This window comes from Phodopus roborovskii, unplaced genomic scaffold (genome assembly GCF_943737965.1).
Source record: "Phodopus roborovskii unplaced genomic scaffold, PHOROB, whole genome shotgun sequence".
NCBI classification, from domain to species: domain Eukaryota; kingdom Metazoa; phylum Chordata; class Mammalia; order Rodentia; family Cricetidae; genus Phodopus; species Phodopus roborovskii.
The window spans coordinates 23,659,699-23,903,491 of NW_026126563.1; the positions used below are offsets into that span (position 1 = coordinate 23,659,699).

General features: G+C 44.3%; 6 protein-coding genes, 1 long non-coding RNA gene and 1 pseudogene across 9 annotated transcripts; 4 read left to right on the forward strand and 4 right to left on the reverse strand.

The window, feature by feature from the left end:
• Window positions 1–52,891: 52,891 nt before the first annotated feature.
• On the forward strand, window positions 52,892–58,853 carry CUNH18orf21 (chromosome unknown C18orf21 homolog). The gene is made up of 5 exons (XM_051202075.1): window positions 52,892–53,055; window positions 53,136–53,158; window positions 54,493–54,692; window positions 56,460–56,659; window positions 58,280–58,853. The coding sequence occupies exons 1-5, from the start codon at window positions 52,979–52,981 to the stop codon at window positions 58,431–58,433; spliced, it is 654 nt and encodes a 217-aa protein (XP_051058032.1). The 5' UTR covers window positions 52,892–52,978; the 3' UTR covers window positions 58,434–58,853.
• Window positions 58,854–63,451: 4,598 nt separating this feature from the next.
• Window positions 63,452–107,929, reverse strand: Rprd1a (regulation of nuclear pre-mRNA domain containing 1A). Of its 3 annotated transcripts, none has more exons than XM_051202218.1 (8): window positions 107,584–107,929; window positions 89,786–89,915; window positions 85,871–85,977; window positions 85,694–85,791; window positions 84,298–84,424; window positions 84,017–84,192; window positions 66,666–66,861; window positions 63,452–64,129 (listed from the first exon to the last, which is right to left on the reverse strand). In XM_051202218.1, exons 1-7 carry the CDS (start codon window positions 107,912–107,914, stop codon window positions 66,712–66,714), a joined length of 1,119 nt encoding a protein of 372 aa, XP_051058175.1. In that variant the 5' UTR covers window positions 107,915–107,929; the 3' UTR covers window positions 63,452–64,129; window positions 66,666–66,711. The 3 variants fall into 3 exon arrangements, with proteins under 3 accessions (XP_051058175.1, XP_051058174.1, XP_051058173.1); XM_051202217.1 differs by having other exon boundaries at window positions 63,452–66,367; XM_051202216.1 differs by having other exon boundaries at window positions 63,452–66,861.
• On the reverse strand, window positions 82,901–84,010 carry LOC127235050 (uncharacterized). The gene is made up of 2 exons (XR_007835667.1): window positions 83,095–84,010; window positions 82,901–82,993 (listed from the first exon to the last, which is right to left on the reverse strand). It is a non-coding gene; the product is annotated as an uncharacterized LOC127235050 (long non-coding RNA).
• Window positions 107,930–119,017: 11,088 nt separating the features above from the next.
• On the forward strand, window positions 119,018–119,107 carry LOC127235089 (uncharacterized; annotated as a pseudogene).
• An 11,345-nt stretch (window positions 119,108–130,452) lies between these two features.
• On the reverse strand, window positions 130,453–153,591 carry Slc39a6 (solute carrier family 39 member 6). The gene is made up of 10 exons (XM_051202073.1): window positions 153,169–153,591; window positions 150,673–151,527; window positions 149,098–149,281; window positions 147,933–148,102; window positions 146,308–146,526; window positions 140,099–140,204; window positions 135,786–136,163; window positions 134,677–134,757; window positions 132,808–132,998; window positions 130,453–131,587 (listed from the first exon to the last, which is right to left on the reverse strand). The coding sequence occupies exons 2-10, from the start codon at window positions 151,516–151,518 to the stop codon at window positions 131,435–131,437; spliced, it is 2,328 nt and encodes a 775-aa protein (XP_051058030.1). The 5' UTR covers window positions 151,519–151,527; window positions 153,169–153,591; the 3' UTR covers window positions 130,453–131,434.
• A 198-nt stretch (window positions 153,592–153,789) lies between these two features.
• Window positions 153,790–186,707, forward strand: Elp2 (elongator acetyltransferase complex subunit 2). The gene is made up of 22 exons (XM_051202072.1): window positions 153,790–154,008; window positions 156,408–156,486; window positions 158,272–158,342; window positions 161,650–161,806; window positions 162,165–162,242; window positions 163,025–163,089; window positions 163,316–163,382; window positions 164,074–164,211; window positions 165,704–165,799; window positions 168,143–168,243; window positions 168,439–168,570; window positions 171,055–171,204; window positions 171,445–171,633; window positions 174,123–174,192; window positions 174,555–174,650; window positions 174,796–174,853; window positions 175,402–175,474; window positions 179,394–179,586; window positions 181,351–181,472; window positions 182,966–183,099; window positions 183,707–183,814; window positions 186,319–186,707. The coding sequence occupies exons 1-22, from the start codon at window positions 153,871–153,873 to the stop codon at window positions 186,503–186,505; spliced, it is 2,502 nt and encodes an 833-aa protein (XP_051058029.1). The 5' UTR covers window positions 153,790–153,870; the 3' UTR covers window positions 186,506–186,707.
• Window positions 186,708–194,284: 7,577 nt separating this feature from the next.
• Window positions 194,285–243,589, forward strand: Mocos (molybdenum cofactor sulfurase). Its single transcript, XM_051201977.1, has 15 exons — window positions 194,285–194,497; window positions 200,094–200,183; window positions 207,163–207,229; window positions 209,285–209,926; window positions 213,874–213,950; window positions 215,749–215,948; window positions 217,836–217,952; window positions 220,231–220,656; window positions 223,224–223,386; window positions 226,829–226,907; window positions 230,012–230,136; window positions 234,066–234,171; window positions 237,019–237,157; window positions 242,160–242,264; window positions 243,419–243,589. Exons 1-15 carry the CDS (start codon window positions 194,356–194,358, stop codon window positions 243,527–243,529), a joined length of 2,589 nt encoding a protein of 862 aa, XP_051057934.1. The 5' UTR covers window positions 194,285–194,355; the 3' UTR covers window positions 243,530–243,589.
• LOC127234904 (28S ribosomal protein S16, mitochondrial) lies at window positions 204,195–204,740 on the reverse strand. Its single transcript, XM_051201978.1, has one exon. It carries the CDS (start codon window positions 204,699–204,701, stop codon window positions 204,294–204,296), a length of 408 nt encoding a protein of 135 aa, XP_051057935.1. The 5' UTR covers window positions 204,702–204,740; the 3' UTR covers window positions 204,195–204,293.
• Window positions 243,590–243,793: the final 204 nt, after the last annotated feature.

Sequence of the window (243,793 nt, forward strand, 5' to 3'; positions counted from 1 at the left end):
CCCAGAGAAATGGTGATCCAACGGCTGCCTATAGTTGCCTGTTCACCCCGCTCTGGTAGAAGTAGTGTATGTGAATGTGCTAGCTGTGAAAATCTGAATGAACTACTTAACATCACTCCTCTGAGTGTGGCAAAAAGCCTATCAAAAGATGCTAGGTAATACCAGACATAGTATTAGGGAGACTCCTCATGTAAACAAACTGCTATAGTTTGGATAGCCCTCAAAAGCCTACGTATCAGGTGCTTGGTGACACACACCCCAGCTCCCCAGTTGATGCTGAGAGACAGTGGAGGACTTAGAAGTGCTTCATAGAAGAAAGGTACTGAGTGTGTGACCTTAACAGGGCTTAAGGGCCCCAGATCCCTTCTATTCTCTCTCCTGCTGCTGTGAAGTGAGTAGCTTTCTCTGCTGTGTGCTGCTACCATGGTGTCCTGCCTTACTTACCACAAGCCCAAAGGCAATGGACCCAGATGATCATGGAGGCTGCAGTCTATACAACCATGAACTAATAGAACCTTTTTTCCTTATACGATGATCACCTCAAGAATCTTTGTCACAGTTTCAGAAATCTAACACATGACTATAGTTATAAATAAGTAAGTTTAGAAATATATATAATTATAAGTATAGATATCAATATGCACACAAACACACAAATATGCATATATAGGATGAGCAACAGGGGCCTGGCTCTGAAAAAAAATTACTTGAAAATATTGGTGAGGGCTTGGGAATTAAAAAAAATAATAAAGTGGTTTTCACTTTAGAGAAATACCAATCCAAGAGAAACTAAGATGTGATGAGGCTGCTAAAGAAGCCAGCAACACTCCAGTCTTATGGAGACTAGAGAAGAAACCGCATCAGTTTTCTGGGCTGATCAGATAGATCGTTTTTGGACCGCAGCTTCAACTTACAAATCACAATGGCTGCCACCTTGCTGACATCTGGAATGGTAGTGAGTCTAGACACCTTGTCCTTGGGAAATATTGAGGCAATGAGGGGAATTCAGCCATGGGTGGGAAGTGATATAGTGTCTAGAGTCTGTCATAAAGCTGGGCAGTGGGTGGCAGCTGCTCTGCTGGGGTGTGTGCTCTGCTGAGGTGTGTGTCACTCAGCAGCCGAAGGAAGAGGTCTGTTGCAGTCTCAGGTGATGCTGGTCCTCAATGCTCAGTGCCATGAGGCACAGCCAGCAGCTGAAAAATGACAACACATAGTTCCTTGCTGGAACAATTAGAAATTGGCAGCTAGTATCATAATCTCTAGATCATACAGCTCTACAAAATAAAGCATTTTGTCTTCATTTTTATGGATAGGAAAAAGAAAAACAATGCTCAGGATGATGATTTAACAGAACCACAGCAGCATATCTGTTCATTGACGAACCAAGATTCAGATGTGGTTTTTTCCTGTACACTGTACACTCGTCTCCTGATGCTGCCACCAACCTGTCAGTTCATGGTTCCCTTTGTTCCCATCATTTCCACTCACCGACTAAGTCCACTCACAACTAAGTCCAGCGTAGCACATCTCCTTGTCACTTTATGCATCTCTGGTCAATGTGGTTTTTTTCGACCACTTTTTGAAGGAACTCATAGTGCTTCCAGGAGGGAAATGCAAATAAAGAAATAGTTTTATGGATCTTATTTTTAATGATATATAAATGAATTTTCTTCAAAGAAAATATTTTAAACAGAAGACAAAATATGGTTCTTTTTATGGTTTTGTTCTTTGTTTTTTTGAGACAGGGTTTCTCTGTGTATCTTTGGAGCCTATCCTGAGCCTCTCTTTGTAGACCAGGCTGGCCTCAAACTCACAGAGACTCACCTGCCTCTGCCTCCAGGGTGCTGGTATTAAAGGCGTGTGCCACCACCACTCGGCAAAAATACGGTAAAATCCCTTCTGCCCTTTCTCCTTGCATGGACACCATCCAGAGGCTCAGTGACTGATGGGACTGGAACCCCTGGCCAGGGGTACATACCAGAACCCTCGTCAACATCAAGGTACCTCTGGAGCACCTAGCAAGGTCCTCAGACAGAGGATGTGAGTGCTGGAAGTTCTTTGTGATTACACACTCTACTTCCTTTTAATTTTACACATGAATAAATTGAGGCCCAAGGGGTAGAGCAACTCTCCCCGAGGCCCAGAGAAAGTGTAGTGTGAGACTCTGGGAATAGAAGCACATTCTCCGCTCCACAGAAGTGTGGGTTCTGTTAAACCAAAGGGGCATCTCACCGCAGCAACGGTGAGCACGTGTGGACAATTTTAATGCTCTACAGAGTTAACCCCCTGTGCCCACAGGCTGAAACAATTGTACTACAGAAGCTCTTTTTCATCTCTGTTTTTTGTTGTTGTTGTTGTTTTGTTTTGTTTTTTTGTTTGTCAAGACAGGGTTTCTTTGTGTAGCCGTAGCTACACAAAGACCTTGTGTCTTTGGTCCTGGTTGTCCTGGCTGTCCTGGACCCTTGCTCTGTAGACCAGGATGGCCTTGAACTCAGAGATCCACCCACCTGCCTCTGCCTCCAGAGTGCTGGGATTAAAGGTGTGTGCCACCATCACCCAGCTTCCCCATTATCTTTCTTTAAAATATCATATTTTATTTCTTCTCTGAGAGTTTCATACATGCACACAAAATCCTTCCATCGTACTCTCCCCCACCCTCAACTCCTCCCAGATCACCCCACATACCCTTCTTAATTTCATGTTTATCTTTTTGGTTTTATTATTATTATTTTTATAATCTACTGAGGGAAATTATTGCTACCCACATACACACTGATATGAGTGGTAAGATGAAGCGCATGGGGAACCTTGGCCGATTCCATGGCAGGCGAGGGTGATCCAGGTGGGGGTCAAACATACTAGGTAGACAGCTTAGTGAAAAGTTTTATCAGAAAGAGAAGGGAAGGGGGAAGGAAAGAGAAAAGAGGTAAAGAGATGCAGAGGGAGGACAAAAAAGAAGAGGGAGACAGGAAAAGTCCTGTCTGCCCAGAGGACATCCTGGAAAGAGAGTGTAAGTGGGCAGGGTCTTTCTTTTAAAGGGTCCTTTGCCCCTGAGTGCAGACTATGCAACCATGGAACCCTGGGCTGACCAGGGTACTGCCTGGGTGCATTCTGCCAGGTGACAGGGGCAGGCCAGCACAATGACTGAGTCCTTTCACTGAGCATGGCCTACCTACGAGGCCATCTAAAAGAAATACTGCCTTCCCCAGCTGCCATCACTTGCCAATGGATCCTCAGTTAGGGTGGGGCTCACAAATCCCTCCCTAACCATGCTGCATTGTTGGCTGGCTTGAGCTTGTACTGAAAACCACAGCTTCCAGAGTTCATAGGGGTGGAGTCCTTTTCACCTGTGTTTTCTTCTGTTAGTCTATTATTTTTATTTCTATCTGGTTTTATGTTTGTTTTGGTTTCTATTTTGAAACAAGGTCTCACTGTACATCCACGACTGATCTGGAGCTTGCTATGTAGACCCTGTTGCCCTCAAACTCGAAGACATTTCCCTGCCTCTACCTCCTGAGTGCTGGAACTAAGTGTGTATATATACATTGCTGTCTGCCTTTTAGTAACAAAAGTTATCTAAGATATAATTAATATTCCATATAATTCACTAACTCAGCCGTTGTGGCACACACCTTTAATCCCATCACTCAGGAGACAGAGGCAGGTGATCTCTGTGTCCCAGGCCAGCCTGGTCCACAGAGCCAGGTCTACACATAAAAAAAGCCCTTTCTCACACTGGGCGGTGTTGGTGTATGCCTTTAATAACAGCACTCAGAAGGCAGAGGCAGGTGGATCTCTGTGAGTTCAAGGCCAGCCTGGTCTACAGAGCAAGTCCAGGACAGGTTCCAAAGCAATACCAAGAAACCCTGTCTTAACAATTAAAAAAAAAAGCCCTGACTCACAAAAACAAAACAAAACAAACAACATAAGACAATTTATCTTTATTATTTTTAATTATGTAGAGGTGTGTGTGTCTGCCTGTGACGCACATTGGCTGGAGGCATCAGGTCCTCTGGCACTGGAGTTAGATTGTGAGCTGCCTGCCTGCTGTATCAGTGCTGGGTCCTCTGGAAGAGCAGCCAGGGCTCTCAACCTCCACACCATCTCTCCAGCCATTTCTGTAGGTTTTAGAATGTTGAGAGTTGCCATCATCCTGGTCTGCATGGCCATTGGCAGCCACTCTTCATTCCCCTGCAGCGCCTTCAACCCTAGGAAGTTGTTAGTCTATTTTCTGTCTCTACAGATTTGTTAGTTCTGGGCATTGTATTTAATGAAACTGTGCCAGCTATGGTTTCTGTGACTGGCATCTTGTACTCAGCATAACATTTCAAGCGAGTGATGTTACTTCACTGAATGGATCGGCTGATGAGCATCTGAGTCATCTCTGCTTTCTGGCTATGATGAATAATGTTATGAGCGTTTGTGTACACACTTTCTGTAATGCTATGTCTCCCTTGGTCATGTGCACGTATGCATCTAACAGCTGCTAAGTTATGTAGTCCTTTTATTTTTATAAACTTTTAGAGGAACTACCAAACTGCTTTCCAAAGTGGTTGAACCATTTATAGCCCGTCTAACACTGTGAAGACTCCAATTTCCCTGTGTCTTAATTGTAGCTCTGTTCATTGCCTTTCTCATCACTCTGAAAAATATCTGACAGGTACAGCTTAGGGGAAGTGGGGTGAACTTCGGCTCACAGTATGGTGGAGAAGCCAGGCAGCTGGATCAGCAGTCACGGGGAGGCCTTGTGGGTGTGTGCAGCTTGTTCACATCGTGGTGACTGATAGGATTCAGCTAGGTCCCGCATCTCAAAGGTTCCACAGCCTTCTAAAACAGCTGTCGATCCAGAATTCAAGCGTGCGCGCGCACACACACACACGCGCACACACACACACACACACACACACCTATGGGGGTATTGACATCTAAATGTTGACAGCAGCCATATTTCATTGTGGTTTTGATGTGCATTTTCAGTTTATCAACTTTTTTATTGAAAATATGCTTGTAGTTACATAAACCTGAATATTGCTTTTTACTGGAATCTAAGTCTATAGCAAGACAACCTTGTTCTCCATTTTGATTTAGTGTTTTTAGTTTTGTGTATATTTTCACAAGTTGTTTCATTTTAGGGAGAGTCACGCCCAGCAGAGAGCTGATTTACTAATTTATCTTCTGTGACCACTCTTAATTGCACTACAAAACAGATGTTTATGTTCATTTTCACTACACACAGATTTTACTGAATCTTCAAATTTACTAGGTTTCTTTTGGTAATTTTTTTATTTCCTGAGTCTTGTGAGGTTGGTTCAACTTTTCATACTCTGCTTTGGTCTTTTAGCGGTTTTCTTTAAAGATTCAAAATATATTAATCTATTTTTTCCAATCATGTTGAGCGTGCCTCCACACTTTTCAGCCCCCACTCTTCCTGTTGGTCCCCTGTGTCCCCTAGATGATTTTACCTCTGCTTTCATGCCATGTATATTCATGGTTTCATGTATCTGTATAAAATCTAGACTCCACAATGAGAGAAAACATGAAACCTATCATTCTGAGACTGGCTTATTTCACTTGATACAATCGCCTCCCAGTTGCATCCGTTTTCCTGACTTCATTCTTCTTTATGGATGTTATACACCACATTTTCTCATCTGTTCCTCTGTCATTGGACACCCAGGCTGGCTCCATCATGGCCACCGTGATCGGTAGTACAGTAAGCACCACGTACAAGTGACTCCAAGCGTGCTGACTTGGAGTCCTTCACACAGATACTCAGGAGTCATACTGCTGCTGGATCGGGTGGTAGAGTCACTTTTAGGTTTTTGAGAAGCCTTCATTCTGACTTCCATAGTGACTGTCATTACAGTTGGAGTAAGATGAAACCTCAAAGTAGTTTTGATTTGCATTTCTTTGATAGCTGTTAAGACGGAACATTTTTTTCCCATGTTTATTGGCCATTATTTTTCATCTCTTTTTGTTGTTATTTTGTTCTTGGTTTTGAGACAGGACACCACCATGCTCAGGTATATTTCATCTCTTGAAAACTGTATCCTCTGTTCATTAGTGTCTTTATTAATTGGGCTGTTTGATATCTTTAGTTTTTTAGTTTTTGGGTTTTGTTCTTTGTACAATACAGGCACTGATCCTTTGCAAACATATGGCCAGCAAAGATTTCTCTACCACTCTGTATGTGGTTCAGGTTTTCAATTTCACGAGATCCTATTTATCAATAGTACTCACCATGTCTGCATCTTGAAGTGTTTTCTCTGTGTTTCCTGCTCTTACGTTAAGGTTTTTGGACAATTTAGAGTTTATTTTTGTGCAAGGTGAGAAATAAGGGTCTAGGTCCATTCTCTACATGTGGTTATCCAATTAAAAACACACATTATTCTCTTAATTAGTATCAGTTTAACAAGCTTCTCTTTTGATTTTATTTACTCCTGCTTCATCTCAGGTCACAATTAGCAGGGATTTCAGATCCAAAAAGGAAACTATTAAGAATAACTATAGCAATTTGCAGTTATTCTAGAGCAACTAGTCCTATCCCATAGCTTGTCTTAGGCAACTTACAACATGAATTCCTCTGATATTACTAACATGTCTGAAGGGCACGTGATGCACCATACACATAGGAAGAAGACAATGTTAAACAGAAGAACCTGTGGGTGAAAATTAAGTAGAAAACAGGAAATCAAAAAAGAAGCAAGTGCAAATATAACCAATAGAGTAAAAATTCAAGTCTTTAATACTAAAACAAAAAATTAAATAAAAAGACAAAGAAAACAGACTATTCAGAAAAAAACATAAAATACAGCTCAACATACACAGTAGTTTTTGTACACTGTGAAGATTTGTCACTTGGATTGGTTTAATAGCTGAACAGAATAAGGTTAGGCAGAAGAGCCAGACTAGGAGAATTCAGGGAAGAAGAGTGGAGTTGCTAGCAGACACTGGGAGAAGCAAGATGAGCGTGCCATACTAAGAAAAGGTATCAAGCCATGTGGCAAAGCGTACTTAAGAAAAATGGGTTAACAGAAATGTAAGAGTTAGCTAGTAACAAGCCTGAGCTATTGGCTGAGCATTTACAGTTAATATGAGGCTTCTGAGTGGCTATCTGGGAGTGGCTACCAGCACAGGAAAACTCCGCCCACACAAGGACTTGAGTTTGACCCCAGAAGCCAAAGACAAAGCTGTGCTTGGTACTGCTTTTAACTCAAACTCTGGAGAGATGGAGGCAGCAGGGTTCTTGACACTCACTGACTAGCCAGCTTAGCTGAACTGGAAGGCTCCAGGTCCCAGTGAGAGACTTTGTCTCATATAAACAATTTAGAAGGCTCCTGAGGTAAAACCCTAAGGCTTACCCTGGTCGCCATACATACATGCACACTCCCAAAGACAAGCTTTCAGGAGATGCCTTTACCTGGACTGTGTGACCGGGGACCCAGTGACTTCATAGCTGCAAACCCAGTGATGACAGTACAATGACAGAGCCGAGGACTGAAAGAATATAAGAAAACCGAGGCTCATTTACATCCTCACGGCCAAAGGAAAGACAAGAACTGGGATGATTAAGGGAGTCTCGTAAGAGCCGCACCCCACAGTGCATTTCCACAAAGCCAAGGGATGCTCCCACATGTGACACATTTACGAGGGAAACCCGTTGGCTGCACAGGTGACAAATGGCTCTTCTGCAAGCCTGTGATGTGACACTTGCCTTAGTCACCCTGCAGAGAGGACCTATGTGGCCAGTTGCCCCCCCCCCCCACCTCCCCAGGTAACAGATGGCTGCTGCTCCAAAGGACAAATGAGGAGTGCTCACAAAGGAACTGTTTACAGACAGACAGCTAAGGACTGAGAGAGCAAGGAGCCCCCACCCAGAGGACTTAGAGTGATCTTGATACACCCTTCACGCCGTAGTGGGCAAGGGGTAGCTCCCCATGAGAGCTGGGGGCTGGGTGAGGCTGGACGCTGTGTAGACAGCAGCTGTCTCCTGCTCTCTGACCACTCTGCTCCGCCGCCACGCCCACAGAAGTCAGCCTTTGGAAGAGACCCAGGAAGGTAGGGGAGAGTAGGAATATTCCGCCACTGCCGGCTCATTCCCCACTGATTCTAGAAATAACTGGATTTGGTGAAACGTTTGCAAGAACAGCAACCACACACACACTTTTATTTGCCCAGGACTCAGGTGGCAAGGGAGAGAAGCCCCAAGAGGAAGGCACAGGAAGGAAGCCCAGTCCCTAGAGGCAGGGTTGGTGTGTGGAGGGAGGCAGAGCTCTGGGTTCGCACAGATCACAGGGCTGAGCTCCAAGCCCTTGGTTAAAAACCGGAGTTGTTTACTCACCTGGAGCACTCTCACAGCCCGGCATCTGTCGTTATCTTAGGTGTCCTCATGTGGCTCTCATGCTGCTTCTGGGCCCATTCTCAGGATATTAAAGCACTTTTTAAATTGTCACATCTTCCAAGGCAGAGAAATCCTGATGGAAATGCAGCTTGAAACCAACAGCAATCAGCAGAGATCCATCAATTAGCAATGCAGGATATTTTCCAAGGCGCTGGAGGCCTCTCTACACCTGAACATTTACAGAGCTCATTCTAGCCTGTTTGAATAATGTCCAGGGCTCTTGACTAGCAATTTTGACTGACAGGTTTTTTGTTTTGTTTTGTTCTTAGACTGCCAAAGAATACTGAGTTTCTTAGGGGAAGCTTTAACACAAATGATTCAGCTCGTAAAAGGCTCTTCACCACCCTTCTTTTTTTTTTTTAAGTATCCCTGTTTCAAACCACTAATTACAATTTATTATAACAATACTTCCCAAGAAACAGAGTCCTTACTATAATTAACTGCTGGAAACTAGGTGCAGAAACTGTTTATTTAGTTTTAGTCTACTTGTTCGGAATTTGTTACCACTTGAAATGTAACTCATAATCAGATCTAAACTGCAAATGTTAGGGAATCATCACCATGAGCTGCATATTTCCTAGCAATTTGCTCTTTGTGTGTGTGTGTGTGTGTGTGTGTGTGTGTGTGTGTGTGTGTGATGCCTGCTATTTTATGCAGCTGAGAGGGAAAGATTTTATCCAAAAATGTTAACATATTTATGCCTTTTCTGGGAGATTGAGATGCATGGCTCCCAGGCATCACGAACAGCTTTCAAGTGCTGGGTTGTGAGAACTGGAAATGCATTCCTCTACTGTCATGCTTCATCAAGCATCGAAATGAAGAGGTGTTAGCTTCTATGCTCTGTCCCAAGACTTGCCCTGGCTCTGGCTCCTTATCTGTAAAATGTGGGTGATAATAGAGCTGTGTGGCAGAGCATCATCTAAGCATTAGGCAAGGGGCTTGGCAGCAAGCGAGCAATTCCGACTTTCATTCTGGGCCAGCCAACAAGGTCACAGTGGCAGCAGCTAGAGCAGATGAGAGAGTGGCTATTGGGGCTTGTGCTGAGCCAGGACAGGGACTGCCTACAAATGAACAGCAGCCCTTTCTTCTCTGTGCCGGTCAGATTTCTAAGATGACTCCCAATGCTTAATTTAGACAGAGTCACCAGAACCAAGTAGTTTGAAATTACTTGGCTCTCAAGTGGTCGGGTGGCAAATTTTTCATTCAGGCACCTTCTTATCGTGCTGTTATGGGCTTTCAGGTCCTTTAGCCCCTTTGACTGAGATTTCTGTCTGAGAATGAAGTAAAGGGTTTTGTTCCTGGCCTCCTGTAGTGTGAATTCATGAGGGTATTTGCCAGGCTTTGGGAATGCCTACCAATATTCATGCTTCATAGGGCACCATGTCACCAGTTATTGAAATGTCACTCGGGGAGTTCAGAAAGTTGACACATAGAGATTTAGCTTGGTGACACAATACTAAAATGATACCACACAGATAAGTTTGAAGCATTGTCCTTTCTACAGAATAGAAATATTAATAGTTTAATTGTGCTGCAAGGGCATCTAGTTGATAGACTGCTTACCATGCACAAGGGCCCCGTTCAACCCCCAACACTACATAAACTGGGTGCAGTGGTGCAGATCAGGGAGACAGAGGTAGATTAAATACCTTAAGAGCATTCTTGGTGACATAGTGACTTTGAGGCCAGACTATTATATATGAGAACCTGCCCTCAACCCCAACCCCCCGAAAACAGAGTGAGGGGAAGAAAGAAGTAGTTTAATTGTTATTTGTGGGGGTAAAAGCAACACAGTTATTGCCAAAGCACTACAAATGAGAAAAGGCATTCCACAGTGAAGAATAACCCACCAGCCTTGGGTTGCTCAAACCCGCCATGCTTGCCCACCAAGGCTGGTCCAAGGCCCAGCTCTCTGGAGTATCCTGCTTATGGTGTCTGCATACCTGAGGCCTTGGCATCAGATAGTTTATACCAACAATGAAATTTATGGTGAACAATGCCATAGGCTAAGACTTGGGGTCACAATGCACTGCTTTGACCTCTGAAATGCTGGGTGTCTTAGTTACTGTCCCATTGCTGTGAAGGGTTACCACAACCAAGGCAACTCTTATGAAAGAAGGCATTTAATGGAGGGCTTTATAGTTTCAGAGTGTGAGTCTGCGATCATGGGAAGCAGACAGGCATGGTGCTGGAGCAGTAGCTGAGAGCTTTACATCCTGAACTATAGGCAGCAGGCGGGGCGGGGGGGGGGGGCTGAGTCTGGTGGGGGCTTTTGATCCTCAAAGTCCACCCTCAATGACGAAGTCCTCCAATGAGGCCTCCAACAAGGCCACACTTTCTAATCCTTCTCAAACAGTTCAACTAACTGGGGACCAAACATTCAAATGTATGTGCCTGTAGGAGCCATTCTCATTCAAGGCACCACTCTGGAGCAAGGAGCTGAGGCTCATTACATAGCATCCTGTGTCCTCGTGACTGTCCCCAAGTTCCAAAGCTCCAAAGTGTCCCCGCATGGCAGCAGTTCTTGTGCCATGTCCCATCACAGCTGGGAGTATCTGCGTGTGATTCCTCAGTAGGGAGAGTCAGACGGGGCCCTGACCCTAGGTTCCCGTTCCTCTTGCTGATATTAATCTCTAGGACTTTGCTGTAATACATAAACTGGATCATCTTTGGGGATTCTATGAGTCTTCCAGCCATTAAAAAAAAAAAAACAAGGATTGCCTTGGGGACCTCCCAGTACAAACATAAAAGAAAAATTATCTATTTACACCTCCTAAAGATAAGTTAAACACATGGACATCATACATGCACTCAAGGTTTTTCTTTTTTGTTTTTTAAAGTGGAAAACAGATTATTCTTTATTTAACAAATTTCCTCGGTTAACACACAAGGATATATTTTCCTCTGCCCCTAAGTACAAAGACATTATTTGTATGACATTCCATTGTACAGAATATATAGAAGTTGAGGTCAATTATCTACAAATAGATATGTGGCTGCTTTTCTCTGTTCTTATAAACAATGCTGCAGTAAACACCCCCACAGATAATCTCTTTGTGAGATTTTCTAATTGCCTGTGGTATAAATGTAATACAGTTATTGTATAACAACAATTGTAATACTGACCCAGCAAGTGGGCTCAGCAAATTAAGGCACTTGCAGCCAAGCCTAATGACCCGAGTTTGATCCCTGGGACCCACAAAATGGAAAGAGTGAAATCCTGTAAGTTGTCCTCTGATATCTATAAGAATGCCACATCATGCATCCCCCCATACACACACACACATACACACACACACACACACACACACACACACACACACACACTGACAAATGTAATAAAAGTTTTAAAGACTGTAATCTACAGATTTAAGAATTATGATGAAATCACTTGAGTGATAAACGGGGCATGTCACAGCAGGTAAAATTGTTAGGACTCCCACCAGGAGGAATTCTGATATTTAAAATTATTGGAATTTAAAATTATTGGTCTAGAATCTGAAGAACTCCTCGCTTACATTAATGGAAGCCTGAATTCCCACTATGTCCAATGTATCAACATCACACGCTGTTATTTACCATAAGTCTGAAAATATGCAAGAACTTTTGCTGAGAGTTATAGAAATCCATTAGTCAAAAGTTTTTTTATCTGTGAAGACAAAACCTGGCTCAAGGCCCAAACAAGTGTACCCACTAATAATAATCTAGCCATCTGCAGACAAAACTAACCCATCTTCGTCAAAGGCAACAGAGCCCAGAACCTAAACCACATATCATTAACAGTGCCTAACAGGAGAAAAAATGAACAGAAAATGAAATCTGTAATCAACAGGAAACAGCACATTACCAAGATCTACGCATGACTAAGATATCAGAATCACCAGACAAAAACTTATAAAATAATTGTTATAAATATGTTATATGATTTTAACTGAAAAGGCAAAATGAGTGAGCAAGGGGAAAGGAATTCTTAAAAATAATCAGAATTTTGAAAACGTGAAATTTACAGGAAAATGGGTAGACTTGGGAAGTACCTTAAATGAGGTGAGCCATACTCAGAAAGAAAAAAATCTACACATTCTTTCTCATATTCGTTCAAGTCCAGACTGGGCTACATGTCAAGATCATGTCTCCAAAAACCAAAAACAGAAAACTGGCCAAAGTCATCAATGGATTTTTTTCACCAGGACAGACTGGCAGCTGGCAGAAAACTAGGAGAAAGGACCTCAACACCACTGGCCACTTGGGAGATGAAAACTGAGGCCACGCTGAATGAGAGTTACAAACCTAACGGGATGAATCAGGAAGCAAGTTTGCTCAGACCAGGAGGAAGTGGGTCTTACACTCAGTGACACGTGTGCAGTGGACACCACTCTGGGAAACACCCGGTGCTTAGCATCTACCTACCACTGCCCCAGACCCTGCAACCTTGGGAATTTATCCCAGAGGAATGAAAACTATTGTTCCATACAAAACCTTGTGCGTGAATGTTTTCTAGGAGACTTAGACAGAAATGTTCAAATGCCCTTAATATGTCGTGGCTTGAATGAGAATGGCCTCCAAAAGCCTTTATGTTTAAATACTTGGGTTCCAGGTGGTGGAACTCTTTGGGAAGAATTAGGAAGTGTGGCCTTGTTGGAGGAGGTATGTCACTCACTGGGGATGGGGCTTGGAGGTTTCCAAAGCCCAAGACACTGCCAGTTGTACTCAAGCTCTGTTTCTCTCTTTTTCTCTGCCTCCTCCTTGTGGATCAGATGCAACTTCTCAGCTGCCATGCTCCCTGCCATGATGGTCATGGAATGGTCCTCTGAAACTGTGAGCCCCATAAACTCTTTTTTTTTTTTTTCTATAAGTTTGCCTTATCACAGCAATGGAAAAGTAATTAAGGCAGCAGGAAAATGGATAAACTGTGATAGGTTTCTCTAAAACCCTATTGACCAGTGACACACAGTTGATTGGATTTTAGGGCATCGTGATAGAGTGGATACGCCTGTCTTAAGAAGATTACATACTGTTAGAGTCAAATTCTACCACATCCTCAAATTGACACAATTATAGAGCTGGAGAACAAGTTTAAGGGGGCCAGGGGAACAGGGATCAAAGAGACAAGAGTAGTGATGATAATAACAATAATGCAAGACCATCCTTGTGCAGTGATGGCCAGTTCTCTATCTCGCCGGGCAACTATATATACCATGGAAGGTCAAATGGCCTAAAGGCACACGTATGCACTCATCTGTGAAGACTGGGAAATCTGGGGAAGAAACGGTCCGGTGCGCAGTACTGCGCCAGTACCAGTTTCCTGCTTCTGGGGCTGTGCTTAGGTACCACGCTGCTACCTGATGAGGGATGGACAGTCAGGATTTCCAGGTTGCTTTCTTCATGTGAATCTATAAAAAAAAGTTGTAAGTCAAAGGACTTTGAAAGACTATTCATTGCTGAAGGCAAAAGCAACAAGGATGTTTAGAGGGATTTATAACACACAGAGAAGATAAAATGCACAACAAAACAACACAGCAGGGAAGCAGCAAGAAACACTGTTGCTTCTCAACTGTGAAGCAAAGTATTAATTCAAGGTCAATTGTAGAGATTACAGGGTGCATACTGACTATTTACACAGCAATTAATGCTCTCCCCAGATTGAGAAGTGATAGCAAGCCAGGCAGGAGGATTAAATCTGTCAGGTGTAGCTAGAAAGCAAACAAGGCATATAAGAGAATTCTGCACGTTCACAAGGAAGTCAGGACATATGGGGTGAACAGAAAGAGCAAAATGGCAGATTGAGCCTTAACCATGCCAGGAGCCCTGTTGAATCCAAATGGGCTAAATAATTTGGTAAAAGATATATATTATCATTTGTGTTTAAAAAAAAAAATCTCCAAGTGCCTAGTACTTACAGAAGGTACACACTAGATTGCAAGTAAAAAGTTCAAAAGATCCAAACACTAATCCTAAAAATGTTAGTACAACTCTGTTATTAGAAAGTTGGGCTTTGAGATTAGAAGGAGGCAAATGAAGGGAGGAAATGGAAAATTGAGGGCTAGAGATGTAGCTGAGTGGGCAGTGCTTGCCTGGCATGCTAGAGGCTCTACGTTCCCTACCCGTCTAGCTTGGCATAATCCAAGTATGGTGGTACATGTCTGTAATTCAAGCACTTGGAAGGTACAGTTCAAGGTCATCTTAGGCTACATGGTGAACTTTGTATCAGCCTGGGATACATGGGACCCTGAATCAAAATTAATAATAATAATAATAATAACAACAACAAATAGTTGAAATGAGCACCTTAACAAGACACAGTAACTTTACAAATACTCATGGACCAACCTTCCTTCAGGTACAGCTCATGAAGCAAAAGATGATGTCGGTGGCTCCTGATATCATCAAAGGCTGAGAGGATAGGGCTGCCCAGAGTTGGCCTCGTCTCTTACTGGCTGCAACACTAGGGAGAACACTGTTCCTCACCAGCTGAAGCACTCAGGAGAGAGGGTCCTACACCTTAACTGGGCAGCAAAGCAGAGCTGGCCCTATTGACAAGGGTAGGGGTGAACCAGCCCTGAGACCACGAGCTTGGAGATCTGCCCCCCCCCATCTGCTATATTGTGGTATGGGCTGGGGAGAGATGTCCTCCCTCAACCCCTCACCACCTGTGATGGGTGGGAGAGCTGGCCCTGTCCCTCATCAGCTGAAGCACTCAGGAGAGTGGCCCCTGTACCTCACCTGAGCAACACCTGAGCTGGCCCTGGCGGTCCAGGTATGGAGATTTTTGACCCTGAGGACACGAAAGCCGGAGAACTGGCCCCTCTGTTGCTCATTGCTATGTGAACTAGGCGGGGCAGTGCTGGAGGGCTCACTCTAATGGTGAGGATGAGGGAGAGCTGGCAGCTGACCAACCTGCAACCACCCAGGCCCAGAACCAGGGTTATGAGTTGGTCCACCCCAACATCCACCCCGTCTAGGATCTGCTGGGATCATGAAGGGACCAGCCCTGTAGACCCAAAGCTGCACGGCACAGGGCAACAACAGGGTGACCAGGAGGGCCCAGTGTAGATAGCGTAGCAGAAGAAAGGCCTCGTACCAGATGGACACTTACAAATAAAGATAGATGGATAAAAGGATTTACTGCACAATTCACACTACAGCTTCCATAACGAGATTTTTCCTTTCCTTTATTTTTTTTCTCTCTCTCTTAAACTTTATTCTATTTGGGGGGGAGGGGGTGTTGCAAGGGCAGAGGGCAGGTATGAAAGACTGGGAAATGATTGGGTTTGAGATGCATGATGTGAAAGACACAAAGAATAAATAAAGACAACAAACAGCCAAACCAAAACCAAAAAACCCTCAAGCCTTGTAGGCCTGATGGGAAAGAACTCCACAGAGTTGTCTTCTGATCTCCATAGTATATTCATACACCACCAAATCATATATCATATATACTAATGGTAGCTCACAGCTGTGGGTCACTCTAGTCCCAGGGATCTGGCACCCTCTTTTGAGCTACACGGCCACAAGCACATACAGGCAAAACACTCAAACATAGAATATAAAATAAATCTATCAAAAACTTAACTGAAGGGACAGAAGAGACATCTATACAATCTTCCTTTCTTCTCTTGGTCTCCACTTGCTTTTAGGACATTGAGTTTTTGAACATTACAGGTCAGTAGTTTTCTAGACTGGATCTCAGTTTCAGCGTATCTGATGTTTCCTTGTGATTAGATTTAGGTATTGGACTTTGGCAGAAGTGATTGTTGAGTTCACAGTTCTAACAGAGATTGCACACTGTCTGTTCTTTGTGGGTGATGTCTACCCAATCATTTGATGAGGGCGAGCCGCCAGGTTCCTCTGTAGGAATATCATCCTTTGCATCTGTGAATGGTGTAAACCTGCTCCTCATTAAGCACTTGGCTCCTGTACTTTCTTTTCTTTCTTTTCTTTTTCTTTCTTTCTTCCTTTCTTTTTTGTCAGTGTGGGTTCATGGTCTCTTACTTAATTTAACATTACTATCAATGTGTATTTTGGTATGCTGGATGTGGCGGCACATGCCTTTAATCCTAGCACTCAGGAGTCAGAGATGATCTCTCTGAGTTCGAGGTCATCCTGATCTACATACATAGTGAGACCCTGTAGAATCCTACCATCAAGCCCCAAAATATACTCATGTATTTTGGTGCTCAAATAGTCCCAACTATGATCATGGAAGCCTCTTCAGCTGGCTTCTATATCCTTTCGGTGAATCTTCATCATTTTTAAAGAAATTATTATTAGGGTGTGGTGGGGGATGTTCTTCTGTGTATGTTTTTCTTATTGGTTGATAAATAAGACACTGTTTGTCTAGTGACCAGGCAGGACAGATAGGCAGGGCTACCAGAGTAGGAGACAAAGAGAATTCTGGGAAAGGGAGGCCCACCAGAAACAGACACCATGTAGCCCACCTAAAGAGTAACAGGTCAGGGCATTCTCTAGTAAGCCAAGACCATGAGGAAATACATTAATAGAAATGGGTTAATAATTTAAGACAGAGCTAGTCAATAAGAAGCCTAAACCATCAGCTAACAGTTTTATAATTGATATAGCATCTGTGTGCTTATTTAGGGCTGAGAAGGGTGGCAGAACCTGGCGGGCAAGAAAAACCAGCAACAAGGGTGTATGATACATGTGTGGTGTGGGAGTCAGATGCATATGTGGAAGCCAGCGGAAGATGTGGAGTCAGTCCTCTCCCATCAGGCTTGCAAGGCAAGCACGGTGCCTAGCGAGCCATCTTGCCAGCATTCCTTTCTTTATGGTACCAGATGATCCAGGTTTATTTTGCATGTCCTATCACAGACCCAGAACCAGCCATTTCTTTAAGGGGCTCTGGACGCTATTCACATAACATCTGTGCAAACAAAGGTCTGGGTGTGAGGTGTGCTCTGTGGGCAAGAGTTAAGGGATAATTGTGTGTGCACATACATGCCCCCCCACTGTGTGTGTGTGTGTGTGTGTGTGTGTGTGTGTCCATCTACCATGAAACCATAACCTGATGGTTTAGAATGGAATCATAACACCTCTGATTCTACTTCAATACTACCATTTACTCTCGTGTTTGCCCTCTCCCATTTATAACACACTCTCTTCCCATCGCATAAGACTTCTCAGGACTGTAGAGGTGGCTCAGGCATTAAGTGCATTTGTTGCTTTTGGAGAGGACGTGGGTTTAATTCTCAATAACCACATGGTGATCCACAACCACCCATAGCTCCAGGTCAGGGTGTCCAATGCCCTTTTCTGATCTCCATATTCACCAAGCATGCATGTGATACACAGTGTGCGTAGGGAAAACCCTGCACACAAATAAAATGAATAAATCTAATTTTTAAAAAAGTTTAAAAGACTTCTCATTTTGGTAGGAACATTGTTTATACCATCCCTAACGTGTCTATCTGATTATTCACTCCACTGTATATAGCTTGTTTTTCTGACAATGTCCCCCAGCGTAGTCATGGAACATCTTACAGATGCACAGTGCTTTACACGCATGTCTGTTTCCTTCCTCTGGATTGTCTAACCGGTGTCAGCCACGCTTTTCCTGATCTGCTTCCTGTTTCTTGTCAGTCTTTACTAGGCAGGACACCACAAACACAGTGTCCAGGTTTATGGACGCAAGGAGGCATAAGCTGTCTAACCTGGCAGTCACCTGTTCTGAGGCAGAGCAGTTCCAGACTCTCGAGCCTTTCAAATTCCTGGCTTTCCCATTAGTTCAGTTTAAATATGGCCTCTCCCGTTACTCAGTTTCTCTCCACATCACTCAAGAAGGAAAAATACTGAACTGGCTCTACTTTAAAAACAAGCTGTTTCTTGTCAAAAGAATGCCCCATAGATAGTGCAAGGTTTATTAAAACTGCAGACATTTGGATACTTTCTGCTCAGCATACAAGGTAGTTATGGAGAGTCATGGCAGGCAGCCCTAGGTGCTGGGCAAATGAAGGACAATGCCTTTGAATGGGGAATTGCAGAAAAATGACCCATAAGACTCAAGTAGGAAGCCACGGGTCACTTACTGTACCCTGTGTCCTCAGGACTGCCCGGGCTCCCTTTCTAGCAAGCATGTCCAATCTTTTGAAATTGCAACATTATGTTATGCTACGTTGCCATCTATATCGTTCAAGGTCAAAAACTATAGAGAAGTTACAACAACAACACAACAAAATCCCATCATGTTCCAAGTTTATGGTTTTCTGTGGGACTCTATTCCTGGTTGTGTTCAGCACACACAGCCAGCCTCACTGAACTGCGGGCCTGGGTTCTACATACCTGGCTGAATGGATGAAGGAGCCTTGTGCTCAAGACCTGTGGGTTATAACCCACAGCCCTTCTGCCCTAGCCTTCCCAAAGTGCCTGCCTCTGTTTCCTATGCCAAATCCCTCCGAGGCCACTAGGTAGGCTCTGCTGCAGACCTGCGTCCCTCCGGCTGCAACACAAGACACGAGGGGTCAGAGCAGCGCCCGGGTCCTGTGTTGTAGCCTGAGGACCCGCATGGAGTCCTGTGAGCCTGGGGAAGCCTGTCTTGCATGGCTCCTCCTCTAGGAGCTGCTGTCTTCTGCCTGGGGAGTCCAATCTGCTGAGTGCCCAATGCGGAAGCTGTAAAAGAACAGAGGGGCACCATGGGTAGTGAGGCCTGGGTTGGCACTCTTCTACCATGGTTAAGGGAAAGCCCAAGGGATAGAGTTGAGGCTGACTGCCCGGCGCAGAACCCTGCCTAGACCCCCAGCCGATGCTGAGAGACAGAGGCCGTGCACACATTCATGACCATGTCCCTCTTCCTCTAAACAACGAGTTAGGGCTGTCTACAAGCCACTAATTATAGTTTATTACAATAACACTTCCTGGGAAGCAGCTCTTACTCTAATACCATGATGAGAATTTTATAAATGCCAGGCTGATTCAATGAATTGCCCTGGATTATAAATACCTTCACTGGGAGAGTGGCAGTAAACATAGTATTGCTAACCACTTGCACGGGGCCTATGGAGAATTTATTGTTTACTTATGGCTTATTTTTATTCAAAATCTCTTGAATATAATTTTTGTGTGGGTTCTTTTTGGTGCGTAATTTTGGTGCTTTCTTATAAAAATCAAACGAAGTAGATCTAGATTCAAGACAGTATCCTAAGTGAACTCCCCCAAATGACATGTCGATATTTTTTTCTCTAGATTCACCGGCTGGTAAACTCTTTGTAGAGAAGCCCCGTGGCTTTAGGATCTTATTTCCTTCCTTTTTCTCTAACTCTCCCTCCCTTTTTTCTCTGTCTGTCTCTCCCCATCCGTCTCCTTTTCCTCTCCCTCTTTCAGTCTTATTGTGCTTCCCAGGATAGTCTCTAACCCCCACCCCTGGCTCAGGCAATCGGCCTCTTGAGTAGATGGGTCCAGCTCTCACCTGGCTTTTCTGTCTTCAGTAAAGCAATGTCCACTGGTTCCAGCAGAAGGCGGGACAGGGCCAGATTAGTCACTGTGCTTCAGTGCACAACTTAAAGGTCTCACATTTTTCTACCAATGAAAGGAGAAAAGAATCTCAAGACTTGCAAAGCAGGATGCAGGACAGTGTCATATCATGTCTACCTTTATACCCGGATTTACAGTTAAACAATTTAGAAGGGAAATAAAATCCCTTATTTTGCCCAAAGTATCTAAAAGATGTCTGAACAGCTCTTCCCAGCTGGTGTGGTACAACCTCTTGTATCTGCTGAGCCATCCTCTCCGGACTGTAGGACAGGATGGAAGGGAACAGGATGGAAGGCAGGCAGTGTAGCCTCTATGGCAGCCACCCCCTTCCCCTTCCCTGCATGCTTCCTCTCTAGCCTAGGTGGTGAGCACAGCTGAGTGACTGTTTTCTCCAGACTGAAATCTCCTTACCTCTAGAGGGCGGCAGGAGGCTCATGAAACACCTAAGATATGTCCAAGACTCACAAGGCCCTCCCAGGGATTATCTAAGCAGCAAATAATTACAGAGTGAGAGAAGACTCTCCTGTGGGCTGCCTTTGTGTTGTGCAGGAAGCTCCAGAGATGCGGTTTTTGTGAGTCATCACTATGCCCGGGAGGACTTCTTGTGAGGCAATTGCCATAAGCCACCTATGCTCCTGTAAGTAACCCCAAAAAATTCCCTGGCTCACCACGATAGACTTGCATAATCACTTGTTATTAGTATCCCATCTGGAATGAACGGATATTTGTTTGTCTCCCTAGGAAAAGTCCCACAACATTTGGAAGTCAAGATGAATCCCCACATCCCCAGGAACCAGGGACAACTGAAGTGTGGACCAGCAGGGGGCAGAGCTGTGTGAGCCTGTGCAAGCCTCTGCACCTACCTTGTGGCATGCCCTCCCAGGTGCCATAGGCTGAGTCCTTCTCCCAAACTTCACATGGGACCGCATTAGTGAAGAAGCAAGCCCCAGACAGCAGGAAAACTCATGGGCTGGGACAGTGGCAAGTGGAGTATGTAGCAAACCAAGGAAAAGACAGCCTCCTGCCTCTGCTGGCTGCCAGGGACCACTCACCTCTCCGTCCACCCCACCCGCCATGTACTGGAGAGAACCAACCACATCATTTTGCCCAGACTTAAGGGGTTGTCTGGCCCCACATGCCAAGGAGAGGTAAAGGAAGAGAGAATGAAAACCAGAGCGAAGACAAGTACAGAGCCTGAAGCACACCGCTACTCCCTTAGAAAGGACAAGGAAAAGAGAGCATCAGGCAAAGGACAAGAAGAGAGGGCTCGGATTATTATAGTGCCTGTGACAAGTAGGGTCCGGAGCCTCCTAGGGTGAAGCCTGGAGTTGGGGTAGGATTGGGGGAGAAAAAGAAGTTCCTTGTTGAATAGCAGTGTGTCCTTGTAGGGATGCAGCCAGATTCCAGGACCATAATAGGAGGCACCCAGTGACCCAGCAGCCTTCCCAGCAAGCAGGGATAGGGGGCACAGGTGGACTAAGGCCTGCAGGAGAGGGCAGTGGCAGAGCTCCTGCCAAGGCTGGGGTGCAGATCCCTGGGTGTTTCCAGTAACTGAAGGGCACATGGTGACTTGGCCAATACTTTGCCAGAGGGAAGGACTGAGCTAGAGGCAGGATGCTGGAGGGTTTTGAAGCTTGCAGCATGCACAGACTAGATCAACATTAACTAAGAGGGTCTCTGTGTCAGCCATTGCTCCATCCCTGCCTGGCTGGCTCAGGGACATGTCCAAGGTAGATGGTGAGGACAAGACCATCAGGGACAGAGGAAGGCAGGAAAGAGCAGGCTAGGACATGTCTCATGCCCTGAGAGTCTAAACACCTCCTGAGTACCTGCAAAGAAACAGAGAGATGCCACAGCACTGTTTGCAAGGTGGTGACTCGGGGACAGCAGAAATGGCTGTCATCGAGCAGGTGTCGCCGCACACAAAACAGGCCCATTTGCCTTCCATTTGCAGCAGATTCTGTTTGAACTCTGTTTTCCTCTATTTGTTTCTACACCCTAAGCAAGGGAAGCCTGCACCTTAAATAATCACCTTTCAGTTCCCTCCCTCTGTGCAACATAAGTCTCCACTGAATAATTATCGTAGCAAAGAATAAGTTTCAGTTGGCAAAGTGTTTACCACATGATACAAGGACCTAAAATTGATCCCAGAACCTATGTGGAAAGAGAATTGAGAATAGTGGCATGTGCTTATCATCCCAGAGCTGGGGAGGCAGATACAAGCAGATCAGTGTGACTTACTGACCAGCCAGCCTAACTGAATCACAGAGTTCCAGTAAAGTGAGAGACCCTGTCTCAAAAGAAACAAGATAGAGGGTGACTAGGAAGATGCCTAGGATTGACCTCTGGCATCTACATGCAGGGGCACATATGCACCTCTGCACCTATCCACACATAAACACACACACACACACACACACACACTCGTACCCCAAGACAAAAACCCCGATCTGGCCTCTGTACAGTTGTATTTATAGACAGTATAGGATGGTGGATCTTCTCTGTGAGCCCAGAAATAAATGCTTAGAGGGAAATGATTCGCTCTGGATTCATTCATCAAATATGTTAGGCCTTTTTGCATACCAGATCTATACTACAGACCTTGCCTGTTTGAGCTGAGGTTGGATTCTCCTGTCCACAGGCAACCACAAAGGAGCAGTGCAGAGTTAAGGACCTAACCTTTGGAGGCAGATTGTTCTGAGTTCCAATGTGGCCAGTGAGCTGTGTGACTAGAAGACGGTCTCTCTAAAAGCAAGTCTCTATAGCTGAAAAATTGGAGGAGTGATGATGTCACAGATATAGAATGACAGCAGGAAGGCTAGGGTGTCTGTCATAAAGGGACCCCAGAACTCGATGTTTTTGTTGTCACATACGGCAGTGCAATGCACTAAATGTGTTCAGTTCCCCTGTTGAAATTCTAACCCCTACCTGCTGTGACTGTATACGGGAGTTCACACGGTGAGCCAGGAAGCCAGGGACAAATGGGACAAGCCAGCCATTACATTCACCCATAACCCCCAGTCTGCCACCTTAAACAAAGAGAGGCTTGACTCCCTGGGCCTTTCCCTGGCTCTCCTGGCTGTGCTGACACTGCCACATACACATAGCACTAAAAGCACCCCCTCCCCGGACCCAACTCCCTTCCCTACTGCCCTAATCAGCCTTCCCTTCTGATTGCTGATTGCCCCTGCATGTCACCTGTTAATCTGGGCATTTTTCTAGGCTGTAGTTCAAGACCTTAGCCCGCATTTCCTTGTCCTCTGCCCATTGCCAGCTGCTCTCCCCACAGTCACTTGACATCCAGGTTTGCTGCTGTCTCCCTGTCTCTGCCTTTGCCCCCACCACATCCCTCCTGCCGGGGCCAGCCGGAATGGGGGCGGTCCTCACATCTCATGTGTGTTTAGACTCCGAGCTTCTGAGATTTCTTTACATGTCTTTTGAAATAGCAAATGCACTTAGAAGCTCTGGGTTGGAAAATTCTGTCCTGCCAGGAACTGAATCCTATATCCATCCCACGGTCTCTAATAAAGAATGTTAAATATTAAGGGTATAGAATAAATATTTGTTAAATAAATTAAATTGCTTCATAGCCCTCCCCCACTTTACCATTTAAAGGCTTCCTTTCCTTGCAGATGTAGCACAATTCAGTATCTCAAAAGCTTAGCCGAGATCATTTTCTCAAGCACAGTTATTAATAATTTGCCTTAAAATGCTCATTTAAGTGCCCAATGCAGACAGAAGAGGTCTCCTTTCCTGTTGATGCTCACACTCAACCATAATTATCTGTCACAAGAGGCCTGAAGAGGTATGAAGATGAAAGCTCAGTGGGTCCAGTGTGTCACTACAGAATCCTGAGAAGGGGCAATTAGCAGCAGCTTTAAGTGCTGGGGTGGGGAGGGGCACCACTAATCATCTGAGGTTGTTCTGAATGTCACAGAATTCAGTGTCCTCTCCACACCACACACACACACACACACACACACGCACACGCACACGCACACGCACACGCGCACACACACACACACACACCCTTCACCCTGTCACAGGATTATCTACAGACACAGAAGCATGGAGATAACTGCATTGCATGAGGATCCACATGGGACTGTCTTGCTTCCCTAAGCATGAGATTGTTGGCATCACCCAGCTGTCCCCTCCACTCAGGGTTGATACCCTGAGCATTATTTGTGGCATCCTGCATCTGTGACTTCCCCAGCAGCTCAGTGTCTTTTCTTCTTGGTAGCTGAAACACTCAGTTTCTGTGGTGTGTCTGTCACTGTGTAGTCTTTCCCAGCTCTCTGTTGTTATGAGGGACAGACTACAGAACCATCAGGAGCCCCCAACAGATACGTGTACAAACGCCGGGAAGATGAGCAGGTTGGCTGATGATGTCCAAGCATGATGGATGCTGCTAACGAAGAATGCCGGTGTCCCAGTACATTTATTCTGGAAAAGGTGGTGTCTCTTGCTGTGTAGTCCAGGCTCACCTAAATCCATTTCGGTCCTCCTGCCTCAGCCAGTGCTGAGGTGCCTCCACACCAGAACCCTGACAAGTTCAAGCAGTGTGCAAAGAGACTTGGTTCAGAATGAGGTTAACAGGAGAGCTTTGTCCCCTCCATGAGAGGCAATTTAATTTCAGTACACCAACATTCACCAAATTAAGTGAATGCTGCTAATCTGAAGTGTATTGGGTCCGTAGCTTTTATGACATCTCATTTAGGAATCTACATCTCATTTACAGCTGTTGGTGAGCTCACTCAAGCTGAAGTAGCTCTACAATAACAGTCATCCCTGAGAAGCCACAAGAATTTTCCTCCATTCCGCCTGACATTTGCCCTCCCTCAGCAGGGACACTTGTCCTTGCCTTGGCTTGGCTGGCAAATACTGCTGTCTGGTGTAACTGCTGTTCAGCTTGCTTTTTGGTCTGGGACCCATGCGGGGTGGGTCTCCTCTCCTTAGTTAAACCACTCTATGAAGTCCCTCAGAGGTGCATGCAGAGGTGTGCCTCCTAGGAGATTCTAAAACCCATCATGATGACAACGAAAGGCAAATGCTCATCCGTAATTCCAATCACTCAGCCATGGGTGTATGCAAGCGGAAGGTTAGACAAGATCTGAAACCAACACCCTGGCTGTGGACAATCTTAAACCTACAGATGTGAACGGTAGTCAGCAGAGGGCCTGGCTCTCTCCAGCCAGGGGCTGTGAGCGCTCAGTGAGGAAGTCTGCTTGTGAGAGACACTAACCCATGAACACTTCCCTCTGCCACCAGAGGAGACTATGCTTTAGGTCAAACGCCATCAGCTGCTGAGGTTTTCATAGACCCCAGGGGTCCCCTTCTTGAATCTGCTTGAGCTCCCTTTTGTCAATCCTGCCTGTGATTATACCTGGCCACTCCAGGAAAAGCCTCTGTCCTCAAACCCTCTAAGGGACACATTCACATACTTCCTGGATACAGATATGGACACTGTTCTGGGACATTAGTCTGTCTGCAATAACCCCCCGACTAGTGTCCTGATGAAGCCATTTACCTCTTGGTCCTGCCTCATCTTATGTATAGTGAAGAATTAGACTAAACCTTGTCATTTATTTCTAAACTCCTATGATTCTGTAATGAAACACAATGGCACACTTTGGTGAGCTGTGAAAACAAGCCAAGTGCTGTTTCTCTGCCTATGGGTCCCTAAGGAAGCCACACAGCAAGGAGATGAGACGGAGACTCGTGTTTTCGTGTGTTAAATTCTGTTTTGAAGACTTGGAATAATATAAAAGCCGTTCTTAGAAGCCCTCCTCTGCTTTTTATCTCTGTATAGCTGTCTGGAAATGCGAAGATGTCTGCTGTTCTGTGTGGATTTAGTCGTGCAGACTTTCTCCTCAGAACACTCTATCTTCCCATGGATGCTTTACTTAATTAACACAATGCATGGCTGTTTCCTGCATCCACTGGCCTCCCTTTTCCACCTTTCCCAGTGTGCTAAGCGTCTCTTCCCTCCCTCAGGTATTCTGGTAGAGCTCAGGCCTTCCCCTGGTCTGTTGACTTCAATCTCAGCCTCATGATTTCTAACTGTGGCCAAGCCCACCTGGGAGCCAATAGGAGGGACTCTACATGGGGCTCACAATCCCCCTTTTCTCCCTACTCTTAGCACAAAGTCGGGAAGCGGACAGAAGGATGAGCAGGAAGGATCTGGAAGTGTGGTTCCCTTTTTTGGTGCCTCATAGGCTACCTGCTAGCTGCACTGTCCTCTAGAGAGGGGGGCATCCCCATGCTGCAGACCCAAGGGGGGGACAGGTTTCTCCGAATGCCTGCAGCCTCCTTACCACACCTTTCCATCACCAAGGGACCCAGAAGAGCTGCCCCATCCTCCTCCTCCCGTCATGCCCTGGATCTAGCCCCCCAGCAGCTCCTCCACCCCACATCCCAGTTCAGCTAACAACACAAGAGCCAAAGAGCCATCCCCATCTCAACCAAAAGAAGGGGCGGGCCCAGGGCTGCCCCACCAGAAGCAGCCTTTGTTCTCATTGCAGCACTAGGAGGGTCTTGGTCCTCGGCCCAGAGTGAGTGCTGGCTGCAGGTGCCAACACCAAGCCGAATGGCATGAACCCCACCTGGTGGGACGTTCTCATAAGTAATTCATATGCTAACAGGGAAGAGATGAGGTTGAGCAAAGTACACCAGTGAAGAGGGGGTGTTTAAGAGGAAACAGTTGGCTGAAGGTTGAGGAAGCTAAGAACCAAGAGGAGGCCAGGGGTATGGCTGGGGCAGAGAGGTCAAGGGGAGTATCAGGAGGTGGGCTTAAAGGGGTAAGTGGGTGGAGCCAACAGCAAAAGATTTTATAGGCTACTGGAGTGGTTTGGTTTTGTTACTATAATGAAATGACCCGAGGCATACTACTTTATAAAGAAAGGACAGCTACTAGCTCATAAGCTCAGGATACAAGTTACAGGGACCTCATCTAGTGATGGTCTTGTTGCTAGCAGAATTTCAAGGTGGCCTGAGCACATCACATGGCAAGAGGTTTGTGTGTGTGTGTATGTGTGTGTGTGTATGTGTGTGTATGTGTGTGTGTGTCCTTCATATAAAGCCACTAGGATTCAATCATGGACACTACATCCTGAGAACCTTATCTAGTACAATTCCCTTCCTGTAGGTCCACTTTTAAATGCCAAATTAAGTCTCTCCAGTCCTCACACCTCACAGTGGGACATTTGAGGGCCCCTGTGGCTGTATCCATATAAGATCTCTGAAATCCCTCCTGAACCCAAGAGGGAGATATTGGAAGACAATGGGAAGAAGAGTGACATGATGTGGCAGGAACCTCTAGCTGCTCAGTGGCCAGCAGACAACAGGAAGCAAGAGCAGAAGTATCTGGACCAGTCAGGAGTAACAGGAGCAGAGTTGACAGAGGTCAGGACCGGCAGGCTCGATGGGGAGAAGTGGGTAAGTTCCTGGTCTGTTCTGAAGAAGAGTCAGTGTTTGCTGACACATTTGATATGGGCTGGAGAGATGAAGGACAGACATCATGATCGGGGGCCTGAGCAATATGAAAGATAGAAGCGGGTGACCGAGCTGCCTTAGCTTGGATGTGCTCAGATCCCCGGCTGTTAGGCACCCAAGGGAAGACATCGGGGAGGCAGTAGGTATGTTCCTGTTCAGGGGACAAGTCCCAGACAGTATAAACTGGGAGTCATCAGCACCTAAATGAGATAAAGCCATGGAAAAAATAGAAAATGCAGAAACAGACCCACACAAAAACAACCAACTGATCTTTGACGAAGGAGCAAAGGCAATTAAGTAGAGAAAGAAAGTCTCTTCAACAAACAGCACTGGAACAATCAGATGTTGGTGGGAAAAAATGAATTGACACAGACTGCCTTAGGCTTTTCCTAAAAAGTGGCTCATCATGGGTCAGGGTCAGAGATGCAAACCATAGAATCAGGAGGCTGTGGATGATACAGGAGATCATTTAGGCAGCCTGGGGCTGAGTGACAAGTTGTTAGATGTAACACCTAACACCAGAAGCAGAAGGTTTTTTTTTTTTTTTTTTAAGGGACAGAAAGAAATAGTTAACCTTATTCAAAAAAAAAAAAAAAAAACAAAAAAAAACCATGAGACCGGATACGAGGAATCAAAGCAGCCCACGGAGGGGCATTCTGTCACTTTCAGCCTCTCCAGAAACAGCCCTCGGAACTCCTGTCTTAGGAATGGCTAGGAGCGCTGTGATGGCTAACTTTGTCAACTTCACTGAGATGGGAAGTGCCTAGGAGTTTAATAAGGCACACCTTGTATCACTTGCTTTTCTCCTTGCTGACAAAATACCTGAGAGAACTTAGGAGAGGAGAGGTTTGGGGCTGGAGAGATGGCTCCATGGTCAAGAACTCTTGCTGTTCTTGCAGAGGACCCAGGTTCAATTCCCAACACCTACATGGTAGCTCCCAGCCATGTGCAACTACAGTGCAGGGGAATCCAGTGCCTTCTTTGCCCACTAAAGGCACCAGGCACATACATGGTGCACATACATACACACATGCAGGCAAAATACATGTATACTAAAATAAATAACCCTAAAAAAGATAAAGGAGAGTTTATTTAAGGGCACTGTTTCTAAGGGTATGGTCTATCATGGTGGGAAGCATGGAGGGGCAGAGGGAGCTTGAAGCACTTTGTTCTCAATCTAACAGACCAGGAGGCAAGAGGCAAAATGGGACCTGAAGTAAGGCTGGGCTGTAATTCTCAGCCTCACCTCCATGATCCCTCCTACCAGCCACTCCCCAAAACGTCCCTGCAAAGAGCTTGACACCAAGTGTTTAAACATCAGAGTATGTGGGGACAGTTCACATTCCCACTCACACAGAGGGGAGACTGGCCACAGCGTACATGCTGGTGGTCTGTATGTAACAAACAGGAGAAGGAAGATATCTCACCAGTGAGTTCTTAGACACTATACGGGAATAATCTGCCCCACCACATCTTTCCCACAGAATGACAGAAACCTTTAAAACCAGGAGCCAAAATCTTTCACTCCTCACATTCTAATGCTCAGGTGTCATGACAGAGAGGAAAAATGACTAACGCAGTTGGAGATACAAACATGGAAGTCAGCGTAGAATGCATTTAAAGCATTGGCCTGTCTGTATGAGCTGACCTAGGAGGTCCCAGCAGAGGAGAAAGCTACAGAACCAAGGCCTCCCCATCCCCAAGGTCTCCACCAGGCCTTGGCTGCATTACAGAGCAGTAGGCAGCACAGCTACAAAGAACTAAGGGACAAGTGGGTTTCTAGAAGAAAGCCAACTCAAAGTATGACAGGCAACTAACTGATAAGTCGAGGGGGCCTGAGGATTAACTGTTGGACTGGCCAGGAGGACCTTAGCAGCTGAGCTCTGGGCTATTCTGGTGCAAAGGTCTGCCTAGGAACATCCCTGAAGGGGATGGAGCCGCAACTGGGGCATCCCACAGGCAATCCTAATCCCAGAACTGTCTTGAAAGAGAATCGGTGATAATAAGCAACCCTGGATGGGAAAGCCAAATCAAAGGGAAGAGTTTTATAAATGGAAGACATTGCAGCAAGCTGTGGCTGTTGTTAATGGGCTAGAAGAAAGGGGACAACTCAGCCACACAGAAGAGGAGGGAACAATGCCAAAGCAGAGGGCAGGCAATGCCACTCTCCACCACCTAACACTGCAGAAAGCAAGCCAGAAGAAAGCCAGATGGGAAATTCGAATATCGAGACCACTTCGTCATACTTCCGAAGGGTAAAGTTAAACCAACGACACAGAACTTCAGAGCAAAACAAAAGGATAAGCAAAAATGAACGTTGGGACACACAGTTCAGCACGGTCCTCTGTGAAAACTGCCTCTCCCCCCCCCCCCCCCCCCGAGTTGGCACAGGTTTCCTCTGAAAGCCACTGAGTCCTCTGCCCTACCCAGGAAAGAACTAAGGAAGCCTTGGCCGGACATTTTACTGGCTGCTTCCCTCCACCTCTGATTCCAGCACTGTGACTGTCACTTAACAGCAGCAAGTCCCCTGGGTGGCTGAAGTATGTGGACAGTAAGTAGCCGCAATCTATCTAGGTTCCCAGGTGGGGTTTGCCTCCCTCTCGTTCAAGGCTGCCTTCTGCAGCCCTCCCTTAACTGATCTCTGAGGCTCTCACACCCGTTCTTTCCTCACCAATCTGCCCATCCTTTTTCATTGGTACCTTGTCCCTCCTCATCAATGTAAATCTTTCCTGTCTGATCTAAGCAGCTAGGTGCAGAGACTCAAATCGCTCCTCCTCTTCTCTGGGCACCTTGGGGAACCATGCTGGGTGTCTTCCTCTGCTGTGAGATTAAATGGCTAATGCAGAGTGAGGTGTTTATTAGCACATTTGTAGCTAGCGAGCTCTTCCTGTGGTCAATGAGCCATGCCATGCTGCAATGCCTTTGGGAACCTGCAGGTCTCGGCACTTTCCAGCTGCTTTCCATCTTGTGGCTTGTGACTCAGGGATGCCAATTTATTGCCAGGAACCTCACTCTCTTCTCTCCCACACCACCGAAGTTCAAGATCGCTGGGCTATTGACTCCGAATAACAAACTTCTTTTCTACTGCTTATTCGTAGCAAGCTCCAGTTTCTCTGTTAGCAGAGTGGCCTGAACTCCTGTCAGCATTTCCCGTTTGTCCCTAACACTCCTTGGTTCTCTGTCACCCCCCCACACACACACACACACACATCCTAGAAGCACCAAGTGCATCTCCATTTGTCGACACAAAACCCTTGGCCTCTGTTGGGACTCATTTCCATCTCCAGTCCTAATTCTTTGCCCTTTTAGACCCAGCTATTATTGCTTCTAATTTGCATTGAATGGCCCCTTAGCAACCATCACACACTGCTTTGGATACCAGCTAGCTTCTAATCCTGCTAGATTCACCAGAAACTCAGCTCTTCCGGAGTACAATTTAACATGTGATAAACAGAGACATGAACAGTTTTCCCCACATCCAGATACACACGTGCCCTCTACCGAATACCTAACAGCACAGAACCAAGCTGCTCAGAAGGCAGGCACATCTGGGGTGGAACACTCTGTGCCTTGGCCATTAAAGGAAGAAAAACTAATCTCAACAGTTTACTACCCTTGAAACACTATTAGACCCAAGACAGAGCTACTTCTGGTAGAATGGACTTTGAGTGGGAGACGTCCAGAAACTAAGCAGTGTGTGCATGAAAATGTCCAGTGTGACTGGTAACCAGGAAAATGGAGATCAGTAAGACTTCCTCTATCCAGTAAAGTGGTTATTACACAAATAAACAAAATAAGTGCTGGGGAGAAAAGAGGAGCTTTGCATGTCGATGGGAATGTGAACTAGCACAGCCATTGGGAACAATGGTATGAAGATTCTTTCCAAAATTGAAAAGGAACTGTCAACTGGTGTAGCGACACACACTTTTAATCTTAGCACTCAGGAGGTAGATGCAGGAGGAGCTATGTGAGTTTGAGGCTAGCCTGCTGTATATAGCAAGTTCTAGGCCAGCCAGGGTTACAGAGTAAGACTCTGTCAAAAAACAAAACAAAAACCAAAAACAACAACAACACAGAACTACCATGTGATCTAGGAACCATCACTGGGTATATATGAAATGCACTGTTAGCCATCGCTATAAAACGGACACAAATGGGCTGGGGATATAGCCCAGTTGGTAGAGTGCTTGCCTAGCATGCATAATGCCTTTGGTTTGAGCCCAGCAGGGCATAAAGGTAGGGGAGGTGTCACATCCTGCAATCCAGCTCTCAGCTGGTGGAGGCAGAAGATTGTCCTTGGCTACACAGTTTAAGGACAATGGGGCAGAGAGAGAAAAGAGGGTCAGAGACAGAGAGACAGAGAGGAAGAAGAAAACTAGAGAAAAGGGAGGGGGAGGGAGGGAAACAAGTGGCCATCAACTGGTAAATGGATAGTGAAATGTCATACATATATACAACAGAATACTATTCACTCAGAATCCACAGAATAGAATCCTGACATTTGAGACAACCTTTGCTGGAACTAGAGAGCATTTAAGCCAGACACTGAAAGACAAATACCACACAGTCTCAGTCATTTGTACATTATAAAAGCATTGCTCTCTGAGGAGGTGGGAGGAAAATGATAGTTACTGGAGGGTGGGGAAACAGCAGGGAGGAAGACAAGGGACGAGGTTGACCAGAAGTCCTACAGAGCAGCTGCACAGAAGTTAGAGCTTCAGGTGAGCATGAGACAAGAGGGTGACTGTAGGTAACAGAATGTTGTATTTCCCAAAGAGATGGGTTTGAAGAGTGCAGAGCCTGGTTTAAACAGCACAGTGAGCTGAAGTTGAAGTGACCTCCACTCAGAACACCACTAATCTGGATGTAAAAGGACTTGCATTTAATTTTGAAAAGAATAAAGGAAAAGCTTTAAACAATGTATGATATTTAAGGAAGTAGATAATTTATAATATCTACTGGGCAGTGGTGGTGCACACCTTTAATTCCAACACTTGGGAAGCAGAGGCAAGTAGATCTCTGAGTTTAAGGCTAGCCTGGCTTATAGAGTGAGTTCCAGGACAGCAAGGGCCACACAGAGAAACCTTGTCTCACAAAAAAAAAAAAAAAAAAAAAAAAAAAAAAACAACAACAACAATCTCCTTTTAAAATAATTACATTTAGCTAGATTCCACTTTTCCCAGAACAGATACTAACACTACCATGCTGGGAGACTAGTTCCCTTGGAGAAAAAAACTGAAGGTCTAATTTGCAGTGTTTCTTATATTCATGAGATGAGTGCTCCCACCATGATGATTTCAAGCCATGGACTGTGTGAGCACAGCTCAAGGTTCTGCAGATTGCTGAAAGACAACAAAGCAGATACCAAATGCAGCAACAGAACAGAAAGTATGGGAAACAAAGGGATGGAGCAAGGACAGAGCTTAAAAAATGGAGGCAGGAGGGCTGTGGGTGGAGAAGCTCAGTGAGCAGAGTGTTTGCCTCTGACACTTGGGGACCTGAGCCCAATCCCCAGAATCCATGGGAAAAAGCTAGACATAGTAGGCTGCGCTAGTAATCCCAGTGCTGGGGAGGCAGATCCCTGAGGCTGGCCAGCCTGCCCAGGCCATTTGGTGAGCTCCAGGCCAGTGAGAAATCTTGTCTCAAAAATAGAGTGGGGCCAGCAAGATGATGGCCCATCGGGTAAAAGCACTAGCTTTGAAGTTTACTCCCCAGAACCTTCAAAAGGTAGAATGAGAGATCTGACTCTACAGTGTTGTCCTTTGATATTGCACATACACAATAATAAATAAAAAATATTTCAAGGTCCTATGGATGGGACTGAGAGTCTAGGAGAAGACTTTTTTTTTTTTTAAAGTGGACAATGATTGAGGAATGACACTTGGGGTTGTTCTCTGGTCTTCTCTGTCTCTCTCTCTTTCTCTCTGTCTCTCTCTGTCTCTCTCTCACACACACACACAATAGAGAGAAAGGGAGAGAGAGAGAGGCAATAGATCCATGCAATTGTAAATATAAACATGCATTGCCAGGCGTGGTAGCACACTCCCATAATCCCAGCACACAGGATGCTGAGGCAGGGGATGGAGTCTTAAACCTTGTCTTAAAACGACAGCAGTATGAACACCACAGAGCCCGAGACACATCTGAATACTCACATTTGCCTTTAAGGCTTCCCCAGCACTGCAAGGAGACACTTACCTGGTCCACCATGTTCTGAAGACTAAAGTCACATGCTGGGAAGTGCCACTTTCCTCTTCTGCAAGTAGGTCACACACACACACACACACACACACACACACACCCGTGAAGCAGCAACTGTGCCCTCCAGAACTGCTCTCATCAGCATCAATGCTCTGACCTTGGGTCTGAGATTAGGAGAAGGCCAGCCACAGGCAAGGGATGCAGGAGGGTGGGGTGCAGCATCCCACCCCTGCTTTGCCTTGCTGGGCGGAGCTAAGGTGTATGCTGTGCCACAGCCTTGGAGGAGTCGTCCATGCCTACACCAAGGACCAAACCTGATAAGTTTGAAATTGCTCTCCCTGCTGAAACACAGCTGTCGGCTGTAGGGCCTCCTTATTCTCAAACACGTAACACTGTGTGGGAAACTTGTACTTTAAAAAATTGTACTTTTGTGGGTTTCAGTGAGTTCGAGGCCAGCCTGATCTACAAAGAGAGAGTTCCAGGACAGCCAGGTCTACAAAGAGAAACCCTATCTTGGGAAACCAAAAAACAAAACAAAACAAAAAACCAAACGAACAAAACTTGTACTTTTATAACTGGGCATGATGACGTAACTCCCTTTCCAGGGGATCCTCACACTGACACACATGCACATAAAAAATATTTCTAAAAAAAGATCATAACAGAAGTCCAGGTCAAGCAGACCAAGGAAAGGGTTATATAACTTCTTCACCTGATCCCATAAAGATGTGGGTACCTAGCATCGTGACGGTGACAATCCCCATTGACCTGTCATCTGACCACCCAGTGTTAAGGCCCAACAGGCAGAGAATTTTCATCTGTCCCAGGGGATTCAGCTCCATTTGGTCCCCACTGCTGATGTGACCAACTGACATCGGCCTGTCCTCTTGTTCACTCATCTAGCCTTGAGGCCATCTCAACTGCAAAGTCCTGCATTTTCGCTTCTATATCTGGGCTCCAATCCACAGCTTTCTTCCCAGACCTATGGCCCACAGTGGCCTGACCCACAACAGCAGCCTATCCAGCTGCTCTGACAGAGACGCCATTTCCTTTCATCTATCTGCCTTCCTGCCTCTGGGGCCTCTGAACCTTCCTGAACTCTGCTGTGACCTCTCAGGCCTTTACAGCTCTGTAATCTACACACACACACATGTGGAGAAAAATCCAGGGTGTGACATGTGACCTGAGAGTTATTATATTCACCTCAGTCAGAGCTCCCATGGAAAGCAGGCATCTGTAGATTGGTGCCACTGTGGAAATACACATACATGTTCACAAGCACATGAACAGAAATAAGGTTTGCTGCAGTATGATGTGAACACGGGAAAGTTCAGAAAGCATATGAAAAAAAGAGTCAGCCCTGTCCATTTACAGAGCGTGGCTTGCCCGCAGTGGTCCCTTATGCCCCTGCCGGTCACTCGTCCACAACCACTGATACACCTTTGTATCAGGACTGCCTTTATTTATACGGCTTTTATTTGCATGGCATAGGCTGCATACCTGGAAATGCACAGTGGCTCACACTAACTTCCTAGAACTGAACACTAGCCGGTCTGTACTGTCTCCCTTCACATGGCACAAATTACAAACAGAGCCTGGCAGTGGTGGCGCATGCTTTTAATCCCAGCACTCAGGAGGCAGACGCACGTGAGTCTCTGTGAGTTCCAGGCCAGTCTGGTCTACAGAGCTAGTGCCAGGAAAGGCTACAAAAGCTACACAGACAAACCCTGTCGGGAAAAACCAATAAGTAAATAAATAAGAATAGGAAAGAAAGGAAGAGAGAGGGAGAGAGAGAAAGAAAGAAAGTGGAAGGTGGACAGAAATGGAGACATCCCTCCCACTCACCTCCCTGTAGCCCATTAACCCACACTGCAGGTAAGATTACTGCCCAGCTTGCTCTCTTCTTGCAGTTTAGTCAATGAACTCTTCCTCTTCTGTTCCAAAGGGTGATTTCATTCCCTGCCCACCAACCCCATGCCCACCACTGCTAACCCCCTACACTAGTGTTTGGATTTCTTTTACTCATGCTTGTGAGATGCAGTTATACAGTTGCAAGTAGATCCTGACCATTCAGTATCACTGCTGTATGTAGACTGAATGTTTTGCTGCTTGAATATATCCCAGTGTATCCAAAAATTTTGTTTTTCGGCTACTATGAATAAAGCTTTTATTACCATTCTAGCACACGTGTTGGGTATATTTGATGTATGTGTGTGTGCATATATATACATCTTTGAGGTATGTATACACTATACAATACCTACATCATATTGCATTGCTTCATTCAGTTAAATAAATAGAATTATTTTACAGTGTGATAATCTGCATTGAGGAAGTTGTGCAGATCTGGGGCTCTGATGTACAGCTGTAACAACTCCTTACAATCTAATATCACAGAGCACTGTGCAATGAAGAGATCTGCTGATTCAAAGTGAAGATTTTAGGTTATTAGTCAAAAATGGAAAGGAATAAATATTTGTCATTCACTAAGCAAACAAGAATAAACCATTCAGGCTGTGTGTGAGCATGACAGGGTTTGCTTCTTGTTACTGGCATTTCTAATATGATAAGGAATGGGGATGGGTCTTCTCCAGTCTATTCAATGCTGTGTTGCAGATAATAGCCAACACGTATAGATTAGGTAAAGCTTGGCTTAGAGACGAGCAAAAGAGGAAATCGGCTTATGTCTATGTGTAGATGACATGGGCTAACACCTGTAAAAACCTGGAGAATCGATGTGACTAACTCCACAAAACAACTGTCAAGGCGAAAGAAGATAACATAAGTCTTTTGAAGCAATGCCCTTCATATATCAAAAGACACCAAGCAAGAACAAATCCCCCTCACAGACAACAATAAGAAATGAAGTGAAATGTGTACGACCAGGTGTTTAGAAATGTCTAAGCCTAAGTCATCAAAGTTTCCAATATCAGGAAAGGAGCTTGGGACAAAAGGAGGTTGCTCTTAGGTAGGGAATTCTACACCCCAAAGATGTCAGTTCTCATCTAAGTACAAGTTGACTGAAATGCCAGCTGTGGTGGTTTGAAGAATGCCCCCATAGATTCATATGTTTGCATGCTTAGTCCCCAGTTAGTAGAACTGTTCCAGAACGATCAGGAGGTATGGCTCTAAGGGTGGCTCTGTGGTGTCAAAGGCCCACCCAGGCTCAGTGTCTCTCTCTGCCTGCTGTCTGACTATCAGGATGTTGCTCCAATGCCAGGCCTGCCTGCCCATAGCCAAGCTCCCCACCATGATGATAGTGGACTAACTTACTGAAACAGTAAGAAACCCCCAATTAAATGCTTCCTTCTATAAGTTGCTTTGGTCATGGTGTCTTTTCACAACAATAGAACAGTAACTTGTCACCGACCAAAGCACCAATGAGCATTTTCATCAAGCTGTGTAAGTTGGTCAATCAACAAAGTGTTACATTTATAGGAAATGTCCCCAAAAAAGGGAGGGGGCAGTTTGTAGTCACAGAAATGTCAGTGTTGCTTAAGCAGGGACAAGGGTAGAAGGTAGAACGGTGATTGATGATAATGGGCTGATGGCTTCATTTAGGAGGAGCAAATAAAAAACCATCAAGGCAAGGCTAGCCCTATGGTATACCAAAACATGCACTAAGGCCTCTACCTTTAAAATAGTAAGGTGCTTGAGCTGGAGAGGTGGCTCAGCAGTAAGAGGCCTGGCTGCTCTTGCAGAGGATCTGGGTTGGGTTTCAAGCACTCATATGGTGGCTCGCCATCATCCCTAACTCCAGTTCCAAGGGATCCAATGCTCTTCTCATCTCCAAAGGCATCGGGCGTACATGTGGTACACAGACATACATGCACACAAAACACTCACACATATAAAATAAAATAATTTCAAGACTGATCCTCCAATGTCTGGCAGAGGAGAGAGTGGTACCCAAGAAACGCACTAAGCCTGGGAGAACTGTGAGTCTAGCACTGTGTTGGGCTCCAGGGATAGGAGAATTGTCCATGCCCTGTAGGTGTTCCTGGGTGACTGCTCTCAGGGCCACCACTAACCCATACTGCCTATATACATGAATTATAAAGAGAACTCTCTTGCAGAGACCCAGACCTGTACTGGGTGAAGAATGTTGGCTGGACATTAGCCCCACTTGCTCCCCCTGGGGGCTTTTCTGCAAGGCAGGAACTATATACAGCCATGTACAGCTGCCCTTGTGGTTTCCACATTGCCCGAGTCTGCAGCCCAGCCCTCTCTTCACTGGCAAGCAAGGCCTGAAGCCAAAATAGGGACTCAGAACAGCAGCCTGCATGCCCGGGACAAGTCTGGAACCTTGTACATTGTTCATAAGCCAGAGCTTCTGTCTCAAGCCCTGACCAACAGACTGGGCCCAAGAACTAGAGCCTCGCCCCAGCCTCTGTCTGTGTCCCAGGCACATGAATCCAGGAATTCTCTGTCAAGCAGGGTAGAAAAGCTACGGGGACATAGGAAGGAAAGGAAGTCCCTCGCCTCAGCACCTGGCTGAGAGTCGGAAACTTCCCCACAGCTGACAGAGCCCAGCCTGCCTCCAGAGACAGCATCCCTTTAAATGTTCACAGCAACAAATGAGCCACACTAGCTTAGGGCCAGGATGTTTGTGACCTTGAGTTACATCACCACGCCTTTCTCATCTCTAAACCCAAGTGACGCAAAGAACAACATTACAAAAGGAAGTTCTTAAAGAAAACAGTATGTTAGCTCATATACATTTGCTCATTTTTACACTAAAACTTCAAGATTTGCTTAATCTTCCCATGTTTTTACAAATTATATTCTTTGAGTAACACGGCTTAGAGAGACACACAGTTGCTCCTGAAAAGCCCACGGCTATTTTCCTGGACCTGTACTGTCCTTTCCTTAACTCGCTTTCTCTCCCTCTCATGCTCTCTCTCCTTCTCTCCTCCCTCTCCCCCTCCCCCCTTCTTCTGTTCTCTAACATGTGTGTTAATCTGAAATACATTTTTATCTCTACTTACTTAATAAACGCACTAACTTTGATCACCCTGGCTCGCCCTGAGATTCTTTTCCGGTGTAGTCTAGTACTCGGGTTTACCTGATGGACGCCTGCCGGTGGGATCCTGGGGCTGTGGCTGCAGTAGTGCTGGGCTGTGTGCCTAGCATCCTCTGAGGGTCATCCTTCTGTCTGAGCAGCTCCACCAGCCCTGCCCTGCCCTTTGTAGCCTTGTCCCTTGTCTGTCCTCCCCAGAGCACACCTCCCCTGAGCTCATCACCCCTCACTCCCCACCCCAAGCCCAGACAGATGGTTCACACTCACTGGCACAGATGTGTGGCGGTGTCTTGAGGCAGGACACAATCTTGTGACCTCACTTACCTTGTGCCCACACCAAAAGCACACCGGGTCCAACAAACGCAGCTGCAGCCGTGGTGCCGAGAGGAAGATGTGCTAATCAGTCAGCAATAACTCCTGAGAAGGTGCTATACCTCCTGATGCCCCCGCCACACACCACCCCCCCCCTACACAAACAGCCTGGGCCACCTTGGCCTGGTTTCCCTTATTAGGATAGTCTCCAAGTTCTCACTTCTGGGGCGACGGAGGCACTGTGGCCTCACAGCAGTGGACAGGCTCTTGGGGTGTCCCCTTAGTGGCCAGCACACCCATTCTTCCTCCCGGGATTGTTTTCTTCCTGATGCCCGCACTTGGCCATTGGAGCACATTGCCAAGCCTCGGGTCTGCAATGGGAACCCAGAAGGCACAGCCCGCAGCCATGGTGCTCTGCAAGGACAGGGCGAGATAAAGGAAGGAGCCCTGAGGTGGGAAGGGACATGTGTGCTGTGAAAATAAACAGAAAAGGCAATGAAAGAGAAAAGCTTTCCAAAATGGAATCTGGGGGCTTGGGAAGCAGAACTTGGATAGATTCTAGCCTGGAATACAAGACGCAGCCACCTCCTACCCTTTGGCAGCCACCAGAACCACTGGGTAACGGCAGTGTGCCGAGAGGCGATGGGGACAGTTCTCTTTCTTCGCCTAGAGCCCCATCCTGTCTCCACAGCCTCCGCTGCAGGAGGGCCTGGTCCTTCTCACCACGGCTGCCCTCGTGCCTTTCTCAGAGCATTGCACCCACATCGATGCCTTCTGCCCTGGCTGCAAAGCCCAGGATCCAAAGTGAGGTTCTGACCCGGACAGTTTCTGAGTCCTGGGGTGGGGTATAGGTGTTCTAAGTGCGTGTGTCAAATGCACATTCCTGGGGTTTCCTTTCCCATGAAGCCTGACAGTCCCCATGAGTTACTGATTTTAGGTGTAGACTATAACTGGATGTAAGAAAATGCTGCTGGTGGTTGAGAAAGAAAAGGGCTATTTTCTAAAACAAACTGGAATATTCACTGGTTCGTCCAGACCTATTTCCACAGCTCTCTTTACAGACTGTATGAGGTTTGGGGGAAGGCACATGGACATGCTCAAACACACTTAAAGAGGTGAGGGGGGATTGAGCTTGGCAGAAAGCATTTTACCCACTGGGCCATTTTGCCAGCCTGAGAAGGAGCCAAGACCTAACTCTCCTGCTGTTGTTTAGAGACAAGGTCCCACAGAGCCCACAAGGGCCAGGAGTAAAACAGGAAGGGCCTTTAATTCCTCCTGCTCACACCTCCATAGGGACAGAGATGTGTGCCAGGGGATTAAAGGCAAGGCCTCTGGTATGCCAAGGAGGCACCTCCCACTTCAGCTATATCCCCAGCAATGGCCTGTTTTGAGATGGCATTTCTTGTAGCTGAGACTGAGCGGGGCCCCTTTCTCCATCACATTCCAAATGCCAGGATTCAAGGTGTGAGCCTCCGTGCCCAGCTCATCTCCTACCTCTACATGCCCTTGAGTGCTGATCTCAAGGGAATGCCAGTGGTTGAGAGGCCCATAGAAGTGCAAAGCTCTAAGGAGGAAATAAACAAAGCATGTATCCAGGAAGCTTTCCTTCCCCCTGCACCATTCCGGAGGGATCCCCAGGTTCCTTCTTACCGGAGTCCTGGCGGAATGAGAGCTTCCCGACAATCTAGACTGAATCCTAGCAGACAGGTGCACACAGCCTCAGAGGAGCACACCTGGGAATTGTCCTCTTGTTCTCGCTTTACCAGTGTGTTGGAGGAGGGGTGTGGGTAGAGTGGGAGACTCCAACTGTGTAGTGCTGGGCTTTGCATGGGGTGACCACTGTGGTCTCTCAGCTTCATGTGGGCACAACCAGTCTAGTTCAGTTGAGGCATCTCTGTTTCTTTTGCTGAGGTGTTTGTTCCAGGGATACATTCCTGAGAGAGAGAATGGTCCAGGCAAAACACACAGGGTCCTGATCAGAGACACCTAGCAGCCCTCTCTACTGCAGGCCTGAAGGAAAGCTAGCATGGAACAAAACCAGAGAAGCAGAAAGAAAACATGAACCCAGAACCCCAAATGCAGCCACACCTAGAGCACAGCAAACAGCTGTGCCACAAAATCTGGGTCTAAGCTCAAGTGTGTTTCTCATAATGGAATCCAGAAACATTCCAACTAAAATGTCACATATACTCTGAATTGCCAAGCAACTATTGGACAGAAACAGGCTGGGGAGATGGTTGTCTATAAAGTGCTTGCTATGCAAGCATGGAGACCTGAGTCTGAATCCCCAGCACCCAGAAAAAAAAAAGCTAGGTGCAGTGGCACACACCTGTCATCCCAGTGTGGAAGGTGGAGGCAAGAGGAAGCATAGGACTTGCTCGCCAGCCAGTCTAACTAAATCAGTGAGCTCCAAGTTCAGAGAGAGACCCTGCCTCAAAAAATTAGATGAGCAGTTGAGAAAGATACCTGATGCCTCTGCATACATGCATACACACACACACACACACACACGCACATGCACATAAACACATGCACAAATACAGATGCACATATACATACATGAACACATGTACACATGTGAACATGTGTATAAACACATAGAGAGAAACATACACACACCCCACCCCAAGAGATATGCTCTGGAAACCCCAGTTTTGAGAGATATTACTCTAAAGACTGACCCAATAAGCTACACAGGCTATTCTATGGAACCTTGATTGGCCCTGGGATCATTCATACATTGTTTCCAACTGACGAACTGCTTGCTCCTTAGAGGATTTGAATCTGCTTACAAGAACTGGTTTATATTTTGGGGAAATTAAAATAATTAATTATTGTGGTGGTTTGAATGAGAATGGTCACCATAGGTTCATATGTTTGAATACTAGGTACCCAGTTAGTTGAACTGTCTGAGAAGGATTAGGAAGTGTGACCTTGTTGGAGGAAGTGTGGCCTTGCTGAAGGAAGTGTGTCCCTGAGGGTGGGCTCTGGCGTTTCCAATGCTCACACCAGGCCTAGTGTCTCTCTCTCTCTCTCTCTCTCTCTCTCTCTGCCCGCAGATGAGAATGTAAAGCTCCCAGCTGCTGCTCCAGCACCATGCCAGTCTGACTCCCTCCATGACAGCCATGGACTAACCCTCTGAAACTGTAATCGAGCCCCGGATGAAATGTTTTCTTTATGAGAGTTGTCGTGGTCATGGTGTCTCCTCACACAATAGAATGGTAACTAAGACAATTATCCAGAACAAAGGCTGGTAAGTCAGGAAACATCAATGAGCTTTAGTTGTTACACTCAGTTAGCTGGGCACAGTGCTGACAGCTCAGGGAAAATTATGATCTTACTATCTGAAAAAGATAGGCCTGTTTTCCCTGGCAGTCGGTTTGTAACGTTTAGGCCCCTGAATGCTGACATTAGCAGAACCACACTTCAGCTTATCTGTATTTCAAGCAACACCAAAAATGTCAACATTAATCTAAGTGCTGGCAGTGTTCGAATGTCACCGGTCCTGGCCGAGAAATGTTCACATCAGCACTTGCAAGAACGCACAGCAGGTAGCAGGGAGACTTTCAGAGGGACCACAGGCTGCCAGCAGCGGCACAGGGGGGCACTGAGGTTTCGGCCTGTGCAGCCCCCCAACTGTCAGGGCAAAGATGCAGGGAAGCAGGGGAAGAAGGGGAGGGGATGGTGTGTGGGGTGCTCTCGGCAGGACAACTAAACTCCTCGCCCCTGATGACAGAGTGGAAGAGAGAAAGTGGGCTTCATGAATTCATGCTGCCAGGGGTCACCATGCTTCCCTCAAGAGCCGTGGAGGAGTGGGGGAGCTGTGGCTTACCTTAGGAGAAGTAGGGCAAGCGGCACACGATTGCTAATAGGAAGAGCTTGCATAACCATGGCTAATCTTACCACAAGGTAAGTTTGATGCTATTCTTACCCTATTACATTGATGAGGAAAGTGCTGATTGGCTATTAGCCTGAACTATCATAGCTAGGGGCCTGGTCCAAAAGCCACCTGCTCAGCCCTGTGGCCACATCCATCCTGTCTACCCTTTTAGGGGAAGTTCTCTGTGAGCTGGGCTAGTGGCTCCACCCCTGGGTGTATGCTGAGCCTCCCCACAGCATCACACGATCGATTCCTCTACAGTGCTCCATACGAGCAAAATAATGAGCTGCCCCAGTTAGCTACAGCCCACTGGCACTGACGAGAAACCTGAAGCGTTAGGGCCTTCCACAGAGGGTTTTGACACTCCCGCAGCCCTGGGACTCTACACAGTCTGACTCACACAGGGAACGTCACTCCTTCTCCAACTCATTCTTGCTCTCCACATAGACTGTGTGTAGCAGAACCTCTGCTAGAAACTCAAACTATGATGGTTTGAATAAAGGCCTCAATAGGCTTATATATTTGAGTGTTTGGTCCTCAGAGAGTGGCACTGCTTATGAAGACTAGGAAGTATAGCCTTCCTGAAGGAAGTACGTCACTGGGGGTGGGCTTTGAGGTTCCAGAAGCCTACACCAGGCCCAGTGGCTCTCTCTCTCTCTCTTCCTGCTGTCTGCAGATCTGGATGTAGAACTCTCAGATGCTTCTCCAGCACCATGTCTGCCTGCATGCCGCCATGCTTCCTGCCATGGTAACAATGGTCACTAAACCTCTGAACTGTAAGCCAGCCCCAATTAAATGCTTTCCTTTATAGGAGTTGCCGTGGTCATGATTGTCTTCACAGCAATAGAACACTGACTACTGTTGGGGACCATCACCATCCTCACAACCTCAGGTGTCTGAGATAGAAAATTACTGCCTCTTAAGAAATAAACAGGAAGTTGCGCAGAGCATTCCAAAGTACGGGCTTGCGATTTCACAGCCATCTAAAGAATAGCTCAGGGTTATCTCTCCTGCTGCAATTTACAGCCAATTATAGGTTAGCTAAACAACTTAGGGTATTCCTTCTACTGACCTTCTCACTCTGCCTACCTGCCAGTGTCCGTGCACTGGCTACATACAAACCCTGCTCACATCCTGCCCACGGTCCTATATAAGCCTCCCCTGAGAAAATAAAATTTGTCAGCTTGATCAGAATACTGTCTTGCTGTCCATTCTTTGTATCTCTTGTCCCGGGTCCCAACCTTTGCTGCTGAAATCACTGACTGTTACCTGCCAAGGACAGAGAAGCCATAGAGGAACAGGCTGTAGAAGGAATGCCTTCAGACTCAGACAAAGGCAGATTTCCATGGGCTATGTCTGCCAAGCTACACAACTTCTGAAGGACAACTGTGCATCCCAAAGCAAATCATGACAGGAGTCACAACACCCTGGGGTTGTCAGACAACATGTAGAGGTATCAGAAAAACCTATTTCAAAGCATTCTTTAACTCCGGGGCAGTTGCAGGAGGCCAGTGAGCCGATGTGTCTGGTGAGTGCTGATTCTGATTTCCTCTAGGCAGAAAAAAAAAGACTATTGATTCCATTTTCATATACTAATGTTATAAGCTCCAGTAGCTATTAAATAAGCAACCGGGGAGTGGGGTGGGACAAGATGGCTCAGTGAGCAAAGTTTCACCTTCAGAGTCCATATGCTAGATGGAGAGAACCAACTCCAGCAAGTTGTCCATCAGCCTCCATATGTGAGTCATGACATTTGACTCTGTGGTACACACACACACACACACACACACACACACACACACACACACCAGGAGGGGTGTTATTGCACCTATGACTAAGTCTAAGCCAGAGTGAGTTGAAAATGAGTTGCTCATATCCTCCAATCTCACAGATTTCTCTCAGGTTCCTTTAGTCCCAAGGGAACAGACTCCATCTTCCAGGAGGAGCATGCAGTGGCCACATGACCTGTTCAGTAAAGGGCATCTTCAAACCTACTTCCAGCTTCTAACCCCGCCCCTCAGATAGTGAAAAGGAAGAACACAGAATGAGAGGAGACATGACCAGATAGTTTTCTTCTGAATTCATGAAGTGTGTGTGTGTGTGTGTGTGATTTTTCAAGACAGTGTTTCTCTGTGTAGCCCTGGCTATCCTGAAACTCTGTAGACCAAGCTGGCCTCAAATTCAGAGATCCACCTGCCCCTGCCTCCCAAGTGCTGGAATTAAGAGCATGTGCCACCATACCAATCTTTTTTTTTTAAGTAATTAAAAAAAATATTCACAGAACTTTAAATTAATTCATTAAATGTAGTAACAATATTGGCAGTAATACTCTCAGTAGCAAAGAAATCTCAATTTTATAATGGACATCTATGGAAAAACAAATGTTTTCAGGGACTGAAGTGACATCTCAATGGTTAAGAGCGCATACTGCTCTTCCACAGAACCTGAGTCCAGTTCCCAACACTCATATCGGCACCTATAACTCCAGCTCCAGGAGATCTGATGCCCTCTTCTGGCCTCTATGGGTATCGGCGCTCAAGGGCACATACCCACGCACAACACGCTCATACATATAATTCTTTAAAATGTTTTAATCTACTCTGACAATTTCATAAAAGCACACGATCCAGATTGGTCATATTTACCCATTATCCTCTTTCCCTCACTACTGCTGAGCCCCTCATTCTGCCCAGTAAGTCCCTGTTCATTCCTTTTCTCCACGAAGCAACTTAAGGGAGAAAGGACCTATTCTGGCTCACGGTTCAAGAGTATGGAGCCCGATCACATCCACAGTCAGGAGGCAGAGGGTGCTGAATCCATGCTGCTGTTCAGCTTCCTTTCTCTGTTTATACCAACCAGGATCCCAGCCAGGGACCAGCCCCTCCCTCAATAAAGGTGGGAAAGTCAGAAGGCTCAGCAGATAAAGGAACTTGCCACTAAGCCTGACAGCCTAAATCAGACCCCCAAGTCCAACCGAGCAGAAAGAGAAGGGACTCCTGAAGGCCCATCTCCCTAGTGATTCTGGGTTGTCACTTTGGTAATTAGTACTGACCACCACATCCCAGCTACCACCTTCTTGTCTCTCTTTATTGTTGTTGAAGCAGGAAGAAAAGTAAAAGTCATGAGTCTAATTAGGGTTGCTTGCATGAGCATGGTGGAATTATTTATGCGGACATTGGCAATTTATACCACTAATGAAAAACTACTACCCTACCCCAGCATCCGTTAACTTCCATTGGCTCTTGAGGAAGAGGAACAGCTAATTGTTCAAGACACATTGATTCTACAACCAAGCCCCTCAGTTGCTTGCATTAGGTGAAACGAAACAGTAAGGGGACAGCCACCATTTTCTGAGCACATACTACACACCCTCTCCTTTAATTTCACAATAAACCTCTGAAATGGAGACTGGAGGCCTCATTATACAAATGTGGAAACTCAGGCAATGTGCAACAAAGCACGCACAAGGTCACATGACCAGAAAGAAGCCTATCCAGTTCTCTTAAAGCTCTCAAATTCACCATACCAAAGAGACATCGCTTCTGCTCGGACACACTCATAAAACCTTGCTGACCACTTTGACCATGCTCCTGGGGTGGGGGCTGCATCACACCTCCCACACTCCCATTGGCAAAACCCACAGAGCTGTGTCCCTTCCTGCCACACCCGGCTGCAAAGGGCTGAGCAGACAATGCTACGTGACTGTGAACAGGGCCAGGCTGACACAGAGCCTGCCTTCCTGGGAACAGGAGGAGGGTGGCCAGGCACTGTGGCCAGAGCTGTGAGCATGCCATATGCTTAGAGTAGACCAAGGCCTTGTGGGCATAGAAACCAGTAGAGCTGTGGCAGAATCCAGAGGATGCCGTACTGATGCCAAAGCAGGGTGACTGGTAAAGATGATCCCAAGGTTTCAGTGGGACTTCTACCTGCCATCTGGTGCCTGGCAGCTGAGGCCTCTGCTACCTCTTGCCCATGTGGAGAAGATGTCCAGCCTTCCTCTGTGATTAACAGATTTACAACGTTGCCAGTGAAGCCAAAGGCCCACCCCACAAACCTCACAATTGGAGGTTCTGGCATTTGGGGTTATGGCCATCTATGTGTCTGCATAGTTCAGAAATGACTTGCCAGTTGTGACAATTCTGAGTTGGCTCAGGGCGGGTCTTACGTTCTATGTGGGAGCGACAGGGGCTGAAGCTGGCACACCCAGAACTGTGTCACACCATGATGGATGTCTTGGTTAAGAGTAGCTGGAGGAGTCAGAGACTGGGCCTCTGTCACCATGCTGTCCATTACCCAGCAACAGGGACTAAGCTGCCCTACTCAGCATCTGGATACCAAGAAGGGGGACACAAAAACAGCAAGGCCTTACTGGGCCTTTCAAACATTCTATTGGTCAAAGTGGGCTGCACAGTGAGTTCCAGGACAGCCAGGCTATGTAGAGAGACCCATTCTCAAAATACAAAACAAAAACAAGCAACAACGACAAAAAAGTGGAACATAGAACCAGTGCTGACTTAAATGAAAAGCAGATTCCACTTCTTGATAGGAAAGTGACATGTGCTCATAGGGGTTATTAGCAGCTGCAGACAATCTGACACCAAAAAAAAAAAAAAAAAAAAAAAAAAAAAATACAAGCATACCAGTTGCACAGACCTTTCTGCCTGCCTTTATTTCTCCTTATCCCTGGCTAGAATGTAGGTGTGATGACTGGAACTTCAGCAGTCATCTTGTGTCCATGAGGCAACCTGAGAGACGAGAGCTGCCCACTGAGGAAAGGAGAGAAGGAGGAAGGTTTCCTGTCACACCAGGTAGGACTCCTTCCGAGCTACACACAAAGGTTGTTTGGTTTCTCCATTATACGAAACAAGGTGTGCTTGTATGCAAATGTGGACAGCTAACAGAAGGAATTACACAGATGGCCTCCATTGCAGTGTTTCCTAGTTTAAAAATATGTCCCTAGGCACTGGGGCTGTCCAGGTGGCACGGTGCTTACCTAGCTCACAAGAAGCCCAGGCTTGACCGGAGGACCACATCAAACTGGATATGGTACACATCTGTAATCCAGGAAGAGGCAGGAGGGTCAGGGTCATCAGCCATTCTCCTCAGCAACAGACAGAATGTGAGGCCTCGCCAGAGCTACAAGAGACCCTGTTCCCAAAACAAGATGAGCTGGAGGGACAGCTGAGTCGTTAAGAGCAACTGTTGTGCAAACATGGGGATCTGAGTTTGGATCTCCAGCACCCACAAAAAATTGAGTGCTGTGGCATGGACCAAAAATGTTGAGTGTGGTCCAAGACTTGCTGACCAGCCTGGCCGAGATGAAACAATAAGTGAGAGATGACTTAGTGGTTAAGAGCCCCCAGCCATCTTTCAAAGGACCCAGCTTTGACGCTCCAGCAGCAGCTCACAACCATCTGTAACTCCGGGTCCAGGGGACCCAATGTCCTGTTTTGAACTCTTTGGGCACCAGTCGTGCATGTATTGCACAGACAACATGCATGTAGTGCAGACAAAACATGTAGCCAAAACACCCCTACACATAAGAAATCATCTTTACAATAAAATAAGGGGGAGTGATTTAGGAAGACGTTCTGACCTCAGCCTCTGGCCTGCAGATGTGCAGATGTACACATGTACACACAGGCATCACACACACACTCACAGTTAAGTACAAGGTCATCCTCAGCTACTTAGCAAGTTCAAGGCTAGCCTGGGCCACATTATATTAGCTATAATCCTGTAATTCATTACACTAAAACACATTCCAAGTCAACGGTTTGGTACTGAGGTTTGGGGAACTCTAAGGCTATAGAAGATGCAAAGCAGCGCCTTTTCTTTCGTATACATGCTGCTTGAGGAGACTCCCTTCTAGCCCTTCAAGCATCTTGTGGAAGCAGCTCCTGCATGGCACTTAGGGGGAAAGAGTAAGTTCACCCCGGGTAATCAAACCCACACCCGCCTCCCACAGCTTTCTCACTGTCAACAACCCCCTCCCATCACCGAGCTCTGCTGCCACCATCTGAGTAACTTGACTTCGCCTTCCGAATTCACACAACAGGCAAATATTTGAAGCAAGAACAGGTGTGCCCTGGGGACCCCACAACTGCCAAGTCAAGCAAGGGAAGAAACAAGCTGGGGATTGCAGAGCGGGGCACACCGAGGGATCTGCCAAGACCCCCCACCCACAAGTAGCGGCACTGGGGGAAGGGTGGCTGCCCAGCAGAGCAGATTTCTTTTGTGGTAGCTGAAATTGGCTCCGCTATTATTTCACTCGTTTTCTTGTAAAGGTTGGCAAAACTTTTGCATATATTTCAAGTTATTGAAATATTTTATTGCCCCCATCTATTTTCTAAGAGCAGTTAGCTATCTAAAAACAAATGGGTCCTTTCTGAATATATTTAAATATAATTAAAGAGGTACGGCTGCCGCACACATTATTGAGACTTCGAGTAAACAAATTATTCATTGCGCTGTTTTGGCAAGATCTTGGGGTCCTGAAGCCTAATTTTTAACACTAATGGTTTTTTTGTTGCTGTGAAAAACACAGCACCTGGCAGCCGGCCTCCACATCCCGTAGGGCTTCGCGTCCTCCCTTGCTATCCCGCCCGGAGCAAACCTGTTGCCTGCGCGCCGGGCTTCCCCCCCTGGCTGGGTGACCGGCTGACAGAGTCGGCGTTAACAGGTGGACTCGCAAGGAGCGCGGACTCCTGCTCTCCCGGCCCGCGCCTGCGGAGCCTCGGATCTAGCCGTCTGCTCTCGGGCTGTTTCCTGGTCTAACCTCCCACCGCGCTGCATGTTTTCTTCCCATGTGCAATCCATCCGTCCGTTTCTGCTCTTGTCCACTGTGCTGGAAACGTCCCTGGGGCGGCCCTGTGTCTCCCTTTCCGTAGCTCCCTGACCCAGGCTCTGCACTGCTCACCACAGTCCAGCCGAGGTCCTCGACGTAATTCTTCACGCCCGTTCTAATAAATAGCCTCTCCCCAGCAGACTCCCCACTGGGCCGTTTTCTAGCGTGACTATTTTTACCGTTTATTCCGCAGCCCCTTGGTAGAAGGACGTTTTCGTGATCTGTGCCCAGGGCTGCAGCCCGGACCCTTCAGCACTCGGACTGCCCGAGTCCTCCGCCCGGCCCTGGTCACGACTTGAGGGTACATGGACTGGGATTCGGGGATGAACGGTGAAGCTAGCGCGGGCTCGCCGGGATCGCGCTCAAACCACGGAGGATTCTCGCCAGGATCCCGGTGGGACCCCAGAGGATGCTTACCTGGTTCGTGGAACTCGGGCTCCCAGGACTGCACTAGGACCCGGGCTCGGTTCCCCAGCAGTGCACTAGGATCCGGGCTTCGTTCCCCAGTACTGCACCAGGACCCGGGCTCGGTTCCCCAGTACTGCACTAGGACCTGGGCTCGGTTTCCCGGCAGTGCACTAGTACCCGGGCTTGAGCTCCCCGGGTTGCATTCGGACTCGCCTCCCGGGTCCGCCGGCTCGAGAGAATGCTTTTCGAGGCGGCAGCGAAGGAGTCCGGGACCGGGCGGTCATCAGGGCGACCCAACCAAGTTATCCCTCTTAGGTCCTTTGAGGGGCGCCACTGAGAGTCTGTGCATCGACCTGGAGGAGCCTGCGAGGCCCGAGCGACTCATCAAGGCCAGCTTAACCGCCCATAGACCGGGGTTTACCTCCCTGGCGCTCTCGGTTGCTTCTCTTTAGTGAGAGAATTTGCGCCGCTCGGGGATCCACGCGAAACAAAACTACTTTTCCCTCTGCTGGTGACTGTCAAGAACTGCAAGTGAGCGAAGAAATGCAGAAAGGTTTGGTTGGGGGGGTCTTCCCTCCAAAATAGGCTTTGAAAAGCGCACGACTTTTAAGCAGTTAATTTTACTGTACCGTGTTTTGTCTTATATGCCACATTGAGAAAATGCAACTCATTTTACGTTTTAGAGTCTCTCCACCTTATTTTATTTTAAAGCTTTATTTATTTATTTATTTATTTTTATGTGTAGGGGTGTGTTTGCCTACATGTTTGTCTGGGCGTTACCTGTGTGCCTGGTGCCCAAGGAGAGAGGACATCAGATCCTCTGGACCTGGAATTACAGATGTTGTGAGCTGCTGCTCTACAAAGCATGTTCCAAAACATTCAGGGAGGGCTACACTGAGAAATCCTGTCTCAAAAAACAAAACAAAACCAAAAACATCAAAGCAAAAAATCTAGACCTCTCTTCTGGCATTTTTGACCAGAGAACCAAGGGCATTTCTGGAGAAACCATATTTGACTTTTGGATTTTATCCCTTCCTGGACTCACAATATGTGAGATAATGGCTTCGGGGAAACAACTGGGCCTGGTGTGCAAAGTCATGGTCTGCGGCTCCCGGAGAGAGCTGTTGACCTGAGCGCAGAGCGGTGGCAGGCTTGGAAAGAGGATCAGGAGCAGGGCTCAGGATCCGAGGAGGGAAGTATACTGAGCTCCTGGGCAATCAGGTGTGTGGACGGACAATCAGGAGTTATTTGAACAACTTTGCCACTGTGAAGACAGGTAGCAAGTCAAGCAGAGCTGCTGAGTAGGCATCTGAATACCGGAGCTCGGTGCTCAGAGAGAAAAGAGGCAGGTGGAAGGTAGAGGAAGTGTGGATTTCCATTCTTTCTGCTTTGTGAAACAGATCAGAGTCTAGAAACAGATGTGGTGTGGTGGGTCACACTTGTCATCGCAGGACTCAGGCTCATGCAACAGGCAGGGTAAGATCAAGGACAGCTTGGGCAACGGACTGAGTTTGAGGCTACCCTGGACTACGTGGTATGTCTCTCTATCTCAAGAAAGGAAAAGCATTTCTTTACGATGAAGTGGCATTCCATTTATGTTCTGGGTTTGTTGTGAGGATTAATGAGTGAACCTATACATGTTAGTGTGTTAAGAAAAGCACCTTTTAGTCATGCTCATTACAAATTGTTTTCCATTCCATTTGAAGTGGGAAAAGGCCAGGATCTATGGGAAAAGGCCTTAACATAACATGCTAACTTCCTGGTTCTATTTCACATTTAATAAAATCATATAGCTGGGCAGTGGTGGCCCACACCGTTAATCCCAGCACTCAGAAGGCAGAGGCAGGCAGATCTCTGTTGAGTTCAAGACCAGCCTGATCTATAGAGCCAGTTCCAGGTCAGCTAGAGTTGTTTCAGAGAAACGCAGTCTCAGGGGGAAAAGTAATATATTTCAGTTAAAAGTATGTGTGTGCCAGCATGGCATGGTGGCGCATGCCTTTAATCCGGGCACTCAGAGGCAAGCAAATCTGTTAGTTGGAGGCCAACCTGGTCTACATAGTGAATTCCAGGACATTCAAAGCTCAAAAAGATTCTGCCTCAAAAATAAATAAATGTGCCTGGTGTTGGTGGCACACACCTTTAATCTCAGCACTCAGGAGGCAGAGGCAGGTGGATCTCTGTGTGTTCGAAGCCAGCTCTGGTCTACAGAGCTAGTTCTAAGACAGGTTTCAAAGCAATGCAGAGAACCCCTGTCTTGGAAAAATAAATAAAATGTAAGTAAGGTGCATTCATTTTTTTAAAATGTGAGTGGATTAAACTAGGGCAGGAGATATCATTCAGCCATTTAGGGTACTTAGTGGGCTTACATTTAAGAGCATTAATTGTTCTCACAGAGGACCTAGGTTTCTTTCCCAGCATCCACATGGCAGCTCTCAAATATCTATAACCCCAGTTCAAGGGATCGATACCTTCTTCTGATTTCCCCAGGTATTGAATGCAAGTGATGCACAAACATACATTCAAGCAAGCACTCATACACATAATAAATACATCTGTTAAAAGAAGAAAGCAAACTAAGAGAAAAAAAAAACAAAACAAACAAAAACACCTGAATGATAGTTAACTGATTAACCTTGTTACCCAGAAAACCTGGTTAACAGTAGCAAGATACGGATGAAGTCAGTGACATTGGTGGAGCCTTGGGCTCGGGAGCCCGTTCCCATTCCGAATACAGGAATTTAGCTGTGGATGTTAAGGGGAGGGACCACATCACAAGCCAGATAGATGACAGGGGCTCCAGACCGGAACTTTTCAGTCGTGAATGCGAGTTTCCGGAGGGAGTTTGAGTGCGGCGGCCCACGGTAGTTACACTAAAATAGTCGACTTCCGGCACGGAGCTCTTTGGCGGCGTTTCGGCGGCCCGACGTGCTAGCTATGCGGCAGAAGTACTACATTGAAGCGGCGGCTCGCGGCCTGGTGGAAAGCTGCCCTGGCCAGGCCCGCTACCTCCTGTAGGAGGGGACAGAGGGGGAGTGGGGGTGCGGGAGAGCGGCCACGGTGCCCCGGCCTCACGCCTCGCTCTCTTTTGCAGCTGGGCCTACAGTTCGACACACGGTAGGAGAGCGCCGGCTGCGGTGATTTCGGCCCTTGTCGCCCAGTTCTACACCATTCCAGTGCTCCACTGACCCAAAAGAGAAGGCTGCCCGACTTGTCTCATTTAAGAAAGAAAAGAAAAAAAGTCCTAGGCTTCCCAGTTGTATGAAAAACCCAAATTCTTTAATATTGTCTTAACCCTTAGCATTTGACACATTGATCAGTCTTTACTTTAAAATGTGCTTTTGTGCTTTGCCTGAATACAGAAGCTAGACTAGAGCGTCGGATCCATGTGGAACTCGAGTTACAACCGGTTGTGAGCTGCCATGTGGGTGCTGGGAATTAAACCTGAGTCTTCTGCTAAAGCAGCAAATACTCCTATCCCCTGAGCCGTCTCCCCAGTCCCTTGATGAGCTTTTATTTTAACATTTTACTCTATTAAGTATAGACTTTGCCCACATGTCTGTACTACTTGAGAGTCTGGTGACCAGAAGAGGGTGATAAACCCCCTGGAACTGGAGTTAACAGTGCTGGGAGTCGAACCTGGGCCCTCTGGATGAGCAGCCACTGTTCTTAACTGCTGAGCCATCTATTTCTCTAGCGCGTGCGTGCGTGCGTGCGTGCGTGCGTGCGTGCGTGTGTGTGTGTGTGTGTGTGTGTGTGTGTGTGTACACTCAAGAGAGAACTGCTTTTGGGAATAGATTCTATCCTTCTACTAAATGGGTTCCTGGGGATGGACCTGTGCCTTGACCCACAGAGCCATCTCAATGGTACCACATGGATGAATGTTTCAGTAGTTTCCACCCCTCTCCCAGGAATCATCTACTTGTACCTCAGTGTACTTTGATGGTTCCAGGCTTTTCCAAATGCCTTATCATGCCTGGAACTCTTACAGCCTGCTGTCTTGTCTCTCTGCAAATGTCATTTGATGAAGCCTTCCCTAGCCACCCTTTTTTAATTAAATAACCGGACCACCCTCTGATTCCCTTCCCCCTAGCCCAGCATTTTGCTGTTGCATGTCATCTGGTTGTCCTTTGTTCACAATACCCAAAAAGTACTGGCTATACTAACTGTGAAAAGGAGAGAGGGAAGAAGGGAGGGAGGGAGGGAAGAAAAACCCCTGTACAGCTTAAGTGGTAAATATGTTATAGCCAAGCAACAAATGAGCAAAGTGGTAAAGGCCACCTGTGTGTTGCTAATGGGGGAATTAGAGAATTTTGTAAAGTACATTATTGCCAGTTTGCTTTAAAATTTTTCAGAGCTAGAGTTTGCTTCAAGAGACTGTATCCGCTGATACCATCAGTAAGAGAACATTCTGACTTGCTGACCTGTGAATCTGATTTATCTAATTGTAGAGGAAAACAGCACTTTTCAAGAAACATGCCCATACTGCTTCCAGTTGTTGGTTCTGGATAACTCTAGAGTGCGCCTCAAACCCAAGGCCAAACTGACACCCAAGATACAAAAACTCCTTAATCGAGAAGCAAGAAGTCACACACTCAGTTTCAAAGAAGTAAAGCTGTTGAGAAAGTACAAAGACTCCACAAGTGTGCTGGTAAGGCTGCCGCTCTGGAACTGAGAAACGGGCTGTCGTTTTGTCTTCTTTCCCTTAGGTTGGAAACTGCTGCCAGCAGAGTATTATGGTAGTACTTTTGGTCTGTCAAGAGAACACCCATAATGCTTCTGTGACAGTAAGGCCTCCTCTAGGAAATCTACTAAGTCTTTCTTATCAGCTTGTTGAGGCAGGACCAAGCACCTCCCCACTCCCACACCCCCATGTCTAGGCTGAGCAGGGTATCTCTCCATATAGAATGGGCTCCCCTAAGTCAGTTTGTGCATTAGAGTTAGATCATGGACCCACTGCCAGTGGCCTCATATATTGTCCCAGCCGCACCATTGTCACCTATATTGAAGGAGCCTAATTTGGTCTTATGTAGATTCCCCATTTGTCAGACCTGAGTCAGTGATCTCACTAGCTCAGGTCAGCTGATTCTGTGAGTTTCCCCATCATGGTCTTGACTCCTTTGTTCATATTATCGCTCCTCCCTCACTTCGATTGTACTCCAGGAGCTTAGCCCATTGGTTAGTTGTGGATTTCTGCATCTGTTTCTGGAGGAAGGTTCTAACTTCTGGGGTTGTGATTTATAGGCTGGGTATCTTTTACTTTGTGTCTGGTATCCACTTATGAGTAACTACATACTATATTTGTCTTTCAATGCATCTTACTGAGGCTAGAGAGAAGGCTCAGCAGCTAAAAGCATTTGCTGCTTGTTTGGTTCCCAACAGACATTCCTAACTAACACAAACTTCTATACGCTCCTCTGGCCTCTTCAAGGGGACTAGTCATGTACATCGTGCGCATATATTCGTGCAGGCAAACATCCATACATTAAAAAATAAATATTAAATCTGAACCCTATGAAGAGAGCTAACTTCTAGCGGTAATGGTGGAAATTTAAAGGTTTTATTAGTCACACCAGCATTTATAGAATCACTGTGGATCTGAAAGCACTACTTAAAATGTCAGGGATCTTCCATGTTTTAGAAAAAAAAAAACCTAAGTATACCAGCTAGAAAATAGTCACTCTCTACCGCTCTTACAAAGTATATCCAAATGTTAGTGTCTGATCTCATCTCCCCAGCTCCCACACAAACCACTTTCATACTGAGGAAGCACAGTTCCTTGTATTTTTGATTTTATTTTTTGACATCATAATATGGTTATACCATGTCCCCTTCCCTACCTCCCATATACCCCTCTTTGCTCTTTCAAATTCATGGCTTCTTCTTTGTTACATGCACAGATGTATATTTACACATTCCTAGATAGAACCTGCTCAGTCTGTAAGACTATGTGTACATGTTTTCAGGGCTGGCCATTTAGTATTAGTCGATTGGTGTGCTCTTCCCCAGGGAAGACTATTTCTTCTACTTTCCATATTCCATTTTTGTTTGTTTTTTTCTCGAGACAGGGTTTCTCTGTATTGCTTTGGAGCCCATCTTGGAACTCGCTCTGTAGCCCAGGCTGGCCTCTAACTCACAGAGATCCGCCTGCATCTGCCTCCTGAATGCTGGGATTAAAGGTGTGCGCCACTGCCATCCATCCGGCTTGTGTAGGATTTTTAAAGACTTTAAATATAAATGTTTAGCCAGTACCTTCTTATTGGCAATTCTGATTATCTTGTCTGATCCTCCTGCAAGCTCCCAGGGGGCAGCCTCTGTGCTAACTTGTCTCTGTCACACTAACAGAATTTGAGGGATCCCATGGTTTACTTAGTTACATTACCAGAGAACTCATGGGACCAACTTCTTTTTGTGGTAGCTGGTTACCTGTAGAACATGCAACAGAACAATAAAACACCATGGGAAGAGTAGAAGTTTCCTGTCAGCACTGAAGAGCAATGCTGCCACTGCTACCAACAAAGCCAACCTGCAAACGCCAAAGAGAAAGACTCCAGGCTCCAAACACCCAAGTCATAATGTGTCTGCTTCCAAAGGCACCAGCCCCTCCTTCACCGTCAGGTACCTTGATCTGTTAGCTGCTGTGGACTATGAAATACTGCTTACTATGCACTCCTCAGTACTCCACGTGGTACTGGCCTTGGCACATTTTCTTCCCTGTCCCTGGTTATCTAATATTTCTAATCTTCAACTCCTAAGTCAGTGCATATGGCTCCTATGCAGTCCCTCCCAGCACCTGGCAATATATCCACCACAGCCAACTACCAAGTTTTCCCTTCCTCCTGTTCAGCTCTGAACAGAGTGCCCTTCTATGCAAACTCACTTACAATGGCAGGAGGGCCCGCAGCTTCTACAGTATGTATAGTCTTTGTTGCAAGTTTCTACCTGTCCTTTCCTGCCACTGTTGTCCTGGGTCAGGTCCTTTGTTACCTTTTGTGAGGGTCAGGTCCTTTGTTACCTTTTGTGAGGGTCAGGTCCTTTGTTACCTTTTGTGAGGGTCAGGGCAGTGATCTCCTGATGAAGACCAGGCTAACGTGCAGCCTTTAACCCCAACTCTGTGTTGTGGGTCAAATATGTGATATGGCTTCCCAGCCCTGCACCTGCCTGTGCACTGTGCCCTCAGCTTACTCTGTGCCACCAAACCTGAAGCCCGCACACCGTGTTTTCAAATGGTGTTACCCTTTCCTCTGTCACAAATTCCTGTTGAAATTTAACTGAACAGAGATTTGCCAGAGATGCCAAGTTTTCATTTTAGGACTCCTCAGTCCTTTGTCATTGTGGTAGTTATACATTTAAATACTCAATCCCATGGATACTGTGTGAAGAATTTAGAGTGCTTTGTTACAAGAGAAACTGAATGTGATCAATGTCTTGAGCATAAACAAAACCTAGCTAGGGCTAGACTATTTCTGGGTTAAAATGTTAAGTCTAGTTTTATGTATATTAATGATTTTTGTCAATATTTGGTGTAAGAATTCAATAGACTATTTCACTTTTTGTGCAGATGTGGATAAATGAAAATTTAGTGTATTTAATAAAACAATTTAGTTGCATTTGGGGGTACTAGGGAAACGGTTCATTAAGTTGGTAGTCCTTGCTTTGTAAACATGAAGACCTGAGTTCAGATCCCCAGCACCCATATGAAAACTCATACTAGATGGTGAACAGCTTATTCAGTGGATGTTTGTGGAATGTGTCCTATGCACCTAGCACTACCTGAAAGCACCAGAATATAAACTAACAGGCTGGCGCCTGTCCTGTGGCACTGCCATTCTAAGGGGGAAGACATGGTGGGATGGTTCCTCCCCAAAGCCTTTCACTGTAGAAGATGAAGTGGTCTTCAGTTGTAAAGATGTGTTGTTCCTAACGTTCTCATTTAGGATTGCCATGAATGAGTCAAGTGTAAAGAACTCAGCCTGGTAACTTTACCTCCAGGTTTATCCTTCAGGTATCATAGGCGCTTCTAGAACCATCCAGTGCACCTCCTCAATGGTGCCAGAATCTGATATTCCATGAGGTGGCTGATGAGAATTACCATGCTGAGGACAGCCAATGTCCTTACAGAGCTGCTATGCAGAGTATGGTAGATCTTCTAGCGTAGAAGACTCTGCGAGCAGTGCTCTCAGCAGAAGAACACTTGTCCTTGGCGATGTGTTAACAGTAATTGTTCTCTTGTTTCAGAACACCTGTATCTGGACAGTCAACACCCATTTGCTCCTCAAGGAACAGCAGCAAAAGAAAGAAACACTTCTCTCAACTAAAAGCACTGCTTAGTCAGAGTGCACCAGAGAAGAACCCAAAGCTGGACTTCAGGCACTTCCTTTCTTCTCTGTGAAGAGGATGGCCTTTGAAAAGACTCAAGTTAGTTAACAGCTTTTGTCCTCACTTGTGTGTCTGAGCACAGGGAGACTAGATCCAAAAGCAAGCTCTTCTGGGCATCCTTCAGTGCTTATGTGGAAAACACCTCATTCAATAAAGTAACTGGGGCTTCCCTGGGTGAATGTGAAGATCCAAAAACAAATGACCAGACCAGAGAGATGGCTGAAGGGTAAAGACACTGCCGCATGCCTGACAACTCTATTCAATCTCCAGCACCCACAGGGCAGAAAGAACCCACACTACAAGGTGTTTTCTGGCCTCCACATGAGTAACCCCCTCGCACACACACATAGAAAAAGTAAATGTAATAAAGGGTATTAAATTCTTACAATAATTAAGTTCTTACAATAAAGGTATAGTGAATATTGAATGGTAATATTTACTTCAGTTTTTATTGTCATTTATTTCAGAAGGAAACAAAGCTCTTCACTCATGAAGGTTTCTTTCAGTGCCAATAACTATTGCTAATATAGAAAAGAATCAAGTGTATTTCCTCCATCAGATGCATAACAATACTAGTAAACTATGAACATTTTCCACACCTCTTCTGGAGACTGAACTCAGGGCCTTGCGTGCTAGGCAAGCAGTGTACGAAACTAAGAATCAGGCTAACAAGTATAAGCATTGCAGCACTGCTAAGCCAAGTGTGTCTACAGCATCTATGCCATTACCACGGAGCCCCTCATGACTTAAGACCTGGAATTCTGCAGTGTCTTAGGTAATGTGTGCCTCCTTGCTGTTTACTACAGATTAATTGGCACTGCCTGAACATTGGGAGCAATCCATCAAGCCTTTCACCCAGGCAGATAGTAAAGAAACACATGGATTCTGTTCCAGCCCCACATAGTTGGTGGTACTGCTAGAAGCGATGTGTCTATTTATGAGGAACATGACAAGGGCAGATATGACACTTGGTCCTTCAAAGGGGAACATGGTGGGAGTTGACATGAAATGAGTAACTGGGAAGTTCTTCAATGTATTATTTTCTAGTTTCAAAAGAGCTTGGGGTAATATAATTTTGAGCATTAGTTGTGTTGAATCTTTAGGATAATGATAGGATGTCTTCTTAGGAAGACTTTAAAAAATTCCAACACTTGCAAATAATTATTAAAGAAATGCTTCAATTTTTCCTTTTGCCAATGAAAGTATACTTGCCAGAGGGAAGTATAAAATACAAATGACAATTTCCTTCAGCAGCATACCCAAAAAAATAAAAACCTATACTTAAAAAAATATTTTTAAAGCTTTAAAAGCAAGATCTCTAGTGTAATATGGTATCATAAATACTCACCGTCTAGATCCACAAGGAACACCAATGGAACAAAGAAGTCAAAGCAAAAACCAAATATTTTAAACATGTGTTTGATAAATGTCTACAAACCTAAAATGACATCACAAGCACTGGAGTGTTCAGAGGTCATTAACTGCCAAAAACAGACCATAAATATTTCATAAAAGACCGAGAGTAACATCTAAAACTAAAATTGCATGCCTACTGCACTGGTTTATTTGAAAGAGCCATTATTTCACTGACTATAAAGATACTAAAATATTCCACAAGGGCTGGAAGGATGATCAGTAAGTAGAAATACTGAACACCAGACCTAATAATCTGAGTTTAATCCCTAGGACTCATGGTGGAAGGAGAGGACCAACTCCTACAAGTTGTCCTGTGACCTCCGCACGTGCACTGTGGCATGTGCATAAAACACACAAGACCCAGGCTTGCCAGCACGTAGGATGGCTCACAACCACCCAGAACTCCAGTTCCAGAGATCAGATGCCCTCTTCTCATCTCCTTGGGCATCAGGCATGTGCCTAGTACACATACCTACAAGCAGGGAAAACACTAACATGTAAATACATGTAAAACATCATCCACAGTGAAAATACTTTCCCTAAATTGTAAGCCATTTCTTTAAATACTGTTACTAAATGGTATGCTTTGAAGTGTGTGTGACTTAAAAATGGTTTAATTCTGACACTGCACCACATTACTAAAAGTGCTGCTTAAGGGAAAAAACATGTTAATGAAACATTAGGCCCAGTCACTAGAAGTGAGCTTTCTATCAGTTCACAGTGGGGAATCATATAACTAGAAAGGACACTGTTTTATGCTACTGATTTGTTCTGTGTCATTAATGGGCATGAAAGGAAGCAAAGAGACAAGGGCTGACGACTACAGTCTGTCTTCCTTACTGCTAGCTAAGACGTGAGACTAACACCTCACAGGAAGAATGCTAACTTGGGTATCTGCCAATAGACAGCGACATGAAGCTCATCCCTACAACACTCAATTACAGTTCAAAAACAAGATGAAGTGAGTTAACTGCAGCTCACACAACAAATAGCACTGTGAATGATTTAACAGCTTGGTCCCTGAAAGATTTTGCTGGACATGGTGGTGCCTGCCCATAATCCCAGAATTTAGGAAGACTGGGTTCAAGGCCAGCCTGAACTGTAGTGAAACACTGATGACAGTATAATTTGGGGAAAGCCATATATTACTGGGTTCCATCCTCAATAGCACACACAGCAAGACAGAACTGAATATAACATCTAGATTGAGCTGGATTAGCTAATGGTTCTGGATCACATTATTACTTAAATTAATTAAAATTCCAGTTTTGTATTTCTCCATGAAACACAGAATTCCAATGTGATAATTCTAAAATTTGCTACATATCCCACTTCAGCAAATGACCACGATTGTTGTTGGATGCTTAGGATAAAATGTTCAGGGGCTGAGAGATGGCTAAACAATTAAGGTGTACTGGTCTTGCAGAGGACCTGAACTGTGTTCTGAGCACCAACTTCAGACAATTCACACTGCCTATAACTTCAGCTCTTGGGGTATTCAAAAACCTCTGACCTGCAGGTGTACACACACACACACACACACACACACACACACAGAGAGAGAGAGAGAGAGAGAGAGAGAGAGAGAGAGAGAGAGAGAGAGAGAGATAAAAGAACAAAGTTTATTTTTTTTAAAAAAATAAGTTTTTTAAAAGAATCTTAATTATCTAGGATTCATTTAAGAGGTGCATGTCCCTAACCCTGGATATTATGACCCTGTAAAACTGGGCCCAATAATTTGCATTAAGAACAAATTCCTGGACAAGGCTAATGTGATTTAATAAGCCCCTGGCTTAGATTAAATTCTGAAAATAAACTGTATTATTGTATTCCCACTAGTTGTAGACATTTGAAGACACATGTGCAGCTGAGTAGTTATCTCAGTGTGACTCAAAAGCTGCTCCATCAAACATCACTTGAAATCATCTCCATCTTTCACTCTGGCGGTTCATTCTAGCTGCTGTGCTGTTACACATCCATCATCCCATCCCCCCCCAAAAAACAAACAAAAACAACTTGGTAGGGAATAAAGGAATGTGGACATTCTCGTGTTATCTAAGATTTAAAGGTGGGGATTGAAAGGAAACAAGCAGAGCAAATCCAGCAATTAATATTAGAACAGAGAAGGTGGAAGGAGAGGAAAGGGGAACAATAAAGACGGACAAAGGGAAGAGACAAGACAGCTCCAGCTAATGCAGAATGAAGTGCAATCAAGGGCAGTCCAAACCAACACCAGCACTGGGCAGGCTGAGGCAAGGAGACCCCACCCCCTAGGTCAGCCTGTGTTCTTTAAGAAAGCCTATCAAACAAACAAACAAAAAACAGGGGAAAAGTACAAGGCATGGCAGTTTGGTGAACTGAAGATTAGATACTGATGAAGGAAGTACAAATGGGCAGGAGAACTGGGAAGGTGCAGTTGGCATGCACACCTTTGGGGTCCTCACATGTGCACTGGGCCTGCCTCTTTGCAGCCTCTGGCATAGGAGTCTGTAGCTTATAAAACCTACGCTCCACTGGAGTAACGCAAATAGGAAGCATGTGAAGTTAGATGAAGTGGTCAAACACCATCTAGGAATGGGGGGAAGGAGCATTAAAGGACTGATCTCCCTGCCTTAACAGATTGCAAGAATCAGGACATTTTCATTCATATGTGTTCTTTTTCAGTAACTTTAACTTATGTGTGTGTGTGTTATATCAGAGATCTAACCAGAGCCTTAGTTTTTACAAGCATTCTACAATTGAACTACTTTCCCAGCCACAGCTGAGGCTTATCAAAACTGGAACCAATACAGACTTCTAATATCTCCCAATTTTACTTTAGATCCAAAGCATGGGAACTAGGGTATGGTTTAGCTAGCACTACAGCCCTTACCTGTTACACAGGGCCTTGACTTTGATCCCTAGCACAACAAAAATTAATTCAGGGTGTCACAAGGAGGCTTATACTCCAGAAAACTTAAGGTATTAATTGATCTGTCCACCTGCAAGTACTTAGCCAATGCTGGGCATGTAACAAATGTCTATTCTCTGCCCGTCCCCCCGCCCCAGCCTCCAGGGACTATGTAATGAACTGTAAAACCTGTACTTCATCATTACCCATAATTGCTTAAATATTTTAGTGTGTGTGTGTGTGTATGCACAGTGTATGTGCCCAAGCTGAGGCTAGAATAGGACGCTGAGTTTCTTCCTCTGTTGCTCTGCCTTACAGCCTTGAGATAGGGTCTCCCACTAAACCTGAAGCTATTCTGGCTTTCCTAGCTGGCCAGAGAGCCCCTGGACCTATCTGCTTATCTCCACCCCCAGGACTGGCACCTGCAACCATGCCTTGCTTTTCATGCAGGTGCTGGGGAATCAAACTCAGGTCCTTACCCACTAAGCTACTTCCCCAGCCCTTGCTTAAATATCTGAGATAAGAATTTGGTGCTCAGCCATGTGCAATTTAATAAATGTTGGAATGATACTGACAGTCCTAGAGTCTGGACCAGGTACAGACACCTTTTTGTAGTTTCTGCTTCACTGACACTCCCAGGACTTTGCCAACTCCCTCTTCCCCTTAGTCCCATGTCTTCCTGTCCTTTATTCAATGAACTGAATTCACAAAAAGCACACACACTCTTCAAAAAGAACATAAAACTTTATTAAGATCTTACACTGTCAGATACAGCTAAAGAAAAGGGTTTGTAAAAGACAGGGAGAATCCTCTTCCCATGTGCTCCTGCCACCTCAGACACTGTGGATGGCAACACAAGCTCTGTATAAACAAATCCATCAAGTGACACAGAGGAGAGCTGAATTCACTGTTAACAGCTTTGTAGAGCACAACTGGGAAGAGAGGTCATCTTTAGGAGTAACTCCTACCAGCCAGGAAAGCAGGGCTTTGTGTTACTTCACATTCTGTCCATCAGGATGGGAATTCAGGAGGGCCTCCTGCCTCCCAGAAACTGTTCTCCTCTCCAGACTTCTCAGACCAGTCCATGAACACACATGGTGGTGGCGCTGCTCACGCCAGTGACAGCGGGCTTTCTTTGAACTCTGAAAATCATAATGGCTGCACCATCCTAGCTTTTGTTGATTCTAAGGAATTTCTCGTGGGGAAGCCCTGATTCAGAACGCTGTGAAGAGCTATCTCACAGCTACAAGGTGTTTTCCTCAGGGAAGGCTGGCACAGACAGAGCACAGCTCCTTTCCAGGCTCCCAGCTCCCCCGATGGTTCTTTTACTTACTGTAGTGTTGCAGGAGCAGAGGGGGTACCGGGAAATCTGTTCAAATTGCCACTGCAGACAGCTCTCTGCGCTGTTTGTGGAGAAAAGAGGAACGGTGTCCATCACAGCACAGGACCTTGCTGCAAATGTGTCACTTTTCCCTGAGGGCCAGGACAGGTTGCTCTCACACTCATAATTTGCCTCAGGTACATGGTTGAGAAAATGTGCATGATTTAGAGTTTGGTATTTTATACCCCTCACCTAAGCCCGTTTCTTTCTTTCTTTCTTTCTTTTTTTTTTTTTTTTTTTTTTTTCTAAGGCAGGGTCTCACCATGAAACTAATGGCAGGAATCTCACTCTGTAGAACTCTGGAGAACAGACTGGCCTCAAACTCAGAGATCTATTTCTGTCTCCCAAGTACTGAGATAAAGGTGTGAACCACCACACTCCACTTACACTATCTCCTAAGGCTTACCATGTTAACTACAGGCTGGAAGACTTACTTCTAGAACAGACTGTACAGTTTGTGTTCAGTTAGTGAGAACTAACAACTGAGGTTTTGGGGGATTTGGATTTTGAGTACTAGCATTTATCACAGATCTCATCAAGCTCCTTAAAAAAATAATACATTTTATCATAAATATTTAGATCAGATACTGGCATCAAAAGAGTATCTAAGTCTGTCTTCATGGTGAAAATATTTCAGCAAACTTCCAAAAGATTTTATATCTTCCCAAGAGTACACCATTTAAAAATTAGCTTTAAATGGGAAAAAAAAAACTTATCTATTTTAGATGGATAAATCACCAAGTCAGCAATCATAAATAAGTTCACGGTACTGAAAATAAGTTAACACACATAACTTTTGCTTTCAAAAACAACAACAAAAACTAACTTACTTGGCATACTTTGAAAACAGGCACAACCAGGGTGTGTATTGTGCATCTGTCCACCCTCCTTTGCTGAATCCTTGCTTCCATCCCTACACCTAGGGAGAAGATAGCAGCAATGGCAGACGCCCCACTGTCAGGGGAGGGTCTGGCTGCTGCTCACAAACCCATTGCTGTGACAAGACAATGCTGCTCAGGATGTGCCATGAGCCATTCCTCAGCCACGGTATAGTTAAGTGCATCCGTGGTAAAGGGGTTTTGGCCCCCAGCTGAGCTGCATCGGTGTGCACAGAGAACCTGCTATGGTTCTATGAGGAAAGGTATCCTGACTCCCAAAAATTGTCTAAAGCACTGGAAGATAGGACATGCAGGGGATGGATAATGCCATACATGGAACTGTGTTGTAGAGAGGTCAGATTGTTAAGAGTACTGTTTCCCAATCTACTGTTATTAAAGATAAATTACCTGCCATTCCTTCACATAATTCATTTCAACTGTAATCTCTAATACTGAGAAAGAAACAGAGTAGCCATTCAGTGTAGCGATATATAATTGGCCGGTGAAATTTAAAAGGTGTTCTATTAACTAACTAGTTTGATTCTGATTACAATAAGAAATGCACAGCAATGAAGGAGAAAAAGAATCCCCTGTCATTAATCAAATACAAACCTCCAGGTTCACAATGTAACTGAAAAGAAAGCTAGATGGAGAGCATGCACCTGCTCTAATCCACCAGGGTCGAGTAAAGGTACCTTGATTTGTATTTACATCTGTAAACATACAAGTATAAAATTCACCACATCTACCCTGTAGTATATATCATTGCTTAATTCCCAAATATACAGTTATTCAAAAACTTTAAGTAAATAAAATGTTCCAGGATACTTAACCGAACATTATGGATACTGAGCTCTTGAGCTACTCAAGCTAAGTGCTATTTTATGTTCTATGGATGAGGGAATAAGCATGTCATTGTCTGACATTTGCTTTACCCCCCACAGCTGGTGTTCTGTTAAAGGGACCAATGATATAAGATGACTGACATCACAGAAGCAGTCAGCTGTACTGGGCCTCTGGGTAGGGTGTTAAAACTTATAACATTCTCAAAGTATTAGATGCACTTAGTTCTACAGTGTAACCAAGGGAGTCTATTTAACAGGCCTTTTCTTCTGGATTGGCATTTGGGATAGAATTACTGTAGTGCTATGGGGAAACACCACATCCATGTCTATTGATAAGTTACTGACCTCTAGGGAATAAATAACTCAAAGGCATAAGGACACACAAAACCAATGTTTGGGTGGTAAGAACAGTAAAGATGAGGTTGCAACATTTAGTCTCTGCTATAATCAAGTCCTAACGATACCATAATACAGTCTCACATCAGCTCTTGATCGGTTCTTCTCATTAGGAATTAGATAGTGTACAGTGATTAGATACTGAAAAAAAAAATAAAGAAAAGCAATTGAAAATGCATGACGAAATAGAAACATGGAATTTCTCACATGGCCTTGGATCAAAAAAACAAGACTTCCAAAAAGATCTTTTGAAAATAATCACTATTTTAAGCTCATTAATACACAGAAATCACGTGTTTTTAACTAGGTCACGTTAACTTAATAAAATAGTAAACAAACCAACGTTAAAACCATTTTATAATTTTCCTTGTCACTTATAATGTTAGTACCGTTCTCTCAACAATGTACAAAAATAACTCTACAGGACTATTCACCTAACCTGTCTCCATGACTGGCAAAGTCCTGGCCTTGGAGGAGACTGGCCGTCAATCTTCACTGTAGATGTCCCCAGCAAAGGGCAGGTGCATGTGACTGCCAGTGACATTGGGCAATCGAGATAAGTCTGGCAGGCTCTGGATCCGGGCTCTGAGTTCTTTGCGAACCAGGGAAACTCTGGCTAACTTGCGCTTATATTCCTGCAACAACAAACCACTCTTGTTAGCTTTCATGTTGAAAAGGCAAACTAGTCTTGTATTGCTTCTCTGCAGAGAATGTATTATTCAGTTAATGCCAAATAAAAGATCATTCCAATGTGAGGTTTAGTAGAGGTGATGAATAAAAGCATATTATATCCATGCATAAAAACATCATAATGAAACATACTACTTGTGTATTAAAAAAAATACTTGTTTTCATAAACTGAAATTTCACTGTTTTTTGTGACTGCTAGTAATAAACCATTATGGCATTATCAGTAACTGGGACTTTTGCCTTCAATACAAACAAGCTGCTTCATAGTACATCATTATAGTTTTGTTGGTGATGGTAGGTTTGAGGTTGTTTCATGTAATCAAAGCTGGCCTTGATCCAGTATGTAGCTGAGTCTGCTGCCTCTACCTGAGTGCTAGGATGATAGTCAAGCACGACCACACCCAGTTTATGTGGTGCTAGAAAAAGAATGGGGTTCTGTGTACACTAGGCAAGCACTCTGCTAACAGAGTTACAACCCTAGACCCCAGCATCTTTTCTTATTATCTCCATTTATTACTGCTTTAAAATTAAGGTCATGACCATACTTTTACTAATTAATGATACATTATTATACCCACTTTAAAATTCTGAGAGTAGCAGTTGAACGTAACTTACAACATTTGTAATGGTATGCATTTTCTGCTATGTATTTCAAAGCATTTAACTTCAAACGAGTTACACAGCTTACCAAACTGGACACCAAACACAGGTTTAAAAGGGCTGACAACCAGTACCCCAAGGAATAAGACCAAGAGCCAGTCAAGATCATCTCTGGTTTAGCAGGAGGAGCCCAGTCTGTAGAAGGCATTTCTCACTCGAAAAGAATGCTGGAGATCCTCGGATAAACCCCCAGAGGGCATGTAGAAAGCCCCATTCTTTTAGCTAGCAGAGATGAGGCCACAGGGGTATGCAGAACTCTTCTTCAGTATATCTCCTATATCTTAGTGCAGGGTGCACACCTCAATCTCCTTAGGGATTTCTAAAGAGAACCCACCTGACTTTTCTTTTTCTGTTTTCTTTTTGTTTTGTTTTGTTTTTTGAGACAGGGTTTTGTTATGAAACAATCCTGGCTAAGCTGGAATTCACTTTGTAGATCAGACTGGCCTCACAGAGATCTGCCTGCCTCTACCTCCTGGGGTTAAAGGCATGCACCACCTGACTTCTGGCCCTACTACACATCAGTATCTGGGAGTATCTGGAAAGGGTCTAGACCATATGGGTTTTATAAAAGTGTCCCAAATGATGCTAGCAGCCAGAATTGTGGGACATTTCCCTATATTTCTGATGCCTAAAATAGTATCAACTAGGGAGCAGTCTTGGTACTTCTAAGCCTCTTCTGTACAAATAGAATTACCTGGCAGGGCAGAGGAGTTGCCAGATTACTATAACCCACAGTTCTAAGGAAATGAGGAGAGGAAGGGTCAAAGAGAACTGGGCACACTAGCTGTAAATCACCAGATAGCACAAACATGAGAGATAACAACATCCTCGCCTTTCCAACCAATTATCATGCCAAGCTGCACTAACATTTCAAGGGCCCCACAGTCACAAGGGCGAAGTCCTTGCTTGCCAGGGACAGTCTCCCATTTCAACATGGTAGCTGAGTGGTATACACAGAACATTTAGAAGTAGGGGAATAGATTTCTTTCTAACTATATTCTTACACATCAATTTTGGAGGGTTGTAACTCAGCGACAGAGTGCTTGCCTAGCATGTGCAAAGCCCTGGGTTCACTCATCAGTAACAAGTAAAACATATCTGAAAAAGGGGAGATGTATAATAACAATCAGAACACCTTGCTGTTCTGAGATAATTTCACTGGGTAACTTAGGCTACAACCCCATAGTGACCTTAACCAAAGAAAAACAATTTGAATCCTTTTCTCTCTAAATTCTACTCTTTTCCACCTTATCATATTTTATTTGTTGGGTAGCTAGTTTTTTGTTTGTTTTGGTTTTTTGAGACAGGGTTTGTCTTGCAGCCTGTGCTGGAAATTGCTTTGTAGATCACTCGCAAAAATCCACCTGTATCTGTCTCTGCCTCCCCAGTGCTGGGATTAAAGGTGTGAGCCACTACCACCTAGCAGGTATCTAGTTTTAAAAATTGAAGTACAGCCAGGTACAGTGGCATCTTTAGTCCCACACCCAGGAGGTGGTAGCAGGTGATCTGTGAATTCAAGACCAACCTGGTGTACACAGTGAGTTCTAGACCAGCCAGAGCAACAAACGAAGAACAGTGTCTTAGGGCTGGAGAAATGGCTCTGTGGTTAAGAGCACTGACTGCTCTTCCAGAAGACCCAAGTTCAATTCCCAGAACCCACATGGCACCTCACAACTGTCTTTAACTCCAGTTCCAGGGGACTGGACACCTATGGCAAAACACCAATCAATGTAAATAAAACAAAAATAAGACACTTTAAAAAAGAACATTGTCTTGGATGGATGGATGGATGGATGGATGGATGGATGGATGGATGGATGGACAAAAATCTTAAGAGTATAACAACACTACAGACAAGCACATATGTTTCAAATAGGATCTGTGTGTGAACAAAAGGTAAGGACAAGACAGTCAATAATGCTGACATTTTTACATTTGACATTCTGGGGTTTTTGTAACCCTGTGTATTTAAATCTTTAATCAAATCTGAAAATAATCCTCTACCTACTAGCATAACCAGTTTGCTTCACACAGTTCTTTGACCTCCAAACACGGCACACAAATATGTGCATACATAGAAGACATTTAGTTTTGAAAAGATAGCTTTTTCGGAACCTTAGCCAACTTCCTCATTAACACTTCTTCATAATTTTAAATCACTATTTGTCAAATTTTGGCCATGTCATCTTCAATGTCATTAGGAAAAACAGCACATACCACTATTTACTTCATATATGAAACTCACTAGAAGAGCTCCATTGTAAGCAATCGTATGTGCTAATCTGGGTTTCAGCTCCCACAGTAAAATGAACAAGGCTGACACCTAAGGCAGCCCATACAGTGGGGACCTCTCCTAACCATGGTCCCTCATGTCTCCACCAGTCTGTCTATTCACAAAGGCCCACACTTACCACCCCAGCCTACCCATCTCTGGTTCACTTGCCAGTCTCATCCCCATGACCTTTAAGCTTGCACTGATCCAATCCATGTCCTCCTGCCTTAAAAATCTTACCCATAAACCAGATGTGGTACACACCTTTAATCCCAGCAAATAGGCAGAGACAGTAGGATCTGAGTTTGAGGTCAGCCTGGTCTATGCAGAGTTCTAGGATAGGCTACATAAAGTCCTCGTCTCAAACAAAGGGCTGAGAGATAGACTAAAATCTCTCTGACCATCCTTACCCCTATGCACTAAGATGTGTCTGTAATCTTTGACAGCAGGAGCCTTCACCTTGCCATGCTTTAACACTGAGTTAGTGTTCAGATTTAGAACAGCTTCCATCATGCTCAAGCCTAACACCTAAGGTGGTAGTGGGGAAACACCTTAAATCATGCTATCAGCCTTTACTGATCTCTGATCAAATATGCCACCAACACTACTTACCCCAGCCAGCCTCAGCTGACTTCATGTGTATTGTGCTCACTTTTCAAAGCTTATTCATTTAACCCTAAATACTACAGGGCTGTTTCTAGGCTCAGTATCTATACTGGGAGGACAGTTTCCCTGAGCCAACCTCTCCTATGGGATAAACTGTTGCCTCCTTAATCTTGTGGCTACATGACCTTGAACAAGGGCTACCTCTGATTACCTATGGTTTCTTTAGAAAATAAGGGCATCTCTTATCCACAATGGTTCCTAGCCTTCAACTTTCAAATCATGAAGTGCTACCTGATTATCATTCTCCAGTAGCATCTGAATTAGCTAGACCCTTTAATACAATTCCTCTTGTTGTGGTGACCCTAGCCATAAAATTATTTTCATTGCTACTTCATAGCTGTAATTTTGCTGTTATGAATGATAATGTAAACATCTGCTTTCCAAAGGTCTTACTTAGGTGACCACCAGGTTGAGAACCACTAACCCAGGAGACTAAACTTCATGCACACTATAATCCTAGCACTAGAAAGGCAGGGCAAAGGAGCCTAAAGTTCAAAACTAACCTGGCCTATCAGAGAGTACCAGGCCAGCCTGAGCTCCAGAGTTCTGGAGACCCTATCTTAAGAAGGAAATAAAGATGTTATTTTAGGCCTCTTATAGTTGTTTTAAAACTCTTACTGACTTATTCATTTTTTTTTTTCCTTGAAAATGTTCCTACTCCTGCCCTCCTTCTTCATACACAATTGTGCCAAAACCAAGCAAGAACCCCACAAGAGAACTGGGTACAGTGGCACATGCCTGTGCTTTCAGAACTTGGGAGGATTGAACCAGGACTCTAAGTTGAAGCTGGCCTGAACTAGTGATATCTGGTCTCAAAACCTGAACAAAAAAACCAAAAAGGTGGAGAATTCCCACTGCATTCCCCAGAGAAGGTTCAGTAATGAGAAGGACCTGCCTATTAAAACCCCCCTCACTTCCTGGGACCCTTATGCTGTGCCAAAGAGTAATACGCCAAACCAGGAACTCCAAGACTGATTCCTATAAGCTAGTTCTGTGACCCATTGAAAGCAACTTAAGCTGATGTCAGATGCTATGAAAACAGGCTTTGGTAAGTCCCTCCCTTCCCTTTGCTACAGCTCTCTCCAGGGTTCTCTAAGTACACATGATTAAATAGGCAATAGTCAACATCAGTATCTATACTCTTTGAAAACAGTGGCACAACTGTCAAAAATGGAGAAACTGGAATAGTATTTCCACAGAATTTCAGAAGCTGCATCTACACAAATATCCAAGCAATTCATCTCTGTAAGTTTCTGTGCATGCATTAAACTGATACCTGATCACTTAAATTCTATGAATTCAAGATATTTCAGCTAACATACTCTAACATAAACCAAAAATGCCAGTCATTACTCTAAACAGTCTAATCTCTAAGGTAGAGACTACATGTTACAGAAGATGAAACTAAGTCACAACCATTAAGAACCTTCACTCAGTCACCAGAAAAATGGGGAGGGGAGCTCAAACCTATACAGACTGGTTCAGTCCTTATGCTTGCCCACTATGCCATCCTGTTTCTTGAATCCTGGAATTAATTTGATGGACATTCTAAATGTTAATCAAACTGAAAATCACCTACAGGGTCACTGAAATGGGATAAGCAGCCATGACTCCCAACTCAAGACCCAAGGAGACAACTGTGACTTGGACCAGTAAGCCTGTCATTAAATACCTTCGTATTTTTCAGTAGTACAGTCTGTAGTTTCTCCTATTTAGACATTAAGTAACAGAAAAAAGAATAAAAGGGTGGCCAGTTCACCCAGAAATGGCACCTAGTGCTCTAGAGAGCCCAATCCACTGGGAAGTCAGTTTCACCCTTAGGGTAGAAGACACAGGTGCTGACAGGCAGCACACAACACTGGCACTTCTCCAGTAACCAAGCACTCTCAAAAGCAAGATGCAACTTAAAGAAATGACCTGCTTCTCCATACTGAAGACTAAATGAAGCTGACATTTGCTAGCTTCCTTTTACTTTTGTGTCTCTTTAGCCTCTCCTTTAGCACATTTTCTGTCATATAGTATGACATCTAAATGGGATGTCCTAAGGAATCTTGTTTCATAGATTTTAACAAGAATGCCAGAAAGGGAAGTCTGGGCTCATGTTTGGATAAAAATTTTGTGTAATGGTCTATACTACATCTCTGCTGTATCCTCCATAGGCTGATACCAGAGATAAGCATGAAGAGGGAATTTTTGCATAAAGTGTCCTTATGAGTCTGTCATTCCACTTAACGTCAACACTAAACCAACCCCCACCCCACCCGTCCTTGTTACTTGACCCCATCACCCCATCACCTGGAAAAGCAAACTATTTTCTTTGCTTTCAAATGCCTCTTGACATAAAGACCCTGGCTAGTGAGCTGTTCAGTTGTTCAACACTTTACCATAGTTTCTTTCTTGCACTGCAACTGCAGGGATTTCCCCCTCTGGTTTAAGGTTTTTCTCTGGTGATCTGTGATATGAGCAGGATTTGCTTAGGTTTAAACTGCATTTCGTTTCCTTAATCTTGCATGACATTCTAGAGTTTCCCTAGATGAGGAGTTTGGTTTCTACCACTCAATTCTGGAAAGCGTTAGTCATTGTGGTTTCACATTTATTGTTTCTTTCTTCCAGCATTACAGGAATGAAACAAGACAGTCTCAATCCCTGGATATAATATTTATGGGTTTCATTTTGTCTTCCTGTACATTTCCTACCCTGTTTAGGAAATTCTCACTGGCCTCTCACAAGCTCCCAATTAACCATGGCTGTCTTCTCATGAGTTAGGTGCCCATTGAAAGAACTAGGTGAACTTTTTCTTTAAACATGTTTTTCTTTGGGGCATTTTCAACTCTTACATGGCCTACCCAATTTGGCATAGTGTCTGCATTACCCATTAGAACCCTAAGCATATCATTTGTTAAATTCCTGGACCAATCATTTAAAGAACATCACAGCTAAGTTTGGTTCTGATGCTTGCTTTGTCTCTCTCCGGGGTGCCTTTTAGCGATTAGTGTGTTTTGCTTTTCTTTCTTCTTCTTCTTCTTCTTTTTTTTAAATTGAAGTTGAAACTCTGTATCGGACAACACTGAAGCAAACATGCTTAGGTGTGAAGTACAATGTTAATCTAATGGGAATAACGCTAAGGTTGAAGGAGATGTTAGAACAAAAATCTAACACTAATAGTATCTATTGCCCATGGAAATAAACCAAACTCTTCTCTTTCCATAGCCTCTAAGTACCTGAAGACAAACAAATACCCACACACATGCCTTCTTCAGTCCCCAGCTCTCTCCTAGTGCTCTACTCTAAGGTACTGTTAACACTTCCTCTGGTGTCCTGACCCTGGCTTCAGATAAACTATGGACAGTTTATTCATGTTGCTAATGTAGTATCCCATGTTTACTAGTTCAGGTCAACACCATTCTAGCTGTATGACCTGCCTAACAGCTACATTTGATCAGAGCTTTCCCTTACTTGATATTACCTACTAAATAGCAATTTTTTTTTTTCTGTGTAGCTTTGGAGGTTGTCCTGGAACTCGCTCTGTAGACAGGCTGGCCTCGAACTCACAGAGATCGGCCTGCCTCAGCTTCCCAAGTGCTGGGATTAAAGGCGTGCACCACCAACGCTATAGCAAATCTTAACCATGGGTCAAGTTAATTAATCTTGGGTGAGTTTTCAGAGGCAGCTCTATGCAACTTACTATGTAAGCAAAAGTGTATGCATACATGTATTTTTCGAAACTGTTGGCAATAACAACTACTTATCTCCTTATCCTAATTATTTGAAAATATGCTTCCAGTGTTTGCTATTTTTGGAATTAATAGAATTAACACTGTGGCATAATGAACACTGACTTTCTACCACAATCAGCTTGTCCTTAGTTCTGCATTGTGATATGTAAATTCTGACTATTCCTACAGACTTCCTACCTTATGTTGGAACAAGACTCACAGATGCTTCCTGAATGGAACAGACTTCGTTCCAGAGCAGTTAGGTCTCCTCACCATGATTTGAAACATGAGATTTGGGGGCTGTTCTGCAGAGACTATAGGCCAGTAAGCCTGACCAAATTCTAAGTATGAAATTATGTTACTCTCAACATCATTAGGCTGGCCTTAAGTGTCTAATCAGTACAGTTTAAGTGGTCCACACCAGCCCTGGGATTCCTCCCCATGAGTTCTTGCTCAGGAGAGCCCCTCAAACACCAAAAGCTATTGCCATCACCTTTGGTTGTCCACTAGAACCAGACTGCAAAACTCTATTGCTAAAGGCAAAACAAACTTCTGCTTACTACAGAAGAAAACTGCACTGTTTGTCAATCGTTGTCATTACTGTTTTGTCCCCTTACCTCATCCTAGTTCTACTACCAAACTTCAAAATGGCCATGCCCCACTTCTACACAAGTTTACTTCACTACAGTACATCACACAGCTTCCTGCTCCCCTAAAGTCTGCAGTCTACAATCCCATTTCAGTTTGGTACAGCAGGCTCTATGGAGTGATTCAAGTGCTGACACCTGTGGAAGACAGAAAGCCAACACCATGAGTGGTGAATGCTGGCCCCTTCACTCTGACTTTCAACTGTTGATACTACATGCCACACCACAGGGAAATAGGATGGCATTCACCTGAACTGAACAACAACCAAAAAAACAAAACAAAACAAAAAAACCCAATAATACAAATACAAGGTCTCATGGATTCAAAGACAATCAAGAAATGATTTCTACACATCTTCTGTTTGGCAGACTCGAGAATTGGCAGCCCCTTCCTCAAAATCAGCACTCAGAAACATTTAATCCACTAAAGGCTAAATCCTTCCAAACCTGACCTTCTCCCTGTTAAATTTTACTCTTCTGTAGCTGCAAGGGGCAACATTTAAACCACACTATCTAGATTTTGTAATTTACTTACTATGAGTATACAAATTTTAAACCTTACTAAAGGACTTAAAAGCCAAGTTGTAAAGAAATCTGTAATTTAAACACCCCCCCATGCAATCTTGTGTACCAAAAATGTCGGCACACCATACTTCTTAGAAGTGGTCTCATACAGCTCAGGCTGGCCTCCAACTCCACATGTAGCTAAGCATGACCTGGAGCTTCTGATCCTCCTGTCCCCGCCTCTCCAGTGCTGGGATTACAGATATGTATCACTGTGATGTTGAAGATCAAACTCAAGGCTTCATGCCTGCCAGCCAAACACTCTACCAACTAGACTACACTCCTAGCCTAATCATCCATCCATCCATCCACCCACCCACCCACCCATCCATCCAGCAGGGAGCATGCACGCATGAGTACGGAGGTCATAGGATAACTTGAAGGAGTCAGCTCTTGCCTTCCCCCACATGGGTTCTGGGGACCACGCTCAAGTCAGGAGTGGTAGCAAGTATCTTTACTACCAGCAGTCACCTCACTGGTCCCCCGATTCTCTGTTATTTTTGGTTAAGTACTTTCTTTACTGTATCATGTACATACACTTCTAGAGATTAGAGGACACTTTGCAGGTATCAGTTCTCTTCTTTCTACCAGGCCATCGGGCTTGGCAGCAAGCACCTTACCCACTAAATCATCTTGCCAGCTCTTTCTAAACATTTTTTACAACTGTATCCTGTTCACAGGTAAAGCACCACCTTAACACACTAAATTTAAACTACAATCCCAACCAAGTATCTCGTTTTCTTGCTTCATGACCTATGTAATAGCCATTGTGACTTTGATGCTGTTGTTTATATTCTTTCTTGCCTTGTCTAGAGATTCCTCATATATTGCACCTATGTGTCTTATGATGGATACTAACTAGTTAGGACATTTTCAATAGTTACTCTAACTGTAACCACCCCCCCCATGCACCCCATCTTACCCACTGACCAAGGCCTCATGCATGCTAGGCAAGTACTCTACTACTGAGCTACAAACAAACACAGTGCCCTGTTAATTGCTGCCAGGGAGACACACATTCTTCAGTGTGAAAAGGGAAAAGAGAGTAACAGGGATGAGTGTGATCAAAATAATTGTAGACAAGTATGAAAAAATTGTTATAACAAAAAACTTTTTAAGTGTCAGTGCCTTGAAGAAAAAAAGGAATGTTATTTATATCACAAAAAGGATTTGTTTATTAGAACTTTTGCATATTCTCTAAAGAACAGAAAGCTTCATTACATATTTTGTAAACTTACTTTGCTTATTTAAATTATCCTCAGATTTTTTTTTCCCCCTCAAAGGTCATAACTTGTCAATGAACCATATACTTTAAAAGATTAAATTCCCTAATTCTTCAATCCATGGATTAGGAAAGTAAAAGTGGTACTTAGGAGACAAAAACAGATGGATCTTTGTGAATTCAAGGCCAGCCTGGTAGACATAGTAAGTTCCAGGAAAATCAAGAATAGGAGGGGAGGCTTCAAGCAAAAAGCACATGTTCACATCCGCACAACAGGAGCTAATTAAGCAGTATTTTACATCTATGCTGAACAAGTCTGACACTACTGTGGTCTCTACCAGGCTCTGAAGGCAAGAATATTTTAGAGTCATTGCAGACATTCATAACACTTGCTAACTTATTTTTAAGTAATTTTTAAAAGAAGCCTGTGTGTTCCTGTGGCTTCCCAAGGCAAGGTTAAACAAACAAACAAACAAACAAAACCACAGGCCATGACAACAGCAGGCATAGTAGACAATAGTCAACATACACTGGGAAAATCCGCTTCTAATCAGGTCTAGGTGAGTCCAGAAATCTAGTCCTAAAGTGGATCTCCTGACTTTTGATTCCCTCTCCACTCATCCTAAATAACAGTTTGCAAACTAGTTAAGCATCTGTGATAGTTAATCCCTTTCTTCAACAAAGACCTAAAAAATCTGATAAAACCAACAGTACTCAATTTTAATGTAGGCGTGTGAGGAAAAGCCTGCAATTCCAGGACTTGGAAGACAGACAGGAAGCTCTTGGGTTTGAGGCCAGTCAGTACTACATGGGAAATCTTATCTCAATGAAGAACAAAATAAGGATGATGACACAGCCACCACCACTAACACATAAGACAAGACTGTGCTCTAGAAGAACAAAGCAAATTAAAAAACAGCAACAATGACAGAATATTGAGGAAAAACATTTTAGAAATGCATAAAACAGAAGACATGAGCAAGATGGAATAACAATAATTCAGAACATTTAATGTATATAATAAGAATATAATGAAAAGCTCTAAGTAATTCAGAAGAAAAACTAAAATTCAACTAAGGTCTTCCTGCAAGAACAAGCCTTCTAAACCAACACAGGACCCACATTGTGGTGTGTGCACAATAAAAACTCCAGCCTCTGATGCAGAGGTGGAAAGCATTGCTCAACAAAGCTACACTTTACTAAAGAGAATTTTGACATAGTTAACCAGAATAACTTTTCTATTCTTCTTCCTCCTTTTCCCCACCCTCTCCCTTTCTTATGTAAAACTGGCTGGCCTTGAACTCACAGAGATCTGCATGGCTCTGCCCAGAATAACATTTCAAGGCAATCAATGAAAAACAATAGAAAATTTGAAAACTGATCCTTTAAAGACCAATGAAAAGAACCAGATTGTTTTTGACAGAAGCTATAGTATGGATGGTCCTATAAGTTGTAATGCAAATTAGACAAACATTTCAACATTCTAGTAGTCAAGGTCACAGACCATGGCACTGGTAGGTAAATAAAAGGAAAGCAAAGAAAACTTGTTTCCTGGGTGAAGAGCATCAGCTCTACAAAAGAAAGAGTTCCAGAAGAACCAACCAGCTTAGCCTACCTGGCAAGTACAAAGCTATTAAGAGACCCTGTCTCAAAAACTCCAGGTCAATTGTGCTTGGGAAACAGCAGATGGTTTTGCCCTGTGGCATGCACACACATAAAAACCATGTATATCCTGCTGGTCTAATTTTCCCCCCTCATTAAGAACTTAAAACTATCACAAATAAGCAAAGATTTAACTTGGAAGAATTTCATAGCAATATTTTCTAACAGCAAGAAGTTAAATGCAATAGACATGCCAAAATGTTACTTAAGCTAAGTTTTCAACAGAAAAAAACTGAAAGAACCAGGCAGTAGTGGTACACACCTTTAATCCTAGCACTCGGAAAGGCAGAGGCAGGTGGAAGATCTCTGTGAATTCAAGTGAAATCTACAGAGCTAGTTCTGACAGCCAATGCTACACAGAGAAACCTTGTCTCAAAAAACAAAAGAAACAAAGTAGGTAGATAGTTAAGTATTATTCTGTAACAGGCTATACAACTTGGGTATTAAAAATCGAATTAAAAATCAAGATAAAAGTAGATGGCACAGAGCTTGGTTGGCATAGGCAAAGTTTAGGTTGCCATCCCCCCTCCCAAAAAAAGGGGGGGTGATAATTATTTGGAAATGTTTACAGTAATGTGCAAAGAAAGACAGCATACAAAAAAAAAAGTTGTCGGTATAACAATCTTATCCTTCAAATCTTGTTAAAAGTTAAGGAATAATAATGGAATTGTCTATGCCTTTAGCAACCAGTGTTAAACTATGATGAACACACATTACCTTTATAGTATTACAAAACTTCCCCTCCAGCAGGAATGGTGGTGCATACTTATAAGACCAGCAACAGGGAGGCCAGCCTATACATCAGCCTCAGCACTACTCACTCTACTCCTACTGTCACAGACAAAATAGGAACACTTTCACAACATGAAAAATGTCCACTTTCTCCTTTGTTCAAATTACTGAACCAAACTTCATACCACTGTATAGCCTGAACTGAGGTCTTTCTAGTAAGTATAGTCTTCCTGGCTTCTCTCCACAGTGCAGTCATCAGTGACCAATGTCCACTAAAGCAAACCGAGATGTGAGAAGGACAGAAACCATATTTCAAATGCTTATTATTATAGTTATTAATTTTTTATCTACCGTGTAAATTAAACTTTATCTCAGGTATAAATGACAGGGGGGCATGACATGACAAATGAGTATTCAAACAATTAAAATATAAAGTATGAAAATAATGAGGAAAAAATAAAATTTCATACACACAATAACCATTAGTTGAAATGGCAAACATGAACAGTATTAAAAAGCAACTAAAGTCACAATCTGCACAATTAAATGTAAAACTTGTCAGTATGCACATATAGGAGTTAAGCTTGGCAGAAATAGCATTTCACAACATTAGTAAAGAAGTTATTAATTTCGGGTTTTAGGGGAGAAGGTTGGGGCAGAATCTCACTATGTAGCAGAGGCCAGTATAGAATTTCCTACAGAGACTCATGCTTCTCCTGCTTCAGTCTACAGAGTACTAAGATTAAGACAAGAACCACTATACCTGCCCTACTGTTAATCAGTAAAGGGACAATTAATTATCACTTTTAATTTGTATTATATGCAAAACAAATTCCAATAAAATTATTCAGAAATAAAAACATCACAGGATCTTTATGGTTATATATAGAGAAGGCTATTTTAAATATATGTCTATATCTACACAGGCAAAGACAAGTAATAAAATCAGAACTTAAGACTGGTCAAAAGATAGAAAAATTGTAGGAAAAATAAAGCAATCACTAAACACTCAGTATGAGTGAAATCACACTCAAAAGATGCCCGCCCTCACACTGCAGGCTTAAAAAGTCTGGCTTGGAATGTAGCTCAGTGGGAGAGTAGATGCCTAGCATGAATGAGAGGGGTGTGAACCCCACTCTACCCTACAGAGAACCAGTTCTTCAAAGACACTATTCAAATCTGTCCTACCCATACTAAGCAAACCATTAAACAGAGGCCCCATTACTAATAACACCTCAAGAGGAAGGAGCTTTTGTGTTTGGGCACAAATGTCTGTGAAGGACAGAGTCAGATGTCTTCCTCCACTGTTATACACTTTGAGAAAGGGTCTCTCATTGAACCTGGAACTCAAAAGATTCATTCAACTAGACTGACTGCCAGCAAGCCTGATGGGCTGAGTCTGCCTCCTGGCAATGGGATCACAAGTGCTTATCTTGCCCATCATTTACATGGGGCTAACAGCTCTCATGCTTGTCCAGAAATAAGTACTCATTGAGCACTCTTTCCCACCCCAGAACAAGCACTTAATCCTCTAATGCTTTCTCATTATGACTGCTAATGTTTGGAATTATGGATTCTTTCATCGTATCTATTCCTAGACTTGGAAGTACAGTCTACAAAGCAGTGGTATTATGTATTTGCTCATTTGTTTATTTCAGTTCTTTTCTAGACTTTCTGTGTAACCCTATACTAGAACCTGCTCTGTAAACCAGAACAGCCTCAAACTGGGAGGTTCACCTGCTTCCGCCTCTTGAGTGCTGGGACTAAAGGCAGCAAGCAATGGCTTTATAAAAGCATGTTTCTTTTCACAACTATGTTGGTTTTTGTAACTTTTTAAAAAAGATTTATTATGTATAGTGTTCTGCCTGCATGCATGCCTGCAGGCCAGAAGAGGGCACCAGACCTCATTACAGATGGTTGTGAGCCACCATGTGGTTGCTGGATATTGAACTCAGGTCCTCTAGAAGAGCAGTCAGTGCTCTTAACTGCTGAACCATCTCTCCAGCCTTTGACAACTACATTGTATTCCATGGAAACTAAGCAGTCAGGGATCTTGGTGATAAGGAAGAATTTCTCATCTGTACACTGCTTCCTCTCCAAAACATTAAATGAAAGTGTCATCCTATGGTGGCAGATACATGCAATCCCAGCACTAGGAAGGCTGAGGCAGGAGGCTCAAGGTCCCAGATCGAGTAAATCTATTTTATGTGCATCGGTGTTTTTTCTGTGTGAGGGTTTCATATCCCCTACAACTGGAGTCACAGACAGCTGTGAGCTGTCATGTAGGTGCTGGGAATTGAACCCAGGTGTTCTGGAAGAGATCTTAACCACTGAGCTATCTCTCCAACCCCTATCTATTGAATCCATCCATCCATCCCCCACCCGCCAGATTATTGCTATATAGCCCAAAATGGCCTTAAATTCAGGATTTCCTTGCCTTACCCTCACTAGTACTAAGATTACTAGTACTAGTGCAACAGCCTAGACTATTACCTGTTTACTAATCGAAGTTCATGGAAAGGGCTTACCAAAAAAAAAAACTGTTAGAAGCACTTCATGTTTTCACTGATTTCAATCAATGTTTTAAAGGTGGCTTTTAGGGCACTAAACAACCACTGAAACTGATCTTTTGTTCCATTTTCTAACAAAGGTGATTAGTGACATAAACTGTTTAACAGTACAGCTGATACAACAGCATAAACTTTCAGTCTGCAGTCTCTACTTCAGAGTGATGCTACCTACTAATACAAAGCTTCTCTAAATATTGTCACATCATGACAAAAAAAAAAACACAAAAGGTTTACTTCTCAATGAAAATTTACAATGAGTTCTTGCTATATTAACTTCCTAGTTTATGAAAACAATATGTTTAAAGTATGATCATAAGGGTCTGGAAATGGCTCTTCCAGAGATCCTGAGTTCAATTCCCAGCAACTACATGACTCACAACCACCTCTAATGAGATCTGGTGCCCCCCTCTGGCCTGCAGGGGTACATGCAGGAGGAAAGATGTATACATAATAAATAAATAAATCTTTGAAGAAAAAAAGTATGATCATGAGCTAGGCATGATTGCACACACCTTTAATCCCAGAACTCAGGAGGCAAAGGCAAACATCTCTGAGATCAAGGCCAACCTGGTTTACAAAGTGAGTTCCAGGACAACCATGACTACACAGAAAATCACGTCTTGAAAAAACTTTAAAAAAGAAAAGAAAAAAGAAAAAAAAAGTGATCCTAATTGAGGTGGCTTCATCAATATAAAATTTAGTTGTGCTAAGCAACGATCAAGCTCCCTTTATTTCAAGCCAGTGACTGGTTGGAAAGAGAAGGATTACAAAGAGTTGAAGAAGAGGACTTGTGATTTTGCCAAGGTGGCATCATACTTCTCTAAGATCAGGAAGCTAACATGGCTCTGGCATGAACACACTGATGTGGAGGCAAGGTCGGGGCTCTAAACAATCCAATAGTGTTTTGTGAAAACGTGGGAGCTACTCTATCCCCCTGTGCCTTACTTCCATGAATATAAAGTGTGGATAATAATGTACCCTGCTGCGTAGGATTGAATGGGGTGATTATGTGAAGTCCCTAGAACAGTACCCCCAAGACATGGCAAACATTAGCGTTACCATCATCAGCTCTGTGTATGACTGTTAACTAGGAAATCTGGCTAGAAAGCACCAGCAAATGGGACAGGGGCAGTGATCGATTTTCAACAGTTATATGTCAAATATAAACTATTTTTGAAACCAATGATAGTCAAAACCAAATGTGAGAAAGCAGGTATAAATAGAATAATAAATCTTCGTTCTTCAAGTTTCAAAAACATGAGACAATACAGGCTTTGGAGTTTGATGTTTATTTTTAGCCGGAAGAATATGCTAAAGGTGATGACATCTTTAGAAGATACGCCATGTCCAATACCTGCAATAGAAGCTCGACAGAAGTTAAAGAAACTGAACCAACAGGCTGAAGACAAAAACTGTTGACATACTTACTTATCCTTAGTGCTGCAAACATGAAGCAAGTAAAGATACATTAAAACTGAAGGCCACTACGACATCACAAACAGATTAAGTGAACCACCAAATTCATGTTCTAAGAAACTCCACTGATCTTCATTTCAAGTGGGCCAGTTCTTCAAGGACAGAGCAAAGAACTAATAACTGAGTAAATGTATTTGAGCAGAGAGAGCAAATTGAAAAAGGACAGTGTACAATTAAGAGTTGAGCATCTGGGATGCAGAATAATCAAGCAGCTCTCTCAGAACTCCAAAAGCAAGCCAGTCCAAGCACCACCTGCGCCTTATTGAGAAACCACTGAGCCAAGAATTAAATAATAAGTAAACTTAAGAGGAGGTACCATAACACACCTACAAAATTTAGAGTGATTATAACTAAAGGAACTCAAACAGGACATTCTCATATTGTACTGAAGTTAAGGACAAACCAAGTAAGAACTAGTTGATTAAATAGTCTTTTAAAGTCAAACCCAGCTCTCTCCTATGCAGACAATGCCTACTCTGCTCAAAATAAGATTGCTTCTGTATTGTCGCCTGAGCCCCAGAATCATCACCAACAGTAACAACCATACCTAATCCATCAACAACATTTTCCTGAGAGTGTGAGTTTAGGGGAATATATTAAGTGTGAGAATCAGCGGTGGAGAGAATAACAGAACAGAAATTCAATAAATCAATTTGTTACCACTAACACAGACTTATTAGAACTGTTATTTTCCTATTATGTTAGTGCATAAGGGATTTAAATTTCTATTATACATGGAATGTAACAAATTCTGCTAAGACCAAAATTCCAGGTTTACTTCCATCTGCAGGGAGTAACTGACAGCAAGAAGCAACTTACCTGGCTGGGTCACTGCCTAAAATGCTAAGATTCACAGATACATTAAGTTTAGTAAATTAAATAAATATGCACTAAGAAGGAAAAGGTTACGCACTTCCAATTTATGCTCTTTCTCTGCGAGGGCTTCCTTTTGACAACGAAGAAAATCTGCTAACATTCGAGTGAGTTGCTTTCTATCATCTATTTCTGCCGCCAGTCTGCCATTATAATCTGCCAGCAACATACAAGCATCCTCTACCATTTTAGAAAGCCTTTCTCCAGATTCTTTATCTAAGAAGAGCACAGGGTAACACAATTAATACACAACAAAACAATAACAAGCCACTCCCACACCCTGCCTCCCAAACAACCATGGACCTCACTCTCTTTTCTTACCTGTTATTTTCTCAAGCAGGGACACTTCTTGAACTTCAACAGGCAAGGAAGCTATCCTCTGATGGACTGCTGCGTCACCTGAGGCTGCATTTTCTAAATCTTGTAATGCTCTAACAAGGTCGAGAGTCTAAAAAAATTACACAATTCAGAACCAAAAGAAATAAAGCTCTAACAAATATAGAGGACTCAATACCTCTTTCGTATGCCTAGTCCTTATGAAGTATTCACTATCAAAACGTCTGCAACATACATTTGAGACTAGATTTTTTTTTTTTATGCATTTGCTTCCATATATGTCAGTCTGTGCAACAAGATCACACCTGGTGTCCCAGAGGTCTGAAAAAGGTGCCAGATCCCCTGGGACTTATAGATAGTCGTAAGCCACCTACTGGGTGTTGGGAACAAATCAAACCTGAATTCTCAGGTTAAGAGCTTAACTGCGGGTAAGTTTTAACAATCATTTTTTACATGTTTGAGAATAAAATATATTTAAAGGAAACAGTGTTCATATCTAAGGACAGAATTTTAGTGTAAGTTATGTAACAAATGTGTTGGTCATGTTTTATTTCAAAAATAAACTCTTTAAATAATGATGTTTTACTGCATCTAATCATCCTTAGCAATTAGAAATCCATTCCCTATATAAAACATAAAATTCAGCAGTTACGAGCAAAAACTCCTCTTGAAAAACAAGAGTTCAGTTTTCAGAACCATGAGGTAGCCTGTAACTGCTCAAACACCAGCCTAGGGAAGAAACACCTCTGGACTCCTTGGGTTCTCATGTAGTTATATATTATTTATGATTTATTAAAGCTTGACTGAGGATTCAGAAAAGCAAAGTCAGTCACTAGCCATTGAAGCCAAGCACACACCTTTAATCCTAGGACTCAGAATTAAGAGGTAAGCAAATCTGAGTCCAAGGCCACCCAGATCTACACGAGAGTCAATCAGTCTAAAAGAGAATTATAGCTCATACCTTTAATCCCACATTAGAGAAGTATGTAAGACAGAAGCAAGGTCAAAGGTAGACAGGAAAAGTTACAGTCTGAGGCTTGGTGAGAGTCCATGGAGACAAGACCAGCCCACTCAGCCTGAGGTAGAGGCAAGAAGCTAGTGGCCAGCTGCTTTGTTTTTCTGCTATTCAGCTTGAAGCTTGAACTCCAATTGTCAGTTTCTGGGTCATTTATTTATTCATGTTACAAACTAAAATAACGTTACAAACTAAAATAACAAAATCTCTCTCTCACACATACACACACCTTCAAACAAAAGCAGTTTGTTAACCAGACATGTGAGAGAGATTAATTTAATGCTTTTCTTATATTCAGGACCCTGAAATTATCCAAGCCCGGAGGTCACATGAAGTAAAAATCCCACAACTGTCTTGAATTTTTACCTGTGGTGGTTCACTTGGGGACCCTAGAGAGGAACAATTTTCATTCTCGTCCACCTTTATTTGTTCATAAGTCCTCTTCCTTGTCTTCTTATCTCCATCTAATTTAAAAACATGAAGTTTTAGGAATGATGTGTTTTCCTGAAGGACCACAGAAAGAGACCAAGACCCTGTACTTACAGAGAGCATGCTTAAGTTGCTCTAACACATCGTTTTCATATACAGATCGCTCTTCCCAAATAGACAGCACTCTGCCAAGGTGCTTCTTACAACTTTCATCAGTTTCACTAAATTTAAAAAAAAAAAAAAAAGGTAATTAATGAAACACTGGCAATAAAAATGTATAGTGAGTGCTACCACAAAGTAATAGTGATTTAAAATGAGACCAAATTCAGGCTCTCACAAGAAGAGCTACCTACTCAGGCATGCTGGGGAGCTCATTAAGGTGTGATGGAGAAACTGCCCTTGCTTCCCTTAAAAACTCAGCGAACAACTACACAGAGAAACCCTGGGGTAGGGATGGGGGAACACTCAGCAATAGAACTAGGGGCTTACAACAATGATGCTCCCAAGTGAAAGGAGCTAAATGACAGTTCCAGGGCAGTTTTTAAATTTGCTGACCCTACCACTCACTTTAGCACAGAAGTCTTTAGCAAGCACTATGAATGAGAACGTGGTGTTTCAGACAGTTAGACATCAGAGTACTATTCTGAGAAATAAAAGCAAATCTGAACACTGGCTCTACAGGAAAATGGAACATGGGAGATTTTCAACCACTGGCCACTTTCTTCAGCACTAACTCACCTGGTTGTGTGTGTGTATGTGTAAAATAACCTCAAACTGGAGGAACAGACAGTTGTGAGTTTCCATGTGGGTACTGAGAAACTAGTCCAGGACCTCTACAAGGGCTGTGCATGTATGTTCCTAACTACTGAGCCATCACTCTAGCCCCTTGCCTAGTTCTCATACCATTATTCATTGTCTCCAGCTTCAAGCCTTCACTTTAAAAAGTATTCCACTCTATGTCAAACCAGAGCAAGTTCTCAACTCTCTGAAACTCAAATCCTCAGCCTGAGCCATGGTCCCACAGCCTCTGCTTCTGGCAAACTCTCTCCACATCCCCTAACATTTTCTCTCATCCAAATCTCCTTGCTGATCTTCAAACTTGCCCAGAACACTACTGTTCACTCTTCCTAGAATCTTTTCTTTGGGCAGATTGTTCTTTTGGGGCTATAAACTCACAAAAAATGACACAGATTTTTTATTTATTATGAAAGCTCGGCCTTAGCTTAGGCTTGTTTCTAACTAGTTCTTACAACTTAAAATTAACCTATTTCTACTAATTTACTTTCTGCCTCATGGCTTGACTACCTCATCTCTGTACTGCCCATTCTGTTTGCTCTGCATCTCCTGGTGTCACCACCGCCTTCTCCCCAGAGCGCTCTGTCCAGAAGCCCCCCCTGTCTATGCCTCCTGCTTTTTATTAAACCAATCACAGTTACACATCTTCACACAGTGTAAAGGAATATTCCACAACACTTTTCCCCTTAGACAAAGGATCCATTTCATCTTTAAAGCCAATGGTTCTCAACCCTCCTAATGCTGCAACCCTTTAATACAGCTTCTCATGGTGCAGTGACTCCAACCATAAAATTATTTTCATTGCTACATCATAACTGAAATTTTTCTATTACTATGAACCACTATGTAAATATTTTCATAGAGGTTTGCCAAAGGGATCGTGACCAGCAGGTTGAGAGCCCCTGCTTTAGGCACTGGTTCAAAACTACCCTCCCAAAGAGTTCTTTGTCCCTTCATATAGCACAACACCTCCACACCCTCTCATTCTTTCTCTACTTCCTGTTTCTTTAGTCTAGCTGTCCAGACACCCATGTGTCTGTCTAACTATTATCACCTTTAATACACGCCTAATCTAAGACCAACTAAACAGATACTATGTTTCTTATTACTGTATACTCAAGAGCTTACCACACAGTATGGGGTTAATATAGAGTCTATTAAATTCTAGAAACTCAGCAGCACGCAGGAGGATAAGAAATTCACAATCAAAAATAAAGACAAAAAGAAATTCAGTCAGTCTTGACTACACATCAAGTTCAGGGTCAGCTTGGGATATATTAGATCCTATCTGAAAAACAAAAGTATCTACAGTGTGAGTTTTAGAATAGACAGGACTACACAGAGAAACCCTGTGCTGAGAAAACCAATTATTCATTTTGCTGGGGGGAGGGGGGATAGGCCTTTAATCCCAGCACTTGGGAGGCAGAGACAAGTGGGTCTCTGTGAGTTCAAGACCAGCCTGGTCTACAGAGCTATTTCCAGGACAGCCATGGATACACAAAGAAACCCTGTCTCAAGGGGTGGGGGGGACCAACCAAAGTACAAAGATTTAGAAAAGGGTGTGTTTACAATGCAAACTACAGGCTGGAAAACACACAAGAGTCTAGAGAGGCAGATGGCAGCGCCAGAAAGGAACACCTTAAGTCTTGCTAACACCAAGGGTAGTATGAGTACTCGGCCACTCGGCCACTGTCTACACACAGCTTCCCCAGAGGACCAAGTCATACTAGGGGAGCAGCTCCTGTAATCACCAAGACATTATGGCAACTAGGCAAGAAAATGGCACCCGGCAGGCCATGTGCTCCTCTGAGTATGCAGTGGGGGAGAAGGAAGCGAAGATGACACCCATCTCTTGCACGGTATCAAGGCAGATGGAGCTGCCATTCACTGAGGTAGTAAGGAACAAAGTTAGACAGAGGCACTTAAGTAGAAACAAGTAACTGGCATATGGCTCTAGAATAGAGAAAAAAATCTCAACTGAGCCAGACTTGGACCTTTTTTCTCCACAGTTGGAAGGCAGAGGCAGGGATGAAGAAATCTCCGAGTTCAAGGCCAGCCAGGGCTACATAGTGACATCCTGTGGGGGGGGGGGGGAGGAAATAGAAGAGGGTTTGGACTTGAAGTAAACACTAAGTTGTTCTAACATGGGCAACAATTAAACTCAGTGAAGAAACAAAACCATCAAAGGCAAGAAAAGAATGTGGAAGAAAGAGCAGCACTTAGCTCTCTAAGCAGCACACCTGGCATAGGGTAGGCTGCCAGGTGGAAACTGCAGGTCATAAGATAGTTAACAGCAAGACCTGACACGGAATCTGTCACCCTAAAGCACTTAATTTATGTGATCACCACGTTTAGCATGATTTACTATCCTATTCAGCACTGCTTGCCCAGTAAATCTATTATATACCAGCATATATATTTGAAAATAAGGAAATAAGACAGGCCAGCCAGATAGCTCAGTAGATAAAGGCATTTGTTTGTCTCACAAACCTAGGGACTTGCATCCAATCCCTGGGACCCAATTTTATAGAGGAAAGAACTCTAATCTCCTCCTGTGTGCAATGGTTTGTGTACACACAAAAATAAATGTAGTAGAAATATTTAGAGTGTGTGAAAAATTTATGATTATCTTAAATATTAATTTCTTTTCTTTCGTTTTTTTTTTACGTGCACTTGTGTTATGTCTACATGTATACCTGTATGTAGGTGTCAGACCACTGGAACTAGAGTTACAGACAGTTGTGAGCAGCCATGTGGGAACTGGGAGCCTAGGTCCTCTGGAAGAGCAGATAGTGCTCTTAACTGCTGAGCCACCTCTCCAGCCCCATATTCTTTATTTCTAAAGCACTTAAAAATGTTAGGGGACACACACACACACACACACACACACACACACACACACACAAACACAAACAAACAAACCATAAGAACACTGTGGTATTAAGTAAGCCCAGAAATAGCAAATCCTAGATGGAGTTCTACACACATGCATTTTCAGTTCAGTTCCTTCCTTTACTCTCAGTAACGTTCATCCTAACACAGCAGGCCTTCTGGTCTCTTACGGGAAAGATGAGATTCAAGTATTCCAAATGCCCCTCAGTAGCAGCTCAAATCCTCACAGAAGTAAAAACCACCAAAGTAAAAACCACCAAATTGCAAAGGAAAGCTTCAAAAAAATGCATTTCCCTTTTTTGCTGAGTCTAACCCTTACCTTATGTAGAGAAAGGATCCTACCTTGAAACATGCTTGAATGCCTCCACTATGACTGGTGCAAAATCTTTTGTGAACTCTGGCCCCTTCCTTTTGCTGTTCTGAATGACATCGTTGGCCAGGTAGAGAAAAGTAAGCTTCCTGTTGGGTTTGGCTAAAAGATTAGAAAAGAAAAAAATTAAGACACCTAAAACATCCTCACTGAATGTAGACAAACTTTCTTCCCACTGGGATGGCTCCAGTTTCTCCCACAAACTCATCTACCACACCAGGGCAGTACTCTACCGCTTCTGAAGGTCAGCCATGTTGGAAAAAATATAATCTAAGGCACACAGAGGTCAGTGATGAATCTTGCTGTTCCCTTCCTTGCAGGCTTATGGCACCTGGGCCATTTTTACCCTTCAATTCTGGTCTCACCATCATCCCAAGCTAAATAAATTTTATGTATAGAAATCCTCACACATGCACAAAACCACATCTCAGATTCTATCATGTATTATGCTTTACAAAAACCCGAATACAGCTATTTAATTAGATGGTGAAGAGTCACATTACTAAGACAGAATTTTAAATGTTGAGTTGAATTTAACATTGTTTCAATGGTCTCAAAACCATTAATCTATTGTAAATAAAGCAACAGAGTACAAAATATAGAATAGGTTGCAAGACATACCACTCAATTATGTATGTTCACCCTATGCAATCAGTATTTGCCATTTAAACATTGGGGAGACAGAAAGGTTTTATTTTTCTTCTTTATATTGCATGACCTTGAATCATTGAATCCATCTTGATTTAATATCCTCCTACTTGTCATACTCTGCAGTACTCTCAACCTTCTAGAGAAGCCACAAGATTTCCATAACTGACTGTGGTCATACTATGTTTTTACCAGTTACTACATCACAGCACAATGGTATTAAAAATTCATATAGGGTAGCTAGGGCTGTAGTTCAGAAACAGGTTTGGCATGTGATTCAATCCTCTGCAATGAGAAGAATTACAAACAAAAGCAAAATTTAGTTGTGTTCAAAATGGTCCCATCATAATTTAGTATGAAGCACAAAGTGTAGCACAATTACACTCAAAAGCAGCACACCTGTGATGGCTGCAGGACATCTTCATCAAACTGCACTGACTAGTTTTGTAAATTTAAGCACCCAAACACCACTTTTCACACCTTTAAGACTGAGCTGGAAACCTAACCTTCTCCTACTACACAATAAAATACAGAGAGATAGGTTAGACTCTAAGTCAAGTCACATCACTCTTCAGCCTTCTACCTGCTCAAATTGCTGCCTGCATCTTTTTAAAAGTTTCTGGGAAGGAGTCCCAGCAGATGCAAAGGAAGCAAAATGACAATGCCTCACTGAGAAAATGTACCAAGCCACGTGGCTAAACAGAGATAATAAGGATTATGAGCTAATTTAAGTTGTAAGAGCTAGTTAGTAATAAGCCTGACCAATAGGCTAAACAGTTTATACTTTGAAAAGTTGCTGGTTTGGAACAATGTAAAGATAGTACTAACAATCACCAATATCTAGTTCATTGAGTTTCTGTACCATGGCCAGTGAATACATCAAGACCCTCTCTCTGAGGAGGAATATGTGGGCAACTTTCCCAGTATTCAGCCTTCTCCTTTTACTTATGGGCACTTGCTCAATCAGACTCATGGGATTAGTTCAAGTTTTTACTTTTTCTACCATCACATTATTTTTGTAAGATTTTGTTTGATTTATGTGTATACATGCATGCTATCTGTCTGAGTACATATGATGTGTGCCCGCATATGGAGGGCAGATGCCCTGGGGCTGGAGTTACGTTACAGGTGGTTGTAAGTTGTCCCATGTGAACTCAGGTTCTCTGGGAGAAGAGCCAGTGTTCTTAACCACTGAGCCACCTCTCCAGCCCAATTTGACAGTGTCTCTCTATGTAATTGTGGCAGTCCTTGATTCTGTATGTAAACCAGGCTGATGTTGAATTCAGAGATCCTCCTGCCTGTTCCCTGAGGGTTGGGATTAAAGATATGTACTACCGTGTCCAGGCCCCATCGGATTATGTTTATTTTTTCAGTCCCACTGCAGTGCCCCCTCCCTCTCCTCCCAGTTATAGACGGCTGTGAGCCATCACTGCCCTGCCTTTTTTTTTTTTTTTTTTTTTTTTTTTAAGGGTTTTTGAGACAGACAGCTTCTTCCCAGGAATTCTTGTTCACAGTTATCCAACCAGTTCACAATTCTCTTGTCTTTCTGTCTTTGTCTCTTACCCTCCTTTCTCTTCCCTCTCCCTCTATCCCTCTACTGAACTATGACTAAAAGAAAATCCCTCCTCCATTTCAGTTTTGTTTGTGGGTGTCGAGGAGACAAGGCCTTGCGGTGCATCTAAGATCGGCCTTAAACCCTGAAATTTCTCGCCTCCACTTGCCACGTGTTGTGCCTTCCCTCCTTTTAAATGGGTTTCTAGTCTCATGTCACAGTGCTTGCAGGGTACAACTGGACACTGAGAATACTGCAAAAGGCCACAAAAGAAGAGGACATTTCAAGCTGGAGCTGGGGTCTCTATCCTTTGCTCTCCTTGCCCACCTTAACCACCTACAGCAACTCCTTTGCTCTCAAGGAGGAGGTGCTCACACCGGACAGGAGGGGTGCTCACACAGAAGGACAGCAGGGGGTGCTCACACAGAAGGACAGGAGGGGTGCTCACACAGGACAGGAGGGGTGCTCACACAGGACAGGAGGGGGTGCTCACACAGAAGGACAGGAGGGGTGCTCACACAGAAGGACAGAAGGACAGGAGGGGTGCTCACACAGGACAGGAGGGGTGCTCACACAGGACAGGAGGGGTGCTCACACAGAAGGACAGAAGGACAGGAGGGGGTGCTCACACAGGACAGGAGGGGGTGCTCACACAGGACAGGAGGGGTGCTCACACAGAAGGACAGGAGGGGGTGCTCACACAGAAGGACAGAAGGACAGGAGGGGTGCTCACACAGAAGGACAGGAGGGGGTGCTCACACAGGACAGGAGGGGTGCTCACACAGGACAGGAGGGGGTGCTCACACAGAAGGACAGAAGGACAGGAGGGGTGCTCACACAGAAGGACAGAAGGACAGGAGGGGTGCTCACACAGGACAGGAGGGGTGCTCACACAGAAGGACAGAAGGACAGGAGGGGTGCTCACACAGGTCAGGAGGGGTGCTCACACAGGACAGGAGGGGTGCTCACACAGAAGGTCAGGAGGGGTGCTCACACAGAAGGACAGGAGGGGTGCTCACACAGAAGGACAGGAGGGGTGCTCACACAGGACAGGAGGGGTGCTCACACAGGACAGGAGGGGTGCTCACACAGAAGGACAGGAGGGGTGCTCACACAGAAGGACAGGAGGGGTGCTCACACAGGACAGGAGGGGTGCTCACACAGAAGGACAGGAGGGGGTGCTCACACAGGACAGGAGGGGTGCTCACACAGAAGGACAGGAGGGGGTCTCACGCAGAAGAAAAGGCCTTCTTTTCACAGCCACGATACTCTGCCTCATCTGAGGACCAAAAAACAATGGAGCGAGGGACCACAGACAAAAACAACTTTCCTCAAGTATTGTTAACACAAGGTATTCTACGGCAGTGATAAGAAAGGTAACTAACAAAGACTGAGCCCCAATACTGGGGAGAGGAGGACTGCCAAAACCCTATTTATTCTGGTTTTTTTTTTTTAATTTATTATTTGGTTTTCTTCTTATAATTTATTTTTATTTCATATGCATTGGTGTTTTGCCTGCATATATGTCTGCATAAGGGTGTCAGATTCACTGGAACTGGAGTTACAGTTCTGAGCTGCCAATGTGGGAGCTGGGAATTGAACCCAGGTCCTCTGGAAGAGCAGTCAGTGTTCTTAACCACTGAGTCCTCATCTCTCCAGATCCTGTTGTGCTTCCCCACCCCACCCCACCCCTGTATGAATTATATTTCAGAGAACCAATGGTGGATGAAGTAAGTTTTTTGCAGATCATGTATCCAAACATAAGATACCCAGAGTCACCTAGAAGGCTTACACACAAACTGTTGGTCCTACCTAGCTTCTGTCTGGAGTAAATCCCAAAAATATCCATTTCCATAGTTCTCATATTATACTGATGCACAGTCCGAGGCCTATACCTTCTTTTAAGGCAAGGTCTCACTATGTAGCTCTAGCTAGCTTAGAGCTCTTATGTGGGGTATGCCTAGAACACACACAGACTCTACTGCCTGTCTCCAAAGTGCTGGAATTACTAACACATTATCAACATAACTAGCCAAAGACAGCCATGAAAGAAATTCTTCTATAGTACACAGGACACAGTCTCTCCAGCAAATAACCTGCATGGAATTTAAAACATACAAACAAGTAGAGAAAGAATGCCAGGCACGGTGGTTGCAAGTTCCAGGTCAGCCAGGGCTATGTAGTGAAGCCATATTTCAAGAGTAAAGTGGATTCTACTTTACATATTAATTATTCAAGACATCTCCAAGGGAACCTGGGATCCTAAACATAGACTAAGTTGAGGACTATCAGTTATGGAGCTCATAAGTATGATGATGGCTCAGTGAGATACACATGAGCGTGAGCGTGCGCGCACACACACACACAAATTTGAAAAGAATCATGGTTAATTTTGTTAGATAAGATTGCCCCCTTATGATTGTAATCAAAGTTTAATGTATGGTAAATATACCCTTTATGATAAAGTGACTCTGTATCTGATATTTGCTTTAAATAACCAGAGGGAATAAGCAAATAGAAAAATGGAGCCACCATAGGCATGAAACAGAAGACACAGTGCCACTAATGCTGAAACCAGGGATGGGCTAAAGCTATTGCTCCACTGGAAATACTTGTCTACCAGGTAAAAACTTTGGGTTCAAACCCCAGCACTGCACAAACCAGGAAGTAGTGGTTCACACTTGTAATCTCTATAATCCCTGCATACTGTCTCGAAGACTCTTCCATGAAGCAGGATCTCTGTAGCAATGTCCATCTTGAATCAGGAGTCACTTTCCTGTGGGTCCTGCATGTCCAGTTTATACATCACAAAGTCAAACAGTCCAGACAAGAGCAGTATCTTGTCCAAATGGCTAGTCTTGCCATATTGGAAGCAAACGTCATAATGTATTTCTTCGATGTAGACAGGCTGACCCTGAGCTAGAACAGATTTCCCTGCCTCCCTAGTGATGGGGATTAAAGGTGTATACCACCATGTTGACCAACTGAAAATTCTTTAGCATCAGTGGCCAAGAAGAAAAGGAGGGAAGGCTCCAGCCATCAATACTAGGAACTATGCAAGGATATCATTCTCTGAAGAGGCCACAAGTTCCTAATAGGACCTTTACTTTTAAAATGAAAAGTAAAATATTGTGCACTCTCCTTTCATTTTTTGAGATCCAATCAATAATACATGTAATACAGACCTATAAAATATCCACTGAACCATTATGAAAATAATATGGGCAAAGTCTGTCTTCTAGTATAAAAAATTCAACAGAGATATGTTAAAACACATGTAATAAATGCTGTAATAACAGAAAGAACTAGGAAAATGATACCCTCTACTTAAGAAAAAAATTCTATGCTCAAATCACTATGGTTAGCAGTAAGGACAGATTTACTCCTGAGCTACTAAGAAAAAAAAGACACTTGTGCTAGTTTTGTTATGACACCTTATGAGCACAATTCCTGACGTGTTCTTTGCTAAGATGGGTGTGTTTATGTTTAAGGAGGAAACAGTGAGCACAGGATTCAGTGCTACCTGTGGTTTGGGGTGCCATGGGGTGTGGGTTGGATTACATGCTCCTGGGTGAGTGGGACTACTGTAATAGTTGGAAACTGAAACGTGAGCAAAAATGAGAAGCTACAAAGCCCATCTTAGTGAATTCAAAGTAGTTATGATGAACTGTAAAAGACTTACACAGAGACAGCTACACTCAAACTGCGGAGTGACAACAGTGAGGTCTGAAAAGCAGTGAGAAATGACTGCTCTCTACACAAGGCCAATTTCTCATCAGAAACAGTGGGCGTGAGAAGACAGACAACAGAGTACTGAAGGAAGGTAGAATGGTGACTCTATTAAACAACAGTTTTGGTTGGGCACAGTTGTTCCTGCTTGTAAACCCTACCCATAGGAGGTGGGATTACCATGAGTTCAGGGACAGCCTGATCTCTTACTTTGTGCCTATATGGTGTTTTGCTTGCATGGATGTCTGCATCACTTGGGAGCCAGGAGGCCAGAAGTCTCCTGGAACTGGAGATACAGACAGTTGTGAGCTGCTCTATGGGTGCTGAGAACTGAACCCGTCCTCTGAAAGACTAGCTAGTGTTCTTGAGTACTTTGGCCATTTCTCCAGCCCCCAGAAGACTGTCTTTAAAGCCAAAGGAAAGCCTAAGACTGCTGCAGAACATTCCTTTACAATCTATACAAGATGTGTCACTGTGCCTGGTTTAACAAAGAGCTGAATGGCCAGTAGCTAGGCAGGAGAGGTTAGGCGCGACTGGAGACAGAGAGGCCTTGGGGAAGAAGAAAAGCACAGTGGCAAAAGAAGAAAAGCCAGATGGAGAGGAAGCAGGGTGGGCAGTACAGAGTAAGGTAACCCAGCCATGTAAAAGAATGTAGATTAGCTTTCCGCCATCTTGGCGCCTGTGGAGGCCTGCTGGGAACAGGACTTCTAAAAGGCAAATGTGTCTGGAAGGCTGTGGTGCAAGGCCATTTCTGCTGGCTATAAGCGAGGTCTCCAGAACCAGCGAGAGCACACAGCTCTTCTTAAAATTGAAGGTGTTTATGTCCAAGATGAAACTGAATTTTACTTGGGCAAGAGATGTGCTTATGTGTATAAAGCAAAAAACAACACAGTGACACCCAGAGGCAAACCAAACAAAACCAGAGTGATCTGGGGAAAGTAACTCGGGCTCATGGAAACAGTGGCATGGTTCGCGCCAAGTTCCGAAGCAAACTTCCTGCAAAGGCCACTGGACACAGAATCCGTGTGATGCTGTACCCTTCCAGGATTTAAGCTAATGAACAGTAAACAAATAAAAGTGAAAGAAAAAAAAAAGAACGTAGATTAAAAGACTTGGGTTAAATTATAAGAGCTGTTGGGACAAGCCTAAGCTAAGGAGGCGCTTTCATAATTAATACTAAAAGGACTCTTTAAGGCTGATCTGAAAACATTAGATACTATTGTAAGACCTAAGAAATAATACTCAACGGTAATAGTAAGTATGAAAGCAAACACAAAAGCCAGTATTACTGTATTTTTGGTTTATAACTGTTAAATACATAGTTAAAGATGGCCCAGTCACTGACATAGCTAATTTAATTTTGTTTCTAAGTCCATCCAATCCCTTCCTGTAATCTCTTTCCAACCCATCTCCCCTCCAGTTACCTTGGCTCCCAGTTATTTACTTGGGGAGGGGCAGGACAAAGAGAGGCACAGGTTTGGAGGTCAGGACAGTTGGCAGGGTCAGTTTTCTCCTTGCATCATGTGGGTTCAAGGGCTCAAACTGAGACTGTCAGGCTTGGCAAGTGCCTTCACCTATTGAGAGATTTCAGTGGCCTTTTACTGTGTGTGTCTTTAAGACAGAGAATGGACAGCACCCTCTATGGAACAGAGACACTGGCACCAACAAAGGCCTGCCTGTACAGCAGAACTTCAGAGTAGGCCTACAGCAAAGGACAATACCTGGATGACTACTGTGGAGCTCTCAAGCCTGGCCTACCTTTCTTTGCCTGACTGCTTTAAGCATTCTGCTGTGATCACATCACCGACTCTCTGGACTTTGTGAGCCTAGCTCATGGGGAGTCAGTGCACTCACTGATTTACACTTGACAGGTCTAATTGGATGAACCAGGTTAGTCTTGGGAGAGTACACCTTGCCCTTAGCCAGTCACTTATGTGCTCTTTCTGCTTCCTGGCCACCACGAACCAAGCTTTGCTCTACTACATACATGGTCCTTGCCCTGATAGTCTGCCTAATGTTGGGTCCAAAAGCAATGGAGCTACTGATCACAGATGAGACCTCTGACACCATGGGCTTTTTAAAATTATTATTTGAGTTAGGGTTTCTTTGTGTAGCCTTGACTGTCTTGGAACTCACTCTGTGGACCAAGCACCCTGCGGCAGAGGCTATTTTATTTGGTTTGTAAGGGTGACTGCATCTCACTATGTAGATAAGGCTAACCTTGAGTGTGTGTCTTTCCTTTCAGAGTGCTTTGATTACAGACATGCAATATCATATTTGAAAAAAATCAAAATGCAAAAAAAAGTATACATTTATTCATTAGTGCTTGGGGTAGTTTGAATATAATTGGCCCCGAGAAGCTCATAGGGAGTGGCACTATCAGAAGGTGTGGCTTTGTTGGAGTAGATATGACCTTGTTGGAGGAAGTGTGTCACTGTGGAGGTGGGCTCTGAGGTCTCATATATGCTTAAGTCATGTCCAGTGTCTCACTTCCCTTCTTGCTGCCTTCGGATCAAGATGTACAACTCTCAGCTCCTTCTCCAGCATCATGTTTGCTGCATGCCACGACATCCCATCGTGATGATAATGCACTAAACCTCTGAACTGTAAGGCAGCCTGATTAAATGTTTTCCTTTATAATTGCCACAGTCATGGTGTCTCTTCATAGCAATAGAAATTTTATCTAAGACAATGCCCAATACAGAAAGATGTAAATTGTATAGACAACTACATAAAAGGAGGGACAGTTGTACAAGAACAAATGTATTTTTGGATGCTACTGAAGAAAACTGGTATCAAAACAAAGCTGGCTGTTACAGAGGAAAACTGCAAACTGCAGAGAGGAGCTGTCAACAGAGAATGAAAGCTGAGAAACAGAAGAAACAGGAAAGAGAAAGAACATACATGTACATACAAAAAGTGCAAAGTGGTAGTATTATTTTTGTTAAGATAAAACTCACATAACAAAGTAACCATATTAAGGCAGATAATTATTCAGGAGCACTTAGCATATTTATTATATAACCATTAGCTATGTAGTTCCAATACATTTTCAGTTCCTCCAAAGAACTATCACATCCATTCATTCCCCATTTCCTTCCTCCCCTCTCATCTGAACCACCACTTCCCACTCTATGATTTTCTCTAATTTATGTATTTCATTTAACAGAAGTAAACAGTATGTGACCTTCTATATGAGGCTTCTTTTTGCTTTCCAGGATATTTATAAGGTTTGTCCACCCTGATTATTTACACACACACACACACACACACACACACACACACACACACACACTCTCTCTCTCTCTCTCTCTCTCTCTCTCTCATTCTTTTTATGGCTGATATTACTATAGTATATGGATATATTACATTTGTCTATTCATCTGGTGGTGGAAAACTCAGGTCCATCATTAAGAAAATCACTGAGTTTTGGGTTAGAGGCTCAGAAATCAAGAGTATTTGCTGCTCTTGCAGAGAACCAAGGTTTAGTTCCCAAAACCAATACTGGGCAGCTAGCTCACAATTCCCTGCAATTCCAGCACCAGGGGGATTTGATGCCCTCTTCAGGCCTCCAAAGGAATGTGCACTCGAAGGAATACACCCCTCCCACAGCCCCATCCCTTTGTGTTTTTGAGAAGGGGTTTCTTTGTATCACCCTGACTGTCCTGGAACTCACTCTGTAGAGAAGCTGGCTTTGTACTCAGAGATCCACTTGACTCTGCCTGCTGAGGGCTGAGATCAAAGGCATGAGCCACCACCACCCAGTTCATAATTTTTTTAAAAAATTTGGGCTGGAGGGATAGCTTGGCAGTTAAGAGCACTGGCTATTCTTCCAGAGGACCTAAGTTCAATTCCCAACATCCACATGGTGGCTCACAACCATCTCTAGTGGGATCTGCTTCCATCTTCTGGCATAAAGGTGTATATGTACATAGGGCACTCATACATAAAAAAAATCATTAAACCATGAACTGCAAACATACCAGGTGACTCAATGTTCATAAATGTAAAAGTAACACTAAGGAATATAGACCCTACACATAGTATGTATTCAGAGAAAGACAGATATTTATTATGAGAAACCAACTCATGGGATTAGGAAGGCTGTTACTTCCCCAGATCCGCAACTGACTAGAAATCTAACAAAGCCAAAGTCGTAACTCCAGTTGAATCCCTAAAAATCAGGAGTGCCAACAGTATTCTGAAGGCCGCAGGCTGTAGACTCTTGTAGAGCAGCAGATACTTCCATTGAAGTTGAAAAGTGAAGAAATAGCACTGCCCAGGGACTTGAAGGATGTCTCAGTGGGTAAGAGCACGCGCTCTTGCAGGACTGGGGATCTGTTCCCTGCACCCATATTGTGGCTTCACAACCATTCAAAACTTCAGTTCCAGGGGATCAAACACCCTCTTCATTGACATCAAGCACACATGTGATGCATAGACATGTGCAGGCAAAAATGTAGGGAGACCTTCCCCCTCCCCCACCAAAAGAGAAAAAGATACTACTTTGTACCAGGTACTTGGAGACTGCAGCATGAGGACTGCCAAAAATCAAATGTCAGGTACGTCACATTTCTGCAAGACTCTTAACTCAAAACAAAAACAAACAAACAAAAAAAAAAACAACAAAATACTTTGTAATATACTGCTAAGAAAATTAGATGATCTGGTAGTTTGGCTGAAATACAGTCCTTGACTACTAAAAAATGTTTTGAAGAATAATCTATAAAATTGCTCAAGAGGTAGACAAGAGGATCAAGAAGTCAAAGTAGTTCTCAGCTACATAGCAAGTTAGTCAGGGCCAGCCTGAGTTACTTAAGACCCTGCCTATAACTAAATAAGAACAAAGCTAGTATAATCCACGATGTTTGCAAATACTAAAGATGATGAGGGTCACACACTGAGCTTTACTTAAACTGTCTCTGCATCAGAACTCTGGACAAATGCCACAGGACAAACATTCTTAACTGAAGAAAATCAGTTGTGCTTTTCTGTTTAGTCTTTTTTCACAAGGAAGATGGGGGGGGGTGTGCAAATAGTGAACAAGTTTGAGAACCACTTGTAATAACCACACATGCAGAATAAGACTACAGTTACCAGACTAAAATTGCCATCAAAGATATTGACTGTCTTTAAGAAAGCAATAGACCTGAAATGATGCCCTCCCAAATACCAAAATGCTTTTTTCTTGCAACTAGTAAGATAATTAATACAGAAAAACAAGAACACACAAGAAAATGCTGAAGAAGAAAGTAACAGCTGTAGGGCTGGAGCACTGGGTGACGGACACCTGTAGCCATGGAATCAGAGTGTGCAGCAGTGCCCGAGAACACAGACCCACAGGGCAGAACAGTGAAATGCCAAGAAAGGTTATAAGAAGCTACTTCCCTACCTTCCTCCAAAACAGAAATTAAGAATTAGAAATGTTCCATGGAAATGTCTTGGCAAATACCCACATTCAAATGATCAGAGCAGCTGAAGCTGCAGCTCAGTAGCAAAGCACTCGCCTAATACACGCAAAGCTCTGGGTTTGACTCCTAGCAACATAAGAAAACAAATAATGAAATCGGCTGTGAAAGTCTGTATTTTTAGTAAATTATACTAGCAAATTATACGCACCAACAAAGTCTTCCCAATTACCTAAATTTATAAGTTAGGTCTTTTCCCGTTCCTTCCGTACGTCTGTCCATCAGGACCCCCCCACTATCCCCCCTTCCCCTATCCACCCAGTTCCCCCCATCCCCCTGTTACTCAGTAGCAGAATCCACTTCCCTGGCTTCCATGTAAGCTCCGTGGAAAGAAAGGCTAGTGGGGGATGTCCTGCTTCGTGTTGTGAATACATGTTCCTATTATTGGTTGATGAATGCTGTTTCAGACAATGGGCAGGCAGAATTTTATTAGGAAATCAAAACAGGGACAGAGAAAGGTAGTAGGCAGAGCCTAGGGGACCACATGTAGCTACCAGGAAGATAGGGTGCCGGGCATTCTCCTGTAAGCCAAGACCATGTGGAGATACGTCGATTAATAGAAATGGATTAATAATTAAGAGAGAGATAACCAATAAGAAGGCTTAGCCATCGGTCAAACAATTTATAATAAAAAGCCTCTGTGTGTTTATTTGGAACTAAATAGTTTTGGGACCAGGTGGGACAAAACTTATGCCCACAAAAGTTGTGACATTTTATCAGCTAAATCATCTTAGTTTATTAAGAGGAATGCAACAACTTTTTCCTGAATAAAGCAACAGGTCTACTTACTTGTACATATTACACGAATATTCACTTTATTAAAACAAACAAAAACATCTTGGGCTGCAAAATGGCTTATACCTGGTGCATAAACTGAATCCAATCCCCAGAATCCATAAATCAGGCAATGCATCCCAGTGATGAGGAGGCAGAAACAGGCAGACCCCTGGGGCACACTGGGTAGCCAGTTTAGCCTAATAAATAAGTCCTGAATGAAGAACTCTATCTCAAGACATCATTTCACAACCTCTGACATTGACATGTACATGAATACAGGTTATACTCACATCCATGCATACAAACACAAGTAAGAAATTTCCTTTATATTTTTACACATACTGTGTGTGTATCTACATGGTATGTATGTTCTTCTATTTACATGGGAAAGTCAGAGCACACATCTTTCCACCATGTAGGTAGTAAGAATACAACTCAAATAATCAGGCTGGGCAGAAAACACCTTTACACTTACATCTTACAAGCACTTTCCCCTGATTTTTTTAAAACCTTGTTTAAATGAAAGGGTACATTTATTTTTATTAGAAATGAACAGTAACTAGCTTAACTAGGAACAATAACAACAAAAAAACACTATTTAAAAAAAAAATGTACATCACAGGGAGGAAAACCTAAAGATTATATTAAAATGCCAAGGGAAATTCCAATTCAGAGGGACTGGTATTTCAGAAGACACATGTCTGCTTATGATACAGCATAGCATCTTCTGCTCTTTATCTGACTACCAATTTACAGAACATATAAGTATTCCTCAGAAAATAGTCTGCAGATCCCCAGGGATCCTCAAAACCATCTCCTGGGGGTTCATGTAACCAGAACTACCTCTACAATAATGCAATTATCCTGTATCTTTCCCCTCCTCTCACACACATTCCGTATGAGATGTGTGATGTAACAGGGTGAATTCAGAAACAAACATGAGAATTAATTTCCCATTAATGCATTTAAAAGATCTGCAGGGGCTGAGGTAGCTCAGTGGTAGAGTGCTCACTCATTTACAATTAAAAGGCCTGAACTCTACCCACAGCATCAGTGTACAGCCACCTCTCTTCCTAATATCCTTTTAGGAACTATACTTTCAACAAAACATTTTATGTTGCAAGAAATCAAATTAGTAATTTTAAATACTTAACAAATGTAGTAAATGCAAATATACATCCTACTTTTTAAAAAGATTAAGAAAAAAAGCTAACATGTTTTAGGTGTTAGCAAAGATGATCTGCTAACGCTGAGAGATGACTACATATTTATATGTATTTGACATGTTTCAAGATTTGTTTTTCTTGATCACCCTACCAACTGATAATTTAATTTTTCCATCCAAAAAAATCCCTGAAAAGGGATGTGGGGGAAAAAAATCTATGAAAATGAGGAAAAAGTTAGAATGCTACAATTCAACAATTATCTTCAAAGATAGATACAATTTGTATTGGTTTGAGAACATCAATTCTTTTTTTGTTGTTCTGTTTGAAACATGGTTTCTCTAAGTAGCCCTGGCTGTCCTGGCCCTGTAGATCAGACTGGCCTCAAACTCACCCTGCTTCCCCAGTGCTAGGAGTAGAGGCAAGTACCACCACAACCTGGCCCATCAATTCTTTTTAACTATGAAAACTTCAGTGCAAACTTGTTCTTTTCTAACTCCTAATAGAAATGAGTAACAGTATTGTACAATGTAGAAAACTGTCAATTTATAACAATCTCTTCAAGGACATATATATATATATATATATATATATATATATATATATATATATATTTTCAAAGCAAGTGTTCTAAAACCAAACAAATTAGAGCAGGTAATATGCAGTACTTATTTTATGTAACATTATATTTCTTACTAATCTAAAGTATTATCAGTGAATACAAACTCAACAATACTTAAGAGCTTTCATCAAAAGGCAATCAGTTGAGCTAAAACATCTAAACACTGAAATAAGAAATAAGCAGAAGAAATTATCTGCTTCATACATATCACACCACCACACCCCACCTACAACCAACATAAAGTGATAGTTTCCTAATACATGATCATGGTGTGAGAGGGATAAAGATCCCAAAGCTGATGAGCAAAAAACTGCAGCACAGTGGACGGGGACTCAGTTGAGGCCCTATAAATCACCTGTTATCCAGACCACTGTGAGATCTGTGCAGAGGCAAAAGCTGACCACCACCAGCACCATCTTCACAGCCATTCAGAACATCTATCTACACGTCACTTTCTTTTCTAAGTAGAAAGCATTTCATCACATAAGGGCATTCCTGAGCTCTACTCCTAACACTCTTACCACCTGCCCGCACTCCTGCACCACTGTCTTTTTTATAAATTGAACATTACCTAGCACAGATCTCATCTCTCATCCCTTCCTTTTCTGCCTGTGGTAATCATTATCTTAGGAATATAGTGCTCAACCACTGCTTTTCACATAGCTTTTGTTCCACTATGTAGTGGTTATCACATTCTCCTCACACATAGCTTTTGTTTTATTGAGGTTGTTGTTTTGAGGCAAGATCTCTCTATATAGCCCAGGCCAGAGTTGAACTTTCATTTGCCTGCCTCAGCCTCCAAGTTGGAATTATAGGTATCACCAGGCCTAGAGCTCTGCATGCATTTGTTAACTGTAAGTTGACTTTTCTAATGACAAATTGGTCTGTACCCTAACTGTTTTACTCAAGATCTAGTTGTTCCTTAATTCAGTTATGCTGCTGTTTCCGCATAGCTTTATCAGGAGTGCCCAACCTTTTGACACTGTATTGGTTGCATGTGTTTGTAAATGCTTTCCTGCCTGTCCATTGCCCCCCATAAGTCTATCACTGACTTCTCAAAATTCACAGCTACTTTCAAAGTTTCCACTATTAGTGTTTCTTAAGGCTTTGCTTTTATTTTTTTTTTTTTTTTTTTTTTTTTTTTGAGACAGGGTCCCTCTGAATAACCCTAGCTATCCTGGAACTCTGTATGTAAACCAGGCTGGTCTCAAACTCACGGAGATCCTCTGCCTCCCAAGTGTTGGGATTAAAGGTGTGGGCCACCATTGATGAGCTTTCTCCAAGATCTGAGCAGAAACCCTCACTGGAAGCCAATCCAAATAATCAGACTGAAAACCAGAACAGTAGCTCAAATTCTTTTAAAAGTTGCTCTCTTCTTAACCACACTTAATCACAGCAAACACACAAGACAATCTGACCTCCCCAAGTACCCATGTGCAAGTACACACAGAAACACAGATAGCACACGTTGTAGAATGGGTGTGGGTTCACTAGGGTCTGTGGAAAGAAGACACAGAGACACCTTGAGGATGATTTTAGCCTTTCCAGATGCAGGGGACTCTGCCTCTCCCAGACGAAGACACTCTGCCTTAGCCCAGGGTTTTTTGTTTGTTTGTTTGGTTTTTGTTTTTTAATTGTTATCCAATTATTCCTTTAGCAAGTCCATTTCCATACCCCCAAACATCTTGTCTAAGTATCTCAAAGGGACAATGCCAAATGCAAATTTTCCATCACAGAATAGCATGGTTTGCCAGATTTTTCCCAGCCAAGTTTTGTACAGGCTTAGGCTTTGCACCTCTGGAAAACTCTCTGACATGATTTACATATTTCAAACAGAAGGCATTGAAGACAAAGGACAGATTAAGGCTAGGTGCCAACATTCCAGATTCAAGCAGATACAGCTCTGAGGGGTTCTCCACAGTTAAGTGTAAGAAGAAAGCGGGCTGAAGAGATGGCTAACAAGTTTAGAGCACTTGCTGCTCTTGCAGAGGACCTGGGTTCAGTTCCCAATACCAACATCTAACCATATCTACTTGTTAACTACAGTTCCAGGGAACCCAACACCCTCTTTGGCATCTGTGGGTGCCAGGCATAGCAAGAAGAGAGCATACATAACTAAGGCAAACAATCATGCACATAAAACTAACTTTATTGACGTAATGAAGAAAAGTTACCTGGGGTGCTGGCACATGCCTTTAATCCCAGCACCTGGAGGCAGAGGCAGGCTGATCTCTGAGTTTGAGACCAGCCTGGTTTACAGATTCCAAGACAGCCAGAGATACACAGAAAAACCTTGTCTGGAAAAACTCACTAACAAGCCAAAAAAAAAAAAAAAAATCTATGCAGATGTCTCAATAAAGAAAAGTGCCACTCCACTCAAGAATTTAAGAATTATGGTACAACTCAGATTTCAACCGGGTAGTGGTGGCACCTTTAATTCCAGCACTCTGAGGCAGAGGCAGAAGCAGATAGATCTCCCAGACAGAGTTCGAGGCCAGCCTGGTCTACAGAGCAAGTGAGTGCCAAGAGTATGTAGCCAAAGCTACATACACAGAGAAATCCTGTTTCAAAAAGCAAATAAGAAAAAACAAAACATAAAAAAAGAAAGAAAAGAAAAAAGATAGGACTCACTATGTACTATGTAGCCCTGGATGACTGAAAGTTGCTTATGTAGTAGAGCAGGATGACCTGGAACTTCCCCTGCTTTCCCACGTGCTAAGATTAAAGGTATGTGGCACCATTTTATTCTCAGTGGATTTAACACAAAACAGGTCTTTACAGCTACCCAGCAGGAATGAATTTAATTTTTGCGTGACAGTGAGCGAAGACATCTGTTCAAAATATCACTTGGCTTTGGGTATCACTATTAAATATTTTGTAAAATCAAGACGCTGAACTAAAGAGTCATAAGGTTACTGTCATTTTCAAGTAAGGCATCTACAATCCAAAAGCTAAAACAAATTGGCCAGCCGAGATTCTCTTTCCTACTAAGTAAAGGCTCTTTACTTCGCATCACGAGTCTTTAAACCCGCGGTTCAAAAATTACCATACCTGTATTAGTCAGACATGAGCAAATTGCTCTACCATAGAAGAGTACAACTCCCAACCCTACCTTTTTTTCCCCCTTTCAACTTAATGAATTTTTCCTTCTATTATCCATGAAAAACTACAGGGTGAGGAAAACACCGACTTGCGTGAGTTTTGGGCTCTAACCGGGTGCTGGGCCCAAACCTCTCGATACTGATCGAGTGTTTGGTTGTGGGACTTTCTGATAATTTACACTGCTAGTCCGTCTCTGCGGACCAAGCACCGGTCCTGCAGGAGGCGTGGTGAACGAAGAGCGAGACTCACTAATTCCCCGGGTCAGCAGACCCGGGGAAAGTACTCGCGAGCCGCGGCGGAGACTCCGAAGAGCGCGGGTGGGAAGCGCTGGGCTAGGGCTTTAAAAGCCGAGGACCAGGGAGTCTTGAGTGGTTCGCGGAGCGCCAGGGGCAAGAGGCCGGGAGCGCGGGAAAGGACGCGGGGTCCGGGAAGCTGGGGTACGGCGCGAGATGCTAGGAGCCCGGGGTGGCCAGCGGGGAGCCTGGACAGGGCGCGGAACCAGGGAACCCCGGACTGGATCACCGGGAACCTGGGCTAGGTCGCAGGGAGGCGGCGCGGGGAACCAGGGAGCCCGCACCGAACTGCCAGTAAAAACTAGGGAGCCTGGGCGGAACTCAGGAAGCCGGCGCGGGGAGTCCGGGTGGGAAGCTCGGAACCTGGGGAAAGATGGATCCGGGAAGCCCGGGGCAGGGCGCGCCCGGCCGCTCACCTTTGCGCAGCTCCCGCTCCCACACGGTGACGATGGGCCGCGAGTGTTTGCGATGGTGGATGAGCCACAGGGACAGGGTCTGCACGCTCTGCTGCGAGTTGCTCAACTCGGACAGCTTCTTCTCCAGCGCCGCCTCAGAGAAGGCGGACATCCCTCCGGAACCACGTTCGCGCCGTCCCACGCCGTGCAGAAGAGTGGAGGAGAGTGTCGCCGCCCTCGTCGCCGCCTCGCCCCCACACCCCACCCTTCCCCACGCCCTCACCACCGCCACCCCCGAGTCCGAGGCCGGCCGCAAACTAGAAAGATGGCGCCCGGCCGGCAGTGACGTCATGCGTCGGCCCCGCCCCTCGCGCTGCTCACCCTGGGAAAGGAGACGCCACCCGGAGGCGGGAGTGGAAGAGAGGAACCGAGCGGAAGAGACAGGAACTAAACGAGGGAGGGGAAGGGGGCGGGGCGGGGGCGGGCCTCATGGGGCGTGGCCTCATGGGGCGTGGCCTGGCCTCCTGGGCGTGGCCGGCTTTCTGAGTCCTTGTTTCTAGGGGAAATTGCTCCAGTACGTTAACAGTGGTGACAGAGGTCTGAGCCGGTTTGTACATTGATACAAATTGGTGCAGCCACTTTGGAGGACAATTTGCATGATCGATTACATTAAATATCGCATAATCCTGATGGTAAGTAACAACAGGCAAGAGTTGGGGGTCAGCGTCTGAAAACAAACAGGGCCAAGGTTGTAGCTCAGCGGAACACTGCTCGTGTAGGGTACATGAGGCTTGGGCTCAAACCTCAGTTCGGTAATTAAATTGGCGAACCTACAGATGTGGACTGCAGCTCAGTTGGTACAGTTCTTGCCTAGCAACCTAGCATGCAGGAAGTTCTTCCCGGCATAGCACTAAAAAACCTGGCCTGCAGAAATCCCAGCACTTGGAAAGTGGGAGCAGAAGAATCAGAAATTCAAGCTCAGCCTCTGCTACCTGTAAATTTGAGACCAGCTTGGGCTAGTGAGACCATGTCTCAAAAAAAAAGGAGGGGGGGGGAGGCGAGGGACTGAAAAGATGGCTCAGTTATTAAGACTGTTTATTGCTCTTGCAGAGGACCTGAGTTCAGTTCCCAGCACCCACATAGAGCAAGTCACAACTGTTGTTCTTTTGATACAACTAATGTCTATAAAACACAAACACGAGACTCAGTGTCCACGCGGAGTTTATTGAGAGAGGGGAAAGAGGGGGGTAGCTGGTGATCAACCCAACTCCAGGTAATCCAGCACCCTTTCCTAGCTGCCTAGGTACCTATATACATGCATACATGCTCAACACATAAAAATAAAATAAATACTTAAAAAAAATCAAAGCAAGAACCAGGGGGTGGACAAAGGTTACGCTGTTTTTCTTTCCAAACTCAGCTGTTGCCAACTGAGTGTGGTTATTACTATTCAAGACTGTGTACACCAGTCATCATTATTCTGAGGACTGCCTAGTCCAAGCCCATCCTCAGTTCTTGCTTTTCCTGCTCCCCCAGGTGTGTCTTGAATTCCAGAAGCCCAGGAACTGAAAGGTGCTTTGTGTACTCAATGCTAACTGCCCATCTTCTACAAGTTATTCCTGTTCCCAGAGAAGAGTGTACAAAAGGAGGCCACGATGTGCCGCCAGAAGCAGAGGGTCATGACCTTCCTGACTTCTTTGTTGTACTCCGCACACATGTAAGAGCACCCAGACTCTGAAGGCGATGACTTCATGAGTTATAGTCACCAAGCTGTTCACTGTGTGATTGTGTGTGAGGGGGGTGTTGTTTTGTTTTTGGTGGGAGTTTTTGAGAGAGGGTTTCTGTGTGTAATAGCCCAGGCTGTCTTGGAATTCACTTTGTAGACCATGCTGGCCACAAACTCCCAAGTGCTGGGATTAAAGGCCTGTGTTACCATGCCTGGCCCGTGTGTGTGTGTGTGTGTGTGTGTGTGTGTGTGTGTGTGTGTGTGTTTTGAGTGTGTGTGTGTGTTGAGTGTGTGTGTGTGTGCTTTGTGTATGTTGTATTTTTGGGTGTTATATGTATGCTGTGTGGGGTATGTATGTAACCTGTTCACATGCATGCAGATGGAATTCATGCTTCTGCAGAACACTCTGAAGACGGAAGGAATGAGTGTCACAGTTTTCTTACCCTCAGAAAGCTGGCTAACATTTCTGTGCAACATATTCAGCCTTAGCAACAAAGTTTATTATCAGCTGTTTTATATCAGATTTAAGACCAATAATTCCATTGAAAAAGGAAACACGATTCACTGAAAATGTGACGGCTATAGAAAAAAGTGAAGATTACAGAAAAAAATACATCCTCAGCCAGGTGTTGGTAGCACACACCTTTAATCCCAGTACTGGGGAGGCAGAGGCAGGCAGATCTCTGTGAGTTCAAGGCCAGACTGGTCTACAGCGCTAGTTCCAGGACAACATCCAAGGCAATACAGAGAAGCCCTGTCTCCAAAACAATAACAAAACAAAACAAAACAAAAAAAAAATCCTTGGTACTTTTCAGTGGCTGCTGCCAACAACAGAGCAGCCAGAGCAACAGCGATCTGCACCAGGAACCAGATATTCATGCTGTTCTGTTCCTTACAACAGTTGAAATTTTAAGAAGTGAGCACATAACAACAGGTACATACAATTTGAAAACAAAAATCACAATTTAACATGTTTTTATTGTTTTCTTTTTTGAGATAAGAGCTCATTATGTATCCCTGGCTGTCCTGAAACATGCTACCTAGACCAGACTAGCTTTGAATTCATAAAGATCCATCTGTCTCTGCCTTCTGGGTGCTAGATCAAAGGTGTGAACCACTGTTTCTGGTTATTCGATTGCCACAGAATGGATGGAGGGGCCAAGAATGTGGATAGAGAAGTCACCCAGGAAGGAGTAGGAATCTGAGGCCTTAGGACAAGTGGAGAGATGATTCTCTTGCTGGGTTTCTGGCCAAAAAGGAAAGTCAGCTAGTTGCTTCTCTGATTCTCTGATCTAATAGGTTTTCACCCCAACATCTGACTAATGAAGACCCAAGTCTTCATTAGTAAATACAAAAATAGAAACAGTTAAAACCTACAAAAATAGAAACTTAGTTAAAACCTACATTTGGTGTATGAACCAGTGCCAGCAGGGTACAGACTTCAGGACCACAGGGTGCAGATGGTAGTTAAAGTTATCAGTAGGTTCTGCTGTGGCTGCCAGGCTGACAGAAAAAAAAAAAAAAGCAAACCCCCCACACCCAGTTTTTTAAGTATCTATTTTATATGAATTGAGCAAACAACATATTCCACAGTTGAATTTGGAAAGAATCTAAGTTGGATCCTTAACCTGATTTTATAGTTTCATCCTTACCACACTAATAGGTCTATTCATTACTTACATGGTATTATTAATTTAAGTGCATCTGTATATAGATGTGTGTAGTGATAGATCTGCCTCCACACCTGTAGCACTGACCACGCCTTTTTGGCGTGGTCACAGGTTCAGACATGGACATGACCTGTTAAAAGGAAAGGTTTGTTTATTTTGGTTTTTGTTTATTTGTTAGTTTTTTGAGACCGTTTCTCTGTGTAACAGCATTGGCTATCCTGGAACTAGCTTTGTAAACCAGTCTGGCCTCAGACTCACAGAGATCTGCCTGCCTCTGCCTCTGCCTCCCCAGTGCTGGGATTAAAGATGTGCACCACCACTGGCCAACTGCAGACATGGTTTTAAACCAACTGAAATTCTTTATTAGCTGGCCAGATACTACTCTGGGTAGTTCAGGATCCCAGTGTAACCTGGACTGAACCTTTCATAGGGTAAGCTTTTAAACCCAAAAGCCATATCCTGGGTTGACATACTTTGATTAACAAGAGCAGTTAGCTACAGGCAGAACTAAAAAAGCCAAGAAAGCAACCTTAGTACATTTAAGGACTCTCCTAGATCTGTGGATTTTGATGGATTAGATCTTTGTTTTCATTTTGGCAGATGATGTGCTGGGCTTTATGGCCCAAATGACACTTCCATCATGAAGTTAGTTGTGCTCAGGCCTTGGGGCCTGATGCAGTGGGATAGGCCTGTATTCCAAGCATTTGGGTTGCTGGAGTAAAGATCATGAATGTGAATTTGGTTTTGGTTTTCTTTCTTTCTTTTCTTTCCTTTTTGTTTTTTGTTTGTTTCTCCGTGAAACAGTCCTTACTGTCTTGAAGCTCACTTTTAAAGACCAGGTTGGCCTCAAACTCATAGAGATCTGCCTGTCTTCCTGAGTGCCGAGATTAAAAGGCATGTGCCACTACCACCCAGCTGAGGATCATGAATTTTAGAACACTCTGGGCCATATAATAAATGATAAGGCAAGCTAAACTACAAAGTAAGACCCTATCTCAGAGAAAAATAAAAACAAAACAAAAACATAAGCAGAGAGTAGTGATGCACCCCTTTAATCCCTTTGGAGGCAAAGGCAAGTGGATCTCTGTGAGTTCAAGGCAAGCAGGAATACACAGTGAGATCTTTTGTTTTGTTTTTCAAGACAGGGTTTCTCTGTGTAGCTTTGTAGACCAGGCTGGCCTCAAACTCACAGAGGTCTGCCTGACTCTGCCTACCGAGCGCTGGAATTAAAGGTGTGCACCATCACCTCCCAGCTTTGTTTCAAAACAAAACAAAAAACCATAATTCTAACTAAAAGGAGGCATATACAAAAGACTGTATATTTTGTGATTCCATTTATATGAAATATCCAGAATAAGCTAAGCCAGAAATAGAAAGAGGTTGCCATAGGGACTGGGGGAATGGGTGACTATTTTATGGAAGCTTCTTTTTGGAGTGATGAAAATATCCTAAAACTAGATAGAGTTGATGACTGCATTGGAGTATTGATGTGCTAAACAGCAGTGGCTTATATGCGTTAATTCAAAAATTAAAAATTAAAGTAAAATGAGTAATTCCCCATTATGTGAATTTTGCCTCAGTACACAATTATCAATTATGCTTATTTATTTATTGGGTGCTTGGTTTTGAACCCAGGGCATCATGCATGCTACATATAGACCACTGTATTATATCTCCAGCCGCATTCCTCAAAGTTTAATTAACCCCAAATTTTGAGGGATCTTTATTTAGTAATAAAATGGAAGAGAGGTATGTCTTAGGGTTTCTATTGCTTTGAAGAGACACCATGACCATGGCAACTCTTATAAAGGAGCATTTAATTGGGGCTGGCTTACAGTTCAGAGGTTTCGTCCATTGTTGCTATGGCAGGAAGCTTGGCGGCACACGGGGAAGACATGGTGCTTGCTGGAGAAGGAGCTAAGAGTTCTACATTCGGATTAGCAGGCAGCAGTAAGAAAGAGAGCCATTGGGTCTGGCTTGGACTTATGAAACTCCAAATCCCCTCCCCTCTAGTGACATGCTTCCTCCAAGTCCACACCTTCTAATACTGCCACTCCATGTGGCCCATGGGGGCCATTTTCATTGAAATCCACACTAGGTACTTTGCTTAGCCTGCAAGAAGCCCTGAATTCAACTTTCAGCACCACATACACTAGGCATGGGGGTACATGCTTGTAATTCCAGCACCAGAAGATGGAGGAAGGAGAATCTTTCAAGGTCATCTTTGGCTACAGAGAGAGTTGGAGGTGGACTTGGGACACATGAGAAGCTATTCACATAAATGACAAAAAATAAGAAAGGAGACGGAGAAAAGAAACTGGCAAGCCAAAGTAAGTTCAATATTTTCAAATTAAGTAGCATCTAAATTGAGGCATGGGGTGGGCAATGGGATGGCTCAGCTGGTGAGGACATTTGTCTCTGAGCTGAAATTCAGCCCCTGGAACTGGTGAGATGACTCTGAAGGTGAAGGGCTTGCTAATGGATGATGCAAGTCTGAGCTTACTCTCTGAAACCCAAGGAAAGGTGGAAGTTGAGAAGTAACTTCACAAAGTTATCTTCTGGTCTTTACATGTGTCCCCATTTCTCTCTCTCTCTTTCACACACACTACACTAACACACACTACACTAACACTGCACTTACACTCACACAACAACAAATGTTTCAGTGACTCTGTACTTCCCAGAGTTAAAGAATTACACAAATGTTCATTTACAAACACTACAAGTTAGAAACCCACAGGAGATACAATTACAAGTTTCCAGGTCTAAATATCCTTGTCTACTGATATCATATGTTGTATATTTTATGAACTAAATTAAAAGACTTGGAATTAGCCGGGCAATGGTGGCACACACCTTTACTCCCAGCACTTGGGAGGCAGAGGCAGGTGGGTCTCTGTGAGTTCGAGGCCAGCCTGGTCTACAAAGCTACACAGAGCAACCCTGTCTCAAAAAAATAAAACAAACAAACAAAAAAGACTTAGAATTTTAAAAAAATAATCTTAGTATTTACAATACAGCACTATTCTTAGAATAAATTGTCTTTGGTGAAGTCTTTGGCTCTCCTTTGCTTTGATAATGCACTGATACAATAAGTTGGAGAAAGCAGTTCAGTCTGAACATCAGTAGATATGCATGGTCACTGTCCTCACCAGGACTTAAACAGGTCCATCGGTCCCTTGAACCAGGAGCCTCTACTTCTAGAAGGGATCAGAGAAGAGCCACAATGGAAAGGACATCAGCACAACGGGGGACCCAGGGTGTTGATAAAATATTGGTGTCTGAAGATGGAACTCATGCATGAGGCTGGAGAAATGACTGATCAGTCAAGAATGCATACCACTCTTGGGGAAGACAAGTTCAATTCCCAACACCCACAGCAGAAAGCTCATAGCAAACTTTTATTTCTGGCTCCAGGGGATGATCTGATGCCCTCTTCAGGCCTTCTCAGGCACCTGCATGCATTTGCATGTATCACATATCCACATACATACTTACACATAGTTAAAACTAGTAAAAATTAAAAATAAATCTTTTTTAAAAAGATGAAACACATGCCATCTTGAAAAAAAGAAATCTGGGGGCTGGAGAGATGGCTCAGAGGTTAAGAGCACTGGCTGTTCTTCCAGAGGTCCTAAGTTCAATACCCAGCCAACAAATGGTAGCTCACAACCATCTGTAATGAGATCTGGTGCCCTCTTCTGGTCTGCAGGCATACATGCAAGCAGAACACTATAAATAATAAATCTTTTTTAAAAATCTGGAGGGGCATTGATGGTGCGCGCCTTTAATTCCAGTACTTAGGAAGCAGAGGCAGGTAGATCTCTATTAATTCAAGGTGTTCCAGGATAGCCAGGGCTATGAAGAGAAACCCCGTCTCAAAAAACAGCCCCCTACCACCACCAAAGAAAAAGAAAGAAGTCTGCAGTCTTCCATTCCCACATTGTCTCCAGAGTCTTCAGTATTACTAAGTCCCAGGAAACACAAAATGGAGATGAGGTGCTTTGGCTGAGTCCCCTGTTCATACAAATGCTGTGGGACACCCAGGGTGACACCAGGTGACTGACAGTCCACCTGCCAACAACGCTGACCTTAGTTGAGTAACACGTTTTCTACACAACCTTCTGACAGTTGGACCCTTGACAATGAACCGAGGGAGTACAAAGCGAGTACTGGTTGCCCCAGCTAGGCTGGAGTACCCCTAACAAAATGTGTCCTTGAAAGATATAAACAGTAGGCAAGTTCATTCTGTAACTGTCCTGAACGCAGCCTTCAAAACGGAAGCTGCTAACAGCATCCTAAAACAAGTAGGAATGGTTGCAACTCCTTTACCTGGACTTCCTTACACCAACTTTTACTTTCTAGTTTTGTACATAAAAGTGACCAATTCTCTCCCTGGCCATCTGCCGCTGCTTCTGGCCAAACTGATACGGTTGTTCCTAAAAGCACGCAGTTATCACAGTCCTGCATCCCACAGCTCCCAAAGCCATCCCTGAGCCTCTAGCAGCAGCAAATTTCTCCACTTCCAAAATCCTTTTTCCACTTCTTCCATCCATAAAATATCCAAACAACATGTATACAACCCCTTCTCTTATCTTTAGACCTCAAAAGTTCTAAGGCTGAGATCTGGAGAGCCTGAGTAGGTGGCTGAAAGGGACAGCAGTTGTTCATATCCACTATTATATGCAAAGACTCACACAATTATTATAAGGATATTGATATAGCACACATACTTAGAGTTTCCTTTTTAGAATAGTTCTTTTTCTCTTTGTGTGTAAGTGTATGTGTGAGAGAGTGTGCATGAGAGTGTGTATGAGGGTGTGTGTGTGAAAGAGAGGGTGTATGTGAGAAAGAGAATGTGTGTGAGTGAATGTGTGTGAGTGGGTGTATGTTTCTCTCTGTGTGTACACAGGCACTGTGGCATACATGCAGAGGTCGGGGGACTACCTCAAGTGCCGGTCCTCACCTTCCGCCTTGAGACAGGATCCCTGGCATACTCCAGTTTCAGTTACCCTCCAGTTTCCAGAGACTTCCCTGTCTCCATCTCATCTCAGCATCACAGTGTTATGATTGCACAAGTTCTCCACCACATCTCACTTCACACACATTTTAGAGATCTGAACTCAGATCCTTACATCTTCACAATGGACACTTACCCACTGGGCCACCTCTTTATTCCCAAGAGACTTTCTCTTTTATACCTACTTGGGGTTGGTGAGATGACTCGATGGGTATAGGCTCCTGATGCCAAACCCTAGGTCCTGAATTCAGTCCCCAGACTCTACATAGTGGAAGCAGAGAACTGGCTATCCAACAAGTTGTCCTCCAGTGAGTGCTGTGCACACATGCACACCCTAACCCGAAATAAATAACTAAGAGAGCCCAGTTGGTTGGAACCAGCACACGAGAGGATAAGCTAAATGAAGAATGTACACATGAAAGAAAATGGCTTGATATTACAACATGGATGGACCTCGAAAACATTACACTTAGTGAAATAAGCTAGATTTCATGTAACAAAGACCAAAAAAAAAAAAAAAAAAAAAAAAAAAAAAAAAAGTGGGGGAAGAAGGACTTACGATTAATAGGTGCAGAGTTTCTGTTTGGGATGACAAAAGAGCTCTCCCCATAAACAGAGGTGGAGGTTGCACAACATTGAAGTGTACTTATTGCCACTGAGTTCCACATTTAAAAAGGCCTAAGTGGCAAATTTTATGTGAGCCACAACTTACCACAATACAAAAGGAAAAAAATACAAAAGAAAAAAGTACAATACAAAAAGAAAAAAGTCTATGCCTTGTCACTACAAAGGGGGAAAATGACTAAAAAGGAGAAAGCTGTTGGGACTCTGGTATCCCCTGTGATTGGCCCACAGATGGTAGGGCTCTGGCTGGCATTGCCCACCACGATGGACAGCATTTTTCCCAACTATGAGTCAGAAGAAAATCCGTCCTCTCTTAGTAGCTTGTCAGATATTTGGTCACAGTGTTGAATAAGTAAGGACTCCATTTCCACTGGAGAAGAAACTGACCTTGTGTTCACAGAGACCACAGTATTTTCCTGATGAAACACTGTCATAGAACACCTACACCAGACAAGACTGTACCGTGATCTTCAAAAGTGATGCAAAAACAAAATAAAAATGTCTTGAGAGATAGCTCGGCTGCAACAGCACTATTGCTCTTGCAGAGGACCCAGATTCAATTCCTGGCACCAGGCACACACATGGTATGCCCATGTACATGTATTTACTTTATGCATATGGGCTTTTCACCAGGATATATGTGTCTTACATTAGTACGGTGTCCCTGAAGACCAGAAGAAGGCATCAGACCCTCTGGAACTGGAGTTCCAGACAATTGTGAGCCACTGTGTGAATGCTGGGAACTGAATGGGATCCTTTGTTAGAGTAACACATACTCTTAATTGCTGAGCCATCTCTTCAGCCCATAAATAAATATTTTTAAAATGATAATTTCATTAGGTCTTATCTAAGTAAAAACACATGCAAGCCGGGTCATGTAAATAACAAAGGCCCACTTCCTAGAATGCCCCCACAGGAATTATCTATACAGTCCAAAGCTCTGAGAGTGCCCTTCATAGTCACTTTTATATGGCGCCCCCTGCTGTACAAGCTCCCTCATTGCAGATAGATTGAATTTTCTATTATGAAAAACTCCCAAGTTTATACAAAGTTGAAAGTACAATGAACCTGTTGGATGTAGTGGCACACCCTCTTAATCTCAGTATGCCAAAGACTGAAAGGAGGACCTGCAATGACTTTGGCTTTTACTCTGAGAGAGACAACCTGTTGTTGGAAGGCATTTGAACAAGAGAACAGCATGGTCTGGCATCTTAATTAGAAACAAAAGCGCTCTTTTCTGTTCTGACAAAAAGAACCCGGAGGAGGTAGGACATCAGACCTACAGAAACCAATTACTGCTAGCATAAGAAGGGAGGAGCAGGCAGGCTCTGGGTGAGTTTGGAAGGTAGAACAGACCAGGTTGACAGATGGGGATGGAGATGAGGGACAGGGAGATCAAAGATGTTAACATTTGCAGCTGAGCTAAAACAGGAAGACTGAAGTTATCATTACCCGAGACTGAGAAGGCAGTGGGAGGCCAAAGATTTGAGAAGAAAAATAACAGGAATTCATATTAAATTTGCAGCAATAAGGGGCAATGCTGGGTAGGTAGGCAAATTCGGAGCAGTCTGGGCTGCAGCTATAATTTGGGGAGCGTGGGTATAAACAGTTGTATCTGTAATGGATGCTGGATGAGGTCACCAAGCAGTGCTTGCAGACAGATGGAGGTCAGTGTCTAGGTTCAGGCTACCCCAAATGCTCAGAGGTTGGGGAAGTGAGGAGAGATAAACTACAAATATCCAAAATAACAACCAGCAGCGTCAGGGGGGGGGGGAGATAGCAGTGTAGGATCTGGGGACCTGGAAGAGTGTTTTGGAAGGCAGCAATAGTCAGCTGTTAAGTTCAGTTGGCAGATGGTAAGATGATGTTCTGCTATCACAGTTAGCATTGCCTTGTCTGGGCCTTTTTAGGAGACTTAGCATTATTTTTAATGTATTTTGTGTGTGTGCACACACGCAGGCACACGAATGTGCGCACACCCATCTGGGTGCCTTGGAGACTAGGACAGGGTACTAGACACCCTGGGATGGAGTAACAGGCAGTTAGTTGTGGGCTGCCCAACGGAAACAAACTTGGGTCATCTGCAAGGGTAACAAGTATTCTTGACCACTTGACCACTAGAGAGAGTCATCTCCCCAGCCCTTCTTTAACAATTTTAAAAAATAGAGTATCACTATCTAGCACGTTATATAATTTACCCATTTATCTTTTCTCTTGTCTGCCTAAATAAAAGCTTCACGGGGAGCAGGGATTTGGGTCTATTTTACTAATTAGCATAAGAGTAAGTTCAGTGAGATGACTCATGTCTAGAATCCTAGCACTTGGAAGACTGAAGCCAGAAGGTTGCTGCAAGTGTGAGGCCACCCTGGCCTCCATAGTTCAAGGCTAGCCTGGGTAACAACATACTGGAACAACTTCCCAAACAGGGAAGAGAATGTTCTTGTTTATTGGTGACATGTCATCATTTAACTGTTATCAGATTCTGATTTGGCACAAACAACATTCTTCACGGTTAAAAACCCGTGGGATGCTGGGTTATTGGCATGCTTTTCTGAACTGTTATTAAAATGTTTCTAGAAAACAAAACAAAACACCACCAACACACAAGGTTTCTGATCTCAGTAGGAGCTCAGGAAGGATTTGTTTTGTAAATCCGTTGCAGTGATAGTTCCCTTCTTTTGACAGTGTTCCTAAATGATCCCAAATGATCAGGCTATGTTCTTAACTAAGTCCTGGAATACTAGGCTGGCTCCTTTCTGTTCAAAGCCTGGCATTTTGTGGTGCAGCCCAGCAAGTCCAGCCTGTTTGACAGGTGCACCTCATAACCACACCATGCTGCGCTCCTCAGAACTACACACTTTCCTGGGAACTGAATGGAAAAAGAAATCCCCGATCAGCTCCAGGTGTGACCTCATCTCCAATGGGGGAGTCCCATCCCTCAAAAGAAATAACATAAAAGGCAATCAGGCTTCAAAGCAGGAAGTCTCACTTGAGATAAGGATGTCCAGTCTAAATTCCCAAACTTTTCAGCCTGGGAGATTGGTAGGCAGGAATTTGAGCTCCATCTGTGGCATTAGTAAGTTCTGGGTATTTCACGAAAGCAACTGGGCTCATAGAAACTTCATTCATGTGCAATATAGAACTGGTAAAGTCAATATTGTTGGGGCTGTTTGGAGAACTAGGGAATTATGTAGAGCACTGTAGTAGACTTTAATAAAGTATATGTGTATACATACATACATGTGCACACATGTTCCTTTTAACATGACCCTATCCAATTTGCCTCTTTCGTTGTTTGTTTTTGTTAAGGAAATATAAGTGCCAGTGAGATGGCTCAGCAGGGAAAGTGTTGCCACCAAGGGTGACGACCTGAATATCTGTTCCTGACACTCAAAATTATGATAGTAATAATAAATGTTCTTCACTCCCACTCTAGTTTTAAATTCCTTTTATATGTGTGTGTGAGGTATTTTACTGACTAAACTACTTCCCCAGATCCACCTGGCTTTTTTTTTTTTTTTTTATAACCAAGTCCATTTAAATGAAAACAAACATTTATAGACAATATTTGGGAATTTGGGCGTCGTTCTTTCCAAACTACTTCCTGCTGGTAAGGGGCGCTGTCATGGGGGATTCTAAGATGCAGAAATCCTGGCTGTAGTCTGTAAGGCTGCTTTGTCCAGCTGTTTTGAATGTAGGATCGCCTGGTACTCTGTTTCAGGCGGTTTGGCTTGATCAAACCACATTAGTCTGGTAGGAATCCACAGCTTTTCAGTTTTTTTGTTTGTTTGTTTGTTTTTAAACAGGGTTTATCTGTATTGCTTTGGAGCCTGTCCTGGAACTCGCTCTGTAGACCAGGCTGGACTTGAACTCACAAAGATCCACCTGCCTCTGCCTCCTGAGTGCTGGGATTAAAGGCGTGCACCACCAACACCCCGCTTCCACCTGGCTTTTAAAACAATATTCTTTGATAATTTTGTACATGTATATATTTCTGTTGTTTCATCCCCCCCTTACCCTCTTCCATCCCCTTCTACTGAATCATATTTGCCCCCAAGTCCCTCCTCCCAGTTTCGTGTGTGTGTGTGTGTGTGTGTGTGTGTGTGTGTGTGTGTGTGTGTGTGACATTGAGTGTAATTAGGGTTTCTCCCAGGAGCATGAGTGGGTGGAGTACCATTGAAGAACATAACTTCCCTTTCCCCAGAAGCAAATAACTACCAGTAACTCTTGGGTAGTTATTGTGTGTAGTAAGTGTAGCCTTGCTTGAGGAAGTACATCACTGGGGGTGGGCTTTGAGGTTTCAAAAGGCTCTTGCCATCCCCAGAGTGTGCTCTTCTGTTTGTGGTTTGAGCTCTCAGCTGCTGCTCCAGCTACGTGCCTGCCACTGGTGTCTCTGCTCCGTCATCAGGGACTGGAAAACACTGGAACTATAAACACAAAATGAACTTTTACCTATAAGCTTCTATCTTAGTTACTAGTTACTGCTCAGTTTCTATGAAGAGACCCCATGACCAAAGTAACTCGTAAAAGAGAAAGCATTTAACTGGGGGCTGGCTTCCAGTTTTAGAGGGTTAGTCTGTGATCATCATGGTTGGAAGCAAACAGGATGGAGCTGGGGCAGTAGTTGAGAGCTTTATATCCTGATTCATAGGCAGCAGGCAGAGAGAAAGAGGGAGGGAGGAAGGGAAGGAGGAGAGAGAAAAGGAGAGAGGGAGAGGGAAAGAGGGAGAGGGAGATGGAGAGAGAACTAGACCCTGCTTTTGAAACCTCAAAGCCCACCCCCAACAAAAAAGGCCTCACCTACTCCAACAAGGCCACACTTCCTAATACTTCACAAACAGTTCAACTCCCTCGGTGACTAAGCATTCAAATATATGGGCCTGAAGAGGTTATCTTCATCCACAACACCACAGTTGTCTTGGTTATGGTGTTTTATTGCAGAAATAGGAAAGTAACTGATAGTCTTCCATGGGTGGCCAGAGCTGTGGATTCGTGAGTACAACAGCTGTGCCATGTCCGGAAGATGGCATTTCATAGCATCCTCCTCATCCCTCCACTCAATTCATTCTGCCCTTCTTCGTGATCTTTCCTGAGCCTTGCAGGGGGTGTTATAGATGTCTTACTCAAAAGTCACTTATTGTGAGCCTCTACATTAGCCACCCCTCATTGCAAACAGAAGAAGCTTCTCTGGACAAGGGTCAGAGCAGGACTAACCTTGGACCTTCTGTTCACAGTATCAGTCACAAATTCCATCCTGTTCATCAAGCCTCAAATAGATGGAAGTTGGTTTCACACATTATAACCGAGCCACTACTGAACAACTGGGTACATCTTGCCTGGCAATTTAATATGATAGCTTGCATGGCTCACAGCTGGGTAAACTGTTGATGATGCTTCTCCCCCACCAGACTGGGTAGCAATATGAAAGGCAGCCACCTGACTCATATTTAAGTTGCATTTCTTTTTTTCCCCCTTTAAAAATCGCACTTCCTCTTATGAGAAAGGCAGGGATACTGTGATGCATAACATTCTGTATGATGAAAACTCATATTTCCCCCATGAGCCCCCAGACCATGTCTACAGTCTTTTCCTTGTGTTTATAGAGGGAATACCTTTACATTCATGCAAATATTTATGTCTACAGCAGCATCTGACATTCTCTTCATACAGCTCCGGCATAGCTATGTGAAATGAAACCAGTTCTGTTGTGAGTGCGTGATGGGGGATGGGGAGTTGAACCCTGGGTCTGTGCATGCTAAGCAAGTACTCTACCACAGAGCTGGATCCTCAACCCCAAATTAATTCTTCTTCTTGGTGGTAGTTAAATTTATTTACCTTTTGCTTCGTTTCCTAATTTTTTCAATAATTTTAAAAGTAGATTTTCAGGTGGGGTGTTGGTGGAACACACAAATCCCAACACTCCGGAGGCAGAGGCAGGCAGATCTCTGTGAGTTCGAGGCCAGCCTGGTCTACAGAGCAAGTTCCAGGACAGCCGCCAAAGCCACAGAAAAAAACATGTCTCAAAAAAAAAAAAAAAAAAAAAAAAAAAAAAAAAAAAAACAGTTTTCAGATTCACTTTTTATTTCACCCAACTCCTCCCCTGCTCCACTATTCCCTCCCAGTTTCATATGACCTTATTTTTCCCCTCCAAAGCCACTGAGTCCCCTTAGCACTGCAAGTGAGGGGCACACAGCTAAGAGCCAGAGGCAGTGGGTGACTGAATCAACACCCTGTTTTCTGGATGACAGGGCTGTTGCACACATGAGATCATAGAGGAGGCTGTGACTGTCCATACAAGATCACACCGGCCAGAGCCCTGACATGGGTGGGGGAAAAGGTTACAAAGTCTAAATTAGATGTCACTCAAAAAAAAAAAGGGGGGGGGGCTATAATTGAACTGTATGCACCATTTCTTAGTCATCTTGCCAATTTATAAAATCCAAAGTTTAATTAAAATATCTGTACAAATCTCTACAGGGACACACTCAGACTCATACATAAATTACCGTTATAAATTACATAATTAAATCAAGAGACAACTATACCCCATCATTTTGTTTTGTCTTCTGAGACAGTTTCACCATGTAATTCAGGCTGGCCTCAAACTCACAGACATCTGCTTCTCTCCGCCTCCTGAGTGCTGGGATTAAGGTATGAATCACCATGCCTTGGCACCACATCCTTTAAATTTTTTTTTTGAAACAGGGTTATTCTATGTAGCCTTGGCTGTAATGGAACTCACTCTGTAGACCAGGCTGGCCTTGAACTCAGAGATCTGCATGCCTCTGCCTCCTGCCTACCTACATCCTTTTTTAAAATACATTTTTAATTGTTTTTATGTATATGTGTATCTGTGAGTTTACGTGCACCACCTCCATGTAGGAACAGTAGGGTCAGGAAAGGGTGCTGGGTGTAACAAAATTGTAATAAAAAATTAGAAACAAGACAGAAAATACTTCCAAATTAATTTCACAAGAGCATCACCAAGATGTCAAAACCTGATAAGGGATTTGCAGAGAACTGAGATTATAGATGGTTGTGAGTCACCATGTGGGCTCTGGGAACCAAACCTGGGTCCTCTGCAAGAGCAGTAAGTGTTCTTAGCCACTAAGTCATCTTTATAACCCCCTCATTCTTTACTATAAACGTTTAGTGTGTGTCTGTGTGCGTGCACATGCGAGCCCACTTGAGTCCAGTTGCCCACAGAGGCCAGATCCCCTGGGACTGCAGTTACAGACAGTCATGAGCTTTTTGACAAATATAAAGGGAACTGGACTCCAGTCCTCCATAGTAGCACCAAGCATCGTTAACCTCAGAACCATTTCTCAAGCCTCTCATCCTTTCCTTCTCTCTTACTCCCTCCCTCCATTCCTCTCCCAGGCTCCTTGCCTCTCTTCTTATATAGAAAAAAAATTTACAGGGTTTTTTAATGCGGCGTACTACTACAAATTTTAATACACATATAGACTTGTGTAATTATCATCCACATTACTGCTAATGGCTCCAACACTTAAGCTGCCACTTCACCGCCACATGCAGTTTTCACGCTAACTGCAAACCTCTGATTTGTCCTTCCAATCACATATTTTTTTCCCTAGACTATTAGGTGACCAGGAACCAGCACAACACGTGCTCCAGAGTGACATCCCCACAGGCTGTTTTATGCTTCAGTACTTTTTCTTCACAGAACGTTACGTTGCACTCCATGAACACCACAGTACTGTTTACTGGAAGCTGCTGACAGACATGTGGGCTCTTTCCAGGTCTGGTGGTTATGAGCACAACATGTTTTTGTGTAAATGTAGGTTTTAATTACTCCAGGTAAATACACAGGAGAGGAATTGCTGGGTCATCATGTCAGTAGCCGTCTATGTTTTCTAGGATGCATCAAATTGCTTCTCATGTGCTAAACCGTGTGCACTCCCAGCAGCCCACTGAGTTTAGTTGATCCATACCCTACTACATCTCCATCTAAGAAACTCCTGCTAGGATTTTGATTGAAAAGGATGTATTTATGTTTGTTGAGTTTTTCAGTCAATGAATATTACATCTTTAATTATTTATGCTTGGCAACATAAACTTAAGTTTTTAATTTCCTTTCTCTCTCTCTCTCTCTCTCTCTCTCTCTCTCTCTCTCTCTCTCTCTCTCTCTCTTTTTCTTTTCCTTTTGAGACAAGTTTTCTCTGTATTGCTTTGGAGCCTGTCCTGGAACTCGCTCTGTAGACCAGGCTGGCTTTGAACTCAACAGAGATCTATCTGCCTGCCTCTGCCTCCTGAGTACTGGGATTAAAGGCGTGTGCCATCAATGCCTGGCTAGTGTTTAGTTTTCAGTGTGATTGTCTTAGACATGTTTTGTTTGGTAGGAGCTGTTGCAAGCCAAACTTTATTTTAAATTTCAGCGTCTAAATGCCCTTATCAGTAAGTACATATCCGATGGATTTGTGTGTGTCAGCATTGTAGCCTGGGTAATAGACGGGTTTAGAATTCCTATGGGTTGAGAATTCTTCTGGGTGTGTCTGTGTCTGTGAGGGCACTTTGGGAGGAATTATGGAGTGGCAGAGGTAGACCTACCCTGAATGTGAGCTGTGCCATCCCCATGGGCTGGGGAGAGGGGGCTGGTGTAACAAAAGTAGCAAAAGGCTAAAGCCACGAGGTACACAGCTGCCCTCTGCCGCACTCTCCTGATGCCCTGAAGCTCTCTATTCCAGTGTGTGGAGCAAGTGCTCTCAGATTGGACACTCTGGAAACCACGAGAAAGAGGAAATCCTTCCGTGTTCCTTTCAGGCACTGTGGTCATTGCTGTCCCCAAAGTAACTGATACATCCCACACAACACTAACTCCAGTGCTGAAGGAGGTTTTTTTGTTTTACTTTGTTTTTAATTGGGATTTTCTTTCTTTTGTGATGCCAAGAATTGAACTCAGGGCTTTGTGGGTGACCTCCAGCCCCCAACCCTTGGAGCCTTCCATGTGGAACATCATGTCATCTGTGACCAGCAACAACTTCACCCTTCCCCCTGCATGCAACTTCTTTCTTTGCCTCCTTCAGGAACTGGGAGTTCTTGAATATGGAGAAAGTGGCAGTGAAATTAGATACATTCACCATATTCTCCCAGGACCAGCATCTCTTTGACTGTAATGTTAGCTGCAGTTTACTGAGTTTTCTTCTCAGTCACAAATGGTTGATTTCCATCAAATAATCATGTTACTGCCCACTGTGACTTGTAGTTTCCTTATGTTAATCTCAGTCTCATCAGGTTTTTTTCTTAAGATATGTTTTGAATCTTCTTATGCTATGCGCATGTGTATGTGGATACGGGCACATGAGTGCAGTACCTGCAGGGGCCAGAAAAGGGTGTCAGATTCCCTGCAGCTGGAGGCACAGAAATTTTAATTACACCCATCTTTGGGCATGCGCATACACATGCCATGGCATGAGTTCAGAGGTGAGGGGACAACCTGTGGGTGCCAGTCCTCTCTTGCCGGCTTGTGGTCTTGGGGAATGAACTCAGGTAATTAGGTTTGGTGGTGTCTTCACCTCTGGCTCTTCGTTCTCATTCTGAAAGGGGTCCAATACTGTTGGTATGACTACATTTACCTCTTAGATGGAGCCTACCAATGAAATCATCTCAGCTTGGAACTCATGTTTTCAAAAATATTAACTATGAGTCCTAGTTCACTGATAATTACCGTACTCGTGATATTAGTCGGAAGTCCTAGTTCTCTGAGTTACCGTACACGTGTCACTAGTTGAAAGGCCAAGATGTAATAGTTCATAGCTAGCACTATTGACATTGCTCATGGGTTTTGGGAAAGTTTTAGTTTTTATGAACTTACCCAACTCATCCAACTTGCTGATTTTTTTAATTAGTATTCCTTTATCTTACTAGCTTTAAACTGAACAAAAAATGAAAACATAACACATTAAATCTGGAATCAGTTAACCCAGTACTGAGGAGGAATCACACTATTGAACTGTGTCAGAGGGAGAATCATTTCCTTCAGTGATCCAGCTACTGATAGATTGTTAGTTACTGAACATTGACTTTGGCTTGTTCTACAGTTACTAGCTAGGTTTTTCTTTGTTTTACGTGGAATCACAGGAACTAAAAGCTTCAATAACACACACACACACACACACACACACATACACACACGCGTGCACGCACACACTTGTACATTGCACAGTACCTCTGGCTTTCTGGAGCAGAGGTCACTTAGACAAGGAAGATACTTTTCTCATCTGGGCAGGCTCTCTAACAAGTACTTCTGTTACACATAACCCTTTGTTATCAGGGAAAAATAATGATGGTTCCAAAGTCTCCCAATAGGTTCTATGTAGGAGTTGGGGTATTACTCACTTGTTTCTGATTCTATTTAGAATGTAGCTAATAATACTCTGAACACTCCTCCATCTTCAGGCACTATTCTTTTTTTGGTTGTTTGTTTTAAAGTTAGGGACAGCTGAGGTTGGGGGACGGCTCAGAAGTGAAGAGCATGCCACACAAGCATGAGGACCTGAATTGGGGAATTCAGCAACCATGTAAGAAGCCAGATGTGGTGATGCTCACCTGTAGTCCCAGTGGGGCATAGAAGCAGACACCTGGTTTTTAGCAGCCAGCTAGCTCTGCTGAATCCAATAGTTCCAGGCTCAGTTAGAGAACCTGTCTCAGAAAACAAGTTGCAGAGCAACATGGGAGGCCACTCTGGGTGGATCTCCTGGTCCCCCACATATATATGCACACACGTACATATAACCTCATGCCCAGATGCACCCGCACACCTTCCTCTCACATATATGTGCACACACATGTACATATAACCTCATGCCCAGATGCACCCGCACACCTTCCTCTCACATATATATGCACACACGTACATATAACCTCATGCCCAGATGCACCCGCACACCTTCCTCTCACATATATGTGCACACACATGTACATATAACCTCATGCCCAGATGCACCCGCACACCTTCCTCTCACATATATATGCACACACGTACATATAACCACATGCACAGATGCACCCGCACACCTTCCTCTCACATATATATGCACACACGTACATATAACCTCATGCCCAGATGCACCCGCACACCTTCCTCTCACATATATGTGCACACACATGTACATATAACCACATGCCCAGATGCACCCGCACACCTTCCTCTCACATATATGTGCACACACATGTACATAACCTCATGCCCAGATGCACCCGCACACCTTCCTCTCACATATATGTGCACACACATGTACATATAACCACATGCCCAGATGCACCCGCACACCTTCCTCTCACATATATGTGCACACACATGTACATATAACCACATGCACAGATGCACCCGCACACCTTCCTCTCACATATATATGCACACACGTACATATAACCACATGCACAGATGCACCCGCACACCTTCCTCTCACATATATATGCACACATGTACATATAACCTCATGCCCAGATGCACCCGCACACCTTCCTCTCACATATATGTGCACACACATGTACATATAACCACATGCCCAGATGCACCCGCACACCTTCCTCTCACATATATGTGCACACACATGTACATATAACCTCATGCCCAGATGCACCCGCACACCTTCCTCTCACATATATGTGCACACACATGTACATATAACCTCATGTCCAGATGCACCCGCACACCTTCCTCTCACATATATGTGCACACACATGTACATATAACCACATGCCCAGATGCACCCGCACACCTTCCTCTCACATATATGTGCACACACATGTACATATAACCACATGCACAGATGCACCCGCACACCTTCCTCTCACATATATATGCACACACATACATATAACCTCATGCCCAGATGCACCCGCACACCTTCCTCTCACATATATGTGCACACACATGTACATATAACCACATGCCCAGATGCACCCGCACACCTTCCTCTCACATATATATGCACACATGTACATATAACCTCATGCCCAGATGCACCCGCACACCTTCCTCTCACATATATGTGCACACACATGTACATATAACCACATGCACAGATGCACCCGCACACCTTCCTCTCACATATATGTGCACACACATGTACATATAACCTCATGTCCAGATGCACCCGCACACCTTCCTCTCACATATATGTGCACACACATGTACATATAACCTCATGTCCAGATGCACCCGCACACCTTCCTCTCACATATATGTGCACACACATGTACATATAACCTCATGTCCAGATGCACCCGCACACCTTCCTCTCACATATATGTGCACACACATGTACATATAACCACATGCACAGATGCACCCGCACACCTTCCTCTCACATATATGTGCACACACATGTACATATAACCACATGCACAGATGCACCCGCACACCTTCCTCTCACATATATATGCACACACATACATATAACCTCATGCCCAGATGCACCCGCACACCTTCCTCTCACATATATGTGCACACACACGTACATATAACCACATGCACAGATGCACCCGCACACCTTCCTCTCACATATATATGCACACACATGTACATATAACCTCATGCCCAGATGCACCCGCACACCTTCCTCTCACATATATGTGCACACACATGTACATATAACCACATGCACAGATGCACCCGCACACCTTCCTCTCACATATATGTGCACACACATGTACATATAACCACATGCCCAGATGCACCTGCACACCTTCCCCTCCAAAGTTAGAGAAAGCCAGAATCAAACTATGGATCACTATTCTTTAAAGTGGCTTTGAAATCAAGAGTTCAAACTTGAGTAAGGTAAGACTATACAACTAAGTGATATGTAAATTATTTTAATCTAGATTATAATGTAAAAAAAAAAGTCTTACTTTTCTCTTGATGTAATACCTTAAAAAAAAAAAAAAAAAGCAATTTAGTGGAAGACTTCTTTTGGCTTAGTTCCAGAGAAGCAGAGTCTATGGTGGAGACCTGGGGGGGGGGGAGCGGGCATGGTAGGAGGCAGGGAAGGTATGGTGGCAGAAGCTGAAGGCTGGGCGGTCACACTGCATCTGCACTCAGGAAGCTCTGAGCAAACAGGAAGCGGGGCTGGACTATAAAGCCTCAAGATTCACCCCGGGCACTCCGATTCCTCCAGTAGGGCTGTACCTCCTACAGGTTCACAACCTATCCCCAAAGCACCACCAGCAGGGGACCATGTGTCCAAGCATGACTGTATGGGGGACATTTCCTGTTCAAACCATAACTACAAGACATTTTAACTTTTGGTGTGTCTGCACACATGTATTGAGTATGCCAGAGCATCAGGTGCCCTGTTCTATAACACTTCATTACTCCCTTGAGACAAGAATCTTTCTTACTGAAACTGTTTTGGCTAGGTTGGTGGTCAGCAAACTGTAATACCTTGCTGTCTCTGGCCCTTCTACTGCTGGAGTTACACAGAGTACACTGCCATGCCTAACCTTTTATATGGTGCTGGGGCTGTGAACTCAGTTCCTCCTGCTGTTCAGTAAGGGCTCCTACCCACAGAGCCATCTCTCCAGTCCTTGGATATCTCAACTTTATAGAGATGAAGAGTGGGTGGGTAGGAGGAGAAAGGGAGAAGTTTTGTGTTGAGACAGGGTCTTAGTATGTAGTCCTGGCTAGTCTTGTATTTATAGAGATCCACCTGCCTCTGCCTCCCAAGTGCCGAGATTAATGGCCTGTGCCACTATGCCAGCCTGGACATCTTTTCAATGGGTTTAGTTTTCACTTCTGAAGTCAGTGTGGACAGACCCAGCACTCCTCAACTGCATGCTTAACAGTAGGTTAGATGTCGAGAAGAAAGAGAACACAGTGCCTGACATTGAGTTGACAATTTTATTTTCTTAAGAAACATCTAGACAGTGCTACAGGCAGCCCTAATGTATCTACAGCGCTGTACGTAATAGGACAGTTGCTCACAATGACATTTTAAAGCACTGAAGGAGAGCAAGTGCTTTCTGAATCCAAGAAGTCCAAATATATTCAGAATGGGTCTTAATGTCCTCACTGGATCAAGGTTTTAATACCTGCCATTTGGGGACCTAGGCAACCAGAACACCCAGTCACATAACTGAGGGTAACATCCCTTGGTGAAAACCAAGTCTTCTGGTGACACACACTAGTTACTATCTCCATATACAGACTTAAAATCCTGGTTTCTGTCAACTGACACATTGCTTAGATTAAAAATACATTTAGACACCTCTACTATACAAGCAAATACACAACCAACTTAAGGCTATCAAAGTGCTGACTGTTTTTACAGGAACATTAACAATATGACAGATGTTCACGGATGTACTCTACATTGTAACCAATTTTGTGATTTTTCTAAGCAACGGACACCTCGCCAGCCCTCCAGTTCTTCTCCCCTCCTCCTATTTCTTGGCTACACTCAGTCCAAACTGTTGGCATCTGTGGCTCCGTCCGTGCCCACCCTTCCTCACCGCTACCAGGTCTGCAGGGACCGGACTCCAGCAGGGAACTAATATTAAACTTATACAAAAGAGTATTATTAAAGACACTGTCTTTAAAATACACAGAACATATCATGCCAAAACATACAATAGACTGGTAACACTGGTACATGGCACATAGAATTTACATTTCCAAAACAGAACAACTTAAATATTAAAACGTACCTTTATGTTGCCCAATGTAACAAATGGCAAAATATGATATGAAAATCACAAAATCCACGAGTTTTACATGCTGTGTACCACAGCATGTGGTCATATTTCTATCACTACTCCAACTACATACCAGCAGCGCTTCTTCAAGCTACGCTAGGGTTTAGAACCTAATCAGAAATTTATACGAAACACAATTTTATGTTCAAATATGGAAATGAGTAACATAATTCCGAAACCCAGAAGTATCCCAGCATTCTGCAGGAAGAAATAACCCCAACGGCTGCATCCGTGGTCACTAGCGTCATTGTGCAGCATCTCAGGCACCTGAAGGAGGCAAAAGCATCAGTTGAGCTTCCAGAAGTACAGACAGGCTCTAGAAGAATCGGTACGGTCGTGTTGATTGGGGCTGGATAAAGTATGTATCAGTTCCCAAGAACTCAACTTTTATATGCACACTGACTCTGGTAGGGCACAGACTTGAGCATGTCCTAGCAGCTGACTATAAACGACAATGACTATTGTGGCATTCTGAGCAGGTCAATACTCAGCCCACTGTTAATGAGATGTGATGCTGACGTCCCTGTTTCAGATACTGTCTGCATGTTTAAGGTCCATGTCTAGAACTTTTTGTTTGTTTTTCCCCATGACAGGTTTTCTCTGTGTAGCCTTGGCTGTCCTGGAACTTGGTCTGTAGACCAGGCTGACCTGGAACTCAGAGATCCACCCGCCTCTGCCTCCCAAATGCCGGGATGAACGGCATGTGCCATCACTGACCAGTTTAAGGTTCACTTCTAACGCAGAGAGGGAAACTCTCACCCTCCTTAAAATACAAGTTTAGCAAGATTTCATCCTAGGTGGAGTTGGTGACAAAAGAATTTTACTTTGTCAATAAGGGAATTTTAAGCATAGCCTATTGACAACATTGGCTTGGGCTGGGTTTACTTCGAGTTTATAGACAATTCAGGACCTAATTCTACTCTGAAAAGGTAGAACAAGGAAATGGGTTTTCATGGGTTTCTTGGAAACCCTTGGGTAGGAGAAAGTGTGTAAGTGACCAACAGTGAAAACAATGAACTCAAAGGGACTTACACTCAAAGGTACTTACACTCAAAGGGTACTTACACTCAAAGGGTACTTACACTCAAAGGGTACTTACACTCAAAGGGACTTACACTCAAAGGGACTTACACTCAAAGGGTACTTACACTCAAAGGTACTTACACTCAAAGGGACTTACACTCAAAGGGTACTTACACTCAAAGGTACTTACACTCAAAGGGTACTTACACTCAAAGGTACTTACACGCTTAACTCTCATCCTTAGGGATCCAGAGTCCCTTTGCATCACGGGAACTTACCACCACTTTTGCAATAAATTAAAAAAAAAAAAAAAGAAAAAGATTGCTGGGAACAGAACCCTAGCCCTCAGGAACAACAAACAGTATGTGCTCTCAGCAGCTGAGCCCTCTCCAGGCCCTGCAATAACTTTTACTGAACACTTCCGGTTTCACTTTGTCAATGCCTCCGACTTCTTGGAAACTTACCATGTCAACCAGAGCGACATACATGAACAAGCCGGCAGTAAGTGCAAATATCCACATAGAAACATTTTCTGCATAATGCCCGATGAATATCCCTGTTGCCATTCCAAGATACGCCAGCATGGCTGACAGGGCATTATAGAGAACAGCCTGCTTGACGGTCATGCCGGCCTTTAGCAAAACAGCAAAGTCACCTACAACAGAAAAAAACAAACGAGGGCAAAGTCATCGGGGATAATTTTAACACACGCCTAAGAGAGGTCTTAGATTTAAAAAGTCTGAGTTTTCTAAAGGGGAACACAAAGGAAGAGTATGAGGGCTAGAACATTGATAGTGAGTGTAGTCACCCCAACAGTTCTACAAACCTAAGAATTATCTAACATTTCTGAAGGGTTCTTCTGTGTCCGTGATGTCTGCTGTATCCTTGTACTGTCTTTAAAGGGGTTGACACTGCAGGAGCAGCAGGAGTTCAGTTATCCTGAGCTACCCAGTGAGCTTAAGGCTAGCCTGGGCTACATGAGACCGAATCTCAAAAACACTGAAACAGACAACAACAAAACAAATGGCAACAGAGGGCGCTGCAGAGCTCACATGATCAGCAACTGAACCCATAAAGGGAATACCTAACAAGAGCTACTGAGTCACGAGATGGAAGTGGTTAAACTTCCCAGGGCAGGGAGGACTGAGAATGCGGGACCAAAGGGAGACACAGGCGTACGTATGCATGTGCCCCGTGGAATGATGGGAAGCCTTCTGAATGGCTGCAAACATGCCAAGGAACAAAAGTGAAAAAGTGTCAGAGTGTGTGAATCAACATGTGCCCACGAGAGGAGACACCAGCACATGAACTGGAACTCAAACAACCCAGGGAGTTCTCAAATTGTAGAGTGACTAGAAGTGCAACTCCCTGACTCCTTTCCTTCAGCTCTAAGACATTACACTTCTCTCTCTCTCTCTCTCTCTCTCTCTCTCTCTCTCTCTCTCTCTGTGTGTGTGTGTGTGTGTGCGCGCGCGCGCGCGTGCATGTGCTCGTGCACCCACGCTTGGGCATGCGTATGAATGAAGGCACTCAAGGTCAGATGTGAGGGTCAGCTTTCCTGCCCTTAGGATTTTCCACCTTACTCCTCTGAGGCAGTCTCTTACCGGACCCTGAGCTAGCTGGCAGTCAGCAAGCCCTAATGAGCCTCCTGTCTCCATCCTCCAAAGCACTTTGTTACAGGGACACACCCAGTGCTGGGATCTGAACGCATGCTTTCACAGCAAGTGCTCTTACCACTGATTCATCAATCCAGACTCTGTTTTTGTAGGTGGTACTGGGAACTAAATCTGGGGTGCCATGGATTCTCTCTAGGCAAATGCTCTACCATGGAGCTACCTACCACACAAGCTAGACCCTCTTTCTTAAATTCCTGACTTAATTTTAGAAGTGTTCCTGTATACGCTGCAGTTCTCTTTTGGGGGTAGTGGTGGTGGGAGACAGGCTGGCCTTAAACTATGTGGCTGAGGACCACCTTCAATTCCTCTTCCTCCTGCCTTTACCTCCCAGGTGCTGGGATGACAGTCCTGTACACTCTACTGTAGGTCCACAACCACTCATGTCCCCAGGATGTCAGCACAGGAAGAGACTTGGTAAAGAATGGATACGGCAGGGGCCCAGGTACTGATGGACAAGCCCACACAGGCATCATGTACTTGTAGGGTCAGAATTCTGGCTGCAAGCAATTTTGTGTCCAGTGAGAAAGAAGGGCAGTTAGATGAGCACACAGTGGGAAGCCGAAGGCTATGAAGATGCCACTAGAGTGCTCCTTAGCCGGGCCCCAAGAGCAGCACACCTCATTCTCACAGGAAAAGCGGTCCACAAGCTCCTCTTACCTAATTCATGAGGCAGCTCATGACAGAACACAGCAACAGAGGTGCTCAGTCCGCTGGACAGGCCCTCAGTGAAGGCAGCACCTGTGTAAATAAAGCCAAGAAAGGTTGGGCTGGGAGTTCTGAAATCTTGTCAGACAGAAAATGACAGAAAAACAATGACATTAAATTCTGGCTGTGTATAAATACCATCTCCCCACCTCAACCTTTATATTCTTACTAAAAAAGAAAAAAAGTTACAAGTTAGCCATGACGTTATGTATCTATAATTACAGTACTTGGAGGAAGGGGCAGGAGGATCTCTGTGAGTTTGAGACTAGCATGGTGTACATAAGGACCACCAAGTCAGCCAGAGCCACATAGAAAAATCAATATGTAAATACATATTTATTCTACTTGTGTGACTATGGTACTTGGGAGGTCTGAGGACAACTTGTGGGAGTTGAGGCTCTCCTTTCCTGATGTGGATGCTAGGGATGGAACTCAGGTAGCAGGTTTGGTGGCAAGTGCTTTTACCTCCTGAGTTATCTCTCAAGCCTCAACCCCTATGTTCTTTATAAGAAATCTCAGAGCACATCTTATTGGGCCTAAATTTCCCTGGGAAGCACAGGCATGTGTGACAGGGAAGGAAAGGTTCAACTGTCTAGCAATGAGCTGCTATCTACAAACTGGAGAAGGGTCTGCTATCATATAAAACACTGATCTGATTAGAGGAAAGCCCTCTGCAGTCAGAAGTGCATAAGCATTTCACTGGCCTCAGAGGAATTCATGATGTCATCAGACCTGTGTACATGTATCCTTTTACCATTCCACAAGGAGGCCCAAGACGGAGCCCCTCCCACCTAAAAAGCTAATTTCTTCTGCTGACCAATTACCTATCAGTTCCTCTCGTGTCAGCCTAAGTGACTGTGGGAAGGAGAACAGACCCCCAGCGGCACAGATCCTAGATTATTAGTAATTACTTCATTGTCACAAAGTAAACAAAAAGATATTTTGGTAATTTTGGAAGTCAACATCCTCACCTAAATTAATCTATGTTTTGTTAAATTTGAATGAGCATTTAATGTACTATTCCAGGCCAACCATCAAGGACCAGCTATGCAGCAGCATACCGATTGCAAGGCCATCACTGAAGTTATGCAGCCCATCGCCCATGATCACCATCCAGGCCAATGTCGCAATGCCAGCATCCTTCAGCTCCTCTCGAGAGTAGCGCTGGCTGTGGCTGTGGGGGTGGTGGTTCTGGTGGTGGTGGTGGTGCAGGATGTGATGGTAGTCGTGATGGTGGTGAATGAGGTCATCCGACTGGCCCAGGGCGTCATGGAAGTGTGAATGGCACTTGTTCTTACAGCCCCTGGGCACATATTCATTGTAGACTTCTTGTGGGTGTGCATGCGCTATCATGACCTCTTCCTCTTCCAACACTGTTGGCTGCTGGGAATCAAACGGGGAGGGCTCCTGGGAGTCCGCTTGTAGATAACTTTCAGGTCCTAGGGACAAACATAAAGAACGCTGGAACCAAACAGAAAAGGCTTGCTGATGTCCCACTGATGACTGATCATCTCTAGGCCTGGTGGCTCTCAGCTCTCCTTGCAAGATAAAGCAGTAGCACAGCATTGATGAGGAATGCCAACAGGTTCTAAGCCATTCTCCAAAGGGAAATATATCACATGCTAAGAAGGGTTTCAAGTGCATAGTTCTAGCACTATCGAAGCTGAGGGAGGGTTACTTGGCTTCAAGATCAGCCCAAGAAACACAGTGAGAGATCCTATCTCATCAAATAAAGAGTTTAATGTTTAATTACATTATTTATTTTAGCATGCACGGGAGTTGGTGGCACACGGCATGTATGGGGACGTCAGAAGACAACTGTCTAGACTTGTCTTGCCTTCTATCAAGTGGGTCACGGATTGAGGATTGAATTCAGATAATTAGGTTTGATATTCAGCACCCTTGTCAGCTAAGCTACCCATCTTACTGGCTCTTTTTCCTCTTAGTTCCCCCCTGTCTCTAATGACCTTTATTTATTTATTTATTTCATTTCATTTCATTTCCAGACAGGGTTTCTCTGTGTAATAGCTCTGGCTGTCCTGGAACTCCCTTTGTGGACCAGGATGGCCTTAGAACTCCCAGAGATCAGCCAGTCTCTGCCTCCAAGTGCTGGAATTAGAGGCACCCGGCACCATCATCCAGCTTACTGACTTACTTTTAATTACAGGGAAATTTTCAAAATTGTAAATGCATTTTGACATGTTGATTTAAAATTGTTTAGAACAGGATTGTTCTCAAACAGTAAAATGCTAGTGTTTTTTCACTTTCTCTGACTTTTCTGTCCAATCACGCATCTCTAAAACTGTTATGATTACTAACAGTGGTGTATGGTACTTTTACAAATGAGAAACTGAAAATAAAAATTAAAAAAAAAAATCTCTCTCAAATTGTCCACAGCCCATCTGAAACTCAGCCCTCTTCAGACACACTCCATTTTCCTCTCCCTCTCTATCAGTATCAGGACTTGTAATTGTCACAGACTGCAAAGTGAGAGATGAGGGGATCTCACTGCGACACATCCAAGTTTTAGTCAGGACATGAAATGCAGAATTTTAGCTTCCAAATTATCTGCAGTGCCTAGGTGCCTATCCTGTGAACTATGACAGTGACTTTAACACAGTCCTCTGGGTCGAGAGAAAGGGATGTGTGTAGTGAACATATTTTTCCATTCCAGTTTTTTTTTTTTTTTTTCTCAAACATGCAGTAGTGTTTCGCCATGGGTTTTGGGTTCCCTGGAACTGGAGTTACAGACAGTTGTGAACTGCCTGTTGGTGCTGGGAGTTGAATCCAGGTCCTCTGGAAAAGCAGCCAGTGAGTGCTTTTAACTGCTGAGCCATCACTCCAGCCCCCTGGTGAACACATTTTTAAACTCCTGTATGATTTAAAAATTTTCAGTACCAACAAAGGCATTCTGCAGACCACAGTCACAAGGCAGGCAATCCCCTTCCTAGCTATCTAGAGCAGAAGATTCATAGAGGAAATGGCCCAGGCTTGGGAAGAGAGGGGTCCAGTTCCACCAACAGCCAGGCTCAGAGCTTATTTTTACTTTAGGTTTTTGGGACAAGGCTCCATATAGCCCATGCTATTCTTCAATTGTTATGTATCCGAGGATGACCATGAACTCCCGATGCCTGTCATCACCTCTCAAGTGCTGGATTACAGGCTTGCAAAAAGCCCGTTTTTGTTTAGTTTTTGTTTTTTTGAGACAGGGTTTCTCTCTGTGGACGGTGGCTGTCTTAGAACTCTCTCCTTGACCAGCCTGATCTGGAACTCAGAAACCTGCTCCCTGAGTTCTGGGATTAAAGGTGTGCAGTCACAGCTACCACCACACCACTACCACCTGGCTCAAAGCCTGGCTTTACGTGGTGCTGGGAACGGAACCCAGGGCTTCAGGCATGCCAGGCAAGAGCTCCCAGTGGAGCCACATCCTCACCCCGAATAAAAGGCTTCAAGCAGTATTCTCCATAACTGTCCCCCTGATGATCCCTTAACGGGGTTTTCTCATTAAAAACAATTACATCCCAGCACTTGGGAGGCAGAGGCAGGTGGGGTTATGTGAGTTCCAGGACAGCCAGGGCTACACAGAGAAACTCTGTCTAGAAAAAAAACAAAATCAACAACAAACCAAAAAAAGTATAGACCTATCAGTCGACTTCCTATTTATCAGGTGACAAAATTCAAGGAAAACAACAACAACAACAACAAAACAACCTTAAATTACTTTATCATCATCGACAAGAAACATTTATTGGCTGGGCCTGGTGGCTCTTACCCACATTCCACATTGATTATCTGCTTGGACAAAGAAAAAGTAAACTGTGACAGCAAGGCTAGTCTTCATCCTATGAAGTGTCCCCCTGACCACTTTTCTGGTCCTATCATTACAAACTTCACTGAAGTCCACTCAGAACCCTAAAGTATCAGCCACAGAGAAGAGTCAATGTGTTTCAGTTGGAAAATGCAGAGTGAACTGGGAAGCTTGCTTACCCACAAGCTGAGTCAGCAGCTAACTGTTGAGCTCCTGTCCTGTGTTAAGTATTATGGGTTGTTTGTTTTAGAGTTTTGCTGTGTAGCCCAGGCTGGCCTCACTCTCCTAATCTTCTTGCCTCAAGCCCCTAAATATTGGGATTACTGGCATGTGACCCTAGGCCCAGCTGTCCCAGCTGTTCCGGCAGACAGACACAGGGAAACATCAGAAAACATCTGCCTTCAAGAAGTTAGTCGACTCTGTGATACAAGTATGCAATTGTGAAACTCCCTAAAACTACACTTAAAACCGTGACTCTAAATGAGTAGAAAGAAAAAGACACACAAGTCCCTTTCTTGGACTCAGAGGAAGTTCACTTGAGTGTCTGTAACAAGGGTACTTCCCTTATGATGTCACTCCAGTTCAGCTCTCACTTCGGAAGGAAGCGAGAGGGTGCCGGCAATATGTAACTGTACTCACACCAAGTCCCTGGAGGCACAGCTGGGGGAACACTGACCCCCGAGACTGAGCAGTTAACTAGTGATGGCCCTGCAGTGCAGGAGGCATTGGAGGGTGTTGCTGGCCCCTTGCCTGAGATTCCAGCCAGGTGTATGTTACTCTGCCCTAATTGTATATAGTCTTATGATCTCTGAAGGGGTGAGTGTATGGAGGATGGAAAGTTAACTGAAGGGAGAGTCCATCCACGCAGCTATGGGGAGAATTTTGGGTGGTATGGATGCTTTGGGGCCACCCATGTTCCTATAAGCCAAAAAAGCTCATTCATTCCCCAAGTTAGGTTCTGGTGAAACCATACTTGGGCTTGTCATTGGCTCTGTCTTGGGTGGGTGGGGAGAGCAGGCATTTGTTTCTATTTCCCCAGGCAAAGAATTCATAAAACAGACATTCACACATGAACCCTCCAGCAGTGATTACTCTGTGGCAGTTCCTATGACTCAATGAGAGGCGCGGAGGAAGGCCTTTGACACACTGAGCCACATATGGCCACAGCCAACACCTGCTAAAGCTCAACTCTATCTCGTAGCAAATAAACAGGATTTCTGTTAGTCTCACATCAACTGAGTTGTCCTCAGGAGACTAAGTGCTTAGAGGCCTGAAGAGCACTCACAGCCTGGGCCACAGCTGGGGTGTCTGCTGTATGTGCCCTCCCTCCCTCCCCTCCCCTCCTCACTTCCACAGTAAGTTGACAGTGTTAGCTCTATTGTGCCATGCTCATTTCCTGGGCACCAGCCACCCAAGCCTGTGGATCCGAAGCCTGCTGAAAACGGTTAGATAATTTTTAAAAATCATGAGATACTTTAGGGAACAAAAAAACAGGTCACAGACCCATCTCTTCCAGACGGTTCCAGCTGCCCTGTGTCCCAGTGCCAATCTGTTTGGAAGACTTACGTTCACCTGTATCCATCTTCTCCTCATTTGTGGAAAGCTGAGATTCGTATTTGGACAGCTGCTTCTTAATCTCCACATCCTCATCATTTTCGGGTTTCTTTTGATTCTGAAACAGCCAGGAAGAGCAACAGTTTGAGACAGCTGATTTGCTTACGTGCACAGCTACAGCTGGGGCTGTAGCTGGGGTCAGAGCACTTGCGTACCAGAGTGGGGACCTTGGGTCCAACCCCTAGCGGCACACCCAAGCAAAGACCAGGCAAGCAAAACAGAGGAGGCAACAGAGCTGACACACCTAGAGGAAACCAAAACCCTCCAAGGACTGGGTGTCGGCTCGTTTGTTTAGCACCTAGTATGGCCTTTTGCTGTATTAGCTATCAAAAAGGCAAAGGATGCCCAAATTAAGAGAAATACCACAGTCAATCTTCCTGTGTGGCCTGCACCAGCTACTGCAGTGGGTCATGTGGTCAGTGTTAGAACTGCACATCCTGGAGCACAAGAGGACTGGCAATGATTCAGAGTGTGGACTTTAATTAGATCCGGGGTGATTCATCCCTACATCGAAACTGACAAACTCTACCGGTGTTACACATTTAGGGCCAGTTACAGCCATTTCCTTCAAGCTTGCTTATCTCCGGGCCACTTCTTGGACATCGAAACCTACACTTTTTGGTATTTTTTTGTTATGAAAACTAAAGTACTTTTCCTTAGTAAAACAGTGCTAACATTAGTTTTCATTTCTCTGTCTGTGTGCATGTGTGAGAGCATGGGAGCTCAAGGTGGCAGAGCTGCCTGAGTGGGTTCTGAGACCCAAACTCGGTCTTCTGCAAGAGCAACAAAGCTACCACTGGGCCACATTTCTACTCTGAGAACGTTTATGTTGCAGAGGCCGCACTGAACAATCAAGCCTGTGCATTATCTATTTACATAGAAGACAGTATTTTTAATTATAGAAATTATCACACAAATAATACTTATTATTTACATTACATTTAAAGAGCAAGACACACCTAGTCACCACTGTCTTGCAGCTGTTTCCCAGAGGACAGGAGCTTTAAGGCAGATGAGGATCATGCAATTCTTTGCTTATAATCATGGATACATTTGATAAAAGAAAACCATAGTGTGCTATCAGAGTGTATAACAAGACCTGAAGGAGTTTCAGGATGTGTTCTTCAAAAATTCAGCACTTGAAACAAAATGTAAGGGTGAGCAGGACTTTGGAGTGAAGGATGGGGAGGCAGGATTTGTAGGGAGTTTTTTAAGCATGAGGGAAGGCCCTCAAACAGCAAAGATCCAGTTCTTGCCTGGAACTAAAAGAAATTCATGATAGTCTGAAAGGACCCTGATGGGGATTGTTCTTCTGTGTATATGTTTCTCTTATTGGTTGATGAATAAAACAATGTGGCCAATGCGGCAGGAAGATAGGTGGGTCCAGGAGACAAGGAGAATTCTGGGAAAGGTAGGCAAACAGAATCATCATTAGAGAAGAAAGGACATGCCAAGGCGTTTTTCAGTAAGCCAAGACAACGTGGAAATACAGGTTAATAGAAGTGGGTTAATAATTAAGACAGAGCTAGCCAATAAGAAGCACAAGCCAGCAGCCAATAGTTTTGTAACTAAGATAGCGTCCATGTGTTTATTGGAGGCAAGGCAGCTGCAGACCCTCTCTCTAAAAGGTGGTTGGGTTAGAGTTAAAACTGCAGGCCAGGTAACACAGAGCCTGCTGAGAGTGGCCTTTATCTACAGAGCAACAGGAAATCACTGGAGGATTCTGAGCTGAGGTTTGGGGCACAGCCTGTTTTGTATCAATAGAGTAGGCAGGGAGACGGAATCTATGTAGACAGGCTGGGGAGGAGGGGAGACAACTTCGGCCTGGACAAGCATGACAGCAAAAATGGTTGGGGAAATGGAAAGACTGTGGACATATTGACCAAAGCTGGATCTGATGGAGACCGTGGGATGTCACAGAGATTGGTTCCTAGTGAGAGCTGTAGCTTTCACAGTTGGAAAGGATTTGTGAGGTCAAAGTGCTGTATAGGTGAGCAGTGACTAATTGGAATGAAGATTTCCCACCGACACGATGCAGGTGACTGACCACACCTGCCACACAGATGCTCTGGGCACAGCTTGGACTCCTTAGGGGAAATACCCTCTTGCTTCTGACTCTCATTATACAGTATTTTTTTAAAATTTTACTTATCCTTATGAGGGAAAAAAAAATTTAAGTAGCAATAAGACCTGAATGATCTTTAAAAAGAAACCCAACATTTTCTATGATGGGAACAGAACAGGTAATGTTTGCAAAACTCGGTGAGGACTACCTGGAGTACCTTCTGATGTCTCATGTTTCCTCCACTTCATAAGCATTCATCATCATCTACTACGTGCCAAGACTCAAAGTGGGCAGAGAGAAGTGCACAGGACACAGATGTCCCGGATCTTCCCGATTATTTTCGACTGGATGTCTTCAAATAGGGACAACCAACTTCCCTGTGACTAATCTCAGCAATACGAAGATCACATTGCTGCTGCCCTGGCCCAACACCTGCCTCAAGTTCACTGGTGACTCCCACAATTGGGAAATAAACTGCTGTATTTTACAGAGTCGCCTGTCCTTTAGAGTGCAGTTAGGCAAAATTGATGTAAGAATTGAAAACTAGGGCTGATGAGCTAGCACAGTGGATAAAGGATACTTGCTGCCAAGCTTGATCTCTGTCCCTGGGACCCATGTGGTATAAGGCAATTAAGTCGTCCTCTTTGCTTCCACATGTGCATCATGGCATGCAGGTACGTGCCCTCCCTCACCTAAATGTAATTAAAACATTGGAGCTAACTAAAATAAAGATATTACACAAATCAGGGTGTTTGAAAAAGAAACACAGAGTCAGGAGTGATGGTGCACATCCTTCAAACCAGCACTTGGAAGGCAGATGCAGGCAGATCTTCTCTGAGTTCAAGGCCAGCCTGGTCTACAGAGAAAATAAGACATCCAGGGGCTACACAGAGAAATCATCCTGCCTTAAAATAATAATAATAATAATAATAATATAATGATAATAAACAGTAAAAATTAATCAAAACCTCACAAGCCCAAATTTCAAGTATCCCCTAGGTAAAAAGAGAACAAATTAAAAAAAATTTTCCTTTTACTATTTTTAATTATGTATATGTGTGTGTCTGTGTATGGGTATGTGCACATGAGTGCAGGTGCCTACAGAGGTCAAAAGAGGGCATTGGATTCCCTGGAGCTGGAGTTATAGGTGGCTAGAAGCTCCCTATATGGATGCTGGAGAAGAAACTTGGGTTCTAAGGAAGTATATATTCTTTATATACTCTCTAGCTCCTGATCGTATCTGTAAAGCTAAGAAGAATTCCAAAGGATATAAAAAATAGGACATTTCTTTCAACCAGTCTGAGTGTAGCAATGGAAACAGTCACATGGATCATGATTTTTGGACATTAAAATGAAGTGGCTGAGCTGGAGAGTTGGCTCATGGCTTAAAATCATTTGCTACTCTTGCAGAGGACCTGGGTTCAGCTCCCAACACCCGCATGTGGCTCACAAACACCAGTAACTCTAGTCCCAGGGAATCTGATGCCTTTTCTGATTTCCACAGGCGCCAAGAAACATATGGTACACATACATACATGCAGGCAAAATATTCATACATACAAAACAATAAAAATCTTTTAAAATTTGAAGAAATGAAAAGAATAAAGAAGCTATTCTTTCATTTGTATTGTCTTTTGGGACAAGGTATCTCATACTCTGGCCTCATATTTGGTATGCAGATGAAGATGACCCTGAGATCTTTTTTTTAAAACATTTATTATGTATACTGTGTTCTTTGGCCTAAACACCAGAAGAGGGCACCAGATTTGATTACAGATACTTGTGAGCTACCATGTGGTTTCTGGGAATTGAACTCAGGACCTCTAGAAGAGCAACCAGTGAACTATTTCTCTAGTCTAATCCTCCTCCCTCCACCTTTCCAGGTGCTGAGATTACAGGCATGTGACTCCATGTCTACCTCAGGAGGAAGCTATTTTATTTAAGTCTTCCCTCAAAACTTGGGTCCATTAAACAGAGGATTCATATCTGTAACACATGACTTTTAACAAATCTGTTTTTTGGGGGGTTTTGTTTTGACACGGGTTTTTTTGTGTAATAGCCATGCCTGTCCTGGCTCTGTAGACCAGGCTGGCCTCGAACTCAGAGATCTGCCTGCTTCTGCTTCCTGAGCGTGCCACCACCACCTGAAAATCTGTCTCATTATGTAGTCCATGCTGTCACAAAATTCATTTATGTAGGCTGGGATTAAACTCAGGGTACTCCTTTTTCCGACTTCTGTGCATGGGGATTGCAGGAGTGTGTCACCCTGCCCAGCCTACCATACGAGATCCCTGAGGGTAAATATTCATAGCATGGAGGCGACCACACTTCCGTTCACAGTGCTCGTTTCCCACCTCGAGCCTGCCGCTCAGTCAGAGCCAGCTCCGCTTCACTTTCAGGCTTTTCCATACCAGCCCTGCTGGTTGTATAATTGCACAACTTAATTACATGTTGCTTAAACTCCAAAATGACAGTGAGAATAGTTACTTCTGTGAACACAGAAGCTGAAGCTGAATGCATTTAAGATTCAAAGGCAGGTTCTGACCAAAAAAAAAAAAAAAAAAAAAAAAAAAGGCTAATTTATGCCAGGTGTCCATGGTTTAAAATGTAATATTTTCAAAATCTAACATCTATGTTCAGCATGTAACCTCTTGCTCTATTTTAAAGAAACCAAAGTTGGAAATTGTAGATGAGCTACAGCACTGGTGTAAATAAAAAGATAAAGGACTCACTACTACCCACCCTCAAAACAAAAAAGTGTTGAATCAGAGCACTTGTCTGGTTTTTATTTAAAAAAAAAATTTAAGTCTGGGTGGTGGTGTCACATGCCTTTAATCTCATCACTTGGGAGGTAGAGGCAAGTGGATCTGTGTGAGTTGGAGGCCAGCCTGGTCTACAAAACTACAAAGAGAAACCTTGTCTTGAAACACCAAAAAAACGAGACAGGTGCCACATGGCCTGTCTGGTCTCAAACTCACTATGCAGCTGAGGCTGGCTTTGGCAAGCTGAGAGTACAGCCATGCTTGCTGTACTCATCATTTTAAGAGTTCTTCTGCCAGTCTTTTTTTGTTTTGTTTGTTTTTGTTTTTCGAGATAGGGTTTCTCTGTATTGCATTGGAGCCTGTCCTGGAACTCACTCTGTAGACCAGGCTGGCTTCAAACTCACAGAGATCCACCTGTCTCTGCTTCCCGAGTGCTGGGACTAAAGGCATGTTACCACCACCACCCAGCTCTTCTGCCAGTCTTTTGACTGAGCTGCTTGACCACATTAGAGGAAGACCACCTTATGATTCAAACTTATTACTATCAGAAATAAAGAGCCTCTACTTGGCTTCAGAATAGTTTATGGTCCAATTTGCAAAGAATACACTTACAAGTCATGATTCTTTGAAACACAACAGAACCATAGCTATAGTGCAATTAATTTAAAACCAACACATACTAACGATATATCCATAACACTGTGGTCTCTAATACCAGGTCTCTGCTTTGGGTTCAGCTACACCTGTACACAGACCTTTAGCCTTTCTCTTATTGTCTAAGAAATACAAGGAATAAAGATGGCAAACTTAGGGTTGGGGCTAGAAGATAGCTCAGTTGGTAAACTGATTATTGTGCAACCATGAGGACCTGAGTTTAGATATCCAGAATCCCAAAACCACACGTGATGATGTGTGCCTGGGATCTGAGTGCTGGGGAGATAAAGACACGAGGATCCCCAGGGCTTCCTAGCCAAGTTGGCAAGCTCCAGGTTTGACAGAGGCCTGTCTCAAATAAGAAGGTGGATGGAGAGTAACTGAGGAGGACCCTGATGTTTGGATGGAGAGTAATTGAGGAGGACCCTGATGTTAACCTCTGGCCTCTATTCTAAGACATGTGCACAGAAGGCAGGCAGGTGCGCGAATTAGTGGGCAGGCAGGCCAGCTGCTCTATCCAGGGTTATCAAGATGCAGAATTTCTACATGAGTACCTCTGGGGCTAAAAGCACCGAATGCCTCTCACACAAAGATTATAGATTCTGGGCCTAAAGACCGCCAGAGGGCCACTCTAAGTAAGTGTCTGATGCATAGGAGATCTTTGGTAGCTGGAGTCTTACCTTCTTTTTCTTATCTTTAAATTGCTTGATCAATGTGAGGACGTGTTCCACAAGAAACATGAAATATAAGCCCCCTAGAGCTGTCAGACCTTTCCACGTGGAATCAAAATAGGTACTCTCTTCTATGTTCTGAGCCGACAGGTGACTGAACAGCGGACCTCTTTTCATTTCCATCGATGGTTCCTCATGGCTATGGCTGTGGTGGTGACTTGCATGAGACTAAAAGTGGAAAAGCAGAGTTTTTAGTCACCGTTTCGTATGTCAGAAAAACTGCCAGATACAAACTCATTCAGAATTAAGCAATTAGTCGGATACTGAAACAAACAAGAGGATGGTGGGCGGTTAATCACCTAGCGCTTCATGAATGCTACTCTATACACTTAACAGAGTGGGTCTGTATGGTGACCATCGTTAACTTTGAATATTTTCCATGTCTGACGTGTTACCATGGCCACAGTAACATAGACTTCGTATGCACTACTTCGTATCTACTACTTAGAGGTACCACTTGGAGGCTCGTACAAGGCTCATCAGGTCAGCCCAGTGAGAAGCCTGGTCAGTGCAGAGGGATGGGCCCTGCATGTACCTGAGAACCCGGGTGCTGCATCTGCGGCCTATGTAGTAGTGGCAACTAGCCGATGCTACTTCTGACAGGAAACCAACCGGGTGGGCAGCATCCTAACCAAGGGGTCCCCACTATGCATAGGTACTTCCTGCAGTGAGTCTGCCTAAGCACCTGTCATTTGGTGGTCAGAGACAGCCATTCAGAATAGTTCTCAATGAATCCAACATGAGATTGACAGTCTTCTAGGAAGGAGTTAACTTCTCCTTTCTACCAAACTGAAAATCTCTATGTCAAGTGTTCTTTTTTCAGTACTGTGTTTATTTATTTATTTCAGGCAAGTGCTCTACCATTAAGTCACATCCTCAACCCTCTAAGAAAAATGGAAAAAAAAAATGATCTCCAAATATTTCCTGCTTGTGACTTATCCCAAATACTTAATAATAGGTAAATTCACTTTATCAGATCTGTATATTGAAAAACTCATGCCCACTGGTAGTGGCGATGCTGCCCTTTAATCCCACCACTTGGAAGGCAGAGGCAGGTGGATCTCTATGAATTCAAGCCAGCCTGGTCTACAGAGCAAGCGGAATATACACAAATAAACCCTGTCTGCAAAGACCAAAACAAAAAAAAGAAAAGAAAAAGAAAAATTCATTCTGGTGGTCATGAAGTATGAATCTCTAAACATACAAATCCAATTCTGAAGGAACCCTCTAAGTTTCGTGGCCACGTCAACAAGCACACACTTTAAATCTGCATCGACAGCAGGAAGCACGCAGCTCCCACTGTGGCTGCTGTCACCACGCTTCAGATCTCAGCAGAATTCCTCTGCTTCAATTAGTGAGTTCAAAAAGCTTAGTCTGATTTGGTAGTCAATAACAGACAGAAACAAAACAACGAAATAAACAAATGTCCCATCACCACCGTGGATTAAAACCGTGTATAAGTTATCAAATCAAAACAAAATTTCTAACCAACACACAGAGCGCGAACTCAATGCTTGTGCATTCAATGCTTAAGGATGAAACACAGCGGGGGACAGGCGTATCACAGAACTTACATGTGGGAGAAGATGTAACAGAGCGTCTCCACTCAGAGTACCGACAGCCAGCGCCACCAGGAAGCTCAGCAGGAACTTGAAAAACACCCGGTTCATGAGTGGCACCAAGATGACCCCGAGCAGAGACAGGAAACTGATGATGGAAATGGCTATGAAGCCACCAAGCCAGGCTGGCAAACCAATCAGAGCAGAGGGAAATCAAGTAATTTGTAAACTGAGAGGTTTCCGACCAGGGTATTAAACAGCGGGTAAGCACAAAGCAACTGAATTCAGGGTACCTCGCTGCAGGCCCAGATGGGGGAACCTCATACACAAAGAGACTTCAAGATAGGAAGGTAAACCTAGTGGTGAAATGAATATTTTTTGACACAGGATCTCACTATGTGGTTCTGGCTGGCCTGGAACTAACTCACAGACCTGTCTCTGCCTCCAGAGTGCTGGGATTAAAAGTGTATGCTACTACAATTGGCTTTAGTGGAAAAAAAAATCTTTAGATGTTAATTAAAGGAAGAGAAAAAGTTACAAGGATGAACTCTCATTTGGGATCCAAGTGGGGCTTTCATTCCTAGAACAGCTAAGCTATGAAACAGGGGAGGGAGGCAAATTCAGAACTATTTTCCTCAGTAAACAAAACATTTGTTTCTTCCTCACTATGGTATTCTTCCTCATTCCCCTTTCCCTTCCTTAAAGACAGCCTCTTGTCTGTGTAGACCATGGTAGCTTTGAACGCACAATGCCCCTTTTTCAATGCTGGGATTACAGCTGTTAGCATACAAGGCTGTACATGCTTAAAAACGGATTTATTTTATGAATCTGTGTATGCTAGAATATATGTTTGTGTACCACATGCATTCAGGAGCCCTTGGAGGTTTGAAGAGGGTACTGGATCCCCTGAACTGGATTTACACATGGTTCTGAGCCACCAGGTGGGCATTAGGGACTGAGCCATGGCCGAGGAGCAGTCAGTGCTCCTCAAAACCACTGAGACATCTCCATCCTCATGCCTTTTTTAAAGGAGGCAAAGGCACTTTTAAAATTTATATTCAGAACATTCAGGGCACAAAACAATTAAGATGTTGTATCTAGAGCCAAAATGAAAAATTGCCTCAAATAATAAAGTTCAATATATTTACTAAAAACCGTCTAAGGACAAAGGCAGATTTACCTATTTGCAAAGAATAGGTCTTTTGAGGGATTTCCGCCTTCTTCTCACTTGCTGTATGAATCAGACAAGACCGAGCATCAATTTGATTGATGATGGCTGGGCAGAGATAGTTAAACTCCGTTGCATTCAACAGAACCTGGATGTTCATGCCATGGGATGTCAGCAGCTTTGTTGTGTTGAAGCACTGAAGGAAACAAGGTAGTCAAAAAAAATCACAGAAGACATTCCCACTAGGAGACTCCAAAATGTAGTCTGACTCACCACCCTTAAGCTCTACCAAAGCTACTTTGTTGATAAAATTAATGCCAGTTAAAATCCGCTTTGCTTTGGGCACTTTGGAATTTGCCTCTAGCCTGAAGAAGATACTATGTCACAATGATGGTATGTCATTCTACCGTGACCACATCACAAGTCACCAAGGGAGAAAACCTCTCTTGGAAGGAGCTTGGGGATAACTGGAGATTCACAAGCCTGTTAACTCATTGTATAAAGCTATTAAGGAAACGAGCTTTAATTTCGAAATGGGGTTCATTAGAGATTGAGAAATAGGTTTTGGGATTAATGCTCTCCACTTGGCCCAAACAAGCCCAAGACATGTTGCTCCTCCTGCTATGACACTACTTGCAAAAACGCAACTCAGTTCTGTCTACATGCCTGGCAAGATGATTCTCTGCAATGAGCGATTTCTAAATTATACAGATGACTCTTGCAGAGGGCAATGCTGGTTAATAAAACAAACCTGTCCCAGCAGGCAGATGCATTCAACAGTTTAATTGGATGTCAAGCTTAGTTTGAAGAAAAACTGTTCTACTGCAGGGAGGGGGGGGGGAGCTCATCTGGTTATAGTATGTTTCTCATCTTCTACAAAGATATTTTAGATTCTCACAATTCTTCACCAACAGTATTCAGAACAATTTCATTACTATTGTTGCCAGGGATAAGACCAGCCCTATGATTACTAAAGACTTCATAGTCACATACCAGCTTGAATGAAGTACCTACATTTTGGTCATTAAAGACTAATACGTATGCCTTTTTTTTTTTTTTTTTTGGCCTGATATTCATTAGCCAAAGTAAATTATTTAGTGCTGGCAAGTTTATTCTAGAAAAGCACATGATCTGGGAATTTCACCACCCGACATTCTCAGTCCAATTTAACTTCAATTACTCCATAAGTCACTGTTGGATCTTGGTGCCAAAGAGAGACACACAGGTGTCCTTGTGTTTTCAGCACCTTAACCTGACTCTTCAGATCCCACCTTGTCTGTATATGTGTGTGTGTGTGTGTGTGTGTACACACACACATATATTTAAGATTCATCCTTAAACATTCTCCACAATCAACCTTGGCATCTTTCTATAGTTATAACAAACTTTGTATCAGAGAAGTTCAGCAGACAGGACTATTCTGGACAGCTTGTCCTCAAGGATGTTTACAACAGTCTGCACACTATGGCCAAAGCCTTGTTAAGACGGAAGAAAAGTTCCTCTCTTACAACAGCTGTTTTATTTTTATTTCACTCATCCCTGGAGGGAAAAAGAAGTGCATTAAATATTGCACAGAATTTCTCTTACCTCCTGAATATTGTCATTTGTGTTTCGGGAATACATAAAGCTCTTTCTAGGCTCACTCATAGACTCATTGCTTTTCCTAGTCGCTAGCCGGCTTAGTCGGCCCACTCGGCTCTTCTCTGTGATGCTGGGTGGGGTAGATGGGCTCACATCTTTGGGCCGTTTCCCGTGTTTCAGAGTCTCTACTGTCTCCAGAAAGTGAGTTCCTTCAGAGACAGCGTTGTACACAGCTGGGGTTACTTCACTTGTGCTCACACTCTCTTTGACGTTCCTTCTACCATTCACACGCTCTGGTGAGCGGGAACCTTTCCCTTGGCTGCTTCTAGGAGTTTTACCTGAACTATCAGAATCATGATCTGGGCAAAAGGCTTTCCGATTGTTTTTACCACCAGCAGCATGGCTGCGGTGAGAATGTCGCTCATGGTCAGGGTGGTGGTCGTGGTCAGGGTGATGGTCATGGTCATGGTCAGGGTGGTGGTCGTGGTCAGGGTGATGGTCATGGTCATGGTCAGGGTGATGGTCATGGTCATGGTCAGGGTGATGGTCGTGGTCAGAGTGGTGGTCATGGTGTATGTGGACTCTTTTAATCTTATCTATGCCTATATTCTGAAGCAATTTTCTGAACCCTTCAACTGACAAGGAATCATTCTCTCCATAGCGGTAGAAAAGCTGTTGTAGATGATGTCGTTGCATGGTAACCGCCAAGTCCACATTGATGCCAGATTCCCAATTTGAATTAATTTTCTCAGTGGTCTGAGAGAAAGCAGCTGTTGATTGTAGTTCATGAAGGGGATTCATGACCCAAAGGGCAAAGGTCAGGATCATGATTACAGATAAATTCCTGGCCATTGCACCTTCCTAGAAAAGATAAGGGGGGAAATTCTTTACCACACTTCTATGCCAATTTAAGAAACTTCATGCTCAAAACTGATGCCTAATTACATTGTCAACATAGCACTATTGGTTTTGACCAGGACAGTATGCGGCACTTCTGGGATATTAGGAGCCTCATTCATGCTAAAACACCTGAAGCAAATGCAGGACAGTCACGTGCAAAGAGACAGTAATTAGACCCGCTGCAGAACAGCAGAGGAAAAGAGCCATGTGCTCGCTCACATACACTGTCAGCTTCTCACTGAGCTAAGAACTACAGCTCAAAACCAAACCTAAGCATGTCCACCACCACCACTTCATAAAGTTAGAAAGATACCCAGAAATAGGTTAAAAAAAAAAAAAAAAAGGTCAAAACTGACACTTGGAATTTTCAAAAATTGTTTCGTTTTTCTTGGACACAACACATCCATTTCCTTTATTCCCACCCTACATGATTCTACCAAGTTTTTGCTGTTGTGTGAATCACATTATTTTCTATCCACTTTCAAACAGATTAGAGCACACACACACACACACACACACACACACACACACAGGAGATCTCCACAGTTCCAGTCAGCAATGAATCAGACCCAATTTCATGTCAGTGTATCGAGATTTCCCAAGCTGTCTGAATGACTGCATAATAGTTCTTTGGGCGAAGTAAACTAAGCTTCATGAAAACGCACCACATTGTTCTTCAGTTGCTACACACTAGCTAGAGAACGTTTTATCTCATAACGTTTGGATTCAAGGCCTGTGCCTGAAGAGGAGTTTTCACTCCTTTCCAAGTGAAGCTTGAAAAGCAGAATTCAGTCACACAGCACAGTACATTCAGATCTTTGGATGGATGCTAAACCCATGTCGCTAGCAAAAGACACTGAGGGATTTGGAACTACATAGGATCATAGGGCAACAGACTACCATTTTCCAAGCTGTTTCTTGGCAGGTTCTCACATTCATGACCTCATCTGAAAAGCCGGTAATACTCATTTGCAAGGGCGAAACTCAGTGGAAGTGCTCCTTAAATTCCCCTGTTGCCCAAGTGCTGATTATCATACTAGGCACTCAGGTAAATGGAGGTAAAGACAACCAGATAGGACCAGACTCCTGCAAACAATCTCAGGGCCTCACGTTTTGAGAATTCACGTGATAGACACAAAAGGCTCAGGAAGAAATCATTCCCGGGAGGGGGGGGGAGGAGGCGAGTCACCAGATGGGTGGGGCAGATATCGCCTTGAGGCAAAGGAAGATGCTGAGGGTCAGATCTCCTTATAGGCCAAGTCTGCGGGTATATTAGAATCAAACCACAAGAGGCCTTGAAAAAAAGAGGCAGTGGAGAAAACGGAAAAGCGCACAAAGCTTGCTTTTGAGGGCTCCTGTAAGGAAACACGTTAGTAGCTTCTTTGAATGCGGGTGAAAAGTTAAGCCATCGCAGAAAGTCCCAAGTTTTAGGTTTCCAATCCCACATGGGGACTCTATATTGGGAGGGGCGAGTGGGGCTCGAGGCGGGGCCCTCGCAGCATCCCTTCTCCGTTGCCCTGTTTGGCTCCAGTATCCCTTCTCCGTGGATCCGGGCCTGCGGGGCTCCTTTCTGCCGCCCGGCTGCAGTCGTGCGGAACTCACCTCTCCCGGTGTCCCGCCGCCGGGACCCGCGCGCTGGTTCCCCGAGGGCGGTTCGAGGGGGCTGGGAACTAGCCCGGCTCCTGTTTCCGAGAAGCCTTTACAGGGCGCCGAGCAGCGGCGGAATCATGAGCTCGGCCACCCCTCGGCCCCAGGTTGCCGCGCCTCCTCCAAGCAGGACAATCGGTAATTACCGCCGCCTCCCGCGGCTAGTACCGTGGCGCACGCGCAGTGCAGCTCCGGAGCCCCGTCTGCAAAGACCGATCCGCTTTTCCGCGTGTTCTCGGACGCCACGGGCTCGCCGCGATGGAGGGCGGGCGCGGGTCCTTTCCTCGCGCCCTTCTGCTCCACCGCCAAGACCGCGGCCCAGCCGGGACCGCTGTGGGCAGCCGGGGCGGATGGAGCCGCCCCTGACCACGAGCTCCTTCGAGAACGCCCCGCGTCCAGCGCCCGGGCCTGGTTTGCGCGCGGAGAAGCGGTCGGAGAGATGCGCGTGGCTGGCAGAGGCTACGGGGGAAAACCACGCCAGCAGACGGGGGCGTGGCCGGGAGGCGTGGCCTATGGTCTGGGATGCTTTAGCCCCGCCCCGGCCCCTCGGAAATGCGGACCGGCTGGCGTCTGCGGGAGAAGACGCGGCTAGCTAGAGTAGTTCCGCTCTGGGGCGGAAGTGAGCGGGAGTGTCTCGGCCACTGACCATCTGGCATCATGGTGGCGCCTGTGCTGGAGGTGTCTCACGTGTTTTGCTGCCCGAACCGGGTTCGAGGAGCTTTGAGTTGGAATTGCGGGTCTGGAGGACTTCTGGCCTTCGGCACGTCCTGCTCCGTGGTTCTCTATGACCCTCAGGTACGAGGGATTAGGCGCGCGCTTTGGGCCCGGCTTGCAGGCCGAGTCCAGTATACTCGAGGGGTGTAGGAGATCCTCCCGAGGGGCCCGGGCTCTGCCCTCTCCTGTGTCGCGCTGCCTCTACCGAGGGTGATCGTGGCCTGTGATCCCCGAACTGAAACCCCGAGGTGATATCTTTCTCAGCACCCTTAAAAGGATTGAAATTTAGGCGAGGGTTAAAGCCACGCATGGCATCTGAATTCTTTTGTTTCCTCGCTGTGTAGTTAACGAACTTACACTGAATTTCAATTAATGTTATGGAGATTTTAGGTACGTGAATGCAGCTTTTTAAGAATGGGAAAAATAGAGGGTGGGAGTCCTAAGCCCTAGTTTTAAAGTAGGACTTAAGTCATTTCTTGAACATCAGCCAGCTGGTTATTTTCTGGCAGTTTTCCTGTTCAACTTCTCGGGTGAGTAATTAATGCATACTTACGGGAGTTGTGAGCCCTCTCCCCTGTTTACTTTAGGATGATACTGTTAGTGTTGCATTGTCCTGCGGCAGAGTTGAAACGCAGAAAGTGCAGAGCAGATGCTTATCTGTTTCTCACAGTGCTTCATTGTTAACGTTTTGATTTGAAATCCCATTTCCCTCAACGTTTGCAGATACAAAATTCTATATGAAACACATTTCAATGACTTCCTCTTACCTCTAGCAGGCTCTTATTCTGGTCTTTATTTCTTATCAGTTGCCATGTATATTCTTGCGTAATCAAACCAAAGGTGAATTTTACATTGACCATCAAGCCAATGGCTAACTAAGCCAGTAGAAGCCCATCTTTGTGCAAGTCAGTGGATTTGTCCCATACCTTCCATTACTTTGTTGTTGTCGTTTTACCTTGTATCCAGGGCTGGCTTGCCTTTGAACCCATTTAGTTGAGGTTGCCTTCGAGCTTACCATTCTTTTGTTGAGACTACAGGTCTGAGCCACCATGCCATCTCTGTCACATTTTGTAATGATAACCTGATAGTCATGTGACAGGAGTTTAACATATCATATATTGATCCCCAAAAGTACTTTTTCAAGTATTTTCTGGTTGGGAACTTAAAGAATAGGAACACTTGAAATGTGGGGCTGGAGAGATGGCTCCTAGTGGGTAAAGTGCTTGCTAAACATGAGGGCCAGAATTAAGATTCCCCCGCATCCATGTAAGAACCAGGCATGTCTGTGTGCATTTAACTCCAGAGCTCACTGGCCACCTAGTCTAGCCAAAATATTAATGTCAGGTTCAGAAAAAAAGGCAGAGAACTGATTGAGAAAGACATTCTGATGTTAGCCTATGGCCTACACACACACACACACACACACACACACACACACACACACACACACACAGAGAGAGAGAGAGAGCACTACAATACAGTTTTGAGGATGATATTTATTGGCAATTTTTGAGATCCCATCTAGGTTTGCTGTAGGCCTTGGGATGATGCAAAGAAAATGAGTAATTCTCAGTCTAGTGGGAGAGACAAGGAAATGCATTTAAGTGCTTTCCATTTGTTAAATATATTTGTTTATATGCATTGCCTGTTCCTTTTTCCCAGCCATGAGAAATTCTGTCATACAAGCAGGCATTAGGTCAGTGCTATTGATAACAAGCATGGAAAATGATGTAATGAGAGGTGCTGTGAGCAGATCTTTAGCTGTGTGTGAAGTCAGGCCACCCAAGGGTGGCGGAGGAGCTGTGAAACTTGCAAGGATCTGATTTAGAAGGCCTGTCACTGAGGCTAAAGAACCCACCCCTTGTCTAACCATGGATTTATATACATTAACTGCATTTTTTTTTTTTTTTTTAACCTTCAACATGGGCTGGAGAGATGGTTCAGTTGTTAGGAGCACTGGCTGTTCTTCCAAAGGACCCAGGTTCATTTCCCAGTACCTACTTGGCAGCTCACAACTGTCTCTAACTCCATAGGGGATCTAACACCCTAACCCAGACATGCAGGCAAGACACCAATGCACATGAAAAAATAAATTTAAACCCTCTACTTAGTGTGACATGGTAGTATTTTGCTGAGGACTATAGCTCACAAAGGAACTTCTTGTTTATCCTGGAGAGTCAAGACAGGCTTGCTGACATAGGGATTGGGTGAGCAGAACTATGTAGACGAAGACCCAGGGAGCTAAGATAGTCAATTATTAATAGGATGGTGGGAATATGTGTGAAAAGGTGGGAAATTGCTCTAGTGAATTGGTAACTCAAGCCACAGTTAGAGATTTATGACTTGAAAGGCAACTCTCTTGATGGAATTCTGTCTTTTTACTGCATCAAAATACTGCTGATTTTTACTTAAATATTTATCAGTCACTATGCGGGCTTCACTCTAATGTACTAATTGATTTTTCTTTTTTTCCTCTAAAGAAAAAGGCAGTTATTAACAATCTGAATGGTCACACTGCTCGAGTCAATTGCCTGCAGTGGATACGTAGACTGGATTACAGTAAGTAGTAAGACAAGAAGGCTGATCTCAAATGCTTTTTGATAAAGTATGGTTAGTAATTTTTTGTTTTTATCATTTCCTTGACTGATGTTGTAAGTTTGGGGGAAAAATGAGAACTGGTCTACCCAGTGAGGTAGCTGACTAGTAATTTTACTTGATAGCAGTTGAAGTGTGGTACATTCTGAGCCCATAGCCTTTGATTGGAAATTCTGTGAGTAGGGCATAGATGGAGGCTGACATCCAGCTGACTCAGTCTGTTTCTGGCATAGATAGATGGTTGTTTTAGTTAAGACCTTGTATGTCTGTTGCACTTGATAGTATGGTCTGGAAAGTAAGGGGCTGTACTGGATCAGAGGACTTTTGAAGTCCCAAGATGGGTGAGGTCCACGCTGTTTTCATAATTCAAAGACATGTATCCATTCACAGGCTGTCAAGAACATGCTGTTTGGTTTTTCTATCAGCCACATGATGTAACATGATACTGTAACAGACTATTAAATAGAGAACCAAATATGAAACTTCAGCTGTTTTATTAATATAGTCAGACATCAAAGAACCTTGCAGACATATAGAATTTGTGCTTCTGTTCTTTTTGATTTCTCATGGTTCTAACATTAGAGTCCTTCAGCTCCCATGGAAATTTGTATTAACATATTTTGTGCATCATTATAATTAAATTACTATATCCAGTATGTGATGGTGGGTGCATACCACAGTGCACAGGTAGAGTTGATTCTCTTCACCCACCTTTGTGTGGATTTGGGGATCAAACTCAGATCTCTAGGTTTGTATAGAAGGTTCCTAAGATGTGAGCTACCATGTAGTTGCTGGGAATCAAACTCAGGGCCTCTGGAAAAGTAGCCAGTGCTCTAAACCATGAGCCATCTCTCCAGCCCTGCTGCCTAAGGTGTATTTTTTTTTAATTTACTATTTATTTTGTGGCTAGGTCTCATTTTGTCCTGGATGGCCTAGAACTCACTATGTAGACCTACTGGCCTCAAAGCCACAAAGGTGCCCTTGTCTCTTCCTCCAGAGTGCTGGGGCTAAAGGCATGTGTTTCCATGCCCAACATCATTGTAGTTTTTAAGGGGACTATTAAAAAAAAAATCTTTTTAGTTTTAACTTCTAATACTGATATACATAGCCCACACTAAAAACTTTTTAAGGGTTGTTAAAATTCTTAAAGAGTGTGAAGTAGAACAAGAATTTTCAAAATTGCTGGAATGCAGTGGATTATTTTTCTTCATTGTAAGATTCTCTGACTCCTGAATTTTTAATTACTGTAAACTCTCAGTCCAGTGGAAGTCTCTGTTGTTCTTCTGTCCTACTGTGCTGTTATCTTGCTTTCTGAGTTAAGTTTCTTTTCATTCTACGTTATGATGCAGGTGCAAGTGCAGAATTTTCTTGAGCTGGTGAGACTGTTTTCTGTGGTTTTATCTGATATTAGAAAAAGCTTAATACACCATTTATCTCAAATGGTGAGTCAGAGTAAGGTGTGCATCAGGCTAGTAGCAGCCATTATATAATGCAAAGGATGGCTCTTAATGTTGTGCAAAAATACAGTTGACATTAAAGACTACTGGCATCACACCACAGGACTTTGTTGTGAAGTATTAATTTTACTTCATTTAAAAGTGAGGTAACATAAAATGAATTCCATTATGTAACCTGTGACCCTCTACTAAGGTCTGTCACTGGATAATTTAGATTTCCTAAGACGTTGATAAGAAAATAGGGGAAGAAATGACATGAATACAAATATTTACCGCAACACAACTTTTCCAGCCCCTTCCTCGGAATTGGTGTCTGGAGGATCTGACAATCGGTTGATTTACTGGGAAATAGAGAATAACCAGGTCAGTAGCTGTTCCTAATTCTAAGAAATGTTTTAGCTCTCATTTCTTGTTTTTTGATTTATGAAGTGCCCTCATTTTTTTTCTCATCAATGAACTTACTTTTATTTGCTTGTCTATAACTCATATACTTTGTTGTTTTTTAAAATCTGAAGACAAAATCCTAGCACTGAGAAGGAGAGTTGGACACAAAGTCTCCAAACCAGGTGGCTGTTTGCAATTGATACCTGCTACAATTGGTGTCTGAATTTATCAAACATACTGCAGGCCAAGCCTGTGTCCAATACAAAACTGATTCTATGTTTTTGTTTTGCTGATTTGTTTTTTTCATTTTGGTATTTGTTTGCATTTCTGTTTTGGTTTTCAATTTCTTTTTTTTTTTTTTTTTTTTTTTTTTTTTTTGTTTGGAGCAAGAATGAGAGCATGAAGTTGGATGGGTAGGGAGGTGGGGAGAATCTGGAGGAGTTGGATGGGGGAACATGATTAAATATATGAAATAAAGAAGAATCTGTGGGCATTATTGAATTGTTATGCAGGAAAATAAAAGGTCTCATACTCATATTGAATATTTCAAGTAAATTGGATCATAAATATACTATAAAATAAATATACTATAAAATAAACTGCCAAAAGAACATTAGGGGGGAAACCTGAAGCCCAAATATTTTATCTTTTTTTTAAGTATACAGCTCTCTTAGCTATTGTTCTATTGCTGTGAAGAAGCATCATGAGCACAGCAACTCTTACAAAGGAAAACATTCAACTGGGGCTTCTTACAGTTCAGAGGGTTAGTTTATTATTGTCATAACAGGGAGTATGGTGGCATACAGGGTGGCATGGGGCTGGAGAAGGAGCTGAGAGTTCTGTGTCCTCAGGCAATAGGAAGAAACACTGGGCTTGGTTTGAGCATTTGAAACCCCAAAGCCCACCATCAGTGATACTTCCTCTAACAAGGGCACACCCTTTAATCCTTGTCAAGTAGTGCCGTTCCCTAATGATCAAGCATTCAAATATATGCGCCTGTGGGTCCCATTCCTAGACAAACCATCACAGTAGCAAAGATACTTTATTTACTTTTAATTAAAAAAAAAAATATGTCAGGGACATAGGCTTGGGAGATGCAGTGGATAAAAGTATTGATGTGCAGGCGGGAGGACCTGAGTTCCAGTCTCCAGAACCCACATAGTGACAGGGCATGGTAGCATTCCCCTGGAGTCCCAGAGTCTCTACTGTGGAGGGAAGATGGAGACAAGTGCCCAGAAGCTCTGGGACAGCTAGCCTGGGATACATCATTGTGAACAACTAAGAGAGACCAAGGCTCAAATCAGGTGGAAGATGAGGACAGACACCCATGTTTGTCCTTCAGCCCCACATGCATACCATACATTTGCATAAACATACACATTTTCTGAGACAAAGTGTCACTGTATGTCCTAATGTGGCTTAAAGGCATGGTCCCCTGGAGGGCTGGCATTGCAGGTGTGTGCCACCACACCCAGCTGAGATTGTTATCTTCTGCGTGTCAGGGTCCCTGAACCCTTCCTCTAATTTCTGCTTCCGTATTCGTGTGCTGTCACTTGTCCCTGTGAATCCTCATCCATGCTGAGCTGTTCTGTTCTCCTCGGTAATGGCAGACATTTTGGTGCATTAAGGGCAGCTGCTGCCAGGTGAATATAGATCTCAAGTTGTAAGCGATGTTCCACACTGTGTGTGATGTACATGGGCCCCTTTAATGGACAGATGGGTTGTTCCTAGTTTTAGACAAAGATTAATAAAAGTGAAGCAAGTTGTTGTGTTGGTTTTGTACATTACCTCAAAGAAGTAAAGAAGGCCGAGCCCTCTTGTTCATGAGTCAAGGACATTATCTTGAAGGTATAGTAGACTTGAATAATGAAATCTCCCAAGTGTGAACTTGCTATACCTCCACTGCAAACAGAAGGCATTTGAATTGGATTGCCTTTGAGTGGAGGGTGATTGTCTTGGGAAAAGTTTAAAGAGTGAGGATTCCAAGTAAGAAAAACATTAGATAAATGAACCCGCCTTTCCCCAAATCTCTTAGTATGCCTTTGGACTTGGTGGAGACAGTTTGGGAAATGTTACTGGATAGTACATGTGTGCAGAAATCATATCTGAGTGCTAGCATTGGGAGTTTGTTCTTAGGCTGGTCATATGGTGCAGGCCTCTGTTGTCAGCACTTAACAGGCTGTGGCAGGAGAAGTGTGAGTTTTCAAGGTCATTATTAGCCCATACAGCAAAACTCTGTCTCACAGGTTTTGTTGTTGTGGTTGGACTGGTGGCAGAGCACTTGCCTAGTATATATGTGGCTGGATTCAAACCTTAGCTCTAGGGGGAGGGTTCTTATTCATCAGGCATTTGGAAGTCAGTCATGGTTGCTAAGGAAAGGAGTAAGTCAAGAGTACTGTGACAGCACTACTGAGCATAGGAAAAACAGGAGGAAAAGGAGAGATGGTGTAAAAAACACTTTGGCACTGACAGGTTAGTTACAGAAGAAATTGGGGATATGATGGACAGGGAAAATTGGGCTCTTTCTTAGGGTTCTTGGAGAAAAGTGCAGAGAAAAATGGGCAAATAGGAAGATAGGGAATTAGGCGCAGTCATGACATGTGACCTGCTGACTATATGACCAGCCTTACTATTCATGCCTCCAATGCTGCAGGAATTAGAAGGCTGAGTGGAGATGGGATTCTGGAGCCACCTATACTTGAATGAAAGCAGAAGGCCACCTGCACTGGACTCAGTCTTAGCAGAAGAATCCAGGGAGGCAAAGTGAGCTTTTACTTTTGAGACCTGAAGTGAGAGACTTTCTAGACTTTTCCTCAGTGCTTCCCTAACTCCTGGTGGCAGAACAGTCAACTGAGGGGAGAATGAGGCCAGACTGAGGTGGGGGCGAGGGTTTGAAAGGCATGAAGGAAGGATGAAAGGACTTGGGATATGGGGAAAGGCTGAGCATCTCGGGGATTGGGTACCCATTGATGTATTTCTGTGCTTAGTGTATCTGGACTGCTGATTAAAGAAAGTGTCTGGTGTAACTGAGGGTGACCTTGAACTATTGATCCTCCTCCACCTCTCAAGTGCTGGGATTACAAATGTTCAGCCACCATGCTCTGTCTATAGCCTCCTTACCTCTCTTTTTTTTGAGACAGTCTTGTTTGACAGTCCAGGCTGTTCTCAGACTCACGGTGGTCCTCTGGATCAGTCTCCTGAGTTCTGGGATTACAGACATGAGCCACCATGCCCAGCTATGTAATTCCTTTGTTCTCATAACATGTGCAACAATCTTCCGATTCAGGTTTTAAAAGCAGTCCGTCTTCAAGGCCACGAAGGACCTGTTTATGCTGTGCATGCTATTTACCAGAGTGACCCATCTGATGGTGTGCTGCGTACTCTGATAGCTTCTGCAGCTTCAGATTCTACAGTTCGCATATGGTCTAAAAAGGGACCAGAAGGTAAGTTTGGAGGCTTTGTAACCTAGGAAAATGAAATAGAAATTGTGAGTAACAGCTACAAGAACACACATAAGTTCCAATGTTTTAAGCAACTTCAAAGTGTTATCCTAATATGAATGTGTTTCTTTTGTGTTTTGTCTAAATACTCCTTAACCAAAGTATTTGTTTAAATAAATTCCAGCTAAGCCTTTTCTCCCTGATCTCGTTGAAATTCAACAATTTAATTTCTCAAAGTTAGTGAAGTTTGGGGTTGACATCTCCATGTTTCTCCTGACACTCTAGACTAGCAATGCCGCCCTGGCTTCTTTAGGTAGATAAGATCAAGGATAATTGTTCATGATAAGCTTTTGTTTTTTAGTAAAATACCTTGAGACCTTGAACTTTGGGGATGGATGTGTCCTGACTGTCTGCCTGTCTGTTTTGCCTGAGACTAATGGTGAGTGTACTCCCATTTATTAAAAGAACAGCATAAGAAATGTTTGGGAACTGTGTGGTGGTGGTGCATGCCCTTAATCCCAGCACTTGGGAGGTAGAGGCAGTCTGAACTCTGTGAGTTCAAGGCCAGCCTGTTCTACAAAGTGACTTCCAGGACAAACAGGGAGTTAGGTTGCAGCTGATGCTGGGCTCAGGCTCTTCAGTGTCCAGCTAGGCTAACAGTTTCCCTTTGGTCCTCTGGCTGGTGTTGTAGAAATACACTTTACTTGTTCTTACTTGAAACTTACTTTGGTTAGAGGACAACTTTCGGGAGTCTTTCTGTCTGTCTGCCCTGTTTCTAAGGCAAGGGCTCTACTTTTCTACCCACTCCATGTATTGTAGGATGGGTGGCCTGCAACTGTCTGCCAGTTCTTGTGCCTGACTCTCATCTTGCCAAAGGAGTGCTGGGATTATGGATGCCCTGGCACATCTGGCTTTTGTATGTGGGACCCAGGGATTGAACTCAGGTTTCAGGCTTATATGGCAAGTGCTTAGTGGTGTACCTTCTCCCCAGGCCCTACTTGTTCTTCACTGTCACCCCCTTTCATGGTGCACAGAATGAACGCACTGCTTGTCTCAGTTTTACCATAAGCACTGACTAGAGCCGTGTAGTGTCCATTTCTCCCTGGAGACAGTTTGGACCCTTGCAGTTAATTTGTGCTATGGTGTGGGGAGCAGAAGTCGGTTTCTTCGCCTAGTGATTCTACCTGCAGTACTTATAGCCATGCCTGTTTTCCTTCCCAGTACCAATATTAGCGTGCGGTGATGATGACTGCCAAATTCACTTATTTGTTCAACAAGATGACCAGGTAACTAATGGTTTTTATTGAGAGACTAGAATTATATTTGCCTAACAGTGTATCTTAACATAGAAACTTAACATAGTTGCAAAAGTCCAGCTGTTTTCTGTGCTGTATTCACAGCATGTGCTGTTTTATCTTGTGAACCTTTATAAACTGCTTGAGATTTGAAGATAGTGACCAGCCCAACTAGTCACTGAGGTGTCATGTATTTTACTGACCGTTATCTTCGTAGTTTCAGAAAGTACTTTATCTCTGTGGACACGAGGACTGGATAAGAGGAGTGGAATGGGCAACCTTTGGTCAGTATGGAATTTTACTAGGCGTGTGCATGATGGGGACAAGTTTAAGTTTCCTTTGAATGTTATATTGTCTACTGTCCAGTTAGAAAAGGAACGTAAAAAGTTTTTAAAAAGGAACACACATACTATGGCATTCATCTGCAGATTAGAAGACAGCATTGGGGAGCGGGAGCAGGTTTCCCTTTAATTATGTGTGTCCCAAGATCCCTTACTGAGACTCGGCGGCAGGAACATTGCCCAATAGAGCCATCCCCAGAAAAGGGGATTCTTAACTCTTGTTAACTGTTGATTCAGTATAAAGAATGAAATAAATTAATATTTGCAAGATAACAATATTTGTCTTATTTATATGTATATGTTCTTGAAGAATTCTTCCTAGAAATTAATGACTTACCCAAAGAGAACCACTTGTTTTCTGTGTATATCTGCCAGTGCCATTAAAAAGGAATTCCAGTCAAATAAATGAAAGATAAGGAAGCAAAGTCTAATTAATATATTTGAATCTAGAAATATACACAGCAGAGATGAAAAAGTTTTGTGCCTAAATTTACTGCATATATTGTTTTTAAAAGTAATTAATATATATCTAAATATATATTATTAATTAATATATATCTAAATATAATATATATCTAAATATCTGAATATCTAATTATATATCTAAATATATAATTAATATATATCTAAATAGGTCGAGACCTCTTTCTAGCAAGCTGTTCACAGGATTGCCTTATAAGAATATGGAGACTGTGTGTGAACCCAACATCTTCAGAAGCGGAGGATGATAGTCTAAAACTGAAGGAAAATACTTTCACTTTCCAAGATGAAGGTGGGTTCAGTGAAGTGTTTGATGTCACAGTGCGTAGTTCTGATAGCTGTTCCATTTGTCTGTGTCTGTACACATCTGTGGAAGTTTAATTTTTTGTTTTTATGTGAAATCTGTTGTTTTTCATGTTTGAAACACTTTTACAAACTGTATGTCAGGTCTTTTTAATTGCTGAAAGCTGTGCTTACTGTTTATCAGTGAATTAATTTGTGAAATATTGCAAGCATAGCATAGGAAGACCTAAGGAATAGTGTAAATTCTGGTCCTGTTGGAGCATATTCAGAAGTGACAAACTAAATTCTTTCTCTGCATTTGAGTGGCGTATGTGATTCATTCTTAAAGTGTTGTAACAGACTGGCTCCCACACTCACAGATCCTATTGGGATGTTGTATGATGGAGATGTATTTGGTATTGTTCTAAATACCAAAGTCATTCTTCATTAGTCCTCACTCACTAGGTGTACTGTTCTTGGTTAGTCTTAGTTGTAAGGCCTATCAGAGTTGTGGCTTTGGTAACAATTTTATGGAGGAAACTAAGAAATGATATAGCTGACATACTATAAATAGCTATGTCAAAATATGAAAATTTTCATTTATTTGTTTTTAAGGTCTGAAATACGAATTTAGTTTCCCTTATTCATTATGTTAATTTTTTTAAAAAATTAATTATTATTGCTGGTTGGAGATGGTGCATTCCTTTAATTCCAGCACAGAGACACATGGATCTCTGTGAGTTCCAGGCTAGCCTGGTCTATAGAGCGAGTAGCAAGACAGCCTCCAAGGCTACAGAGAAACAAAACAAAACAAAAAAGACAGAAAATGGATAATTATCAAGTAGGGAAACAAGACAAGGAGGCTGTCTTACCTGTTTTTGCTATTTGTTTGTTTGTTTAAGACAGAGTCTCATGTATTCCAGGCTGACCTCCTCAACTTCTCCTTGTACCTTCTGCGTGCTGTTGTGTTAGAGGGCTGCACCACACTTTCCTGTTAATGTCAAACTGGGTGTTCCAGGCATACTCACTCTTTCAACTGAGTTATATCCCCAGCTCTTGTTTGTGCTTTAATACTACCTTTTTTTTTTTTTTTAATGTATTTCTGGTTGTGCTGGAAATTAAACCAAGCTTGCACATATGGCTGAGCTATACTCTCAGCCCTAGTTTTGAGCTAATACATAAGAATTGTTTGTGTGATGTTTCAAAATGTAAATGATGTGTGATTTTGCTTTTTAATTGCTTTTTCAGGAATATTTCAAATAGTAAAATATATTCTTTAATATTTGTTTACGCCCAGAATGAGAAAAATTTAAGAAAAGTTTATTTTTAGCTCTTTTTCTCCATTGGGGGAAGTTAGTGGAATTTAGAATTCTTGTTCTTTGTTGAATCTGGATTATGTTTTGTCCTAATTTTTTGACATAATTTCACAGCAGACTTAATTTTACAAATGTTCTTTTTAGAGGAGCTATGAGGAAAAAGTATCTGTGTTGCTTCTGTTGTAGGGATTAGCATAACTGCTGCAGTAACCCTGGAGACCCTGCTGGCTGGACACGAAAATTGGGTAAACGCAATTCATTGGCAGCCTCCATTTTACAAAGGTATGAACAAAACAAACAGGTCTTGCTTCGTTAAATGTAACAGTGTTTTAAGTTGACCAGCTGACTGGAGGATTGTTTAGTGTTACTAAAGTCTGTAAATATAAGGCAATTTTTAGTTAGCCTGTGTAGAGCCATGCTGAGAGCAGCTCTACTGAAAGTTATATTGGGGCAGGCTGACTGATGCTGTCAGGTGCTGACGCTGTCATGCCCTGTTAACTGTTTCTTTAAGGTTCCTGTGTGAGTCAGCTAAGAAAAATTGACTCAGGCCAACATTACTGGAACGTTTACTCTTGAAAGAAAGGGAGTGGTGATACTAGGAGGGAGTATTCATGAGGAACAATACCTTTCCCTTCTTTATTTTACCCTTAACCTCTCTCTATGGAGGGACAGGGCTACCCTCAGGTTGGTGCTAGTATAAGGCTGAGCAAGGCATAACCCATTTCTTGCCCCTAGTAATAGCAATCATTAATGCTCAGGTGATCACTGCCCAGCTCTTAGATTGTACATATTTGCCACAGTGTCTTCATCGTCATTTTATCCTTTGTAGCCTTACCTACCCTGTGCTCTATTGCCATTAACAGATGAACTATCTGTGTGATTTATTTTTTCTTTTCTAGCAACTCAAGTTTAGTTTGAAGCTGAAAAACAAAAATCTTGTTGAGTGTGATGGTGCATGCATATAATTCCACCACTAGAGAAGCTGAGGAAGGAGGATCTTGAGTTTGTAGCCGGGCTGAACTATATAGTAAAACCTCATTCCAAATGAGAAAGAGCTGAGCATGGTAGCATATAGCTGAAATTCCATCAGTCAGGAGGCTCAGACAGGAGGATTACAAGATCAAGGCTAGTCCATCTTGAGTAATGAGACCTTTTTTCAAACAGATACATGTACATACACAAATAAAAAGGAAGAAAGGCTGTACGCTCGTTTTTGCTAATTTAAAGCTATGTTTCCACCAGTAAAAATAAGAGAAAGAGGGCCTGGAGAGATCAATCTGGCACCCTCTTTAGATTTTGAGGGCGCCTGCACTTATACATGTAGGCACATAATTAAAGGTCATAAGTAAGTAAATAATAAGAGGAAGATGTTGGCTTAGCACTTAGACCAAGACCCATTGAAAGATACTGAAAGTCAAAGTGGAATCACTAATTTCACATTCCCGAGCTCAAATTAAGCTCTTTATTCGGCCTTCAAAGGAGGAGGTGGGGAGTCAGTATCAGGCTGGAGAGACAGATCAGTGGTTATCCTCACTGCCCTTGCAGAAGACCCATATCAGGCAGTTCATAAAGACTTGTACTTCCAGGGAAGCTAATGCTCTTTTAATGGCCTCTGCATGCACAGCATAAATGTGCCCATATAGAGGAGCAGATGCATGCATACAGTCATCTATAAATAGTTAAAATGTCCAGAAAGGGCCTGGAGAGGTGACTTTTGCAGAGGACCCAGTCAGTCTCCAGCACCCATGTCAGGTAGCTCACAATAACTCCAAACTCCAGGGGGATCAGACACCGCTGTTCGTACCCACACAGAGAAGCACATACTGACATGTAAAACAAAAATCTTTTAAAAATGTATTTAAAGCCAGGTGATGGTGATGCACACCTTTAGTCCCAGCACTTGGGAGACAAACGCAGGTGGATCTCTGTGAGTTCGAGGCCAGCCTGATCTACAGAGTGAGTTCCAGGACAGGCTTCAAATCTACACAGAGAAAACTCTGTCTTGATTAAAAAAAGAAAAAAATTATTTAAAAGAATATATTATTTTAAATTTTTGTATTAGAGAGACAACCTCTAGCTTTTCTGTAGTTTAGGAAAATTTGAAGCTTTCCTCTTTTATTTTTTTTTTTGTGGAGACACAGGGCTAAATTCGATGCCTATCAGTCCTAGCCATGTTATTGAACCTGAATTTCATGTTTATGTAGTCATGGACAGCATTGTTGTCATTGACAAAACTTGGTACTAGTATGTACTTACCCTTTTGCATCATACATGTACATGTTTAGAGAGATAGCTATGTTGTTTCGTGTAGCTCTGGCCTACTTATTACTCTGAAATATTCCATTGCCCAACTATATCACAACTTGTTTGTACTATGGGCAGATCTTATGGCTGTTCGTTTATGTTTTTGGAAACTGGATCTCACAGTGCAGCCCAAGCTGGCCTTGAGCTTAGAGCAGTTGTGCTGCCTCAGCTTCCTAAGTGGTGGAGTTCTAGGTGTGGGCCATAATGGCTGGTTTTGGACAACTTTGCTGTTGCAATCATTTTACATCCCCTTCTGTTTTGTTCTGGAAGTCTCAAATTCTGCATGTTGATGATTTAAAGACACCAGTTTTTACTCTTCAGATGGCGTTCTGCAGCAGCAAGTGAGATTGCTGTCTGTCTCCATGGACAAAACCATGATTCTGTGGGCTCCAGATGAAGAGTCCGGGGTTTGGTTAGAGCAGGTAAGAGGTGGATATTTAAGAAATACAAAATGTGGCTTTTTAAAGTCAGTATATACACCCCAAATCTACATTCCTAGAGCTGTAAAGTTTCACTCTTTGGATATATTAAATGATCTGTACCTTAGTCTCTGGACTCCTTTTCCAGTGTGAGAAATGGACCTGTTGATTGGTATCTGTTTTTCTGTTCTTGTGTAGGTCCGAGTAGGTGAAGTAGGTGGAAACACCCTGGGCTTTTACGACTGCCAGTTTGGAGAGAATGGCACCATGATCATCGCTCACGCATTCCACGGAGCGCTGCACCTTTGGAAGCAGAGTAAAATAAACCGAGTACGAACACGTGGGCTCCTTGCTGTGCTTTCCTAGTAGACACATTTAAGCTGAGATGACATTCATTTCTAAAGATAGATTGTGATATTTATACTAGGTTAGAAGTTTGGGCTTTTCTAGGAAGGAAAGTGCATTACTCATGTGGGCCTGGAATGTGGCTCAGTGACATTGGCCTAGTTTTTGTGAGGTCCTGGGTTATCTGCACCCTCCCACCATGTGTACAGATGAAAGTCTGAGTCTGGATGCTAGATTAGGGATTTTTAAATTTAATAAATAAGATTATTGGGTGAAATGAGACCTATATTTTGAATGTGTATCTGATATCTCCCTTTTAAAAATATATTTTACACATTTTTATTTTGTGTGTGAGTGTTGGTGTGCAGGTGAAAAGGTTAGAAGACAACCTGCAGGACCCAGCTCTCTTCTTATACTATGTGGGTCCCAGGGATAAAGCTTAGGTCATTAGGCTTTGTGGCTAAAGCCTCTATCTACTGAGCTATCTCACAAGTCCAGTAGCTTCCTTTATAATGTACGAATTCATGGATTTGCATCACTTTTAGTTTGTGGCCTTTGAAATAATCATCTCTGAGATTTTAACTTGTTTTATTGGAGACTTAGTTTTCCAGCCTCCATTGGACTTAGCCTTAAGGATTATTTCTACAGTTAAAGCAACCAATAAATCTATGACATTGTTAGTTTAGGAACTGTTTTTTAAGGTAAACTCTTTCCTCTTTGAGAGTCTTTGCAGAAGAAAAGCACAAGATGAGAGAGGAGATACCCAAATCTGAAAGCAGTTTCACTGTACTTATGCATGGGACTTGCTACATGTGTGTCGGGGTAGGGAGGGGGTGGGGGTGTTGATTTTTAAGTAGACTGTTCTATTTTTAGGACAGTGTTAAATTGACAGCAAATTTGAGCATAGAGCAGATTGCCTGTATACTTCAAACTCTTGTGTTCATGTGGCCTCCCTATCAGAGCAGTTCATTTATTTATGATTAAGATGAATTATTTAAAGATTTAATTGTTTGAACTGTAACTCTAGGTACTTGTAAGCTGACTGATAAGCATATTGGGGATTGAACTTGGGTGGTCTGGAAGAGCAGTGCACACTCCTAACTACTGAGCCACCTTCTAACCCTTCAAGATGGATTTTTATTTATTTTTCAGAGATTTATTTTGTGTACATATATGTTTATGTGAATGTACGCTTAGCTGTATGTGCAAGTGTTCACACTGCCTGTGAACACAAGCCAGGACAGTGTCAGATCTTTGAGAGCTGGAGTTAGGCATTTGCAGGATCCATGGCTTGCTTCATAGGTGCTGAAATCTGAACTCTAGTCTTCATGATTGCTCAGCAAGCACTCTTAAACACTGAGCCACCTCTCAAGCCCAGGGCTAATTTTTTTTTTTTTTTTTTAATGAGCAAATAGGGAGTTATTACAGGAAACTGTACTGGTAATCCTGAAGTGCTGTCTATGGCCCACAGCTTGTTGTAAACACCATTAGAGCTTAATTTTAGAACCTATATAACTTAGTTTAATATAGAGCCAGTATGTTAGTTCATGCCTGTAATTCCATCACTTAGAGGCAGTGATCGAACATCAAGAGTTCAGTGCCAGCCTCTAATGTACAGAGTTTGGGACCAGCCTGGGTTATATGAGACCCTGTTTCAATAAAATAGAAGAAAAAATTAATTGACTATATTATTAGGGTTGGTTTTAAACAGCCTGTTAGTTGCATAATTCATTTCATTTCCTCTCATAGTTTTATTCCCTCTTGAGTTTATTGAGAAAGGTTCTGGGGACAGGTATGTGATATACTCTGTATACTTACATACATGGTTGCTGTTGTGAGCTGAATAGGTTGATCAACTTGATGTGATTCATTTGTCTCTTCTTTACACCCATAAATCCTTTAATTTTTTTTGGTTTTGCTATTGAGACAGTGGCTCTCTATGTAACTCTGGCTGTTCTGGAGCTCACATGTAGACCAGGCTGATCTCAAACTCGCTGACTGCCTCTGCCTCCCAAAGTACTGGGTTTAGAGGTGTGCCCCACCACACCTGGCTCAGTCCTTTAGCTTAATACAGAAACCCTCTTGGTTCACACTCAAAATGGGTCTCATTTTACTCAATAGTCTTTCTTCATCATGGAGTTTAGTACGTGCTCAGGGAGCATGTATGTGCTGCCATTGTCCACATAACTTCACCAGTATAAACTCATTTAATCCTCCTAATGCATTTGTGTTGTGGTCACCATTGTCTACCTGTTTTACAGGACAGTTGATAGACAGTTAACATCAAGCTGTCTGGCTGGAAATTTCCCACAGATACTGTTTCAAAGGATAGAATACATATTTGGATATTACAGTTCAGTGTGGTTGAGAAATAAACGCTTTTATGATCTCATCCTGGATATTTAGTTTTGCAGATTTCCTCTTGATGGTCCTTGTTTATCTTGATGTGTGTTGTCATTGTCATTGCAGAGACAATGGACTCCAGATCTTGTCATTTCAGGACACTTTGATGGTGTCCAAGACCTAGTATGGGACCCAGAGGGAGAATTCATCATCACCACTAGCACTGATCAGACAACTCGCCTTTTTGCTCCATGGAAGAAGAAAGGCCAATCACAGGTTAGATCTTCCTCTTTACCTCAAGGCCTTTTTCCTTCCTTTGAAATCTCCCAGAGGAGCAGCCTCCTCAGACAGTAGGAACATGCAGGCTGTGGCTGTGATACACTGCATACATACTGGATTGCTCACAATGGGAATTAGTTGACAGTAGCAAATTTTGCATCCCATATTTTGCTTGTTGAAAAGGACTGATTTTTGAAGCATGTACTCCTTTTTTATTGTATCGTGTTTTAACCCCAGGTGACTTGGCATGAGATTGCAAGGCCTCAGATACATGGATACGACCTGAAATGTTTAGCCATGATTGATCGGTTTCAGTTTGTGTCTGGAGCAGATGAAAAAGTTCTTCGTGTTTTTTCTGCTCCTCGGAATTTTGTGGAAAATTTTTCTACCATTTCAATGCAGTCCCTGGATCACTTGCTTTGTGATGTGAGTATTCCTCTAAATGTTTTATTTCAGTCGTTTTCATTTTCAAATTAAAAAAAAGTTTGCTTCAGGCTATAGATGTAGTATACAAGTAGAAAAGAAGTTATATCGAATGTTTCTGGTTTGATAAGACTTATGTGAACCGTGGCATGTAATGATTTAAACATAGGCTGGAGAGATGACTCAGCAGTTAAGAGCATTTGCTCTTCTTGTAGAGGACCCATGTTTGGTTTTCAGTACCCACATGGTTCAGAACCATCCTTAACTCCAGCTCCAGGGGATCCGATGCTTTCTTCTGACCTTCATAGGCACCAGGCATTTATGTGCAGGCTAAACACACACATAAAAATAAATAACCAAAATAAATGTATAGACACAGATGTTTTGTATTTCAAATTATTTTGACTAAAGCAGCAATATCACACGTTTGCTTGAGACATGGCTGTCATGTCTTGCCTCTATGAGTAAGTTGAAGAATGAGCCCCCATCTTCATAACAATTACTGTAGGGCAGGAGTGGGCACTAATAAGGTGACACTAGTTAATTGCTACCTTTTTTTTTTTTTCTTTTGAGGTAGTATTTCATTATGTAAACCAAATTCATACAGATCCACCTGCCTCTGCCTCCCAAGTACCACCATTCCTGGCCTAATAGCTACATCTTATGACAGGAAAATTAGCTATGGAAGAAAGAGGTCATCAGTTAGAGTAATGAGGATGTTGGATTTTTTATTTTTGAGTTACTATAAATTTGTATATTATATGAGTGTCTTGCCTGTACATATACCTGTATACTGTCTGAATCATTATCTTCAGAGTACAGAAGATCTCTTGGGACTAGAGTTACAGATGGTTGTGAGCTACCATGTGGGTGTTGGGGATGGAACCCAGGTTCTCTGTGGAGAGCAGCTAGTGCTCCCAACCACTAAGCCATTGATTGCTCTAGCCTCAAAGAAAATGTTTTGGTAGGATTTCATTTATATTACAAGTACATTTTTTTTTGTTTTGTTTATTTATGCCTGCTTTTTACATAAGATTTGAACTACTTACAAAAATATATGACTTTGGTTTTAGAATACCGCTTGGGTTACTTAGCATGTACATGGCCCATGGTTCTAGCACTGAAGAAAAAAAATAATATGGATTATAAGTTTATGAAGTAGGTGGTATATGCTTTTAATCTCGTCACTCAGAAGGCCGAGGCTGGCAGATGTGTATGAGTTCAAGACTAGCCTGGTCTTTATAGTGAGTTCTAGATTAGCCACAGCTATACCTGTCTTAAAAATCCCAAATAAATAAATACATAAATAAATCAATAGTGAGTTCATGGAAATGAAGTGGGAAGACGGTTGGCTACAGAGAATGGTTCTGTTGCACATAAGCGGCTGTTTATACTTTGTTACTAGGAGTTGGGTCACAGGTAAAAGGGAGAAGAGAGAGAAAGAACCTGCAAGCAGAGGGAGGAAGAGCTGTTGGTGCTCCTAATGGTGTGAAGAGGGAACTGGAGAATTGAAGGAAAGTGCTGGAGGACCTTAGGTGGCAGGTGCACTTCACATTGTGCTGTTGGAAAGATGCAATGAAAAGCATTTTGATAGCATTGGGTAGGAGCCCAGAGATTGAGAGGGAAAGCCAATATACATGTGGGAAAGACAGAGAGAGCAGAGTGGCAGGAAATGAAGCTCAGCCTCATAACTCAGCTCTCTCAGTTGCTGGACGCAGTTGCTTCTGCTTCTGCTGCTGCTGAGCAGTTGGAAAACCAGAGGGAGCTCAGACTTCACGGGTTCAGGATCTGCCCAGCTCTAGGAAAAGGAGTGGGGTTTTCTGGGATCCCAAGAAAAGTGTAGCTCCCAGCACACTTGGTTCTGTGTGCTAGGACACTGGTTCCCTGAGGCTTCAAGTGATTCTCACTGATTGTGTTCTTGGGTTAGCATCAGGATTGCTTTACTGCCCTTTTCCACAGTGTATAGGATAGCATGCAGCACCTCGAATCCAGGCAGCCATTCTCAGTCATTCGGTGTTTTAAATTAATGTCACTCATGTCTAGTTGCAGCCTGTGTTAGAGGTGAACATTCAGCATATGGTTGTATACCATTTACGGCTCACATATGAGTGCAGGATCTAGCAGCGCATCGTTTCTGCAGTTCATACTTCACTAAGGTGTAAAGTAGCTTTACGTTATTTACGTATGCATAATAAAAATGACTTGACCATGCCTTTATGGGCCACATCCTTGTCCCAGGGGCATCCTTTGAGGCTTCCTTGGGGGCAGAGTTCTGGGCCTTGCATTTCACCCTGCTGAATGAGTCAGGACCTGTAGCCTGCTGTGGTGTGTGTGTGTGTGTGTGTGTGTGTGTGTGTGTGTGTGTTGGTAAGGTGGCAGACAAGTCTGTCTTGAAACATTTTCAGCATTTATGAACATTACTTTTTTTGTGGTAGTTGAGGTGTCAGTAACTTTTAGTGTCTGAAGTGTACATACTGTGTTTTTCATTCTAGGAAGACCCTGATTTTCCAGAGGGAGCCACTGTCCCTGCATTGGGGCTGTCAAATAAAGCTATCTTTCAGGGTAAGGATTTAATCTCCAAAATTACTAAACAGTTTATTACTTGAAACTTAATTACAAACTTGTGTAATATACTCCTGATGTTCACATGCAGGCCATGGATTCACAGAACACTCTAGAGATTGTGGCAATTTGAAGATCAGTTATATATGCTTAAAAATTTTTTTGTAAATATCTAGATGAAAGTAAATGGACAGAATCCTTATGGAATTCATTCCTACTTTAGGAGCCGATTTGGGCAAGTACTAGAGTAGAAATACCTGTGCAGTCTCATGGACACAGCTCTGAAATACACTATTTGGAAGGGCTGCTGCTCTCTGATATGTGGCAACTCCATTCATGGTATCCATGTTTTTCTAAACTAGGAGACATGGACCCTCTGCCATATGAGGAGGATGCACTCTTAATTAGCCCTGCCTTTGGGTATCCTGATGTGATGTTTCAGCCTGCCATCCTTTCTGGTAAGATATGACAAAAAGATAAGTTACTCACAGTCTATACTCTGTGGCTATGGACCCAGAGCTATGGCTTTTATTTTCTATGTGGCTAAAATTGGGGGGGGGGAAACACCAATTGTATTAAAATTTTATTATATAATTATTGTAGAACCTCCCACTGAGGATCATCTTCTGCAGAACACATTGTGGCCTGAAGTTCAGAAACTGTAAGTTGAGCTATGTTTTTGGAATCAGTCATTCATAGCTTGAGGGTTCCCTTATACCTTTCTCCTTCTCCTCGCTTCTACCTTCCTTTGTCTCTTGCCCAATAGAGCTTCATAAGGGTGAGACTCAAACCTCACATGGATTTGTTCTTCTCGTTTATGTTGCTGTTTCTTATGTTTATTAGTTGATATTAACCCAGATAGAGAGGTGTAATATAGTATGTGCTTCTGTTACTCAGCCAGTCCTTTTTATCTTTGTTGGTTCCCATCAACATCTTTCCGTGGTGGTGTATTGGACTGGCAGGCATTAGATGTGAAAACCTGTGTGTTAATCACATCATTTTGATGTGTTACATTACCTTTGGAGGCTATTGTTTTTCTCTGATTCCCTGCTTTTTCTCTCAATAGTTGCATAGGCAAAATAAGATGTTCTTTAAGGAATTATGAGTTAGGTCAAGAGAAGAATGGTCCTCTTCGCTTTAGAATTTTTTGCAGCATAAGAAAAGTATACTACTAATACAGATGGCATATGTTTTCTCCTTAAATTATAGGTATGGACATGGCTATGAGATATTTTGTGTTGCTTGTAACAATTCGAAGACTCTGCTTGCCTCTGCTTGCAAGGTAGGTGTTTAAGGTGTTTGTGTGTGTGTGTGTGTGTTTTAATTTTACTTGGTCATAGGCAATTGCTGTCATTGGGCTTTTGTAAATTCGGAAGATACAGGAAGAATCCACATGAAGGGAGCCTTTCATGTACTGTTGCCTGACTTATGTTCTCTTTTCCTCATCTCCCTTTAAAAACATGTGATTACATTTTAAATCTATTGTAGATACTCATTTATTCTTAGAGTTGATCCTTGAACAGTTTGGGTTTGGAGATGCCTTAGCATACACTAAAAAACTGTGCATATGATCTTACTAGTGTTTATATCACTGTAGAAAATGTCCTATGCAAACAGTGAAGTGGACCGGGTGTGCCACGACTGCAACAGCGCCCTCCTTGGGAGAGTGTAGCCTGTTGCTTGTGTCATAAGGCATCTGAGAGACAGTTTGCTAGTGTTTATATGCATGTATCAGATCTCGGGTTGTCCCCTAGGCTCCAGGCAGGTGCTTTTGAGAAACTTCAGAGCACAGTGACCAGGGGTTCTACTGGCCAGGTCATTGTGTTGTTCTACACCAAGCTACAGAGTAAAGAACATGTGACTGAGGCCTTGTCCAGAGCCATGTTCAAGTTCCCTGGCTGCTAGCAGCTGTTGCAAAAAAACTGGGGCTTCCTCAGGTTTAATGCAGATGATGTTGAAGATGTAGCTGAGACATGGCTCATCCCTGACTGCTGTGGGGTCATAGACAAGGGGCTGGCCATGTACTGCGGAGGTCTGCTGTGCTGAACCTGCCACTACCCTCCATTCATGCTCACTGGTAGATTCCACATCCTGATCACCTTGAAAGAAAGAAGAGAAAATTCCTCAGCAGCCATTCGAGACCCTTAGCTCCTAGGAAGGGTGCAGCCTAGTGAGCGCCTCCTGCCAACGGTTATTTTTATAATATATCTTTAAATTAGGAAAGTAATTGTCTTCCAACTTTATTCTTCTTTGGGTTATTTTATTTGTGTAATTTTAGAATCAGCTTGAAGTTGTCTTAGTCTCTTTGATGGGGATGGCAATGAATCTGTAGATCAATTTGAGGAGAATTTTAACACAACTGAATAATGTTTCTCCTTTAGATAAGTCTTTAATTTCTCCTAGGGATGGCCTTTTAAAAATATTTTACAGTAATTTTAGATTTAAAGAAAAATAGTGATTACTGCCTAAAATATCCATATACCTCACTTAGTTTTCTGTACTGCTTACATCATAATATCTGGAAGTCTGTAGGTTTTGGAGTCTGGTCTCACACAAATTCTGTGAAATTCACTCTTCCCTATGGTTTGTCTATTTTTCTGAGACAAGGAAATTCACTATGTAGATCAGGTTGGCCTTGAACTCTCAGAGATCTGTCTGACTCTGCTTTCCAAGTATGGGAACTAAAAGTGTGTCTTACCACACCTGGCACATTATATGATTTTTAATCTTTTTTTTTTTTTTTTTTTTTTTTTTTTTTTGTCTTTTTAGAATTAAACCCACTTTGTAACATGTTTTCTTTTTACATATTTTCCCACTCAGTTTGATACAAGTTTGTTAAGAACTTTATCAGGTGCTGGTGCCATGCTCAGTAGACCCCTCAGGTGTAAGTTTTATCCCTAGAATCCATATAGAAGAAGGAGAGAGCCAACTCTTACAAGTTTGTCTCTGACCTCCATGCATGACCTCCTCCCCACACATACACACACACACACACACACACACACACACACACACACACACACACACACACACGGAAAGTAACTATAGGTTTAAAAAAAAAATGTAAGGCCAGGAGTGATGGTTTACATCTGTAATCTCTGCACTGGGGTTGAGGTAGGGAGATCAGGAACCCTAGGTTAGTTTTAGCTGCTTCCATAAGGGATTTGCAGCCAGCCTGGGCTACATGAGACCCTGTCTCAGAAAACTCAAAACCCTGTATAGTTCTTTGTGGTTTTTGAGGCATAAGCAGTTTGGGCCTCATGGAGGGACCTCCTTTTCCACAGTCTCTTTGAGTAGCTTAAAAAAACTGGTATTTTTTTTTTTTCTGAGATTTTATTTTTCTTTTATGTGTGTGAATGTTTACCTGAATGTATGTCTTTGTACCACATACATGCATGCCTATGAAGGCCAAAAGAAGACATAGGCTCTCTCTCTTCTGGTTAGAAGCAGTTGTGAGCCATCCTGTGGGTACCAGGAATTGAATCAGAAGAGTAGCCAGTGTTCTTGACCCCTGAGCCATCTCTCCAGTCCCTCCCTCCCCAGTTATCTTTATAAAGCCTTCGTGGATTTTCTAGGTAGACACTGATGGAGGTGTTTTTTATGGGAAATGTTTTAACTATGTGTCTTATTGTTCTATAACCAAGTCAGCTCTTATAAAAGAAAACAGTTAATTGAGGCCAGCTTACAGTTTCATAGGTTAGTCAGGCCATTTTCATCATGGCAGGGAGCATGGCAGCATGCAGGCAGACATGGCTGGTGGCGAAGCTCAGAGTTCTGCATCCAGATCCATAAGCAGCAGGAAAAGAAAGACACTGGGACTGGCTTGAGCCCTTGAAACCTCAAAGCTCATCTCCAGTAGCACACTTCCTCCAACAAGGCCACACCTCCTAATCCTTTCACACAGTGTCACTCCCTGGTGACCCATTCAAATCTGTGAGCCTGTGGGGCCATCCTCATTCAAACTACACATTGTGTGGGAATCCTTTAATGGGTGTTAAATAAGGCCTTTAAGTTATACAATTATCCCTTAGAATCATGTCGGTAGGTGCAGAGTCACCAGTGATGCTGTTTTTTCTGTTGCTGTGATAAAAACCATGGCCAAGGGAATATAGAAGGAACGGTTTATGGGGAGTTACAGCTCCAGGGGGTAAGAGTCCATCATCATCACGGTGGCAGGACAGCTAATAGCTGAGAGTTTACATGTCAGACCATAAACAGGAAGCAGAGCCTTTAGGAACCTCAGAACCCTCCTCCAGTGAGCCCATACTTCCTAAGCTCCCCCAGACAGTCAAATGCCCAGACGATGAGGGGCAAACCTCCACAGATGGATAGCATCTTTTTATTCTTTCTACTGGCATTACCTCTCCTTCCACAACCCCTTCATATCTGTGTCTGTGTGTACCTTCTGTCTGCATCTTTCTTCTTTCTCACACTGCTGTAGTCAGTTCTCATAGTTTAGGAACTAGCTTTTCCAGAATAAGGCATTCATTCTACAAATTGTAATGTATTGTATTTCTTACTCAGTTAATACTTTGCAGCCTTTTGATCACCTTTGACCTCTTGGTTGTTTTTAAATGTATTATTTAGTTTCATAAACCAAGTGTTTTCTAGTTATTATTCAATGGCTGATTTTTATTTTTGTTTCTCATTATGACTTGAATCCTGTGAAATCAGATCTCATGAAATCTCATGTTCGGTTAGAAAGAGTGGTTTGTGTATAGCATCCTGGTGACTTAGTCACTGGTTAATTGAAGATGATATTATAATCTTTATGCTGTCTAGAGTAGGGTTTGAGATCTCTAACTGTACTAAGGGTATTTACCATTTTCTTTCAGTTTATATTTTATGTGTTTTGAAGCTCTGTGGGTAGATTGTTTGTAAATAGTTACGGTGCCTTCCTCTTCCTTGGTCTACTTATTTGTTATTGTGCAGTAACCCTCTTTCCAGTAATACTGACTCCTTCTTCACCAGAGTAGACTTCTAAACTGTTAACCTTTGCAGTTAATACACACATGACCTGTTGTCATAGAAAGTTCTACTATTATCATTACACAGGGTCCCTGATGAATCATCTCCCAGGAACTTTCTGTGGAGCTATATAGATAAATTCATTAAACTAGATCTACAGAAGACCGTCTGTTTTAGATACGTTCTTTTGGCGATTCTGCTTCCATGATCACTGTCTCGTCTCTGTCCTGCAGGCAGCTCAGAAGGAACACGCAGCGATCATTCTTTGGAGCACAGTGTCTTGGAAACAAGTGCAGAGTCTTGTTTTCCACACCCTGACTGTCACACAGATGGCCTTCTCACCTGATGACAAGTTCTTACTGGCTGTGTCCAGAGATCGAACCTGGTCTTTGTGGAAGAGGCAGGATGTGACTTCACCCGAGTTCGGTAAAGCAGCCTGAGTGGCAAAGGTTATCAGTAAGGCTGTCGCGTCCATTCTGTCCACACTGAGCAGCTGTGAGATCAAGAGAAAGGTGACAGGGAGAAGACAGCCTCCTGGCTGGGAGGGTTCAGCACTCTTGGGCAACTGGGGAGCACTCGGCTTTCATTGTTTTATTCAAACCGTTTTTTTCCTTTTAAGATTTGTTCATTTATTGTTTGTGTGTGTGTAAGGTGAGGGGACAGGCAGCTCATTCCTCATGGTGATGTGAAAGTGATAGGCCCTGGTACGGACTATTTCAGATTTGGAATCTTGATCTTCTCTTGAGTGTGTGATGTGTGTAGTGGGTCCGCAGCTATCCTGATGAAAGCCACTACTCCACAGCCAACTTGTGTAAGCTGTGACGTTCAGTAGACTGGGAATATTGGGTGAAGTTTTGACTTTGATTTGCCACTATAAGTTCGGAGTGTTTGTTTTCCTTTGATATCACTAGTGGCTTCCTAACTTGTAGCACTTGGTTTCAAAAGTTGAAGTGCCAGATCACTGAGATGGCTCAGCAGGTAAAGGCGCTTGTCACCAACTGAGGACCAAATTAATCACTGGAACGCACATGTGGAAGAGAGGCAAGCCCTACAAACTGTTCTCTAACAAGCACTTGTGTGTGCATATGCACATGTGGACATAACACACCCCCTAAATAAATAAACAAATGCTAAAAAATAAAGTAAAAAACACAAAAAGAAAAGGTTGAAGTAGTATAAATGATGCAGGTGCTAATTTGTTGAATGTCCTTGGATTCTTCATAAGCACATACATGTTTCATATGAAGGCTACTGTTAGGCCTTCTGCTTAAATATTAGTGGGGAAAATATGTATTCCCTTCTCTGCTTACAGTATTTTCCCCCTAATATGCAAATCTGGCTACTTCTAGAGTACAGGTAAATCTTCCCCAGACTTCTTGTTCTGGTTTTGTTTTTTGTGACAGGGTTTTTCTGTGTAGCCCTGGCTATTCTGGAACTCACTCTGTAGAGCAGGCTGGCATCAGACTCATAGAGATCTGGCTGCCTCTGCCTCCTTCTTAGTGCTGGGATTATAGGTGTTCACCGCCACCCAGCCCTGACTTCTTTTAGAATCATAAATTAGCCTTTAGTTGAATACTTGAAAGATTTTTTGTTGTCAGTCACCAGAGTGAGCGGGCAACATGAGCCATGTGCACATAGCCTTGTGAGGGGTGGGTTCCTGGACTCTGCTGCAGAGGGCAGCGAGGGTGAGGGCAGGGCGCAGCGAGGGTGAGGGCAGCCAGCGTGCAGAGGGCAGTGTGCAGCGAGGGTGAGGGCAGGGCGCAGCGAGGGTGAGGGCAGCAATGCAGCGAGGGTGAGGGCAGAGTGCAGCTTGGGTGAGGGCAGCAATGCAGCGAGGGTGAGGGCAGCGTGCAGCGAGGGTGAGGGCAGCAATGCAGCGAGGGTGAGGGCAGCCAGCGTGCAGAGTGCAGCTTGGGTGAGGGCAGCGTGCAGCGAGGGTGAGGGCAGCCAGCGTGCAGAGGGCAGCGTGGGTGAGGGCAGCCAGCGTGCAGCGTGGGTGAGGGCAGCACTGCAGTGAGGGTGAGTGTGTGTCCCCTTGTCCCCCTGCCCCCCCCCCCAGGGTCAAGTGGCCCTGGAGTTGATATTGGCGCCCAGACAGACCTTGCAGGTTAGAAAAGGAGCTGCTTGCTCTACTGGGTATAATGTGTGTGTGTGTGGTTATGTATTTTTTTTTTTTTTTTTTCTCCTCAGACCCATTTTTCAGTCTCTTTGCATTCACCAACAAGATAACTTCCGTGCACAGTAGAATCATCTGGTCTTGTGACTGGAGTCCTGATAGCAAGTATTTTTTCACTGGAAGTCGAGACAAAAAGGTAATTTTTTTTCAATAAAAGATAAAATAATACTTTTTAAAATGTAAAATAATGTTTTAAAAGCACATTATTCTGCCTTTCTGATATGATGTTTACACATTCATGACTTCTCCATTATCTGTGTACATTGGAAGGATTTTCCTTGTTGAACTCTACAGATATATTTCTCTGAAACATAATCAGAAGACCTTTTGGTCAGTTTCTTTCATCAGATAGCCCCAGTGCAAGAGAAGCAATGAATAATGAGCTCTTGGTCAAGAGTAAGAGCCCAGGGGAGCAGGGGCGGAGACACCATTTCTAGTCTTCTGACCAGTACTCTCATGGGGATGCGCTTTCTTTGTGTCTGTTGAGTCACCTCCAGTGATACAGTCTACCTCATCAGTGCTGGGCTCGCTACAGTGCCTTGCTTAGGATTTGTTTGTTCTGGTTTGGGTTTTATTTTTAATACAGGCACTGGGAATCAAACACAGGTTCTCATGTTTGTGTGGCAAACCTTTAAAAAGACTCAGCCGTCTGGTCGCCCCAGCTCCCATTTTCCAGTGGTAAAGGCTAGGACCTTTTAATTCCGTGACAGAAGAGGGGCAGAACGTGACAGAAGCTTGAAAAACTCAGGAGAAGTTAGGCAGTGCTCTGTGTTTGCACCCACCCTTTTCCTTCTTGCTTAAGGACTGCCCTTAGCTCCTGCTTGCCCCTCTGGATTCATGCTCTTTAAAATTGTCACTTCTGAATTTCCTAGTCCAGGGCTGCTAGAACGGTGTCGTGTTTCTTTTAGCTGCCCTTCCCTTTCTACTGAGAAAACTCCAGATAATCGAAACAGTGTTGGCTTGGGCCTGGTGACACCCAGGTTAAACATGAGTCTGTCTGTAGTCATTTTCCCAAACTGGCTGTTTGGTCCCTTCCTGGGTCCCTTGCTGGGTGCTGAGGAAGCAGGCTCTATCTGCCTAACTACCGGGTACAGGGTGGCTGAAACAGACCGACTGCACCTACAGCATCTCAGAAGTATGTGCTTCCCAAAGCCTCTGTTGAGAATTATGCTTTGGTCCTGCATTTGCAGCTTGTCCATCTGCTTTCTTCTCCATTTCTTTGTGGCCAGACAGACTTCCTTGAGCCCTGGGCTCCAAGGGAAGCCTTGTGCCTTACGTAGAGTATTGTCAAAGTACTGTCCTCCTGATCGCCAGGTTGACTGCCTGAGCATTAGGCAGTATAGAAGAGGGGCCTGGTTCCCTCTCCAATAACCCTGTTGCAAGTTCTGAGGGTGGCATCTGTAGCCAGGACATGGTGAGCAGGATTTCACTGCATCGGAACTATGTTGTGTGTTACAAAATGCACTAGATAACACTCATGCTCTCTGGATACACTTCTGTAGCTGAGATCTCAACCCATGTCTGCCACACTCCTCTGTGATGTACAAAACCCCAGAGCAGATAGTTTTCATCCTTTACTGGGATTTGAACACACCACTAGAAACCTTGCCAATGTCATTTGTGTTCTAGGTGGTTGTCTGGGGCGAGTGCAACTCCAACAATGACCTCATGGAACGCAGCATTGGCCCCTGCTCCTCTATCCTAGATCTGGGCAGTTCTGTGACAGCTGTCAGTGTCTGCCCTGTGCTGGACCCAGCCCAAAGGTCAGTTTCTTCAGATTTGGTTGTTAAGTAGCATCTCAGCTTTTAAATCAGCCCAGTGGTGGTGGTGCTGGCAGCACCCTTTAACCATAGCACTTGGGAGGCAGAGGCAGGCGGATCTCTGAATTTGAGGCCAGCCTGGTCTACAAATCAAGTGACTTACAAAACAGGCGGGGAAGGGTTAAATGGGGTAAGGGGCTTTGTGAGCTCTGGAGCTCTGATCACTGATGTCCTGGTGAGAAGGAATTTCCTTTCTCTGGGGCCTTTTTGAGAATACAGAGCACCCAGTACATTCATAACAACAGATATTCTGGAGTCTGTATTTCTTGCAGACTTTGCAAGTCAGAAGTTAATTGTGGTGGGTTGTTACCTAGAATGTTAAATTCTACTTTTGTAATAAATAATAAAGGTTCTCAGCAGGAGAATAGGAGTTGGTACAGCCTGCTGGGGAGACATGAGCTTGTGGGCTTTGTAAGCTAAGGACACATGGATCTTCATGCATCCTCTGCAGAGAGGAGCCTGGAGGATACAGCAGAGGTTGTACAGGTGGGTGATAGAGATGAGAGAAATTTGTCTGAACCAGCCTGCCCTCTCTCTCCCTGGAAAACAGATATGTGGTTGCAGTCGGATTGGAGAATGGGAAAATTTGTTTATACTCCTGGCAAAAGACCAATCAAGAAGTCAATGACTGGACCCGGTGTATAGAAACAACTTCAAGGTATTTTCTTTCTACTTCGCATCTGTCTGATTAGATAGAAACAGGATCAGGTCAGTCTTTGGTGGCCAATTTTCTGACCATTTTCCTGGAGAGGGACATATATCTCTAGTACTTAGAGCCTATTGTGACATTTGCTAGTATGCTGGACTCAGGTTTTGGTTTACTCAACTTAGATTGCTGGTTTTTGTCATACTGCTTTCACAGACATTCATGACTACCTCTCCTCTCTCTTCTGTTTTGCTTTCTAGGGTGGGAGGTGGGGGGGGTGTCTCTTGACCCTGATTCTCTTCCATCTCCTACACTCTGGGATCACACCCATTTTTTAAAAATGTGGTGCTGGGATGGAACCTGGGGCTTCATACATGTGAGACAAGCATTCTACCCGCTAAGCTACATCCCTAATTCCAGCAGAGGCTATTTTAATGTGCCTTTATGCACATGTTAATTGTTAATGTTAACTGTTTTTTAATTAATGTCAAAGCTTTCAGGAAGTCATTGATAGCTTTCTGTGTCTCATTTTATTGAGCTTTCCCGTCTTCCCAGTCTGTACTGTTAAAGTATAACTTCAGATACTTTTTTAGATGACAGTATCATGGTGAGTGTGAGAGATTAAGGAGAGAGGTCCTTGCAGCCATGTCCTCTAGAGTAGCCTGTCTCTGTTAGTGCTCTTTGTAGCTGTTAAAATGTGTCTGTCTTGTTGTAGTAGCTTGTGTTTAACTCGCTGCAAAAGAAAGCAGCCCTGAACGTCTATCTTCCATCTGACATCCTTGCTCTTGCCCTCCCTTCCCCTTTACTTCCTTCTGTCTTCCTCCCTTCCCCTTTACTTCCTTCTGTCTTGTCTGTACATAGAGCTGTCAATGTGGTTTTTGTGTGTGTGTGTGTGTGTGTGTGTGTGTGTGTGTGTGTGTGTGTGTGTGTGTGTGTTACTCAATTAGACTTGGCCTTTTTAAAACTCAGCACCCATATATATAGAGCTTGATATTCACACTAAATCTACCATTTTGATTTACAGTGTCCAAGTGACTGGTGACTGCTTTTTCAGATTCCCCCTCACAGGGAGATTGACTCTCATTGAGGCACTCAAGTCACAGTCTGCATAGCATGGAAGCATTTCCTCTAGAGTGTTTTCAGAAAACATTGTACACAGCAGCACCATCTTGTGGCTGTTTTGTAAGCTATGACATCTCTCCTGGGTTGGACATGACTCCCTGAGCTGAAGTAGATCAGGCCTGTTAACATGACTTATATAGGGGCAACAGACCTTCAGGGGAGCCTCAGGGGGCCCTCACTCTCTGAAATTATATGAAGTGAACCATTGACAGGTGTGTAGCTGCCCATCCATCCCCCAAACTATTGCTTGACTGGGCTGAATCCTGTCTGTGTACTCTGTCTCAGTGAAAGGGCTCATGCTCACTCAGATCAAACACCTTTCTTCAGACTTGTACTTCATTCTTGCCTGCTGACCTACTGGCCCATCTAAAGGTGAGATCTGTGCCCTATGTCCTCTTTCAGTCTTTCTGCTTTAAAACCTGCGTAGGAGTTATGCTTTTGACTTCATTCATTTTGAGTGTGTGTTTACAAGTTTGACATGGAAAGCATTGTACTTTCTCTAGGAGCTATGGATAATGGTAGTGTTTTAGGCCTGCTTTTGGGGGGACTTGGGAGCAGGAACCTGCTCTGTTCAATTTACTGTCTTGCCCGACACCCTACCGTTAGGTCACCCTGAGGCTGTGGCTCTTACTGTGCAGTCACTGAGGGTTTTACAGCATCTTTCTTTTTACCTAGTAGTAAAGGTGTTAAGTCCATCCATCTCTTCAGCAGTGTCAGCAGAACAAAATAACCTGAAATATGTTGCAAAATTGAAACACATTCAGTAATGTTATTTTGAAAGACTAGATTTTAAGAAATTTAAATGTATTTATGTGTTTGTGTATGGGCATGTACAAGCAATGGTCTGTGGAGGTTAGAGGTTGACTTGGAGGAGTTGGATTCTCAGAGGTGTTGAACTAAAATCTACTGGCTTGTTTGGAAGTGCCTTTACCTACTGAGATTTCTTGCTAGCCTCTGAAAGTTGTAATAGTCCTTTCGGGTCAGGCGGTGGTGGCGCACACCTTTAATCCTTGCTCCCAGTCGATAGCTATAGACAGGTCTCTGGTTTTGAGGCCAGCCTGGTCTACAGAGTGAGTTCTGGGACAGCCCGGGCTACAAAAATCCTTATACAAAAAACAAAACAAAGGTCATTCTTCTGATGCTTAAAACGTGGTAGCAGAAATGTATTATTTCTTGTTCTTTTTTGGCCAGAGAGTAAAGTATTGTTAGTCTGTTTGAAAAGCAAATAGAGTAAGATACTTTCATTGTAGAATAAAATTACTGGAGTGTTAGACTTCTATCCTCTCATATCAGCTGTGCGGGCGCCCTGGTTATATCACTGCAGACGAACTTGGAGTGGGGTACTCTGTAATCATGGCTTGTGTTGACCTTTGATGTCTCTGTGTCATTTGCAGCCAGAGTCATGCACTTGGTATCAGAAGGATATCATGGAAGAGCTGCAGTAGAAACGCTGGGAAGCGGCAAGAGGGCATCGAGTGGCTGCACTTTGCAAGCTGTGGCGAAGATCACACTGTGAAGATTTACAGGGTTAACAGATGTGCACTGGCAGGCTCGACCACTACCAATCCTGATGGGTCTTAAAATGCATGCTATGTAAACCTTCATGATTGAATGAGTTTCCCTATCTGGGTCTTAGTTCTTCTCCTGTCCCCTGAAGGCCATAGTTGCTTTCCCTTGTTATATAGTACACATACAACCACCCAGAAACCTTATCCATGCTGTCAGAGATGATTGGATCTACCTCTATGTGTTCCAGATTAAGAACATTTGTTCTTCATGGCCAGATTTGTCTGATTTTGCATTATGTTGAGTCTTTAGCTCTCTCTGTTTTGTGTTATGACAAAATGCTAGAGGAAGGTACTAGGTAAAGAAAAAAGGTTATTTAGCTCTGAGTTCTGGGCGTTCAAGAGCATGGCCCTGGAATCTGCTTGGTGCTAGTGAGGGCCTTGTGGGTGGGATGACAATAGTGGGAAATGTCTCTGGAAAAGGGAGGTCACATGATGGGACAGGAAGCAAGAGACTGAGGGAGGCACCTGACCACCAGTCAGGACAGTCACTAAACCCTGCCTCTGCAGGTCCTCTTCCTGTCAGCGTCATCACAGTAGATGGTGAACTTTCATCATGTAACTGCTACACTCAGACGTGTGCAAAGCACTTTCTCTGGGGTGTTTTCTTATTTATCATCTTCAGAGTCTGCAGATTGAGGAAATAACAGAGAAGCCCAGAGTGTTCGAAATAAGCACACCACACAAAGTGGTGTCTTGACCTCTTCTTCCTGCTAGCTGCCAAGTATTCTGGAACTTGATCGGTGGTTGTAAGCTTGAGTTATAGCCATTCCCTTCCTTTGTTTAAAGAAAGGCATTGAGATTTTTCTTTTAAAAGCTTCAAGTATCATTTCCAGATGTAAAATTAGGGGCTGGACAGTAAGCGATCTGAGTTTAGGTGACAGCTGATGTCATGAGATCCAAGGGTATGTGTCATCAGGGAGACTGCAAAGGGAAACAGGAGCTGGAGACATTGGGTTGAGCAAAGCCTGTACTAGTGGGAGCTTGGGAGAAATGTGGACTGCTGCAAGGCTGGAACTCACCACAGCCCTCCTGGAAAATGGTCATCTGGCAAATTGAATGTGAAGAAGGAAGGTAAATGAGGATTTCCATGGTGGAAGCAGATACATTGTCAAGCTGAGGTTATCTTTCCCCTTACCATGCTGTTTTTATTACTATAGGTCTGTAGTATAACTTGAAATCAGGGATAGTAATGCCTCCAGAAGTTCTTTTATTATTCAAGATTGTTTTAGCTATCCTGGGTTTTTTTGTTTATCCATATGAAGTTAAAAATTGTCTTTCCAATATCTGAGAAAAATTGTATTGGAATTTTGATAGGGATTGTCTTGATCTATAGATTACTTTTTGGCATGATGGCCATTTTTATTTATGGTTGTGAGCCTAGCCTTTAACGGCTGAGCTATCCCTCCAGCCCATGATGGCCATTTTTATTGAATTAACCCTGGTGACCCAAGAATAGGGACATCTTTCCATTTTCTGATGTCTTCAATGTTTTAAAGTTTCTATTGTACAAGTCTTTGACTTGCTTGATTAGAGTTATCCCCAAGGTATTTTTTGAGGCTATTATGAAAGGTATTGTTTCTCTGATTTCTTCCTCAGTCTGTCATCTGTATACAGGAAGGATACCAATTTTTGTGATTTAGTTTTGTGTCCTGCTACTTTGCTGAAGGTGTTTTTCAGCTGTAGAAGCTTCTGGTGGAGTTTTTAGGGTCTGTTACACATAAAATTATGTCATTTCTTTTTCCTTTCCTCGTTATGTCCTCTTGATCTCCTTCAGTTGTCTTTATGGTTCTAGCTAAGACTTTAAGACTACATTGAATAGATATGGAGAAAGTAGACAGCCTTGTCTTGTTTCTGATTTTAGTGGAAATGCTCTGAGTTTCTCTCCATTTAGGTTGTTGTTGGCTGTGGGCTTACTGTATAGGTCCGATATTATTTTGAGGTATATCTGTGTATCTCTGACTCTCTGGGCCTTATTTGTGTGTGTGTGGTCTTTGCAGACAGAGTTTCTCTGTGTATCCCTGAAACTCTATGTAGCCCAGGCTGTCTTTGAACTACTGTAAATACAGTTCAGGGGGGAGGAGGAAACCTGTAAGCACATTGTCCCTGAGCTGAGGGTAAGAATGGAGAGGGTGTCATGGAGGACAGACAGGGAGGATAGTGTGAATCATCTAACCTGAGGCCAGCCCTGTGTGGTCACTGGGGTTCCACATAGAGAGTGTTTCTGGGTACTGACACAAGGGAATAGGAGTGAACTAGAAGGGAGGACTGGGAGTACCACAGGAAGTGGGAAAGCTCATTCAACCAAGGTTTGGCCAAGTCCCCAGGGAATGGAGGTCCAGTCAGTGTTCTTAACTACGGAGGCATCTCCAGCACTGCATGTGCTGGGGGAAAAAAGAATTGATTTTATATTTTAGTTATGTGTATGTGTCTGTGTGTGGGTGTGTACAAGTGAATGCAGGTATGCAAGGAGCCCAGAGGTGTTGGATTTCCTTGGAGCTTGAGTTACAGGTGGCTGTTCAATGCCCATGGGTACTGGGAATGGAATTCCGGTCCTTGCAAGATCAGTATGTGCTTCTAACCTTAGAGCCAACTCCCCAGCTCTGTAAGTGTCTCTTTTGGTCTCCCTGTGCCTCTGCCTCTCAACTGCTGGGTTTCATGTGTGAGCCACCATGCCTAGCTCCTTGTAAGCGCTTTTGGGGCCATATTGCCCATTCTTTTGGCCTTTCAAAAATGACTCTGGCTGGGCAGTGGTGGTGCATACTTTAGATCTCAGTACTCAGGAGGTAGAGGCAGGCAAATCTCTGTGAGTTCCAGGCCAGCCTGGTCTATGGAGCTAGTTCCAGGACAGCCAGGACTTCATAGAGAAACCCTGTCTCAAAAGAAAGAAAGAAAAAAAAAAAAAAAAAAAAAAACTGAAAAATCAAATAAAATCAAATACTTGAACCCTAGTCATTGGTGTATAAACTAGTATTTAGAGGAATTAAAACATTTCATTACACGTAGACGTGTGTTGTGAGCATGTGAGTGGACTTCAGAGGATGACTCCCTGAAGTCAGGTCTCTCAGTCCACCATGTGGCTCCTGGGGACAGATTCCAGTGATTAGGCTTGCTGTTGAATGCCTTTCCCAGAGGAGCCGTCTGAGGGTGGGCAACTTAGCTTTAAATACATAAAAAATACATTGATGGATAGAATAGATGGATCAAACACTATACCAGTGTGTTAAAGGAGCTCTGTGTAGCCACACAGTCTAGAGAAGGAGCGTTACGTCTGGTAATGGATAAACACATTCACATTTTTAGTGGAATAGTATCCAGCCTTTAAAAGAGCAGAGATTTTCACACTGAAGCTTGGGTATGGTGGTTTAAATAGGTGTGGCCTCCATCGACTAATGTGTTTGAATGCTTGACCCATAGGAGGTGTGGCCTTGGGGGAGGAAGTGTGTCACTGGGGGTGGGTTTTGACATCACATGTATTTGTAAGCCATGCTTAGTGTCAGTTGGCCTCTGTTGCTTGTGGATCAAGATGTAGAACTCTTAGCTCGTCCAGTATTATGTTTCTTCTGCATGCTGTCATGTTTTCAAGATAGTGGATTAAACCTCCAAACTGTGAACCAGCCCCGATTAAATGTTTTCCTTTATAAGTTGCTGTGGTCTTGTAACACTCTGGAGAGCAGTCCCTAAACCTCGAATGGGCAGAACAATAGAGCCACCCCATTGGCAGAGGAGTGGGCGAGCCAGATAGTATTAGCATGGGGTAGCGCATTGCTCACCTGTCATGTGGCAGAATGGGCAGAAGAGAGATGTCCTGCCCCGCCCCACTCCCATGCCTGCTGCCCATCAACGCCTGAGGCAGGTCGGAGAGCTGACCCTGCCCCTCATCAGCTGTAGCACTTGGGAGAGTGACCTCTACACCATGCCTGGGCGACACAGTAGAGCCGGCCCTGAAGGTGTAGGTAGGTGTGGGAGATCTGACCCTGAGCACACGAAAGCCCGAGAACTGGCCCTGCCCCTTATTGCTGCAGACTCACCAAGGCAATGCAGGAAAACAGGGGAGAGCTGGCAGCCTGTCCAACCCTGCAACTACCCAGGCTCAGAGCCCTCCCCAACATCCACCTCATCTGTGATCTGCAGACCCAAGCTGCAGGATTTTCACAACACAGGGCAACAGTGGGTAACCTAAAGGAGTTTCAGTAAGGGCCCAGCATCGAGAGTGTAGTAGAAACCAGAGGCCTCAAACCAGACCAATGACTCTTTGCAATGATGAACACTTGCAGGTAAAGATGGATGGATAAAAGGATTTACTTTGTGATTCACTGTCACACTACAGCTTCCATGACAAGATCCCCCCCCCCTTTTTTTCTCTTAAATTTTATGTGGGGCAGGCCATGCAAGGGTAGAGGGTGGATATGCAGGGACTGGAAATGAATGGGATCCAGATGCATGCTGTGAAAGACAGACTAATGAGAAAGTGAAAGAAAAAAAGAAAGAAAAAAAAAAAAAAAAAAAAGCTTGCTGTTCACATGGTCATGGTTCACAGCAACGGAAACCCTACCTAAGACAACAATTAACATTCTGAGGGTTCATGCTAAGTGAAATAGACCAGCTACAAAGGCAGACACTATGTGACTCACTTATCCTAGCTCCAGAGAAAGCATCCCTAAAGACAGTACAGTGGTGCTGACCGGAGCCTAAGGGAGAGTTGTGTGATGGGCACATCACAAGACAAACAGGTTTTGGAGATTGTACAATGAGCATACAGGAAACCTGAATACAGTTGGTGCTTACAATGGCAGGTATATTTAACCACAGTTTTAAAAGATGTTCATATACACCCTTTTCCTGGGTGTTAATTGGCATGCCTTAGAAATACCCAAATAAAATATATTTGGACACTAAGCTAAAACAGGTATCTTCACTCTGGACATTGGGGTCATTATACTAACTTTTTATATGTTTAAAAATTCCCTGTATAGTCTCTAAACGGGAAAAGGTATGACGGGCAAATCCATAGTTGTGATACCAAAGGATGTATTTTGTTAATCTGTCCCCTTCTAACAAATTGTAGGTGGCTCAGTTGGAGCCCCTGACATCACAAGCAAGAATCCTGGATGACAGGGACCATGAGGCTGGAGGGAAGGGAGAGAAAGAATGGATGGTCGTGCTCTGGGAGGTCTAGAGAACCCTGAACCCAATCAGTGGACCTATTCTAGAACCAAGTTGGGAGGCATCCTCCTGGGTTCTGTGTCAGCTCTCTCAAGGGCTCCCTCCAGCTGGTGGCCACTGACTGTCCAGCTGATTGCCTTGACTGAGTTCTGTGTGTTCCTGAAGGCCACCTAAGTGCAGCTCAGAACCTCCACTTGAATCAGTGGATGAGATTTTGCATCTGGGCTCACAAAGTTTCCCTTCATCTCTGTGAATGGAAAGAATATTAAGTATTAATTGGTTTTCACTTCAACTGTGTATGAAAGAAAATGAAAAATTATCTTTCTCCTTTATACAAGAATTTCTCACATTAGGCAATCCAGAATGGGTAGGAAATTTCTCAACAACACCAGACACTCAAACTTTAAATTTGCCCAGTGTCTGCCCCCTGCCAGCTGCTTGGCCTGTCATGGCCTCTGCATTCCAGCTATAAAAGAGGAGAAAGACCTTTCCCTAACTAGGAGTTTCTTGAAGTCCACATAGCTCTGTCCAATATCCTTGGCTAGAATTTAGGATTCTGGCTATATTCAGTATAATGAGAAGCTGGGAAATGAATTCCATGCCCCCAGACACTTTGGCTTTTGAGTCAGAGTTTCTACTGTCTTCTCTCTGGTTTCCATCTCCCTCCCTCTCTTCTTCCTACCCCCTTGGTAACTGAGGTTCTAATCCAGGGTTTCCCCATGCCTGAAAAACACTTCACCATGGAGCTACACCCCTAGCCCCAGAATGGCTTTTTGTCCACCAAAAGGATGCATTGTTACAGAATTAGGGGTGTATCAATTTGCTAAGGCAAATAAAAGGGCAGGAAGCATCCTCCAATGTTACCCATCAGTTACTATGTAGAATGACTAATATCCTTTCCCCTTCTTGGTGGTCTAGAGTTCAGAGACAAAGAGCAGAAGGGAGGTGAGATGTCCCGGCACAGAAGGAAGAGAGGAGGGGTAGCTTCTGAATGAATACAGAAGTTCAACTCCCAGGAAAACGGCACCAGGAGGAGCCTGCCGGCTATGTTCTCTGGACTCTTAGCTTTTGTTCTGAACATTACATTATGGATATAAATATAATGGACCCTTGTTCCCAATCTTTTCATGATTCCAAGATGCCCTTCCAGCTTCCACACACAGAAAAGGCCTCTCCAGTCCCTCTGGGGAGGGAGCTTCCTGTTTTTTCTTTCTTTCCATTGCCATCTAGTTTGTTCTACTGCAGCAAACTGCTGTGCTTGGGAAGGAAAGCTGCTCCGTTGCTCAACTGACCCTCCTCTGATTTCCTAACCACCCCAATACCTAGGTGGATGTACAGAATTACTTGCATGATCTAAACCAAATTCACACTTGTAGGAAACACCCACCCAAAAACTTCATGCTAGCTTGCCTGGAAATTTGATTCATGATGGTAGGCCTGGACCCTCCCCCCCAACTTCCTCCAACATGGAGAGGCTGGGTCTCCTGGGGCTTGCTGGCAAATGAGCTGCTTCTCCATCTGAGTCACCACAATTTCCACTTAAATGGCCTGATTGGAGCACCCCATAGTTTCTCTGTGCCTGAGCCCCCTGCCTCCCAATCCCTAAATCACTCATGCGGACCCCACTTGTCCCTGAATCCCATTACTTTACACTATCTGGACCTCATAACCTCACTGTTCCGGGCCATGTCTGCCCAAGCCAGAAGGCACACTTAACCGCTAGGCTTCTCTACCATCACCACCCATCCCACTATAGCTTTGGCCCTAATCCAGGACATCGGGTTGGGAGTGGCTGGCTGGTTTTGACCCAGGCTTCAAACTTGGGTGTGGTGGCTTCCCATCTGGTCGCCCAGCTGTTGACTTCTGGGCCTCAGTCTGGGTTCTCCATTATGCAGGGATGTGAGTCTTTTTCCTAGTGCCATAGTACATGTAATTCCTGAGAAGCGTGTTCCCTAGTGATGCCTTACGGTGTCTTCTCGTACTACCAGGGATTGATTGCACAACCAACCACCTCCCAATTCTCGTAGTCAGATCTAGCCGGCGCTTAGCACACCGGTCACCTCTCAGCCCTCCCCACCCCGCGAGCTGGTGGGTTTGCATGGCTCTCCCAGCAGTGCTCTGGCACACAGTCGCTGTACTCTGAGCCGTCTGGGTGCAGGAGACAGCCCGGTCCATCAGCAGCCCTTGACCGGGTCACGCTAGAGCTTCCGGGCTCCGATGTTGCACAATCGCAGGGAGTTTATCAAGCAGTCCAACGGGTTTCCCTTGAAACGCGGAGCGCTGGCGATCGCAGCAGCCAGAGTGTCCTTCCCTTGCGGGTCTCAAGCTCATGGGGCCAGGGTCCCGGGGGGGGGGGGTCACATATGTCCAGCGAGAAGCCACGCATTCTGTTGTTTCTTCCATCTGTCTCAGTGGCACGGAGATATTCCAGGACTCCAGCCCAGGTGTCTTGGATGTCACCTGAGTAGTGCTGGGGTTGTGTCAGACCGCGAAGTGCGTGGCTGGGTCCTGTTCCAGGTGGTCAAAGGCCACGCCAAAGTGAAAGCACTCAGTGAGTCAGCGCGCTGAGAGGAGGCTGGCCCGCGAGGCGCCGCCCCTGGGTGGGGACCCGAGTCACCCACTGCCGGCTCGGCGGAGTTCCTGGCCTGGCGCACTTCTCGGGCTGGGTGGCCCGGACCCCTCAGACGTCAGGCTCGGGCCATGGCTTGCGGGGCAGCAGAGCGGGGACCTGAGTCCCCGGACTTCCAGCGCCATCCAGAAGCCATCACAGGGCGCCTGGCCCACGGCTACGGGCTGCGCAGCACCAGAGAGCTGCGGGACCTGGAGTTCGGCCGCCTAGCAGGTGAGGGACGGGTGCGGGGACAACGAGGGGCTGGAACCTGCGTGCGAGGCGCTCTGTCTCATTTGGGGTGCACTTTGTACTTGATCCCGGCTAGAAGACCAAGACGAGATGGACTCCTTGGGAATCGAAAGTTTGGGAAAGATTGTGAGCGACTGTTTGGGTAGCCGGCTTCCCGCTGTCCTTTCCGCAGTAGCAAGACTTTTGCTATAGTTGTTGCATAGACTGCTCCGTGGTGCAGTCTCACCTCACGCTTCAAACAGGTTTTCTTTGCCCGCTTCTATTGCCGAGATAATACCCAACCCTAAAGACCCTATCGCAGCGAAGCTCACACAATTCAGAATATTGAGCAGAGGTGTTTTTCGGATGCCCCACATGGGGCCAGGGGTGCGCGGGAGGCCACTGCACGCTGTTTGGAAAAGTGATTCTGTGGCAGCGAAAAACACACAGACGGTGATCAATCGACTGACAGACCTCGCGAGGCCACGCCCCTCTCTCCGTAATAATGTCCTGTGTGTATTCTTTCCGAAACATTACTACTACTATTCCTCTTGGTATTTTAAACGGGGTTCTATGTAGTCACGTAGTCCAGGTTGACCTTGAACTCGCTGTGTAGTCGAGGCTTGCCTTGAGCTTTTGAGCTCTGGGTTTAAGGCGTGTCCTAAGCTCGCCTGGCACCGAGCCTCATTTTTATCTTTTTGGTATCCAGAACAATGCTCTATGTGAGCTCTAGCTTGCTGGGAAACTGGAAGAATTAGAGAAGCATGCAATTTGAGCTTTAACTGGACACGCCTGAGAGCCCTTGAGTCTGACGGGATCACACCCTTTGGGATCACTAAATGAAACCTGTTGATTGAGTTGGATATTAAGCTCAGATTAACTGCAGGTGTAGCAGAGCCTAGCCCACTGCTGCAGGTTGAGTACCTGCCCTTAGTCAGGAATTGACTGGGAAGCGGGCACTTCATCAAACTTCCAGAACCCACTGTGGAGCAGAAAGGTCATGGGCCACACACAGGGGTTAGTTTGATCCCTCGGGTGTCTGCCCCGCTGTGTGTGGCAGAACCGTGGCACTTTAGGCTTTTTCTCCTTTGGAGCAGTAACTAAGTACCCTTTGGGGACATGCCTGCACATTTCTCCCCATTCTTTTCTGTGCTTTGTGCTGCCTGGAACCCGCCCTTAACTTCATTGCTGCCTCCCTTCATCCCTCTCTCCCTACTCTGCCCTTACTAGGGGAGTTTCCTACCAAACAGAAATAGTCTGCAGTCAATACCCACAGGTGCTGAGGGCAGCAGGCCCCCTCTTTCGGAAGCAGGTCCCAGAGTCCAGTGAATGATTATTTCGGTGTCACAGTTCTGTAATCTCAAATCCCTCCAATCTTGATCTCTCACACCCTCAAGGCTTCATATAGGTATGTTCAAGTTCCTGCTGGCTCCACTCCTTCCCCTCAGAGAACAGCACCCAAACCTGACATTAGCCTGGAGCAGCAAGTCCTCCAGGCTGGCCCTTAAAGCTCTTGAACACCCACAGTGATAGTATGTAGGTTTTTATATGTATGTATGTATGTATGTATGTATGTATGTATGTATGTGTTTACTTTTAGACAGTTTCACTCTCTACTCAGCCCTAGAACTCATTATTCAGCCCAGGCTGGCCTCAAACTTCCTGCCTCAGCCTCCCAAGTGGTTAGGATTACAGGTGAGAGTCACTACGCCCAGACAGGTCAGGTATTTATTTAGATAATTCCCTGGACGAATTATTGGATAGACACCCTCCCCCCAAGAGAGAAGGGGTGGGAAGGAAAAGAGAAATTTATTTACCGTGTAGTCCTGGCTGGCCTGGAACTTTCCACGTAGACCAGGTTCGCCTTGAACACACAGAGATCATCTGCCTCTGCTGAGAGCTGGGATTAAAGGTGTGTGCCACCATGCTTGGCCTGAAATACGTTTTATGTGTGTGCACTTGTGTACAGAGACAAGAGGGTGTAACAAGTGTCTTCCTCTGTCATTCTCTACCTTATTTCTTGAGGCAGGGTCTCACATTAGTGTGGAGTTTTCTGGCTGTGTAGGCTGGCTGGCCAGTGAACTCCACCCATCTCTGCCTACCCAGCCATGGCATTACAGGTATGAACAACTATGCCCAGCTGTTTTATACCCATCTAAGAGATGGAACTCTGGCTTCAGACTTGGGTGGTGAGCACTCATAAATCTCCCCATCCCTGAAGTAGACTTTTGTGGCCTAAACAAGTACTATTTCTTACCTCTGAGATGTTAGAGCATATTCACTTTTTTTTTTTTTCTCCATAGAAACAAGCTGGAGAGACGTTGGGGAGTAACAACCAACTCACTGAACCAGAGTGGTCTAGCCCCTACCTCTTCTTCCCCTCCCTGAAGATTTTCTGCAGGGTTGAAAATGTACCTGCTTAACAACTGGCACTCTGAGCAATTAAATGTATAGACTATAGGAGCTGAAAAGTTTTGCTTAACTAGTTGGATAGGGGTTTCCTGACTATTCAGCTCTGGCCTGGGTAGCTCTTCCAGCATCAGGTGCTGACGACTAAAGGAGCTTGACCCAGAGAAAATTGTGGTCTCTCTCCCTCTCCCCCTCTCCTCTCTCCTTCCCTTTCCCTCGCTTTTCCTTCCCCTCTATCTATTCCCTGTCTCTCCTCTATATCTCTCTGTCTCTGAATATTAGTTTCTTAGAAGCAGACGACTAATGGAACAGCCAAGTATGTCAAAGAAAATAAAAAGTGTTTGACTTCCCTTTCTGCAAGGCCTAATGCTAGTTGGCTTTTGGATTGGTTGCCCGCATTTATTCACTCTGAAAACCGTGTTTGCTGTGTTCCAGGCATCCTGCTGGGAACTGTCAAATGCCTACTGCCATCCTACTTGTAAATGTCTGAACAGGGGTCTAGAATGGCTGGTGGGTGAGCTAGGACTCTGGCTGGTTCACTTGGATTTGCACTGTTGGCTTCCTCAGGCCAGAGCTCTGGTTCACCTAACTCAGTTGCCTTCTTTTACAAGATTAACTGTTGAACCAAAGCCAAACAAAGCAGGCTCTTCCTGAATGGCTTCCTTGTCCTTTGGAAGACTCTGGGCAAGATGCACAGAGCTCCTCAGAGCCTGGGTCTCACAATGCATAGGATCCTCACCTGAAGATCTTTTTAAAATTATAATTAAAAATTTAAAATTATTTATATGTATGGGTATTTTGTATGGCATATATATCTGCATATTACATGCATGCCTGGTGCCTATTGAGGACAGAAGAGGGCATCAGATCCTCTAGGACTGAAGTTTTGAGCCACCATGTGGGTGCTGGGAATTGAAGACGGGCCAGTGCTCTTAACCAAGAAGCCATCACCCCAGCTCTCATATGAACATCTTAGTACGTTGACCATTGGATGCCCAAAGCCTTTCTTTTATCTGGTGAATTTTTATTTTATAATCTTCGATGAATAATAAAAGGACCATTTCTAAAAGGATGTCTTTAATTCTTTGAGAATTTTATATAATGTATTTTGGTGATATTCATTTTCTACTTCTCCCCCAGCTCCTCCCAGGCTCAACCTCTACCTTCCTACCCTCCAAATTCTGCATCCTCTTTTATTACTATTTATTACTACTATCACTATTGCTACTACTACTATTATCATCCACTAAACTCTCAATTTGTGCTGATCACATACCTATGGGTGTGGAGCCATCTGGAACATGGGTGTTCAAGAAAGCACTTTAAAAACACTGGGGGGGAGGGGAGATTAGGTGATATATTTCAATGGCATCAGATTCATAAGATGACAAATGAACAGCCAAGGAGTGTCCCCTGGGTTCCACCTGCTGTTATACTGTCACGCTAGTGTGCTCCTCCAGCAGTTGTCTATGTTGGTGTGTGTGTGTGTGTGTGTGTGTGTGTGTATACATACATATACATATATGCATATATGTATATATGCCCCCCTTTCCTATGAAGGTGAAACAGAGTATTTCTCATTTTCAGACACTACTTCAGGGTGTGGAAATATGACTAATAATGGTGAGTTCGGAGGGATGTGAATGAGAATGTTCCAGAATTAGGTGATGTAAGCACACTACATTCACTAAGTTGTACACTTACAGAGGATGGACTTTATGGTATGTGGGTTATAACTTGATGAAACTGTGGTAAAACAAACACAAATCTACTCTGCATTACACAGACACACACACACACAGTTTGCTTCATCTGAGTACTGTATGTGCTTGTGTGCCTGAATGCCTGTGCTTTCATGTGTGCATGTGCAGGTTCACAAGTGTGTGTGAGCACTTGTTATGAGCATATGTCAACCTGTGGCTCTTCAGGTACTCCCCACCTTGTTTATTTGAGACAGGGTCTCTCATCACCCTGGGGCTTGTGGCTTAGACTGGCTGGTCAGAGTGCCCCAAGCACCCACCTACTTTTGCCTCCCCACTGGTGGCATCACAAGCATGGACTCTGGAGATCCAAGTCACATCTCCAAGCCTTCACGGCAAAGGCTTTACCAACTGAGCTCTGGCCCCATCTCATGCCAGCTCCAACTCATGTCAGTACTTTTGAAGTAGAAGATAGGTGTGGACCAACCTTACCTGAAATACGTGCTAATGGCCATTTCTTTTTCAGTCTTGTGATTTTTATAATGTTGCATTGGATATCTTCACATTCAGGTCATTTTGCAAAATCCTAGGTCTCATGAGATACATCCGCAGAAGAAATTGTTGGGGCAAAATGACTGCATTTAATGTGTGGCTGATGTTGCCCAAATGCTACTCCATGAAGTTGCCCCAATTCATCCCCTTGTCAGCCTTATGCCATTGGCTTGCTGCCTGCATCCTTACTCCACAGTGAAGCACTAATCCTTTGATCTCTGCCAATGTGATCAGCAAGTCCTAGTATCTCCAGCTTGTCTTGAGTTTGTTTGCCTTTGTCTTCAGGGGTGAGGCTGCAAGGGTGGCTTCTACCCTCTATCTTCTCAGAAGCTCTACTAGTGAGTCTAGGCTTGAGGACAGTGGAGCAGTGTGGGAATGGAAGGTCAGGGCTCACCTTTCCTGGCAACTAGCTTCTTACCTCTACCTCAGCCTTAATGGGCTGATCCTGTCTCCAGGAGCTCTCACCAGGCCTCGGACTGTAACCTCTCCTCAACATGGCTGGAGCATGAATGCTCCTATCTTCAGTGTGGCTGAAATATGAATGCCTCTCTGAGACCTTGCTTCTGTCTTACATACTTTCCTAATGTTGGGATTAAAGGTGTGAGCTATAACTCTCTTTTAGACTGATTCACTCTAGTGTAGATATGGGTGGTCTTGAACACACAGAAATCCGTTCATCTCTTAATCCTGAGTCCTAGGATTAAGGGTGTATACCACCACATCCTAGCTTCTGGTTGCTGGGATTAAAGGTATGTGCCTGGCTTCTATGATTTGTGGCTGACTTTGCTTTCTGAATCCTCAGGCAAGCTTTAATAAATCAGTAACAATATCTTATCACAAGCGTGTTCATACAGGTCAGGTTTATATAACATAACTAGGGTTACTTTATGGATGGTGGAGAAGAACCTGCAGCTTTATTTGTGATTTACCTTTTTCAGGAACTGTCTACCTTGACCATGCTGGAGCCACCTTGTTCCCCCAGAGCCAGCTCACAAACTTCACTAAGGATCTCATGGAAAATGTCTATGGTAAGGAACAGCACACACAGACATTTTAGTCAACTATACACAGCCAATTACTCAATTAATTTGTGTTTATTCATGTTGGCTTCATGGAGTACGTGGCAAATACATGGAGCAAAAACAGACCCATGCCAGATAGAGGGTCTGGCCAGCAACCCAGGTCCTTGTACATCATAAACAAGAGTCTGAGGTAGGAAATTCCTGCTCAGGGCACACAGACTACTTCTGGAATGGGTTTGAAAGTGCCATGTTGGGTGGTAGTAAAGCACTGTACAGTGCAGGAGGTATGGGAGCACAAAAAAACATTCATTCACTCACTCTATAGATCCCCTCAGCCACTATGGTGTGTGGTTTGTAGTGCTATACCATCAGAAGAAAACATAGTGCCTTTCTTGATAAAGATCTTTGTCTAGACCTGGAAGACAAGACCTTAATCTAACAATCTCTAACTAAATGTGTTTAGCAACTGTTCAAAATGCTGTGCATGAAGGCAGCTGACATCATGGGCAGAAAGACAATAGGGTTGGTAGTGTGCATGTTAGGGGAGTTGGAAGAGGAGCAGATGTTGGATGATGAGCCAGAATTCACTGGGACAACAGGAGGAGGTACCATGGAGGTGGTTGTGATGGCAAAAGCCAGGATCTGGGACCACAGATGGCAGGAGAATGGCAGAAGTCTGAATGGACAGGGTGATGGAGCAGGGCCATTCAGGGTACTGTAGGTGATGCCTTGGTGGTCCTTATTCTAGGAAGGATGGATAGTCATCCAGGGCATTCAGCAACAGCAGAGTGTACTCAGGAGATAAATCAGAAGAGATCCACTGAGCATTTGTCATGTATCAGGTACTGCCTAAATGTGTGGCATGTATTATTGTCATGCATCTTATGACACTTCAAGAGCTATAGATTGTGTTATTAAGCTTATGCAGTATAGTTGTTTCTTCCAGGTAGAGCATGGCCTCCATCTTGAATCAGAGTAGCTCTGGTCACCTGTATGAATCCCTCACAGGATGGGGCCCATTGATGATCCCTTGTGGAAGGATAATGGAAGGGCTCACAGGACTTAGTAGCATTCTCAGATCCCTAAGGCCACCACCATGCCCAAGGTTTATACAAGAGAAAAACAATCGACTGTGTTGGGACTACACTGTAGTTGGTAAACTTACCTATAACTTTCCCAGGGGATGGTGCAGCTATCTTTGAGTGACCCACACTCTTGTGAGTATTGTCAGGAAATTCACTGGCTCACCCAGCTGGTCTTGGATGGGTCTTTTCTTTGGCCTCAATGGTGCCTTTGGTGTTCCTGTGTCTCCCCAGGAATAGTCTCCTGATATCTTGATGTATAGGCAAGCAAATGGAGCCCAGAAAGGGCAAGTAACTAACCTAATGCTACACATTTGGACAGTTCTGGAACTGTGGGAATAGGGCCTCAGGAGCTGTACCCAGGTGATTTGGCTCCAGAGCCTAAGTCCAGATTCTCCCACCCCAAGGTGACCCTGTTCATGACAGGAGTTTGAGTCTTCACTCTGGGCAGTCAGGAGATCTTTAAGTCTGAGGAAGTCCTCAGAGAAGGCGCCACTGAGGGATTTTTATCTTGAGTTACATCTATTATTTGCAAAGAGACCTGAAATTCTCCTTCTGCAACCTTGACAATAGCCATAACTATGGGAGAGCAGTTAGCCTGTCAGATGACAGCTTCAAGATCCAAGTGATCCTAATGACACACGGTTAAAAACTGACCTTAGGAAAAAAGGCACCAAGTCTGCTAACTGACATGGAAGGAATGTGTGACCCTTTGGTGTAGGTTAGGGAAGAATATAAAGCAAAGAGGCCAAATCTGTATCAATGTACACGACTTGTCCTTCTCTGGGAATGTGAGTGCTTGGCTCTGCAGGTCAGGCCTTTCCAGAAATCAGTATTTAAATAACACCTCTTCCTAGGTGTCATTTTGTTTTACAAGTAAGCAGAGTGGCTTTGAGTTATAATTTACACATCATAACATTCACCCAATTCAGTTGTGCAATTCAGTGATTTTTTTAAAGTTAAATTGTTTTATTATCCTAAGTGTGTGGGTGCTTTGTTTGCATGTATGTCTGTGCACTACACTCAGAGGCCAGAATAGCATGTCAGGTCCTTCAGAACTGGAGCTACAGATGGCCGTGAGCTGCCATTTGTATGCTAGGAATTGAACCTAGATCTTCTATAAGAGCCGCAAGTGCTCTTTTTTTTTTTTTTTTTTCAGAGAGATCCTTTATTAAACAGGGAAGAAAAGTTAAAGTGGCTGCTTTCTGACTCAGGCAGCAAATGACCTTGCTGGTGTAAGTTTTGAGAAGAGAAAAAGGGGAGCCTGTGTTAGAATGTGTGATGTATTTTGATTGGGCATGTTAATTGGGTGAGCCAAAGGGGGCTTTTGATTGCTGAACATTAATAAGCAGACCTTGGTAGTCAGCCTCAGGAGGAAAAGTCACCAAATAATAGGCCTTGGTGGCTAACTTTAGGAATATAATCTAACATTTTTAACAAGGTAGAGGGAATTGGGGAGAAAGACAAGGCCTGCCAGAGCTACATGCTCAAGTGGGCTAGTGTCCCTTCAACATGTAATTCATGATTACAATTGTAAAATCCTATTGTTCTGGTGAAGCAGGTGTTACATTTTATTTCATGCAGCCTCTGATTTACATACCAAACTCAGGATACCTAAACACAATTCTGTCACTGACTTTCTTCTATGTATGATGTGTGTATGTGTGTGTGAGTTAAAGTGGGCATGTATACACTACACTTGTGGAGGCCAGAGAAAGACCTTAGGTGTCAGTCTTTACTTTGAACCTCACTTGAGACAAGGTGTCCTCCATTGTTTTCCCACTGTGCACACCAGTTGGCCTATTCTGAAGATTCCTTTATTTCTCCTGCCCATATCCCTGTAAGGATGCTGCTACTGCAGACTCTTCCACTTCCTATTTATTACATGACTTCTAAGTATTTAAACTCAGAATCTCAGAACTGCATGGTAAAACACTTGTACCCCGAGCCATCTCCTGGGCCTCTATCACTAACTCTGGAAAAGCCCTCTTATCACTTTTCTCCTCATATAAGCAACAATATATGTAGGAAGACTTTGTAGGTAGATATATGGATTCTGAATCTCAATTGCTATAGGTTTCCTGCTCTTGAGGCACAGCTTCTCTTCCCATTTGTGAACATGAATATAACTGAGCTAAAGTTGTGATACTTGTAATACACAAGCAACTTCTCAGTACAGAGTTGACTATACGAAGGGGTTTTGTATTAGCTTCCTTCTTACTACTCTCTTAAAAGGCAGTGGGACAGGCTTTACATCCCAACACTCTGGAGGGAGGCAGAGGCAGGTGGATCTCTGTGAGTTAGAGGCCAGCATTGTCTACAGAGTAAGTTCCAGGCCAGCCTGGGCTATTACAGAGAAACCCTGGGGGGAGGGGGGATTATATATTAAAGTGCCAAACCAACTTTATAACCCATCTTTGTAAACCTCAAGAAAACAATATACATCTCCACTAACAAACACTAAACAAGGTAATTTCTTCCTGAGCTTTGAGATGAACCCAAGTGATAAAGGGTCAGGCAAGAGTAGCTCTACCTGTAATCCCAGAACTCAGGAGACCTGACAGTCAAGGCCAGTGTGGTCTACATAGCACATGTAACAAGCAAGCAAGGGGGTTTGAATGGCATTTGAATGGCCCAACACATTCTCATTGAGGGCTCTGAAGCAGGAAAGTACTGAAAGGCAGCAGACTGTAAACTTGGCCATGTGACCACAGAGAGCCTAACCCAAAGGCCAAGCCCCCTCTAACCACTGACTCACAAGGTAAAGCAGAAAGCCTAGCAGTTATCTACACCTAGCTCAAACATCAGACAATAAATCCTCTAACCACTGACTCACAAGGTAAAGCAGAAAGCTTAGCAGTTATCTACACCTAGCTCAAACATCAGACAATGAATCTGTCTGACTCCTGCTCAGGGTATGCTGGAAGACTGGGACTTGGAAAACTCCATTTATTGATCCTCAAGCCCAACAAAAAGTTCTACAAGAGTTGTGAAGGCCCTTGCCCTTGTAACCACAACTGTGTGCACTCTGGAGTCAGCTTGCTTCTGTTTCTCCCAGCTCTAATTCTGTTTTCTGAGATGCCAAGAGGACTTCTTGAGCTCTCTTCCTTCGAAGTCTCTCAGCATTTGTGATCATCATTGGATGCAGGGGGTAAAAACCAGAAAGACCTAGAAGTTTTTCCATGGGCTTAGAGAGGTGAGCCCCACAGCCAATCCAATGCCGGATCCGGTCCAGGTTGAGGGCAACCAGTTTTTCTCCGTTACTATTGGGCAGTGGATCGTAGGAGCCCAACTGCTCCACGAAGCGGCCATCCCTGGGACACTTGTTGTGAGCAGCCACAATTCGGTAAAAGGGCCGGTTGGTGCAGCCACCCAAAGCAAGGCGGATGGTTAGATGGCCCCCATGGTATGCTTTGCAGACAAAGGTTGTAAGGTGGACCATAGTGCAGCGACCAGTGACCCTTTGGCGGTCCTTCCTGTATACACCAACTCCACAGAGTCTGAAGCCTGAAGCCTCGCCGCAAGTGCTCTTAACCACTAAGCCAAATCTCCAGGCCCTTCAGTAATTTTTAAGTGTTCCCAGTGAGTGATTCAACCATCACTATATGTCTGTTAGACGTTCTTATTTCTCCATGAGATTCCCCAACCAATCATAGTTAAGCCCATTAACTCATTACTTTCACCCTCTCTCTACTGGCCTTAGTGGATATTTCATATAAATGAAATCAAACAGCATGTGTAGCACGAAGTCATTTGCGTTCTGTGTTTTATTTTATTAGAATATATTAATTATACATAATAATGGGTTTCATTATGACATTTTCGTCTTTGTATATGTAATGGATCCTGATCATAATCACCCCATGACCTTCACCTGTCTCCTTCCCACTTTTGCAGACTGCCTTCTTCTCCTCAACTAGTCACCTTCAACTTTCATGTCTTTTGTGGGTGGAGTGTGAGCCAATGAGTTTAATTAGGGTTGCTTATAGGATAATGGTTGCAAGTTTATTTATATAGAACCATGGACAACTTAACCAGTGGTTACTTTACTGAAGAAGTAATGTCTCTATCCAACCCCCCAGTTCCCCAGTCAACCATCAACTGTGTATAGGTATTCCATGATGGCTAGGTCCTTATGGGCCCCTATCCTACTCCATGATGGAATGCTGATAGACCCAATCACAGATGTTATGAGTTCAAGGGAGCAATAGCCATGCTATGCCTAGAAGACAGCATCCTAGAATCATCTTCCTCTGGCTCTTACATTCTTCTGTTCCTATTTCCATGATGATCCCTGAGCCTTGGAAGGGTCATATAGATGTCCCATTTGTGGCTGAATGTGGTAATATATTGTTTATGATTTATTAAAGCCACAGGGGATCAAATGGCAAAGCAGCCATACTAGTTAGCCATAGAAGCCAGGCACACATATTTAATCCCAGGACTCAGGAGACAAAGGCAGATGGATCTCTCTGAGTTCAAGGCCACCCAGGGCTACAAGAGATTGAATCAGTCTAAAAGAGTAACGGCTCACACCTTTAATTCCAGCACCATAGGTATAAAAGACAGGAGCAGGGTGTTCAGGAGTCAGTCTCAGGCATAGATTCTCCAGTCCTGCTGAGGACAGGCAGCCGTCTAAGACTTGGTGAGAGCTCGTGGAGACAAGATCAGCTCTTTCAGCCTGGGGTAGAGGGAAGAGGTAGTGGCTTGGCTGCTTAGCTTTTCTGATCTTCACCTTGAAGCTTGAACCCCAGTATCAGTCTCTGGGTCATTTATTTTTCATGTTACAGCTGAGCACTCAATAGCCACTTGTTCTCAGCACCTTGACAAGTTTTGTGCTTCTGCAGTAATAACCACCCATTGCAACCATTGCAAAAAAAAAGCATTTCTGACCAAAGCTGAGAGCGAGAGTATCACGACTCTATGGGCATGTGCCTGGGCCCTCAGAGTCAGTCAGCTGGGACCCCGAGGAAGGGGGTGAGAATGAGGGGACAAGAGACTACAGACATGGAGACAAGACAGTGTTCTGATCAAGTCTCATTTAATGAATATAACCACAGGGTTTAAGTAGTGAGGAAATGAGGGAATGGGGTAAAGGGAGGATGTGAGGGAGGCAGAATGTCCTTCCTAGCAGAATGCAGGTGATCTGCTATAAGATGAGTTGCTATGTGACAAACCTGCAGCTGGGACTCTTTCAGGGTCAGGCTGTGTCATATGCTTAACAAGAGAACAGTCATAGGGGAATGGAAAATTACCAGTATGTTAGTATTTAAGAGAGTAGTAGGAAAGATGGTTGTTAAGATGCTAACTTTGCTCTGGGGTTCCCCACGGGCATGAATATTAATATTTGCAAGGTAGCTTGACAGATATACTGTGTCTATTTATCAGAATAACAACAATACTTCTCCTACTAGGGCCTGTGACATTCCTAGCCACAGGCTTTTGATCAGGTTTATAGTTTCAGATGTGGACTTCCTGCCATGGCCTCACTCAGAAAGCAGTTGGTTGCCTTCATAGTAGTTATGCCACTATTGCAGTGGTGGATGTAATTTCTCTCCCAGCAGCCTACATAGTACCTTCTGTGCTATGAAAAGCTTAGCATGTTTCATTCCTGTCATAGCTAGTATTTTTATATATTTATTTTTTTTATTGCCAAATAGTTGCCCAAAGTATTGCTATACTTTGCGTATCTGTTCAGTGACTGGCCATTTCTGCTCCTTCCAGAATTTGGCTTTACAACTAGAGCTGGTATGAACATTGTGTAGTTTATCTGGATGTAAGTATTTATTCCTTTTGAGTAGATAACCAAAGGTGGTTCATGAGAAATGGAGGGAGGGGGATTTGAAGGAACACAGGGAGAGACCTCATTATGGCTCTAAAGCTTTGTCTCTGTAAACTGCTAGGTAACCCTCACAGCCAGAACATCACCAGCAAGCTCACCCATGACACCGTGGAGCAGGTCCGCTACAGGTGAGCCCCGGGGAGGCTTGCCTAAGAGGGCTACCCAGGTGGATGGACGTCCTAGTAGAAGCCTGTGTCCCACAGAACTTCTGAGGGGAGTTCAGAAGGAATTCAGGTGAGAAGGAACATATGAATGACAATTACCAGGAGGTCAGAAGATACAGTAAGTACAGTATGGATTGAGAAACACAAGATGGCGTCTCTGAGTGGGTGCTGGAGTGACAGGAGCGGATCGGGTTCCCAGCTCTATCTTCAGAAAGATGCACCGTTTTCTGGTTTTCCTTTTCATAGACTGCTTTATTAGGCATTTTTTTTAAAGATTTATTTATTGTGTTTACAATGCTCTGCTTACATGTCTGCTTCAACACCAGAAGAGGGCACCAGACCCAATTACAGATGGCTGTGAGCCACCATGTGGTTGCTGGGAATTGAACTCAGGACCTTTGGAAGAGTAACCAGTGCTCTTAACCTCTGAGCCATCTCTCCAGCCCTTTATTAGGCATTTTTACTTACTTATAATCCCACTATCATTTTGAAGCTGGGTGTCCGGTAGCTTGCCTCTAGAATCTCTTTTGTAGCAGTGCTGGCCATGAATTTCTTATCATTCTGCCTTTGCTTCCCAACTGCTGGAAATGCAGGTATGCACCACTGTGTGTAACTACCCTGTTATTTTCACTAGCTCTTGCAATGTTAGAGGGCCCTTTAATTGTTCTCCATGCGTAGTAACTGCTTCCTGATAATCTCCACATGGTATAGGTTACTTAAACCAACAAGATTCAGGTGATTTCAAATTTGAAATTTGTATCAGTTTTAGATCACGGTGCCCATAATAAAAGCAATGTAAAACAGGCTGCTGACTTAAAATTCATTGTGATAGGGGCTGGAGAGATGGCTCAGAGGTTAAGAGTGCTTACTACTCTTGCAGAGGACCCAGAGGACCCGGGTTTGGTTCCCAGCACCCACAAGGTGGCTCCTAACTGTCAATAATAAATTCTTGGGGATCTGACGCCTTCTGTCCTCCATGGGCACGTGTACTCATGTGGTGCACACACGTATATTCAGGCACACAATAAGAAAATAATAGATGAATAAATATATTTTAAAAGTTCATTGTGGCAGAGTAGGAGGAAGTATAAAGATGAAGATGTTTTTAAACAATATTAAGGTTGTTGTAGATTTAAAACTGTTTTTAGATTATTTATTTGATGTGTATGAGTGCTTTGCCCACATGTATATATATGTTCATTGTGGTCATGCACACAGAGGTCAGAAAAGGGTTGTAGGGCCCTTGGAACTGTGAGCTACCAGGTAGGTGCTGGGAACCAAACCCAGGTCGTCTTTAGAAGCAAGAAATGCTTTAAAATGCTGAGTCATCTTTCCAGTCCCTTATAGATTAAAAAAAATAGTAATCCTTGTATTAAGAAGGTCTTGTCCTGGACCTGAGGCCTCTCTGGAGCTTATTGTGTATGTTGGAGACTTCTTCCTTTCTTTGTTGCTTTGTTTGTTTCTTTCTTTCGCCCTTTCTTTCATTCTCTCTCTCTCTCTCTCTCTCTCTCTCTCTCTCTCTCTCTCTCTCTTCCTTTCTTTTTCTCTCCCCTCTTTCCCCCCACCCCAGACAGGACCTAGTGTTTCTGAGCTCACTAGATTGCTGAGGATGTCCTTGAACTTATCATCTTCCTGCTTCCATCTCCTACATTCTGGGATTGCAGGGTGCAGTGCCACCTTGGGTTTATGAAATACTTGGGACTGAACCCAGGGCTCTTGGGTTTTAGGCAAGCTCCTCCCTCAGCTCTGTGCTGTAGATTTCTGCTGGGTCCAAGCAGAAATGGGACTCCAGAGTCAAGAAGTTTAAATTTGATCTTTTCAAGAATTCAAGGTTCTCATTAGCCAAGTGGAAAGTTCAAGGCCAGCCTATAATGTGTGACTTCTTCTATTCTACCCTGACTGCACAACTGTGACTAAGTGTCCCTGAAGGTAGAGATGCCCCACTGAGTAGACCTAAGACAGCTTGGAAGCATTCTGCACGGAGAGGAGGCCCAGCTGTGACAGTGTGTTTCTTTCCAGGGTCCTGGCTCACTTTTGCACCACCCCGGAGGACTATAGTGTGATCTTCACAGCTGGGAGCACAGCGGCTCTCAGGCTGGTGGCAGAGGCGTTTCCGTGGGTGTCCCGGGCCCCAGAGAACGGTGGGAGTCACTTTTGTTACCTGACTGACAACCACACCTCTGTGGTGGGAATGAGGAAGGTGGCTGCAGCCATGAATGTCACATCTACCCCAGTCAAGCCGGAGGACATGTGGTCAGCAGAGGAAAGGGGTGCTGGAGCCTGTGACCCTGACTGTCAGCTGCCACACCTCTTCTGTTACCCAGCTCAGAGTAACTTTTCAGGCACCAGATACCCACTGTCATGGATAGAGGAGGTCAAATCTGGGCGGAGGTGCCCCGTGAGTGTGCCTGGGAAGTGGTTTGTGCTGCTGGACGCAGCCTCCTACGTCAGCACCTCCCCCTTGGACCTGTCAGCTCACCAGCCTGACTTTGTCCCCATCTCCTTCTATAAGATCTTTGGGCTTCCCACAGGCCTGGGTGCTCTGCTCGTCAGTAAGCGGGTGGCACCTCTGCTGAGGAAAGGCTACTTCGGAGGAGGGACTGCAGCTGCCTACCTTGCAGGAGAGGACTTTTACATCCCGAGGACATCGGTGGCAGAAAGGTAACCTTGCTGTGTCATGCATGTCCTGTGTCCTTCACTAAGGCAGGCTGGCATGTGTGACTTGTAAGGTTGTGCAAGCGGAACCGGGTCTGCAACACGGGTCAAGGGAGTTTGATGTCACCGTAGGACAGTCTGGGGCGGGGCTCAGATCTGGGAGGCAGAGATCAGCTGGAGTGTGCCATGGATGTCCCTGAGAACTCTGCACTGTGTGCAGCTTCTTCACCCAGGTGATGGAGGAGCGGATCTGCAGGTAAGAGCTGTAAGAGGAAGGCTGAAAAGCCGGTGGCAACCTAAGAGAGGTGAATGCCAGGCTTTGGTCTGGCGAGAGATGCCAGACATCAACAGTGATCTTGGAAGGTGCTACTCTGTAGCAAACTGAGTTTCCCAACAGCTAGAGTGAACTCTGCTGCACTCCTCAGCAAAAATTAACTAACCCAAAGCCAAAACCTGGGGAGCAGTGTTGGTGGCTACCTCTGCGAGCCAGGTTAAGAGTAGTTACCAGAAAACGCCAAGGACAGGCTGCCACTTGCCTTCCTGGTCTGAGGCCTTTTCCCCAGGTTGCAGGGCAGGCTGTGTGGTCTTGCTGAGCGCCTTCCCATTCGGGGAAGGTGGGGTCCAGAATGTTGAGTGTGTAAGAGACCAACATGGCTACTGATGCAGGGAACATCATGGGGTTGTGGTAAGGAACTAGTTATCCGCTTGGTGCCTGAGCAGGCCTTGCTGGGAAGGTAGCTCAGATTCACACCACACACCTAGCATCCGGGTACAGATTCAGGGTCCCACTGTGGTGGTAGAGTCAGGGTTAGTTATAAGGCGTGTTATAGTGTAGTTACTAGGCTACAGGGATGTGGAATCATTCCCTGCACAGTGACTGTGGTTGCATATGGCTTGACCATTCAGAAATGATGCTCATTTATGTAAATAAATAGGCATCAGAACGTAATAATTAGGAGGTTTTTGAAAATATCTTCCATTTTGGATTTGAATATTCTAATATAGAATTGTGAGTCTGGGTGATGTCATCCTAGCCCTTGGGAGGTGGAGGCAGGAGGATTTCAGTTCAAAGTTATCCTTAGCTACATAGAGAATTCAAGACCAGCCAGCACTATAGAAGCCCTGTCTCAAGAGAACAGTGACAACAAAAAACCAAAATAGGGTAGTTGGTGATCATCATGACAGCATGCATGGTGACATGCAAGCAGGCATGATTCTGGAGCAGTAGTGGAGAGCTTACATCTTATCTTCAAGCACTCAGCAGAAAGAAAACGAGACTGGGCCTGGCTTGTGAAACCTCAAAGCCCACCTCCAGAGACACACCTCCTCCAACAAGGCCACGCCTCCTAATCCTTTCCAAACACCTCCAGCAACTGGGGAGCAAGCACTCAAACATATGAGCCTATGAGGACATCCTCATTCAAACCCCCGCACAATGTAAACTGAAAGCAGGACAAAGACACCCTATGATTTAATCTGGTGTCTCAGTTTATTGCTGGCAAGAGACACCATGAGCACAGCAACACTTTTAAAGGAAAACATTTCTCTGGGGCTGCCTTAACAGTTCAGAGGTTCAGCCCATTGTAGTCATGGCGAGAAGCAAGGCAGCATGCAGGCAGACATGGTGCTGGAGAGTTCTACATCTTGATCTGAAGCAGCAGGAAGTATCAGTGACACACTGGCCATGTTTGAGCTTCTGAAACCTCAAAGCCCAACTCCAACAAGGCCACATCTAGTCCAATAAGGCCAAACCTCCTAATAGTGCTACTTCCTGTGGGCCTGCAGGGGCCATTTTTATTCAGATCACCACTAACTAGGGGACCTGAAGGTCTGGAGAAATAGAGTAATTCAAGGGGGCAGATATAGATTAGACTGCATTCCTTTGATTTGGATGGTGTTCTTTTAGACAGAGCATATCTAGATGTCCAGAGAGCAGATGGTATTGCTCATCTTTTTAAGCCCATCTCAGCAAGCCCTAGAGTAGAACTGGAAATGAAAAGTTCGATACACAGGCGTATCGGCGAAGGGTGAATGAACCACGCTTTCACACGTCTAGATCTTATAGTTCAGTACACGGCTGCTGCTGCCTGCTTCCCTTCATCTGGGTGTTTGTGAGAGTCTCCCCACATCACCTTTGTAGACTGCCCTTCTTCACTGATCACCCCCTACTGCTCTCGACTGGGTCACAAAACTCAGATTTGCGGTGATATGTTATTTATGACTTATTAAAACTTGCCTGATGATTCAGAAAGCAAAGTCAGCCAGGCAGTGGTGATTCACACCTTTAATCCCAGGGCTCAGGATTAAGAGGTAGATGGATCTCTGTTAGTTCAAGGTCACACTGAGCTATATGAAATTGACCCAGTCCTAAAAGGAACAGCTTACACAAAGGTGATCTCAGCACCTGGGATCACATGTCTTTTGGCTCTGAGGATTCATGGAGACAGGATTGCCATTTCAGCTGGGCAGATGTAAGATCTACTGGCTTGGCTGCTTTGCTTCTCTGATCTTCAGCTTGGAGCTTGAACCCTGACATATGTCTCTGGGTCTCTTATTTTTCATGTTACACAGATTAGTGTCCACATTGCCTAGCAGCCGAGGGTGAAACTCCTGACCCCACCCTGGCTCTGTAGATTTTGATAAGGTCATACTAGAGCCATCCAGCTTTTCTGCCTCATGTCACATCCGCTTCTCTGACAATCTCCTGCCACTAATTTGCTGGTGTTCTGACCCTCCTGGGGCTGTGCGGGGAGGGACCATGCAGATTCCCTTTCTCTGTAGAATGTCATTTCCTTTGGAAACCCAGGTTGATACCTCTCCTTCTGATTTAGCCTCCACTTAATCCTTCATTAGAGAGGACTCAGCTTGGCCGCACCTTCTCTGCATTGACTCTTATCTGCCTCGTGACAGCTGCTTGTTTTCTCTGCCTGTGTTTGCTGAACCTTGTTTGATGTTTTATAGACCACGATGCTGTGGGGGAAATGAACTTGCTTGACAGTTTGATGCTGTGTACTTAGCACCTGGAGCAGTGCCTGAGGCACAGTGAACCATCAGAGATGAGTTAATGAAAATGCTGAAGTTGATTATGGAATGTAAACATAAACATTTTGACAACAAAGAAGGTTAACATCTTTGATAGTAATGAGATCTTCATATTTAACCCATCCTGTGCTTCTATACATTTTGGAATAGACTCACTCCTTTGTCAAGAGCCTCACAGGAGCTCAGTGGGTCCCCTTGACTTGATGCCCTGCCATTGGTGCCCTCTTGTGGTCATAGTACAATATTTCAAGAGTTTGTGGTTAATTTTGTTCAAATTCCTCCTGAGATTTGCAAAGTATATTTCATTCATGTTTCAAGGCAGTGACTATCTTTTAGTGTCCTCTGTTGCCACTACAGCTTACCCTAAGAAGTCTGTAGTAGCTGGAAAGGCAGCCAGATGGGTCTTGGCATGCAAAACTCCTCCCATGGTAGGGAGAACCTGTTTCCTTCCTTCCTTCCTTCCTTCCTTCCTTCCTTCCTTCCTGCCTGCCTGCCTGCCTGCCTGCCTTGCCTTCCCTTGTGTTCCTTTCCCTTCCTTTCTCTTCCCTTCCCTTCTCCTTCCTTCCTTCGTTCCTTTCTTCCTTCTTTCCTTTCTTCCTTCCCTCCTCCTCCTCCATTTTTTTAAATTTTTTTTTATATTTTTGGCTTTTTGAGACAGGGTTTCTCTGTGCAGCTTTAGAGGCTGTCCTGGAACTCACTTTGTAGACCAGTCTGGTCTCAAATTTACAGAGATCTGCCTGCCTCTGCCTCCTGAGTGCTCGGATTAAAGGCTGCCGGTGAGAACTGATTTTATCAGGCCACAGAAGGGAGCTATTACCACATGGTCACTCAGCCTATGCCTGGCTGCCCTCACCCAGCACAGAATGCATGTGGATTGTGTTGGTCAAGGCTTGATACCTTGTTCCCTACAGGTTCGAAGATGGCACCATCTCGTTCCTTGATATAATAGCATTGAAACATGGATTTGATGCATTGGAGCACCTCACAGGTCAGTGAACCAAGAACAGCCGCCATAGAAATATTGAATGCCTTTCCAATCTGGCAGGCTAGTCCCCAAGAGGGCTAGGATTTAAACCCAGGTATTATTAATGCCCGACCTTACGCTCCTGGCCACTATTTCTTCTACCGATTTTGTATGATGCATGCTCTTTTCTGACAAGAGCTCTAGGGGCAGATGCCACTCCTTTTCCTATTGGGATGGGCATGAAAGCATATGACTGGCGTAGAGTATGTCTGGTGAGCCAGACATCACCTGGTGTGCTATGTATGCTCTTGGGAATTCTTTCTGGAGCTTTTAGTCTATGTGGCATGACTATTTATTGTGTGTGTGTGTGTGTGTGTGTGTGTGTGTGTGTGTTTGTGTGTTTGTGTGTAAGAGAACAAGTTTCAGGATATATCCTCTCTCTCCCTGGGCTGAGACAGGGTCTGTTGTGCTCTTTCTGCTGCTGCACTGTGTACTCCAGGCTAACTAGCCTGCAACCTTCTGCAGATTCCCCTGTCGCCACCTCCCACCACATTGCAGCAGCTCTGGGGCTAGCCTGCAACCTTCTGCAGATTCCCCAGTCACCACCTCCCACCACATTGCAGCAGCTCTGGGGCTAGCCTGCAACCTTCGGCAGATTCCCCAGTCACCACCTCCCACCACATTGCAGCAGCTCTGGGGCTAGCCTGCAACCTTCGGCAGATTCCCCAGTCACCACCTCCCACCACATTGCAGCAGCTCTGGGGCTAGCCTGCAACCTTCTGCAGATTCCCACGTCACCACCTCCCACCACATTGCAGCAGCACTGGGGTTACAGATGCACGCCACTGCAGCTGGTTTTTTTACATGGGTTCCAGGTATCAGTTCAGAGCAGCAAGCCTGTATATGCTCAGCAAATGCTTGTACCTATCAGCCAGCCTGAGTCTCCTCTCATATCTGTACAGGGGTCAGCACTGGTCACATTCAAAACATTTTATCATTTCAAACTGATGCACTATTCATTAAACAGTATTTCCTTATTCCCTTCTCTCCCATCCCCCAGTGACCCCTAATCTACTTTCTGTCTATATGAATTTGCCTATTCAAGATATCTTTTTAAGATATAAAAAGCATGATAATAAAACATTATCATTTACTTTGCTTAGCATGTTTTCATTCATTTGGCAGCAGGTAGCCGTAACTGCTATGTATTATGTTAAAACAATTTAACCATTAAGAACCTAAAATTAATTTAACCATAAGGGCAAAAATGATAAAAACAATTACACACCTTTTTGCTACTGGCTAACAAAGGGTCTAAATAACTGAATGTTGTTTAAGTAACTATATGTAACTATATATATATATATATATATATAACATACATATACACACACGCATATATATATATATATATATATATATATGTAATTATATATTTAAAAGAATGTTGCTAGAATTCGCCTGGAAATATTCCATAAAAACAACGAGGACAAACTTATCCAGTGCCAACTTTGGGGCTGGAGAGATGGCTCAGTGTTTAAGAGCCCTGACCTCTCTTCCAGAGGACCCAGGTTCAATCCTAAGCACTCACAACTGTTTATAATTTCATTTCTAGGGAATCAGATTCCCTCTCCTGGCTTCTGCAGGTACTACAATATGGCAAAACAAAACAAAACATTAAAAACACATCAAGTTTGTAGTAAGGACAGCTATAGTTAGAGTAATTAATTGGATATCTGGGTCGACCCGTTGTAATGAACATGTTACACAAGGAGTGAGCGACTTGTGTGTGAAATCTGTGTCTCTGTGTTTTTGTCCCTAGGTGGCATGGAGAACATACAATGGCACACCTTTGCTCTGGCCCAGTACACTCACTCTGCCCTATCTTCTCTCTGCTACCCCAACGGAGCCCCTGTGGTTCGGATTTACAGTGATTCTGAGTTCAGCGGTCCTGATGTCCAGGGTCCGATCATCAATTTTAATGTGCTGGATGATGGTGGGAGCATCATTGGCTACTCCCAGGTGGGAATTTGATTCATTCTTTTTTTTTTTTTGAGGGAGGGTCTCACTCTAACCCAGGCTGACCTTGTACTCCCAGTAATCCTCCTGTGTCTGCCTCTCCAGTGCTGGAATTATAGGTGTTAGCCACTATACCTGGCTCAAGTCATGAGAGTCATGAGGTCTAGCTCTCCCTGTATTCATCAAACTGGCCCTTTTATATCATAAATGTTCTTTTCTAAACTTGGAAGCCTTTCTGACTCTTGAAATCTCCTTGGAAGTCCTCAGAAGGAGCTGTGAGAAAGCCCAGGCTCTGTGGGAGAACCCCACTCAAAGGCACTTGTTGCCTGTTTGTTTATAAAGTCTCATGTAGCCAAGGTTGGTGCAGAACTCACTGTATAGCCATGGATGACCTTGACATTGCCTTCATGTCCTGATTGTGGGCATTAAACAACCCCACCACACTCAGCTCAGAGGTTTTACAGCTTTCACAGATACACAGTTCTTCTCAGGCTTGGCTGTGTGTGTCTTTAGGCTCCTTCCCTTAGAGAGAAGGGGGCAGGGGCAGATGACAACTTGGTTGAATGGGAAGGCACCTAAAATGGATAGAAAAGCAGTATGGTCAGAACACCACAGCTGAGGTTGCTTCATGTAGCCCAGCAATACACCAGACCACATCACAGCATCATGTTGCAATGAGGTGAAGCCCAGAACCCTCTCCTCCTTATTTATTTAGTTTTTTAAAAGTAAGCATCACCAGTAATCCCCCAAGCTTTGGAGAAACCCTTATTTCTGCCTCTGTCTGTGCATGTGATGACCTCAAAGGTTTCATGGGCTGGTTAAGAGCAGTTCCTGTGTAACACCCTCTGCATGGATTTTTTTTCCCAGTGGGAAAAGAGGGAAACTGCTTTGCAGGTAGGGAAGGGCTAGCGTGGGAACAGACTCACTAACTGGGAGATGCTGCTCATCTCCCCTGAACGTCCTAGAACATGCCCGTCTTCGTTACACTACAAACAAAATCTATTTCCTACCTATGCACTGTGACATGAGGGCTGGAGAATTCTTGAGCCCAGTTTAGGACCAGTCAGTGCACACCCCATAGCCTACAGGGGGCAGCAGAGTCATAACACCTGAACCGAACAACTAGAAAATGGTCATAGATGCCATATACCATCCATACGATGCTTGTGACACAGGCTGTGAGTCAGGCTGGTGCTGCCCAGAACAGCACCCCACTGGGGCCTGCTCTGTGGTCAGACCCTGTGGTGGCCAGTGTGAAGGAGCTGATACTGGGCCCAACCCCATTCACTGTTATTCTGAGACTCACTGGGAACACACAGGCTGGATTTGATGTCTCAACACACTTCTGTCAGCTAACTGGATAAACTCTGACTTCTAGGACATTTTATAAGATGTTGACTAAACCCGTAGATTTTTGCATTGGCTACTTTTCTTGTCACAGTGATAAAATACCTGGGTAAAGCCATTGCAGGGAGGGGCCAATTCTCGCTCCCAGTCAGTGATATGGTCTGTCACTGAGACAAGGGAATGGTTGGTGGCTGGCTCTATGATGGCAGGGGTATGTAGCTGGGCCCCTCACCTCCTCATTGTTTAGCAGGAGGAGGGGCTAAATTGTAACTTCAAAGGCCCACAAATTAGTGGCTTACTTCCTCAGTGAGGCCCCACCCCTCAACGGTCCCACAACTTTCCACCCACAGCTGGGGAACAAGTCTTCAATTTGTACATCTTTGACATAACAGCCATGGATTTTAGAGAAAAGTCCAGACTCAGATCATCCACCCTCTTTTTTGTTAGGAAAAAGAGGGTTAATGCTAGTCAGCATTCTGTTCCAGGCAATCACGCCAAAACTAGACATTTCTGACAATGATTCTGTGTCACCTTTATCTCCAGGTAGACAAAATGGCCAGCTTGTACAACATCCACCTGAGGACTGGCTGCTTCTGTAACTTGGGGGCCTGCCAGAGGCACCTGGGGCTAAGTGACGAGATGGTTAAGAAACATTTTCAGGTCAGTACAAGACCCGGTAGCCCACACAGATTGCAGTCAGCAAGACTGTGTGGTGAGTGGTCATTGAGGCTGGCGGAGGCTGCTGCTTCAAGCTTGTCTTGCCAGGCCCATTCCATGGATGGACCGAAAAGAAAAGGAGCTGATAAAATAGAAAGTACTTGAAGTTATTAGCTCTGTGGAAGTTATTAGCTCTTTGAGAGTAATTTTTAAAATTGCCGTGTGTGTGTGTGTGTGTGTGTGTGTGTGTGTGTGTGTGTGTGTGTGTGTGTTGCTACAACATGTGTGTAGAAGTCAGAGGACAGCTTGTTGTAGTTGGTTATCTCCTTCTACCATGTAGGTCCTGGAGATCAAATACAGGTTTTCAGGTTGGTGCCAAGTGTCTTCATCCAATGAATTGTCTCACTGGTCCAAGGTTAAAAATGTAACCAAAGAGGGCTTTAGTGGGAGGACATTTGGCTTTACACTCTCGCCCAATTCACTCCTCCTTGGGTACAGCTTCCAAACTGACATTAGCCTCCTTCCAGGCTGGGAGTGGGTGGAACTCATCCAGTCTCCCAGAATCCTCACTCTCCCTGTTTCTCCTGGGGTGGAGGTTTTTCACTCTGGGAACATATGGACTATTTTGAACTATTTTGCAAGAATGGTTTCTCAATATTGTGATAAAACATCCACTGGAACTGATTCACGTGGGAGGAGTTGCTTGCTTTGCCCGTGATCTCAGGGGCTCAGTCAATAGTCCCTTGGCCCTAGTGCTCAGGCAGAGCATCGTGGAGTGGGGTTATGGCAGAGGAGAGATGCTCACTTGGTAACTGACTGGGCAGTAGAAAGCGTATAACAAGAAAGGACTCAAAGCACTTGCTGCAGTGACCTGCTGGGCCCACCTCTCGGTGTTTCCACAACCTCCCAGATTTGTGCCACCAGCTGGGGACCATGTGTCAAATGCGAGCGTATGGCGGGGGGTGGGCATTCCAATTTCCAACCACAGCAAGTGGCAAAGAGTCCTATGCGTTTGATAGTAGTTGCTACTTTGCCACTGAATATGCATGTGCTAGATCCCAGTTATTATTATTATAATGATGTTTGATATATGTGTGGGCACATGTGGCACATTACCCATGTGGAGGTCAGAGAACAACATGTTAGAGTTGGTTCTTTCCTTCCATCTTTGCATAGATTCCAGGGTTCCAACTCAGGTAACCAGGATTGTGTGTTAAGTGTTCTTAATCACTGAACCATCTCTCCAGCCTCTGAATTAGATTTTATTTTTTAAAAAAGAGGATAGGCCTACTAGGGGATGTGACCCATGGTAGGTCAAACATGCTCCAGTAGAAATTCATATATCTAAGAGTATATGGTCAGCACAAATTGTACTTGTTAAGGGATTTTTTTTTTTTTTTTAAATAAGGAGCGGGGGAACCCAAAGTTAGTTGGGTAGGGAAGAGGGTGGATCTAAGATGAGTTATGGGAAGGGTCTGATTATGATTAATATATATTATAAGAGATTCTCAAAGAACTAATCAAAATGAGAGAAAATGATCTCCATCCGAGGGAGAAGGGTAGAGGGAGGGAGAGGAGGGTGAGCGGGAGAGAGCTGGAGGGAGGGGAGATGGAGAAAAGGAGAGAGAGATACAGAACTTGCTTGCAGCTCTGGCCATGGTCCTGGATGGTGATAGAAGGCTGTGTCACATCTCTGTGGGTGACCGGCCTGCACTAGGGAGGTGTTCTGAGCATCTAATGTACATGTTTCCCATGACTAGCACCAGGCAGCTGGGTTTGGAGATGGAGTGCCTCTGCCTTCCCATCCCGGTAGGGGCAGTTGAGCTGACCTGGGCCTTCAAGGGGCCATGGGCTGCCACTGCAACCTTTCTCCTCTCCAAGGGCCCGCTGTCAGGATGCCAGGCTCTCTTTGATACTTAGAGAGGCTGTCTGGGAGTGGCCAGTGGGTGTTCTGCCTTGCCCCGGGAAGACTGTGAAGTAGAGCCCTTGGTGCTTCTGAAATTTTGTCTGTTAAGCCCTTGGGAAAATGTTCTCCATGAAGCATTTCTGTTACTCTCTTTAAAGTCACTTCACATCAGCATGGGCTCCAAGTCACAGATGATTAAGGTGAGGTCCAGGCAGTGTGTCCCTGTGTCTGTACAGTAGGAATGGTTTCACAGGTACCCAGCAATTCTACCTCCCTGAGTTTATTTTAAAATAAGTAAAATCAATTTTTTATAATATTTTCCCAATTTATTTGCAAAGCATGAGTTTCCCTGGCTGACTATCTGGTTAATTCTAGGCTGGTCATGTTTGTGGAGATGATGTCGACATCATAGACGGACGGCCCACAGGTTCTGTGAGGGTTTCCTTTGGATACATGTCCACACTAGAAGATGCCCAGGCCTTTCTCAGGTTCATCAAGGCTATCTGCCTCCACTCACCCGGTGACCAGCTTGTTCCTCAAGCCAGCACCTGCGATGCTGCAGCCTTATCCTCAGAGAGTGACTGTCGCTCACCTCTGGAAGGTGCCTGCACAGACCCTGCGGTTTTCAGTGACTCCTGTCCTGCTGCAAACACCATGGACTTGCACCTGTCTCTGCATGAAGCCAGCAGCATCCAGCAGACCCTTCCAGAGAAAGCTGCAGGTATCCCGAATGGGGACCTTGAGCCCCACATTGTCACCAACATTTACCTCTACCCCATCAAATCCTGTGCTGCATTTGAGGTAAGGGCTTTACAGAAATGGCTGCCTTGTTCCTTGATCTGAGCGCTGCTTCTCCCCTGCACCTGACTTTTCTGAGGTGGTGTATAGCACTTCTTTTTTTCCTTTTTGACAAGAAGTGAAAGAACAATGTAGGAGGTGAACAAAAGCAGGCAAAACTCAAAAGTCCATATGCTGTCATCGGTAGAGCCATTTTCCTTCCGCCTCTCTTGATAGGAATGTTTACAGGGGCCTCTGGAGGGCACTGTTCCTGTGTGCATATGGGTACATGTATGTGTAGAAGTGTGTGCACGTGTGTATGCCTGCATGTGGAGGCCAGAAGACAATGTTAGGTGTCATTCCCTGGGTGCCTTCACCTTGGTTTTTGAGACTGAGCCTCTCACTGGCTTGGATCTCTCTTAGTAGGCTTAATGGCTGGCCAGCTGGACTTGATCATTTTCCTGGCTCCATCCCCCCAGTGCTGGCATTACAAGTAGATGCTACCACGACTCATGTTTTTACCTAACGTTTTCCCAGGGACCTAACTCAGTTTCCTTACAAGCAAACACTTCACCAACTGAGCCATCTCTCCAGCCTCACCTAATTGCCTGTGATTGTAGCTGAATGGCTGCATAATCCCTTGACAGGCCTTGTTTCATCTGACCCACAAAATGGTTACAAGAGAGGCATAGTAACATTATCCCTAGATCATCACCACGGAGCCTGAGGGGACTGAGGTTAAACAAATTTGTCTAGGTCACCTGCAAGAGTCTGTATTTGGGTCTGCTGATCCAGGCTCACACTGTCCTGCGATCTCTCTGCTCGGTCCTCCCTGAGGAAATAAACTGCAGTCAGTCATTTTGACCCATGACTTTTATATCAATGGAGTCAACCAATGGTGACTCCCAAATATTAGGAAAAGCTGCAGTTGTAACAATACCCCCTAAGCAACATGGCAACTATTCCCAACTATTGAAGCAGATCATATAGGTAACTTAGAGATGGGACATTTTACAGGGAGATGTGTATAGTTTACATGCAAACAGAAGAAGGATTTGAACACCTACAGACCTTTTAGGGGATCCTGGAGGTAATCTGTTGCAGATACTGAATTATGTCATACATCTACAAACATGCTGTTATGGCGGTCCTTGCACTGGGGGACAGATGGCCTGCCTTGGCTGTCAGCCTGCCTTAGTTACCTAAAAGATGGTCTTCCTTGTTGTGACCAACCTGAGGCTGCAAAGATCCTAGATCCCCAGTCTCTGGGATGGCACGGTCTCTGGCTGTTTAATGGCCTGCCCTCCAGTGGGAGGCTGGATGGAAGATGTCCCTCACAGGCTCATGTGCTTGTTGTCCCCACCTGGTTAGTCTCCTTTCACTGCTTCTTGGTGGAGAGGCGAGTGAGCAGCCTCTGACTTCTGCCACCACCATGCCTCCCTCAAACCAGGAGCCAAAGCAAGCTCTTCCTCGTATGAGTTGCTTCCTGTCAGGTATTTATTTGGTCACAACAAGGAGAATAATGAACACAATGGACGCGTGAGCTCGTTCAAGCAGGACTCTGCCTTCCGTTTTGTTTTTACAGACGGGTTGTGTTCATAGGTCAAGCACAGGAAGGACACACCAGGACTCTGAGGCTCAATAAGGGTTAGTTTTTCCTTCAATCCGTTTTCCAAGGAGCTTCAATCCTTTTGGTTGTGAGTGGCACTGGAACACAAGATCTGGGCACCTCAATGTGCTTTGTAATTAAATTCCGTACAAATATGAGCAATGTAGGTTTGCTGTTTGATTTTTATTACCAGCTTGATATGAACTAGAGTTATCTGGGGAGGGGTGTGCTGAGTGAGGAGTTATCTAGATCAGGTTGTCCTGAGGGCATGTCTTCATTGTTAATTGAGGGGAGACAATCCACTCTGAGTATGGGCAGAACCATTCCATGGACAGGGCCTTGCACTGTGTGAGAGCAAAGAAAGCTGGCTGAGCTATCACAGCAGCGAGCAAGCAATCTGCATGGCTGCATTTATTTCGCTCTGTTCTGACTGGATGTGACACAATCTCCTGGAGCCCCTGCTTCTGTGACTTCCCAGCAAAGATGGGCTGTGACGTGGATTTGTAAGCCAAACAAACCCTTTCCTCCCCGAAGTTACTTTGGGTCAGGGTATTTGTCATAGCAATTGAAACTAGGGCAGCAAGAAAACTTAACATATTTCAAGTGGGCCAACTCGGTGACAGTTTTGGTATAGTCACATGTCTGTAGTGTTAGGAGACACCTGAACCAGCGTCCACTGCAGCTGGAAGGCAATACAGAAGTCGTGTTCAGTGGATGCCTATGGGGAGGGATGCTAGTCTTGGTGTAAGACAGAGCATTGCTACTGTAGATCCTACACTCCGAAGGTTTTGCATGCACGTGTCTTGCCCGGTCAGTGGAAGGGAAGTTCTCTCACTCCCACGCCTTTGCAAAGCTATCTCTGTTGTGTGTCCCCCCCCCCCCCATCCTTCAAGAGCATGAGCTGAATTCACGGAAGCAACTTTATTTGTGGAATGATGTGGTTTTTGAGGAGCCCTGGCCTAAACCCTTTACTTCTGTTTAGGTGACCACATGGCCTGTAGGGAGCAAAGGGCTGCTGTATGACCGGGGCTGGATGGTTGTGAATCACAATGGCATTTGCCTGAGCCAGAAGCAGGAGCCGCGGCTCTGCCTGATCCAGCCCTTCATCGACCTGCAGCAGAGGACCATGGTCATCAAAGCTAAAGGTGTGAAAAGGGTTCATTTCCACAGAGTGACCACTGGGGACAACTTTCATTCTCAGGTTAAAAACCAAACCAAACCAAACCAAACAGATCGATGTCTCCCTTTACGAAAGGCAAACATAATTTCCAAGTAAATGAAATGATGTCCAGGAGAGATAGCAACAAGTGTGTGTTCTTTTTATTTTGGGAAACTTGTCGGAAGTAAGAGGTTACACAAGCCCGGGACTGTAGGGCTCTGACACTTGCATTTCTTCTTTTACCCATCATGCTTTGTATTTTAAGCTTTGGTTCTTTCCTCTTGGTTTTCGTTTCGAGCCATCCACCTACAGGAGAGTGCAGCCACTTCTGTCCGGTGCACTTTGTATGATGATGGGAGTGTTCGGCATCTACACTGTACAGTTTAGCAGTTGCTGGTCATATATGGCCATTGAGTCCTCAAATGAGTCAGAAGATGCCAAAACTGAATTTCAAAACTTACTAAATTTTAGTCCATCTAAATAGCTACGTGTGGTTTAGGGTTACAGTGTTTGCCACCATAGAGGCAGAAAATAATGTAACACACAACTCCGCCATCCGGTTTTAACACATTTTAACATTTGGCTTAATTTCTTTCTTTCTTTTCACTTTTATTTTATGTGCATTAGTGTTTTGCCACGGGTTTCAGGTCCCCTGGAACTGGAGTTACAGACCGTTGTGAGCTGCCCTGTGGGTGCTGGGAGCTGAACCCAGGCCTTCTGGAAGAGCAGTTAGTGCTCTTAAGCACTGAGCCATCTCTGCAGCCCCTGGCTTAATTTCTTAAGATTATCTCCTCCTGTGTCTTTTAAAAATCATGGTGTGTGTGAGTTTGGGTGCCCATGTGCTATGGCGTGCGTGTGGACGCCAGGGAGCCACTCAAGGGAGTCAGTTCTCCTTCCACTTTTTCTTGAGACAAGGTCTCTCTTTTTTCTGTTGCTGCGTTGTGTACTCCAGGCTAGCTGGCCCCGGAGCGTCTCATTCTCCTGTCTGTTCTTCCCGTCTCCTTGTAAGTGTGCGGAGATTACAGATGCATGCCACCTCTCTAGCTTTTGATGTGTGTTCTCGGGATCAAACTCAGGGCCTCAGACTTGGGTTTTAGGCACTTTTACCCACTGAGCCAATGGTAATGATGATAATTTTCTATCTACACACACACACACACACACACACACACACACACACACACACACATCTCTAAGATCCCAGGCATGTGTATATATACATCCCTGACCTGTATCTTACCCTTCTCCACCTATAGAATATCACAACTTTCCACCCAGCTGTGACTGAACTTTCATGATGTTCTACAGCCATACCTTTATGACTTTGTTTCTTGCCTGTGTTATTTCTGGTTCTGTGGTTGAGTTTTCCTTAAACCAATAGGTCAATATTGTAGAGTTACAAAGGGAATTCTGACAGGGACCCTTTGTGCTATGGTATGAATTTTAGTTCTTGTACATATTTGGGCAATCACCCCTCAGCACAAGTACAGAAGAGCCCATCATCCCAGGGGATGTTCATGGTGCTACTGCTGGGTAGTTTCCCTTTCCCAAACCTTAATGTCTGATGATAAAAACGACTGTGGAATCAAGCTCATTGTGCAGCATGTAAACTTTAGAAACAGCTTCTTTCACTTACTAGGTTAGTTTTGGGATCCACCTAAGTCCTGCATGTAATGCTACATGTAACTTCATGTTACTGAGCAGTGTGTCTGGGTGTGGATGTAATAAAGTACATTTGTCCATCTGTTCACTGAAGGATGTCTGAGTTATTGCTTATTTTGGGCAATGCTAAGTTTTATTTCTATTTTTATTTATTCATTTATTTATTTATTTTTTGTTTTTCAAGACAGGGCTTCTCTGTATAGCTTTGGAGGCTGTCCTGGCCCTCACTCTATAGCCCAGGCAGGCCTCGAACTCACAGAGATGTGCCCGCCTCTGCCTCCCGGAGTTTTAAGTTTTAATGTTTATTCATTTAGTTTTTTTGAATAGAAGAATGACACTTAAAAATCATGTTTTGCCAGGTGGTGGTGGCGCAAGCCTTTAATCTAGCACTCAGGAGGCAGAGACAGGTGGAACTCTGTGAACAAAGTTCCAGGACAGCCAGGACAGAGAAACCCTGTCTCAAAAAATCCAAAAGCCAACCAAACAAAAAAAAGTCTTTCTTGCTTGAGTCTCATGGTTCCCAGTGCCTTGGGATGCACCTTTCCAGCCTCTGTAGTTGTTTCTTGGCTTCTACAATACGAGATAACATACCAGTAGCCTGACCAGATTATAGCTGCCAATGGACTGAAAAGCCCTGAGGGCCATGGGTGGTCTCAGAGGGTCCTCTCTGCTCTGCCATGGAAGAGCTCCCTGGAGCAGAAACTTCCCTCTCTCTTTCACTGAGACACTTTCATAGCGTGGGGGAGATGGTAGTAGGCCCCAATGGGAGCGGCTTGCCTGCCTCTTCCCAAGGGACTCCTGTGCTGTTCTGCCTTACTGTCCTCTGTCTCAGACAGATGTGGACACTCTACATCTTGTCCACATAAGTGGTCTTGGAAGACACTTGACACAATATGATATGCTTAGGTCTTATCATCTCTGGTATATTAAGTTGGTAGATTATCTTGTCCTGAATTATCCTTGATGCCTTGAGGAAAAAAATATTATGTGGTGATATGCCTTAATATTTTGCTGGCTTTGACTAGATAGTATCAAGATAATATCATGTTGATCATTTTTTTATTTTTAAATTAGTGATGTTGAAGTATAGCCTGTTTTTACTGTATAATTTTTGTTCAAATTCATGTACCTAGGATACTAATATGCTATTATTTAAGCTATAGCACACATATGTTAGTCCTGTGTATGTGTGGTGTCTGTAACAATTGAAGAACATTGGAATGCCTTTCCAATCCCATAAGTGGAGCTTTTTAAAGCAGTAATGATTGTTGATGTTTGAATCTAATCTGACCCTCTGTCAGTGTCTTTACAGTACCATCCTATCCATTTCTCCCATGTGAGTGCCAAGCAGGCCTGACCCTTGTTGAGCTTCTGAGACCAGATGAGGTCAGATGCCTTTGGGGCGGTATGACCCTATACTGGCTGTCTGTCTCTAAATGCTTTCAGGTGGCTGACAGAATGGCTTCAGAAGGCAGAGACTCATAGAACAGAGAAATCTATCAAAGCAATTCGTAGAGTGTGCTGGGGACTGTGGGTGTGATGGCCCAGTGTTGATGTCCTGCCTGGAAGCTCCTAGAAGCACACACTATAATACTGATAGGGAGGAAGAAAAATCTGTGCTATTGGTTCCTAAGAGCCGGCCACTTTCCTCATCGAACCAAATCCCAGGGTCATTAAAATCGATGTGTTTCATAACACTGAGCATTCACTTGCACAGACTCTCCTTTTGTGCAGTGCTCAGTTTGTCTCTACCTTCTGTTCAATAGGGATGGAGCCTATAGCAGTGCCTCTTGAGGAAGATGGTGAACCGGCTCAGATCTGCCAGAGCAGAGTGTGCGCAGACAGGTGAGGCCCTGAGGCAGGTAACACACATGGAGTAACTTATGCAGGGCATCTCCTTCCACTCCCATTCTGTCTGCTGCCCACTCCACCCTTCACACCTTCCTTCACACCTAACCATTTCCGAGTCTGTCTTTGCTGTTCTCTCTGCCTGTCATGCTCTGCTCCTAAGGCTTATTTCCTGCCCCCATGAGTCTCACTTTCAACAGGAAAGTTTGGGCTCTAGAGCATCTGTATCTCTTGTGACCTACACCTAAGAACATGGAATGACAATTTTTCCAATCATGAAAAACCCGTCCAAGCTAATACCAACCAACCTTCTCCCTCAATAAAACACGGAACTACACACAGCTCACTAGAGACTTGTATATAATAAGCAGGAGCCCAGGAGACAGCTAGATCAATAAAGTGCTTGCCATTCAAGTATGAGGAACAAGCTGGGAGTAATGTTATACCCTTGTAATCCCAGCCTGGGGAGGGAGGAGGCAGGTGATTCCTGGCATTTGCTGGCCAGCAAGTCTAGCCAAATTGATGAGTCCCAGGTTCCAGGAGAGACTCTGCTACAAAAACCATCGGCTGGAGCATAGCTCAGTAGTGAACACTTGCTTCTCTCAAGGGACCTGACTTTGGCTCCCAGCACCCACATGATGGTTTATAATCATCTAGAACTCCAGTCAGATGGTCCCAGGCCATCTGACATCTTCTGAGTTCAGCACACACAAGGCATATAGGTGGTGTATGTACATGCACACAGGCAAATGCTCAGGTTCATAAAATAAAATGAATAAATCTTAAAAAGGGACATAGAATGAACAAATTGAAGTTTTTAAAGAAATAAAAGTGGATGACTCCTGAGGAATGATACCTCAGTTTGACTTCTGGCCTCCATATAGACACATATATACTCATGTACCTACACATATATGTATACCCCACATGCAAACATGCATACCCACCTGTAACTTGTGGACTATGGATTATCTATTAATTATTGCAAACCTTCTGATGGAAAGAAATACAGGTATGTTCAGTAGATGGTGGTACTACATGAATAACAAATGTGTTTTCTCTGTAACTGCTGTGAATTTAGTCAACCAAGTCATGACGGGGTTTGTTACAGCTACATCCAAACAGAGCTCAGATGACTGTCAGTTACTTTTTCAGTGCTGTGACCGAATACTAGAGAAGAGCTATGTAGTGGGGTTACTTTGGCTCAAGGTTTGAGGGTTTGGTTGCTCAGGATTGGGAAGGATTGGTGTCAGAAATGGTTGCAGGCAGTGGCATCCAGAGTTTAAGGGAGCTCAGTCATATCTTGACAGGTAGAAGCAGAGAAAGGGGAAAGTAGCTGTTGCATAGTTTCTCCTATCCCCCTTTTACACCAGACAGTGGGTGTATCTTCCTGCACTCATCTGATCTCTCTAGAAGCACCCTCATGGAAGCACCCTCACAGGAATGCTTAAAGAGTGATCCACTAATGTCCCAGTGTTCTTATTCCAATCAAGGTGCTAGTCAGAGGTAGCCATACAGCTCCAGCTGTAACACTTTAATTGGTATACTACTAAGAAATAAGAGGAAGGTGCTAATGTGACATTGATGGCCAATTGCATATCTCTCATCTTGGTGGCTGAAGTACTGAGCACAAGCTACATCTTCTTGCTAGTAGTATTTGTAACAATTAAAATTTGACAATTTAAGTATCCATTCCAGTACATTTTCATCAGGACAGTGATTTTCAGGCAAATGTTTTTCCCAAATTGTTTTAAACAAACCTGATAGGAAGAACTTCATTCACATAGGGATGCGTGCAATTATTTTCATTATTTGTGTGTGTGTGTGTGTGTGTGTGTGTGTGTGTGTGTGTGTGCGCGTGTGTGTGCGCACGCGTGCGCGCCATGGCATGTGTATGGAGGTCAGAGGAAAACTTGTTAAGAGTTGGTTGTCTTCCACTGCTATGTGGATTTTGGGGATTGACGCAGGTTGTCAGGCTTCGCAGTGAGTGCCTTAGTCCACTGAGCAGTCTTGCCTGTCTAGAATATGTGCAGGTTTTTGTTTTTGTTTTTAGCAAGGTCATCAATTTCATTTGGCTGCAGCTGAGATGAACTCAGTGTTCTGGTTAATAATGCTCATCAGACATGTGGGGGTTGGAGGCACTTCTTCTCAGAGATCCAGCATGATGACTGGGATCTTGGTGTGATCCCTGAAAGCATAGGGCAAGCGCTACAAAATGGTTTCTTGGTCCCTGTATTCCTGGAAAAGGTGCCAGCTATTTCTCCCAGTAAAATTTCAGTTTTTTTAAAAAACAATATATACTTTGTAACCTTAAGATATTGTGATCCCAAGGTAGAATGTGACCTTAAATCTTGGTGATAGACATTTTTAGAGTCTAGAGCATTTCGGAGTTTTGTTTTATTTCATGTGTATGAGTGTTTAGTCTCCAGCTATACGTCATGCCTTCCTGGTGCCCTTGGAAGTCAGAATTGAGTATCAGAACCTCCTGAGCTGGAGCCACAGACAGTTGTGAGCTGTCATGTGAGCTCTGGGAACTGAACTCGGGTCTTCTGGAAGAGCAGTAAATGCACTTAGCAATTGAGCTATGTCTCCAGCTCCAGATTCCACAATTTAAACACCAGATCAATAGATTTACTCACACATCAATACTGTATAGACACAACATTCAGTTCTGTGAAAGAAATACATCAGCTCCTATGATCCTACTGTGAGAAAAATTCCATCAGGCAACTTGTAAAAACCAGGGCATGATTCTGGGTATAAGACCGTATTACACCAAAATATCACTTCAGAAGCCTCAAACTCTGAGCTTTGTGCTCCCCAGTGCCAGTCTTTAATACAAAGAAGATTGTTTGGGAGGGTCTGTAAAACTTTGGTCAGCTCTGGCAGCCTCCCATGAGCTCCATATCTCAGGTTTTCTTGGGACTGAGAGAGATCCCTGTAGCTTTCCAAGCCATCTGCTGTTTTAGGCTGTATGTCAATGGGAACTTTGCAATGTTTTATTTTATGTTCTTATTTTACTTTGACTATTGTCTATTTGAATGATTATTCAAAGAATTGCTACATAAAAAGTCATGGTTTTTGTTTGTTTGTTTGGCCAGGGTAAATACTTATGATTGTGGAGAAAATGTTTCAAGATGGCTGTCAAAGTTTTTTGGCCGTCCATGTCGTTTAATCAAGCAAAGTCCCAACTTCCAGCGAAATGCAAGGAAGACACCTGGAAAAGGTATCATCCTGGGATGGAGTACTAAAGGGTGGAGCCCTAGTTATTCTGCATGGGTCACACTCAGTCCAGAAAGTAGATTCCCAGCGCAACTGGCTCCTGACTTCATCTTGTGGCTGTACGGCACACTGCAGGGTTCTAAGATGAGAATTTTGTGACCTCTCTTGAGGCTTAGGGTACAGCCACATCATAGTAGGAGACATGGGGACATAGAACCACAGCTGGTACCCAGGGAAGAAGGAAGCAGGCCTGGCTGCAGCATTGGCAGTGGAAGAGAAGAGAGAAAAGGCCTGTGGCCTGCACGATGTGGAATCAACAGGAGAGTGGGGCTTACGGAGGCTTCCAGGATGCCAGGGGCGGCTTCCAGGATGCCAGGTCCAGCGCGGAGCTCCCTGGGTCTGGCTGGCCTCCTACAAGTTTTGTGTTTGGATACTTTAGGGGGAAAATAAGTTTCTTTATTCCCCAGAATATTTTTATATTTTCATTTAAGGGGTTGAAGGTATTTTAAACAGTTGCAAAAGATAGTATCTATAGACCATTTTATTGATTTTTGTTTTATGTGCTTACATGTATGTCTGTGTTTTGTTTGCACAAATGTCTGACTGCATCATGTATGTGCAGTGCTTTTAGAGGGCAGAAGTGGGAATCAGATCCCCTGGAACTGGAATTAGAGACAGTTGTTGGCCACTGTGTGAGGCCTGGGAATTGCACCTGGGTTCTCTGGAACTGCTGAGCCATCCTCTCCAGCCTCAGCACCTTTTACTTAGTGTTATTTTGAGTTAAATCTTGTCCAGGATTTTTTTTCCAACATGGCCATAGCTATTTCGGTGCTGTGATAATCATCTTAATGCTATAGCAATTTAAATTTCATGAGTTTTCATTAAAATACATGAGTATGTGAATGTATCTGTATGTGTTTGTATAGGTATGTATGTATGTCTTTTCAATGTGTACATGGTGTGTGTGTGTGTGTGTGTGTGTGTATGTATGTATGTTGTACTGTATATGGTGTGTGTGCAAGTGTATGTATGTGGCATATTGTGTATAGTGTATGTGTATGGTGTGTGTGTGTTCATGTGCACGTGCACGTTGCTTAAGGCAGAGGGTCACTTGGTCCTTTACGGACCTCAAACTCCTAGGTTTTGCCTCCTATCTCACCTTACATATACAGGAATTACAAATGCACATCACTGCATCTGGCATGCACCGGTCCTGACAATCTGAACTTTGCTCTCATGCCTACATGGCAAGCACTTTATCCATTGAGTCATTTCCCAGCCCTGGCTGTTCTGGAACTCATTCTGTAGACCAGGCTGGCCTCAAATTCATAGAGATCTTCCTGCCTCTGTCTCCTGGTCTCCTGAGTGCTGGGATTAAAGATATATGCTTCCACAGTCAGCTTTTTTTTTTTTCCAACAACTGTTTCTCTCAATGTATTCCTGGCTGTCCTAGAACTAGCTTTGTAGATCAGGCTAGCCATGAACTCAAGGATTGGACTGCCTCTGCCTGCCAGGTACTGGGATTAAATATGTGCCACCATGCCTGCATTTTAATTCTCCCCTTTTCCATTTTAGACTTGTGTTTCATTTTTCTTCTTCAGTGGAATCTTGTCTTAGAATTATTTTATACATAGAAGTCTCTTGTTGGCCATCTCATATCTCTATAAAACTAAAAAAAAACCAAAAAACAAAACAACAACAACAACAACAAAAAAAAACCAGAAACATATATAAAGACTTTGAAGTTTGCTTAGACCATCTGGGTCTAAGGGTTAGGAAATTTCTTGTGGATTAAGTTCTTACATTTTAACAGTGGCTAGTCAATCAAAACAACATACACCTATAATATATTTTGAAAAATAATTATTTGGAAATAAAGCACAAATCTTGGAATTCTCTCCCTCCCTCCCTCTCTTTTGAGACGGGGTTTCTCTGTGTAGTCCTGGCTGTCCTGGGATCTCCTTTGGTGCCCACATTTGAGAGCGGCTGTCATTTACAGACAGACCTGGTGGCGCTCAGCACCACTCATTTCTGGGAAACCTCACGAATCAAGAAGAGCTGGGAAAGAAGGGATCTTGGCTAGCACACTGTCACTCAGGCCTTTCTTCTGAGGTCAGTGACCAGAGCACAGGGTTCTAACATGAAATGCTTTTCATGTCTGTCACTTGACAGCTTAATTAGGTCCTCCAGTTCCATAGCCAGGGAAGGACTGGGCTGCCGCTGACCTGTGGGAGGGTCTTTTGCCCGGGCTGTGGAGACTTTTATTTCTCCAGCTGCAGCTTTAGGGTCTGAATGAGACTTTTGTTTGCTATGTTGGAGGTTGTCAGTCCCAGGGGCAGTGGGCCTTTCCCTTGCAACAGGGGAGCTGGCCCTTTAAGAAGGATGAGAAGTCCCCCCCCCCCTTTCCAAGGCAGACCAAAGGGGGCAGATGGAATGGGACTTGGAGACCACAGTGTGCATGTTTGAAGATGTTACCTAAACCCTGGACTAGCCAGCTGTTTTATCAACAGCTTAGATAAAAACAAAAGAATCTCACAGTTTCTTTCCATAGTTTCCCCCCCTTTTCAGTAGCTTTGAATCTTCTGTTTATTTCTCTGTAAGTACAATATGCAAACCCACTGGCTGCTGGAGTTTCCTCTTTGCTTTATTGCCAAAGACTGACTCTCTCTCTCTCTCTCTCTCTCTCTCTCTCTCTCTCTCTCTCTCTCTCTCTCTCTCTCTCATTAGTTATAGAAGGCCTTTGTGGGGCTGTAAGATGACTCAGTGGTAAGAAGCACTGGCTGCAGAGGGGTCAAGGAAACCACCAGAAAACTCACAGAATCAATAACCTGGGCTCATAGGGACTCAGCGTCTAAACTAACAACCAGGGAACCTACATAGGTCTGAGCTAGGCTCAGTATGTGTGTTATGGTTGTGTAGCTTGGTCTTCTTGTGGGACTTCTAACAGTGGGAGCAGGGGCTGTCTCTGATGCTTTTGCCTGCCTCTGGGACCCTTTCCTTCCTACTGAGTTGCCTTTAACATGAGGGGAGGTGACTAGATTTATTGCAACTTGATATGCCATGTTTAGTTGATATCCCTGAAAGGCCTGTCCTTTTCTGAAGGGAGACAGAGGAGGAGTGGATTAGGGGAGAGGGGACGGCAATTGGGATGTAACTTATGATAAAAGAATTAAAAAAAAAAAGAGCTCTGGCTGTGCTCTTCCAGAGAACCCAGGTCCAATTTCCATCACCCACATGGGGGCCCACAACCATCTGCCACTCAGTCTCAGGTGATCCAGTGCTCTCTTCTGGCCTCCATGGCCATGTAGGCTAACATCCATATGAATTAATACACGTACATATGTACATATGCATGTATGTATACATTAATATAACTGATGGAAGCCGTTTGAAAGCTTACACACATTGCATGCCTCTCTGTCTTGACCAGGGCAGGCAGGGTTCACTGTAGGCCTGCACTGTTGCTTCTAAGAATTGTCTGTGAGTGTGGTGGAACATGCCTTCCTATAACATGGGGAGGTAGAGGCAGAAGGTTTGTGAACTTGAGACCAGCCTAACAAGACCCTGCTGCAAAAACAAAACTCTTTGTCGGAATACATTTACTTCAGTGTTCTATTGTTATCGTCTCTGGAAGCAGGGGCCTAGTATGCTCTAGGATTACTAGCACTGGGATACAAGTGGGTGCCGCCAAGAAGGGCTTTTTTTCATGGGTGCTGGGAATGGACTCAGGTCCTCAGCATGTACAGTGTGTTTTTCCTTCTTCATTCTGTCTTTGCCGAGGTTTGAGCCATGCTTAGAACATTCTAGCTTTCCCCGGCGTTGATATTTTTTTTTCCCTTGTGGAAGGTATCTGCCCTTGGAAACCATGGGCCTTGGGAAGGAGAGCCACCAGCATTGCCTGAAAGCAACCCCTCTTTCCATGCTTCCCTTCAGGGCACTCGGCTGACCCTGCCGCCACCCTATCCCTGGTGAACGAAGCGCAGTATCTGCTGGTGAACACTTCGAGTGTTCTGGAGCTTCAGCAGCAGCTGAATGCCAGGTTAGACCCTTTCCCTGGGGCCAGGAGGCACATATAACCCTTTGCTCATGGGGGGGCCTGGTACCCACCTGGGAAGGAAAGATCTGGAAGTTGGTGAGTCCAGACCCTTAAGTTACAAGTGAGAAATGAAGTCCAGTGAAGTCAGCAAACCCTGTGGGAAATTCTTGTTTGCCTGCCTGCCTGCGTCCCTCCCTCCCTCCCTCCCTCCCTCCCTCCCTCCCTCCCTCCCTCCCTCCCTCCCTCCCTTCCTCCCTTCCTTCCTTTCTTCCAGCACTGGGATTACAAGTGGGTGCCACCAAGCAAGGCTTTTGACATGAGTGCTGGGGATTGACTCAGGTCCTCTGTGCACAGCATTTTACCATCCAAGCCCTCCCCTCAGCCCCAGTTCCTGTTAACAATTCTGAGTGGCCTCATATACTGCCTCTGTCAACCAGCCTACTATTGCTGTAGCAAAGGCTTAGGACAATCAACTTGTAAAGACAATGCATGTCTTCTGGGGGTGTCCTTGAAGATTGGTGGCCCTGTTTCTCAGGGCCTACTGTGGCAGATCACAGCAGGAGTACATGGTGTGAGAACAGAGAAGAGCTGGGACACCCACAGTTACTTCTGAGGACAAGTCTCCAGTGAAACAGACACCATTTCTAGTGGTACAATGACGGGATCCCACTTCCACCATGGGCCTTTGGGGGATACTTAAGGTCGAGACTATAGTATCCTCCATGGCCTCTCTTGATACTCTCATGAAGCATGGACAACCTCAGCTCTGGTTTTAATTATTCTATTTCTATACCTTGTTTTAATTTGTTACCAGCTTGACCTGGTTTCATCGCCTACCCTCCTACTGTCCCTGTCTCTTAGGATCCCTGCCCTACTTCACACGAGGAGCAGTGATAGAAGTGTTTGAGAGGGATTACAAGGACGTTTTGTCTGTAAGACACACCTTCAGACCCAGTGTCCCTGGCTGCTCGCTCCACGCAGCACTCTCCTGAGAGCCCAGTTACTTTTAGGATACTGTCTCAATTCTTGGGGAGTTCTGATCATACCAACTCCTGGATTCTTCCTTAGAGGAAACTCAGGTCTGGTAGCCAGGCAATTGATTAGGGAAAGTCATCCAGCCATGATAGAAAGGCTTCTCGTTCTTAGTTGTCAGGCCGGGGAGGTAGGTATGCACTCCAGATACATCATGTGTGTGTGTGGTCTTGTGCACACACGTTCACACCTTGAACACCTACAAATACAGCTGAAAGGGGGCTACGGGACTCTCCTTGATCTTCATCCAAGATTGGCTGTTGGAGTTTCTAGTCTTTTGTGAGAACACACATTAGGGCTCCCTGGACATGGACTAAGTTTGTCTTCCTCAGGTGCAAAATTGTAACATAGCTTTGGCGTTTCTGGTGTTCTGAATTTTCTCAGAACCAGGGGGCCCCTCCAGAACAGGAAAGAGTGGGTCCTCAGTGTGGAAGGTTGGAGAAGACAGGCTTGCTCTGACCCCGGTTCCTACCAGCAGGGCATGTGCTTCCCACCAGCTGGTTTAGAGCAAGGCTGGCCGGCCCTGAATGATGATGTCATAGATGAGAGCTAGCTGGCTGTCCCCGAATGATGATGTCATAGGTAAGAGACTCTGAGCCAGGGCTTATGTTTCTCAGTGTCTACATGTAGATTTATGGGCTCCTCCATTTGCAAGTTGACACAATAGCTGTCAGACAAGAAACCTTTCCTTTCACAAAACACAAAGGAGTTTATGCCAGCTTTGAAGGTAAATTCAGAATCAAAGGACTAAAAACTACAGTCCTCTCAGGTTCCTGGAGATGTTGTATAAGTTTCAGTGAAGCTGGGCTTAGACACAGTCCCTGGCTCATATGTGACCCCTGCCATTCAGAAGGGCTGTCACAACCCTTGACAATCCTTCTACACCAGCCCACTCAGCTCTATTCCCCAGAGCACATTCTGTCACGTGCAGTGACTCTCTCCTGCCACTTCCTAGCTATAGCAACTTAGACATTCTAGGAATTTGTTAAAGTATACAAAGTGCAAAAAGCTCAGATGTGCGCCCCCGAGTGATCCCAGATCAAGAAGGGACCACACCCCACTTATATGTCAAGTGGGCCAATCTGACTGAAGTCATCCTTATTTAGATATCTTACACTTAGTTAGGCTCATTCTTTTACATAGTGTGGGCTCCTGCATTGGAGAACTTTTACAAGCTGTGTTCAGTGTATTCCTCTGAAGGGACTGGGGTGTATGGGAACACAGAAGGCCATTTTGTAGAAGCATGTGGCAATAAACAAAGCATTCAAACAGGAATGATATAAGCTGGGCCTGGTGGTGCATGGCTATAATCATGGTACTTGCACTTGGGATGCTGAAGTTGGGGGATTGCTATTATTTGAGGCCAACCTACCTAACATAGGGAGACCCTGTTTCATTAAACAAAGAATCTGATCCTCTATGGTCCTTTCTCCTTATGTTCTAGCCTGCAGGAGAGAGTGTGGTCCCCATGCTAAGCAGATCTTTGTAGTTCAAACGCTGACAGCTCTTGTTCGTCTGTGTCCTGTCCCACATTATAGAACTGGAGACTCATTCATTTTTACTCTGTTCACCTGGTTTCTTCAATTAAGATGTGTTCACCATTTGCCTCCTGTGGGCTTCTCCCTAGAGGTGGGACCATATCCTGGGGAGGGGCTGTCGATGTGTCTAACAGATGGGAGAACTTTCTACTGACCATCGAGGCCTCAGGCCAGAGGAGAACTGGCATAGTCGGGAATTGAGTGCCAAGCGTGTAGAATTGTCACAACAGTGTGGGCATCGGCCATCTCCCTCTACTTGCCCTTCTTGGTCTCCAAACAGTGATGAGCATGGAAAAGAGGAGTCATTCTCAGTGAAAGATCTCGTCTCCCGCTTCCGAGCCAATATCATTACCAAGGGAGCCAGGGCTTTTGAAGAAGAGGAATGGGATGAGGTCTCAGTTGGCTCTTTGCATTTCCAGGTAAGTTTTAGGAGGTGGTTATCCTTCCCCAAAGGTTGCCGGTGACTGTTAATCTCAACTCCAGAACTGGAGTTGACTCGTCTTCTGTGTATCATGTTGGGGCTTAAGTCTGCTTTCTGGGAATCCATGTGTCTATGGGAGCACATCCTTTCTAATGATGTTGGGTTTTCCAGTGTACGGGGAGACTCAGAAGCCTAGTGACCCCTTGATGCCTTCCACTGCAGTTGTCTTCTCCCTTCCCTTCCTCCCTCCATTTTCCTGTTCCCTCCTCCTCCTCACCCTCCTCCTTTCCCCGCTTAGTCTACTTTTTCCTCCCTTCTCCTTTTCTTCTCCTCCCACATTCTCTCTCCTCCCCCTTCATCTCTTCCCTCCTCCCCACTCCTTCCCCATTCTTTTCCATTCTGGCTTCTGCCCTTAATGGCAGCTGGGGAAGAGATTACGGTAAGAGGCCAATCATTGTCATCCATTCCTGGTGCACAAGCCTTTGCAGGAGTCTTAAATATATGAGAGATGGAAGGGAAACTCCACCCTAAATCTTTATTCCTCGCATGACTGGCAAACTCATGGGGTCTGCCTCTGAGCCTGCTGATCTCTCTGTCTCTAGCTTGGCCTTCCCTCATGCAGGGACAAGCCAGTCTCCTGCCTCAGGCCTATGTTCCATTGCCCTTTCTACTTGCTGTGTTGCTACTGGACATTGGTTTTAGAGGTCACCTCGGTAGAAGCTGCTTTGTAATATGATTCTCTTTGGCATGCTGCCTGCATTGTCCCCTCAGAGCATATATGGTATGGACCATGTCTGCTTCTTTCCCAGACCTAGAGCATCCTGGCTGAGTCAGTGCTCAGAGAGTAAGAGTTGGAGGAGGTAGACAGAAGAGAAGGACTAGCTGAAGGCTGTAGAGGAGGGCTCATGGCTGGACAATGTGCTCAGCTCTTCAGTGGGTATGAGCTGATCCTACTAACTGCAGGGTGTGTAGCCTGGCTGTCACGTGACTGCCTTGGGTTCAGGCTCTGTGCTTCAGTGGAACACTGGTATAACACCCAGAAGAAGCAGTAACAGTTACCTAAGTTGCCATCAGTGGATCTCAGGTCTGGGGTGGGGGGGACACAGCAAAAGGACCTGATGGTCTTTCTTACCCTTGAGCTTTGTAAGTTCTTACCAAGGCATTACCATTTTGAAAGTCATTCTCTTTTCTCTCCTGTAAGCCTGGTTCTGGCAGTGTCTCTCCTATCATTGTCCTGTATGCTGACATCCTCTTCCATTCTTATTCTCCATCACTGAATCTCTGCTGTTGTGGGAACATCTGCTCTGACACAACCGGCTGGGCACCGAGTTAGGCACTAAATATCCCTTGTGAGATATTTGGAGAGGAGGAAGGAGGACCAAAGGGAGGAAGGAGGAAAGAGGGGGGAAAAGTAAACTGCTCCAGGCTCACTATCAGAAAGCCACCTGATAACAGCAGCATCTGTGTCTCCTGGGGGCTTGGGACCATACATAGAAAAAAGAACCAGCATGCTTTGCTTTCTTTAGCTAACATTTTTAATGTATGGGGACAAGCTAAAGTTAAACTATGTATCTCTTTGGCCCAGTAATTTTATTTTGAAGAAAACCATTGCATAGAAATACTCAAGTAGAGGCTGGGGATGTAACTCAGTGGTAGAGCACTTGCCTGGGGTGAGCAAGACCCTAGGTTCAGTCCCCAGCAGAGCAAAGCCACTATTACTGGCAACACTGAGGCAAGTGTGCAAAGATATGTGGTCAGATTGCTTACTGAAGCATTGCAGTATTGTAAGAGATTAGGGAGCACCCTAACTGTGCTTAACATGGAGTTATTAATAAGGTTAAATAAATTACGCTACATCTATACAATGCAGTTGGTAAATGGGAAAACATTAAGTTAATAAAATAAGCACTTGGAACACTTCTGCTGTTGGTACCGAGCGCTACAGCAGTTGCCACGGGACTGGAAAGTCTCTTTGAAAAGGTGGTTTTTAACTGGATGCCACCAAGTCACCACCACCTCATACCTGTTAGCTCAACCTCATTTGGGGAAATTGGTCCTTAAAAATTCCCAATAGGAACTGGAGAGATGGCTTGGTGGTTAAGAGCAATGGCTGCCCTCGAAGAGGACTCAGGTTTGGTGCCATCTAAAAAAGTAAATCCAAGTAGGAGTGTGGTTAAGACATTCACTAAAAATTATTGCCAACATATCGGCTGTTTCTCTTGTTTGGACTGAATAGCGGACAAGAAGCATCTTGAGGGAGGAAAGGTTTACTTGGGCTCATGGCTTCAGGGTAAAGACAGTCCATCACGTAGGGAAGGCACTGTGTTGGGAATGGCTCTCAGATATGGTGGTAACAGTGAGGCTGCTTGTTCATATCTAGACCAATCAAGAAACAGGGCCAGCTATAGGCCCACCCCAAGTGACCCACTTCCTCAGAGCCCACAGTTTGTCAAAATAGCACCCCAGGTGGGGGCTTTGACATTCATAGCACAATAGGAATTGTTTGCATGGCTTCAAAGAGCTAGAACATCAACTCAGACAGGCCAGGCCAAGCTTTCATCCTGACAGCTGTGAAGTGTGAGGAGGAGGGGGAAGAGGAGGAGGAAGAGGAGGAAGCTCTTCATATACTGACATGAAAGGATACCCACTGTGTGCCAGGTAATGGCAGGAGACCCAGGTGGCCTCTCAGATGGCAGCATGCTTCCTAAAAAGGTGTCGCGGTATGGCTGGGTGCCTACCTCAGTTTGGGGTGACCTTCAGCCCTGTAGTACCTCTTGAAACTGAGGATGGGGATGCTGTATTGGTTCCTTTTTCTGGTTGATGTAGTTACTGAAAAAGCAACTTAAGGGAGGAAGAGTTCATTTCAGTTTACAGTTTGGGGGCACAGTCTGTCGAGGTGCAGCAGGAGTGAGGCAGCTGGTCACACCAAGTCCAGAGTCAGGACGTGCAGCGTGTGGATGCTGGTGCTTAGCTGAGTTTCTCCTGTTATTCAGTCTGTATTTGACTTATTTTTCAATAGGCACTGATAACAGTAGATGCCTTTTAAGGATACTAGCTAAAAGAAAACTAAGAAAGGCTTAATGTGTGTATATGTGTATGTGTTTATAAAAGGGTATCTGCAAACATCTCTCCTGCTATCTGAGGACTTTCCTGAGGATCTTTTCAGCAAAATGACTAGATTTTGATGCAAAGTGTTCTCTGTGAGGAGAAACTGGCCTGGGTCTGGAGGCTGTGGTTGGTTCCCGGCATCACTCTTACCAGTTCTTGGGAGATGCTCTTTCCCAGGGGAAGCTGAGCTGAAGTGGCCCCTGGCCTCAGGAGCCTCATCCCCAGCAGTGAATGCTTCCATTTGCGTATGAAGGTGTGTCAGGCTGGGCTTGGCATCCTGCAAATAGCGTCTGAACTCCTGGACAAATCTAGCTAAGCAGCTGGGTGAAGAAATGCAGCTCAGCTAAGTGCTACAAGCACCTGCTGTTCTTCCCAGCACTCTCTGCCACTCACAGGGCCTGGAGAGGTGGAGCTCAGAACTACACAGACATTGCTTCCCAGTGGATGGATGCCCATCGGCTAGCGTGCACACTAGAGCACAAGCTGAAGCTCAGCTATGTTAGTGAGTGCTTCTAATTTTGGTGAACAGTGGTTACCCACAAATAAGCAGAGGCACAAGTGGCCATGAGGAAACCTAGTCACTGACATGGTGGTCCCAGCTGCTCAGGAGGCCAAGGAGGACCACTTGAGTTCAGACATTCAAAGTCAGCCTGGGAAACATATGAAGACTCTGTTTTTCTTTTTCTTTTCTTAAAAAACAACAACAACAACAAAAAACCAGACAAACACTTTCACATCTTATGTGTGTAGTAAAAGAACAATCGCATTCCTGCTGAGATGTAAACCTTCTGTTGATATTTATATTTTTCCTCTTGTTATAAAAGATATAAAGGCACATGGCCAATGACTACTAAAGTTCTCTCATACCATATGACCTATGCCAAGCAGCCAGATGTTATTTTATGTACTTTTATTTATGTATGGGGTATGTAGGTATGTGTATCTGTAGATGTGTAAAATATACATATTCTTTGCTTTCTGCTTCAGTTACAAAATCTGAGTATTTCCCCATTTTATTTAAAGGCCTTTGTGAATTTTTTTTTTTCCAAGACAGGGTTTCTCTGTGGCTTTGGAGCCTGTCCTAGAACTAGTTCTTGTAGACCAGGCTGGCCTCAAACTCACAGAGATCTGCCTGTCTCTGCCTCCCCGAGTGCTGGGATTAAAGGTGTGGGCCATCACTGCCCGGTTGATTTTTCTTTCTTTCTTTTTCTTTTTTTTTTTTTTTTTTAAAGAGTATTATGTAGTTCAGGCAAGCATCAGATTTGCTGCATGGCTAAAGATGCACTTGACTCTCTGGTCCCTCTGCCTCCACCTTCTGAGTGCTGGGATTGCAGGTGTGCGTCGCCACAACTGGTTTATGTAGTGTTGGAATGGCACCCGGGGCTTCACGCATGTGGGCAAGCACCTAGCTCGCTGAGCCCCAGCCCCAGATCCTGGTAGATTAATTTCAATTCTTATGGCAATCATCACATAGATGTGTTATCTTCAATAGCATGTGATGTCTAAGGTGCAAGTTTCCATACTGTCAGCAGTATGAGGACCAGTCCATGTTGAGGTGTTTTTACCTCCGTTTCCTTTGCCTATTAAATCTCCATGTGGATGGTGGGTGCGCAAAGCTTACAGTGCCCTGGTCCAGGCTCAGGGCTGGCTTCTGTTTGACTTTGCGGTTCTGAGTGCTCCTTCCTCAGGTCCCTCCTGCCTCTAGGAACCTTGTCATCCACTCCTCTCTTCCACTGCTCTTATGCGGTAGCCTTTCAGCAAGCAACCCCATGGGCCATCCCCAGAAAGTGCGCAAAGAGGGGCCACTTTGGGGCTCAAGGGTTGGCCATAGGTATGTGATTCCACCATGTGAAGTGTGACAGCCTGGCCACAGTTCCCTTCTTCTCTGCCAGGTTCTGGGGCCTTGTCACAGGTGTCAGATGATCTGTATCGACCAGCAAACGGGGCAGCGGAACCAAGATGTCTTCCAGAAGCTCTCTGAGAGCCGGCAGAGAAAGGTAGGTGTGTGTGCCCTATAGGCACCTGTTTTAAGATCTAGCACGCATAACTACACTGATTGGAGGTTTGTTATGCTTCCGGAAGCCAACGCTCCTCTAGTCAAGGTCCCAAGCTTGCCCGTGCTTCCTGATTACTTTCCTTGCCATCCAGTGTTGGTTGTTGTTTGTTGTAAGTATTTTGATGTTCTCAGATCTTATTGAAGATAGAAGGAATATAAAAATAATGGGGCTGGGAATATGGCTCAGTGGTAGATGTTCACTCACCTAGCACACAGCCAGGTCTGGTTCCCATCTGTTCCAATTCAAGGAAAAAAAAAATCATTCCACTATCTTCCATTTTCTTCACCGCAGAGATCTCATGAAAAGGTCAGATAGCTCAGTGGGTAGAGGGGATCTGCTGAGAGAGCTCAGTAAAGTTCATGACACCAAGCCCAGCAGCTCATCATTTCAGGGTTAAAATGACTCAGTGTTGCAGATTTTCGATTATAACCGAGCGTTTAGTATGCTGATTCGTTAGGAGCTCTTATTTTTAGCATTGCATCTTCTGTTAGGACTTTGCAGAGACTTCCAGTCAGGATGCATTAAAGCATTCCTGAAGCAGGGTATGGTGATAACTTGTAGATTCCCAGAAGAGCTCAAGGACATCCATGGTTACATAGAGTTTGAGGTCACCTGGATTACAATGAAGTCCTGTCTCAAATAAAAAATAATAAATAAATACACTCAGCCTGGAATGTGCATGCCGTGTAAGCTCAAGAGCTCTCTCTCTGTCTCTCTCTGTCTCTCTCTGTCTCTCTCTCTCTCACACACACATACACAGAAAAAGAATAAAAGCTGGACACTTTAACCACATACTTGTAATCCCCAAGCTGGGACGGAGAGACAGGCAGACTCCTGGGGCTTTCCAGCTAGCCTGCCCTACTTGCTGAGCAACAGACCTATGAGAGACCGACCCTGTCTCAATACACAAGGTGGATGGCATCTAAGAAACAACAGCCAGAGTTGTCCTCTGGCCTCCTTATACACACATGTGCACCCGTACACGCATGAACACATGCCTCTACATTCTGGAATGCTGGGATTAAAAGCATGCTACAAATGATTTTACCTTTTAAACTAATGTGGCTTGTTTTGTGACTGTTGCCTCATCACAGGTGAACTTTGGTGTGTACCTGATGCATGAGTCCTTGGATTTATCTTCTCCAAGTTTCCTGTCTGTGGGATCTAAGGTGCTCCCTGTGTTGAGAGAATGTGGAGTGTCCTGACTTACCTGCTTCCCAGAAACACCAGAGTGTTAATTTCCTAGCATTTCTTCCCCAGGGAGCATTAAAGTTTCTCTTCGCAACACTGTCTACCATTACTGAGACTTACAACTCGATTCAGTAGAACTTGGTGTTAGAATGAACACTGCTCTTTGCCTTTGGAGGTTGAGACCACTCTGTTAGCTGTTGTCCTCTGACCTCTTTGCTCACTGTCACTGGCCAGGCTCAGCAAGGGCATTAGTGCCCACACTGAGTTGATCCTGGAGA

What these genes read in the sequence shown, in the direction of transcription:
- Rprd1a (XM_051202218.1), bottom strand. Translation starts at nt 107,914, where the DNA reads ATGACGTCACTGCCGGCCGGGCGCCATCTTTCTAGTTTGCGGCCGGCC. An exon ending in GCATTCAAGCATGTTTCAAG is followed by an intron (nt 85,978 to 89,785) that starts GTAGGATCCTTT and finishes TTTTAAATTTAG; the next exon opens with TGAAACTGATGAAAGTTGTA. An exon ending in GCAACTTAAGCATGCTCTCT is followed by an intron (nt 85,792 to 85,870) that starts GTAAGTACAGGG and finishes TTTTTAAATTAG; the next exon opens with ATGGAGATAAGAAGACAAGG.
- Slc39a6 (XM_051202073.1), bottom strand. Translation starts at nt 151,518, where the DNA reads ATGGCCAGGAATTTATCTGTAATCATGATCCTGACCTTTGCCCTTTGG. An exon ending in CAAATGACAATATTCAGGAG is followed by an intron (nt 149,282 to 150,672) that starts GTAAGAGAAATT and finishes TGTTTCCTTCAG; the next exon opens with TGCTTCAACACAACAAAGCT. An exon ending in ATGTCGCTCTGGTTGACATG is followed by an intron (nt 131,588 to 132,807) that starts GTAAGTTTCCAA and finishes TGCCTCCTTCAG; the next exon opens with GTGCCTGAGATGCTGCACAA.
- LOC127234904 (XM_051201978.1), bottom strand. Translation starts at nt 204,701, where the DNA reads ATGGTCCACCTTACAACCTTTGTCTGCAAAGCATACCATGGGGGCCAT.
- Mocos (XM_051201977.1), top strand. Translation starts at nt 194,356, where the DNA reads ATGGCTTGCGGGGCAGCAGAGCGGGGACCTGAGTCCCCGGACTTCCAG. An exon ending in AGGACATCGGTGGCAGAAAG is followed by an intron (nt 209,927 to 213,873) that starts GTAACCTTGCTG and finishes TGTTCCCTACAG; the next exon opens with GTTCGAAGATGGCACCATCT. An exon ending in TGCATTGGAGCACCTCACAG is followed by an intron (nt 213,951 to 215,748) that starts GTCAGTGAACCA and finishes TTTTGTCCCTAG; the next exon opens with GTGGCATGGAGAACATACAA.
- CUNH18orf21 (XM_051202075.1), top strand. Translation starts at nt 52,979, where the DNA reads ATGCGGCAGAAGTACTACATTGAAGCGGCGGCTCGCGGCCTGGTGGAA. An exon ending in AAGACTCCACAAGTGTGCTG is followed by an intron (nt 54,693 to 56,459) that starts GTAAGGCTGCCG and finishes TTTTTGTGGTAG; the next exon opens with CTGGTTACCTGTAGAACATG. An exon ending in AGCCCCTCCTTCACCGTCAG is followed by an intron (nt 56,660 to 58,279) that starts GTACCTTGATCT and finishes CTCTTGTTTCAG; the next exon opens with AACACCTGTATCTGGACAGT.
- Elp2 (XM_051202072.1), top strand. Translation starts at nt 153,871, where the DNA reads ATGGTGGCGCCTGTGCTGGAGGTGTCTCACGTGTTTTGCTGCCCGAAC. An exon ending in GCAGCCTCCATTTTACAAAG is followed by an intron (nt 165,800 to 168,142) that starts GTATGAACAAAA and finishes TTTACTCTTCAG; the next exon opens with ATGGCGTTCTGCAGCAGCAA. An exon ending in TCAGCCTGCCATCCTTTCTG is followed by an intron (nt 174,651 to 174,795) that starts GTAAGATATGAC and finishes TAATTATTGTAG; the next exon opens with AACCTCCCACTGAGGATCAT.